General features: G+C 52.7%; 5 protein-coding genes across 32 annotated transcripts; 4 read left to right on the top strand and 1 right to left on the bottom strand.

Moving 5' to 3' along the window:
* The first annotated feature begins 33,654 nt into the window (after nucleotides 1–33,654).
* TFDP1 (transcription factor Dp-1) lies at nucleotides 33,655–89,376 on the top strand. Of its 10 annotated transcripts, none has more exons than XM_063618585.1 (12): nucleotides 33,655–33,876; nucleotides 34,902–34,977; nucleotides 59,450–59,516; nucleotides 71,451–71,557; nucleotides 79,761–79,882; nucleotides 81,223–81,388; nucleotides 81,858–82,001; nucleotides 82,494–82,562; nucleotides 84,102–84,253; nucleotides 84,653–84,819; nucleotides 85,917–85,983; nucleotides 88,034–89,376. In XM_063618585.1, the coding sequence occupies exons 2-12, from the start codon at nucleotides 34,966–34,968 to the stop codon at nucleotides 88,179–88,181; spliced, it is 1,221 nt and encodes a 406-aa protein (XP_063474655.1). In that variant the 5' UTR covers nucleotides 33,655–33,876; nucleotides 34,902–34,965; the 3' UTR covers nucleotides 88,182–89,376. The 10 variants fall into 10 exon arrangements, with proteins under 10 accessions (XP_063474655.1, XP_055100190.1, XP_063474657.1 ...); XM_055244215.2 differs by having other exon boundaries at nucleotides 85,917–85,995; XM_063618583.1 differs by lacking the exon at nucleotides 33,655–33,876 and adding an exon at nucleotides 33,898–34,034.
* On the top strand, nucleotides 71,583–75,847 carry LOC134732589 (uncharacterized). Of its 16 annotated transcripts, none has more exons than XM_063618571.1 (3): nucleotides 71,583–73,050; nucleotides 73,093–73,485; nucleotides 73,533–75,847. In XM_063618571.1, the coding sequence occupies exons 1-3, from the start codon at nucleotides 72,821–72,823 to the stop codon at nucleotides 74,062–74,064; spliced, it is 1,155 nt and encodes a 384-aa protein (XP_063474641.1). In that variant the 5' UTR covers nucleotides 71,583–72,820; the 3' UTR covers nucleotides 74,065–75,847. The 16 variants fall into 16 exon arrangements, with proteins under 16 accessions (XP_063474641.1, XP_063474631.1, XP_063474643.1 ...); XM_063618561.1 differs by having other exon boundaries at nucleotides 73,093–73,747; nucleotides 73,785–75,847; XM_063618573.1 differs by having other exon boundaries at nucleotides 71,583–73,113; nucleotides 73,271–73,747; nucleotides 73,785–75,847.
* Nucleotides 89,377–96,334: 6,958 nt separating the features above from the next.
* On the bottom strand, nucleotides 96,335–106,280 carry ATP4B (ATPase H+/K+ transporting subunit beta). Of its 2 annotated transcripts, XM_055244596.2 has the most exons (7): nucleotides 106,115–106,280; nucleotides 102,743–102,871; nucleotides 101,257–101,370; nucleotides 100,743–100,942; nucleotides 99,514–99,570; nucleotides 98,244–98,345; nucleotides 96,335–97,371 (listed from the first exon to the last, which is right to left on the bottom strand). In XM_055244596.2, exons 1-7 carry the CDS (start codon nucleotides 106,224–106,226, stop codon nucleotides 97,210–97,212), a joined length of 876 nt encoding a protein of 291 aa, XP_055100571.1. In that variant the 5' UTR covers nucleotides 106,227–106,280; the 3' UTR covers nucleotides 96,335–97,209. The 2 variants fall into 2 exon arrangements, with proteins under 2 accessions (XP_055100571.1, XP_063474662.1); XM_063618592.1 differs by having other exon boundaries at nucleotides 96,335–99,570; nucleotides 106,115–106,250.
* Nucleotides 106,281–115,599: 9,319 nt separating this feature from the next.
* GRK1 (G protein-coupled receptor kinase 1) lies at nucleotides 115,600–131,588 on the top strand. Its single transcript, XM_055245216.2, has 7 exons — nucleotides 115,600–116,298; nucleotides 117,967–118,094; nucleotides 119,968–120,125; nucleotides 121,884–121,967; nucleotides 127,898–128,022; nucleotides 129,073–129,274; nucleotides 130,847–131,588. The coding sequence occupies exons 1-7, from the start codon at nucleotides 115,600–115,602 to the stop codon at nucleotides 131,140–131,142; spliced, it is 1,692 nt and encodes a 563-aa protein (XP_055101191.1). The 3' UTR covers nucleotides 131,143–131,588.
* A 22,609-nt stretch (nucleotides 131,589–154,197) lies between these two features.
* On the top strand, nucleotides 154,198–205,680 carry TMEM255B (transmembrane protein 255B). Of its 3 annotated transcripts, XM_055244391.2 has the most exons (9): nucleotides 154,198–154,285; nucleotides 162,514–162,656; nucleotides 165,489–165,551; nucleotides 190,441–190,530; nucleotides 194,470–194,550; nucleotides 196,134–196,219; nucleotides 196,944–197,103; nucleotides 200,052–200,195; nucleotides 205,179–205,680. In XM_055244391.2, exons 1-9 carry the CDS (start codon nucleotides 154,240–154,242, stop codon nucleotides 205,344–205,346), a joined length of 981 nt encoding a protein of 326 aa, XP_055100366.1. In that variant the 5' UTR covers nucleotides 154,198–154,239; the 3' UTR covers nucleotides 205,347–205,680. The 3 variants fall into 3 exon arrangements, with proteins under 3 accessions (XP_055100366.1, XP_055100367.1, XP_055100368.1); XM_055244392.2 differs by lacking the exon at nucleotides 196,944–197,103; XM_055244393.2 differs by lacking the exon at nucleotides 200,052–200,195.
* Nucleotides 205,681–213,679: the final 7,999 nt, after the last annotated feature.

Raw genomic sequence — 213,679 nt, 5'->3', positions numbered from 1 at the left:
CTGCCATGATTGTAAGTTTCCTGAGGTCTCCCCAGCCATGGAGAACTGTGAGTCAATTAAACCTGTTTCCGTTATAAATTACCCAGTCTTGGGGAGGTTCTTCATAGCAGCATGAGAACAGACAAACACACCTGAGTCCCCGAGTCTGTGACGCTCCTCATTCTTCAGCACGGCCCGTGTCCAGGACAGGGCGCTCCTCCAGTGCAGAGCTCACACCATGACTGTGGTGTCCTTCAAATAACACTGCTGCCGCCAGCTTCCCAGGGACTCTTCTCCTGTGTGATTCCAGTGCCTTGCCTATGTCCCTGCTAATCTTCTGGAGTTTAGGGGTCTGTCCGAAGCCCACCCTACCCGAGTCCTTTCATCCTGGGTGCCTTCACCTCTGTCCAGGACTCTGGGGTTGCAGCCACACATGCTCATGTCACCGTGAGGCCCGACCCTCCAGGGCCTGAGATGTACAGATGCTATCCCCCTGGGGACCCAGCGTTTCCCCTTCCTCCCTGTCTGCCTTTTGCTCAATCTCTCAGCGCCCTCAGGAAGCCCTTTCACAGCTCATCAGGGAAACCTCTGGGCTCCTCCCACCTCCAGCAAGTCACCTGGAAGCTCTCAGGCTGGCCATGGAAAGCTGCACCCACTGCCAGGGGACTGGACAGAGAGGCTGGTCTCATTTTCCAATCCCTTCCAGAAGGAAGGAGGGTACTTCTCCTGAGAGCAGCGAGGGGTTTGTGTCCTGTGACCTCTGCCTTCCCTCGCCCCGGGGAGGGTGATGGGGCGTCTTTTTGGCTTTGGTTTAAGCAGCAAAAGAGATGGAGTGTCCAAAGGATTGAGGGGTCGGCCGAGGGTGGGGCTTCTCAGTGAGGGGTGGGTCCTCTGGGTGTCATGAGGGCTTGGGGAGAGGACCCTGACCCACTGCCAGGGAGCTGTGCCAGAGGTTCCCATGGGACATGGAAGGGGAACTGACATCTGTTTCTGCACTGGGGCGTGGACACCTGGCCCCACACCACCTAGGTTCCCCCACAGGGGCCTGAAGACTGGAGGTTCTCTCCAGAATGTTCTGGTTTGATTCTGAGAGCAAGAGAGAGACCCATAAAAATGATTGAGGTTAAATTTCTGGCCAGGTAGATGGGAACTCACAGCCAAAATTTAATTAAGGAGAATAAACAATTGTGCCATGTCATACATCCAAGTCCGGCAGCACAAATCCACACCCGCTACTCACTGAGCTTGCCCTGGGCCGGAATGCTCCCCTCACATTTGCAAGACCAAAGCCTCCTTCCTGTAGAAAAGAAAACAAAAGTAAAATAAAAAAGAACAAAGCCGTCGGGCTTGGGTTTCCTCTTTCCAATCAATCGATTGGTCATCGTCAACACTTTGGTTTTTTTGTTGTTGTTTGTTCGTTTTTTTGAGATGGAGTCTTGCTCAGTCGACCAGGCTGGAATGCTGTGGCGTGATCTCGGTTCACTGCAACCTCCACCTCCCAGGATCAAGCGATTCTCCTGCCTCAGCCTCCCAAGTAGCTGGGATTACAGGCAACTACCGTCATGCCCGGCTACTTTTTGTATTTTTGTAGAGATGGGGTTTCACCATGTTGGCCAGGCAGGTCTTGAACTCCTGACCTCAGCTGATCTGCCCGCCTTGGCCTCCCAAGGTGCTGGGATTACAGGCATGAGCCACCGTGCCTGGCATCGTCAACGCTTTGAAAAGGCGTGATGAAATCGGGCCACCTGTGATTTTTACCAGTGGTGCATGAAGAAGTGAACCCCTGAGCATGAGCTGGGCAAAAGTGAGTGGTGAAAACACACTGTGAACAGCTAGGGCTTTTCAGGAAAGAAGAGGAGACTAACTGGGCTTCCTAAAATCATCAAGAATTTGGGCAGTACATCAGATTATTAGAAGTTAAAATTTATTTTCACCTATAATCCAGGGGGTTGGGACAGAGAGGTGTGGCTTCCTCCCAGAACAGTGACTTTACTTCATGAACTTCCACAAGGCAAGGGGCTGCAGGACTCTCCTCCAGACGCTCTGGGTGAGCCAAGACAGGAGACCTGACATCAGCTCACCTTGGGGAATGACACCCCTGGAGACAACCCACCCTTTCATAGAACTTCCAGGGAGCATTTTAGCATCTTAACTCTTCCATATGAATGAACAAGACTTGCTGTTCCCCAGGCTTATGCCTGAAGTCCCGGTGCTTTTGGAGGCTCAGGCAGATGTATCGCTTGAACCCAGGAGTTTGAGACCAGGCTGCGCAACATGATGAGACCTTGTTTCTACGAAAAATACAAAAATTAGGTGGGTGTGGTGGTGCTCAAGTAGTCTCAGCTACTCAGGAGGTGGGAGGATGGCTTGAGCCCGGGAAATCGAGGCTACAGTCAGCCATCATCATGCCACTGCACTCCAACCTGGGCAACAGACTGAGACCTGTCTCAAAAAAAAATGTGTATATATATAATGGATATATATAGATGGATATGAATGAACAGCCTCCACCTAGGGGCTTTCCTACAGGTAAGACCAAAGCAGAAGAATGAAAACAGAGAATTCAGGAAGCAGAAAAAAATGTCATGGAAAATGTTTTAAAAACCTATCATTAGGCTGGGCGCAGTGACTCACGCCTAGCACATTGGGAGGCTAAGGAGGGCAGATTGCCTGAGCTCAGGAGTTCGAGACCAGCCTGGGCCACATGGTGAAACCCTGTCTCTACTAAAACTACAAAAAAAAAAAAAAAAAATCCAGGTGTGTGGCCAGGCATGGTGGCACATAACCGTAGTCCCAGATACTCGGGAGGCTGAGGCATGAGAATCGGTTGAACCTGGGAGACAGGGGTTGCAGTGAGCGAGATCATGCCACTGCACTCCAGCCTGGGTGGCAAAGCGAGAGTCTGTCTCCAAGAAAAAAGAACAATAAATAAATAAAATTAAAACTTACCATTAATACACTGTCAGGGATGTATGAAAAAATAGTACATCCATAAAATAAGAACAGAATATCATGAAAAATAATCAAGAAAAAATCTCTTTCAAATGAAAAAAAAAAAAGAGAGATTACCAAAATAAAAACACTCAGGAGAGATGGAAGAGACGGTGGAACCTAGGAGCTTGGCCAATGCTCCTGAGACCTGGGGACTTTCCCAGGTTGCTTCTGGCAGCTCTGTCCCTGGTGTCTTTGGTTCTTTTTCTGGACCCTCTTTTGGCTGGATGATGGACTGCCTGGTTTGATCCTCTAATTTTCTTACATTTTCCCTGCCATTTTCCATTTCTTTGTCTCAGTCATATGGGCACCACAGATACCCACACAGTAAATGAAAAAAGTCCCTCACAAACCACATCACCACGAAATTTCAGAACATTGAATAAAGTTCTAAATAGCTTTCAGAAAGAAACTAAATCAGCTCTCAGGCAAAGGGACAGAGATAAAAAAGCCTTGGGCTTCTCAACAACACGAAAGCAGTAGAGTGAAGCTGTTGAGATTCCCAAGGAAAATGAATTCCACCTAGGATACGATACCTGGAGAATGAGCCGTGAAGAGCATAATAAAGATGTCTTCAGAGTCACGAGCCCCTCCTCTGGAAGCTGCTGTAGAAAATGTTTCAAAACCAAGAAAGATGGCTTGGGGTCCAGCACACAGAGCACCACCCTGAGGGGATTCCAAGCAGAGTTCTGGGACAAGAGCTGCCCATCTGGGGAGAGAGCAGCTGGTCAGCTTGGAGGAGCCTGAGGAAGGCAGCTCTCCAGGAAACAAACCACTGGTCCTCTACCTACACAGGTGTGTGTGTGTGCAGGTGTGTGTGCACAGGTATGTGTAGGTGTGTACAGGTGTGTGTACAGGTGTGTAGGTGTGTGCAGGTGTGCATGGGTGGATGTGTGTGCACAGGTGAGTGTGCAGTTGTGTGTAGGTGTGCATGTACAGGTGGGCATGTTAGCACAGGCGTATGAGATGTGTGTGTGTGCAGATGTGTGTAGGGGTGTATGTGTAGGTGCACATGCATAGATGTTTGCATGTGTGGGTATGTGCAGGTGTGTGTGCACAGGTGTGTCCAGGTATGTGTGTGTGCAAGTGTAATGTCCCTCATGTGGGTGGGGTGTGCATGGGTGTGTGTGCACAGGTGTGTGTAGATGTGGGGGGGTGTGTAGGTGTGTGTGCATGTATGTAGGTGTGTGTCCAGGGGTAATGTCCCCGTGTGTGGGTGTGGATGTGTAGATGTGTATGTAGTGTGTGCAGTTGTGTAGGTGTGTGTGTGCACAAGCATGTACACATTTGCATTTACCTGGAGAGGGTCCACAGCTTTCATCAGATTTACTACAGGACCAGAAAGCTCAAGAAGAAGTCTCATGAAAGGTTCTCCAACAGCTTTTTGAGGCATTATTTCCAGCCCAGCCGTAACATTTGTGTAAGGGAACGACAGGGCCCAGGCTTCTGCCAGGGTATTAGAAGCAGAGCCCTAGTCAGGCATTTGCCTGTGAACTTAAAGTGACCACACCCTGTTCCCCTATATATTTATAGTACTAGCTGCCGCGCTCTCTCTCTCTCTCTCTCTCCTCTCTCTCTCTCTCTGCTTAACTCTTCACTTCTGCCTGGTGGGACCCAGGGATGGAAGACAGCCCTCCTGACTCATGGGCCCCTCCCTACGCAGGATCTGTGAGTGAGTCTTTGTAGGTGTATGTATGCAGATGCACACGTGTAGGTGTGTGTGTGCAGGTGTGTGTGCAGCTGTGCATGTGGGGGCCGGGTTGAATTTGCATCTTCCGCTAGAAGAACTAGGGGTTGCCCAGGCTGTTTCCCTGGTTCCCAGTGGGCGGGGGGAACATAAGAGTGGGCTCCAGCCCTAGGGCAGTGGTCAGGCTGGCGAATCCTGGACATGGGTCAGACACGAGCCTCAGGGCATCTGCCACTGCAAGCAAGTTTCCCATGTGAGGGACCCCAGGCACACAATGGACAACCAGGCATTAGGCCATCCATCAGGTAAGAGAAGCATCCCATAGAAGGCGCATGGTAAACATCACATCTGGCCCCTGCATTTCTCCAGAGGGCAGGGTTGCCAACCACTCTGGTACTGGAACCCCAGTTTAGCAGGGAGCTCCCAAAACAACTTGGCATAAAGAACAATCTGAAAGCATGCAGCCTCAGGGAGAGCAGGCCCTCACCCACTTCTTAGTCCCTCAGTGTGTGAAACAGTGACAGAGCATTCTGAAGAGATCCCTTAGGCCACGTGTTGTTCCCATGGTGTCAACACGTTTAGGAGGACTTGGCGCTACGTGGCACAGCCTGCATCAGCTAGCAGAGACGCTCTCAGATTTGAGAGGACATAAGAATCATCATGAGAGGGCTTCTCAAAACCCAGTTGCTGGGCAAACCCCAGAGGTCTGGGGCAGGCCTGAGAATGTGCATTTCCAACAAATATTCAGGCATTGCTGTTGCTGCTGGCCCGGGACCCTGTCATGAGGAGCACGGATCTGCACAGTTGTCCCTCATTACATGTTTGCTCATTGACTGAATGAGTGAATCTAGGCAGTGAGAATAATGGCACTCAGAGGAGGGGCCCAAGGAACAGAGTTGGGAGTGGTTGCTATGCTGTGATCCCTTGAAGGATGGTTTAGAGGCTTCTTTCTCAAACAGCAACCTGTCAGTGGAGAGCAAATTCAATTTGGAAGATGATGACTGCCATTAGAAAGGGAAGTGGAACAGAATAGAGGGTGAGGGTGCACCATCTCATGAAGCTTTTGGTTCCATTTTACACCTACTTCTCACTCGTGTGTGTTTGTGTGTGCTGATGATGCAAAAAGTAGCTTCTCACTGAGGCAGTCAAGAAAGTCTGAAGCCACCAGGTGTAATGTCACTGAGGAAAGTGGGCCCAAATGGCAGGGGCAGGAAACAGGCTGCCTGGCATGGTCAATGACCAGAGGGCTGTGAAATGAAGTCCTGAGAACCCAGGGCTGGGGGTGCTCTCGAGGTTGGGGATGGGGCTGTGGCTCTCTTTCCGTGGGTGTATAACTGGAATCTTTCCTTTCACAATCTAACTAGATTATTCCATGATCTATGAATAAGATGAAGTGTGGCCCAGAGAAACAGACCCAAGAACTAGAGGCAAGGGGAGGTATGAGGGGCTGTGAGGAAATAATTGAAAAGGGATACATGTAGCTGTTGTCTATGTGAAGGATTACAAAAAAAGGGTGCCACTGGCAGGTGCGGTGGCTCACGCCTGTAATCCCAGCACTTTGGGAGGCCGAGGCGGGCAGATCACGAGGTCAGGAGATCGAGACCATCCTGGCTAACATGGTGAAAACCCATCTCTACTAAAAATACAAAAAATTAGCCGGGCGTGGTGGCACCGCCTGTAGTCACAGCTACTCGGGAGCCTGAGGCAGGAGAATCGCTTGAACTTGGGAGGCAGAGGTTGCAGTGAGTCGAGATTGCGGCAGTGCACTCCAGCCTGGGAGACAGAGCGAGACTCTGTCTCAAAAAAAAAAAAAAAGAGGGTGGGGTGAAGGGGGGCATCACTATTTCAAATTTAAAGGTTGATGAAGGGGGTGATTGCATCACTGCAGTGTCTCCGCTGCTTCAGTGGTCTGGGGTGAGATGTCCCTACGAGCCAATGTGTCCATAAGCCAATGTGTCCGAGCAGGTGTCACCTGCACCCTGTGGGAAAAGAGCACATTTCTGGGGGGCTTTCTCTCTAAGCCCATGCTCGCTTCGGGTGTCAGTGTCGGCTTGCGCCCCCTGAGCACACGCAGGTCTGGACGGGGTCACGGGTCTGGATGGGGTGGCAGGTCTGGACGGGGTCGCGGGTCTGGACAGGGTTGCGCAGGTTTTGAGATGGGCATTTCCTCGCCCAGCATCTCGGTGTTCTTGGCAGCCCCAGTCCCAGGACAAACCTAGTTTCCTGTGTTCCTGGTGTTTGTTTTACAAAAGCCTAAGCAGCAGGAACATTTGCAGTCTCTGCTGAGAGGGTGAAAGGGGAGGCAGGCATGCAATGTAGGCAGAAGCTGGGAGGGGCTGGACAAAGCTTCTCAGACTTCAGAGTTGGGACCGGAGGGCAAGAGGAGGGCCCAGCAGCCAGGACATGGTAGCCTCACAGAGGGCAGGGGCTCAGGACACTGGCCACTGCTGCCACATCCCAGGCACAGGGAGACAGCCCAAGGACAGACAGACGGGTCCCACGGGCCTGTGGGTGGGCGGCGTACAGAAAGTGAGCCCTGCTGCAGAAGCCAAAGGGCACTTCCTACCCAGCTGAACTGCGGCCGAGACCCCGCTGCTCACCAAGATGTGGCCTTGTGAGTCGGTCCTGGATGCCAGGGCTGACGAGCATGACGGTTTGCAAGGGAGGAAATGGTGGCCGTGGAGGTCCAGTTGTTCACTCAAGGCTGCTCAACAGGACAGTGACATTCACAGAGAGAGCCCTGTAATAGGGCAGCCTGCCTTTCACACACTGAAAGCTGACTTCAGAGGCTGTTTTCTTCACTGTATTGATGGACAGCTTTGAGTTGGTGTTGGTCATGGCCATCTTCCCTCAACACTTTAATTGAAATGTGAAGTTACAGAATAAGAGGTCAAAGGCACCCTGGGGACTGCATAGGCACATCATCCATCGGTAAGGCTCTGGGCCGGGGTTCACATCCTGAAAACCTGCGTTCAGGAGTCTGTTTCTCACTTGAGGGGACTTTGGTGTCTCCAGAGATGTTCACTGCGCTTTGTTCTCAGAAGGGCTGCTCTGAATCTCACGAGGGGAGTGAAGGGTCAAGGCGTGTGAATGGCAGTGAGAACCCCCTACGTGGACAGGGCCTTCTGTCCACAGAGTGGCAGAGAAGAGTTTGTTCCTGGAAGGGCTCCACCCCTGGAGCTGCAAGGCTGAGGCCCAGGCACGCTACAGTGACAAGCTTCATCATGGCTCCCTCTGCTCAGGCTGTCACTGGCTCACGGTCACATGACCAGGAAGGACTGTCCAGCACCCACCACGTAGCGCCCACTCCACGTCCCTCCTATCCTGCCCTCGGTTCCAGAGGCTTAGTTGCAAACCACAGAATTCGCCCCCCCAGCAGGTGGAAGCAGATTGAGATTTACTCAGGGATAAAGACCGGTGGTCTCCCCATCTGGGCTGAGAGCCGGTGGACGTCACCGCCAGGGATGATGTGGCGGGAGAGGTGCCCAAGCATGAGCAACACTGGCACTGGGCCCCAGGAGCTCCTCTGCAGTCCGCACAATGTCCAAAGGCTTTCCGGGAGGCCCAGGCCACTCGCGTGTAGCTGCACCTCTTGTTAGCCAATTCTGCCCCCAAGCTTCATGCAGGTAAAGCAGTGTGTGGAACCCAGGTCGCAGGTGAAGGCCCAGCTGTGAGGGCCTCTGGCAATTGGTGATCATACTGCCTGGGCTTTGTGGTGCAGAGGGGATCCGAGGACAGGCAGACTGGGTTTGGATTGATTCGATATGCCAACCTGCCTGGAACTGTTAGAAGAAAAGCTTTGGACTTCGTTCTACATTCTAAACAAGGTGGATGAGGGGGAAACATCCAGGGCCCCAGTGTGGCGTTATGCAGAATCCATGTGGTGCGGTTCTACTCTGTTTGTGGTGAGAGCATGTGTGTGTTTGCAGAGGGGTTGTAGGGCTGCCCTGCCTCCCTGCCCTAGCAGACCCCAGGACAAGTAATCTGGGGAGTGGTCCCAGAAACACTGCCAGTGAGGCTGGAGAGGGCCCCGGTGTGGCATAGGTTCTTTGGGTGTGGGAGCTGAGCCTCTTCCCCTCCCGGCAGTCCTGGTGCCAGGCTCCACAAGGCAAAGATGCTCCGCATGCCTGTGGGTGGTCCCGCAATGAGCTCTGGCTGCCAGATGCACCTCCCTTCCAAGGGCTCTGCTGCCTCCCAGTGGCTCACTTTGTGGCACTGCAAATAGAATCCTGTTAAAAAGCATAGTTAGAAGGCGGCACCACTGTCCTCACTCTTGAAAGCCAGCGGGTGGGCCAGTCTCCACCTTGAAATCCCAGTCACTGCGCTCGAAATTAACAAGTTGTCCAGTGACCTGCTTCTGGGATTGCCACGCTGAGAGGTCGCGTTGTCTTTAAGCAAATACAAGAAAGCAAGTCTCAAGGAAAGCAGGTTTTGTTTCTAGAACATCGGAGGGACTCAAGCATGTACCACATTAGGCTTTTTAAACCCGCATTCTACCCAGGGCTAGGTCAGTGAAGAAGGGTTTTGAATACTGAGGAAGCTCTCAGCTCCTCGTTAGTCACTGAGATGACATTGCTACCGTGGGAAGTCTGGGCCTTATCTCACTGCGTCCATCCCTGGCCAGTTACCCCACTCCCACACTGCAAGCAGGGGCTTTAAACTGTAAATCTGTCAATGTCATTCCCTGCGATGACATAGGGGCCAACCATGGGTGGTGTGAGTGACAAAATGCACAATGGCCGTGCTGATTGCAAACTGTAGAATAAAGTAAATGCATGCAAGTTCACGCTGCTGTCATCACTGCGTGTCAACACGCAAACGGGGAAGAGGGACCAACTGCTCTTCCCTGCAGGAGAACCTCGATGGATAAATGCCTGAGGAAAGGGGGAAACAGAAAATCACCACCAGGCAAAGTCCACGGAACTGATTGCTGCCGACAAGACCCCCATGGAAGCCAAAATCCGAGAAGTTCCAGGAGAATCAGGATTTGGTCTCCCAGTGTCTCCAGGACGATTATCCACTACAGAGGAAGGACGGCGATTTGACCAGGAGACTCAGCAGACACCACCTGGACCTGTAGGTGGACACATCAGCTCAGGAGCCACTGAGAGACAGCCTTACCTCCACAGGATGCTTGCCAAATGGGCTGGACTTCATACAGTCCTGAGAACACGAGACAGCAAAATCCATGCCCAGGCCCCAGACAAGGATGGTTAGGGCTGACATAGGGTCTGGCTATGTCACCCAGGCTGGAGTGCAGTGGCACAATCATGACTCACTGCAGTCTCCAACTCCTGGGCTCAAGCGATCCTCCCCACTCAAGTAGCTGGGACCACAGGCGCACACCACCACACCCAGGTAATTTGATTTTATTTTTTGTAGAGATGAGACCTCATTGTATTGCCCAGGCTGGTCTTGAACTCCTGGGCTCAAGAGATCCTCCTGCCTTGCCCTCCCAAAATTGTGGGATTACAGGCACGGGCCACGGTGTCACACTAGGTGCTGGGTTTAATATCTGTGTCATGGCCATGCCAGACATGGATATGAGGGAAGCCGGAGAGGATTATGTGGGAACTCTGGGTACTATTTCTGCAACTTTTTAGTAAGTCTCAAATTCATTTAAAACAAAAAGTTAAAAACAACAACAACAAAGAGCCATCCACTTGCCCCAAACTCTTCCTCAGCTCCCACTCACTCTGAAGATAAATTTCAGAGTCCTCCATCAGACTTAAAGAACTTCTCGCCAATTCCCTCCGGTCCACACGACCCCAGCTGTCTCTCTCCACCCATCCCTGAGATCTTAAATCCACAACACTTTCTTGGATCAACTTTCCTGACAACAACATTGCGAGGTCTCTCTCTGTGGCATTTTTGTAGCTCCTAACACCTCCTCCGCCGCACTTATCATGTCTGCAGTTAACTCAGAGCCTGAGAGACCCACCCCTCAGATCATTCGCAAAGACCCACAAGTGATCCCCTCAGCCCCTTCCCTCAGCCCCACAGACCCTTTCCATAGACTGAGAGACACTTCCCACAGACCCCTCCCACAGATCCACAGACCTGAAGCAGTCCCCTCAGACCCACAGACCCTTCCCACAGACTCATAGACCTTCCCCTCAGACCCATAACCTCCCCGCCCCACAGACCTTTCCCACAGACCCACAGACCATCCCCTACCTTCAGACCCTCCCCTCAGACCTGCAGACCCTCCCCAACCCACGGACACTTCCTATAGATCCACAGACCCTCCCCTCCCTTCAAACCCTTCACTCCCTTCAGATGCCCTCCTCAAACTATCCTCAGACCCTCCCTTCATACCCACAGACCCTTCTGTCAGACCCTCCTCTTAGACCCACAGACCATCCCATCAGTCCTCAGACCCTCCTCTCAGACCCACAGACCCTCAGACCCTCCCGTCAGACCTGCAGATGCTCCCCTCAGACCCACAGCCCCTCCCTTCAGAGCCTCAGACCGTCCCCTCAGATGAAGAGACCCTCCCAACAGACCCATAGACCCTCCCCTCAGACCCTCCTCACAGACCCACAGACCCTCCCCTCAGACCCTCTTCTCAGACTCACAGACCCTCCCCTCAGACCTTCCTCTGAGAACCACAGACCCTCCCCTCAGACTCACAGACCCTCTTCTCAGACCCTCAGACCCTTCTCCCAGAGGCACAGACCCTCCCAAGACACTGAAACAGCCTCCCAAGAGACCCACAGACCCTCACCTCAGACCCTCAGATGTTCTTCTCAGACCCACAGACCCTCCTTTCAGACCCATAGTCCCTCATCTCAGACTGACAGACCCTCCTCTCACACCCTCAGACCCTTCCTTCAGACCCACAAACCCTCCTGTCAAACCGAGACACTACCCTCAGACCCACAGGCAATCCCCTAAGATCCTCAGACCTTCCTCTCAGACCCAGAGACCCTGCTGTCAGATCCACAGACCATCCTTTCAGACCCTTACCTCGGACCCACAGACCCTGTTCTCAGACCCTCCTCTCAGACCCTCAAAACCTCCCCTCACACCCTCAGATCCTCCCCTGAGACCCAAGGACCTTTGCCTCAGACCCTCACCTGAGATGCACAGACCCTCCCTTTGGACACTCAGACCCTCCTCTCAGACACTCAGAACCTCTTCTCATACCATTAGACCCTCCCCTCAGACCCACCCCTCAGACCCTCAGACCTTTCTCTCAGACCCACAGAACCTGCCCTTAGACCCACAGACCCTCCCCTCAGATCCTTAGACCCTCCCCTCAGACCTTCCCCTGAGACCCACAGACCCTCCCCTCAGAACATGAGACCCTCTTCTCAGACCCTCCTCTCAGACCCTAAGATGCTCGCCTCAGACCCTCAGACCCTCTTCTCAGACCCTCAGACCCTCCCCTCAGACCCGGAGACCCGCCCATGAGACCCACCGATCCACCCTTCACACCCACACAACCCCCCATCAGATCCTCACACCCTCCCCTCACACCCACAGACCCTCACCTCAGACCCTCAGACCCTCTTCTCAGACCCACCCCCAGACTTTCCCCTCAGACCCATAGACCCTCCCCTCAGATCCACAGACCCTCCCCTCAGACCTTCAGACCCTCCCCTCAGGCCCACAGACCCTCCCCTCAGACCCTCAGACCCTCCCCTCAGACCCTCAGACCCTCCCCTCAGGCCCACAGACCCTCCCCTCAGATCCTCCCTTCAGAACCCAAGACCCTTTTCTCAGACCCTACCTTCAGACGCTAAAATGCTTGCCTCAGACCCTCAGACCCTCTTCTCTGACCCAAAGACCCTCCCCTCAGGCCCTCAGACCCTCTTCTCCAACGCTCAGACCCTCTACTTAGACACACAGACCCGCCTGAGAGTCTGAGGGGAAGGTCAGAGGGGAGAGTCTGAGGGCCTGTGGAGAGGGTCGGAGGGTCTGTGTGTCTGAGAGGAGGGTCTGTGCATCTGAGGGGAGGGTCTGTGTGTTTGGGGGGAGGGTCTATGTATCTGAGAGGAGGGTCTGTGTGTCTGACAGGAGGGTCTGTGTGTCTGAGAGGAGGGTCTCAGAGGAGGGTCTATAGGTCTGAGGGGAATGTCAGAGGGGAGGGTCTGAGGGTCTGTGAGGAAGGTCGGAGGGTCTAAGAGGAGGGTCTGTGGGTCTGAGAGGAATGTCTGTGTCTAAGAGGAAGGTCTGTGCGTCTGAGGGGAGGGTCTATGTGTTTGAGGGGAGGGTCTGTGTGTCTGAGAGGAGGGTCTGCGTGTCTGAGGGGAGGGTCTCAGAGGAGGGTCTGTGGGTCTGAGAGAAGGGTCTGAGGGGAGGGTCTGAGGGTCTTAGAGGAGCATCTGAGGGTCTGAGGGTTGGGTCTCTGGGTGTCTTGGGAGGGTCTGACGGGATGGTTCCTGAGTCTGAGGGGAGAGTCTGTAGGTCTGAGGCAAGGGTCTGAGGGTAGGAGAATAGGGTCTGAGCATCTGAGGGGAAGGTCTGAGGGGATGGCCTGAGGGTTGGAGAACAGGGTCTGTGGGTTTAAGACGAGAGGTCTGAGTGTCTGTGGTGAGGGTCTGAGAAGACGTTCTCAGGTTCTTATGGGAAGGTCTGAGGGGAGGGTCTGAGGGTCTGAGCAGAGCATCTGTGGGTCTGAGGGGAGGGTCTGTGGATCTGAGAAGAGGGTCTGAGGGGAGGGTCTGTTGTTCTAAGGGGAGGGTCTGTGGGTTTGAGGGGAGAGAGTCTGCGGGTCTGAGAGGAGGGCAAAGGTCTGAGGGATGGGTCTATGGGTCTGAGAGGAGGGGCGTGGGTCTGTGTTCTAAGAGGAGGGTCTCAGGGTCTGAGTGTAGGGTTTGAGGGTCTAAGAAGAGGGTCCAAGGGTCTGAGCAGAGTCTATGGGTCTGAGGGGAGGTTATGAGGGTATGAGAAGAGGGTCTGAGCATCTGAGGGGAGGGTCTGAGGGTCTGAGAAGAGGGTCTGAGGGTCTTGAGGGAGGGTCTTTAAGTCCGAGGGGAGGATCTGAGGGTATGAGAATCTGAGGGGAGGGTCTGTGGGTTTGAGAGGAGGGGTGTGGGTCTGAGGGAGGGTCTGAGGGTGTGAGAAGAGGGTATGAGGGTGGAAGGTGAGGGTCTCTGGGTGTGAGGATCTGATGGGAGGGTGTGTGGGTCTGAAAGGAGGGTCCATGGGTCTGAGGGGCGTGTCTGTGTGTCTAAGTAGAGGGTCTGAGGGCCTGAGGGGAGGGTCTTTGGGTCAGAGAAGAGGGTCTGAGGGTCTGAGGCAAGCATTTTAGCGTCTGAAGGTAGGGTCTGAGAAAAGGGTCTTAGGTTCTGAAGGGAGGATCTGAGGGGAGGGTCTGTGTGTCTGAGGGGAGGGTCTGAGGGTCTGAGGGGAGGGTCTGTGGATCTGAGGGGAGGGTCTATGGGTCTGAGGGGAAAGTCTGGGGGTGGGTCTGAGAAGAGGGTCTGAGGGTCTGAGGTGAGGGTCTGAGGTCTCAGACCCACAGATCCTTTCCTCAGACCCACAGACCCTCCCCTCAGACCCTCCTTTCAGACCAAGAGACCTTCAAAAGGGACCCACAGACCCTCCCCTTCTCTCAGACCCACAGATACTCCCAACAGACCCACAGACGCTCCCCTCAGAATCTTCCCTCAGACTCACAGACCTTCCGCTCAGAGCCACAGACCCTCCACTCAGACCCTCCCCTCACACCCTCAGACTTTCCCCTCAGACCCTGAGACGCTCCTCTCAGACCCTCCCAAGAGACCCACAGATCTTCCCCTCAGACCCTCAGATGCTCCTATAAGTCCCTCAGACCCTCCCGTCAGACCCTCCTCTTAGACCCACAGACCCTCCTCTGAGGCTCTCCCCTAAGACCCTCCCCTCAGACCTAGAGACCCTCCCCTCGGCACTCAGATGCTCCTCAAACCCAGATCCTCCTCTCAGACCCACAGTCCCTCCCCTCAGACCCACAGACCCTCCTCTCACACCCTCAGACCCTCCCCTCAGACCCACAGACTCTCCTCTCAGCCCCAGAGACCCTGCCCTCAGACTCACATACCATCCCCTCAGACCCTCAACTCAGACCAACAGATCCTCCCCTCAGACCCTCTTCTCAGACCCTCCTGTCAGACACAGAGACCCTCTGACTCTTTCCTCAGACCCTCTGACCCTCCCCTCAGACCCTCAGACCATCTTCTCAGACCTTCAGACCCTCCCCTCAGACCTTCAGACCCTCTAGTCATACCCTCAGACCCTTCCTTCAGACCCACAGATTCTCCCCCTAAACCCATGGACTATCTCCTCAGGCCCTCAGACCCTCCCCTCAGACCCACAGACCGTCGCCTCATACTTTCCCCTCAGACCCTCATACTCACGTGGGCAGAGCTTCTGCCAGTGTAGATCACGGTGCCGTCTTCCCGCACAGCGCTGCTGTCATCCTGATCTTCCGAGGGCGTCTTTCTGTCCGTGTGGGTTTCCGGCAGGGTCCCCACCCCTTCCGGTGCGCGCTGCTCAGTCCTTCGCGGCTCAGGCCTGACTGAAAGTACCCGTAGTCCCTGAGCCTCGTGTGCGCTTGTCAGCAGAGCCTGTTTTGTCCTCAGTCTGTCTGGTCTGAGCTGGCGTGGACATTTCCTCTCTATGTGCATCGCAGAGACCTGCAGGGCCCTGGCGCTCAGAGGCCAGCGTCAGGTTCTAGGTCTGGGGCCGGGGCGGGCGACAGCGGGGAGCCGAGCCACAGCCACAGCCCTGCGTGATGTAGGTAATTCACCCTTTTAATAATCAGAAGATGGAAAGAAGGAAAAGGTGCAGGCCAGAGGGAACCCGAATTCCCTGTTGAGTGCGACTTTCTTTTTTTTTTTTTTTTTTTTGAGACGGAGTCTCACTCTGTCGCCCAGGCTGGAGTGCAGTGGCGCAATCTCGGCTCACTGCAAGCTCCGCCTCCCGGGTTCACGCCATTCTCCCACCTCAGCCTCCCAAGTAGCTGGGACTACAGGCGCCCGCCACCACGCCTGGCTAATTTTTTGTATTTTTAGTAGAGACGGGGCTTTCACCATGTTAGCCACGATGGTCTCGATCTTCTGACCTCGTGATCCACCCGCCTCGGCCTCCCAAAGTGCTGGGATTACAGGCGTGAGCCACCGCACCTGGCCGCGACTTTCTTTCTTTTTTAGGTCTGGTTTCTGGTCAGTGTCCTGAGGGCATTATGCCATGCCGGTCCCTTCTGAATTGCCTGGGCCCAGCCTGGTGTTGCCACGGTCCCCACCCCACTCTGCAGCCCTCTCTGATCCTGACCCAGTTTTCTTGCCCACCCCTGAGGCCCAAACACTGATTTGAGCTCAGACAAGGTGAGTCTCAGGTTTTGAGTGAGAATATTTCTTTTAAACATTGGTTTGATAATTTTCTATAAAAGGCTGAACCCTGAATTGTTTCTTTTTCAGCCTGTACCAAAATGTCAAGTGGCCTCCTCCGGCCGTGCCTATCACCCGCCTGTGTCTCCCTGTGAAATATGGTCTGGTTCCATCATGGATTTACTTTCCTGCCTCCCAGTAGGACAGATCTCAGCTCTTTAGGCCAACAACCCCTGACAGCAACTCAGGCACCTCCTGCCCTCACCCTTGGAGCCCTGTCTACTGATGGCTCACCTGGAGCCTGGCTTGGGGTGACCTCTGTGCCAGGGTGTGCGGTCATTTCCCTGGATTCTTGTTAAGAGTCCTCATCTGCCCAAGGAGATGATGACCCTGAGCTACTAAGAACAGGCTTCCTTCATGTCAGGACACAGAGACAAACATGCGCACCATGTAAGGGAAGGGAAGATGGTAAAGAGAAATTGGTGAACAAATGCTGCGGCCAGGCAGGCAGCGTGAATGAGCTGAGTGTGGCATCAGAAGGGTGGGAACTTGGTGCCGCTCAGCCTTGGCAGGCAGCTGCTAAGTAGGAATGCACAAACACTGGCCAGATCGTCTGATTTTTAAAAAGAAGCCAGAAATATGGACTTCTGTATAAAATTTTGTGATTTTTAAATGTTGGCAATATTCTTTGCTTTTTTTCTTTTTAATCCTGGGTAGGGTAAACCACCAGTTTCCAACTTCTGTACTAAAACATGTTCTCTAGATTTTTTATTTATTTATTTTTTTTGAGACGAGTCTTGCTCTGTCGCCCAGGCTAGAGTGCGGTGGCACGATCTCGGCTCACTGCAAGCTCCGCCTCCCGGGTCGACGCCATTCTCTTGCCTCAGCCTCCGGAGTAGCTGGGACTACAGGCGCCCACCAAGACACCCGGCTAATTTTTTGCATTTTTAGTAGAGACGGGGTTTCACCGTGTTAGCCAGGATGGTCTCGATCTCCTGACCTCGTGATCCGCCCGCCTCGACCTCCCAAAGTGCTGGGATTACAGGCGTGAGCCACTGTGCCTGGCCCCATGTTTTCTAGATTTTTAAAACTAAGATTTTGTTTTATATATTTATATGGAAATACAGAAAAGTGCCAGAAAAAGTGCCTATAATTTTCACTATTAACAAAATTATATAAAGTAAGAAGTAAAAGTAGCTCTAAGATCCCCTTCACTTCTCCGGTTTGCTGACGTGTGATAGAGGAGGGGCCACACAGGCGGAGGTCAACACGTGGAGGTCAGGTGAGCCCTGGAAGTGGGCAGGATTTGGAAGGACTGACAATGAGAAGAGCCTGCCCTCAGGTAGGAAGACAGGGTTGATTCTTATCTTCGTTTCAGTGGCAGCTGCACTCTTGCAGGCATGGTCCAGTTCTGTCTTTTGGTTTATGTGTCCGCTGAACATAACAAATCCTAGTGTAACCACAGCCCTACCCAAGAACATGATGAGACACAGCTCCCTAAGTTTTCCCCCTGAAAGTAACCAAAGAACTACTCTGACTTTGACACTTGTTACCCTTTCTAGCTTGTCTCTTTTCATATATATATGTATATATATATATATATATATATGTATATATATATATATATATATTGCATACATGAGTTTTGTCTTTTTGTTTTTAAACTTTATAAGAAGGATATGATATTATATGTGGGCGTTAGGGACATTTTACTTCATTCATTCTCACTTGTTATCATATTGTGGGAATACTCCTCACTTTATCTGGTGTCCTATAGTTGAACATTGAGCTGCCTTCCACTTTTTTGTTAGCGTAAACATTGATGCTGAGCATGATCCCTTGGACAGGTCCTGAATGTGAAATTGTTGGGTAGCAGGGTGTGCAAATATTCAACCTAATAGGATTGTGCCAAATTATTTTCAAAAGTGGCTGTATCAGCTCACACTCCTACTGGCCATGTGTAAGAGATGTAATTGGCCCACAGCCTTTCCAGTATTTGCTATTGTCAGACTTCTTAAAGTTTGCCTGTCATATGGGCATAAAATGATTTCTGACTGTGGTCTTGATCTGTATCTCCCTAATAATTAATGAGACCAAGAATCTTTGCATGTGTATATATATTGGCCCATCGACAACACTGACTCTTCTGAGCCATGAACAGCATATACCTTTATGTATTTAGTTCTTCTGTCTTTCAGTTGTATTTTATAGTATTGTGTTGTACACATTTTTCATTAGAGTTGTTCCTTGTATTTCATATTTTGTTCTATTGTTAACTCGGATATTGGTTTGATTTCTTTTGGATTGGTTTCTTACTTTTCATTGCTGTATTGTATATGTATAGAAAGGTGCAAATATCACAAGTTTACAGCTTGATGAATTTTCACTGGACTCACCTACTTAACCTAGACCCAGATCAATGAAACACAGCTTCCCCAGCACCCCAAGACCCCCTGTGTTCTCTTCCATTTATTTCCACTCCTACTCCCACCTTCCAACCAGCAGCCTCTGTCCCAACTAGATTCATTTTGCTTGTTTGGTACTTTATAATCATGGATCCACACAAAATGTAGTCTTTTGTGTCTTGCTACTCTTGCTCAAAACAGTATTTATGAGGAACTTTACCCCATTACTGCCTGTAGTTGTGGACAGTTCATTCCATTGCGTGACTCTATCAGAATTTGTCCTGTTGTCAGGGAGCATTGGGACAGGTCCCATTACACACAGTGTTGCCTATAGACACTCTAGAATATGTCTTTTGATAGACAAATGCATTGATTTCTCTTGGATATATTCCTGGGAGTGGAATTGCTGGACCATGGAGTAGTTGTATGTTTGACTTCATTAGGGAATGTAAGTCAGTTTTTCAAAAGAATTTTAACATTTAACACTCCCACCACCAATATATGACAGTTCCACTTGTGTCACGTTCTTTGCCAACATTTGATGTTGTCAATCCCTTACCTTTTAGCCATTCAGATGGGTACGAAATGGTATTTGCCTATGCTTTTAATTTGCATTTTCTGATTACTAAAGAGGCTGAGAACATTTTCACATGTTTCTTGGCCATTTGGATTTCTTCTTTACTATAGCTCAAGTCTTTTTGACAATCTTATAACTGAGTTATTTTTCTTTTATTTATTAACTTGTAGTTGTTCTTAATTGTTATGGATATTTCTTTGTTAGATATTAGTGTTGTAAATATTTCCCTAGTCTATGAATATTTTTTAAACTTGCTTTTGATGAGCAAGAGTTTAAAATCTTGAAAAAGTCCAAGTTATACATTTATTCTTTTATACTTGGTGCTATTTTTGCTCTATTTAAAAAATTCTTGCCTATCCCAAGGTACTGTTTTCTTCAAAACATCTAATTTTAGCTTTCATAATGCTAAAATTAATGTAATGTCATACAGTTTAATTTGGGGGTTTGGTGTGAGGTAGAGATCAAAGTTCATTTTTTTTTCCATATGAGATCCAGCTGATCCAGCACCATTTATTGAAAAGACTTTTCTTTTCCCGTTAATGGTATTGATGCCTTTGTTGAAAATAAAGTAAATATAATATGTGAGTCTATTTGGGGATTTTCTATTCTGTGTCATTGGTCTCTTTAGCTATATTTATTTATCCGTATGCCATCACTACACTCTCTTAATGTGGCATTGAAATCTGGTAGTACAAATCTTTCAACATTATTGTTCTTCAAGATTGTCTTGGAATTACTAGGTCTGTTGGTATTCTATATAAAATTTCAAGTTGGGTTGTCACTGGAAAATCCCAAACTACTTGTTGATTAAACAACACACTTGTAGATAAGACATGGCCTGAGTAGAAATTTCAAGAGAAATTTAAAAATCTTTCATTGACCTAAATGAAAATGAAAATACAACTTATCAAAATTTGTGGGGTGCAGCAAAAGCAGTGCTTAAAGGAGAACTTATGGCATTGACTGCTTATATTAGAAAAGAAGAAATGTCTAAAATCAATGGTCTAAGCCTCCACTTTAGTGCACTAGAAAAATATGAGTAAATTAAATTCAATGTAAGCAGAAGAAAAGAAATAATAAGAATTAGAGCAGAAACCAATGAAATGAAAACAGAAAAACAATAGCGAAAAGCAATAAAACTGAAAGATAGTTTTTTGAAAAGATTAATAAAATCCGTAAACTTCTAGCCAGGCTAAGGAAAAAACAGAGAAGACAGAAATTGCTAATACCCAAAATGAAAGAGGGGCCATTAGACCTCATATAGAACTCATGGACATTAAAGGGGTAATAAAGGCATACGACGAACAACTCTGTGCCTGCAAATTTGGTATCCTAGATGAAATGGACTAGTTCCTTGGAAGACACAATCTGCCAAAACTCACACAAAAATAGACAATTTGAATAGACCTAAATCTATTAAAGAAATTGAATCAATAATGAATAACAGAAAGCACCAGGCTCAGATAGGTGCAGTAGTAAATTTTACTAAACATTTAAGGAATAAATTATACTACTTCTCTACAATCTTTTCCAGAAGATAAAAGCAGAGGAATATGTTTTAATTTATTCTGTGAGGCCAGCATTAACATAATACCAAAACTAGACAAAGACATTACAAGAAAAGAAAACTACAGACTCGTCTCTCTTATGAACATAAATGCAACAGTCTTCAATAAAATACTAGCAAATCAGACTGGGTGTGGTGGCTCGAGCCTGTAATCCCAGCATTTTGGGAGGCCGAGACGGGTGGATCACCTGAGGTCAGGAGTTTGAGACCAGCCTGGCCAATGTGGTGAAACCCCATTTCTACTAAAAATACAAAAATTAGCCAGGCATGGTGGTGGGCACCTGTAATCCCAGCTACTGGGGAGAGTGAGGCAGGAAAATCACTTGAACCGGGAGGCAGATGTTGCAGTGAGCCAAGATTGCACCATTGCACTCTGGCCTGGGAGACAAGAGTGAAACACTGTCTCAAAAACAAAACAAAACAAACCAAACAAAAATACAAAAAAAAAAAAAACCTAGCAAATCAAATCCAGCAATGTATAAAAATAATTATACACCATGAAGAAATGGAATTTATAACCATGACCAAGTGGTATCTATCCAGGTCTGCAAGATTGGTTCAACATTTAAAAATCAATTAGTGCTATCACATTACATTAGGAGAAAAATCACATGATCATATCAATAGATGTAGAAAAAGCACCTGACAAAATCCAACAATTATTTACGATTAAAAAAAAAAACTCAGTAAACTAAGAATAGAGGGAAACTTCTTCACTTGATAAAGATATCTACAGAAAACCTACAGCTAACATCATACATCATATTTAGAAACTAGATCTTTCCTGCTGAGATCAGGATCAAGGCAAGGATGTTCCTTCTCACCAATCCTTTTTCAACATTGTACTAGAAGTTCTAGCAAGCACAAGAAGACAATAAAATGAAATAAAATGTATACAGATTGGGAAGGAGAAAACAAAGCTTTCTTAGTTACCAGACTGCCTGGTTGTGTATGTAGAAAATCCAAAAGAATTGTCAAAAACTCCTGAAACTAATAAGCAATTATAGCAAGATTGTAGGATATAACAAAAATAAATTGCGTTTCTATATGCCAGTAAAAAAAAGTGGAACTTCAAATTTAAAACGCACTACTATCTACAGTAATACTAAAAAAGAATGAAGTACTTAGGTTTAAATCTAACAAAATACATACAACATCTATATGAGGAAAAACACAAAACTCTGGTGAAAGAACTCAAAGAAAAGCTAAATAAATGAGAGACATCCCATGTTCATGGATAGAAAGACTTAATATTGTCAGAATGTCAGTTCTTCCCAACTTCATCTCTAGTATAGATTGAATGCAATCAATCTATAAACTCAACAGTAAGAAAATGAACAATTTGATTAAGAAATGGGCAACTGGGGCTGGGCGCGGTGGCTCATGCCTATAATCCCAGCACTTTGGGAGGCCAAGGTGGGTGGATCACAAGGTCAAGAGATTGAGACCATCCTGGCCAACATGGTGAAACCCCATCTCTACTAAAAATACAAAAATTAGCTGGGTGTGGTGGCGCATGCCTGTGGTCCCAGCTACTTGGGAGGCTGAGGCAGGAGAATCGCTTGAATCCGAGAGGTGGAGGTTGCAGTAAGCCAAGATCCTGCCACTGCACTCCAGCCTGGTGACAGAGTGAGACTCCATCTCAACAAAAAAAAAAAAAGAAAGAAATGGGCAAACTGGCATGGTGGCTCATGCCTGTAATCTCAGCACTTTGGGAGGCCGAGGCAGGCAGATCACTTGAGGTTGGGAGTTTGAGACCAGCTGGACTGGTAAAACTCCATCTCTACTGAAAATTCAAAAATTAGCTGGGTGTGGTGGCGTGCACCTATGCTCGGGAGGCTGAGGCAGAAGAATCACTTGAACCCAGGAGGCAGAGTTTGCAGTGAGCTGAGATTGTGCCACTGCACTCCAGCCTGGGCAACAGAGCAAGACTCCATCTTGAAAAAAAAAAAAAAAAGAAATGGGCAAAATACCTGAACAGACACCTCACCAAAGAAGCTATACAGATGGCAAAGATGATGAGCATATGAAAAGATGCTTCATATCATATGTCATCAGGGAAGTACTAATTAAAACAGCAATGAGATACCACCACACACCTATTAGATTGGCAAACAACCAAATTGCCGACACCACCAAACGCTGGTAATGATGTGAATCAGCAGGAACTGTCATGCATTGCTGGTGAGAATATAAAATAGTATAACCACTTTGGAAGACAGTTTGGAGTTTCTGACAAAACTAACAGCTGGGCACGGTGGCTCACGCCTGTAATCCCAGCACTTTGGGAGGCCAAGGCAGGCGGATCACCTGAGGTCAGGAGTTCGAGACCAGCCTGACCCACATGGAGAAACCTCGTCTCTACTAAAATACAAAAAAATTAGCCAGGCATGGTGGCGCATGCCTGTAATCCCAGCTACTTGGGAGGCTGAGGTCAGAGAATTGCTTGAACCCAGGAGGCAGAGGTTGTGGTGAGCCAAGATCGCGCCATTGCATTCCAGCCTGGGCAATGAGTGAAACTCCGTCTCAAAAAATAAAAAATTAAAAAATAAACAAAACTAAACATACACTTACCATGTGATCCAGCAATTGTGCTCCTTGGTATTTACCAAAATGAATCAAAAACTTATGTCCACATAAAATTCTACACGTGGGTGTTTATAGCAGTTTTATTTATAATTGCCAAAAGTTGGAAGCAACCAAGATGTCCTTCAATAAGTGAGTGGATAAACAAACTGTGATACATCCAGATAATGGAATATTATTCAGTACTAAAAAGAAATGAGCTATCGGGCTATGAAAACACATGGAGAAACTTTAAGTGCATATTACTAAGTAAAAGAAGCCAATCTGCTGGGGGCAGTGGCTCATGTCTGTAATCCTAGCACTTTGGGAGGCCAAGGTAAGTGGATCACCTGAGGTCAGGAGTTTGAGACCAGCCTGGCCAACATGGCGAAACCCCGTCTCTACTAAAAATACAAAAATTAGCCAACGTGGTGGCATGCACCTGAAATCGCAGCTATTTGGGAGGCTGAGACAGGAGGCTCACTTGAATCCAGGAGATGGAGGTTGCAGTCAGCTGAGATTGCACCACTGCACTCCAGCCTGGGTGACAGAGCGAGACTCTCTCTCAAAAAAAAAAAAAAAAAAGCCAATCTAAAAAGGCTACAACTATATGATTCCAACTCCACGACATTCTAGAAAAGGCAAAACAATGGAGACAGTTAAAAGATCAGTGGTTGCCAGGAATTAGAAGGGAGGGAGGGATAAAATGACAGAGCACAGAAGATTTTTAGGGCAGTGCAATTATTTTCCATGGTACTATAATTGTGGATACATGTCATTATACATTTGTCCAAACCATAGAATGTACAACACCAAGAATGAACTCTAATGTAAACTATGAACTATGGATGATAATGATGTGTCAGTGTGGGTTAATTGATTGTAACAAATGCACCACTCTGGAAGGATGTTGAGGAGTCTGTGGGTAGGGAGAAAGAAAGAAGGTATATAAGGACTCTCTGTACTTTCTGCTCAGTTTTGCTGTGAACTTAATAATGCTCTTAGTAAAGTCCGGTTATTAAAAAATTAGTTGTCAACTTCTACCAAAAAAAAAAAAAGCTGAGATTCTGATTGGGATTGCATTGAATCCATAGGTTAGTTTGGGGAGAAGGGCTATCTTAACACTATTGTGTCTTCTAATCCACGAATATGTTGTATCTCCAATATTTTTGGTCTACTTTAGATTTGTAAAGCAATATTTTGTATTTTTTCAAAATAACTTTTACACATCTAAATTAATTCCTAATTAGTTGCTGTTTTTCATGCCATCATAAATATTCTTAAATGACATGAAAATATTGTTAGGCCGGGCGCGGTGGCTCACGCTTGTAATCCCAGCACTTTGGGAGGCCGAGGTGGGCAGATCACGAGGTCAGGAGATCGAGACCACGGTGAAACCCCGTCTGTACTAAAAATACAAAAAAATTAGCCGGGCGTGGTGGCGGGCGCCTGTAGTCCCAGCTACTCGGAGAGGCTGAGGCAGGAGAATGGCGTGAACCCGGGAGGCAGAGCTTGCAGTGAGCAGAGATTGCGCCACTGCACTCCAGCCTGGGCGACAGAGCGAGACTCCGTCTCAAAAAAAAAAAAAAAATATTTTTAAAATATATTATCCAATAGTTTGCTGGTATATAGAAATGTAAGTAATGTTATTTTGCATTGAACTTGTATTTAGAGAGTCTTGTAACTTTACTGATTAACTTTAATTGAGTCCTTGGTGCTCCAGGTCTGCAATCATCATCTGAGAATAAAAAGAATTTTACCTCTTCCTATTCAATATTTGTGCCTTTTTATTTCTTTTTCTTGTCTTGTTGCACTGGTTAGGACTTTCTGTTTCATTTGAATAGAAATGGGATTTTCTCTTAATTATATTGCAAATTTCAAAACACAGAGAGATTGAACAAATAGTAAAATACACAACATACATTAAGCAGTTTTTAAAAATCATTTTGCCATATTCGTTCTCTCTCCTCCCCTTCTCTCTCTCTCTCCCATATGAAAGTACATACACAAAAACACACACTTTTGTCTGAACCACTTAAAAATAGTCAAAATAATGACACTTAGTATCTAAATTCATCATTGTGCTTTTTCTAAGAATAAAAATAATCTCCCAAACTACCAAAATGCCATTATCACATTTAGCAAAATAATAATTTTTTCCTTCTTTTACCTAATATTTGGAATATGTAAGGTCTTTCCCCATTGTCCTCAAAATATCCTTTATAGCTTTTTTAGAAATAGTTTTGAGATATAATTTACATACCATGCAATTCACCCAGTTACAGTACATGATGGTATCTTTGTATATTATTAATTTTTAAAATTAAATTAATAATTTAAAAATTCAGAACCAGTTCACTGTTCTGAACTGGGGTATATTAATAATTTTTTAAAACTATGGTATATATATGTGTGTGTTTATGTATATCTTGCCATTTTAACCATTTCAAGTGTAAAATTCAGTGGTATTAATTACATTCACAGTGTTACTAATTATTTCCAACATTTTTCATCACCCCTAACAGTGCTTTGTAATCATTGAGGAGTAACCACCTACCCACAGTCACTGGTAACTGCTAATTTACTTTTTGTCTCTAAGAATTTACCTAATCTGGATATTTCATATAAGTGGAATCACACCGTATTTGTCCTTTTGTGTCTGGCTTACTTTACTTAGCATAATGTTTTAATGGTTCACCCATGTTATAGCATATATCAGAATTTCATTCCCTTATATGGCTGAATAATAATCCATTACTTGTACATGCTATGTTTTGTTTATCCATTTGTCTGTTGATGGGCACTTAGGGTCTTTCCATCTTTTGACTATTGTGATTAATGCTGCAGCGAACATTGGCATACCATGTCAAACATACATGCTTGTGTGTGTATATGTGTATATATAGTTGTTCCTTAGTATCCATGAAGGATTGGTCCCAGGATCCTCTGTGATACCAAAATCCATGGATGCTAAAGTCCCTTTTTTAAAATGGCATAGTATTTGCATATAACCTAAACACACCCTCCTGTGTATTTTAAATCATCTGTAGATCACTTATAATACATAATGTAATATAAATGCTATAAAATAGTTATTAGACTGTATTTAGGGAATAATGACAAGAAGAAAAAGTCTGTACATGTTCAGTACAGATGCAACCTTTGTAGGTCTAAATAAATTTTTAATACAAGGTTGGTTGAATCCATGGATGTGGAATCCACAGATACAAAGGGTCGACTGCATATTGTTCTATTAATGTGATGTGTTACATTGATTATCTTATGTTGAACCATCTTTGCATTTGTGGAATAAATCTCACTTGGTCATTGTGTGTAATATGATGAAAGATACGAGTCTACAAATCCAAGAAGTTCCATGAACTTCAGGTAGGATAAACTCAAAGAAACCCACACCAAGATACATAATCAAACTCAAAAGACAAAGAGAATTTTGAAAGCAGCAGGCGAAGTGATTTGTCACTTATAATGGATTTTCAGTAAGATTAATAGCCAATTTCTAGTTAGAAATCATGGAAGCCCAATGCCTCGTGGAATGATACATTTAAAGTGAAGGGGGGAAAAAAAACACTGCAAAAAAAGCCAAACCCTGCCAATCTGTAAATTCTATAGCTGGAAAAACTACCCTTCAAAAACGAGGGAAATATTAAGACATTCTCCAGAAAAACAAAAGCTGAGGAGTTTGTTACCACTAGACCTGCCCTGCAGGAAATGCTAAAGGAGAGATCCTTCAAGGTTGAAATGGAAGGACACCCGATAGTAACTAGGTGAAGAAATAAAGATCTTTGGTAAATACATGGTAAGTACATGGGCAAGTAGAAAAGCCGTTATTATTATATTTTTGGTTTATAACTCCACTCTTTTATTTCCTACATGATTTAAAAGACAAATATATAAAAATAATTTTAAATCTATGTTACTGGGCAGAAAATGTATAAAGATGTAAATGGATTAAACTCCTCAGTCAAAAGTTATAGACTGGCAAAATGAATTAAAAAACGCATTTTATATGCTGTCCACAAAAGACTCACTTTAGATCTAAGGACATTCATAGGTTGAAAGTGAAAGGATAAAACAAGATATTCATGCAACTAGTAACCAAAAGAGAGGAAGAGTGGCTATACTAATATCAGCATAGATTTTGAGTCAAAACTGTCATGAGTAACAAAGAAGGATATATATAAAAGGGACAACTTTTGAAAAGGTCAATTCACAAAGAAGATACAACAATCATAAATATATATGTACGAAATATCAGAGCTTCTAAATATACAAACATTGACAGAATTTAAGGGAGAAATAGACAACTCTATAATAATAGTAGGAGACTTCAGTGCCCAACTATAGATGTTGAATAGAACAAACAGACAGGAGATCAATAAAAAAATAAAGGACTTGAACAACACTATAGCGCACCTGGACCTAACAGGCATACATAGAACATGCCACTAACAAATGGCAGGATACAATTTTTTCTCAAGTGCACCTGGAACATTCTCCAGGGTACAGTCCCTGGAGACATTTCCTATACCTTATGAGATAGCAGTGCATTAAATAATAAGTCTTACTTGGAGTTTATTTATTGCCATGCTTCCTAGTTACTCATCAACCCAGTAAGCAGGTCAATCCATTGAAGAATTTTTTAAGCAAGAAGCAGCATGACCTAATTTATTTATTTCTCTCTCTCTCCCTCCTTCCCTCCCTCCCTCCCTCCCTTCCTTCCCTCCCTCCCTCCTTCTTTCCTTCCTTCCTTCCTCTCTGTCTTTCTTTCTTTCCTCCCTCCCTTTCTTCCTTCCAAGTCCCACTGTGTCACCCAGGCTAGAGTGCGGTGGTGTGATCACTGGTCTCAAACAATCCTCTGCCTCAGCCTTCCAAGTACCTGGGATTACAAGTATGTGCCACCACATTTGACTAATTTTTTTTTTTGAGATGCAGTCTCGCTCTGTTGCCCAGGCTGGAGTGCAGTGGCAGGATCTTGGCTCACTGGAAGCTCTGCTTCCCGTGTTCATGCCATTCCCCTGCTTCAGCCTCCCCAGTAGCTGGGACTACCCAGAGTTGTGTCTGGCACTTAGCCCACCACCACGCCTGGCTAACTTTTTTTTTGTATTTTTAGTAGAGATGGGGTTTCACCATGTTAGCCAGGATGGTCTACATCTCCTGACCTTGTGATCCACCTGCCTCAACCTCCCAAAGTGCTGGAATTACAGGCATGAGCCACCGCGCCTGGCCCATGCTTAGTTAATTTTTTAAAAATTTTTGGTAGAGACAAAGTCTTGCTACATTGCCCAGCCTGGTCTCAGACTCTTGGCCTCAAGCAATCTTCTTGCCTTGGCCTTCCAAAGTCCTGGGATTACAGGTGTGAGCCACCATGCCCGGCCTAATCTCCAATTTTAAAATATCACTCTGCTGAATAGATAGCCGATAGATTATACAAGATTGGATGAAGGGAGTGATTTTTATAGTCCTCAATGGAGAGGATGCTATCTTGGCCAGGGTAGTAGCAGAGGAGATGGAAAAACAGAGGAATTAAAGATATGTCAAGTTGGTACGTGGTTGGAGTGAGGGCAAATGAAGTATTTGGCTTCTAGGTTTCTGTATGAACGACTGGGTGGATGTCTTAGTCTGTTTGGGCTGCATATAAACAACTGAAATTTAAGTCTCATGAGGGTCTTGCTTGCTGGTTCATAGACAGCCATCTTTCTGCAGCATCCTCATGTACTGGAAGGGGCACAATGGTTCTTCTTGAGCCTCTTTTATCAGGGTTGCGCATTGCAGGCTGTTGCCCTCCAGGCAGCTCCTTGTGTTTAGAAAATGCACCTCAACACGGTGGGAGGCAGGTGCCCCCTCCCACCATTGAAGATGCACTACTACTTTGCTGCCATCCAGAGTGGGAAAGCTAGGGGCTGGAGGACGCACAGCCCTTGGAAAGCTCCCAGGCAGGATGTGAGTCTGGAGCACAGCGCTCTGATGAGATCTGGCGCAGACTCATTCTAGCATCTGTTCAGTGTCCTGGTTCTGTCTGGACCGGCTGCTTGGTTCCTGCTTGCATTGCTTTTTTTTTTTTTTTAATCCTTTTGAAAGGGAGTCTTGCTCTGTCACCCAGGCTGGAATGCAGTGGCGCGATCTAGGCTCACTGCAACCTCCACCTCCCAGGTTCAAACAATTCTCTTGCCTTAACCTCCTGAATAGCTGGGATTACAGGTGCCCACTACCAGGCCCGGCTAATTTTTTTTGTATTTTTAGTAGAGACGGAGTTTCACCATGTTGGCCAGCTGGTCTCAAAAAGAGACCTTGTCTCCCAAAGTGCTGAGATTACAGGCGTGAGCCACCGCACCCGGCCTGCTGCGTTGTTTCTGAGCTAGCACCTTGATTAGCACTGATCCTGCAGTGGCCTGCTTTTAGCTCATGCTGGCCATGGTTTGTTTGCACCAGGACCCTTGGTTCTTCATCTTCTATCTGATGTCTTATCTCAGATATCTTTCTCCAATCGATCCTCCTCACCTCTCTGAAACATGAGTCTCTCTTGATCAATCAGAAGAAACTGCCAATTGTCTCCCAATATCTGTTCTCCACATTATTCTTTTGTAGATCTTTAAATGCTTAGGCAGTCATATGGCCCAGGGTAATGACTCTATTTCCAGCATCTTATAGGTCAATGTGGCCATGAGCTAAGTTCTGGATAATGGGACAAACTGCTAAGAGCATTTTCCAAAACTGATCTGTTTCTGTCTGTGCGCGCGCGTGCACGCACACACACACACACTCAGACACACCTGTGTACTCAGCTGGTCATAGTCTCTCTCAATTGTCACCTTTTCCATGAAGGGTTGCCAACTGTGTGCAGGGAGAAATCATTGTTTTGTGCTTCCATACCCGCCTTCCCAATCGTGAATATGAGCTTGTCCCACCAGGTCACATCCATTATAATTGCAGGTGCATCTGTCTCTCCAGTTTGACTCTGGGCAGTCTCTTATTAATCTGCGTAATATCAGCACCCAGAGTTGTGTCTGGCACTTAGTAGGAGCTCAGAAATGCTTGCGGAGGGAGGAATGCAAGGAAGGCAAGGGCTTCAAAACTGGTTTTGTCTTCTTATTAACAAACTATATTTATCCACTTATTTCTCAGTTAAAGGAACTTGCACATCACGGAGGCTAAGACCATTTATCCACAGTGATATGATGCCCCATCATTTCAGCATTAGTGTCCAGCGGATGCTAAGATACTTCTGTGAATCCATAAGAGGAGTGGGCAGGCAGCAGAAAAATGCCCAAAGGCACTCAGTTGCATGTGAGGCCACATTTCTCAAACAAAATTATTCTGTAGGCTCCTGGTGCTGGCTTCACCTTGGGCTGATGACAAATGGGTGCTGTGGGGAAAGGAGATGATGCCAGGAGAACATAGATCTTTCAACCTGAAATCATGGGACTCCACAGAACATCACCTGACATCATCTTAGCCAGAGCGAAGCAAGCCGCAGGGCAGGCACACTTCAGGAGAATCGTGGAGTCCATCGCCAAGATGCCAAGGGGTCTCTCATTGCAAAAGCCAGAGAAGATTCCAGACAAGGGAACGTGTCTAAGGAGTAGGCAAAATTGGTCGATTGGGGTAAATTCGACTTTTATAAATTTGGTGATGATCTTCTAGAATTTGTCAGCTCCAAGGGGTGATTTTGAAAGAACTGTGGTTTCAGACTATAAATGAATGCGATAGTCTTTAAGACAGAAATAATATCATAGCATGCTAATGTGGCAGGATCACAACTGACCTTCCTTCCAAGAGGGAGAACTTGGGATTTGACCGGGAATTTTAAAAAGGAGCAATAATGCAGTAGGAGATAGACAAAAATGTCTTTGTTTCTGGGGGTGGTGGGGGGACTTAGGAGTGTTGATCTGCGTGAGCAAAGGAGAGCCACACGGGACAGACCTGGAGGTTGGGAAAGCACACAGATTTTCCTGTGTTTTATGATACACTCAAATACACAGAGCAAAGTTTTCTAGAGATGCCTTTATTGACATTTTACCAAAGATCAAGAAAATGCCACTTACGCATATCCAGGAATATTATTTTTTAACTTTCCCAATAAATTCCATGAGTCCCTGCCTCCTGCTTGTCCTCCCACTGAAGGCCTCTTGTCATGGTGATGGAAGAAGGCAGAACATAGGAGATGGTTGGAGAAAAGACCAATGTCATCGAGGAGGGAAACAAAAGACAATCTGGATATGTAATCAGCAGATTTAGAATTAAAACAGGATTAGAAAATTCTCTTTCTCTGAAAGAGAGGACAGTTTAATGGGGGTGTGGAATTGGTGGGGAGAGTTTGTACCATGCCTGGAGACTCTGGAGCAGACACACACACAGCTTTTTGGAGATGAAGACTTTTCCTGGGAAGGACACGTTCACTTCTAGTAAAACACAGCACAGGCCATTTCCATGTAATATTTGGGACGGTAGCTGAATCTGGTGCCCACATGCACAAAACAAGACAGTATCTGGCCCGAACCATAGGGCTGAACCCAGCCTCTGGCATGTGGTGCAAGTCAACACCTGAATGAGTGCATCATTCAAAGAACCTTGTCTCCTAAACAGCCCAGACTCCAGATACGGGGAGGCCAAAGGCTTAGATAAATTCTGAGGGTTATGGGCTTATTTAGGAAGTTTGCATTTCAGCAACCCAGTCGAGAGACTGCAAGGCAAGGTGGTGGCTAAAAATACTTGGATCATCAACCAAAATTTTAGAGGGAATTCTGTTAACATTTGTTAAGAGAAACGAGGGCTTTCTGTGGAACATGTGGCTATGGAGAGGAAAAAGGGAGTAACTTTTTGCCCTTTTCCGAAGCCACACAGAGCCCCGAGAGCATTCATTGCTGCAGCGCCTCATGCGCGTTCGGAGTATCTCAGTACAGTGATTTTTGTGCAGAAATTTCTTTGAATAATATTAGTTATCAACCATATAAACATTGTTGAATTATCAGAATCCTGAATTTGTGGGGAAGACGTTTAAGACCCCAATCTTGGACCGTACGTGTGTATCCTCCTAACTGGAGCCCCCAGGTCTTAGGGAGAAGTCCCCAGAGGCCGGGAGGGTGTCACTGTTGCCATCAGGGCTCAAATACTGAAATTTAGGAACACATAAAGAATTCCTGTGAAACAGAAGGAACGGACCTAGGAAGATAGGGCCATTTGAGGAACATCAGTGTTCTCTAAGTATCTATTTGTGTGAACCAGCTCGCAGAAAGTGAGCGTTTCTGATAGTCTTCGAAGAAGAAACGGGTGCTAATTTATAAGCAGTTTAAGCCAGGTGACCAGAGCTTTAGGGGGTGTGGCCTTGCCTGAGGGGCAGGAGTGGCCAAAATCAGCATAAAACGTGCAAAGTGGGCTGTCATGTAATAATACACCGCACAGGCAGAGAGGCCTTTGGTCAGCTCCTCAAGTCCTCTGTAGACGTTCCTTAACCTCGGCACGCACCATCCTCTGCCGCCTGCTGTGGCCCTGAACTTCGGACTCTTCTCTGGCCTAGCCCGCCCTTGGCTGGGGTGCTCGGGCCTGGCCCTAGCGGAGGGGCCCTCCAGGGTGGATTAAGTCTCCAAGACTCGGGGACCACCAGGCTCACCTTGCAGTGAAACTGTTTCTGGAGTTTTCCTGTCCCTGCTTTCCCTCCCGAGTCCCGGGCCAGGCTGCCTCCAGCGGGCACCAAGGACGCCCAGAATTGTTGGGAATCTGGGCAGAGGCCCGTCTTGGGCTTGGAGGCCACCAGCTCCAGCAGAGGCAGCGGCCTCTGTGTCACACACGCAACACACCTGCTCTCCTCCATGTGTCCACATACACACGCCTATGCACACACCTGCTCTCCATACATGCACAGCCCCACACACAGTCGGCCCTTTATGTACACACACACTCGTGCACACAAGCGGCCCCCCTCCTCCGTGCATACAGGCGCGCACACAGCTGGCTCTCCTCTGTGCGCACACACACTCAAGCACACACCCGGCCCCGCTCTTCCAAGTGCACACACACTCCTGCACACACTAGTCCCTGCTTCCCCCACACACACTCGTGCACACAGCCGGCACTTTCTGCTCCCTGCACACACTAGTCCCTGCTGCCCCACACACACTCGTGCACACAGCCGGCACTCTCTGCTCCCTGCACACACTCACACATCCTGACATACTCGGCCCCCTACCTGCTGCCCCATGTGCACACACACCAGCGTACACACCAGTCCCTGCTCCCTCACATGCACACACACTAGTGCACACACTAGTCCCTGCTCCCCCACGTGCACACACACTCTTGCACACAGCCGGCCCCACTCCCCCACGTGCACACACCAGCCCCCGCTCCCCTACATGCACACACACACGTGCAAATAGCCGGCCTCGCTCCCCCATGTGCACACACACTCTTGCACACAGCCGACCACCTCGCTCTCCGGACACACACCGTCACAGGCGCGCACAGGCGCGCACAGACGCAGCCCCTTGGCCTCCAAGCGCACGCCGCGCGCGCGCACTGCCCGTCCCGGCGCAGGCCCCGGCTCCATCTCCGCACGCGCACGCGCACACACGGACACGCGCGCACAGCCCCTCCCCGCTCTCCCAGGGCGCGCAGCACTGGCGGGAGGAGCGGGAGACCGAGGAGCAGCAGAGGAGGAGGAGGAGGGCGCCGAAGGCGCGAAAAGGCGCGCAGGCGCGCTGCGCGGAGCGGGCCCGCCGCCGCCCACGTCACCGCGCCGCGCGCACGTCACGCCGGCCCGACGCTCGGCCAGGGTGAGCCCCGCGTCCCGGCGCCGCTCGGCCCAGGGCAGGGACCCCGCCACGGCCGGGACCGCCCGGCCCGGCCCCCGCCCGCGCCTCCCCGCGCCGCCCCGCGCCCCGCACCGCGCCCTCTCCGCGTCCCCGCCCGCGCGGCCGGACCGGGCAGCCAGGTGCGGGCGGGCAGGGGATGCCGCGGGAGCCGCGGGCGGGGGCCGGGGGTGCGGGCGGGACCCCCGGCCACCCCATTCCGTGCCCCGGCCGCGTGTAGGCGCCGCGCGGCCCCGACCCGCGGCCTCCCGCGCCCTGCGCGCTCCTGTGCCTCGGGGACCCCGCGCGCTCGGCGCTGGTGGGGGCTCCCCAGGTGACCGCGGGGCGGGGGTCCCGGGCCCGGCCCTCCCGGCCGACTGCAGCGCCGGCGCCCCGCGTTGGAGGTGGGGCCGGGGCCGGGGCTGGGGCCAGGGTCTGCCGGAGCGCGCAGGGCGGGGGAGGGGAGGCCGCCCCACGGCGGCCCGCGGGGACCCGGTTCCGGCGCGCGCGGGAGGTGCCTCGTGCGGAGGCGGCCCGAGGCCTAGTGACAGGCGCGCGGCGCGGACCCCGGAAGCCCACCTGTCAGAGTTACCGGTCAGCCGGGCGGGCGCCGCCGGGGTCTGGGGTGGACGCCGCGAGCCTGCACGTTGCGCCGGGACCCCGGGGCTGCGCCCAGGTGGGTGGTGGGGCCCCCCTGCAGCGGCGGGAGGGAGGCGCTGCGCCCTGGCTGCCGGGGCTCGGCCCCACCCTCGGCCGCTGGGCGGGCCGTCGGGGACCTGGGGGTCGTGGTGGTGACCCTGCGGGCCCGCGGGCCACTTTTCCGCAGGGGGCATTTCCGTCTGGCGAGGCGACTTAAAATTCTGAGTGTGGGAGTCGGTTTGGCCAGCTCCGCTCTCAGGATGGAGGGTGCCTTTGGGAAGGAAGGTCCACGTTTCCTTTGAGATGTGTTATTTAACTTCTTTTTTCATTCTTACTTATTTCTTGTTTTTCCTTACTTTTGTTTTTACCAGAAAAATCATTTTTCTTCTCTGGGAAGGCGAACATTTGTAGCATTGATTTCCCGGATCTGGTAACATGGCAAAAGATGTAAGTATGTTTGCTTCATGCTGCACACGAATGTTTGCCTCGCACTAAATTCTTTGTAGTTCTCTGCCTTTATTTCAGAATGACAACACATAAGCTACAGTAGTGTTTACTTTCAGACTTTTAAAGCGTCTGAAGCGGGATGAAGGTGAAAGATGGAAGGATCTGATCTCTGATGCTGCGCTCACCACCCGCAAATTGTGGCCTTGGATACCACACTGTGCAGTTGGGTGGTGATGGGGTGGTGCCTTCTGACTTTTTTCTTATCTTTACCGACTGTGTTAATTGATAATTTTAAATAAACGCCTTAATTAAATTGAGGTGGAGGGTGTTGCAGCACCGCAGCGAATCCTGCATTTCTTGGGGGGGCTTCCACATGAGACGCTGGACGGGGGCCAGGCTCAGGGCTCAGGCTGTAGCCACCTGCTGGCACCTGTCTTCCTACAGAGGAAGTTAATTCCACTTGGGTGGACTAAGAGCTAAGCACTTGTTTTGGCCACTTTTTTTTCTCAGAAGGATGAGATTTCGTGATTTGTGAAATCTGGTAAAAAATGCTATTTAGCCTGCTTTGTAGTTGTCATGAAACTATAGAATATTTTGAAAAATTTTTAAACTTGTGTGGGGAAAGAGGCTTTTAAGGCCAGAAATTTAGTCTATTTTATTGGTGTGCGGTTCTTTACAGTGCACCGTGCTTGGTAATGTTAGTCACTGAAACACCAGCTGGATTCTTTAGTGTTTCCCACCGCGCATCGCTCCGTAACTGAGTGAAAGGGGCTGTTGATGTGTTTACCTACTTACTGCACAGAGTTGGAAACAGGCGGCACATGCTGCCTCTGCCTGAGGTACATCTGTAGCGAAAATGCATCCAGAGTGTGGAGCCCTCTCCATTAGCACAGAGGTTTCAGTGGTCCCTGCGAGGCCTTTTGGGGTGTCTGCCCTCCCTGACCTGCGACCAGGCATGTCAGACAGCATCCCTGCCTTCAAGCACTGTTGTCTGCTTTAGAGAGGGCGTATGAGCACCCAGGTGGACCCAGTGTGGGGTTTTTGAAGTCATATCTGGGTGTGCTGCAAGACTACTTTTATCCTCTCCACCGTGCCTGTCCGTACCATGCCCTGACCTCGTGCGTGCATGCACTCAGAACGCCAGATGTGGGCATATGCTCAGCACGCAGCCATGTTCATTATGTCTCCTCACGGTGAGGAGCTGGGCCCAGGGCCTCGGTTAGAGCACGCTTCTGGTGTTGTGTGGTTTCCTGTGTGGTTTCCTCGATGGTTCTCAAACACGCTTTGATACATAATGGATGGTGTCTCCGGGGCTGTCTTTCATTCCCCCTTGATTTCATTGGCACTGTCTGTGAGCAGCATGCAGTGTGAGGCTGAGGGTAGGGGGCATACAGAAAGGTGGTCGGGCCCTGCAGGACCCTGAATGCTCCATCCAGTGTGGGCACCTGAGACGCAGCATTTGTCAGGGGCTGCATAGGCACAGGGGCTGGGGGTTCACCTTGCACTCAGGGATTGTGATCTGAGTTGGGGATTGGCGCTGGGAGGAGAGTAGGATCCTACAGCTGGTGAGGCCTTCCCTGCTCAATGCCTGGGAGTGGTCAGGAGTGCTGGGTCTGGCTGGAAAGTGAGGTTGTGAACAAGTCAAGGAATTTGATGTTTTCGCTAGCTCTTTTTTTTTTTTTTTGAGACAGAGTCACGCTCTGTCTCCCAAGCTGGAGTGCAGTGGCGCGATCTTGGCTCACTGCAACCTCTGCCTCCTGGGTTTAAGCAATCCTCCCGCCTCAGCCTCCCAAGAAGCTAGGATTACAGGCGTGTGCCAGCATGCTTGGCAAATTTTTTTTGTATTTTTAGTAGAGATGGGGTTTCACCATGTTGGCCAGGCTGGTCTTGAGCTCCTGACCTCAATAATCCACCCGCCTTATAGGTGTGAGCCACCGCGCCCGGCCTAGCTAACTCTTTTAAGTAGAGGTGTGACATTTGAGTCTTGAAAAGATGATGCTGGCAGCTTTTGCGGAAGGGAAGATCAATAACCAGTTAGGTGGTTTTTTTTGTTTTGTTTTGTTTTTTTGAGACGGAGTTTTGCTCTTGTTGCCCAGGCTAGAGTGCAATGGCATGACCTTGGCTCACTGTGACTTTGGCCTTCTGGGTTCAAGCAATTCTCCTCAGCCTCCCGAATAGCTGGGATTACAGGCGTGCCACCACACCCAGCTAATTTTTTGTTAGTAGACATGGGGTTTCACCATGTTGGCCAGGCTTGTCTTGAACTCCTGACCTCAGGTGATCCACCTACCTCGGTCTCCCAAAGTACTGGGATTACAGGCATGAGCCACGGTATCCAGCCCACCAGTTAGGTTTTCGAAAGCACTGGTACTGCAGTAAAACCACAGGTGTACGTCAAAAGCCCTTATGCTGGGGGAAAGCTGTGCCACTTGGGTTGAAGGAGGCAGGCCTCCAGCTTCTAAGAGCCCTGTAGAGGGCCATGAGGGGCCACAGGATGCTGGGAGCTGGAGCTAGGCCCTGGTAGTCAACATGGTGGAGGAGAAACAAGGCCACCCGGGACCTGAGGCTGGAAGGTTCTGGAGAGAACACGAGAAAAACAACTCCGGCGCTTCCAACCTCAAGTAGGGCACAGGGAGACAAGCAGGTGGGAAAAGGCCACAAATGGCTCCATGTGAGTGAGGGGCAGAAAGAAGAGGATGAGGTCAGTCCTCTGGGGGTGTCATCTTTGAACAGCAGTTGACAGGCCGTGGGTATGAAGGTCTACATGGCAAGGACTACACACGAGGGAGGAGAGAGGTACTCTGGGAAGTTTGCAGAGTGGGTAGGAAATGACTGCGGAGCAGTGAGGACAGTGATCAGTGATGGTGCAGTAGGTGGAGAGTGAGTGGTGGTGGACTAGGTGGAGAGTGAGTGTGGTGGTGTTGGAGTGGGGGGAGAGTGAGTGGTGATGGTGTTGTAGGTGGAGAGTGAGTGGTGATGGTGTTGTAGGTGGAGAGTGAGTGGTGGTGGTAGATGGGTTGGAGAGTGAGTGGTGATGGTGTTGTGGGTGGAGAGTGAGTGATGGTAGTGTTGGGAGTGGAGAGTGAGTGGTGGTGGTGGAGTTGGTAGAGTGAGTGGTGGAGGTAGATGGGATGGAGAGTGAGTGGTGGTGGTGTTGTAGGTGGAGAGTGGTGATGGTGGAGTTGGTAGAGAGTGTGTGGTGATGGTAGTGTTGTGGGTGGAGAGTGAGTGGTGATGGTGGTAGACTGGAGGAGAGTGAGTGTGGTGATGGTGTTGTGGGTGGAGAGTGGTGGTGGTGTTGTAGGTGGAGAGTGGTGGTGGTGGAGTTGGTAGAGAGTGAGTGGTGATGGTGTTGTGGGTGGATAGTGAGTGGTGATGGTGGTAGACTGGAGGAGAGTGAGTGTGGTGATGGTGTTGTGGGTGGAGAGTGAGTGATGGTAGTGATGGGATGGAGAGTGAGTGGTGGTGGTGGAGTTGGTAGAGTGAGTGGTGGTGGTAGATGGGATGGAGAGTGAGTGGTGGTGGTGTTGTGGGTGGAGAGTGGTGGTGGTGGAGTTGGTAGAGTAAGTGGTGGAGGTAGATGGGATGGAGAGTGAGTGGTGGTAGATGGGATGGAGAGTGGGTGGTGATGGTGTTGTGGGTGGAGAGTGGTGGTGGTGGAGTTGGTAGAGTGAGTGGTGGAGGTAGATGGGATGGAGAGTGAGTGGTGGTGGTGTTGTAGGTGGAGAGTGGTGGTGGTGGAGTTGGTAGAGTGAGTGGTGGTGGTAGATGGGATGGAGAGTGGGTGGTGGTGGTGGAGTTGGTAGAGTGAGTGGTGGTGGTAGATGGGATGGAGAGTGAGTGGTGGTGGTGTTGTGGGTGGAGAGTGGTGGTGGTGGAGTTGGTAGAGTGAGTGGTGGAGGTAGATGGGATGGAGAGTGAGTGGTGGTGGTGTTGTGGGTGGAGAGTGGTGGTGGTGGAGTTGGTAGAGTGAGTGGTGGAGGTAGATGGGATGGAGAGTGAGTGGTGGTGGTGTTGTGGGTGGAGAGTGGTGGTGGTGGAGTTGGTAGAGAGTGTGTGGTGATGGTAGTGTTGTGGGTGGATAGTGAGTGGTGATGGTGGTAGACTGGAGGAGAGTGAGTGTGGTGATGGTGTTGTGGGTGGAGAGTGGTGATGGTAGGTTGGGATGGAGAGTGAGTGGTGGTGGTGGAGTTGGTAGAGTGAGTGGTGGTGGTAGATGGGATGGAGAGTGAGTGGTGGTGGTGTTGTGGGTGGAGAGTGGTGGTGGTGGAGTTGGTAGAGTGAGTGGTGGTGGTAGATGGGATGGAGAGTGAGTGGTGGTGGTGTTGTGGGTGGAGAGTGGTGGTGGTGGAGTTGGTAGAGTGAGTGGTGGAGGTAGATGGGATGGAGAGTGAGTGGTGGTGGTGTTGTAGGTGGAGAGTGGTGGTGGTGGAGTTGGTAGAGTGAGTGGTGGTGGTAGATGGGATGGAGAGTGAGTGGTGGTGGTGTTGTAGGTGGAGAGTGGTGGTGGTGGAGTTGGTAGAGTGAGTGGTGGAGGTAGATGGGATGGAGAGTGAGTGGTGGTGGTGTTGTGGGTGGAGAGTGGTGGTGGTGGAGTTGGTAGAGAGTGTGTGGTGATGGTAGTGTTGTGGGTGGAGAGTGTGTGGTGATGGTGTTGTGGGTGGATAGTGAGTGGTGATGGTGGTAGACTGGAGGAGAGTGAGTGTGGTGATGGTGTTGTGGGTGGAGAGTGACTGGTGGTGCTGGAGTGGGTGATGTAGGGTCACAGGAGGAGGAAACAGCCTAGAAGGTGGCTGCCTTTGGTGTTCCTTGAGTGGGCCCAGCTGGAGAAATGATGAGAAGGATGAGGTTTCTGCTCTCTTGCTCAGGGACTTTTTATTTTATTTTACTTATTTGAATTAAAATGGTAAATTCAAATGGAATATTTCTCTTTATACTCTGTTAAGTGGGAGAATGTGGAGAACAGGAGTCAGCTGCCGTACAGCCACCTGGCTGGTGCCAGGAACTGAGCCCTGGTCTTGCCCAGCAGGAGCGCTGGCATAGCATGGGTCACTTACAGAAATTTATTATCAAGATTATGGGCTGCTCTTGGCAATTTGGGGAGGATTTCCTGGCTGTGGGGACTGTCTGTTTCCATGCCTGGCCCACCCTGTCTGTGATAGCCTCGGGCGCAGTCCTGTCTTAAGTTTGGAGACACCCTGGGAGGTCCGTACGGACTCTTTTGAGTTTCTGAACTGTCCTTGAAACATCTCAGGCCCTCCCCCTCAGGGCCTAGAGAGGCTGTCCTCTGGTTCCTGAGTGGGGTGGCTGTGACCCGCGGATCTGTGGGCTCCCATTGCAGGTACGGGTTGTGCTCGGACCCGTCCTCAGATTCAGTCTTGGAAGGTGCTTTGGCGCCTCCTGTAGAGTCGGACAGGCCCTTGTCACGAGTCAGTCCAGCTGCAGGGGCTCAAGTCGTTCTAGAGCTGGGCTGGCAGGGCCCTTCGGTGAGGGAGTGGGGCCTGGCACTGGCATCTCGGCCTGCGGCCAAGTTTCCTGCCTGCCCAGGCAGCGTGACCCTTGGTGGGATCAGGCAGAGCTGTGCCTCTCCTCTCCCCACCTCGGAAGATCCTGTCGTCACACACGATTGTCCAGTGTCTTGAAGGTTTGTAACTGGGAAGGCGGGCAGATGATGAATTAATCAAACATTACAGGGATGCTTTTGCTGTGAGACATTGGGACGTAGCCTGTGTGGGACTGTTTCTGGGGTCCTGTTTGCCCCTCCAGGCTCCTCCTGCCGTTGGTAAAGATGCAGGGAATCTGAACTTGCTCTTGGGCTGTGCGGGGACTTGGTCCTGGTCAGCTCCCTGTGCAGAAAACGTGGCTGTGGATGTCACTGCCTGGCATTCACGTGCCTTGGTTGTGAAAGCCGTTCTGTGGTGCCTGTTTGTGTCCTGTGAGTTTTTGGGGAAATCCTGAAAGTGAGAGCTGGGGACCAAAGAGAACTGTGTGCGCCTCACCATGGAGGCGCCTGAGTGATGCTGTCATGAAGCCCTGCTAATGCCAAGAGGGGACCAATGAGCTCCTCTAAGGGTCTGCCACCAGGTGTCCTTTTACAGACCTGGACGGTGAAGTTCAGGCCTGAAGAGGTGAACCTGATGCAGCAACAGACTGCTGTTTCCTTCAGTGCTTGAAGAAATGAGTTCTGGGAACAGGATTCAGCAACTCAGGCCTTTTGTCCTCATAAAGAAACAACTTCACAGTTGAGGTTAAGAAGTTGTCAGTTTAGCCCCCTCAGGTTTAAGTGTTGAAGAAATCTATGATGATGTGCTTGTTTTTACAACAGTCTTTTCATATTTCAGGATTTTTTTTTCTACATAGGATGAGGTTAGAGAAACTGAAGGAATATTAAAAATTAGAAAATTATAGGTTGGGCCGGGCACAGTGGCTCACGCCCGTAATCCCAGCGCTTTGGGAGGCCGAGGCAGTTGGATCACAAGGTCAGAAGATTGAGACCATCCTGGCTAACAGGGTGAAACCCCATCTCCACTAAAAATACAAAAAATTAGCCGGGCGTCTGTAGTCCCAGCTACTGGGGAGGCTGAGGTGGAGAATGGTGTGAACTCGGGAGGCGGAGCTTGCAGTGAGCTGAGATTGCGCCACTGCACTCCAGCCTGGGTGACAGAGCGAGACTCCGTCTCAAAAAAAAAAAAAAAAAATTACAGGTTAATTAAAAGTTTTGCCCCTGCCAGGTGCGGTGGCTCATGCCTGTAATCCCGGAGGCCAAGGTGGGTGGATCACCTGAGGTCAGGAGTTCGAAACCAGTCTGGCCAACATGGCGAAACCCTGTCTCTACTAAACATACAAAAATTAGCCGGGCGTGGTGGCGGGCGCCTGTAATCTCAGCTACTCATGAGGCTGAGGAGGAGAATTGCTTAAACCCGGGAGGCGGAGGTTGCAGTGAGCCGAGATCACGCCATTGCACTCCAGCCTGGGTGACAAGAGCAAGACTTCGTCTCAAAAAAAAAAAAAAAGAAAAAAGTTTTGCCCCTAAGAATGCTTTAAAAGAGGTATTATAGGAACATCTGATATAAAATTCAAAAAGTAAAAAGGGATTTCTTTTTTCTTACATAATCAGCTCTTTGTTAGCTCTTTACTTTTGGTATTTGGAAGCAATGTCTGGAGTTCACTGTGTAAGAATTGGAAACCTTACCTTTGGTGCACAGCTTGATTTGCAGTAGAACTGTTAGGTGCTCTTTAGGGGATGTTAAAAACTTTTCCTTCTTGGTATTTACCTTAAAAAATATTTTGTTGTAGAACAATTAGAAAATCCAGATTTGCAGCTGATATTTAGCTTGACTTACAGTGTGGCTTTCTGCTGTTTGTCATAAGAGATTAGATTTGTCAAGTTTTGCTCAGAGAGGAGGCCTGGCAGCAGCAGGTGGCCTAGACTACCTGTGGGGATGGATCTGCGGGGGGAAGGGCGGGTGTCAGCGTTGGCTGAATTAGAGGACCAATTACAGGACCCCTCATCCCCCCGGCATCTTCTTACTCACATGACTCTGGTTGTTCAGGTACTGGCCATGCACTGCCGTCTGTATCTTTGTGCGTAGCCCAGGCCTGGGAAAGCGTCTGCCCTTTGTACCTTTTTCCTGGCTGGCTGAGATTCCCGCAGCATCCCGACTCCGCTTCAGGGCTCCTGTGGGGACATGGCTTATGGCTTTTAAGTTGTCGCACAGTTCATGGGCACTATTCACATGTGCTGCAGGTAATTTTGAGACTCAAGGATGAAGAGTTGTATCTGCCTCTTCCCGTTAGAGTCTTTTATGTGAATCCTGTCTGTTTGTTTGTTTGAGAGAGTTTTGCTCCTGTTGCCCAGGCTGGAGTGCAATGGTGCGATCTTGGCTCACCGCAACCTCTGCCTCCTGGGTTCAAGCGATTCTCCAACCTCAGCCTCCCAAGTAGCTGGGATTACAGGCATGCGCCACCATACCCTGCTAATTTTTTGTATTTTTAGTAGAGACGGAGTTCCTTCATGTTGGTCAGGCTGGTCTCGAACTCCCGACCTCAGGTGATCCGCCTACCTCGGCCTCCCAGAGTGCTGGGGTTACAGGCGTGAGCCACCGCGCCCGGCTGTGAATCCTGTTTTCACATGGTCCAGTTTCTAAGGGATTCTGGTCTGATGAGTGAAACCCTTGTGTGTCCCCTGTGGCTTTGAGATACAGTATGTTTTAACACAGGTGCTTGCCCTGTGCACCCTGGTCTCCTGTTCAATAACATCACGTCACTGGGGTCTGAGTCGAAAAGAGAGTGTGATCCGCTCCAGTGGATGGGGAAGCAGGAGAGGGTCAGAAACCTGAATGGGTCAGCCCAGAATCCAGTATTGCCAACACGTCCCTGGCCCTCCCCTCCTGCCCAGGTGACGGGTGTGGCGTATGCTGGTCCTCAGCCCTGCCCAGGTGACAGGTGTGCTGTATGCGGGTCCTCAGCCATACCCAGGTGTCAGGTGTGGTGCGTGCGGGTCCTCAGCCCTGCCCAGGTGACAGGTGTGGTGTATGCTGGTCCTCAGCCCTTCCCAGGAGACAGTTGTGGTGTCTGTGGGTCCTCAGCCCTGTCCAGGTGACAGGTGTGGTGTCTGTGGGTCCTCAGCCCTGCCCAGGTGACAGGTATGCTGTGTGCTGGTCCTCAGCCATACCCAGGTGTCAGGTGTGGTGCGTGCGGGTCCTCAGCCCTGCCCAGGTGACAGGTGTGCTGTGTGTTGGTCCTCAGCCATGCCCAGGTGACAGGTGTGCTGTGTGCTGGTCCTCAGCCATGCCCAGGTGTCAGGTGTGGTGAGTGCGGGTCCTCAGCCCTGCCCAGGTGACAGGTGTGGTGTGCGTGAGTCCTCAGCCATGCCCAGGTGACAGGTGTGGTATGTGCTGGTCCTCAGCCCTGCCCAGGTGACAGGTATGCTGTGTGCTGGTCCTCAGCCCTGCCTAGGTGACAGGTGTGGTGTGCGTGAGTCCTCAGCCCTGCCCAGGTGACAGGTGTCCTGTGTGCTGGTCCTCAGCCCTGCCCAGGTGACAGGTATGCTGTGTGCTGGTCCTCAGCCCTGTCCAGGTGACAGGTGTGGTGTACGCGGGTCCTCAGCCCTGCCCAGGTGACAGGTGTCCTGTGTGCTGGTCCTCAGCTGTGCCCAGGCTTGGGCTGTGGGTGCCGCCCGTTCACAGTGGACATGGAATCCTTGTGTTACTGAGTGACCTGCGTGTGCTGGTTGCTGCACCAGCGGGCTTTTCTGTCACAGTTGCTTTTTAATTGTATCCATTAAGTAGACTTTCCACAAGAAAAGAATATGACTTACTAAAAAAAGTTCAAGTTCAAGTAATATTTTGTCTGATTATAAAAGTAATCTTAGTTGCAGAAAATTTGGAAAAATTCTAGGAAAGCAAAAAGAAGAAAATGAAGTCACATTCATATGTGAGCTGAATGGTTAGGGTTTCGTAGCATATGCCCGTTGGATTTCTATTTAGCCGTGTGTAATAAAGGCAGCTTTTCCAAGATGGGAATGTACTGTACCTTCTGTTTCTAATCTTTTTCACCTCAGTATATTGTCAGTGTTTTCTCTGGTCAGTTTTTTTTTTCTACCATGTTTTTAGCAGCTGTACGTTTTTGGTACATTGTGGAATCATAGATGGTCAGTTACTGAAAAAGTGGGTGAACGTGGGAAATAATTTAAAAAAAGACTCTGTACCTAAACACTTCATTTTACATTCAAACAGATGTGCATCTGGTCCCCACATCTCTTGGCTCTGGACTGAACGCCCCTTCTTGGAGAGTGGGCCACCCCTTCGAGACACGCCCACCATACTGGGTTTTGATTTCTGTAGATTGAGTGAAGAACATAAAAGACATCTCAGGACACAGAGTGCAGCTTCCTGGGTTGTTTGCAGTTTTCCCAGGATGCTGATAACAGTGCCGCTGGAGTAGAGGGGTGTCTGGAATGAGCAAGGCTGAGTCTGAGACACATGTGGATCTGTCCGAGAGAGTCCTGTCAGCCTGGCGCTTTACGGGAGAGGCGGCGGAGTTAGGAGTGCTCTTCCTGCTGTGTGGATGTGCCTCAGTAATTACCCACTCCCCTGTGGTTGGGGATTCTAGTGGTTTCCGGTTAAATCTTCCCAAATTTGCACAAATCCAGGATGAGTCTTAGGATGAACTGAAGGTGAAACTGCCTGCGTGCGTGCATGTCTGTGAGTGCAGACGCTGGTCTTTGAGACGTACTGTCAGGTCGCTTTCAGCACAGTGTAAGGTGTAGCCGTCAGGCTTTTTGGCTGCTGTGTAGTCACTTACTTCCTCTCCTTGAAAGTATTAATGGCTTGGAGTAATTTGTATGGGACTTATTTTAGACTCTACTATTTCTTTTGACTTTAAGAAAAATCAGGGCTTGAATGAAAATATCTCATGTCACCACTATTGATAGAACCTGAACTGTATTTTGCAGGGAACAGGATGAAGAGGGAGATGACCGTGGTGGGAGTTCAGCCTCTGACCTTGTTTTTGTGCCTGAGTTTGAGGTCATACCTCTTACCCAGTTATTGACTGGGGGCCATTCCTGCTTTAGGGCATCCTTTGACTCCCGGAGTCATTTTTAAGCTTAGAGGCCTTATCTGGAAGGATGCAGCATGGAGGACAGATGTCTGCCTCAGTGTCATCCCGGTAGCCCGAGTTGAGCTGGCTGTGGATGAGGGGTTCCCCTTGCTTCGGGAGACCCTGGGTGTCCCCTCCCCCAGAGTGGCCAGGTTGGGGAGGAGGAGTCACACATTCGACAGCTCACGGGGTGTGCAGCCACAGAACTGGAAACCTGGTCTGTAGGTTCCATGTCTGGGATCTCTTCAGGCCGGCGGTGGAGTCGGCTAGCCACGATGACTTTTGCCTGGACTTAACCTCTTTTTTCTCTAACAAATGGAAAAGCAGTTCCCATTGGAGTGGCCAGACCAAATCCTATTCTGGGGTGGAAGGGGATGAAGGTGGTCAGCGTGGGGTTGATCTTGATGCTGGTTCGTGTCCTCAGCATCTGTCCCCCATCCCAGGCTGTGGTTCCAGTGGCATTTATCACACGTGGACGCTGATCCTGGAAGCCCTGCTTCGTGTTTTTGGGCATTTGTTCCCTGGAGCCCTGTCTTTGCTCACTGTTGGGACAGAAAGGCTGCTGGTGAGGAGGATGTGCGCCCCCTCGCCCCAGCCTGTCCTGAGCTTGCCTCACTGTGCATCCTTGTGGGTGGGCGTCAAACCCCGCACCTGAGTCTGCTGCGGCTCTGGTGCCTGCCCAGCACCATTGTCAGGTTGGGTGTCCTGGGCCCTCTGGACACCCCCTGTCTGGCCAGGGTTGCTGCTCCATTCTGACCCCAGGCCACCCTGGAGGAGGGTTTCTGAGAGTGCCGGTGGCTCACTCTGTCCTTGGATGACTTGGTTTTTGTTAAAATGGAAATGTAAATTCTTTCTAAAAGGGAAAAGAGTATAATGTAAAAACTTTTCCAGAAGAGAAATTAGATTAACATATTGTTATTTTTAAAGTTAGCTGATATAATAAATAAATAGATGAATGGAGATGGTCTCTACCTCCCACAGGCTGGCGGTATACTCGGAGGAGGGCTGTGGGGCGGCTCTTCCCTGAGGCCCCAGGCCTGGACCCCGTCGCTGTGTCTGGCAGCATGTGCTGCATTTCCCTTGGGAATGTTTTCCCACCGGGACCGTGTGACGTGTTGTGGAGGAAGCTGTGTGAGGCAGGGGTCCTGGGGGCCTGCACGGCTGGACCTTGCTAGCGCTGCCACCTCAGGTGGGGACTCCTGGCCTCTGTGTGCTTGCCTGTCCCATGTGGGTGGCCAGCCGCCCTCCCTATAGGGCAGTGAGGGAGAAAGGATGGCGTCAGCTGCTTGCCCCGTCCTGGCTGAACTTGGATGGATTAAAAAGAGTGAACATAAGGCTTTGACGAAATTAGGAGCACCTCATAGGCCTGGGCGCTGTGTAAGACCTCCTCCCAGCCACGAGGGGCTGATCTGATCAGAGCTGGAGGGACGGCCATTGCCATGTGCCCAGTGTGAGGGCTCTGAGCTCAGGAGCCAGCATCCAGACACGTTGGGGACTCTGCGGCCCCTGCCTCTGCCCCAGTGTTGCACAGAGGGGCCCTGGCTTGCCCTGGAAACTGTTTAGAATGATTGAGGGGATGGCGGGTGGCCAGAAACGGGAGAGGTGGAGTCTCCCAGGCAGCAGGCCTCCCCTGCGGGCTGCGGCTTCCAGGAGGGCTGCGGGTACGAGGTGTTCAAACACAGCAGTGACTTCATAAGAAAAGGGAGTGGAGCCGCCAACATTTCAGGTGAGTCGTCGTCAAGAGTGCGGAATCCAACTGTGTTGGGAGCCACTTGCAGGTGCCTGGCCAAGTCCCCATCTGGTCCCTCTACTCCCCACCACCCCAGCCCTGGAAAACTGTGCCTGCCAGGTTCATACTGCACAACCCGGTGCAGCCCGCCTCGAAGACAGCGGGAGTCAGGATGCAAGCACCTGTTTAACGGCTGTGGGACTGATGTATGGGTTTTCTAGGCAGTTTTGCATTTGTGCCTGTTGTAGACTAGAGCATCATTTGGTGTTTTTCTGCTGGAAAAGCAGGCTTTAGAGTGGTGGCTGAAAGTCTGATTATAGATTATATAGATTAGAGCAGCCTCTCCTGGGAGAGGGATGCTGGGTGCCTACCTTCCAGGTGTCCGCTTGTGAGTGGATGGGCCCCACCCTCTGTGCCTGCTGGAGCTTCAGAATCCACTGGTTTCCTGAAGGTTCTGGTGCCCCCGAAGCACAACCCCACCTCCCTAACCTGCCCTCCTGTGACTTGCATTGTATGTGAACTTACCTCCTCGCTCTTCAGCTTCCCCTGCCTGGTGGCTCCAGGCTGTCCCCTCAGGACCTGGGGTTCATGTTGCCCTCCTGGGTGGAGTCTGCGTCCCCCTTTCCTGGTCATTTAAGTTGCGTGGGGCTGGGAGGAGGCATTCTCTGCCCCTGCATGGCTTGCACTGTGGTTCTGCGGCCGCCGTCCCTCTGTCCGCTCAGGGTCACCAGCTTCCTCTGACTCTTTTTTAGGGTGATGTTGGGCCCCATCCTTGCCTGCAGCTTGTCACCCCTGGGTGGATCTCGTTAGGTGTGCGGCTTTTCTCTTAGTTTAGAAAATGAAATCGACTTATTGCTTTGTTCAATTATGAAAATGGAAAGTTTATTTAAAAACTTAGTGGTGCAGAAAGGTGTCAGAAAGTAAGCAGTCATCTGAAATGACAGTCACGGGGCTCTGTTGTTAAGACTTTTTGGTGATTGTTTGTGGGGATGACCTGGATGTGTGTGTTTAAATACACATGTACAGTACGGAATTTTAAATAAATGAACTCACGTGTTTTGTTCACTGCTGTTTTTTACTCAACAGTTTGTCCTAGGTTTTTTTTTCACATCAGTAAATATAAGCAGAGATAATTCTAAAAAGTTTGTGAAACGTTTCAGACACACACAAAGGAGAGAGATTGTGCTGGTGCCTCGTCCCTGTCACGGACCTGGGTGACTCCCTGCCTGGCCAGGGTGATCGTTAAGTAGTTATTAAATATTCTGACATATGTCTCTCAGAGATAGTCATTCACTCTTATTGTCACATAGGCAGCATGTAGGTTTCTCAAGTTGTCTCAAATTTGGAAAGTTTGTTTGCATTGGAAACTCGCCCCCTTTCCGCGGCTGCTGGAGTCTGGTCTCGCTGACGCGCCCTCACTTACGCCACCCTGTTGATACGCTGCCCTGGCCGAACGTTCATCCTTCGAAACCCTCAAAGGTGTTGGGTGTTGGGGCCTTTGGGAGTGACTAGGATTGAGTGAGGGCACATGGGTGTAGCCCCCGCTGCCCAGTTGGATCAGTGTCCTTATAGCCAGTCCCCAGGGCGAGCCTGCCCTTTTCCCACCTTGTGAGACCCAAGGAGGAGGTAGTAGGTGCAGCCTGGAAGCTGGCTCTGCCCTGACCTCCCGCTTCCACCTCCAGGACCGTGAGAGAGAATCCTTGCACTTAGGGCTCCAGGATCACGAGAGAGAACCCGGGACTGTGAGAGAGAACCCAGGACCGTGAGAGAGAACCCAGGACCGTGAGAGAGAACCCGGGACCGTGACAGAGAACCCGGGACCGTGACAGAGAACCCGGGACCGTGACAGAGAACCCGGGACCGTGACGGAGAACCCGGGACCGTGACGGAGAACCCGGGACCGTGAGGGAGAACCCGGGACCGTGAGAGAGAACCCGGGACCGTGAGAGAGAACCCGGGACCGTGAGAGAGAACCCGGGACCGTGACAGAGAACCCGGGACCGTGAGAGAGAACCCGGGACCGTGAGAGAGAACCCGGGACCGTGAGAGAGAACCCGGGACCGTGAGGGAGAACCCGGGACCGTGAGAGAGAACCCGGGACCGTGACGGAGAACCCGGGACCGTGAGAGAGAACCCGGGACCGTGAGGGAGAACCCGGGACCGTGAGAGAGAACCCGGGACCGTGACGGAGAACCCGGGACCGTGAGAGAGAACCCGGGACCGTGAGAGAGAACCCGGGACCGTGACGGAGAACCCGGGACCGTGAGAGAGAACCCGGGACCGTGAGAGAGAACCCGGGACCGTGAGAGAGAATCCTTGTACATAGGGCTCCAGGACCGTGAGAGAGAACTCAGGACTGCAAGAGAGAACCCGGGACCCAGGACCGTGAGAGAGAATCCTCGCACGTGGGGCTCCAGGACCATGAGAGAACCCTCCTGCTCTTCCCACTTGATGCTTTTGCTCACTCGGAGCGTGTTCATGAGATGAGCCTTTGTGCTGTCCCGGATCTTCTCCAGATTCGAGGTTCTTTTCTGCTGCATCCCTCCTCTGTGGTGGCACCATCTCTTCTTCCCCAAGGTGGGGAGGTGTTGGCCTCTGTAGCTGAGAAGGGCTGGGCCTGGCGGTCACCCAGCATCTCCTGCCTGGCCTTAGCAACTTGAACCAGCAGCGTCTGTTGCCTCTTAGTGCCTGTTAGGAGCCCAGGTCCCCATCCAGCCTGTCCCAGGCGGCCCTGGCCTGTGGTGCCCTGAGTTGGTCCGGGCGGGACCACTTTCAAATTAACTCGCCCGGCTGCTGGTGGGATCCCACTCCTTGTGGACTGCTGGTGGGATCCCGCTCCTTGTGGGCTGCTGGTGGGATCCCGCTCCTTGTGGACTGCTGGTGGGATCCCGCTCCTTGTGGACTGTTGGTGGGGTGTGTTTTTGCACTTTGCCGTGTGGGCCCCTGCATAGGGCAGCTCGCTGGTGGCTTCCTCAGGGTGAGCCAGCAAGGTCAGAGTCAGTCTCTTGAGGCCACCTTCACCCTCACCAGGCTCTGGTGCCTGGTGGGAGCAGGGCAGGGCAGCCCATGTGGGGGCCCCTGCAGGGCCAGGGTACTGGAAGGGGTGGCTGGGGCCACCGGAGGTCGTCCCTGAGCTCTGGGGTTGTGTTTGTTCCCAGGTGTGCTCTCCAGGGTCCAGGAGGGCTCCTGGGAGCTCCAGGCTGGGGTCCCAGGCCCAGCCCCAGAGGAAGGGCCTGTGGCCAGGTGGGTAGAAGGTGCCGGCTATTTGTGGTGGTCAACCCAACAGCCAAAAGGGAGGAGCAGAGAGAGTTGAGGGAGGAGCGGACAGAGTTACCCGCAGGAGCCAGTGGGGGAGCAGACGGAGTTACCTGCAGGAGTCGAGGGAGGAGCAGACAGAGTTCTCTGCAGGAGTCAAGGGAGGAGCAGATGGAGAGAGTTCTCCGCAGGATTCGAGGGAGGAGTGGACGGAGTTACCTGCAGGAGTCAAGGGAGGAGCGGATGGAGAGAGTTCTCCGCAGGATTCGAGGGAGGAGTGGCTGGAGTTACCTGCAGGAATCAAGTGGGGAGCTGACGGAGTTCTCCACACGAGTCAAAGGAGGAGTGGAGAGAGTTCTGTGCAGGAGTCCCATGCTGGGGCCAGGTGGGCCCTGGTAGCAGGCGGGGCCCATCCCAGCTGCTGTTTATAGAGTGGCCTCTTCCCCAGGTCTCTTCATTCATTATGCAGTTTAGTGTGCAGTGCAAGTGTTTTTTGCCCTGGGGTCTGGCGCAGGCCACTGCAGTCCTCAGGGGGATCCCTCAGTGCAGCTGGGTCACTTTCTTCTCAGCTCTGCTTACTTTTGAAATTAAGATTGTTCCTTGACACTTTTGTGGCTGTTGCGTAGGCAAAGTTGAGTGGCTGTGACAGAGACTAGATGACCCTCAATCCTGAATCATTTGCAGGCTCCCCCCTGAGAAGTGTGCGGCCTTGGCGTCCCTCTCTCCAGCCCTCCCCTGGGCCTGGCTTGTGAACCTGTGATGTTGGGACTGCAGGGCCCCTGCTGGGCCGTTTTCTTACCAGGCAAAATTCCTGCTTCACGGAGTTGATGCCAGGGGTGTCAAATCTTTTGTCTTCCCTGGGCCACATTGGAAGAAGAAGAATTGTCTTGGGCCACATAAAATAGAGTAACACTAACAATAGCTGAGCTAAAAAAAAAAAATCTCATAAAATTTACAAATTGGTGTTGGGCTGCATTCAAAGGTGTCCTGGGCCACATGGAGCCTGCAGGACACAGGTCGGATAAGCCTGGTTTACACTATAGCGGGGAGCTGTTAGCAATGGAAATGGTAAATTTTTCAGTAGATTAGAAAGTGCAGAGAAGAGCAGGGCAGAGAGGGGTGAGACAGCGCGGAGTCCGGGTGTATGCCCCACCTGGCTGCCGTGTGTTGCTTGCTGACCCCCTCACTGGCCTTCGAGTGTAAGGGAGAGTCCTCTTCATGCCCTCGCACCCTCCTGGGTCTCTAGGGCTTGTGTGTCCCCAGGGGAGGAGCCCCCTGGACACACCCTGGCGGGTGCTGGCTGGCAAAGAGGGAGGCGTTGAGGGCCCGGGCAGCGCCTCCATCCGGGCCAGGCGAGTGCAGCTCCAGGTTGTGAGAACTGTGGTCACCTGTGTGTTTTAAAGATGACGGCAGTGATAGGCCCCCTTTTAGGCCTGGCATGGAAATGAGTCACATTCGTAGACCCTGTCACAAAGTGGGCACTGGTGACGTCATCTTTTATAGTTCTCATTTTCAATTGGTTCAGCTTTTTCTAGCAGCATGGCGTGTTTTAGGAACGTGTGTTTTGCTGTTATTGTTGCTACTCATAGTACGGTTTTGTCTAAGACAGAAGAGAATAATCACCTGTTAATCTCCATGAACTACAAACACAAATATAGTTGAATATAGTTTTTCTAATAGAAACTAAGGTTAGTTTTAGCCAAGGAGCACCTTTGCTGTTGGCTTATATGTTAATGTGTTTAGCACCTTGAGGTGTCCTTACTGGGAGATAGGGTTGCATCTTGAGTATGAAGATTTAACAGGAAAATAAATCCAGTGCACATGTCTTAAAATTAATAGCAATTTCCGCAATATGTTAAAAACACGAAGCTGGGCCAGGTGTGGTAGCTTACGCTTGCTTGAGCCCAGGAGTTCGAGACCAGCCTGGGCAACATAATGAGACCTCGTCTCTACTACAAATAAAAAAAAAAATTAGCCAGGCATGGGGTGCATCCCTGTCCCAGCTACTTTGGAGGCTGAGGTGGGAGGATGGCTTGAGCTGGGAAGGTCAAGGCTGCAGTGAGCTGAGATCTTACCACTGCATCCTAGCATGGGTGACAGAGTAAGACCCTGTCTCAAAAAAAAAAAAAAAAAAAAGCAAATGAAACCATTTTTGTTTTGGTGCTTGTTAACTGAGTTTCTGTGGGTCACAGCCCACGGGAAATGCAAGGAGGACCCACATGAAGGTCTTTCCTACAGCTCCTTACATGCTCAAGCGGGTAATTGTGGTCTTGTAGTATCTACTGAATATCAACCCATAAGAATGACTTCATATTAAAAAATCACAGAGGCTATAATTGGGTCTGTCTTAGTAAGTTCTAAAGTGTCAGTGGAGACCCAGACTCACACCCACACCCCTAAGGGCAGGACACGGGAGGCTGTGGCCTTGGATCCTGTGTGGCTCACATGGGGTTGCCTATTCAGGTGCTGAGTTTGAGATGGGAGCTAGCAAGGCCACAGCTGGCCCCTGGCCTGGAGAGTGGGGACTTGTGCCGAGGCCACTTTGCCGTTGCGCAGCAGGCCAGCGTGCACCCCTTGTGCATCCTGTTGACAGGAACACTGAGCGGACAGACCTCGGCCGGTGTTCCTGTTAACAGGTCCCACTTAGCAGCCCTCGTTTACAGCCAGCCTGGGACCTGCCTGGCGGGACCCCTAGTAGTTCTGTGTCCTAGGAGCCCCTCTTTGTTCCAGGCCAACCAGGACGGGTGGTCACCCCACATACAGGGTTCTAAACGTTCTCACGTTACACCAGGGGTCTGGTGCTGTTGTCTCGGGCAGGAATGGAGGCTGAGGGTCTGCGTGTTTACTGCTGTGCACGGGCCCCGTCCCCGGAGCGAGGTGGAGCCCACGTGGGGAGGTTGTGGTCTTTGTAAAGGTGGGCAGCAGCGAGTCATGAACTGCAAGCTGTTGGTAGGTTTTGGACTGGACGTGGCTGGCTGAGCTTCCTCGTGGCTGTGTGGAGCCTCAGCGGGGCATTGTGTTTGATGGCAAATGGGAATTAAATCATGGCATGATCACTGTCTTTTTCAGGGACGATGCTGCACTTAGTTCTTGCGACTCTTCCTGTTGTCAGTCAAGGGGGTCGTCATAACATTCTTCCCTGTCCTTGGAGGTCACCTTCCAGGAAAGGGGTGGGTGTCAGAGAGTGATTGCGGCTTTGAAAGGCTGATGTTGAGTGGGATCCCGTTTTTCAGGTTGATGGTGCCAATGAGCTTTCCACACGGAACTATGTTTATGCAGGGTTCAAGATCCATTCAAAGATAAATTCAGTGATGACCTGGTTGATGAAAAGAATCACTTTTTTTTAATGTTCTAGAGAAAACTCTTTAACTGGTGTATTAGTTATCTATTGCTGTGAAACAGACAAATAGTGGCTTAAAACAACAATAAGCTGTCTTCTCCCACACAGTGGCTGTGGGTCAGGAGTTTGGGAGTGGCTCGATTGGGTGCTTCTGTCCTGGAGTCTCATGCAGTTGCAGTTGAGATGTTGCCCAGCTCTGCAGGCCTCAAGGCCAGGGTCTGGGAGTCTGCTTCCAAGATGTCTCACCGTGCAGCAGTAGCAGGAGGAGCCCTCAGCACCAGGACTACCTCAGGGCCGCTTGAGTATCCTCACACCATGGCACCAGCTTTTGCAAGAGGACAGGGAGTGACCTAGCTTCAGAAGTTGCCGCTTATTTCCATCCTCCTGGGGGTCACAGAAGTCAGTTTAGGGAGGAGAAGGTGGTACGGTGGTGAGTGTCCGCAGGGGAGCCTGTTGGAAAAGCGGCGGTGGTGAGCGTCCGCAGGGGAGCCTGTTGGCAGGCGGTGCGGTGGTGAGTGTCCGCAGGGGAGCCTGTGGGAAGGTGGTGCGGTCGGTGGTGAGTGTCCGCAGGGGAGCCCGTTGGAAAAGCAGCGCAGTGGTGGGTGTCTTCAGGAGAGCCTGTTGTGGTTGCTTAGGCTGCTGTCACAAGAATGCCATGACCATGAACTGGGCAGCTTGTAAACAACAGGAATCCACCGCTCACAGCTTGGGAGCCTGGGAGTCCACTATCAAGGTCCTGGTAGGTTTGGTGTCTGGTGAGAGCCGCTGCTTGGCTGGTAAATAGCATCTTCTTGCCGTGCCCTCGCCTGGTGGAAGGGCCAGGGAGCCCCTTTATCAGGGCACGTACTCCATCCAGGAGGCTGTGCCTTTGTGGCCCAGTCACTTCCAAATACCGTCCCAAGCAGGATTAGGAGGACCACAGGTGAAGACGCCGCACAGCCTTCCTGGAGGCTGTGTGCCCCAGCCCTGCCATCAGCCACCTGCTCCCGCTCACGTCTCCCCAGTTCACCCGCCTCCAGTGCTGGTTTGTAGAACATTTGTGTGACTTCTTCAGATGATCTGTAAACAGAGGCAGTCTAGGTGGTGGTTTGTTTTCTAATTTCCTTTATGGAAAGGAGAGTTTGCATTTCCCTTCTGATTTTGACACACATTGTATTATGAAATATTTTCAGTGTTTGTCAAACTCAGTGTGGGGTAAGCGCATCCCACCAAGATAGGCGCTTACAGGCAGCCACAGGAACCCACTGTGTGGTTTCCTTTTAGGTTAGATTTCCTGTCTTACAGCCTCATGTTCCTAGTTGGAAATTAAGGTTGAGACTGTAGCCAGGTGTGCGTTTATTCATCCGCCAGCTCTGGAGAGGTCTGCTTTAGAGGCCCTGCGGCCCCAGAAGTCATGCCTCTGAGTCTGTGGTTCTTAGCTGAGGGTGGCTTTGCAGTGTCCGGAGATGATTCTGGTTGTCCCACCCAGGGTGAAGGCTGAGGATGCTGCCAAACACCCTGCAGGGAGGCTGGCCCCTGACAGAGCCGTGCAGGCGGCAGTGGCAGCACTGTTGCTGCGGCTGAGACAGCGCAGGGCGTCATTCACCCTCCTACCTCCTGAGCCCAGAGCTGCTTCAGGAGAAAGCTGAGGAAAGGGGCCAGCCATGAGCTGCGGGTGCTTGCCAGGGATCTGGCGACACCTAGGCACGTGGCTGGTGGAACCAGCAGGCCGAGGCTGTGGATTTTGAAGTGCTATCTGCTATTTCTACTTTCAGAAGCATGAGTTGCATAAGGAAGGGGAATGAAAGGGTTTTTCCTGGAGCAAAATGATGCTTGTGGCAGACACAGTTGGGACCACAGACGATGCCACGCTTGTGTCAGCAGTGTGACACTGGCCCATGTGTCCGCCTTGTTCTCTCCTCATTGGCTGCCGTCACTGTGTGCTGCGTGTGCCGTGCAGTTACCCCAGAGCTTTATGTCACAACATGGAGGCTGGCGGAGAAAGACTGGCCCCTTCACCCCGTCCCAGACTTCCTGGAAGGACCGCCCGGGTCCACAACCTGGCCCGTTAACTCCCTGGGCAGCTGCTGGGGAGGAGGAAGCACTGCCCGGAAGGAGGGGCTGTGCCGGTGGGTGGTGGTGACGGGGGGCAGTGGTTTCCTGGACCTGGGTTTCCTGGGCGTGGGCTACTCAGGGATTGCTGGGTTCCCATCCCAGCTGGGGCTGACCACCGAGTCGATGGGGCAGAGTGAGAAACATCCAGGCCAGCTGTGCCACAGCCCCTACGGCTGCCGAGGTCTCCCCTGGGCAGGGGCAGTTGGCGTTCTCGCAGGGCCTGTGTTGGTGCACATGAGGAGTGTTTTCTGTGAGCAGCGGTGGAACGTTTACAGACACGAGCATCGCGGTGGCCTGGCCGGGCAAGGCCCGTGGCTGAGTGCACGGTGGCCCTAGGCGGGGCTCTTCTGTTGGGGCCCAACTTGCTGGCATTTCATGGAGGCCGCAGGCAGCCGCTGTTCTGGGGGCCTTCCACATGCCCTGCAGGCACGGGGAGGAGCAGCCCCCACTCTGTCTCTGCCCATCGGGCTGCCCCCGCCAACAGAAAAAAGGCACTGTGCCACCCTGGGCAGTGCGTGCCCAGCGCCAGTCCCTGGCCCTGTACTTTTTAGCAGGCGTTCATTTGCTCATCCTGGTGAGGGAGGGCGATAGACAGGGACAGAGGTGCAAAACGGCTTCAGAGCCCGAACCACGGTTGCCACAGGCCGTGGCTGGGAGTGCAGACGCCATGCAGGGGAACTGGGCACAGCCCTGGCTGTGCAGGTGGGAGGGCGGTCATCCTCCACGGCTGGGACTTGCTCCGTCAGACCCCCAGCAGGGCTTCCTCCAGCTCCACGCACACGGGGCTGGAGCATGCTGCACTCCCACACAGATGCTGGAGCTGGGCCCAAGCCTGACCAGCCCTGGCCGAGGCCCTTGCCTCCTGGCCTTACCCACCAGGCCTTAACCTCCTGGCTATGACCTCCTGGCCTTAACCTTCTGGCGTTAGGCACCTGGCTGTTCTCTCCTGGCTGACCCACCTTATGTTTAACTTCTCGGTCTCACCCGGTGTGCTTGCTTTCACCTCCTTGGCCATAGTCACCTGACCTTACCTACTTTGCTGTAGTGTCTTGGCCTTCATCTCCTGTGGGTTCTAGCCCACCATAGCCACTTGGCCGTGTGTGCCTGGCTCAGCCACCTGCCCAGACCCACTCGCCTTTTTCTAACTGGCCGTACCCTCCTGCCCTTTCTGTCCCAGGCTTAACGTCTCAGCCTTACCAACCTGGCCTGGATGGTAGTGCCCTCATGGTGACCAGGACGTCTAGCGTCTCACACCTGTAACACACCAATGGGTGCCAGCACAAAGCCATGCACGCCGGCCTTCAGGCACCATCGCTGACCACGCGTCACGCTTTTCCTGGTGTCGTACGTTTGTGCCAGCGTAGCCCTCTGTGGGGCCTGTGCCGGTGCTGCGTCAGGTGTGGTGGCCTCAGAGTCGCCTCCTGAGTGTGGTCAGGTTCTTGTTCCATGGCTCTTTTCCTTGAGATTGCGTCACACTCCGTCTTTGGGCCCTTAGGCGTGGTGGAGCCTTGATCCCAGCCTCTTGGTGTGGCCAGTGTGATGCAGCCCCTCCTGCACATCCTACCTCACCTGGCTCTGGGTGCAGGTGGTCACTGAGACGTCCACCCACCTCCCAGCAAGTCCCACAGCCAAGGCTGGGACAGTGTCTGCTGCACAGCCAGACTCAGAAAGTGCGGTGACCCGGTTGGAACGGCAGTTGTGACTGTCTTTTTAGCGTCCTAGGATGTGAACTTGCCGTGGTCATCAGGCTTACGGGCAGCCCTGACTTTCCTCATCTTCTGTAGGGAAGTGGAGTTGTGAAAATGCCCAGGAAATGGTCTTGCAGTGATCGCCTTGCTGGGCTTTGAGTCTTGGCTGCCTTCCCTGTGTCCCCTGTTACCTGGTGGCAGCAGGGGGTCATGGCGTCTCCTTGTTTCCATGGTGTTGTCTATGGAAGGGTGCATTCGGGTGCCTTTACCCTCAGCGAAGACAGCAGCCCCTGTCGCCGCCCCCCAGCCCCACTGCCTGAGGTGCGTGGCCTCCTCGGACCCTGGGTACTCAAGCATGCTGCCGTGTGTGTGCTCACGGCTCAGGCTGCCACGCCTGTGCTGCCAGCACGCCACTCCCAGAGGCCGCCCCTCCAAGCAAGGCCTCCTCTCGGGATGGCTTTTCCTTCGCAGAGCCCGGCCGCTGGGAACTGACATTTTGTTGGGACTAGGAAGAGAATAAAAGATTTCATGGCTTTTCTGGAGAAGCAGGATGAGGTTGACAATTTGATAGGAGTCCCCCTTAATGTGTCTTGCTGTGTGGCTGTACCATTATGTGTGTGTTCCTGCCGTGTATCTGTACCATTATGCATGTGCTCTTGCCGTGTGGCTGTACCATTAGGCTTGTGCCCCTGCTGTATGGCTGTACTGTCACGCATGTGCCCCTGCCGTGGCTGTGCCATCATGCGTGTGTCCCTGCTGTGGCTGTACCATCATGCATGTGCCCCTTCTGTGGCTGTACTGTCACATGTGTGCCCCTGCTGTGTGGCTGTGCAGTCAAGCATGTGCCCCTGCTGTGTGGCTGTACCGTTATGCGTGTGTGTCCTGTGTGGCTGTACCATCATGCATGTGCCTCTGTTGTGTGGCTGTACCATCACGTTTGTGTGTGCTTGCTGTGTGGCTGTACTGTCATGCATGTGCCCTTCTGTGTGGCTGTACTGTCACATGTGTGCCCCTGACGTGTGGCTGTACTGTCACACATGTGCCCCTACTGTGTGGCTGTACCATCACGTGTGTGTCCCCACTGTGTGGCTGTGCCATCACACGTGTGCCCCTGCCGTGTGGCTGTACTGTCACATGTGTGCCCTTGCTGTGTGGCTGTACTGTCACGTGTGTCCCCACCGTGTGGCTGTACCGTCATGCATGTATATTCTTCCTGTGTGGCTGTAGTGTCACACATGTGCCCCCGCTGTGTGGCTGTGCCATCACATGTGCCCCCACTGTGTGGCTGTGCCGTCACATGTGTGCCCCCGCAGTGTGGCTGTGCCGTCACATGTGTTCCCCCGCAGTGTGGCTGTGCCGTCACATGTGTACCCCTGCTTTGTGGCTGTGCTGTCACGTGTGTGTCCTTGCTGTGTGGCTGTACTCTTACCTGTGCCACACTTAAATAGAATGTGTTTAACATTCTGTTGTGAACATTTTCTTATCATTACAATCTTGATTTTTCAAGACTGTGTGGATTCTGTAAGTCATGGCTAATTCCTGGTGGACGGTGCTGTTTTGGCCCTGCAGGTGCCATGGTGATAGTGACATTCCTTCTCCAGACCTGGCGTTCTTCTGGTAGTTCCTGGAGTTGCTTGCTTAACTGTGGCCCTTCTGCCATTTTACGACGTTAGTTGATAGAACCCTTGAGGGTGGTTTTAAACACCCCTAGTTTTGTAGCCCTTTTAGCTGTTGTATTTATTATTGTTTTGTTGCTTTCCGCAGGCCGGTCTAATTGAAGCCAACGGAGAACTCAAGGTCTTCATAGACCAGAACCTTAGTCCCGGAAAAGGTAAGGGCACCTGTTCTGGACACACCTTGTGTTGATGAATGCATGAAGCTTCATGTGTTCATGAAGCTGTTGACGTTGAAGCCTCTTGCTAATGATGGCATCTCCTGCATGAGCACCTTTGTGCTCCAGGAACCCTGGAGGGTGGGCGTAGGAGCCTTCTAGCATTTAGAACACAGCCTGCACACAAACCAGTAGCTTTGTGGATTTTGAATTCTAAGGTATGTGTACTATTTGCAAAAGTTTAGAAAAGGTAGAATAATGTAAAGAAGAAATAAAGATAATTTGTTTTCTCTCCACCCAAAGGTAATGACATTTCAGCAGTGGTGTGGGCTCTTCCAGAGGCCGGCCTCACCTGTGCTGTCTGAGGAAAGATGGGCCTGCCATGGTGCACGCCTTCTGCGAAGCAGGCACTTGCCATGTTTAACGCTTCGCGTGTGTATTTTACTAGCTCTTGAGGAGGAGCCGTTTTTCTTGTCTTGGGGAATCCAGGGAGGAAGTCAGCTGGAGAGGTTGAAGCTGCCTCTTCCAGGGTCCCACGGTTGGCAGTTTCCATTTTACACCTCGGAGTGGCGCTGTGGTTTACATTCGTGAAGGTGCGTGTGCTCACCTCGTTACTTCCCAGGTAAACTCCTTACCTGTGCTGGGTCAGGGCACGCCATTTAGAAGCTTTGATGTGCGATGCTTGGCCCCTCGTGAGAGGCTGTGCTGTGTGGATCTGGGAGTGCGTACAGGGCAGTTCATTGTGGTTTGTTGCGATATTCCTGGGAGACAAGCTTGTGGAAGAGCTTGCTTTGTCCTAAGACCTGTCTGCCTGCAGAGCCTAGTGGGTCCACTGAGTGCTCTGGTCGCAACAGCCACGTGGTTGCGTCAGCCCAGGGAGGAGCCCAGAGGCCTGGATGTGTTTCCGTTTTAGGTTCCTAGAAGGAACCTTAAGATTTTTCTAATTATTCCCATATATAAATTAGCTTTTTTTAATCTTAACAGTGACCCTTGTAAGTGACCTCTCAGTGCTTGCCGTGGCTCTGGGGCGTGGGAGTGTGGTGACCAGGCCCCCAGCTCTCTGCTGAGGCTTGGCCCTGCCACCCGTCCCTTTCTGTCCAGTGCTGGTGCGGGCGCCCATGGTGCCATCTGCCTCCAACCCCTACGTGCTGTGGAGCCAGGTCCAGGTGTCTCCTTGGGGCCCATCCCTAGGTCCTGCTCTGGTCTCTTCCTTGAGAGAACTTGGCTTTGTGACCTGAGCCAGCCTGCAGCCTCCCCAGCCTCCTGCTGTCCCCGGGCCCTGTCAGAGGGAGGTGATGGGACTGGCCCTGCTCTTCTGCTGAAGCAGGTCCTTCCCTGCTGCTTTTCTAGGAATAGGGACCAAATCTATGCAGACCTTTTAGGATTATTTATGAGCTTTTTGTCTTGATCATTTGAGGATTCACAGATTGCTTGAGAGAAATATAGTTTTAGTGTAACTAATTGAACACTTAAAAGTGCGCAAGTTGCAGGCATGACATTTTCTGTTCAAGTGGTGAAGCAGAAATAACAATGAAAAAGTTCACCGCTTTATTTGCTTGGAAATGATGAAGTCTGTTACTATGGTGTTGAATTTGAATTCGTCTTGTTAGGTTACATGCAGTAGGCTTTCTTACCACATGTGGGCTGTCTCCTTTTCCATTCTTACTCACAAATCTGTGCTTAAATCTGTAACAAGTTTAATTGAGCTGAAGAGTTGAATTGCAGGGATTAGGAGGGAACATATCCTGGCATTCATGACATAGCTGAAAATGTTCTGGTTTTGACCCGGCCCAGCAGGGCCATGCATTTCCCCTCTGCTCGCCCCGCATGCCCCGGCCCCCCGATCCCTCCCAGATGAGCCTTGGGATGGTCAGTTCTTTCCCCGGATCGCCGGCAGCAGCTCTTGGGCCTCCCCTGCCCTCACCTGGTGTTGATTCCACCACACAGGTGGTGGTTTTTGTTGTTGTTGTTTTTGAGATGGAGTCTCACTCTGTCACCCAGGCTGGAGTGCAGTAGCGCCGTCTCGGCTCACTGCAACCTCTGCCTCCCAGATTCAAGCGATTCTCCTGCCTCAGCCTCCTGAGTAGCTGGGACTAGAGGTGCCCACCACCATATCCAGCTAATTCTGTATTTTTAGTAGAGATGCGGTTTCACCATGTTGGTCAGGCTGGTTTCGAACTCCTGACCTCATGATCTGCCCGCCTTGGCCTCTCAAAGTGCTGGGATTACAGGCGGGAGCCACTGCACCCGGCCACACGTGGTTGTTTTAAATTTGCTTTTGAATCAGTGACACGTTCATGTTTTAAAATTTTGAAGTATGAAAAGGTGCAGAGAGATTTCCTTTTTTCCTCTTCTGTCCATGCAGGTGAGCACCAATGTTCACTTCTGGTGTTCATTCCAGAGAATTCTGTTTAACAAATAGAACGGTTTGTTGGTATTTGCATGTGTCTGTGTGAATATGTGTGCATGAGTTCGTGTGAGGAATGTCACTGAGTGTGCATATGAGGAGTGTCTGTGTGCATGTGTGTCAGTGTGTATGCGTGAATGTGTGTGTATGTGAGGAGTGCTTGTCAGTGCATTGTGCGTGTGGAGTGTCTGTGCGTGTCTGAGTGTGCATGGGTTGAGTATGTGTTGAGTGTGCGTGTGTGTTGAGTGTGCATGAGTTGTGTGAGTGGATGTGAGTGTACCTGTGAGTTTGTGTGTGCATGCGTGTGAGTTGTATGCGTGTGTGTGCATGTGAGTCGTGTGAATTGTGTGAGGGGTGTCCGTGTGGAGTTCATGTGTTGTGAGTGTGCATGAGTTCACATGAGTTGTGTCAGTTGTGTGTGTTTGTGAGTTGTGTGAGATGTGTGTTGTGTGCGTGAGTTGTGTGCATGTGAGATGTATGTGAGTTGTGTGTGCAAGTTGTGGGTGAGTTGTGCATGAGTTCCGTGTGAGTTGTGTGCATGTGCACGTGTGAGTTGAGTTGTATGCGTGGAGTGTTGTGTGCATGTGCATGTGTGTGTGTTGTGTGCATGAGTTGAATGAGTTATATGTGTGTGTTGTGTGTGTTGAGTATGTTGTGTGTGTGTGCATGAGTTGAGTGTGAGTTCTGATTGTGCATGTGGGTGTGTGAGTTGTATGCGTGTGTGTGTGAGCGAGCAGTCCTCGCCTCCCCAACAGACACCCGTCTTCACTAGTGGGCCCCCCTCGCCTCTACTTGGGAGTGGGGCGGTCCAGGCAGGGTCCTCGGTGCCCCTAGAGCCGTTGCAGGTGCTTTGCGGTCCAGGCAGGGTCCTCGGCGCCGTTAGATGGAGCCGTTGCAGGTGTTTTTTGAGTTGCCCTCGGTGGTGCAAGCGAGCAAGGCTCCGCCTTCCCCCGTTTGTGCCCTGGGAGCCCAGGGCATGGTCGGTGGCACTTTGAGGGCTGTAGAGGCCTCCCTTGAGTGAGATCTTGAGGAAGCCCAGGAGCTGTCCAGGTGAGAGTGGATCAGGGGAAGGTAGAGGGGACCAGCCTGGCAGAGGCTCCTCGTGGGTCCCTGGTCCTGGTCCTGCCAGCTCCACTCCGCGTCACAGCCTCCCGGGGCCACTGTGTCTCTTCCTGCTGCTGCTGTGGGGGGCCTGTGTCCAGTTCCCCACTGTGTTTGTCATGTTCTCTAGAGCAGCAGCCAGTGGGGGATGGGAACCTGGGTGGGGACTCATTACAGGACCCACCTAGCCATAGTGGGGCCGACAGGGCGGAACCTGCAGGGCGGTTGGTGGTGAATTCCTTTCCTGGGAAAATGCAGGTGTTGCCCTAAAAGCCTTCGGTGGGTTCGACGAGGCCCACCTGCGTCGAGGACAGTCTCCTTTGCCTAACGGCTCCTCTTTGAGGAGTCCACAGCAAGTTCTCGGCTGGCCTTTGGCTGAATAATGGGATAGAGCACCATCAGGTTGACGCGTAAAACTGTCACACACTTCGAGGCTCAGAAAGCTGCTTTCCACCTAGAGAAACCCACCAAACTCGAGACATTTTGCGTCCACAGGCTCCCCAAGGATGGGAGTCCCAATGTGGAGGTTTTGACAATACATTTTACGTGGGCCATTTTAGTTGTGGCTGTTTGGGTTGCCTCTGATTGTTTCCTGAGAGCAACATGCTGGTGTGAACATTTGCACACACACTTTGTGTGTCTGGCAGTTCCACGTCCTCACCAGCATTTGCTGGTGTTGGGTTTTTAGGCTTTCTGTGTCACAGGTGGGCTCTTACTCATATCATGCCTACGGCCCTGCAGTGCTGATAGGAGCTTTCCCTCTCGCTTTGCCTGGTGCACCCTGCCCCTGTCCGAGGGTAACCTGGCCCCAGGGCTGCCTGCACCCTCCTCCCTGATGTGTGCAATCCTGCCCGGCCTGCGCCTCGTCCTCAGGGAGGCCACAGCTGGCCTGGAAGTGTGCTTGTCTGTCTCTACCTCAGGGCTGCTTGTGCACCTCCTGTACCGAGGGGTGATCCAGGCTCACTGAGAATCCACCCACACTGTTCCACACGTTTAGGCCGGGTACAGGGGCTCACGCCAGAAATCCCGGTGCTTTGGGTGACTGCAGTGGGAGGATTGCTTGAGGCCAGGAGTTCAAGACCAGCCTGGGCAGCAACGTGAGACCCCATCTCTATAGAAAATTAAAAAAAAAAAGTAGCCAAGCATGGTGGCGCATGTCTATAGATAGTCCCAGCTACTTGGGAGGCTGAGGCAGGAGGATCGCTTGAGCCTGGGAGGTTGAGGCTGCAGTGAGTTGTGATTGTGCCACTGCACTCCAGCCTGAGTGACAGAGCCAGACCCTGTCTCAAATGAGTAGGCTGGGCATGGTGGCTCAAGCCTGTATCCCAGCACTTTGGGAGGTCGAGGCAGGTGGATCACCTGAGGTCAGGAGCTCAAGACCAGCCTAGCCAACATGGTGAAACCGCCTCTCCACTAAAAATATAAAAATTAGTGGGGTGCTGTGGTATGCGCCTGTAATCCCAGCTACTCAGGAGGCTGAAGCAGGAGAATCACTTGAACCCTGTAGGCGGAGGTTGCAGTGAGCTGAGATCACTCCACTGCACTCTAGCCTGGGTGACAGAGTGAGACTTTGTCTCCAAAAAAAAAAAAAGAGTAAATGTGTAAGTGTACATTTGAGCGTGCACTTTCGCAGCCGGTGCATGGAGTGTCTGTCCTCTCCATGCCGTGTGGTGGCTCCTGTGTTTAGTCACTGGGACATTTGCAGTCATGGTTTCAGTGGCTGCGTTTTGCTACCTTTTGTTATTTGCTGCCTTTTTCTTGTAGTGTGCTCATGATTTTTAACATAGTGAATCCGTGGAGAGCACTCAGACACAGATCATGGCTGTGTGCAGTGCAGGCTCACCCTGCGTCTGCGGCGCCAGGCCGGGTCCCTTGGTTGCTGCCCATCTGGGAGTGCCCAGCACATGTGGGCAGTTGATTAATAGCATCTCCCTTTGTTGTATCTTTACTTTCCTCCTGCTTCAATCTCATATCTGTCGGCTTTAGGGTTCTAAGTGGAGGAGGAAATTTAGCAATGATGTGTGGGCAGAAGCTTAGTGTTGCTTACGTAATTCCTTACTCGTGGTGACTGTCACCTGTGAACTGTGCCCCTCACCCCCCCACACACACACGCAGTGGTCTTTGTAGAGCTGTTAGGAAGGGGGTTATAGGAAGGGAGGGTATAACTTTCGGTTGGCCTCTTCAAACTGCCAGCCTCCTACAAAACTCAGGAGAGGCCATCAGCTTTTTCTCTCTTTGTATTTCTCTATTTTTAACCTGAAGGACATTAAAAACCCAGCCTCTGTTTTTAGCCCAGTAATGACATTTCTGTGGCCGTAACCCTTGTTCCCAGGTGTGAGATGATGACTCTTGGATGCAGGGTAACCTCCTGGACCTCTGTGTGTTTGTATAGAGAGGTTTGTAGGAATGACTTGAGCCATGCTGTGAACTTGGAGTAGCACGCACATATTCTCAGGAGCGGGTCCTGCTGGAGGCCCAGCCACGTCAGGCACAGTAGGTGTGTGATTTGTGCAACAGAGGCCTCTGATAACTGCCAGAGGATAGCTTTTGTGTGGGAGCTGCCTCAGCCTGCCTTCCAGGAGCTCGGGTCTCCTGAGTCTGAATGGAGTCTGGGGAGAGCAGTGTCTCCATGGAGCGGGTGCCTGGCTGTGGTCGCTTAGGCAGGAGCTTCCTCCTCAGTGCTGACAACAGAGAAGAACGTTCTGTCGTGGCCAGTCAAGTGTGCACCAATGCTGCTTTCGAGCCAGCCACAGAGGCACTCACCTGCAGAGCCACTCACCTGCAGAGCCACTCACCTGCAGAGCCGCTCACCTGCAGAGCCGCTCACCTGCAGAGCTGCTCACCTGCAGAGCCGCTCACCTGCAGAGGGGCTGTGCTTGGCCAGATAAGCAAACAAAACATCTCCAGCATGGTGGGCAAAATAGTAACTCTTACGCATCTGGCTCTGACAGTGTAAAGATGTTAAAATTGTTTTCCAGAAAATACAAAACTTTATGGTTTCATAATTTATCTTAAGCCCTATAGATAGTAATAGAATAGGATTAGTAATTATAAAAATGTGAATACTATATTTAGACTCCTTTTTCTGTTAATGGATTATAGCAACTGAGACCATATATATTCTTAACTAGTTTTCTTCCCAAGAAAGGAATTCTCCATTTAAAATGCTGTATATAAAATGTTTTTAATTAGTTCATTTGAAAAACGCTATATAGTGCCTTTTACAGTTGAAAGTGTTAATTCTATTGAGCTGGCTCGTGGGCCATGTCTTTATGTGACTCAGCTTGCCCCTGAAATGTCAGTCCTCCTCCCTCCCCTGCATAGATTGTGTGTGGCAGTCTTATCAAGAAAACGTGTGGAACACTCCACTTATATTGCCAGATTAAAACTAAATGATTGGCTGGGCGTGGTGGCTCACACCTGTAGTCCCAGCATTTTGAGAGGCCAAGGTGGGTGGATCGCTTGAACTCAGGAGTTCAAGACCAGTCTGGGCGATGTGGCAAAACCCTGTCTCTACAAAAAATACAAAAATCAGCTGGGTGTGGTGGTGCGAGCCTGTAGTACCAGCTACTTGGTAGGCTGAGGTGGGAGGATCCCTTGAACCAGGAGGTGGAGGTTGCAGTGAGCTGAGATTGTGCAACTGCTCCAGCCTACAACTGCTCCAGCCTGGGTGACAGAGTGAGACCCTGTCTCAAAAACAACAACAACTACTACTACTACTAATTGAAATAACATTCTACCCTGAGGTGGACAAAAAAGTGGCGGGGAGCGGCAGCCTGGCTGCCACTGGTGCGTTTGGACTGGAATGACCACTTGGGGGCTGGGTGGACTCTGGGACAGCGGCCACTGGGACCAGGGCTTCCCTGGCGGCAGGTGTGCCGAGAAAAACATACAGCATGCGGTTCAGTAATAACAAGCAGCATTTTCATATGACATCTGTGTTCATATGACCACTTTATTATAATGGAATAGCATAACAGCATTTAAGGAAATCAGCCTGACGGCTCTATGTATGGGTAAGTCTGAAGCACAGTGTTGGCAGAATTGCAGAATGCGAGCCACATAATATTTGTCTGTGTTTCAGAGGCACACAAAAACAATCATTTATAGCCTTAGGTTCAGCACATCTGGAAAAGTGTGAAAAATGAAGTGAATACGTCCCCGCAGGCCCTGGGAGTTGCACGCAGGCCAGACTCAGGGGGAGGCTGAGGATCCTAGGGACCATAATTTTATTTCTGCTCCTTATGTCTCTATGAAACTTGAAGCAAGTATGATGATAACAGTGAATTTTAAGTGTACCGGAATAAAATTGTCATGTTATTGTTTGTATTTGAAAAGTTTCTCAGTGACTAGAAACAAGAAGCCAGGCCGGGTGCATTGGCTCACACCTGTAATCCCAGCACTTTGGGAGGCCGAGGCGGGCGGATCACCAGAGGTCAGGCGTTCAAGACCAGCCTGGCCAACATGGTGAAACCCCTTCTCTACTAAAAATATAAAAATTAGCCGAGCGTGGTGGCAGGTGCCTGTAGTCCCAGCTACTCAGGAGGCTGAGGCAGGGGAATTGCTGGAACCCGGGAGGCGGAGCTTGCAGTGAGCCAAGATCGTGTCACTGCACTTCAGCCTGGGCAACACGCGAGACTCCATCTCAAAAGAAAAAAAAAAAAAAAAAGCCCACCCACCCAGCTCTGGCCCCAGAAGCCACTGCCACTGCCCTTTCCAGCCTGTACTTCTGGGTGTGGGTCTGAGATGTATTCAGGGAGGGGCCTTGCTGCTCGCTGTGGTCAGGTGGGTGTGCGAGCTCAGCCCCTTTCTCAAGGCCCTTCTGAAATGCTGCTCTGGGGCGGGGCAGGGGGTATTCACCCTCAGCCTCAGGATTTCTTTCTTCTTCCTGTTACTGATGCACGTACCTGCCCTCTGTCCTGTAGAGACTCAGCTGGTGACCCAGGGGTGCTGCTGGGTTGATGTGGTGTGCCACTCAGAGGTCCTCTGTTGGTTTGTGTCTAGGCTGGGAGGGACCCTCTGTGCTTGGCAAGGCCTTGGGCTCCGAAACCCTTTACCTGCAGCTGATGTGGGGGCTCAGACTCCAGGTGGACAGCAGGAGTGAGTGGGGAAGCTCAGGGGCCCTGGACGTCTGCCTGCATTCGCTCATCCTGCCCTGGGTACCAGAGGAGGGACCCTTTTCCCTCTGTGTGTTTGTCTCCCCCTTCCTAACTGTGAAAACCCTTAGCAACCCACCCTAGCCTCATGGTGCTGGCCTCTGGCCCAGAGGGAGAGACCTGGTTGGAAGGACAGATGGTGTAGGCAGGCCAGCTGGCCGGCCTGTGGGTGGAGCAGATGGAGGGCAGGCCAGATGCCCTGAGGGTCTCAGCTACACCGCTGTCCCACAGCGCCACCACCACCCGAATCCCTGAGTCCTACCCACACTCCCTGCTGGGGCAGGAAAGGGGAGCCCCAGACTGGGACGCGTGAGTGCATGGTACCTGCGGTGCTGGTGGGCGGGCGCTGTGGCCGGGCCGTACAGGACGGAAAGAGCCGCTTGGGCTGCTGATGGGGAGTGACGGTGCCACTGGCTTTTGTGAACTCAGAGGTCTGTTTCTTTCTTCACATTTATTGAAATTAGAGACTCGTTTGCAAATTTTAAAAGATGTTATCTTTGTAATGAATCAACTAAGTATTCTTGAAAACTTACTGTTTACTCATCTGTACGTGAATCTGAAGTGTTTAATTGCGTACTTTAAATCATTCCCTGCATAGTAGAATATTATTTTTGCTTTTAAAATGCCTTTTCCTGGTAAGTATTACACAGTGTATATGTGCATCAAATCATCACTTGTACATTTTGAATATGTGCAATCGTTACTTTTCAATTGAATATTCTAAAAATACCTTTCACATATATAAAACAATAAAAAAGTAAATATTTGCTTTTCTTAGGATACACATCTTTATTTTTGGAAGAAAATTTCCCAAGGCAGATCATCTTATTTTAGTTCCAGAAAAGAATTTTAAATATGTGTTGACATTGGTTGGTAAAAATACTAATATTTAACCCAGTTGAATCAAAAGGCAAATGTCTTTTTAATCATTTCCTAACGATCTGTCTTGGCCAACTTAGGTTATTAAGAGAAATTATTAAGTGTTCTTATGTAGCAGCACAATTCATTATTTAATATATTTTAAAGAAATGCATAAAAAGCAGTAGATGTTTTTAAAATGCATGGGTTGTAAAGGGCCCCAAAATGAAACTTCAGATCGCAAAGGCAATGTATTCGAAAGTCTCACTGATGATTCATGAGTCATTTTGGTGCTGACGGGTGGGAATGAGGGGAGATGACTGCGGGGAGGTTCAGGGTCCTGCAGCTTTGTGGATGGGCGGCCGTCCGGGGAGGCCCGAGGTCGGATGGGCGGCCGTCCGGGGAGGCCCGAGGTCGGATGGGCGGCCGTCCAGGGAGGCCTGAGGTGTGGCGAGATCGGGGAGTTCTTCTTTCCTGATGTTGTCGTGACCCGAAAATCTGTCTTTTCTTCACCTGAGGGTATCGCGCATTTTCAAATGTAGGGCCATCCGCTCAGCTCCCCCAGCCGTGGGGCGGGGTGTGCGTGGCAAGCCACCCAGATGCCGAGGCAAGAGACCGAGGACACGAGCTGTTCCAGTATAATAAAATATAAAACAAGAATAGTCATACCAGATATAGATCTTAGATATGATTATATATGAATATCGTTAATCATTAGTTTGTAGCAATTACTCTTTATTCTAATATTATAATAATCCTCGCTCTATAATCATAACCTAGGAAGAACCAGGCCATACAGAGATAGGAGCTGAGGGGACATAGTGAGGAGTGACCAGAAGACAAGAGTGCGAGCCTTCTGTTATGCCTGGACAGGGCCACCAGAGGGCTCCTTGGTCTAGCGGTGATGCCAGCATCTGGGAAGACGCCCGCTGCCAGGCGGACCGTGGTCTAGCGGTAGCCTCAGTGTCAGGGAAAAACACCGGCTACTTAGCAGACCGGGAAAGGGAGTCTCCCTTTCCCCGGGGGAGTTTAGAGAAGACTCTACTCCTCCACCTCTTGTGGAGGGCCTGACATCAGTCAGGCTCACCTGCAGTTATCCGGAGGCCTAACCGTCTCCCTGTGATGCTGTCCTTCAGTGGTCACGCTCCTAGTCTGCCTTCATGTTCCATCCTGTACACCTAGCCCTGCCTTCTAGATAGCAGTAGTAAATTAGTGAAAGTACTAAAAGTCTCTGATATGCAGAAATAATGGTGTAAGCTGTCTTTCTCTTTGTCTCCTCTCTCTCTCTGCCTCGGCTGTCAGGCAGGGAAGGGCCCCTGTCCAGTGGACACGTGAGTGACCCACGTGGCCTTACCTATGATTGGAGATGGCTCACTCTCCTTATCCTGCCCCTTTGTCTTGTATCCAATAAATATCAGTGCAGCCTGGCATTCGGGGCCACTACCGGTCTCCGCGACTTGGTGGTAGTGGTCCCCCGGGCCCAGCTGCCTTTTCTTTTATCTCTTTGTCTTGTGTCTTTACTTCTACACTCTCTCGTCTCCGCACATGGGGAGAAACCCACCGACCCTGTGGGGCTGGTCCCTACAGCGGGGCACTGTGAGCCCCTTGCTGCCTCTGTGTGGCCGCCCACCCTTCCAGTGTTGCCCTGACGCCCCTCCCGGGTGTGCTGACCCCCCAGGCCTCCCACCTTGTTTCTCAGGGTGCTCGCTACCACCTGGTTTACGATTTCTCTGTTTAGTTCTCTCTGCCCGCTGATGCCAGTTTTTGAACTTTATCATTACTTCTTCTATTTACATGTAAATGTTCCAGGACTTTTATCCACTGCCCTGTCCCTAGGACCTTTTGCATTTCGCTGTTGGAAGAGAGAGGCTTCACATCTCCTGCAGAGGGGCCTCCCACTTGCTTCACCAGTGTTCTGAGGGCACCTCCGTGTTTAGAGGCACAGCCTCCGTGGAAGGCACACTCCTTCCTAGGAACAAATGTGGTTCTCCTTCCTAAGGAAAAGTGGATTATCAGATTTGCAAACTAGTTTTGCAGCCTTATAGAGAAATGTTGGGATAAAAATTCTAGTTTTAAAATTCTGTTCCCTAATTGTCATAGAATCACAGACTTTTCCAGGCCGTGGTCCCACCAGCACGTTCCATAGCAGACGTCACCGAGGGGCTGGAGTAGTGGATGATCAGCCTGGATCACCTGGGTCGTGTCAGCGCAGCCCTGTGGCCCTCCCCTTACGGTTTTACATTGGGAATTAAGCTTCATGGAGGTGTTCGCTCTTGAGCCATGGATTTGAGACAGTACAAGTGGGGAAAGCTGAGCATCTCTAATTGCAAGCACCGTCTTGCTGGAATGGTCCCTTGTAGCCTTAACTTAGAAAAGGAGTCTCGCCCTTGACCTGGTGTCCTTGTGTTGCAGGCGTGGTATCCCTCGTGGCCGTTCACCCCTCCACCGTCAACCCGCTTGGGAAGCAGCTCTTGCCAAAAACCTTTGGACAGTCCAATGTCAACATTGCCCAGCAAGTGGTAAGGCTCCCGCAGGAGTGGACAGTCGGGATCTCGGTGTGGGGTCGGGATTGGATGAGCCATGTGTTTGGGGGTGTTCCCAGGCATGCCTGGATTTGGGCTCCGGTTGCAGCATGGGGCCTTCCCCTCATCAGGGAGCCCATGGCCAGTGCTAGATTTTCCACAGCCCTCTGCAGCTGCCCACGTGTTGTTGTGGGAGAGGTGATGGCGCCCACAGCACTCCTGTGTGCCCCAGCCCATGCCATCCTTCCAGTAACTGGAGGGTGGTGGGTGGGGCCGCAGCCCCGACCAGAGGCAGCTCCCTCTTAGTGTCAGAGCTCAAAGCTCTTCATCTAACAAGGGCTTCTTACATGATGTGGCCGAGCATTGGTCGTGGCCCTCCTGGTGACACCAGGCTGGGAAGCCAGGGAGGAGTAGGGCCCTGGCCGTGGCTGTGCGTTGGCCCCGGGGCAGTGACAGGGCAGATGCTGCTCCCTTGGCCACGCACAGGAGAGGGGTGCGTGGGCATTGGGAAGTGGCGCGTCCCCCCTCCCCAAGCTGCTGCTGGCCAACTGATGCTGCTTCTCACAATGCTGTTTCCTGTCTCGTGTCCGCCCTCTGCGTCCTTGCCGGTGGCAGGCTGTTGGAGACAGGGAGCCCACACAGAATCCTGACTTCACCAGAAATGGGGCCCCAGGCACTTGGTGGGCAGGTTTGGCTGTGACTGGAGCTGGTGGTGAGGGACACAGCCATCCCAAGGCTAGGCCGGGTTTCCAGTCCTTCCTCAGGGACTTGTTTATGGTGCCTGAGGGCTCCTTCCTGGTCCTGAGATGATGCTCTGGCCCCGCCTGGGCAGCTGCCCCAGCCCTGTTCCTGCCAGCCCTGGGCTTTGGTGATGCAGCACCTCTCGCTGCCCGGCCTCCTGGCCCACTCCACCCCCTCACCCTGCTCCGCCTGTGCTGTGACCCAGTCGTCTTACAAGGATTGAACACCTCCGGTTGGGATGGGAACCTGTCTGTTCACTGTCACCAGGTGTTTCTCAGGCATCCCCAGGTGTCCTCACGTGCCCTCAGGTGTCTCTCACGTGCCCTCAGGGTGTCTCTCACGTGCCCTCAGGTGTCTCTCACGTGCCCTCAGGGTGTCTCTCACGTGCCCTCAGGTGTCTCTCACGTGTCCTCAGGGTGTCTCTCACGTGTCCTCACGTGTCTCTCACGTGCCCTCAGGTGTCTCTCACGTGTCCTCAAATGTCTCAGCGTGTCTCTCACGTGTCCTCACGTGTCTCTCATGTGTCCTCGGGTGTCTCTCACGTGTCCTCGGGTGCCTCTCACGTGTCCTCGGGTGTCTCAGGGTGTCTCTCACGTGTCCTCATGTGTCTCTCACGTGCCCTCAGGGGTGTCTCACATGTCCTCAGGTGTCTCTCACGTGTCCTCACATGTCTCTCATGTGTCCTCAGATGTCTCTCAGCATGTCTCACGTGTCTCACGTGTCCTCAGGTGTCTCTCACGTGTCCTCACGTGCCCTCAGGTGTCTCTCACGTGTCTCTCACGTGTCCTCAGGTGTCTCTCACGTGTCCTCAGGTGTCTCTCACGTGTCTCTCACGTGTCCTCAGGTGTCTCTCACATGTCCTCAGGTGTCTCTCACGTGTCCTCAGGGTGTCTCTCAGGTGTCCTCAGGTGTCTCTCACGTGTCCTCAGGTTGTCTCTCACGTGTCCTCAGGTGTCTCTCACGTGGCAGGTGTCTGTCACGTGTCAGGTGTCTCTCACGTGTCAGGTGTCTCTCAGGTGTCCCCAGGTGTCTCTCACGTGTCAGGTGTCTCTCAGGGTGTCTCTCACGTGTCAGGTGTCTCTCAGGTGTCCCCAGGTGTCTCTCACGTGTCAGGTGTCTCTCAGGGTGTCTCTCACGTGTCAGGTGTCTCTCAGGTGTCCCCAGGTGTCTCTCACGTGTCAGGTGTCACGTGTCCTCAGGTGTCTCTCACATGCCCTCAGGTGTCTCTCAGGTGTCCTCAGGTGTCTTTCACGTGTCCTCAGGTGTCTCTCACGTGTCAGGTGTCTCTCAGGGTGTCTCTCATGTGCCCTCAGGTGTCTCTCACGTCCTCAGGTGTCTCTCACGTGTCCTCACGTGTCCTCAGGTGTCTCTCACGTGTCTCACGTGTCCTCAGGTGTCTCTCACGTGTCTCTCACGTGTCCTCAGGTGTCTCTCACGTGTCCTCAGGTGTCTCTCACGTGTCCTCAGGTGTCTCACGTGTCAGGTGTCTGTCACGTGTCAGGTGTCTCTCACGTGTCTTCAGGTGTCTCTCACGTGTCGGGTGTCTCAGGTGTCCGCAGGTGTCTCTCATGGATCCCCAGGCATCCTCAGGTGTCACTGGCCCCGTGGAGAGCTCTGTGCTGAGCTGTTTTCTGTTGTCTAGGACATCTCGCTTTGGTCTAATCATGTTTTCTTCAGAGAACAGTGACCACCAGGGAAATTTTGGTCATTTTTGCACTTTAGTCTTTATTTTATATGCATTCCTGCTATTTCCATTTATTTAAATACACTTGAAATTCTCTGGATTCTTTAACAGATGTCAGGATATGAGTTTTAAGAGAGAGTGGCTTGTGGGTCACAGCCTTGAGGGATCTGAGCAGGATTGCCTTCCCTGCGCTCCGTTCCCCGCCTCCCGCTTCCCTGCGTCCCCCGCCCCCCACCGTGTGTGCTCCCACACAGCTGTCCTGAGTGAGCGGTTCCAGATCCCAGGCAGCTTTTGTGGCCCCCTTTCCTGCCAGTGGAAGGTGACAAAAACCTCACTCTGCAGAAGTTTTGTGGCCATTGGAAGTAGTGGTTTGTGGAAGCCCTACCATGTTATACAGCGGATCACGGCTTTTCAGTAAATGCCATTTTGATAAAAGCTAAAAATTCAGTTTTTGTTTTGCTTTATAATTAGATTATAGGTTTGATTATAAGTTGATTGGGAATTATAAGTTTGATTTTGTAGGTGCTGTATATCATAGCAGAGTGTATCTGGGTGAATAATTGTAGCACCACTTCCGTCTTTACTGCCGGTATGAATAAACTGGAGGAAAATGAATGAGAAGATTATCTTACTGATGTGCTTTAAACTTCATCACTGAAAGTCAAGTTCCTGATTTAAATTCAGCTGTACGGGTGGAGCTTGTCATTGCTGTTTTGTGCTTTGCAAAATCCCAGTGATAGGAATTAAAGCTGACAAATGACAAATGTCTCTTAAACCTTTTTATATACCAGAGGTTTACAGAAAACTGGGCTGGCTCATTCTGACACGAGGGGTGGGGCTTAGTCCGGGCGTGTGAGTGAAAGCGGTGGGGGGGTCATTAGGTCTCTGACCTTCACCAGTCAGCAGGTGCAGGGCTTGTCAAGGTCAGGGTCTTTTGCGGAGCAAATGCTTGTGAAGCCTGCGGTGCTGCAAAGCTTAGCACATGCACAGGAAAGTGTGCAGGACAGATGTGCTCAGCTGGCAGGAGCAGCGGCCTGTGTGAGCCCCTGGGGAGAAGCAGCCCCCACCCAGGCCTGTGTCCCAGAAGTCGGCATCTGTGGTCGCAGCAGCCTTTCCTTTGCAGCTGCGCCACTGGCCCTGTCTCTCTGGACACTGCAGTTAACCTTAGTCCATCTATAGGATTCTGTGTCTGAGTGGGGTCACACTACACGCAGACATCGTAATCTCAGTTTTTAGAGTGTGTGAAATTAAGGTGCAAACAGTGTGCTCTTAGGGCAGAAGAGATGCCTTAAATCAGGAGTCCCCAACCCCTGGGCCTGTTAGGAAGCCGGCCGCACAGGTTCTCAGGTGCGCAAACCCCACTGTAAACAGCACATGCAGGATCTAGGCGGCACTCCGTATGAGAATCAAATGCCTGATGATCTGAGGTGGGACAGTTTCTTCCCGAAACCACCCCCAGCCCCAGTCTGTGGAAAAACTGTCTTCCACAAAACTGGTCCCTGATACCAAAAAGGTGGGAGATCGCTGCTTTAAAACACCAAGGCTCACTGTGGAGCCAGTGAGGAGGGGGGCTCCTGGGGGAGGAGGGCTGGCCTCGGGCACGGTGGACCTCCGGCAGGTCCTCTGCTGTGGGATGCTTCCACCTGGAGGTCCATTTTCCAATGACCGCTGGTGTGGAAGCTGCAAAACTTTAGAGTCAAAAGACTGTCTGAAGCCATGTAAAGACTGTGTCTGGAGCCGTGTAAAGACTGTATGTGAAGCCGTGTAAAGACTGTGTGAAGCCGTGTAAAGACTGTCTGGAGCCGTGTAAAGACCGTGTCTGGAGCTGTGTAAAGACTGTATGTGAAGCCATGTAAAGACTGAAGCCGTGTAAAGACTATGCGAAGCCGTGTAAAGACTGTGCGAAGCCGTGTAAAGACTGCGAAGCCGTGTAAAGACTGTCTGGAGCCGTGTAAAGACTGTGCCTGGAGCCGTGTAAAGACTGTATGTGAAGCCGTGTAAAGACTGAAGCCGTGTAAAGACTGTGTGAAGCCGTGTAAAGACTGTCTGGAGCCGTGTAAAGACCGTGTCTGGAGCTGTGTAAAGACTGTATGTGAAGCCATGTAAAGACTGAAGCCGTGTAAAGACTGTGCGAAGCTGTGTAAAGACTGTCTGGAGCCGTGTAAAGACCGTGCCTGGAGCCGTGTAAAGACCGTGCCTGGAGCCGTGTAAAGACCGTGCCTGGAGCCGTGTAAAGACTGTGTGAAGCCGTGTAAAGACCGTGTCTGGAGCCGTGTAAAGACCGTGCCTGGAGCCGTGTAAAGACTGTCTGGAGCCGTGTAAAGACTGTGCCTGGAGCCGTGTAAAGACTGTCTAGAGCCGTGTAAAGACCGTGCCTGGAGCCGTGTAAAGACCGTGCCTGGAGCCGTGTAAAGACTGTGCCTGGAGCCGTGTAAAGACTGTCTAGAGCCGTGTAAAGACTGTCTGGAGCCGTGTAAAGACCGTGTCTGGAGCTGTGTGCAGACTGTGCCTGGAGCCGTGTGCAGACTGTGCCCGGAGCCGTGTCATTTACTTTCTCTGAAGTGCAGCTTGGATTCCAGCCATGAGCACAGTAGGAAGAGAGACCCCTCGTGACCTGTGGGGCCTGGGTCACCTCCCCTGCTCCCCAACGAGAGGCGGGTGGGGGAGTCGTGAGGGCGGAGCCCATCCTCCAGGGAAACCACCATTAAATCCAAGGGGTGGATGTCCCTGGCGCCTTGCAGCCCCTGCCTGCCTCCTGCTCCCAGAGGGCTCCTGGATCTCCTGGAAGGCCCTGGTTGGAGTGGGACCCACAGCCTCCCAGCTTTGGGCAGTACCCCTCATTGTGCTGTGACCACTTCTCTCTTCCAGGGTCTCTGCCCATCGCTCCAGCAAGTGTGGCCACTGCTTCCGAAACCTCCTTTCCTTTCCTAGGGGCCCAGCTCTGAACTGTCCTTCCCGGCACTGCCCCATCCACCCTCTGGCACCTCCTTGGTTCCTGTTTTCCCTGCCCACACACGCCCCAGGGCTTCAGCGTGTTGCTGTGGCTCGTCTGGCTGTTGAGTGTGGCTCCTGGTGTAGGGAAGTGAGGCTGGGAGCCTGCTCCATGCCTGTTGAATGGGAGGTTGGAAGGCGTCCTGTGGCACAGGCAGCCGGCCCGAGTTCACCCGGCTTTCTGTGCACCAGGAAGGAAACACACACACCTGTGCCAGGTCCGGGAGCAAAGCCTCTGTCTCATTCCTGGGAGGGCTGACTCCAGGCCGCCCCGTGATGCTGACTCAACTCACAGGGCTGGTGAGCGGCAGGTGATGGGTGAGGAGCAGGGACAGTGCTGCGGAGACACAGTGAGGGGAGCTGCCACTCAGGGCATGCAGAGGAAGGTGCAGGCACCCTCGCCCAGCACTGCATGGGCCTGATGCCGTGGGGCCTTCCGCAGGGAGCAGTTAAAGCAGGAGAGTAAGGAGAGCTTCCTGTAAGACCTGGCCTCCATAATGACGCATTCGCAGTGCACTGGTGGCTCGGTCTCAGGGTGCCCCTGGGTGCTGAGTCCTGTCTTCCAGGAAAGGTTGTTGGTGAGCACCATTGAGCACCTGGTGTGTACCTGCCTCTGGCTTTCTCTTCCTGACTTACAGTGGGTTTGACCTGCGAGTTTTTGACTTTAAGATGGTCCAAAAGCAACACGCATCCAGTGGAAACTGCTTCCACTGCCCATACGACCGCCCTGTTTTTCATTTTGAGTGCGGTATTCAGTGGGTCTCCTGGGATACCCACACTTGACTAGAGTGGGCTTTGTGTGAGATGCTTCTGCCCGACTGGGCTAATGTGCATGATCTGAGCACAGGTAAGGTAGGCCGGCTAAGCTGTGATGCGCGGTTGGAGAGGTGGATGACGTGCATTTCGACTTAGGGTATTTTCAGCTCACGTGGGTTTATCAGGATGTTCCTCGTTGTAAGTCAGAGCCACTCTTCGTGAGTCGGTTTGCTCCTGACTGGAGGACAGCGGCATGGTGACGGCATTTGTCTTGGGGCCAAGATCCAGTGCCTTGCGTGGTCCTGGGATTCCCGGGGAAGGGAGTAGACCCACGAGGTGCGTTAGAATCATGTGTGGGATTCTCCAGCCCCCTATACCTGTGCGTGTGGTATGCGCGGAGCCAGCCGGCACTGCCTGGCGTGGAGCTGGCAGGTTCTCAGTCTCACATCGACTCCCGGAGAACAGCATCTGCTGAACTCAACGCAGGAAGCCGTACGGGGCCAGTGTGCTCGCAGGCAACCCAGGTCACAGGGTCCTTTTGTCAGCTGTTTCGATCTCCCATGTGGCCCAGTGCCCCAGCAGCACACACACACACGTATTGAACAAAACAAGTTTCACAAGACATTTATCCACGCCCAGGAGATTTATCTTTTGTATGGTTTCATTTTGCAGAAAATTCACTTGTTTGATTTCATGGCCTGCTAACGGGGTGATCCACAGAAGGCCGCACTCTGATGAGTCTCTGATCATCGGAGACATGAGTGTCAATGAAAAGATCAGTCTTTGAAATGTTTTTCTTCTCAGGAGCTGACAGGTGATCTGGCCTAGGGATAATTGGGAAGTGTCCCCGTCAGCTGCTGCCAGGGCCACGGCAGGTGATGCATTTATCCCTGTAAGAAGGGGAGCTGGGGGGGCCCAGCTTAGAGTAGCTCAGGGCGTCGGCCACATGAAGCCCCCCCACCAGCATGCAGGTGTCCAGCTCCAATCCCTTTAACGGAAACTGCATGTCCACACAAGCAGTTTAATCGCTGAGGCACTTTGATTTGTGGTGAATTGAGTGACTGAACATTTACTGAGAAATAGTGTTTCCAGTTTAGGTAGAGTCGTGCCACAAGATCTTTGAAAAGTCAGAGTTGTGTTTGCCTGTATGAGGGTGCCCAGGTATTACACACTCGAACATTCATTGATGGAACTAAAGTGATAAGACCTTGTCAAAAGTCAAACCAGCGTGTCCCTGAAGGAAGAGACAGTTGTTGACACCCCGGGTGTGGTGCGGGGTGGGGTGGGTGGGTCAGTGTCCACACTGGCGTTGCCTCTGGTGGTTCCCCCCAGACGGGCCCAGGTGTGTGAGCCCCGGGGGCGTGTGGAGCCCCTACCTTCTGCCCCCAGTGCTGGTCGCCCTCCCTCCTTGCCTGACACCATTGCGGGTGCGGGGTCCCCCCGGACAGGGCACAGGGTTACCAGGTGATGGCTGTCACCCTGCTGGGCTGGGGGAGCAGCTGCTGTCACCCTGCCTGAGCTTTTGTCTTTTGAGAGCTGTTTTTGGTTTGTTTCAGGCCTCTTTTTAGTACCACGGAAGGATACAATTTCATCCTCATCCATATCACTAAAAGGAAGTAAAAGGGTGAAGGGAAAAATATAAGCCTGCTCAAGTGCCCTGTGTGGAATTCCGTGCCGCCCCCTTCGTTAAACTTGACCGTTAGCGCCTTGTGTGTGGTTTGGGGGTCACGCTCTGCCCTGTCCTGTTCTTGCTTGCTTGGGTCATCCAAAGTTTCTTGTTGCTTTTGTGTAATTGGAGAAGATCCCTGTGACTGACAAGAGGAAGATGAGCCACATTCAGAACAGGTGTGGTGATGCCGTCACCGTGACAGAAGCGTCCACCGCCGGACGTTTTTCCTGCTCCGTCGTGGCTGCTCACTGTGGTTAACGAAATTCAGCAGTGGCTGCGGATAGCGAACAGATGGTGGGCGTGGCACCCTCGCCATGTGGGAGGGGACTGACTGTCTGAATTGTCTTTTTTGACTGTAGGTAATTGGTACGCCTCAGAGACCGGCAGCGTCAAACACCCTGGTGGTAGGAAGCCCACACACCCCCAGCACTCACTTTGCCTCTCAGAACCAGCCTTCCGACTCCTCACCTTGGTCTGCCGGGTGAGCACTTCCCTCTGGACCCTTAGAGTTGTAGGATTGCTTGCGGTTCGCACCTCCACGTACTCCTGGGCCACGTGTGTCACACAGTCGTGCGATGGGGCTCCCACGCGCGTCGATGTCAGCCTCGGAATCACACTCACCCATCATCGTGGCCTGCACAGGTGTGCAGCCGAGGTGCACTGCCCACCCCGCTTTGTGTCTGGTGTAGTGGGTGCTCTTTGAAGGGCTGGCAGCTCTTGGCCAAGACGGGGAGAAGCTGGCCTCGTACTTGCCACAGGACCTTGGAGACTTTTCCTCATCTGTGCTGGGAGCACGTGGGATGGATTTCACCCGCTGCCCCTGAATTCAGCCTCTACTGCCCCTGGGGTTATGGCCCCCGCGGGCAGTCCCACCAGAGCTGCTCCTTCCACTAAAGCAAGATCCGATGAACTGTGTCTTTCCTTAAAAACACACACGCAAAGCTACAAAAGCCTGCCTGTGTTGGTGCCCAAAGCTTCACCAGCTAGGAACCTCAGGTGGCCTTTCCCGCCATGCGGGGACTGACCAGAATATACAGAGTTGGGCTTTCCCTCGACCTGAAGCACACTTAGCGGTTTGCACCTGTTGTCAAGCGGCTATCACAGCCCAAGCTGTATGAAATTATAGCCTGCTGAAATTTGTCCTAAGAATTCCCAAATTTACACTGGAACGTCCCATAGTTCCTGATTCTGGCTGCCCTCTTTAGAAAAGTGGTGCTTGTGGCTCACGCCTGTAATCCTAGAGGCTGAGGCCAGCAGATCACGAGGTCAAGAGATTGAGACCATCCTGGCCAGCATGGTGAAACCCTGTCTCTACTAAAAATACAAAAAAATTAGCCAGGTGTGGTGGCACGTGCCTGTAATCCCAGCTATTCGGGAGGCTGAGGCAGGAGAATCGCTTGAACCCAGGAGGTGGAGGTTGCAGTGAGCTGAGATCGCGCCACCGCACTCCAGCCCATGACAGAGCGAGACTCCGTCTCAAAAAAGAAAAAACAACAAAAAAAAGAAATGTGGTGCTTGGTGTACCGGCATGCCTCCCATACGCTGGTTTGGGTCCTAGGGACGCCTCCTGTTTTCCCTGACACTTGGAAGGACAGTGGTGCAGCCTGCTGGGGAGACACTTGCTTTCTGACCTGCAGGACCACTGGGCCTGGGGGCTGGGGCTGGGGGTCCTGGCCTGCTCACGTGTTGGATCTGCTGGGCCCATGGGACGTGGCCCCTTTTTGTGCAGCTCATTAGAGCTCTCAGGTAAAAGCATTCCTCGATTCAGGCTGATCCTCAGGAGGGCTGACAGTCGCTTCTTTTTTCCTTTGTATTTTGAAGGAAGCGCAACAGGAAAGGAGAGAAGAATGGCAAGGGCCTGCGGCATTTCTCCATGAAGGTCTGCGAGAAGGTGCAGCGGAAAGGGACCACTTCCTACAACGAAGTGGCGGACGAGCTGGTCGCGGAGTTCAGTGCTGCTGACAACCACATCTTACCAAACGAGTCAGTAAGTGTGTGCCGGGGGCCGAGAGGCCGGGGTAGCGGAACCCAGCGGTGCGGCACATTTCGCTCTTTTAATATTGGGAACAGTTAAAACCATACAGAAAATTCCAAGTACAGCATAAAATAATTTTTCCCAATCCATTTGCTGGCATGATGCTTTGTCAACTCCAGTGAGTGAGCATGTGGGCTGGCCCTGCACATCCAGCAGCCCAGAAATGCAGAAGCGCCCTCCTCACCAGCTGGGCTCGACACCTGAGAGCCCCCAGCTCCCCTCCTGGAACACACTCAGGCTTTGCACAGCCCCGTCTTGCCCTGCATCATCTGTAGGGTGGGAGCACTCCCTGAGGACGTGTTGGGGTGACAGCTCCGTGAGCGGGGTGCCCCTTTGAGCTGGTGCCCATGGCCTACAGTTTAAGATGGGATCCACAGGCCTTTTTGGATCATTTGGAAACTCCACTCCCTGTCATCCCCAGGCTTATGACCAGAAGAACATAAGACGGCGCGTCTACGATGCCTTAAACGTGCTAATGGCCATGAACATCATCTCCAAGGAGAAGAAGGAGATCAAGTGGATTGGTCTGCCCACCAACTCGGCTCAGGAATGTCAGAACTTAGAGGTGCCCCTTCAGCCTTCCTTCAACCTTGATTTCCCTTCAAGTCCGTGTAGATGTTTTTGTCGTCGGTCACTCAGAAGGGTCTGGGCTCCGTGCCCTTATGCTCTCTGTGTCCGGCTGGCAGACGGTCATGCAGACGTCTCCCTGCGTTTCTCAGTCTTGGCTGTCAGGGGAGGGAGCATGGTTGACCCAGACCCACTAGAGTCTGTTAAACTCTAGCGTAGGTTAATTCTGAATCCTAGTTTGTGGGATTTTTGTTTTATTTTTAGATACCATAGTTAAATCCAAGAAATGAGAGGAGAGGGGAGAAGGTATAGTTTAGAAATGGAAGAAAAACTCACCTGTATCTTGTAGCACCTGCTATGTCTAGATTTGTCCATAGCCCTTTGATTACATTCTAGGTAAACATACGTAACACTGTGAGGATGTGGGTTTTAAAAAATGCTCTGTGGAACAATTGTGATGATTCTCCACTTGGGTGGTTTGTTTTTGAAGGTGGAAAGACAGAGGAGACTTGAAAGAATAAAACAGAAACAGTCTCAACTTCAAGAACTTATTCTACAGGTAAGAGAATACATATCTGTGGAGGCAGGATAATTTTTATTTTACTAATTTAGTTTTGTAACAGCAACATACTGCCTTGGGTTATACTCCTGCATGGCAAATCAAATGACTGCTTTAAGATTCTGAGTGTGAGTTCATCTCATAGGTGTTGAATGTGGGCCTTATTCCCAGAGCGAGGTTGTGCATGTGCGTGCGTGCGTGTGCATGCATGTGTGTGTGCGTGTGCTTGTGTGTGTGCGTGTGTATGCGTGTGTGTGTGCATGTGTGCATACATGTGTATGTGTGTATCCCTTGTCACAGTGTCTAAACAGGCAAAAGAGAGATGGAGGGATGACTTCATGCAAAAGCAACATTTGAAAAATCCCCTCAGAGGTGCTTAACCCAAGGCCCAGGTGCCAGGCGTGGCCTGTAAAGCTGTGGTGGACGCAGTGCACCTGGGTCTTGACAGCACTGATCAGGGCCCTGGAGCTGGCCACCTCCCATTGAGTGCTGAGGGTGGGGGCACCCCTGGGGGCCCCGTGTCTGGCGTGGAGGGGGTTGTGTGCAAGGTGCTCACTGCAGAGCTGGCTGCTGCCCTGACCGAGGTGTGCTCGAGCCCTCCCAGAGGGGATGGTGTGGCAGCCGTGGTGATGGAGGCTTCGTGGGCAGGAGCTCCTCAGGGGCCACAGAGTCTGTCAGGAGGGACAGTCCTGGTTGCCAGTGCCTTAGTTCCTGCCAAGCGGGGATAGACCCAGGGTGGCCGGGAGAGGAAGGGAATCTCCTGGCTCTACATTAATAGCAAAGACGTTCTCTCCAAATGGAACACTTGGTTTGGGGCCCTGAGGCCCTGGCCCTGGGTTCAGCCTTGCAGGGCCCATTCCCCCAGAGGAGCACCCCTGCAGCACATGGGCCCTTCTGCGTTCCACTTTCCGGGGTGGGCGAAGTCCACGGCACGGCACCCCTTCCAAGGCCATCACCCTGTAGGTGCCATGGGGGTGGGTGGTCTCAGAGGGGTGAAGGACAGCAAGGAATCGACTTCCAAAATTGGTGTTTTGTTGAGCGCCCTTGCCATGGCGGACGTTTTTATCATTGGCACAGATGCTGTGCGGTGTGAGCGCCCTTGCCATGGAGGACACTTTTATCAGGGCGTGGATGGCTGTGCGGTGTGAGCGCCCTTGCCGTGGAGGACACTTTTATCACGGGTGTGGATGGCTGTGCGGTGTGAGCGCCGTTGCCATGGCGGACGTTTTTATCACAGGCATGGATGGCTGTGCGGTGTGAGCACCCTTGCCATGGAGGACACTTTTATCAGGGCACGGATGGCTATGCACCCGCTTTCCCTTAGTTCTCCCCTCAGGATCCCGTTTCCTGAGTGCTTTTCTCCCTGGGCTGCAGAGGTCAGCACCCAGTGGCCGGTGCTGGCCTTTCAGACGTCCAGGCCAACTCCTCGCTGTCGCGTGGACGCAGGGAGGGCTGTGAGGACCCCTTGAGCACAGGGGCCTCATTTTTGTGCCGCCATGGGCCACCTGGCTCCTCTTTTTTTTTTTTTTTTTTTTTTAGCAAATTGCCTTCAAGAACCTGGTGCAGAGAAACCGGCACGCGGAGCAGCAGGCCAGCCGGCCGCCACCACCCAACTCCGTCATCCACCTGCCCTTCATCATCGTCAACACCAGCAAGAAGACGGTCATCGACTGCAGCATCTCCAATGACAAGTAGGTTGTGGGCGGGGAGCTGTTCCCTGGTGGCCCGTCTCCTTTTGAGGGAGCCGACCCTGTTGGGATTGTCACTAGGACAAGTTTTAAATGTTGTACAAATAGCAAATGTTGCACAAATTGTTGTCCGTTGTGGGGTGGTGGGAGGCTGCCGCCATGTGGCAGATGGAAGGTTCCGGGAGTGTGTGCCTTAGGGCGTGTCCTCCTGGGGAGAATAGGCCTCGATTTGCCTCTCATCTCATTTACTTCGGAGTTTATAAATTCTGTGAGGAGACACTGATGACTGGGAACCGGGAGGCTGTGTGTGCTGGTCAGTGGGTCAGCTGTCCTGGCTCCACCCCAGCGTGTACTGTCTCTGCTGGGAGACCCTGTCTTTCTGACTGTGCCTTTCCCCTTCAGATTTGAGTATCTGTTTAATTTTGACAACACATTTGAAATCCACGATGACATAGAAGTGCTGAAGCGGATGGGCATGGCTTGCGGGCTAGAGTCGGGGAGCTGCTCTGCCGAAGACCTTAAAATGGCCAGAAGTCTGGTCCCCAAGGCTCTGGAGCCATATGTGACAGGTCAGCAATGCCCAGGCAACCCGGCGTGGCTGTGTGAGGAATGGCCCCCAGCCTCGGACGGCGCCCTCCCCTCCCGGCTCGGGATGTGTCTTGCTGAGATCGGGCCCACGTGTGTAGGGCCAGGAGCAAAGACAAAGGGGCTGTGAGGGGATGAGGGCGGGGGTGTGGCGGGGCGGGGTCCAGCCAGTGCCATCGCCCACTGGATATGGGGGCCTTGAGTCCACAGGTGGCTCGTGTGGATTTCCCATGTGGTTTGTGTGAGGAGGTGCTAAGTCAGGACTTTACCCTCCAAGTAGGTCCAGAAGTAGAAGTTGAGATTCTTTGAGGAGTGCAGTTGAATTGCTGATCCCACCCACTGATGGTAGCTGATTGGTCACTAGGGCAAAGTCACCAAGAAAAAGCATTTCAGAGTCACTGGTGTCCTGCTCCAGAGGGCCGGGGGCACAGGAGCTTTTGTTGAAGGAGGTTTTTTTCTGTTTTGGTGAATTCTTTCCTTGGGGGCCATAGGGTCCCAGCCACTGACAGCAGGATGGCTTTAAGGTGAGAAATTGTGAAGGTGTCGTATCTGCTGATAAACTTGGGGTGTGGATTTATTCCCTGAGAGGGTCAGAGATTCCTCCCTGAGCTCTTAAACTGCCCCAGATCTTGTGAAAATCTGGCTGGTCCATGTTGTCAGGTGACAGTGGGCTCTGGTTGCCCACGTGGGCTGGGCCCTGACCCTGGCCTCTGTCCCGTGCTTCATGGAGCCGTCAGGATGGGCTGTGGGAAGAGGGTTTCAGCTCGACACTTGATTCTGTTCCGTTTCACGATGAGTATGATACTGAGGCAGCAGCACACGCGTGCTGTTTGTGAGTCAGTGTGTGCAGGTATTTATTGCAAGGCTGTTCTTGCCTTTTTAGAGAAGACAGGCTTATGTGACTGCACAGTGGGATGTCCTGCTCTGTGGCGCAGTGTGGAAAATACTGGACAAGCGAAGGATATCTGGAAGCTTCTCCAGCCGTCCGTCCTGTGGAACTGCGCGTCATTTTGTTGGTTGCCTGTGCGTCTTGTGTTGTTTCTGTGTCATGACCATTCGCTTATTTTCTTTCCCTTTTCAGAAATGGCTCAGGGAACTGTTGGAGGCGTGTTCATCACGACGGCAGGTTCCACGTCTAACGGCACAAGGTTCTCTGCCAGGTGACAGTGGTTGAGGGTGTGGGAGAGGCGTCGTCTGGGCCTCCCCCGGGGGTCCGGGGGCCAAGGCAGGGCGGCCGTCTGGTGTGGCCATCAGGTCCGAGGCTGCTCTGACATGGCTTGTCTGTCCGGGCAGTGGGGCCCCGCTGGCTTTCTCTGTGTGGAGAGCTGCTTTTCTTAGTTGGTTTCTGCTCACTAAAAACTGAAAGTAATACATGGTGGTTTTTTATCAAAGTATCACCTAATAAGTAAAGTAGGAATGAAAACCACCCAAACCCTCCTGTCCCCGGCAGCCCAAGTAATAGCAAGTATTTCCAGGTTTTTTTCTCCCATTTTTCAGAACACATCTGCAGTCACAGTGCACGTATTTTTTAGAACACATCTGCGATCACAGCACATGTATTTTTCAGAACGCGTTCACCACACATTTTTGAGAACGCCTCTGCGATCATGGTGCACGTTTTTCAGAATGCGTCTGCAGTCACAGCGCATGTATTTTTCAGCATGCGTCTGTGGTCACAGCACACGTATTTCTCAGAACACGTCTGTGGTCACAGCACACATATTTTGTTCTGTGCCTTTTTCAGCTTACATTTTATTGTATGAATATATATTGTTTCTATGCATGGTGTCCCTAGGTATTGATCTTAGTGCTTCAAAGATAAATATAACTTTTACAGTAAATATTAACAAAACTGATTTTATTAACTTTTATATTGCATTGTGATACAATATATAGTATTACTTTATATTAATCTTAAGTGTTAATAAAATCTTTAATTAGAAATACAAGAACTTAGTAACCAATGGGTCCGGATAACAGGGCTCGACGTAGTGAGTTTCAGTGCGCTTGAGCCTGCGTCGGGATGTGCTGTGGCCATGAGATGTAATAGGTGTGTCGGGCACATGTAGCTTCCTGGCCAGCTCTGGAGGTGCAAAGCCAGCCTCTGCCAGCCTTGGCCTCCTCACCTGTAAGGTGAGACTGGTGACTGATGAGTTACTGATCTGTGGCAGGGATCAGTGAGGTGGTGATAGAAGAAAGGACTTTGGTGACAAGCTGTTGACAGAGGCCGGTTCTCTTTCTCTTGTAGCTATGTGTGAACATGTGGAGGTCAGTCTGTAAACATGTTTAACACCGCTTCTTCCATGAGGTGGGATGTGGCTATTTTTAGGACTTTTATCATCACATAATCTTTTTTATGGATGTGATTCTTCAGACTTGTCAGTTTTTCCTAACAAACAATGGAAACAAAGCTATTACCATTTCTTACGAAATACCAATTTTCATCGTGGCATGATAGGACATTTTATAAAAGTACCTCAGGAAAGGACATCTAGGTAGTTCCCAGTTATAAGAAAAACTACAGTGAGCAGCTTTATGGCTGAATTTCTCACCATTTCTGACTTGTTTCCAAGATACAGAATTACTTCATCAAAAGGCACGTTGACTCATTTTTATTGTAGTGTTAATAAATACCATTAAAATGTATTAAAATATGTACATATGGTTTTATGTTAATTGAAAAACATTTCTAAATGTTAGGAACGTTGTGAGTACTGGTTGGTGGTAGGTTTTTGTGGTGCTGCCAACCCTCTGGGTTCTCAGTCCCTGCTGCCAGATTCGACCCACGCTCTGGACTCCATCCTGTCTTGCCCCAGGCTCTCTTTTTTCCTGTTGCTGGTTATGAGTGACAGTCCTGGAGGGAGGGATCTAATGGTTTTACAGTTTGTTCCCTCTGGGGCACTGCTCCTGATGGAATGATGAGTGAGGGAGAGGCAGCGTGTGGCTCTGCTCAGCCTCCTGTTTCTGTCGTTGTGGGTTCCAGGAGACAGGGCCAGAAGAGAACCAGACAGGGATGGAGTAGTGCCAGAGCGCTGGCGTGCCGTAGTGCAGACACTCACAACCTCCCTGTTCTGTTTGTGTGACTGACAAAACCCACACCTGTGGGGCACAGCCAGTCCTTTGGCCACAAGCCCTGAGGCGAGGGGAGGCTGAGTGGGCCGCCTGCGCTGACCGCCTCATCCGCCTCCTGCCTTGCAGTGACCTGACCAACGGTGCAGATGGGATGCTGGCCACAAGCTCCAATGGGTCTCAGTACAGCGGCTCCAGGGTGGAGACCCCGGTGTCCTACGTCGGGGAGGATGACGAGGAGGACGATGACTTCAACGAGAATGACGAGGACGACTGACGTCCTCCCCACTTCAGATTCAGCTTCAGGAAAACGTTTAGGGAAAAGAAACTTTTTTTTTAATGTGGGTTTTCTGTTTCCTTTTGGCCTACTCCCAAGAAGATATTGGTAAGCTATTGAATTTAGATATGCACCTCTGATAAGCAAGGATTGTTTCCCGTAGGATTAGGACGTGCTGTGGATGTGTGTTTTGATACCAGTGTGCTGATGCAGAGCGTTTATTTACTTGTTAGGATTTTGTGTTTTCATTTGCTATTTTTGTTTAAGTGCAGAGTTCATTTTTGCCCCTGAAAAGTTTTTGCTGAGTTTGCTGAAGAAATTGTATTTCAACCACATCCAAGAAAATAAAACACCTCCTGTTGTGGATAGTGAGCCCCAATGCTGCTTATTTGCCGTGAGTCTGGACGGCACCCCCGCTGGCAGATAGCGAGACTGGAGTTTGTTCAGTGGTACGGTGTCCAAGCAAACAGCAGAATTCAACTTTCTAAACAACCCCAAGCAAACAGCAGAATTCGACTTTTTAAACAATAAACACCATCAACCTTATTGACTTTATTGTCCCTTAAATTATATTGACTGTTGTGATTCCATCAAGCTTATACACTCTTTTCTCTCCCTATTTTGCAGCAACAAATTGCAAAGTGCTTTTGTTTGTTTGTTTTTGTTTGGTTAAAGCTTATTGCCACGCTGGTGCGGCTATGGAGACTGTCTGGAAGGCTTGGAATGGTTTATTGCTTATGGTAAAATTTGCCTGATTTCTTACAGGCAGCGTTTGGAAACCTTTTATTATATAGTTGTTTACATACTTATAAGTCTATCATTTAAAGACATGTACTGAAACAAATGTATTTGTTTCATAAGCATCTTCCTGTAATCTATTATAAAATTGAAATTAAATATAGAGAATGTTTTAACAATTTTTTAACTCAAAATTTGTCAATCATTTTTAATAGTTCTTTTTTTATAAAAAAAAGGAATTTAAGGACAGGCAGTAGTCTCTTTTAAAATTTATTCACAAAACCCATTAACTGCACAGTTGCTATTAGCTGCCTGTTCTAAAACGATAGTCTTTTTATTGAAACACAAATAAACTTTTCTGTAATATTTTATGGAATATAAAGAGACTTTAATTGTTTGACTTGTTTAACTTGGCACTGTTAGTTTTTATTAATAAAACGCGCATGGGCATTTTAAACAAGCTGTGTTTCTCTAATTCAGGATTATTATCTAGAAATTTGTCTGTCTTGTTGGTTTTACTTTATACTTGAGTGAGAAAGTAGGTTGTTAGGCCCAGACGCGGTGGGCCCGGGTGGTCCCTGTGGGCACGAACCCCACCACCAAATGTTGTCTGAGGCACATCCTCCGGGAGCCCATCCTGAAGGTGGAAGGTGGCCAAGGGTGGAGGTCTTGGTGGACACAGGGCAAAGAGGCACCTTCCTTTTTGGTGCCTGTGGTGCACAGAAAGATAAGCCAAGTTCGTTGGCCTTTTTTCACAATGAAAATTCAGACAAAATTTAAAAGTTTGACTTTGAGAACAAGTATAAGATTGAGAGGATTCTGGGAAGATGGTGGAATAGGAAGCACCAGGAATCTGGCTCCCCAGGTAGACGTCTACCTCGCGGGCAGGATCTGCCTGATGCAGCTGTTCTGTAACTACGGAATCTACTGAAGGCTTAAAACTTTCAGGGAGGCTTGGTCAGCACATTGCAGTTAATTTTGGTCCATTTCAGCTTTCTACCCCGACCCCTGTTCCTTCATTTTTCTCTTTCCCCTTTTGGGAGCCAGACATTGAAGACCAGGACGTATAAAAACAACTGTGTGTGGGGCTGCCCAGGGAGAGGCTCAGAAAAGACCCGAGAAGACCTTACCTTTACACCTCAGGCTGAACCATGGCACAGGTACAGCCTAGAGCTGTCAAAAAAAAACGATAAACACAGCAATAACAAAAATGGCAAATCCGGGGGAACAGGAGACCTCTTTTCAGAGTTGTACCACAGTAGTAGATTCAGATGTCCAGTTTTTAACAAACAATGACAAGGCATACCAAGAAATAGCAAAGTATGGCCCATTTAAAGGGAAAAAAATAGAAACAAACTGTCCTTGGAAAGGATCTGTTGGCAGGTACACTAGACAAATACTTTTAAATAACTGTGTTAAAGATGCTCACGGAAGCCAGAGAACATGTGCAGAAAGTCAAGAGAATGAAAACAGAACCAAATGCAAGGATCGTAATGAGACAGACAACCTGAAAAACCAGAAAGAAATTCTGTAGCTGAAAAGTACAGTAACTGAAATGAAAAATTCATCAGAGTGATTCAAAGGCAGAAGTAGCAAATTTGAAGACAGGACAGTGGAAATAACTGAGTCTGAGGAGCAAAAAGAGAAAAGATTGAAGTGAACAGAGCCTGTGGGGCCTGCAGGACACCATCAGGCTGACCAGAGCACATGTTGTGGGGTCTATGAAGGAGAAGAGAAAGAAAGGGGCAGAGAGAATATTTGAAGATAATAATGGCTGAAAACGCACCGAGTTTAATAAAAGACATGAATATAAACATCGAAGATGCACCGTGACCTCCAGGTAAGATAAACTCAGAGATCCACACCGAGACATGTTGTAATTAAGCTTCCAAAAGACAGAGAAGACCTTGAAAGCAGCAGAGTAGGAGCAACTCATCACATACAAGGGGCCCCCAATAAAATTATCCACAGAGTTTTCATCAGAAACTGGAGGCCCCAAAGCAGTGGGCCGGTATATTCACACTGCTAAAAGAAAAACAACAAACTGGGTACCAAGAATCCTACAACTGACAAAACTGTCCTTCAAAAGTGAGGGCGAAATTAAGACATTCCCAGATAAACAAAAGCTGAGGAAGTGCGCTGCCACTAGACCTGCCCTGCAAGATGTGATCTTATATGCAGGAAATCTGAAAGAATCCACTTAGTTTCAGGCACTAGAAAAAAATCTGAACCCATAGCAAGTAGAGGGAAGACAATTTAGTAAAAATTAGAGCAGAGCTAAAATTAGAGAACAAAAACAATGGAGAAAATCAAGAAACCAAAAAGTGTGTTTAGATCAATAAAACTGACAAACCTTTAGTTAGATATACTAAGAAAGATTGACATTACTAAAATCAGAAATGAAAATGGGGACTTTTCTACTGGCTCTGCAGAAATAAAAAGGATTATGAGAGAATAATAGGAACAATTGTATGTCAACATATTTAAAAACCTAGATGAAATGGACAAATTCCTAGAGACAAAACCTACACAGGTTTAATAAAAATAAGTAAAAATCTGAATAGACCTTTGACTACTAAGGAGATTGAACTAGTCCTTTAAAATCTCACTTTGGACCTAGTGGCTTCCCTGGTGAATTCTGCCAAACATTTGAAGAATTACTACCAGTCCTCAAGCTTTTCCAAAAAAATGGAAGAGGTGGGAACACATTCTGATTCATTCTGTGAAGCCACCATTACTATCCCGATATCAAAGCCAAAGACACCATAAGCACAAAATATCAACATGCCTGAGGAGCATTGATGCAGAAATCCTCAACAAAATACTGGCAACGTATTTAAAAGATTATGCAATGTAAATACTAGCAGCGTATTTAGAAGATTACACACCATGACCTAGTGAGATTTATTTTTAGAATGCAAAGATATTTTGACATAAGAAAATTGATCATTGTAATGCACACATAAACAGAATGAAAGAAAAAATCATGATCGTCTCAATGTTTTATTAAAAGCTTTTTTTTTTTTTTAAATATTAGGGATGGAGTCTTGCTCTGTCACCCAGGGTGGAGTGCAGTGGCGTGATCATAGCTCACTGCAGCCTGAAACTCCTGGGCTCAAGCTCCTACCTTATTCTCCCAAGTAGCTAGAACTACAGGTGTGTGCCACGATGCCAAGCTAATTTTTGGTTATCTTTTTACACAGATAGGGTCTCTGTGTTGCCCAGGCTGATTTTGAACTCCTGGCTCAAGTGATCGTCCTACCTTGGCCCCCCAAACTGCTTGGATTACAGGTGTGAGCCACTGCATTCAGCTGTAGTCATTGCAAGTGATGTACAAAAAGTATTTTATAAAATTCAACATCTTGTTATGGCAAAAAGAACAAACTAGGAATAGAAGGAAACTACTTCAATATAGTTAATGCCATATATGAAAAACTCAGAGAACAAACACCAAGGTGAAAGACTGAAAGCTTTTCCTCTAAGATCAGGAACAAGGCAGAGATGGCCACCTTGGCCTTTTCTATTCAACATAGTACTGGAAATTCTAACGAGGCAGTTATGCGAGAAAAATAAATACAAGGCATTCGTATTTGAAAGGAAGAAGTAAAACTATCTCCATTTGTTGATGTGATCTTATATGCAGGAAATCTGAAAGAATCCACTAAAAAACTAATAAGGTCACAGGTTGTAAAGTAAACAGGAAAATCACTTGTGTTTCTGTACACTAACAATGAAAATCTGAAAGGGGAATTAAGAAAATAATTCCATTTACAATAGCATCAAAATAATGAAGTACTTAGGAATTAACTTGGAGGAGGTGAAAGACTTAATACAATGAAAATGACAAGACATTGCTAAGAGGAATTAACAAATGGAAACACACCCCATGGCTATGTATTGGAACACAGCATTGTTAAGATGTCAACACAATCTGTAAATTACATGCTATCCCTGTCAAAGTCCCAATGATTTGTTTTTCAGAAATAAAAAATCTCCTAAAATTCATACAGAATCTCAGGTGACCTCAAGTAGCCCCAACAATCTTGAAGAGCAAAGCTGGAGGACTCATACTTTTGCTTTCAAAACTACAAATCTAATAATCAAAACAGAGCAGTATTGGGATAATGAAAGACCTGCAGACTAAAGGAATAGAATAGAAAGCCAAACACCCTGACATATTTGGTCAAGTGATTTTTTGGACAAGGGAGCTAAGACCATGCAATGGGGAAAGGGTGGTCTTTTCACAAATGGTACTGGGAAACTGATTATCCATGTGCAAAAAAATGAAGTGGGACCCTTAACACCAAGTGTAAAGCTTAGTTCAAAATGAACCTAAGATCTGAATGTAAGGCTTAAGACTATCAAACTCTTAGAAGAAAACAGAGTGACCGAGTGTGGTGGCTCACTCCTGTAATCCCAGCACTTGCAGGGCTGAGGCGGGTGTATCACTTGAGGTCAGGAGTTTGAGACCAGCCTGGCCAATGTGCTTGAAGCCAAATGAAGAAATCAAGATCTCAGTAAAGGTAAATATGTGGGCAACTATAAAAGCTAGTATTGTAAGAGGCTAGTATTGTAAAAGCTAGGCGAAACCCTGTCTCTACTAAAAATGCACAAAACCAGCCCAGCGAGATGGCGTGAAGTACACCTGTAATCCCAGCTACTTGGGAGGCTGAGGCAGGAGAGTCGCTTGAACCTGGGAGGCAGAGGTTGCAGTGAGCTGAGATCGCACCACTGCACTCCAGCCTGGGTGACAGAGCGAGACTCTGTCTCAAAAAACAAGAAAACAGAGCAGAAGTTTCAGGGCATTGGATTTGGCAGTGATTTTTTTGGATATGATACCAAAGGCACAGGGAAAAATAGACAGTGTGGACTTTATGAAAATATAAACCTTTCTTGCATCAGAAGACAATGTCAACAGAGTAGAAAGACAGCCCACAGAATGGGAGAAAATGTGCACAGCCTCTGTGTCTGGTAGGGGATTAATATCCAGGATATATAGAGAACTTTTAAAACTCAGCAACCAAACAACCTGATTTAAAAACAGGCAAGGGCTTTAATAGGCATTTCTCCAAAGAAAAATCTATGAATGGCTTGTAAGAACATGAAAAGGAGCTCAACGTCACTATCATGAAGGCAACACAGATTAAACTATAAAATAGAAAATAAACATTGGCGAGGATGTGGAGAAGGCAGAGCCCTGTACACTGTTGGTGGGGATGTAAAGAGTCGCAGCCACTATGGAAAACCAAATGGCTGTTCTTCACAGAATTAAAAACAGAATTACCCTATGCCCAGCAATTCCGCTCAGGGTATACACCCAGAGACATTTCTACACCCATGTCTACACGTACCACTATTCAGGGTAGCTAAACAGTGGAAGCACCCAAAGTGTCCATCCGTGGATGAGTGGACAAGCAAAGTGGTTTGTACGGACAGTGAAATCATCTTTGGAAGGAAATCCTGTCACGCTACAACATGGATGCCCCTTGAGGACGTTATACTACGTGAAATATGCCAGTCATAAAATACTTGTATGAGGTACTTACAGTCATCGAATCATGGAGACAGGAAGTTGAACGGTTGCCAGGAGCTGAGGGAGAGGGGATGGGGAGTGAGTGTTGAATGGGACAGACCTTCTCTTTGGAAGGTTGGAGAGGCCTGGAGGTGGATGGCAGTGATGGCTGCAGGACCCTGTGAATGTACCCAACGCCACCAAACTGTGCATTAAAAATGTTTAAGATGGTAAATTTTATATTACATGTGTTTTACCACCAAAAAAAATTGGAAAGACATAGAAGGTATGAAGGAGAGTTAAGTGTTTTATTTGAGTTGGCTAAATCAATCACTGAAAATTACAATAAAAGACTAGTTTTAGAAGAGTCATTTTTTCCTAATCTTGAATTACCATAAGCATATCAAAGGTTGTGGAACTTACATAAAACAGCGGGCAGTCATGCCTCAGAGCGCTCTGTGTGGGTGCGTGTGCAGCCAGCACCTGCGGGTGCACCGTGGCTTCCCGTGGCGAGCTTCCTGTGCCTGTTTCTTCCAGGCCTTGGGGGTTGAAACCCAGGGCTGGTGATTCTGAAGGGTGGGGCAGGAGCAGCCCCTGGCTTCATCAGGAAGGGGCTCTGATCAGGCACGGGGGTGCCCCTGCGGGTGGGATTGCTGGAGCCCAGGATGTCAAGGCCAGCCTGGGCAGCATAGAGAGACCCTGCCTCTGAAGAAAAAGCGGGGCTCTGGTGTCCACGGAGAGTCTGGGGATGGAGGAAGAGGCTCGGGTTCTGTGAGGGCCTTGAGATGGGGGCTCTGGGTGGTCATGGGACACATGGCAGGCGTGTTGGGTTCCAGCTGGGTTGATTTTGAGAGTCTGGTGGGATGAACCCTCATGGCTCCACCGTCACTTTTTAGAGGTTGACCTCTAGCCTCTGACCTTCAGCATGGCATGACCTTGCTGAGGTGACCCTGGTATCCCACATATCAGCCTGAGCGTTCTTAATACACAGCCGAGGGCTGCGTTCATTGGAATATTCTGGTGTCACTGCCCACTTCATTTCTTTGCCTGGCAGCACTTCTACTCCTGATTGGGAGCATGACCGCCTCCCGGTTCAGCTTCCTCCCACGTCCGCAGTGAGCGGGGCGGCTGTGCTTGAGGACTCTGGGCTTGTAGCCAACCTTGCTGGCGTGGCCACCCTTTCCCGCCCTGCCTCGGTTGAGTCAAGGACTTGTCTTCTGCTTCCCGGGTTCCTGAAAGAGCTCTCCACTGACTTCTCAAAGGGCAAAATAAAACTCAGACTTAAGTCTTTGGCGTGTAGCCCCTAATTTCCTTCCCTTTCTGTGAATCCTCACTGCCCAGCATGATGGACCGACCTGGGCTCAGGACCTGATTCCACAGGCTCCCACCCCTCCCGCAGATACCGTGTCTTCCGTGCTGGTGTCGTGCCCACCGGCCACCGCCGCCCTGCGTCTCAGAAGTCCCGCCGCAGCTGTGCTTCCACCTCATCTCCAGCTTGAGCGGCACACAAGCCCCCTCCATTCGAGAAGCACAGACTATGAGTGTGGCCACGCGTCCCATGACGTAAACTCACGTCTGCGCCAAGACCTTTGCCGGCAGTTTTTTACTGATGGAGTAAGCAATGGAGATGCTTGGTACAGCGTCTTCCATCAGTAAATTGATTTAGTTAACCTTACAACATATCTGCAAGGTTTTCAATCTTTCCTCCGAGACTGTTTTTCGTGGACTTTTCTCTGTGTCTGTTGGGGGCCGATGGATTTCGACGTGCCAGTCGCTTGTGCGTGGGGCCCTTGGGGTACTAACAGCCACACTGCTGAGCATGTGAAATCGGGACCCAGGCCGCACACCGCCGTCGGGGTGAGAAGCCCGTGGCCTTCCGTGATGAAACTGGGACCCAGGCCTCACTGCTGTCTGGGTGAGAAGTCTGTGGCCTTCAGCAAGAGCAGGTTTGCTTGTTTGGAAGAATGTTCTCATTTCAGTTTTTTGAAAGGGTTAGAGCTGCTAACTTAACATTTATATTTGGAGGAGAGACTTGTTCTTGGTGAACGAAAAGTGTGTTTGTAACTAACTGGGTTTTAAACCATCAGGTTGCCAACACCCTCACTCCCCACTGTTTGCCTCCTGGAGCTGCGAGCGTCCTTAGGTGACAACCCCACACAAACGTGGTTTTTGTAATTTTCCTGACTTGGAATGGAGACTTTTAGAAGGAGATTTTTAAGGAAGCGTTTGGTTTTTAGTTAATTTTTCTCCCATATCAGGAAACACATAATTTTTTTTTACATACAATAAGAGTAACTTTAATATGTTTTATGTTTACAACTTAGGAATTGCAATTTTAAAAGCAAAAATTCAGAACATCATTAATGTAAGCTGTGTTTCATATCAGTGCATTAGTAGTTTTTATATTAATGTGGGGAGGCAGTTCATATTGAAGTGTAGAAAAATAAATTATAGTAAGAAAGTGATGTCTACATAAGAGAAGATGAATTGTTTTTATGACCTGGTTAATTAGAGAGTTGCTGCCTTGTGTTCCCATGGAAGCTGGACATTCTTATAGCAGCAAATTCCACCTAAAAACTGTAAGAATTCAATAAGGAAGAACTGATACTCGGAGCAGGCCCTTCACATGTGGGTGCTTCTCTGGAGTTCCCACACTGACAACACCGTTGCTGTTCTAAACCGCTTTTGGGATGATTTGGCAGGGAGCTGACGGGCAAGGTAAGCCCAACCAGGAGGGTGTCCATAAGCGACCCCGCAGGCTGTGCCCAGGACCCCGTTTCACTTCTCAATCTTGAGTTTGAACTCCACTTTCCCTTCATATGGGTCGTGGGGATTGTTGAAGGTCACGTGCTCCGCCATGACCTTGCACACGATGGCAACCTCAGCGTTCCTGGGGACGTTGAGGAGCTTCGCTGCCACCAGAGGGTTGCTGTAGTGGGGCTGAAGTGGGAGTGAGGAAAGGACAGGTGTTTCAAAAATCTCTGAAGTTAAGGAGAAAAAACTAAGCAAGGAAGTGTCAACAGTCAGGTTGGTGCAGAGAAGCAGCTCTTTTGTGTAAGACTGGCCCTGACCGAATGCATGCCCTGGAATTTGCTGAGATAACACCTCCCATGTAAAAATGGAGAGCAGCGGTCAGGAGGGGACAGACAATACCAGGAGTAAATTCAACTTCCAACTCTTATGATGATTAAATAAAAATGAAACAGGAGAAGCATGTGACGTGGAGGAAAGTCTTCAAAGTGGATAAGCAGTTGTTTTAGAGGATCTGGGAAGTAGAAAAGTTAGGCTGGGCACAGTGGCTCATGCCTGTAATCCCAGCACTTTGGGAGGCTGAGGCAGGCTCATTGCTTCAGCCCAGGAGTTCAAGACCACCCTGGGCAACATACTGAGACCCTTTCTCTACAGAAAATATGAAAATTAGCTGGGCATGGTGGTGTGTGCCTGTGGTCCCAGCTACTCAGGAGGCTGAGGTGGGAGGATCACTTGAGCCCAGGAGGTTGAGGCTGTAGTGAGCTAAGATGCTAAGATTGCATTGCTGCAACCCACCCTGGATGACAGAGCAAAACTGTCTCAAAAAAAAAAAAAAAAAGTAAAAGAGTTAGAGTTGTATTTTCATGTTGCGTGAGAGGACTGTTTCCAGGTAGATATAAGAACCTGGGCTTGGGAAACATGCAGACTGTTCCACAGTCAGGACCGGCTACGTCACGCCTTTGTTTCATTTTTCTACATGAAGGGGCTTATTGCTTTCCTTTTGCTAAGTGTGAGAGGACTCAGCAGCTGTGGTGAGGGAAGCATGGAAGGAAGGAACCTACCTGGGCTTTCTTCCCATAATAAGGGAAGTAGTGCAGACTGAAGGTGCCGTTGGGAGGGTAGTAGTCGACCTGCAGTGGCTGGCCAAGCTCGAGGGGCTGGTCCTGGGGAGGAGAGGCCACTGCCTGAGTCAGGCGGGAGCTGGTGTATGCCCGTGTCTGTGTGTTGTGTTTGTGTGCGTGTGTGCACACACGCACTATGTAGGTGCTTGCATAAACACTTTATTGCATACTTAGCATAAATCAGATGCAATCTTTCTAATCAGTGCTGAGATCTCAGCAAGGATATGATTTGTTAGCATGCAAAATGCCCAGTGACCCCTCCAACGTGTGCTTCTAACAACTTGAAGTGTTGGAAGGATGACGTAGGTGGGTGAAGCTGGGAGGTGGCTTGCTTGTCTGTACTTGAGGGTAGCCACTGCTCAGCGGCAAGGGCTGGTTTGCCAAAACTGGGTTACAAGTTGGTGTGAGTGGGACAAGTGAACATGTGTTTTTGTGAGATTGGGGCCCTCTCGTTGCAGAAGCAGAGACTTGCCCAGTGGGTAGTTCAGGGTCATCAACGAACAGCTGAAGGGCGCTTTGGATCTGTTAGAATCTCAGGAGCCGCGGTGTGGCCCAAATAAATTAAAAAAGGAAAAGCAAATCCCCGCGGCCCACACCGAGAGTGGAGGCTTCGAGGGAAGTGAGGTTCCCTCGGACCCCCGAGTGGGAAGGCTCCACGCAGTAATGGAACCACGCTGTGAGACCTTTGCCTTTGGATGTAATGGTGGAAGCAAACCTTAGAAAACATTTAATTTAAAAAATTTAGTTTTAAAAAATGTCGACTTAAAAATCAGTTTTGAAAAACAACCTGTAATTAGCTTGAGATCAGTGCCAACTCTTCGCAGTCCATATACTAAACACAGTTAAACGACTGTAGCTGCTGGCAAGCTGGAATCTTTTTGTAAAGAAGCACATAAAAAGGACAGAACTGGTGGAAGTGCATTGGTCTTTCCACATCGCCACCAGGCATTTTGAAACATGCTGCTGACACGCTACTCAGATGCTTTTGGAAGCCAAACAATAAGGAAAATGCCCCATGTTTCCCTTGCTGGGTTTTACCCCCCCATGGTGGAGCTCGCTGTGGTGATGGTTCGGTGTTTACATCTGGTTTACTGGGCCCACGGCCGACATTCCTGGAGAGAACCAGGTGGGCCGTGCCCAGCGTGAACCAGCACGACCCTGACAAGCTCCTTTCCTGGGGCGGCTCTGCCCGCCGCGTGGCCGTACTCACCAGGAAGGCACAGTCCACTCTGGGGGCCGAGCCGTTGCTGGGGAGGAACTTGACAATCTAGAAGGGAAAAGCTTGAGTGTGGCTGCTCCCCAGCCCCACCGCCATGTGAGGTGCGCAGCACCCACCCATGTTGCTGAGACCTAGCCGGCCCCAGCCTGGGCTTTCTGACCAGGACTGAGAAGGACCCTTGGTCTGGTTTGCAGCTTCCCTTGGAGGAATTCCCCACAGGTGTCACCAACTCATCATTCAGAGCCACAGCCCTCCTCCCACCCACCCATCAGCAGGCCGCTTGGCCTAGGCTTCAGGAGGCAGCTGGCAGGAGGCAGAGCTAGGGCGGGGTGGTCTTAGCCCTCAAACCGTGTCCAGGTCTGCGGTGGAGTGCTGAGAGGGCACAGGCCAGCTTGCCTCACAGCAGGGCTGGGTCCACCTCCTGCTCTGCACAGCTTTTCCAGAAAACTCTCTCTGGCCCACCTGGGCCTTCAGCCTCCTTCCCCACACCTCTTCCCTGGGCTTCTCCGGCCCCAGCCGTCCCCTGCTGTGCTCCGAGGGTGGCAGCTGCCATGAGACGGGCACAGTGGCCACCACGCCCTGCTGGGACCCCCGTCACGGCCCCTCCATGCCGGCAGTGTGCTGAGACCCTGGCTGACAGAGGGACCCGTGAGGTGTAGAGGGCACAGGTGTGCAGCCTCTTAAGTGGAAAAGGAACAGCACAGCTGCCCGGAGGCCCAGCACAGAGCTGCTGATTGGTCCATGGAGCGGTGGCCCCAAGCCCTCTGCCTGGCCAGGACCTGCCCTGCTTGAGCCTGGCTCAGGGGTCACCTCCCCACACCCACTAAGGGGCCCCTGGTCCCAGGTTGGAAGCCTCTGCTTTAGAAGGTGCTAAACCCCTCCCAATCCTGACTCCAGAACTTGAGGCCCCTTTACTTGGCCCTGGCATCTCTGGCCACCCTGAAGGGGGCCCTGGCCTCACAGAGATCCCTGTTCAAATGTTTCCACATGTTTTAGAGGGCCGGCTGTGTGCTGGTGTCTGACAAATAGTTTTAAATTTGTATCTAAGAGTCACACGGGACAGGTGCATGCCAAACCAAGGTACAGGGTGGTGAGGCCAGAGTCCCTGTCCCACTTGGGCAAGCCCTGGACGGGACGCCTGTGCTCCTCGTGGTGGGTGTGAGTGACAGGCCCTGACCACACTGTTGTAGTGGTGCATGAAGGAGACCCTCAGTACTCACCCTGTTCATTTTAATAATAAAACACGGCTTTCCTTCTTCAAAGCCGAAGTTGGGATCCGCCAGGCCCGAGCAGTTCTGCAGCATATCCGCCGTGAACTTGCAGGAGAACTTGGTGTGGTTGGGAGCGTGGAAACTCTCCTGGAAGAAGTACTGCTCGGAGGTGCAGTTGATGCTGTCCCCCTGGGCTGCTGGAGAGTAGCCTGCGGACAGACGCACCTGCCAGCCCTGTCCTGCCCTGGCCCTGACGCCCGGCTGCCCCCCGGGAAGGCCTTGAGCCCTGAGTGCGAGTTTCTCATGAAATAGAAAAGGCCGAAGCTGTGGAGCCGCTTCACCCCTCACCCGCCGCTTCACCCCTCACCCGCCGCTTCACCCCTCACCCGCCGCTTCACCCCTCACCCGCCGCTTCACCCCTCACCCGCCGCTTCACACCTCACCCGCCGCTTCACACCTCACCCGCCGCTTCACCCCTCAACCGCCGCTTCACAACTTACCTACCTACCATTTCACACCTTACCTGCTAGGAAGGCGTGGAGAGTCTGTGTGAGGTCTGCCCAGGTTCTGTTATCAGAGACGTTGTAGACAATTTCCAGGCCTTTCTCCCCGTAAACATCCGGCCTTAAGGTTACCCCTGGAGAGAGAGACCTTTGTGTTTAGTGTCTCCAAATGCTCACCACGTTGAAGCCATCAGTTCTGAAGTGGCTGAGGATACGCCAGAGGCTGTGGCCCAACCCAGGAGCCTCGTCGGAGTAAACTTGTCTGCAGCACAGGAAGGAAGGACCCTCAGGACAGCACAGTCAGAATGCAGCCTGGGCTCCTGCTGGGAGTTGCCCTGGCCCTGAAACCTGGCTGGCTGCCATGGTGGGGGGTGGGGGGTGGCTGGCTCTCTCCACCGGGTGCCTGCTCTGTGACAGGTGATGACTAATCCAGAGGCTGCACCTGGGTTTCTGTGTAAAATTGTATTTGAACATGCATTAAAAAAAATCTTCACTGGTTTTGGTTAAGCGGTCTAACAACATGTTAACTGTAAAACGGAACATCGGGATGCACACAGCGGTGAGTTAAACCCAGAGCCGTCGACTTTCCCGATGTGAACCACCAAATGTGCATCCTTTACACACTTTCCTGTTTCTGTGGAAACACAGATGCAGAAACGTGTGTTTGCTGCAGGTCCTTAGGACCAGCCCGCCATCCACACGCCACTGGCTTCCCAGTGGCCACACACACCACACACTTCCACTTCCCGTGCGATTGGGAGCCTCTTTTTCTGTCATTTTGTGTCAACTCACCTCATTCTTTCCATAAACGTGGTTTCATTGTGTGAAGCCTGCAGTTTGCTTAGTTGGTCCCCTATGGATGCAGCTGGCTTTACATTTGAGGCTAGGTGTTGCTGTTTTGTGGATGTTGTTACAGTAAAATCTATACATGGTTTAAAATAAAAACCTTCAGCAGGGTCTAAGGGAAAAGGAGGTTCTGCACTTGCTCTGCACACCGATGGGGACATCTGTCCTGTGGCCTCTGACGACTCGGACGCCTGTTCCTCTGTCCTCACACCCTGCTGATGTGCAGGTGACCAGCGGGCTCTTTTCTGCTGGTCTCCCAGGCGTGCTCCTTGGAAACTGTTTCCTGTGTGTCCTTGCAGAAGCATTCCATGTGCATATCCAAGCACAGGAAGTAGGTGGATGGAAAAACTTTGTCTCTATAACAAAACCCTTCTGTTTCATAATTAAAACTAAAGCCAAAGTCAGATTTTATAATTTGGCCTCATTTTCCTCATGGAAAGAAACTAAGGCGCCGCTTATGCCTTGGGGCTGCTCTTAAAGCCGGTTCGGGGGCTGGGGGCCGCCCTTGGGGCGGGGTGTGTGGCTCACCCTGGGGCTGCCGGGCTGGCCTCTCTGGGCTTCATTTCTGGGGAGGGCACGGGTCCCCGGGGCGTCTCCAGAGCCCAGGAGGCGGCAGCCAGGCCTGTCACGCAGCGTGGGGGCAACCTCCCCGGCGCTTACCTGGTGACCGTAGCTGGTCTTGGTAGTCCGGTGTGTACGGGTCCACCGTCTGCATCAGCACGTAGAGGCACAGGGCGAAGAGCCCGGTCATCACCACGTAGAAGGCCACGTAGTACAGGCTGATCCACACTGTGACACAAGGCAGGCACAAAATTTACCACGTCAGCCATTTTAATGCACATAATTCAGTGGCCTTGAGCGCGTCCATGATGTGGCGTGACCATCTTCCCTACCTAGTTCCAGAACATTCTCCTCCCCCAAAACAGAAACCCCGTCCCCACGAACAGTCACTGCACTCTCCTCCCAGCCCCGCACCACCGGCCATGTTCTGCCTCTGGGTTGGCCTGTCTGGACGTCCGCATAGGCAGAATCCTGCGACCTGAGGCCGTTGCACCCAGCTGCCTTCACTCCAGCCGCAGTTTGAGATGTGGCCGAGGATGCGCCACCACCCCAGCTCCAGCAGGAACCGAGGGCCCTCGAGGGGGGAGTTATGGTTCCCCCATCACAGGAAGGGAAACTGAGGCAGAGAGGTGAGGTTCTGCTCACAGTGACCCGTAGTGTGGCCTGGAAGCGCATGGCCGGCCCTGCTTCCACAAGGACATCAGGAAGAGAAAGGGAGGAAGGGAGGCCCTGGAGATGGCTCTTCTCCGAAGCAGGGGTGTCCGTGGGCACCGGCCACTCAGGGTGCAGCTTCATCTCAGCTGCTTCTGAGACCCTCCTGTGAGCTTCCCCCTCAGAGTCAGAACCTAACGGAAGCCACCGTCCCCGTGGCCATGGGCGGCTCCTGGACACAGGCGGCTCCTGGATGCTGTCTTTGTCTCTGTAAATTAGCTTGTGTGGATCGCAGCAGGCATTTGCAGGGAGATACCGCCAGGAAGAGGATGGCTTTGTGTTTGCTACGGCTTTTGTCTTTCTGGAAAGTCTGTAATGAACTGGGCCACCTCCACCTCCCCGGTGATGTGGCATCGATTCTGCTTAGTGAGCCGTTCTCCAGCGACCCGAAACACAACCAAAGGGCAGGACAAGTCAGAGAGAAGCAAGGGAGCCCTGAGCTGTGATGAGAGGCTGTGGCCTGCGGACCACGTGTCCTCTCTGAGCTGTGATGAGAGGCTGTGACCCGTGGACCACGTGTCCTCTGAGCTGTGATGAGAGGCTGTGACCCGTGGACCACGTGTCCTCTCTGAGCTGTGATGAGAGGCTGTGACCCGTGGACCACATGTCCTCTGAGCTGTGATGAGAGGCTGTGGCCTGTGGACCAAGTGTCCTCTTCTGTGAGCTGGGACAGCACAGGTCTCTGAGCCAGGTCCCTTCAGCACCAGCTGGGCTCAGGGCTGGGTCTTGCTCACCTGGCATCCACTTCGAGTCCCTCCTTTCCCCGCCAGGCGTCCCTGGTGATGGCGTTCTCGTGTGGCCACAGCAGCTTGGCTTCAGCCTCTGGTGTTGAGTTTCCAGCTTCAGCAGCGTGGGGCCCGCGGTGGTGGAGGGTTTCTGTTCTGTCGCTGGATCATGCCTGGTATCTCCCTGGTGCTGGCCCTGCAGGTCCTGCCTCAGTGTCCCCAGGTCACTCCTGATGTAGCTTCTATTTGACTTGGCCGCCTGCCCCCCGGGGACCTACGCTCGTGAAGGCAGGGGTCTCCGTTCCCCCACTGCGGGTCCTGTGGGTCTACTCTGGGGCCTGTGGCACACAGTGGACACGTGGGTGGTGCGTGTCTCCTCAGTGGCTGCTGACCCACTCTGTGGCGAGTCTCAGCTCCACCAGGCGGCTCAGCCCTGCCTCCTGGGTAGGAGCCCGAGGTTGGCCAGGCTGGGCCCAGGCTCGGGTGGGCCGTGCTTCTTGCAATTCTTGGGCCCCCGCTTGCACCACGGTGTTCAGGGCACGGTTTAGTGCACAGGGGAGGGGTTGGGAGGTGAGTGAGAGTCCCATTCCCGCCAGCTCCCGGGGCCGGCTGGGCGCAGCTCACTCCGCCTCTCCCGCACCTGCACCCGTCCCCCCGTTAGTAAGAATAACGTGTCCTATTCCTTTTGTTTTTGTCATTTCACTTGAGTTGTGTTTTCCTGGGGCCCTAAGGCTTTCTTATCCCCAAACGGACGCCATGTCTACCGGCCAGGCAGTGAGACCATTCCGGAAGGTTCTCTGTGGCCCTGCAGCCAGGAGGCCGCACATGGGAGTCTCAGCATCTAGAATGGCCCGAAAGATGGGGCTTCCAAGGGCCTGGCCGGCGGCCCCCAGCCCGGCCCCTGCCCTCAGCTCCTTCCCCTCCTGGCCTCCCGCTCTGCCGCCCCGCCTGGCCCAGGAGGCCCTTCCACCCCTGGTCCCTGCCCCTCCAGGAACGGGGTATTTGTTCTACTTCAAATGCGCCCATGACTCCAGCTGGCTCTGGTGCCCTTTGAGACCACGGAGCCTCCAGCGAGGGCTGCAGCCTTCACCAGCACTGTGGTGAGTGTGGGGGATTTGGCAGCGTGTCGCGGGCGTTCCCAGCACGTCTCAGCTACACACACAGGTGGGGCGGGCCTGGGGCTTTGCATTCCCACCTCGGCTCTGGGACCCCCAGAGCTGGGCACCGTGGGAACTGAGGAGGGCCTGGCCTTCCCTGGGATCTGGGGACGGCGCCAGGCCAGCCAGTGCAGCCGCATTCCAAGGCCCAGGGGTCGCAGGGGGAGGTGGGGGTGCAGAGGTGCTTCCTCCAGACTCTCTCATAAGGGGTGAGGGCGTTTCCCGGAACGGGTGTGGCAGCCCTGATATAGACGCAGATGCTTCCACCACCTGTGTGGCCTTGGAGGCCCAGGCATCTGCTTTCCTCCCAGGAGGGCCAGGCTGCCCGCGCCTCTGTGCAGCCACAGGGACAGGACCCCACAGGGCAGACCTCACACAAGGTGCAGGTGCTGCAGGCTGAGGCAGGCCTGGTTTACTCCCCACCTCCGCGTCTAGGTGCCAGCGGGTGTCCCGGAAAGAGGCACCGGCAGCTGCGTCTTGGCAGAGCCCCTTATTCAGGTCATTGAGTGAATCTGTGTGACCAAGGAATCGCCATTGCCACCTTTCACATTATTTTCAGAATGATTCACTTTAGAAACATACTTTTAAAATGCTGTTCTCAGACATACGGCTGAAATTTGGGGCCAGTCTGTGGACGCCCTCCACTGGCGTTCTGCAGTCGGGGCTCCAGGTCAACTCAGCCTTCAGGATGCTCTGGGGACCCTCGCTTTCCCTGGGAGGCAAGTGAGGCCCTGGCTGAAGCCCGTCCACGCCATCCGGGCAGCATCTGGGTCTCACTGTCAGGGGCCCTCTGCTCCCCTCCTCCTGAGCTCACCTGGAGGCTGCATTCTCAGAGCAGCCCCCTCCATGCACCCAGCCAGCCCGCCCCCTGCACGTACCCCACCGGGACAGGGTGCGGCCCAGCATCTGCCCCGTGTCCGGGTTCCAGCAGTAGCGCTGGAACTCCTCCATGCGCTGGCCGCACGTCTTCTTCTCCTGCAGAGCCGCCATCGTCCCTGGCCTGAGATCCTGCCGTCTGCTCCCTGCACCCTCTACGCCCAGACTGAGGCCAGACACCCACCTCTGGGCTTTATAGTTTCCTCTGCCAGAGGTCAAAGGCATCGCAGGCGAAGGATCCCAGGGAGAGTCCACGGCCGAGTTATCAGCGCCGGCCATCGCCTCACCAAACACCAGGGGCCGGGTGCAGCCTGGCCGTTGCCCCTGTGGGGGGCCAGGCCCTCGTTCCTCACCCGGCTGCTCTTGAGACGCCCTTGGCTGCTGCTTTGTCTGCTCTGATTGCGACGAGGGCACGTTCCGGGGTGAGCAGCACTCACAGGCCCTTCCCCTTCCCTCCTCTCCTTCAGGAGGGAGATCGAGGTCAGAGCAGAGCCGGCCTGGACCCACTGTGTCCACGACCTTGGGCTGAGCCAGCTGGGGCCGCATCCCTGGCCTGGGAGGGTGTGAGGCAGGCGAGTGAGGGGTGACCGGCTCCCTGGGCCCCCAGTGCGGCCGCCCCGATTCTGGGTCACCCAGTGGAAGGGTGAGCCTGGCAGCCGGAGCTGGGTTGGCAGGGAACACAGGGGTCCCCGGGGGCTCCTCTGCCTCCCAGATTCACCCAGAGCAGCAATATCCTCTTAGATCCCCAGAGGGCAGTGGCACCGAGGGCCCTTTAGGATTTTTTTGTGTCTATGGAGGAATTCATAAACTCCTAAATCTAGAGGTCCTCAAAATGAAGTGCACAGGAGCCCTGAGCATCTGTTGAATGCAGATTCAGCCCAGCGAGTCCTGGGGGGCCCCAGACTGCATTTCTAATAGTGCTGGTGGGAGGGAGTAAGGCAGGGTCCAGGTGGGGGGTGCTCAGCCTGGGCAGCACCTCAGGGTCACCGGGGGTCTGGGCAGTGCACTGGGGTCACAGGGCTGAGGCAGGGACCATGAAGTCATCACTGCCCACTTCCGCCTGGAGATTCTGCCTAAGCCTCTCGCCCATGGGGCGGGGCACCAGGACGCGGAGGGCTCCCAGGCAGTCTTGCTGGGCGGCGCACTTCAGAACCCCGGCTCAGAGGCTTTGCTGTTGGAGACAGGGTCTCTGGATGGCAGATGACATTGCTGCCTGCTGACTGCAGCGCCCATCTCTGCAGGAGGGTGACGGGAATGCAGGACAAATGAAATGTGCTCGGGGGCCTTCTGACCAATATGAATCGAAGTCGACTAGCCCTGTGCGTCCAGAACTACATGCAGAGTTTCCCACACTGTCACCTCTAGGCTGTCCCTCTCAGGGACCCGTGTAACTAAATTCATTTCTTAGAAGAAACAAAATTCCTCTAGGCATTATGCTGCTTTAATTTTTTAGGATAATTTAGAGTTTGTAAAATAATTGCCCTAAAATTCAAATGGAATGATGTCATTTTAGCTTGGATTCTTATCATTTCTTTTCTTTTTTTAATTCCTAATTTTTATTTCTTTTATATTTTTGTAGAGATGGGGTCTCCCTATGTTGCCCAGATTGGTTTAGAACTCCTGAGTTCAAGGGATCCTCCCACCTCGGCCTCCCAAAGTATTAGGATTACAGGTGTGAGCCCCCATGCGCAGCCATAATTTCTTGATGGACCCATCCTACGCGTTTCCTTTAACATTGTACCCATTTCTGACTTTGGAATGTTAGGGCAATAAGAACACAGAGTCTGGCAGTAGAGGCCACACTCTGATTGTTCACAGACTGTGGCCCTGGGACCCCAGAGTGCCAGGGGTCTGACAACACCTGTATGCAGCAACTGTTGTCTGTGAAGTGTATAGATGCTCTTGAAATGAACAAAGTATGAATTCTTTCTAAACATCTTTGAATTTAGTCTTCCTAATGTAGTCTCTGGATTTCCAGAAGCAGGTACATGTGCTGAGCTGTACACATGTTATCAGGATGACCTTCTTCTGGACACATACGTGTAGGGAGGAGGGCCAGAGACCTTGGTAGAGGGCAGTTTCCCCACAGCATGCTCTGAAAACATAGAACTAGCTGCTCCATACAAATTGGGTGCCAGACAATGAGGGGGGCCCAGGATCCCACCCACATCTGGCAGCCACCGGTCACCCCTCTCTCCCCCCATCTGAGTGGTGTCAGACACAGCCTAGTAGAAACTCAGGACTGTGACCACCACACAATGACAAGGCCACCTCCCACTGTGGTGTCAGTGGAGACCATATGGAAAACCAGGACTGCTACCCACCCACCCAACAGTCCTCAGAAGCCCACCCAAAGGTTCCCAGTGGGAAACCTAGACTTCTGGTCCCACGTGGTGTTAACAAGGTGAAGCCTCTCCCTTTTGCTGCTGAAGTGGGGTCAGAGAAAGCCAGTAAAAAGAGGATTAAATAATATGAAAACATCTGGGTTTCAGTAGATAACCACTCATCACACAAAGAATGAGGAAGATGTTAAGATGAATTAATACAAAGCTGGGTGTTTTGGCTCATGCCTGTTATCCTAGAGCTTTGGGAGGCTGGACTGAGGGGATCATTTTAGACCAGGAACTCCAGACCAGCCTGGGCATCTCTGCTAAAAAATTAAAAAATTCTAAAAATGAATTAAAAATGGCAATATTTGCCAACACCAAGGTGACAGAGATGTTACAATTAGCTGCCAAAAATTTTAAAGCAGCCATGATAAAAATGCTTGAATAGCAATTACAAACAAGCCCAAAACAAATGAAAAACTAGAAAGCTGCAAAATATGGAAAGCAAACTGATAGAACTAAGAGTAGACATAAACAAATCCACAATTATAGTTGGAGATCTCAACACTCCTCTCTCAACAATTGATAGAAAAACCAAATAGAAAATTAGCATGGATACAGAAGAACTCAACATCATCAACCAACAGGATGTCATTGAGATTCGTAGAATACTCAACAGAGAATACACATTCTCTTTAAGTCGCCATGAAATATATATCAAGATAGGCCGTATCTTGGGCCATAGAGGAAGTCTTAGCAAATTTAAAGAATTTAAATCATACAGAGTATGTTCTCCAATCACAATGGAATCAAATTAGATATTAATAACAAAGATAACAGAAAAACCTCCAGATATGAAACCTGAACAACATACTTCTAATACTCATGAGTCAAAAAGGAAGTTTCAACGGAAATTTTAAAAATACATAGAACTGAATGAAGAAAAAATACAACATATAAAAACTCAAGAGACATAGCTAAAGCAGTATTAAGAGGAAAATTTATAGCACTAAAAATGCATATTTTAGAAAAGAGGACAAGTCTCAAAAAACCTAAGCTCTCATCTCACAAACGTAGAAAAAGAAAAGCAAGTAAAACAAAGCAAAAGCAAGCAAGCAAACAACAACAAAAACAAGCAGAAGGAAGAAATTAAAAGATAAGAGCAGAAACTGATGAACTTGAAAATGCAAAAGCAATAGAAAGAACTGGTTCTTTGAAAATATAAATAAAATTAATAAACCTGTGGCTAGAGAGAAGGCTGAGATAACTGATAGCAGGAATAAAATAGGAGCTATCACTACAGACCCTGCAAACATCAAAAAGATAAGGAAGGAAATACCATGTGCAATTCTACATACATAAACTTTACAAGTTAGATAATGGGCTGCTTCATCAAAAATCACAACTCACCCAATTTCAAATAGATAATGTAAATAGACTATAACTATTAAGAAAACTGAATTAATAATTTAAAATCTCCCAATAAAGAAACCTCTAGGCCCAGATGATTTCATGGGACAATTCTACCAAACACTTAATAAAGAACACCAATTCTTCACCATCTTTTGGAAAACAGAAGAAGAGGAAATATTTTCCAACTCATCTTGTAAGACCAGTGTTACCTTTATACCAAAATCAGACAAGGATAGTTCAAAAAAAGAAAACTACAGATCAATATCCCTCATGAATATAGATGCAAAAACCATAAACAAAATTTGGTAAGTTGAATCCAACAAAGTATAAAAAGCAAACGCCATGACCAAGCAGGATGTATTCCAGGAATGCAAGCCTGGTTCAGTATTCAAAACCCAATCAGTGTGATCCACCACATTAACAGGCTGAAGAAAAACCACACGATCATATCAATCAGCGAAGAACAAGCATTTGATGAAATTCAGCTTCCATGTGACAAAAGCTCTCAGCAAACCAAGAGTAGAAGGAAGCCTGTTCAACTTGATTAAAAGCATTGACAAAAAACCCACAGCTAACAGTATGCCCAATGGTGAAAGATGAAATGTTTTTTACCCCAAGACCGGGAACAAGCCTCCCTCATTTTTATCCAACATTGTACTGTAAGTTCTAGCTAGAGCAATGAACAAGAAGAGGAAATAAAAAGCATGAATGTCAGAAAGGAAGAAATAAAAGTGTCTTTATTTGCAGATAACATGAATGCTTATGTAGAAAATCTCAAAGAATCCATAACAAAACTCCTACAGCTCTTAAGTGAGTTTAGCAAGGTCTCAGGATACGAGATGAAGGCGCAAGAATCCACCATACTTCTATATACTAGCAATAGGCATACAGATACCAAAATTAAAAACACAATACCATTTATGATTGCTTAACACCAAGAGGGAGATTTAGGTGTTAGAATCTAACAAAACGCATACAGGACTTGCATGCTGAAACCCATGTAATATTGATGAAAGAAATTCGAGTTTGAATAAATGGAGACACACACCATGTTTATAGCGTGGAAGACTCAACAAAGAGATCAGTCTCCCCAGATTGATAGATGGGTGCAACATAATTCCTATCAAAATCCAAGCACAATGCTTTTGGTAGATATATACAAGATTATTCTAAAATTTATATAGAAAAGCAAAGGAACTAGAATAAGTAAATATTTTCTTGCATATTTTGAACATAGGGTTTTTTTAAACAGTTTTTGAAGATTTTTTTGAAAAACAAGAATAAAATGGGAGGACTCAGTCTACCCAATTTCAAAGCTTATTATGTAGCTATGGTGATCAAGATTGTATGGTATGGTCAGAGGGAGACACATAGATCAATGGAACAGAAGAGAAAATCCAGAGGTAGACCCACACAATATGTGCAACTGATTTTCTGACAAAGGCGCAAAAGGAATTCAGTGAAGCAAAAATAGCCTTTCAACAAACACTGCTGGAGCTATTGGATATCCATTGGCCAAAGGGGGAGGAAAAAGACCCTCAACCTCTTAAACCTTCTACAAAAAGTAACCCAAAGTGGATATGAACGTAAATGTAAATTGTAAAACTATAAAACTTTTAGGAAAAATACAGGAGAAAATCTTCAAGATCTGGGGCTGGACAACACCAAAAGCACAATCCATAATATTTATAGTCAACAAAATTTAAAACTTCTGCTCTATGAAAGCCCATATAGAAAGGAGGAAAAGACAAGCTATCACTGGGAGAGGATATTCGAAAACCGCGTGTCTGACAAAGGACTACTATCTGATATTGATATAATCTCAAAACTCATGACAGGAAAGCAAACAATCCAGTTGTTACACGGTCAAAAGATGTGAAGAGACATTTCACCCAAGAGCACGCACAGATGGCAATGCACACATGGAAAGGTGTTCTTCCACCATTAGGGAAATGTAAATTACAACCGTAAGGAAATACCCCACACCTATCAGGAGGGCCAAAACAAAAGGCCGTGGCAGCGCTAAACTCTGGGGAGGATCCTGAGGAAGGATCCGCTCACCATCGCTGGTGGGAATGTAAAATGGCACAGCCGCTCCAGAAAACAGCTTGCTGGTTTCTTCAAAACTAAACGTGCAATTAGGATACTTTTGGGCATCTACCCCAGAGAAATAGAAACTTATATTCACACAAAGGCCTACACAGATGTTTATAGCAGCTTTATAGCTAAACACTGGAAACGACCCAGCCGTCCTTCAACCGGTCAATGGCGAAACAGACTGTGGCACCCTCCTCCCTGGAGCACACCTCAGAGACAAGGAGGAGGGAATGGCTGACACCTGGGGAACGGTGCTGAGTGAGAGAAATGCAGATCCTGAAAGGCTACATAGCGTCTGACTCCATTCATGTAATGTTCTTGGAGAAGTCGTGGTTGCCGGGCATTGAGGAGGGCGGGCTGGAGGAACACGGGTGCGTCTGTGAGTGGCACAGGAGGGTCCCATGGATGGAGGTGGCCTTTGTCTCAACCATATGGATGTCAATATCCTCGCTACTTGGCAAGATGTCATCATTACAGGAGACGGAGTTAAGGATACACAGGATCTCTCTGGATTGTTTCTTAACACTGCATGTAAATCCACAATTATCACAGAATAAAGAGTTTAATTAAAAAGAAATTTCCAGGGCCAAATGAATTTGGGAAACGACATACTTTACTTCTCTTTGAGAGCCATGTTCACTCTGAAATCACTGAATAAGCCCTGTGATGGGCATGTTTAACATATTTTTAACTTTGTTTGTTTAACATATTTATGACTGCAGGTGGAACGGCCCCCAGTCCAACAGGAAGCCATCCTCCTCAGACCCCGTGCCTCCGCAGCATCGGCACCACCTGCGAGCTTGTTACAGGTGCACAGTCTTGGCCCGCCCGGCCACTGAAGCAGAATCTTTATTCCAGCGAGGTCTCCGGGCGATTCATGTGTGTAGCTGTTTGAGGCATGAACCAGGACAGGCAGCAAGACGTCAGCAGAGACGGCTTCACTTCACAAGGCACCACAGTTGCCCCATTGGGTGAGCAGGCAGGAAGGAGTTAACGTGATTGGCCCAAGGTCACTGCTGTGAAGGGCAGGGCTGGGCCCGTGCAGGGCTCCTGGCTGACGATGGGATATCACTCCCCTCAAATATTTACTCGTGATCCACCTGCCAAAGCCCTCAGGAGGCCGTGGGGACATCGGCTCAGTCTGCAGGCCCTCGCTTCGGCCTCCTTGGTTGCTACAGAGGACCCTGCCAGGTGCAGCCCCCAGTGCCCTCCCACAGTTGCCTCTTCTCCCGCGTGGAATGGGGTGGGCTGACAGTCTCGACCTCTCCACGCTCCGGCATTCTTCCTTTCTGCGACACTTTGCTTCCTCCTGGTGTGAGCTGGAACCAATCCCCTGCTGAATTCCTCCTCATTCTTCTCCAAACCTTTACTGAGTATCTACTGTGTGCTGGAAGAAGACAGGCAGGGCCATGCCCTCATGAAGCTGACAATCCTATTGGTGTGACCATCCCCAGGTGTGTCCCAGGTGTGTTGCAGGTGTGTCCGAGGTGTGCCCCAGCTGTCTCAGGTGTGCCCCAGCTGTCTCAGGTGTGCACCAGCTGTCCCAGGTGTGCCCCAGCTGTCTCAGGTGTGTCCCAGCTGCATCCCAGGTGTGCCCCAGTTGCATTCCATGTGTGCTCCAAGTGTGCACCAGCTGTCCCAGGTGTATCTCAGGTGCGCCCCAGTTGTATCCCAGGTGTGCCTCAGCTGTCTTAGGTGTGTCTCAGGTGTATCCCAGGTGTGTCCCAGGTGTGCCCCAGCTGTCTCCAGTGTGTCCCAGCTGTGCCCCAGGTATGTGTCCTAGGTGTGCCTCAGCTGTCTCAGGTGTGCCCCAGGCATATCCCAGGTGTGCCCCAGCTGTCCCAGGTGTGTCCTACGTGTGCACCAGCTGTATCCCAGGTGTGTCTCAGGTGTACCCCAGGTGTGTCTCAGATGGGTCCCAAGTGTTCCTCAGCTGCATTTCAGGTGTCTCAGGTGTGCCCCAGGTGTGCCTCAGGTGTGCCCAAGCTGTCCCAGGTGTGTCCAAGATGTGCCCCAGGTGTGTCTCAGGTGGGTCCCAAGTGCCCCACCTGCATTTCAGGTGTCTCAGGTGTGCCCCTGGTGTGTCCCAGGTGTGCCCCAGGTGCAGCCCAGGTGTGTCCCAGGTGTGCCCCAGCTGCCTCCAGTGTGTCCCAGCTGTGCCCCAGGTGTGTGTCCTAGGTGTCCCTCAGCTGTCTCAGGTGTCTCAGGTGTGCCCCAGGCATATCCCAGGTGTGCCTCAGCTCTCCCAGGTGTGTCCTACGTGTGCACCAGCTGTATCTCAGGTGTGTCTCAGGTGTGCCCCAGATGTGCCCCAGATGTGCCCCCAGTGTGTCTCAGGTGGGTCCCAAGTGTTCCCCAGCTGCATTTCAAGTGTCTCAGGGGTGCCCCAGGTGTGCCCCCGCTGTCCCAGGTGTGTCCAAGATGGGCCCCAGGTGTGCCCCCACTGTCCCAAGTGTGTCCAAGATGTGCCCCAGGTGTGTCCCAGCTGTCCCAGGTGTGTCTCAGGTGTGTCTCAGGTGTGTCCCAGGTGTGTCGCAGGTGTTCCCCAACTGTCCCAGCTGTGTCCTAGGTGTGCCACAGCTGTGTCCCAGGTGTGTCTCTGGTGGATTCCGGGTGTGTCCCGGGTGTTCCCCAGGTGTGTCCCAGCTGTCCCAGGTGTGTCCCACGTATGTCCCATATGTGCCCCAGGTGTGCCACAGCTATGCGGGTGTATCTCAGATGTGCCCCAGGTGTGTCCCAGGTGGGTCCCAGATGTGCCCCAGGTGTACCCCAGGTGTTTCTCAGGTGGATTCCAGGTGTGTCCCAGGTGTGCCCCAGCTGTATTCCATATTCATCCCTCTGAGTGGGGCCTTGGTTTGATGTAGCTCCAGGGTATTCTGCTCCCTGGTCCTGGTGTCACCAGCAACTGCCTCTTGACAATCCTGCCTTGCCTGCAAACCCCAGGTGAGAAGAAGAAAAATGACTGGGAACTGACCCCTCAGTAAGTGCTGGTGGTCTCACCTACAGACCCCCAAGAAGCTGGTCACTGTGGGCTTTTTTCCTCTCTAAATTCCTATTATGAGGTGGTTTTCTTCTCATCTGCTATTTTCTTAAAAATAAAAATGAAATATAGTAGGGAAAAACAGGCTTTGTAAATTACGGTTTCTCCTAGCACCACCCTCTCCGTCGGGCCCACACCCCAAGGAAACAGCAGGCTTGAGCCTGGCTGCTGAAGCCAGGGGGTGGACGGGGCAGCTCAGAACAGAGCTTTGAGTGCCTCTCCAGCCAGGGGCCCCAGAAGCCTGGGGGTTGTTTGTCCTTCTCTGGGAAAAGTGAGGCGGCCCCTTGGAGGAAGGGGCCGGGCAGAATGATCTAATCGGATTCCAAGCAGCTCAGGGGATTGTCTTTTTCTAGCACCTTCTTGCCACTCCTAAGCGTCCTCCGTGACCCCAGCTGGGATTTAGCCTGGTGCTGTGTCAGCCCCGGTCTCCCAGGGGCTTCCCAGTGGTCCCCAGGCACCCTCGACACGGCCAGGGCGTCTCCCTCGTCCAGCGAGGGCAGGGACGGGCCACAGGCCAAGGGCAGGGGTCAGGCCTGCTCTGGCTGTGAGTGCCACCAGCTTGGCCTCGGCCGATGGGCCCTCACGCCTGAAGCCGGCAGGAAGCTCCGGGATGGATTTCGGGTCTTTGGAGACCGTGGTGGCCAACTCTGCCTTCATCGCCGCCCGAGGCAGCTTGGACGGCAGCAGCTCCCAACCCTCCCGGGACAGGAAGTACCTGGCCAAGCTCAAGCTGCCCCCGCTGTCCAAGTGTGAGTCCCTCCGTGACAGCCTCAGCCTGGAGTTTGAGAGCGTGTGCTTGGAGCAGCCCATCGGCAAGAAGCTCTTTCAGCAGTTCCTGCAATCGGCAGAGAAGCATGTGCCAGCCCTGGAGCTCTGGAAAGACATCGAGGACTATGACACGGCAGATAATGACCTCCAGCCACAGAAGGCCCAGACCATCCTGGCCCAGTACCTGAACCCCCAGGCCAAACGCTTCTGCAGCTTCCTGGATGAGGGGACGGTGGCGAAGTTCAAGGAGGGGCCCGTGGAGATCCAGGACGGGCTCTTCCAGCCCCTGCTGCAGGCCACCCTGGCACACCTGGGCCAAGTCCCCTTCCAGGAGTACCTGGGCAGCCTGTACTTCCTGAGGTTCCTGCAGTGGAAGTGGCTGGAAGCCCAGCCCATGGGGGAGGACTGGTTCCTGGACTTCAGGGTCCTGGGGAAAGGGGGCTTCGGGGAGGTGTCGGCCTGCCAGATGAAGGCGACCGGCAAGCTGTATGCCTGCAAGAAGCTGAACAAGAAGCGGCTGAAGAAGAGGAAGGGCTACCAGGTGAGCAGCACGGCCCGGCCAGCAGGGATGGGGCGGCAGGGTGCAGGGATGGGGCGGCAGGGTGCAGGGATGGGGCGGCAGGGTGCAGGGATGGGGCGGCAGGGTGCAGGGATGGGGCGGCAGGGTGCAGAGGGCCCCCAGGTCGCTGTCGGGCTCCGGGGCCCTTAACAGCTGGTGCCTAAGGGAGCATGCATGCCAGCCTCGCCATGTGGGCGCCCTGCGGCCGTGTGGTTATGAGCATTTCCAGTCCGTGTGCAGAAGTCCCTCCTCGGAGAGTGACCTCCACATTTTTGGGTGGGGACGTGCCACGTTCTTTCGTCAGTTTTTCACCAACCACAGAGTAGCCTCAAGTGTGGGGGAAAGAGGACCTCTCAGGGGAGGCTGAAGAGGGGCAGGGTCTCCGGATTCTTTGCCATGACTGTGGAAGACTTTCCAGGGCCCTGGCTCCTCTGATGGCAGCGAATGCGGGAGGAACTGAGGCAGGACGGAGGCAGCCTCGCTCTGATGACAGTTTCTGTGAGGCGGAGCCTGGCGTGACGCTGGGTGCAGGAACTGTTCCCCTGAGTCTGCTGTCCTCGGGGGTGGGAGTAAGCGACGGGCACGCAGTCCACACTGTTTCATCCGCTCTGCCTGCTGGCGTCAGACTGTGCATCTGGGGCAGGATCAGCAGAAGCTGCTTACAGGTCTTAAGGGTGAGAGGCAGTGGCTGTGCCGGGTGTGGACGTGATCTCCCGAGCCAGCCCCCTGCACTTTGGTTCCATGTGGCTCCTGGCCCCTCTCCCACAGCGCAGCTGTGTTGAGGGCACAGGAAGCTCTCAGGGTTAAGCAGCAGCCACTGTGCACCCTGGCTCTGCGGGAACTCAACCCTTAGTGAAGGTGAAATACCAGGTGCTCATGGCGCTGGGCGGAGGCCCTGGAACATCTGCGTGTTCTCGCCCTGGAACTCGGGGCGAGTGACTATGCCTCATGGTTGTGCAGTAATTTTTAAAAATTAGCTTTCTTGACATCTAATTCCCACACCGTGCCATTCACATCTAACTGTAAATTTAAGCCAACAATCAGCCTCTTTTCCTGACTTCCGTCACCTAACTGAACTCCATGCTGAGATCAACTGAACACCTCCCCATGTAAGTGTAGACAGAAAGGGGCCTCTGACATCAGGAATTCCCTCTTCAAAGAGGGATGTGCCGTCCTTATCCAGACACTTACAGACTCGTTCAATGGAGCATTGTGAGGTTTTAAAATAAAGACAAAACGAAGCAGAGTGGTGAGGTGGTTTGGGAGGTGCTGGTCTGGGAGCCCAGCCCACAGGGGCCTGGACAGGAGGGAGGGCTGTGGCTGCAGGATTGCTGGGCAGGCGGGGCTGGCGGGGTCCTCACCCATGTTGCTCAGCCTTGGGGCTTGAGCCTCCCCTTGCCAGAGGCTGGCCCAGAAGACCAGAAGTCCCCTGTATGTGAAGGAATTCACATGTCTGGTTTTCTGAAATGGGGGTGCAGGCATGTTTTGAAGTCATTTGCAATTGCTTTGTGAAAGGCGCATTTAAAGCATGTTTGCGACTGTCTCATGGCTGTGTGTGCAGTGGGCGTGGCCGGGTGCCCACGGTCTCTGCGATGCACCTAGTCCCTTTCCTATTCAAAGCCAGTGCGTACTCAGCGTCTCACTTTTCAGGGTGCTATGGTGGAGAAGAAGATTCTGATGAAAGTGCACAGCAGGTTCATCGTGTCTCTGGCTTACGCGTTTGAAACCAAAGCCGACCTCTGTCTGGTGATGACCATCATGAACGGAGGCGACATCAGGTAAGGGCTGGTCCAGAGGGCACGAGAGGGCCCCGCTGTCCCACTGGGTCAGAGTTTCCAGGGCCCGACGGGGCTCCTTTGTGTGTGCAGAGCCATGGTGGCCCGAGGCCTGCCCTCGAGGGAAAGCCTTGCATCCATCACAGTCTCCTTCTAACTGTCGGCAGGCGGTTCCTGGAACAATGCACCCTGGACCCACATCGGTGCAGGAACCTGGGAGGCGCCCAACCTGACAGGGCACGTCCTGTGTGTGGCCCCGGTGTGGGTGTGGGGGGCACGTGGTGCTGTGGGGATGTGTGATGCAGTTGGGGGGACCTCTGCAGGGCTGAGGGCCTTGCACCAGGAGGGTAAATGAAGATGAACTTCACCAGCGCCCACTCCTGGTGCTGACCCCGGAGCTGGAGACAAGATCAGTCCAGCTGGGGGCCACGACCTTGCTGTCCCCCGGCAGAGAGGAGATGGCGCTGCCTCCACAAAGTCCTGGCCCCAGATTTGCTGCTGAGGCAGGCCCCAGGCCCGTGTTGGAGATCAGATCACAGGCTCACTCCGTAGCTGGGCCACTTAGCCACTGTGTGGTTCTGTTTCCTGGTCTGTAAAATGGGGAGAGATAATACCTAAGTTCAAAGATTGTTGGAAGATTAAGACGACACGTGTGAAATACCTGGAGTGTCTGATGCCCGTAAGGTCAGCGGTGGGCAGGGGCTATGGCTGTGGTTGGCAGCACCATGCCCCATTCTCACCTGCTTTTAATTTCCAAGGAAATTCCTCCAGGTGAGGCTGGTGGCCCCATTTTTCAGATGAGGAATGTGAGTCCAGACTAAGTCACCACGTGGAGGGGGCACTGGGAAACACAGACACAGGGGTGCCCAGGCAGAGGGGAGGGGGCGCTGGGAAACACAGACACAGGGGTGCCCAGGTGGAGGGGAGGGGTGCTGGGAAGTGCAGACACAGGGGTGTCCAGGAGGAGGGGAGGGGACATTGGGAAGTGCAGACACAGGGGTGTCCAGGAGGAGGGGAGGGGACATTGGGAAGTGCAGACACAGGGGTGTCCAGGAGGAGGGGAGGGGACATTGGGAAGTGCACACACAGGGGTGCCCAGGCGGAGGGGAGGGGGCGCTGGGAAACACAGACACAGGGGTGTCCAGGAGGAGGGGAGGGGCTGCTGGGAAGTGCAGACACAGGGGTGCCCAGGAGGAGGGGAGGGGACATTGGGAAGTGCACACACAGGGGTGTCCAGGAGGAGGAGAGGGGGCGCTGGGAAGCCCAGACACAGGGGTGCCCAGGGAGGGCCCGGTGGCTCCGGCTGCCTTGTGGTCCGCCTGGCTCCAGGGCCTCCTCTCCTGTTTCCTGTGACGATACTCCTGGTGCCACCTCGTTTAAATTATTTCTTGTTTAAATCATCTTTTATTTGTTAGGTTTTGCTTCTGTGCAAAACCCGTCCATGGAAAACATAAGAAATGATGTTTTATGGGGGCGGAAAGAGGCTGAGAAGAAACACCTTGCTGCAAATCCTTCCCGAGTCTGATGAACTTGGGGCCTGCGCAGCTCCATCCCGCCTCAGCCTCGGCCTGGCCCCTTCCTGAGAGTCTGGGCTGTTTCCCAGCACCTGCGGCCAGCGCCGGGAAGCAGGCGGACAGGAGACGCACATGGACGGCACTTTCTCCCCGTTAGCAGTTGGGGTTCAGGGTCCCTGAGCTGCTAACGCCGCCAGCCACCGTGGCCTTGGGGTCTCCTCTGCAGGGACGAGGGGGTGCCAGGCCTCAAAACGACCAGAATGCTGGCTGAGAGACGTGGTTCTGAGGCCCCCGCTCTGTCTTTCCATGATTTTATTCCCCATTAAACCCGGGGTGCATGGCTTCCGCGTGTCTGCCCCCAGGTACCACATCTACAACGTGAATGAGGAGAACCCTGGCTTCCCGGAGCCGCGCGCCGTCTTCTACACGGCGCAGATCATCTGCGGCCTGGAGCACCTGCACCAGCGGCGGATCGTCTACCGTGACCTCAAGCCTGAGAACGTGCTGCTGGACAATGATGGTAGGAGGTGCCCTGGGCTGGGAGGGATGAGGACTACGAGGAGGGCGGGGTGCAGCTTCCTTGGAGGTCTCTGCACAACCTCACGAGGGCTGACGGCTGCATGGACGGCGGGGGTGTCATCGGGCACTGGGAGTCACAGGAGTGAGTGCAGGGGTCTGCGGTGCAGAACTAGCTGGGAACAGCGAGTCTGTTACGCCCAGTCCCCACCTTCCTTCTGCCTGAATGAGGCGTCACACAGGGATTCTTCTCAGAAATAAACACGAGGGTTTAGGCTCCCGACACCGGCAGGTCAGGCAAGTGCAAGACACGTGCCAGGGCCCTGAGAGAGTGCGCAGGGGGTGGGGGGACGAGGTGGGAGGAGCTCGGTGGGCAACACCCACGCTCAGCTGTAGCACGGCCGGCCCTCTTCCCTACACCCTGCGCCCTCCACCGTCAGCCAGGGAGCCACTGTCGTGTGCATGGTGTGTGCTGTGTGCACGTATGTGGTTTGTGAGGGGTGTGTGTGTGTGTGCAGTGTGTGTGTGGTGTGTGATTGTGTGGTGTGTCTGGTGTGTGTGGTGTGTGTAAGTCTGACTGGGGTGCTAGGGCCTTGTGGTCACTTGGTATGTGTATGTGTGGTGTGTGGTACCTGTATAGTGTGGTATCTGTATGGTGTGGTATGTGGTATGTCTGGTATTGTATGTGGTATGTGTGGTATCTGTTGCTGTGGTACGTGGTATGTGTGGTATTGTGTGTGGTATGTGGAATGTGGTGTGTGTGGTATGTGTGGTATTGTGTGTGGTGTGTGTGTGTGGTATCTGTATGGTGTGGTACGTGGTATGTGTGGTATTGTGTGTGGTATGTGTGGTATTGTGTGTGTGCTTGTGTGAGGTGTGTATGTAGTCTTTGGTTGTTGGCGTGTGCTGTGTGTGTGGTATGTGGAATGTGGTGTGTGTGTTTGTGGTGTGGTGTGTGTGTGGTATGTGAGTGTGCAGTGAGTGTGGTGTGTCTGAGACCATGTGGGTTGTGTGTGATGTGTCTGTGAGTTTGGCTGGGGAGGGGAGGATCCTGGGCACTGGGTGGTCCTTATGGCTGTTTGGTGTGTGTGTATGTTTGTGGTGTGGTCACGTGGTGTGGTCATGGGGTGTGTGTGTGGGGTGTGTGTATATATATTTATCGTGTGGTGGTGGAGTGTGTGTGTCTATGTGAGTCTGGCTAGACAGGGGAGGCTTCTGGGTGCTGGGGCCTCATGGCTGCCTGGTATGTCTGTGTGTGGTGTGTGTGTGTGTGTGATATGTGTGTGTGGGGTGTGGTATGTATGGTATGGTCTGTGTGTGGTCTACGTGTGGTATGGTATGTGTGGTGTGGTCGTGTGTGTGTGGTATGGTGTGGGTGTGTGGTGTGATGTGTAGTGTCTGTGGTTTGTGTGTGGTGTGATCTGTGTGGTGTGTGTGGTGTGTAGTGTGTGTGTGTGGTGTGATCTGTATGTGTGTGGTGTCCATGGTGTGTGGTGTGATGTGTGGTGTGCAGTGTTCGTGGTGTGATCTGTGTGGTGTGTAGTGTGTGTGTGGTGTGATCTGTGTGGTGTGTAGTGTGTGTGTGGTGTGATCTGTGTGTGGTGTCCGTGGTGTGTCTGTGTGGTGTCTGTGGTGTGTGATCTGTGTGGTGTGTGTGGTGAGGTATGTGGTGTGTGTGTGTGTGTTTGTGTGAAGGTGGCTCTGGGCCTGCTGGCGCCTGTCCTGTGCAGCCAGGGGTGACTCCGCTATGTCTGCCTCTCAGGCAATGTCCGGATCTCTGACCTTGGGCTGGCGGTGGAGCTGCTGGACGGACAGAGCAAGACCAAGGGCTACGCAGGGACCCCAGGTAAGGGTCTGAGCGCAGCTGGGGAGGCTCTGTGCATGCGTGCGTCCCTGTGTACGTGTGTGCCCGTGTGCACTTGCACATACATGTTTGTGTATGTGTCTGTGTGCACATGGGTGTCTGTGTGTGCCTGTGTCTGAGGGTGTCTGTGTGGTTGTGCATTTATGTGTACGTGAGTGTTGTGAACCCTGATATCTGAGGCAGGTACCAGTTAATTTAGAAAGTTCATTTTGCTGAGGTTGAGGACGTGAGTCCGTGGCAGCCTCAGGAGGTCCTGACGACATGTGGTCGGGGCACAGTTTGGTTTTACACATTTTAGGGAGCCATGAGACATCAATCAGCATACGTAAGATGAACACTGGTTCAGTCTGGAAAGGCGGGAGGGGGCTTCCAGGTCATAGGAAGATAAGAGACAAATGGTTACATTCTTCTGAGTTTCTGATGAGTCTCTCCAGAGGAGGCAGTCAGATAAGCATTTATCCCAGTGAGCAGAGGGCAACTTTGAATACAATGGGAGGCAGGTTTGCCATAAGCAGTTCCCAGCTTGACTTTTCCCTTTAGTTTAGTGATTTTGGGTCTCAAGATACTTTCCTTTTAGTGTGCCTGTGTGTGCATGTGTGCCTGTGTGTGCATGCCTGCGTCTCTGTGCACACACGTGTGCCTGTGTATGCATGTGTGCCTGTGTGCATGTGTGCTTGTGTGTGCATGCCTGCGTCTCTGTGCACACACGTGTGCCTGTGTGTGCATGTGTGCCTGTGTGCATGCCTGCGTCTCTGTGCACACACGTGTCTGTGTGCCTGCATGTGTGCCTGTGTGTGCATGCCTGCATCTCTGTGCACACGTGTCTGTGTGTGCATGCCCATGTGTCTGTGCACACACATGTCCGTGTACCTGTATGTGCATGCCTGCATCTTTGTGCACACATGTGTATCTGTGTGCCTGTGTCTGTGTGCATGTGTGCCTGTGTGCATGTGTTCCTGTGTGTGCATGCCCGGGTCTCTGTGCACACGTGTGTCCGTGTGCCTGTGTGTGAGTGCACATGCACGGTGCATCCTGCTGCCTCCCCCATGAGTGAGATGAGGTCTCATCTCCTCTCACCTCCCCCCAGGCAGGGAGGCTGGCAGCACCTGCAGAGGAGAGGAGACCCCGCAGTCAAGCAGAGCGGGGTCCGTGTTCTGGGCCCAGCACCTGCTGGCGTGTGGCCTGTGTGCTTTACTTAACCTCCGAGCCTTCTGCTAGCACTCGGTGCACAGGCTTGCTGAGGAGACCTCACATGCCACGTGACCGACGCCTGTGTACAGCAGCCACACCGTGAATTTGAGTTCTTCCTCTCTCCGCAGTCTTGAGGGTCCGCGTGTCGGGCTCACTTCTGCTGGGATTTCCAGAGAATGTCGCTTCCCCGGGGTTGTTTTGGCTGTGGGGAGGCAGTGCTGTCGCCTGATGGAGTTTGTGCGCTGTGGTGTTTCGGGTCCTCCCATGCTGGTGCTTAGGCACTGGGCGTATTTGTGCCGTGGCCACGGTGGGGACATCCTCGCTCCAGCTGGACTTAGGGGAAGGTGCATCTCTGGGTGGGGTCTAAGGACTGTTTCCCCAAAGTTCTGAAGAAGGGCAGTTCTGTGCCCACACCCCTCATGGCTGGGTTGCAATCTGGATGTGGGATTCCGTAGCCACTGAGTGCTCAGGGCTCTGTGCAAGGCACCTAGTGGTCGAAGGTCTCGGAACTTTCTGGAAGGCAGCTCATCCTGGGGGATTCCCATGGCTCAAGGAAGCTTCGGGTGGCACCTGCTTTTCGTGAGATGATCCAAGCCTCTTTCTGGGTCTGTAGAAACGGTTGGCGCTGCGGCCCTCGAGTCTTTGGGACCCGTGCCAAGCCTGGGTGTGAACGCGAGGGTGGAAGCCCCCTCACGCATTTCGGGGAGATCCAGGTGGACTCCGAGGCCAGGACTTGAAGAGCTAACCTCACGGATGGAAAGGGCCCAGCTTCCAGGCCGAGTGTGAGGGCCCGACTGGCCGCCAGGGGGACCCATGCCTTCGCCAGCGCCCGTTCCTCGGAGCCCCAGGTGCACACAGCAGGGCTGGGCTCAGGCTGTGACACCTGCACAGTGACCTGGAGATGCTGACGTCAGGGTGCAGGTTGGGAGGCCGGTGTCAGTTCAGCAAAGCCGCAGGGTCTGCATCCTTCTTCCTGGCACCCTCGCACCCTCCCACGCAGCCCCCGACGCAGCGAGAGACACCACAGCCAGCAGGAGCCTGTCCGGGTACTCCCCCTCGCCAGTGCGGTGCCGGCCCAGGGGCGTGCACAGGGCGGGACCGGTCATGCGCGGTCCTCAGTTTGAGTTCAGGGACGGGATCCAGGGGCGTGCACAGGGCGGGACCGGTCATGCGCGGTCCTCAGTTTGAGTTCAGGGACGGGATCCAGGGGCGTGCACAGGGCGGGACCGGTCATGCGCGGTCCTCAGTTTGAGTTCAGGGGCGGGATCCAGGGGCGTGCACAGGGCGGGGTCGGTCATGCGCGGTCCTCAGTTTGAGTTCAGGGGCGGGATCCAGGGGCGTGCACAGGGCGGGGTCGGTCATGCGCGGTCCTCAGTTTGAGTTCAGGGGCGGGATCCAGGGGCGTGCACAGGGCGGGGTCGGTCATGCGCGGTCCTCAGTTTGAGTTCAGGGGCGGGATCCAGGGGCGTGCACAGGGCGGGGTCGGTCATGCGCGGTCCTCAGTTTTAGTTCAGGGGCGGGAGAATTTGTGAACAAAGCAGATAGCGCTGGCTCCCTCACGCTTTCTGTCAATATTTACTGACCGCTGCGTGGCTGCAGGTCCCTCAGGAGGCCTGGGGCACCAACAGGTGCGCCAGTCCGGGCGGCATCGTGGGGGTCAGGCCAGGAGGGCTGGGGGGCTCCTTGGCCCAGGAACTGACAGGAGCCTGCGGTCTGGTGGTCCTTGCTCTTGCCCGGCCTGGGAGCTGAGAAGGCTCTGGGTGGCTCTAGAGGCTGTGATCGTGTGAGCAGTTCCTCCCCGGAGTCTGGGCAGAATTCTGACGTCAGTGTAATCCTGGACCAGTAGGGCATATTCAGGGCCTGTGGTTCTGTGAAGGAGGGTTCCTGCAACTCTTTTGGGGAAAAAGGATTCTGTGGCCACATCAGCCTGGCCCTCAGGCACGGTGAAGGACCAGGAAGGACCTTGACTCAGAAGTGTCAAAACTGGCCAGCCCCAGCAGCCCCCATGCCCCAGCCTGCGGCGCCTCTGCCTGGTCCCAGGACATCCGTCATGGGTCTTCCAACAGGCCTGTCCACCACTGTGTGCCGGGCTGGCCTCACTTGGGTAGCAGCTGGGGAGTTGACATAACTCACACAGGCCCCGCGTGCCACACAGAGCTGGCTCGGAGGCCAGGCAGGTGTCTGAACTTCTTCTGGAGTCTGACTCACCAGAGCAGACGTCTGCCAAGGACCCTGCTTGGTGAGCACGCAGCCATCTGGAGGGAGGGCCCAGAGCTCATGGCTGCGGCCACTGGAGACAAGAGGGCAGAGCACTCAGGGAGGCAGCCCATGGTCTGTGGACTGGGTTGTGGGTTGTGGACTGTGGGCTGTAGGGTGTGGGCTGTGGGCTCTGAGGTGTGGACTGTGGTCTGTGATCTGTGGTCTGTGGGCTGTGGACAGCAGCCTGTGGCCTGTGGGCTGTGGACTGTGGGCTGTGGCCTTGGACAAGTTGCTGCACATCCCCATCATGAGTACCCATGGCGATGAGGAGTACCCATGGCAACGAGGAGTACCATGGCGATGAATACCCATGGCGATGAGGAGTACCCATGGCGATGAGGAGTACCCATGGTGATGAAGAGTACCCATGGCAAGGAGTACCCATGGCGATGAGGAGTACCCATGGTGAGGAGTACCCATGGCGATGAGTACCCATGGCCAGCTCATGGCATATAGTGGACTGCTGTGCCTGGCACTCAGGGCAGGCTGGAGCAAGTGCTGTGCTCATCGCTATGGCAGCATTGCAGCAGGGCCCGGAGGGTCTGCGGCCATCACTCAGAGACGCCCCGGCTCCGCGGAACAGGCACGGGGCTGGACCATGGAAGTGCCTGAGCTGAGGCAGGCGGGATCTGCGGTTTCCACCCTGGAGGGGAAGCTTGCTCACAAGGAGAGGGAAGCCTCAGTGTGTGGCTGTGGCCTTGAACCTCATCCCTATGAAGAAGGAGGGATGATCTGGAGAGGGCAGAAGGGCCAGGGAGGGCACAGCCCAGCTGGCGGGGTCTGCAGGGAGCCACAAAAGGTGGACAAGGCCAGGCAGGTGGGCAAGCCTCAGCCAGAGGTGGGAGGAGAGGAGAGGACCCCATGCCAGCCTGAGCAGCGCGGGGGTGCCTGGAGGCTGCAGCCCACACTGGATTCTGTCTTCTCTGTGAGGAGCAGTTGGGAAGGGCTCGAGAGGTGCTTGGCTGCCTCAGAGTCAGGCCGCAGTGAGGGGAGGCGCCTTTTAAAGTGCCGAGGACTCAAGCTGAGACTGTGGGACCAGGCAGAGAACTCAGCTTCAGCAAACTAGATATATGTGAGCCTGGTGTGGCTTCCAGGCATGAACCTAGAGCAGGGGTGTTTGTGAGTGTGAAAGTGCTGAGCCTAGAGATCTGCCTTGACGTTAACAAGACACCAACAGAGGTGCGAGCGAGGCTGCCGGCTCCATCGCTCCCTGATCTGCTGGCGGAGCCAGAGCACAGAGTGTGGAGTGGAAAGTGTGTTTTGAATTTAGTAAAGTGTTGGGAAGCAGCCACTCAGATACTCTCGTGGACAAAGTTGATGTCTGGACACACATGTGATCTGCTTTCCCTCCTGAAGTCCCGGGATAGGGGCAGTGAAGTGATCTCGCTAAAAGTACAAACCCACGTGCTCAAAGGAGGGTGTGAGCGGCAGCGTCATGGCAGCTGGAAGACTGATGATGGGTGAGGGGAGCTGGCAGCTTACACAAGGAAGCAGAATGCTAAGCTGCTGCCAGAGCCCTCAAGCGACGCAGAACTGTCAGTGCCTAGCACCTGTGTCCATGCAAAGGTGGCCTTAGCAGATGAATGACTGCGTGAGAGCAGCTGCACACAGAGCTGTCCCTCCGTCCTGTGACGGTCCCCACGGCTGCGCCCAGACCCGTCCCTCCATCCTGACACAGTCTCTGCAGCTGAGACCAGACCCATCACCCCATCCTGAGGCAGTCTCCGCGGCTGCGCCCAGAACCGTCCCTCCATCCCGAGACAGTCCCCGGGGCTGAGCCCAGAGCCATCCCCTCATCCTGCGACAGCCCCCGTGGCTGCACCCAGAGCCCTCCCTCCATCCTGAGTCCCCGTGGCTGCGTCCAGAGCCGTCCCTCCATCCTGACACAGTCCCTGTGGTTAAGGGCCTTCTTGGCAGAAGACTGGGACCGCCTCTCTGGAGAGGACACAGCCATAGCACTCCTGGGTCACCGGACAACTGGAGAACAGGCCGGCAGCTGAGGAAGAGGAGAGTGACCGATGGCCGAGGCTCCCCAGGCCTCCTCTCCAACGTGGTTCCCAGAATGTGGAAGACCCGCCTCGGCATGATCTGACCAGCTCGAGAGGAAAATTCAAAAGATAATGATGTTGGATTCTCGCCAGGAAAAGAGTCCAGGAAGGCTGCCTCAGTGCAGCTAAGTCAACAAGTCCCGCCCTGTGCCCAGCACTGGAATGGGCATGGGGCATTTTTGGTTGTCACAGCCTGGGGGTGCTGCTGTCACCCCATAGGCAGAGTCTGGGGTGCTGCTTGGCACCCAGTGACACACAGGGCAGCCCCTCCACAAAGGATTTTCTGGCCCCAAATGTGGAGAGTGCTGAGGCCCCGGGGGGATGCATCCCCAGAGCATCAGTCCTGCGATTCCCGGAGTGCGTGCCCACCGTGGAGGTGACCACCTCTGAACCCGAAATGTCCCTTGCTGGCAGGTTTCATGGCCCCTGAGCTCCTGCAGGGCGAGGAGTACGACTTCTCCGTGGACTACTTTGCCCTGGGGGTCACCCTGTATGAGATGATTGCGGCCAGAGGACCCTTCCGAGCCCGTGGAGAGAAGGTAGGAGGCGGCCAGCAGGTATCTCTGCAGCCACCCTGGTGCCCTGGCTCTCGATGGGGGCGGGGCAGTGATGGGGTCGTTACTGGGGCAGACCTGGGAGTTGTTCTGTGGGCCCTGGGGTGGGGAAGGCACAGATTCACGTCCTGGGGTCTCTCTCGTGGGTCGTGCTGTTCTGTCTCGATGGGTGATGCCCCCAGCCCCTGAGGCCTGCGGGTGGAGGGGCTGAGGGATTCCAAGTCACCCTGTGCCCCAGAGCAAGCAGACCCTCCCACCGGAGAGCACGCCACCACTCAGCCTCTGAGGGCCCTGCGGGGGTTGGTCCCTCTGGTGCAGGCCGGAGGAGGGAGGGCGACTTATCCCACTGTGGCCCCAGACCCTGGGCAGCAGGACAAACCACCTTCATAGGGTGGAGCTTCATCCCCTGGGGACTGGTGAGGCCGGGGCTCTGGGGGACATGGAGTCGGCTCCCCCTCCCTGGACAGTCGTCCCGGGACACTAGCACGCCCGCGGTCACTCTGCGTCTGTGGGACGTGGCGCAGGCGTGGGCTGCCAGGTCAACCCATGGGAGGAGCATTGGTGGCCTGATCTGGGGGCCTTGGGGGCTGAGCAGCACCCTTCACACTGTGCCCACCGGTGGGGCCTCTGGTGGGGAAGTGAGACTTTGGCAGCGCTCCTGAAGACGACGGAGCCACTGAGGCTTCTGTCCACCGTGGCAGAGTGAAAACGGAGGCTGCTCCTCAGCTGGGCCCGCGCTGGCCTTCAGTTTCCTATCTCTCCTTCTTCCTTGGTGGGTGTGGCTGTGCTGGGGATGGGTCAGCCAGAGTCCCCAAAATGCACAGCACCCACCTGTGGCTCTTGGGAGCTTCGCCTTTAGGATTCCATTCCTGAGACTGGAGCCTCAAACGCTGCTGTGCTGGGGAGGGGCACAAGGCCTCATGGGTCCTCCACCCGCATGGGTGAGCGGTGGCTCTTGTGGGACGAGCTGTGGTCTGGTCTGACCGCCCAAGAGAGGCGGGTCCAGCAGGGCTAAGGCGACGCGTGTCCCCGCAGGTGGAGAACAAGGAGCTGAAGCACCGGATCATCTCAGAGCCTGTAAAGTACCCTGATAAGTTCAGCCAGGCCAGCAAGGACTTCTGCGAGGCGCTGCTGGAGAAGGACCCGGAGAAGCGCCTGGGGTTCAGAGACGAGACCTGCGACAAGCTCCGCGCCCACCCCCTCTTCAAGGACCTTAACTGGAGGCAGCTGGAGGCCGGTACTGTTGGACGCCTCAGCCCCGGGAGGGTGGGAGTCTGTGCTGTGTGGCCCTCGGGTGTCCGCCGGGTCCAGCCTGTGAGAGTCGGCAGGGAGGAGTGCCTGAGACCCCCAAGGCTCTCCCTCTGCCCCCAGCAAGGCCCCCAGTCCTCCACTCATCCTCCCAGCCCCGGGACAAGCTAATGGAGCCGGCATTGGGCCAGAGGGCTCTGGATGGGATGAGAGGCAGGAAACACGCTGGCTGCACTGGGGCCTCGAGACCCACACCTTCCGCCACGTCCCCGGTGCTGGAGGGAGCCCGAGATCAAATGGAGGCTGGCGGCTCAGGCTGTCTGCTGGGGAGAAAGTCATCCACCCACCAGCACTTGCTCGTCAAGTAGATGTGGAAGATACTGTGTGTATGCATGTGTGTGTGTGCATGTGTGTGCATACATGTGCATACATGTGCATGCATGTGTGCATACATGTGCATACATGTGCATGCATGTGTGTGCATGTGTGTGTATGTACGTGTGAGCATACGTGTATGCATGCATGTGCATGTGTGTGTATGTGCGTGTGTGCATAGGTGTGTGTGCATGTGTGTGCGTGTGTTCATGCACTTGTGCATCTGAGATACAGCCATGCCCTCTAGGACCCTGTGGTCAGGTGGAAGGGTCAGGCCACGTGCAGTGTGACTAACTTAGGACAGGGCCAGGGGTGACCAGGGAGCAGGAGATCCCCCAAACGAGAAGTCACTTTCGTATGTTGGGGTCACAGCAGTGACTGCCAGACAGGTGCCCTGGGCAGGCCCAGTGAGGCAGGGATGGCTGTGGTCAGGGAGCCCAAGGGGGCTCCAAGGGGTCACAGGATGAGGAGGGGACCCTGCCTGTCCTGTAAGGAAGTCTGAGCCACAGAAGGGTTTGAGCCCAGAAGTGTTGACGTCAAAGTGAGGCTGAGGACGAACCACATGGTGGCTGTGGAGTGTTTACTGGCGCTGGGAGGTGGTCCTGAGGCCACCGCAAAGGCTATCTGGGGGCCAGCATGGGCCAGCCGGGTCAGGGTTGGTGCACTGAGAGGAGAGTGATGTCTGTGACTGGCTGTGCCTGGCCATCGGGGGCCGGTGCGTCAGGGAGGGACGCTGGTTGGAAGGAAGCTGCCAAGTTCACTGGAGCATGTGCTTGAGTGCCTGGGGTCTGGGGTCTGCAGAGTGTGCAGGGGAGGCCCCGGTGGGGACGGGGCCTCAGGGGAAGGGGTGTTCGGGGAGGAGACCACTTCATGACAAGACCCTAGGGGAGGCTCCCAACGAGGCAGACACGAGCGCCAGGCCCTTTCACAAGAAGGCTCCAAAATGGGCCCTGGGATCTTGGGCTTTTTCCCGCCCCACTCAAGCCCCAGCTGTGTGGTCTCAGGGGAACCCAGGGGCCTTCTGGGCACACTGGGCTTTCTCTGTCAGCCACAGCGACACTTCCCCAAGGAAGAGCGGCCCCAGGCCTTTGTGCATCTCGGAGCCGTGGGGAGGGGGCTTTTTGGCTAAACGGTACTTCCTTCCCACCGCGAGGAGCCTGGCGTCTGTGTTTTCTGTCTCCCTCAGGGATGCTGATGCCCCCTTTCATCCCAGACTCCAAAACTGTCTACGCAAAGGATATTCAGGACGTGGGTGCCTTTTCCACCGTCAAAGGTGTGGCCTTTGACAAAACAGACACAGAATTCTTTCAGGAATTTGCCACTGGCAACTGCCCCATCCCCTGGCAGGAGGAGATGATCGAGATGGGCATCTTCGGCGAGCTGAACGTGTGGCGCTCGGATGGGCAGATGCCGGATGACATGAAGGGCATCTCCGGGGGCTCTGGCTCCTCGTCCAAGTCAGGGATGTGTCTGGTTTCCTAGGTGACGCCCCAGAGTCCACGTGGAGGAAAAGGACCCACAGGGCTCGGTGGGGGCCGCCTGCCTCTGTGGTGCCAGCCTGGGGTCTGCCAGCAAGGGGACACGTGGTTCCCTCCACCCAGGTCCCCATCATGCCATCTCCTTGCAGCCCAAGGAGGAGAAAGCCCACATCGGCCTGAGCCGCCAGACGCACACCCTGGTGCCGTGAGCCCCCGACTGCATATTTCACGTTTTTTGCTCCATCTCACTGAGAAGACATAAGATGCTCTCCAGAGGGAGTAAGCCAAAAATCTACAAACTCTTAGGGAGCCTCCAGCACTGGTGAGCGACCAACCGTGTGGTCAGGGGCAGATATTTGGCTTGGGTCTCCCAAGACCTTAGCCATTGGCTTCCCAGAGCCACATTCCTCAGCGGGAGGTGCACTGTGGCCAGGTCAGGGGTTGGTGAACCCTGGCCACAGCTCCGGTCCCCACTGGGGAGAGCTGGACCTCGGCCCCCCCAGGTCCCTCTGTGCAGGCTCCTGCCTCCCAGGGTGCCCGGGCCCTGTGCTGGTGGCCTGTACACCACGTGGTCCCCTGCACCCTGCGGCGCCATGGTCCCCTGCACTCCGGGACACCGTGGTCCCTTGCACTCTGGGGTGCCATGGTCCGCATCTGCCAGGCGAAAGCTCTGTTGGGCTGTTGGGAGAAGGGGAGTGGGTGTGGAGTCTGGGCGCTCAGTGCATCTTGGGGTCTCCTTATCTCAGGGCGTCCAGCTGACAGCAGCTGGTGCAAAGTTCCCAACCCTGAGCTGGGGGGCTGAAAATGTTTTCTGTCTTGACCCTGAGCCCCAGAAGCACCTCAGCTGCTCTTGGCGGGCAAAGCCGGGACTGTTTGTTCTCTGACCCCTCCTCCCCACCAGGGCTGGTCCATGTCATCTCCCAGGGGACACTTAAGGCCACGGGCCTTGTGCACAGGGACAGAGCTCCTTGCTGCAACCCCTCTCTGTGTTCCCAGTAGCAGCAGCACTGGAGTCCTAAAGCCGTAGCCCGGGAAAACTCTCACGGCCCACCCTCTCATACAGCCCGGCCCCACCCACAATGCACCTGGCATGTCCAACTGCACTTTGAACACCGAAGGTTCCCCAAGTGCTTTGTGTGTTTTAAGTGAGTTCTGTTGCAACTGCCTCCAGGACACACTCCCTCCTGAGGCCTGGCGGTGCTGGCCTGGGTTCCATGGCCTCAGCAGCGGGCTCAGAGGGAGTGTGTCCAAGCCGCAGGGAAGCAGTGGTGATGGGCGGCCTGAGGACTCCTTTCCAGAGAGGGCCTCTGAGCTCCTCTTAGGAAAGAACTTCCTTTGAGCCCCGGCCACTGTTCTACCAGCGGGAGAAGGAGCCTGACCCCGTCACATGTGGTCACAGGAAGAGAAGATGGTAGGACGTCCCCGTGAGCCTTGGGGGAGAGCTGGTGGTAGAAAGAAGCCCTGTCTACTCTAATTTGGTGAGAGGGGCCGCGGCAAGTGGCTAATGATGTGATTGATGGAGACAGGGTGGCTTGGGAAGGTCCCACTTGGGGGTGTCATGTCCTGCAGGGAGTGGAAGAGATGGATCCTCCATAGCCTGGACTGGTGGGTCTCGGCCTCTCTCCCAGAAGTGGCAGAGACAGCTGCCTGAGAGTCAGCACTGAGGTGGGCAGGGCCTATGCCCTCACAGTCCTCAGGCTGCCAGGTCGTCCTCTTCCTGTTGGGGAGAAGAGGACCCTGGCAATCCACAATTTTGGAGATTTTCTGGTTGCAGCCAAAATGGGGACCCAACTCCCTCCTATGTGGTTTTAGAGCTTCTGGAGGGAAGATAGGCCATGCCCCTGGGTGAGGAGCACGTCCTCCCATAGATCCCACATCAGCCACACCCCTGGGTGAGGAGCTTGTCTTCCCACAGATCCCAACAGAACTCCACATCACCTGGTTTTGTGGAGACTTTCACGTGTCCTGTCAAGGTGCCTCATGCACCTGCAGACTGTTCTTGGGAAGCAAACCTGGACTGCAGAAGAAACCTCTCGGCCTCCTCCTGTCCTGATTCTGAGCATCTGACACTTTTGAGACCTGGGATGTTCAGGAGGAGCTGTGGGGCGTCCAGTGCTTTTTGACATAAAACTGCCCGTCCAGGTGCACCTGAGCAGGCGCAGGCAGGCCCAGGAGGAGGCCCGTGGGAAGCGGCCTGCCAGACAGATTTCCGTGCCCACTCTTTCTCCCTCCCTCCCTCCCTGCCTGCCTTCCTTCCTTCCTTCTTTCCTTCCTTCCCTTTCTCTTCTTCTTTCTTTCTTCTTCCTTTCCTTTCCTTCCTCCATCCCTCCCTCCCTCCCTTCCCCCCCTCTTTCTTTCTTTCTTTCTTTCTTTCTTTCTTTCTTTCTTTCTTTCTTTCTTTCTTTCTTTCTTTCTTTCCTTTCTTTTCCTCCCTCCCTCCCTTCCTTTCTCTTTTCTTTTCTTTTTTTCTTTCCTTTTTGAGACAAGGTCTCTCTCTGTCACCCAGGCTGGAGTACAGTGGCACAATATCAGCTCACTGTAACCTCCGCCTCCCAGGTTCAAGCAATTCTCCTGCCTCAGCCTCCCGAGTGGCTGGCACTACAGGTGCCTGCCACCATGCCTGGCTAATTTTTTTGTACTTTTAGTAGAGATGGGTTTTCACCGTGTTAGCCAGGATGGTCTTGATCTCCTGACCTCATGATCCACCCACCTCAACCTCCCAAAGTGCTGGGTTTTTGTATTTTTAGTAAGAGATGGGGTTTCACCATGTTGGCCAGGCTGGTCTCGAACTCCTGACCTCAGGTGATCCGCCCGCCTCAGCCTCCTGTTTTGTTTTCTAGAATGTTACACATCGATTAGGTAATGGCTGTCAATCTGACTTCATACACTCTGGAACATGAAAGACTCCATTTCTGATTTTTTAAACCCATTTTTAACCTGCCTTGCATTCCTATGGCCCTGGACAGGTAAGCAATCTTGTCCTGGCTTTACTGGGATCAGGGGGCTTGGAGGGGCTGTGAGTGGTCGCAGCAGTGGAGGGGAGCCTGGCTCCCCGTGCCAGAGAGGAGCCCCGTGGCCCCCCAGGCCCACCAGCAAGACCCTCTGCCTGTCTTAGGGCTGGGTTGCCAGACACGATACAGGACATCCCGATGAATTTGAATTTCAGATAAATAAGGAATCATTTTTTAGTGTAAGTCTATCCCATGCAGTGTTTGGGACATACTTGACCTAAAAAATGATTCATAATTTTTCTGAAATTCAGATTTAATGGGATATTCCGCCGTTTTCTTTTGGTTAACTCTGGCAAGCCTGTTGCAGATTATATATTTATCTGTAAGATCAGCAGTGGTTCCACTGCACAGGCAACCTGTTGGGATAAAACCACAAAAGCAGCTTCGTTTTTGGCTTCTGCCATCTCTTGGGTCAGTTGAGTGGTGGTTTCACCCCTCGATGAAAGTCACGCTCACCCCATGCATTCATATAAGGCATTCAAAAGCCCTATTGTCACTTTATTTTTTATTTATTTTTTTTGAGACGGAGTCTTGCTCTGTCGTCCAGGCTAGAGTGCAGTGGCGCAATCTTGGCTCACTGCAAGCTCCACCTCCTGGGTTCACGCCATTCTCCTGCCTTAGCCTCCCAAGTAGCTGGGACTACAGGCGTCCGCTGCCACGCCCGGCTAATTTTTTGTATTTTTTAGTAGAGATGGGGTTTCACCGTGTTAGCCAGGATAGTCTCGATCTCCTGACCTCGTGATTTGCCAGCCTCGGCCTCCCAAAGTGCTGGGATTACAAGCATGAGACACGGTGTCCGGCCTGTTGTCACTTTATTTTTAAAAACTTCTAAAGCTTTGTGTCCCATGGAGAAAATACATCATGAATGCTGAGTCAATGATCCCACAGAGACACCCCGGGGGACCCCACCCAGTTCTGGAGCTCAGATACTGCCTGCCCCCCCCTTTTGCTCCCCGCCCAGGCAGCACCAGCTTCCCCTCAGGGGCTCAGTGTGCATGGCCCCATGACGGTCACAGCCGCGCATGCGATGAGCATCAGTGCCTCCGTCCCCGTGGGGCTGCAATGTCTGACGGTGACAGTGCATGTGTCTCATGCCCACCTGCCTGCAGAGCGGCCCTGCTTCCTGTGGCCAGCCTCGGCCTCTGGCTCTGCAAGGCTGAGCTGGGATGAAGGAGGGCATCCAGGGCCATTCTTGCCTGCCTGGTGCTGCTGCACATAGCTCGGTGCCCTCCGGGCAGATGTCTCTATGCTCTTCATCTGGGCCCTCTGTTGTGGGCAGTCTTGGGGTTTCAGGTCCCTGAATCTGGGCAAATACTCTCTCCTCAGCGGAGTTGACCCCCTGCTGCCCTCCCCAGGCTCTCTCTCGGTGCTGCCTGGACCAGCAATGCCCCGCTCTGCTGCCCAGGCAGCCGTCTGGCCGGTCTGGGTTTGTAATCTCCCTGGGGGTCAGCAAAGGGTGGGGCTGCACATCAAGAGGCCCAGGCATCTGGGCATCTGGCTGCAGTGAGGCAGGCATAGGCGCACCCTCTGCAGAGAAGCCCTCGGCTTCAATCCTCTTATCCTCAATGTGGGCCACAGCCAGGGCTCCTCAGAAGCCCATGGGGAATCCCTGCAAGGTGGCTTTGTCTCATCCGTGGAGGTGGCTGATGCGATCGGCTCATGCTGGGGCCAAAAACATGGCAAGAAACGTCCCACTGTCAACCTCCGGGGCAAGCGTGTGCACCCGCAGCTCAGGGCCAGCCCACCGCACTGCCTTAGTGACGCTGCAGCCGGGGGAGCCGCAGGCCGCCAGCAGGCTGAGGAACAATGCCGTGCGACCTTTCCTTTTGTAAAAAACAAATACTGCAATTTTTATTCAAATAAAACAAGGGTAAAAATAAAAGTTAATAAGGAAGAGTGGAGTCCCTGGATTGTGACATGATTTCCAAGTCACATACTTTCCTTCAGAATTACACACAGGTGCACACATGCACACACACGTACACCTCTACACACATACATGCATGCGACATGCCTTCATTTTCATCTCCATATGGCTGGCAGATGTCGGTCAGGGCTGAGTCCCCGGGGTCTGCACGTGCTCACGCGTCCTCCTTGTTGCAGTGAGCACCGGGAGCTTCACCCACCATTCATGCTGGCTCAGGGCTGTCCCGAGGGAGCTGCCTGCTTTCCCTCTGCCTCTGGTCTTCTCCCCTGGAGGAGAAACGGCTGGAGCTGCAGGCACCTCTCGCATCCCCTCTGCGCTGCGGTGGTGCTGGGCACTCTTGCAGCGGCCCCTCCCATGAGGGCCAGCAGAGGGAAGGAAGCCAGGGCTTCCCAGGAGAGACCGTGGAGCTCAGTGTGGATGCGTGACAGGCCGTGGAGCTCAGCGTGGATGCAGAAGAGGCCATGGATATCAGCGTGGATGCGTGAGAGGCCGTGGAGCTCAGCGTGGATGCGTGAGAGGCCGTGGAGCTCAGCGTGGATGCAGAAGAGGCCATGGATATCAGCATGGATGCGTGAGAGGCCGTGGAGCTCAGTGTGGATGCGTGAGAGGCCGTGGAGCTCAGTGGGGATGGGTGAGAGGCCGTGGATATCAGCGTGGATGCGTGAGAGGCCGTGGAGCTCAGCGTGGATGCGTGAGAGGCCGTGGAGCTCAGCGTGGATGCGTGAGAGGCCGTGGAGCTCAGCGTGGATGCGTGAGAGGCCGTGGAGCTCAGCGTGGATGGGTGAGACGCCGTGGAGCTCAGCGTGGATGGGTGAGACGCCGTGGAGCTCAGCGTGGATGCGTGAGACGCCGTGGAGCTCAGCGTGGATGGGTGAGACGCCGTGGAGCTCAGCGTGGATGCGTGAGAGGCCGTGGAGCTCAGCGTGGATGGGTGAGAGGCCGTGGAGCTCAGCGTGGATGCGTGAGAGGCCGTGGAGCTCAGTGTGGATGGGTGAGATGCTGTGGAGCTCAGTGTGGATGCGTGAGAGGTCGTGGAGCTCAGCGTGGATGGGTGAGACGCCGTGGAGCTCAGCGTGGATGGGTGAGACGCCGTGGAGCTCAGCGTGGATGCGTGAGAGGCCGTGGAGCTCAGCGTGGATGCGTGAGAGGCCGTGGAGCTCAGCGTGGATGCGTGAGAGGCCGTGGAGCTCAGCGTGGATGCGTGAGATGCCGTGGAGCTTAGCGTGGATGTGCCTAATGGGCCAGCTGGCCTCTGGGGAGGGCCGTGCCAGAGACAGCCTTGCAGGACATTTGGGGCCAGTTCTGATAACTCCAGCACGGGCTGCAGGCTCAGCACTTCCTATTTTATTCCTTTACTCAACTATTTATGATATTGTCAGAGTTGCAGTTCTTTCTTTTTTCCTGTCTGCAGTCTGTGGGTTTGCTGAGTATGGAATTACCTCAATGTGAGCTCCACCACAGCGAGTCCTCGAAAAGCTGGCAGTCTCTGGCTGGGGCCTGTTGTGTTTTGTTTTTCAATGGTAGTCTGTCCCCTCTGTGAGTGTTTAGACACGTAAACGGGCCTCAATTGCAAATAAAACGTACAGATTATAGGCATTATGCCAGTCAATGGAAGAGCAGTTTTGAAAGAAAACCTCAATCTGATAACATGAAATTACAAATAAATATGAGATTGACTCTCGGTTTCTATCTAGGCAATTTAAAATGGAGATAAGAAGGCTTGATTTGATTTTTAAAAAACCAAACCCCAATCCCCCAATTACAGTAGTGAAATGTTCTTCTAAGTTCAACCTTTTTATTTCCAAGACAAATGGGCTGAAGGCTGAATGTTACCAAGGGTGAGGCATATTGTGCTGGGGTTTGAGGACGACAGCGTGGAGAGTGATGTCCTGGCATTCTCCTGCTGGCATGGGTGGGATGGCTCACTGAGCCTCAGCTCTCGGTCCCTGGCATTCTTCAGCTGGCCTTGTGGGGGCGACTGGCTGGGCCTCAGCTCTTGTCCCGTCACGTGGGTCCCAGGAACCCCACTGCCACCCCGGCCCGTCGGTATCCAATATGTACTGTGTGCTTGGAGGCGAACTGTCCAGCGGGTCTGGTTTCACAGCCGCAAAAGGCGTGGCTCTCTCCCTGCAGTGGGGTGATGCAGAGGCTGCTGCGCTCTGCACTTTAGAGAAATGCCACCTAGAACAGGAGGCACTGGTGAGCCGCCGTTGCCCAGCTCAGGGCTGCGAGAGGGCGGTCTTCAGGCTTCCCGGGAGATGTAATTCTGCCTTTTCTGCCGGGAGCCCTGGAGAGGTGCCGGGTCACACGGTGACAGAGGCCTTCTAGCAAAGTGCAAGGAGTGTGTTTAATTTTTAAAAATTCATGTCTCTGGGGGCACCTCCTGTCTCCTTCCTGCCCTCACCCCACACCCTGTACAGACAGGCGGGGCGGCCCCTCCCTCTCCCTCATGGCTCAGCTTACATTATTCATCCCCTGCTCCGTTTCATGGGCATTTTGTTACAGGAAGGGTCATGTTTTGCTGCCAGCACTACTGATCCCTGAGAGCTGAGAGCCAGGCCACGTGCACACACAGGTGCCTCAGTGACGACTCCCACCTGAGCTGGGGCCAGGATGTGGAGGCTCTGGACAAACGGGAGGAGCCGAGCTTCACGGTTCATGTAATTGCCACCTTCTTAGAGCACATGTCATTGTCTGAGTCTTGTTGACGCACATCTGCTCAAGCCAATGGGTATTCCCAGCAGTCAGGCCCCTGTGGGTCCCCCGCGTCCTCTGCCTGGGGGCCATGGTGGGTACGGGTAGGAGAAGACCAGGCGTCCCCATGGCCCCAGCCCAGCAGGTGCTGGTCAGAGTTTGGCAGTTTGGTCTGTATCCTCCTGCAGCTTTTGTTCAGGGAGTGCCTCCTGTGAGAACTGGTGCGAAGGTCTCTGCCCTCAATGAGCTTCTTTTGAACTCAGTAGTGCCTCAGCCATCCCACCCCCAATTCCTCGTGCCCCGCTTTTATGCAAAAAAGGCACAGCTTTTGACTCTTAGAGCTCCAGGGGAGGCCCATTCCCTTGGCAGGCCCCAGTAGCTCCTTCCCCGCCCAGGGCTGCATGGTTGGGGAGACCCCTCTCCCCAGGTGGAATCAGGGCTAATTGCCTGCCCTGATGGCCCTATTGGGTGAGTCTGGAATCATCCCGATCGTTTTTTCTGGAGGCTGCATGTACCTTCTTCCTTTACTTCCTCCCCCATTCCAGTGGGGGCTGGTGGAATCTGGGGCTCCAGCGAGGGGTCTGTGTGGGAGCTCCAGGCAGGTCTTTCTGTTTTGGTTTCTCCAAAGTCTAAACCCTAAGGAGAAAGAAGCAGGGAAAGAGGAAGAAGGGGATTCACAGGCCTGGGCAGAAATCTAGGAAGGGCTTCCCTGGGGAGGACGGGACCGAGAGAGGGTGGCAGAGCTGGAGCAGGTGATCTTGGCGACTCCCCAGCCAGGCCTCGCTGCAGACTTGGGGGTGCAAGCACCGGACCACACAGCATGCCCACCCTCACTGTGGCCGGAAGATCAGAGGCATGCTGGCCGTGAAAGGCTGCCTGAGCCCCACAGTGGACACTGTGGCAAGTGTGGACCAATGGCTGATGTCTCAGCCCTACCCACTCCGGCCACCACGACACTGCACAGGGACCCGGGCCAGTCCCTGTGTGAGCGTGTGCGCTTGGTGGCGTGTGTGTGCAGGCCTTATGTGAGCGTGTGCACTCTCGGTAGTGTGTGTGTGAGCGTGTGCATATCTGTGTGGGGGCGCCTGTGTGTGTGAGGGAGGCCCGAGAGGTTGGCAGGCAGACAGGGGTGGGGGTGGGAGGAGAGGCGCTGTGCCCTGGTGTCTGGGGCCTGGGCCTGCCCCTCCTGGAGCTTGGGGTGGATAGTGGACGGGTTCTGGGACAGGGCGTCTTCCTGGTGCTCATGCTGGAGAATCTACTGTGGGCCACAGGAGGAAGAGGAGCTGCGATGAGGTGTTGCCAGGGCCAGGATTAGGGTTAAGGTTAGAGTTTACCCCAGAGCCTCCTGGAATTCTGCCCACTCAGCGCCATCCTCCAAGGCCTGACAAATGCAGCCTCTGCCTGGAACCACTGTGGACCCCCAGGGAGTGGCTCAGCAGCTGCTCCCCCCACCCCAGGGAGTGGTTTCACCTGCTACTCCCCCCAACCGGGAGTGGTTTCACTTGCTGCTCCTCTCCGCCCGCCCCCAGGAGTGGTTTCACCCACTGCTCCTCCCCATCACCCAAACTCACCTGCTGCTCACCCCCACCACCCCCTGCAGGCCTGACTACTTAGAGAACCACCTGGGGAGCTTCATACATCCACCCCCTCCAGAGACTGATGTGTGGGGTCCGGCCGGCCTGTGTCCTGAGTGTCTGGGTCCTTAGCAGCCCCTGGGGGACCCTCAGGCGAGGCCGCGGTTGACAACCCCCTGCCTGATGTGTTGATTGGTCAGTGAGCTCCTGGTCTGCACATGGGCCAGCCACATCCTGGGCTTCCCTGTGAATTCTCCAGCAGGGCGGCTGTGTGGTGGGATGCTGTCACCGCTGTCTGCTTTGTCTCATCATCGTCTGTTCCGTTTCTCTTGCTTCTTACTTTAACTGTGGATTCTTACAGGGCAGAACTGCACGAGTCATCTTTGCACCTTGTCTAGTGTCCTGCACATAAGGAAATCCAATACATGTGTGTTGATTGAGTGAAAGATTAACTTTAAAGTGTACATACAGGTAAATGCATGCTTTCCCATTTGGAAGAGGTGGTTATGTTTTGAATCAGACTTACCTGGTTTATATCTTGTTTCTCTCATTAGCCAGCTATTTGACATTGAAAAAAGTTACTGAATTCTGCGTGCTTCTGTTTCATCATCTGTGAAATGGGCGCCACACGGCAAGGCTGGGATGAAGCAGAACGTGAAAGTGGCAGCCACAGCGTGAGGCACACAGTAGGCGCTCCATCCACGCTCATCCTATCTCCCAGATCAGCCACAGGGTGAGGCATATAGTAGGCACTCCATCCACGCTCGTCCTGTCCCCAAACCAGCCATAGGGTGAGGCATACAGTAGGCGCTCCATCCACGCTCGTCCCATCTCCCAGACCAGCCACAGTGTGAGGCATACAATAGGCGCTCCATCCACGTTTGTCGGGTCTCCCAGACCAGCCACAGTGTAAGGTGCACTGTAGGCACTCCATCCATGCTCATCCCGTCTCCCAGACCCCGATTTGCCCGAAGCCTTCTGAAGGGTGTGGGAAACTTTTAGGAGTCTCTGTTGTTTCTGGGGGCAACATTGGGGCTGTGAAAGGAAAATAAAATCTGGGGACTCCAATTCACTGCCAAAGGAAACCCTTAAAGCTGGAAGCTGAGCCCTGTGAGGAGCAGCCTTTCCCTGTGTTCCTGAGCAGGGGGCTGCCCAGCAAAGGCTCAGCGTCTCCACTGGCAGTTGCTCTGCGTTCCCCTGGCCTAGTGCAAAGTCCGACTTTGTGAGCCCAGGATGAATGCATCATTCACCATTGTCCTGTTCCTTTCTCCTGCAACGCATGGGTTCAGTCACCCAACCAAACCTCCCTCTTTCCCCTCCAGCCTGCGTTTCCCCTTTAAAATAGTGAAACCCTCAAAATCATCTTTGGAGAAAGTCACAGAGCTCTCTCCCAGGCATGCCCTTAACCTTGGCAAATGAACTTCTCAATGGATTGAGGCCTGTCTCTCATGCTTTCTGGTTTACAGGGCCCATGTTCATGTGGAGGAAGTCAAGGTAGGAAACCTCAGGGCACTTTCAAACATTTTCCTCTAAGCAGGAAGGAATCTGGAATTGGGAAGGACAGCAGGCATTTTTTCTAGTGGTTCTAGCGAATTATCTTCTTACTGTCAATAACAATTTATCCAGTTTCTCTAATTATCTTCAGTCCAGCGGAAGACAGATTTCCTCATCTCCTAATTGCCTCTTGGAAGAGCTAAAGTAAATTAAATTTAAAAAATACCCTGAGCCCAGGTGACCGCCCCTGCCGAGCTGATCTGGGATTGCAGGAGAGGCGCTGGGGCGGGGAGCGGTTCCGGTGGCTGGATCCTAGCCAGCGTCCCTGCCCTGCAGTTAGGCACACGGGCTTTGGGGGTCTGTCCTGGGCCACAACAACCAACCTCCTGGAGCCTCAGTTTCTCGTCTTTGAAGGGGGACCGTGCTGAGATTGTTCAGGTATGGCTTTGGTTTCTGTTACTGAGGCTAAGGCCCGAGGTCCCGGCTCTCAACATGTTTTGCTCGTGTAGCCCTCAAAAAATTTTCAGAATTGTGCCGTGTCAACTTTGCATCTAAAATACTTTTGGTTTAGTTGGAAAGGGCGTCATTTCTAGTGACGCAGCAACGAACTCACGTGCCTTTTAACGCATTTCCCACAGGACGGGGATCCACAGACGAGGTCCTTCCGTCTCGGGGCTCGTGGCAACACAGGCTGCGTGTGTGAGCCTGGCCGGTGCCTGGGTCTGCCCCAGCTCTGCCACTGCCTGCTGTGTGACCCTGGGCTGCTCACGCCACTGCCCGGAACCTTGGCTTCCTCTTCATACACGGCAGTGGTGACAGCCCCTGACGCAAGGCTGTGGCGAGTTTGAACGTGGCGCCTGGAGCAAGGCTTGGCCGGAGTTCACCAAACAGACAAAGGCGACCTGGCTGGGGAGCCAGTCAAAGCGGTTGGTGGAACCCATCTGGCTTCTGTCAGAACTGTTAGGATGTCGGGAGGTGTCCAGTGACGACCCCTCCCTCTGGGTCCTCTGGCCCTGGTGGCTGGGCGTGGATGAGGAGAAGGCTGGACCCTGTGCGAATCCGCCAGGCACAGAATCCGCCGGGCACAGAATCCGCCGGGCACAGAATCTGCCGGGCACAGAATCCGCCGGGCACAGAATCCGCCGGGCACAGAATCTGCCGGGCACAGAATCTGCCGGGCACAGAATCCGCCGGGCACAGAATCCGCCAGCACAGAATCTGCTGGGCACAGACTCGGCTCCCCCGGAGCCCGGCCTTGCCCCGTGCTGTGACTGCTTCTGTGTTTGGGGCCCAAGGGTCACGCAGGAACAGCTGCACTTCAGAGAGGCTGGGCTGGGGACGGGGTTGGCTCCTCTTGGTGGCAGTCAGGTGGGAAGGGGATGCAGTGGAGCTGGGACCCTGGACTCAGCCAGATCTACTTTGGGAGAGATTGCATCTGGAAATCAGGGGTCTGGAAGTGATTCCCTTAGGCAATTGCACCACCTGGAAAATCTTCGTACACCCCCAGCATGGAGGTGTCCGAGACGCCAGGACCCTCAAGTTACTGTTGTGCATCGAAGCCCAGCACACACACGCTTATCCCCTTACAGCTCTGGGGGCCCAAGTCCAAAACGGGGCTCACGGGGCTAAGAGGGAGGTTGTGAGCAGGGCCACACTGCCTCTCCTGGCTCAGGCAAGAGCCAGCACCCCTGGCTTGCAGCCCTGCCGCCTCTCTGATGCTGTCCTGCCGTCACGTGGCCTTAGTGTCATCTCTGGTCAAACCTCCCTCCGCCCCCCTCCCTGGGGACCTCATGGTTACATCCTGTTACCACTTGGACAGTCCCAGATCAGTCCCCACCTCAAGGCCCTGACCCTAATCCCATCTGCAAAGTCACTGTCTCCGTAGCAGGTCCGGTGCCCAGGGACAGGCACGAGATCCTGAGTGTGCTGGGGTCTTCACTCAGCCAGGCACCCCCTCAAGCGAGGGACTGAGGAAGGAGGAGTAAAGGCCACCCAGCCACGCGCATAACCACGTTTCTCCCGTAAGATTGCGATGCTGTGCTTTTACTGTGCCATTTCCAAGTTTGGGTGTGTTTACGTGCACAAATGCTTACTACAGCTCCTCTAGGGATCGGCGCAGGCATCTGCAGCACAGGTGTGCAGCCAGGGCCACGCTGTGAAGCCTGGGCAGGCAGTGGGCCCTGTCCTCCAGCCGTGTGAGTTGCTGCGATGCTTGCACAGCAAGGGGAGCACAGCCATGGGAGCACAGCCACAGAAGCACCTCAGGAGGCCTCCCTCAGCCATTGCTGTCCTTAGGCTTCTGTGGGAAGAGACTTAGGGTGTTGGTTCGCACCCTGGGCCCTGTTCTATCCCATTCCTGAGGGCCCAGGGACAGGGCTGTTCCCATGTCCGAGGAAAGCAGCTTCCAGGGGAGCAGCGGAAGGGCCTGTCACTGGGAGGGGCTCAGCCAGGCCGCAGGGACCTCACGAGGAGGCCTGGGATGAAGACGCTCTCACCTTCCTCTGCCCCTTCATCTCCTGCTGGTGCCTGACTCTGTGGGCGCCCACGGGGCAGGCTCCGGGCCACTCCGGAGCACAGGGCGGGTGGAGGAGGAAGGGCATGGGGGCAGGTGGCGGGAACTACACAGGCCTCAGTGGAGCCGGTGCCTTCATCTCAGAGGTCCTCATGGCAGCACTGTTGCCCCAGGAGGTGTCTGGGGACATGTGTGGGGGTGAGGGTCTTGCCACAGGGCAGGGGCACTGTGGGTCTTTGCCGCGGGGCTGGGAGGCTGAGCCTACACCTGGGCACAGTCCTGCAGACCGAGCAGCCATGAGCCACGGCCGCCTCGCCTGCCCTCATGCTGGCCTCAGGCGCCCCTCACAGGTTGACACACCCGCTCACTGTCCCCAGCACCACGCTCCTCGGGGAGGGCTGTGGCTGGCGTGGGTACTCTCTGCAGCTGTGCTGACCCCACAATGGGGTTGGCTTTGGGGAGTTGAGCCCCATGTATGCCATCAAGGGCTTCCATGCCCTGGGCTATGTAGCTGCTGGTGGGACCGAGCCCTTGCTCAGACTGTGGGAAGAGCCACTTCAGGCCTCACCCTTAAGACAGCCCAGAGGCTGGAGTGGCCTCTCCCCACCAGGTCTGTGCAGGTCTGTGCCCCAGGGGCCCCGCTCACCCAGGAACAGGGCGGCTGACTCCCTGCACCCCTGGGGGCCCCCGTGAGGTGCTTCCTTCGAGGGTCGTGGGGTGGAGTGGGCAGAGCACGGCTCCCAGGCGCAGGCCCTTGTGCCTCCCTCCAGCCCCTAAGTGCTCCTGGAGGTTTTCCCAGGGTCTCCACACGTCTATTTATGTCTGGCTTGTTTGAAACAGGACCCAGCAGGGCCGTGTCCGGCACCTTGTTTATCTGCCCAGACTCTTCGGGCCATGCATCTGTTGAAGCGTTGGCATCATTTGTTCCACAGAACAGCAGTTCTCCACGTGTGGTCCTTGTGGTGTTTTCAGGGGGGTCTCCAAGACCAGCATAGTCATCTCGGGCCCCTTGCCTTTTTCTCTGTGTTGACATTCGCAGCAATGGTAGAGGGCTGATGGCGGGGCACCTGCTGGTGCCTGGGCCCGGATCAAGGCGGCTTTGAGCTCTTGAGGCTTCTCACCACCATCGCCAGCAGCATTCGGCAGTGACGTTCCTTGTGATGGAGATGGAGGTCTGCGCACAGTGCTTTGTGCGTGCTACGTGAGCGTCTGGCAGCCAAGCCGAACCGAGCTCCTTTATTCTTGCAACACCAGTTTCCATGGAACAAACAGCGAACAGCACTGCATACCCAGGCTTGGGTGTTTTCCTGGAAACAAACAAGTAAGCCCATCCCTGCAAGGAAAACAGCTGAGAGTATCTGGCACCGACAATAGAATGTTGAGCTTTCAAGTGACAAGGAATTTTTGAAAACTTGTTTCTCGAACTGTGAGAGTGACAGCTTCCGAATAATCCTCCACATGACCAGCGTGTGATGCCTCAAAATCATGCACAGGTAAAAGACCCATTCAAGGAGCAAGGGGGGCCAGTGGGTTTTCATGAACAAAACTCACGCTCAATGAATGCAGAAAGTTGTCTCCGCACACAAGCGTTTATGTGTTTGTGAATGTGTGTGTCTCTGTGTACGTGTGTGTGCATGCCTGTGTGTACATGTATGCATGTGCATGTCTGTGTGTGGTGTGAATGCATGTGCATGTGTGTGTGCATGTGTTTGTGTGTCTGTGTGTGCATGTTTGTGCACTGTGTGGTGTGTGCTTGTCTGTGTGTGTACGTGTGTGACTGCGTGTGTGTGCATGTGTGTGTGCATATATGTATGTCCATGTGTTTGTGTCTGTGTGTGCATGTGTATGTGAGTGCATGTCTGTGTCTCTGTGTGGTGTGTACACATGTGTGCATGCATGTTTGCATGTGTGCATATCTGTGAGTGCATGCATGTATGTGCACATGTGTATGTGCATGTTTGGGTGTGTCTGTGTACATGCGTGTGAGTGCATGTCTGTCTCTGTTGTGTGTGTACATGTGCGCATGTGTTAGCATGTGTACACACGTGCATGTGTGTGCATGCACATGTGTGCATATCTGCGTGTGCATGTATGTACACATGTGTGTATGTGCATGTGTTTGTGTGTGCATGTGACTGCATGACTGGTGTGTATGTGTGTGCATGTACATGCATGCGTATCTGCGTGTGTGCATGTATATGCACATGTGTATGTGCATGTTTGTGTGTGCATGTGTGTGAGTGCATGTCTGTGTGCTGTGTGAGTACATGTGTGCATGTATGTGTGCATGTGTACACGTGTGCATGTGTGTGTCTCTGTGTGTGCATGGGCATGTCTTTATGGTGAGTGCATGTGTGTGTGCATGTGTGTGCATGGGTATGTCTGTGTCTCTGTGTGGTGTGTGTGTGTGCATGTGTGTGCATGTGTTTGTGCATGTCTGAGTGTGCATATGTCTGTGTCTCTGAGTGGCGTGTGCACACGTGAATCCTCCTCCTTGATGCCAGCTGCTCTTACCAGAGCCAGTTCTTGTGGGGAAGCTGAGCGCTCTGTAACTCCCGTGTCTCAGCTCCCTTGCGTGGCCCCTAGTGGCAGACGTGGGAGGAATGTCACAGCCTCGGAGAACCAGGTCTGGCATTCCTGGTGCTGGTCCCAGGGTCCCAAAGCCTAGTTTCCACAGTCACGCTGTAGAGACGGCTCCTTGTGGAGACGCCTTCTGTGTGCAGGCACGAGGTTTCTCCTCTGCCCCAGGCTTCGGTGGGGAGTGTCTAGGGGGCCAGAGCCACCGGATGTGAATGCTGCGCTGGTCACCCACTCTGGTCTCTCCCTTGGCATGGCCAGACTCCCCGGTGCATCTGGACATCGAGGCCGGCAACTGCCATTTACAGACACGGGAGGACGTTTTGCATGACCCGCCTTTTGTGTGTTTTCCCACTCTTTGCAAACCCATTGCTTTTCAGCTCCGGGAGTTGCTTTCCAGTTGTGCCGGCTCTGTGGCTGAGGAAGCGGGTTCTTTCCCGCTGTGCCGGCTCTGTGGCTGAGGAGGCAGTTTCTTTAAAGTCTTTTCTGTGCTGATGTTTTAGCTTTACTGAGATTTTAGCTTTACTGAGATTTTGTTGCTTATCACACAATTCACCATTGAAGTGTCCTGGGCTGATCTGATGCCGACGGCTTCCGAGTCAAATGCTCTCTAAAGGAAATTCTCAGAAGATCTCCGGGGAAAATCACAAATAATTTATGGAATTAGAAAGCAAAGGATTTGTAAGACATCACAAGGAATTCAGTTACCAGTTAGGACTGGTCACCTCCAAACTTAGGTACAATGAACTTACTTCTTCCTAGGAAATTTATTTGGGGGATTTTTTATGTGGTCTGAAGAGGGCAGTTCTTGGCCATGATGATGATGTCAGTGGCTGAAGTTGCATTCTGGCAACTCCAGATCCTGGGTGACTTTGCCTAGCTCTGCCCGGCCTGGGGTTGCAGGAAATACGCTAATTCCAGGCATGGAAGCTGGGAGTGCATCCGATCTGGGGAGACTTTGCCTTTCTAAGAGGCTCTCAGTGCTGTTGATGGTGCACATTCGACCTTTCAGACTTGGAGAAATCAGATTGCAGAAATGATGCAGAGCACCTGAGCAGAACCAATCTGGTGTGAGACACACACACGCACACACACACAATCAGGCGCACCCACCCACACATACACAGGTACTCACACAGTCATGTGCACCCACCCACATATGTGCAGTCATGCACACACAGCCCTGCCCACACACCCACACATACACATGTGGACACACAGACATGCACACACACAGTAGGGGCTCTGAGCAGGCATCCTTAGCCTTTCTGCTCTGAGCTCTGCAGCATCAGAACCTGCTGCCGTAACTGAGCCAAGTGAACTCCTGAAGCAGGAGCATCCCCGGGTGTGGCAGGGGAACGCCCACCACCAAGACTCTGCTGCTGTGCTTGGGGGGAGTTGTGCCTTTTTTCTGTTTTTCTTTCTTTCTATATTTCCAGGAAATCATGACATTAAAAATGACTGTTTTTCTTATGACGAATATTCATTATAGGATATTTAGTGAAAATTCACACAATAAAAACTGATTCGTTTGTGCTCTCCGAGTTTCTAGGTTTCCTTGCATTTTTCTGGCAGCTTCTATTCTCTCTGGGTTCCTCCGATGCACACATTGTGGATCCCAGGATAATCTTCCTGCCTGGCTCGGCTGCCTTCTCCACGCCACCCCTCATTACCTGTGGTCTAGGAAGACTTCAGCAGTTCCCATTCCAAGCTGCCCAAATAGCTGCTAAATATCTGCTGAAGTAAGAGGAAAAGGTTCGTTATCTTTATTATCGCTTGTTCACCTTCCAGCCTCCCTGTAGTGAGGGTCCTGTCCTGACACAGTGATCCCTGTGGCAAATTCTATTTTCCCCAAATGACCACATCACCTTTCTATTTTCCACCCACAGGGAGAGCCTCTTCCTTCTTCCTTTGAATTTTGTCACTGGGCTGCTGAAGAGAAGGCGGCAGAGGTGACACAGCGTGAAGCTGAGGCTGGGTTGCAGAAGGTGCCACAGACTCCACCCGGCTTTCTCTTTTGCCCGACGTTCCTGGGAGTCCAGCCCCCATGTCGTGAGGAAGCCCACGTCACCTGGAGAGGTTACAGGCACAGCCACAGTCAGCCACGCGCCAGTCCTGGGAGCCACCCTAGCTAACCCTGAGTAGAGCAGAGGCAGGGTGTCCATTCCAAGCCTTGCCAGAATTTCAACTCCAACTTAATAAATGTGGTTTTTTTAAGCCACTGAGTTATGGGGTCATTTGTCCCACTGTTGTAGTAACCGGAACGACCTCCAAGGACCTGTCCCACTGTAAAGATTGGCAATCCTATGACTTCTGTCTCCTGGACTCCTCCCAAGCCTGAACCCCTTCCCGGATGCTCACAGGTCGCAGCGTATCTTGGGTAACCCCATCCACTGCCCCCATCAAGCCAGCACCCAGCCTGTCTCCTGTTTCCCGGAGCTTGCTCGGAGATAATACATTTATCTGATCCTCCAGGAAGGGCCTGAGTGGCCTGGCTCCCTGCCCTCCACCTCTTAGCTCTGTGTGTCGCTCCTTGCGGGAGCCCTCCCTGCGACACCTCCCGCTGCCTCTTGGCGTTGAGCTTAATACAGTGGCATCACCTGGGAGGGCTCAGTCTTTCTGTCTCTTCTCCACCAGCCTCTGAGCTCCATCAGGGCCCCAGGGCAGTGATCACTCCTGTGCTTCTACAGCCCAGCGCCAAGCCCAGCCCTGCTCTGGGCCTGGACAGTGCTCAGGACAGGACTGTGTGGGAGCCAGCCCCTGGCCCTGACCCTGGCCCTCGGAGCCAGCACTGTTGCTTTCCTACCTCACTGGATGTTGCAGGAATGGGTTAGAGATCTGAGGACCGCGGAGAGTTAGGGGTGAGGGGAGGACGAACCAGTCACGGGGACCCCCGTTATCTCTGAGTGAGTAGAGGAGGAAGGCGGTGCTGGCGGGAAGAAAGGACAGGTGCTGGCTGTGGGTTCCAGCCACTTCCGAGGTGCAGGCCTGGGGAGAGGAGGCAGGTGGGGCCTGCTCAGGGAGCCCCTGAAGTAGTTCTGAGTTGGTTGTGCTCCAGTTGGCCCCTGCACATTCCCCACGCCGGGCAGGCACTTTTTCTCCTCTTTAAAAAGGCACTCCCTGAGCCTGGTGGAATGAGACAAACATGGAAATCCCTGGGCTGCTCTCAGGGGTGGAAGAGGTTGGGCGCCCCGGTGGCTCAGGGTGGGACTCGGCCTGCAGAGCCGAGCAGGCACCTCTTTCCTCCTTTTCTTTTCCTTTTGTCCGTTTAATTTTTAAAATGTAACAGACTGGCCGGGCACAGTAGCTCTCGCCTGTAATCCCAGGACTTTGGGAGGCTGAGACGGGTAGATCACTTGAGCCCAGGGTTTTGACATCAGCCTGGGCAACATGAGGAAACCCCATCACTACAAAAAGCATAAACCTTAGCTGGGTGTGGTGGCACACGCCTGTGGTCCCAGCTACTTGGGAGGCTGAGGTGGGAGGATCGCTTTAGCCTGGGAGATGGAGACTGCAGTAAGCTATGATCACGCCACTGCACTCCAGCCTGGGCCACAGAGCCAGAGCATGTCTCATAAACAAAAACGTGACAGACTGCAAACAAACCTTGAACTATCCCTGCAACCCACCTTTAGGTTTGAAAATACATAAAAATAAAAAGTTACAAAAAAGTAATCATCTATTCTAAACATCCAAAAAAGTATAGAGAATAATATAACATCCCTGTCCACACCATCTAGCCTTAATGATATCTCAACATTCCCCCTTTTTTTCAAGTCTTTTAACTTTTTTAAAGAAAGAAGGTTTCACAAATAGAGTTTAAGCCCCTAGACATAGTTCCAAAGCTGTTCAGCTTGTCCACCCAGAGAATCACAGTTCTGGATGAAGCATGCACTCTCCCCCGGCATGTTCTTCTACTTTACTTACGTGGTATCCATGCAGCTACACACATGACTCCCGGTGTCCGTGTATCTGCACACATGACTCACGGTGTCTGTGTATCTGTACACATGAGATTCACCGTGCCCGTGTATCTGCACACATGACTCACGGTGTCCGTGTATCTGCACACATGACTCCAGGTGCCCGTGTACCTCCACACATGACTCAAGGTGCCCTTGTATCTGCACACATGACTCACGGTGTCTGTGTATCTGCACACATGACTCACGGTGTCAGTGTATCTGCACACATGAGACTCATGGTGCCTGTGTATCTGCACACATGACTCACGGTGTCAGTGTATCTGCACACATGACTCACGGTGTCCGTATATCTGCACACGACTCACGGTGTCCATGTATCTGCACACATGACTCACGGTGTCAGTGTATCTGCACACATGACTCACGGTGTCAGTGTATCTGCACATATGACTCACGGTGTCAGTGTATCTGCACATATGACTCACGGTGTCAGTGTATCTGCACACATGAGACTCATGGTACCTGTGTATCTGCACACATGACTCACGGTGTCAGTGTATCTGCACACATGACTCACGGTGTCCGTGTATCTGCACACATGACTCAAGGTGCCCGTGTACCTCCACACATGACTCAAGGTGCCCTTGTATCTGCACACATGACTCACAGTGTCCATGTATCTGCACACATGACTCATGGTGTCCGTGTAATCACCTCCTACTGTTTCATCATATCCTATAACCAGTTTCTCGGCTTCCATTCTGCTACCCTACAACTACTCTCCAGTAATCCTATATGTGGGACCCTCCAATAACCCCCACATCACTCGGAGCAAAGGCCAGAGGCCCTGCAGCTCATCCCTGATGTCCTCCACCTGGTCCCCACAAGCCTCTGGCACCCTGATCTGCATGCTGCTCCCCATGGGCCTGGATGGCTCCACCCCAGGGCCTTTGCAAGGAGGTTCCTTTTTCCCGGACCCTCTGCCCCAGATGTCTGGGTGAGCAACCACCTCCATGCCCTCAAGCTTGGTCTTCAACATCACCTCTCAACAAGCTCTCTTTTCACTATTTAAAAACCACAGCTCACTCCCTCTCCCACACTATACTTTCTATTTTGTTTCTTTACCCCTCTTTCCTTTTTCTGTGGCTTGCATTACCTGGCTGTGTATGTATGTATGTGTGTATGTGTGTGTGTATGTATAAGTGTGTATGTGTGTATATGTATGTGTGTATGCATAAGTATGCATGTGCATGTATGTATGCATGTATGCGTGTATGCATATGCGTGTATGTATATGTGCATGTATGCATGCATGTGTGTATGTATACGTGCATTGTGCATGTATGCATGTGTGCATGTGCATATGTATGTGCATGTGAGTATGCATGTATGTGTGCGTATGTATGCATGCATGTGTGTACGTATGTATGCATGTGTATATGTATGTATGCATGTGTATATATGCACGTGTGTATGTATGCATGTGCATGTGTGTATATATGTGTGTATGTGCATGTGTATGGATGTGCATGTATGTATACATACATGTGTGTATGCATGTGTGTGCATGCATATATGTGTATGTATGTGTGCACATATATATGCATGTATGTGTGCATGTGTGTATGTCTGCATGTGTGTATGTGTATATGTGTGTATTCCATAGCATGTTGCCCTCTGACATGCTGTGCATTTTTCTTGTTTATTGTATTATTACTCATGGCCTCTCTTCCCCACCAAGATCCTTGTCTACGTTGCTCATTGATACATCCCAAGTACCTGGAATAGTGTCTGGTATATTGTGGATGTTTAGTAAGTTTTGAGAGGCTCACTGAGTGAACAGTGTTCATTTTCATGGTTTAAAACTTTATATAAATGGTACCATACTCGCTGTCGTACTCGCTGCCGTACTCTCTGTTGTACTCGCTGCCGTACTCTGCACTTGCATTTTTGCTCCACGTTCTGTTTTTGGCATTTATCCGCATCGGTCCTTGTAGCTCTCATTTATTTTAACTGCTATGTGGTATTTTGTTGTATATGCCCATTTCTTTATCACTTCTCCCCGTGTTGGATATTCAGGGTGTGTCTGGTGCTTTGGACACGCAGTGTTGTGAAGAATATTCTGTACGCATCTTCTTGTACATGCATACTTCTTGTGGTAGTTTCTCTCTCACAGTGGATGGCCTATTAGAATGACTAGGGAATTCTTAGCTATTAGTTTGTTCCCAGAAATTCTGGTTCAGTTGATCTGGTCTGCATTCAGGGCTGCAGTAATGTTTTTTCTTTTAAAGACATTCCTGGATGACTTTAATGACAGCCAGGGTTGAGAACCATGGCTCCTGGCTCTAAGGAGCAGATCTATGTTTGTGTTCTTGGGTATATCTAGAAAGAGAATATTGCTGGCTTGTCATCTACGGCTTCAATTTTCCTAAAGGTTGTTTTCAAAGTGGTGGCACCACGTGTGATCCCCGCGGTGAATGCAGATTCCCACGTTTTCATTAACACTCTTTTAAGTTGTTTGACCGTTGTTTGACCGTTGGGGTTTTCTGATAGGATGAGGGTGAAACGCATCCTCTTGTTCCCACAGTGTTCCCCTAATTCCAGGGTCTGAGTTTATTGATCGTTCAAGCATCTTGTTTTGTGATGGGACCACTGATGTCCTTGACTCAAAGATGTTAAAAATACATTTAGAAGGATCTTTATTTTTTCCTGCTGCTGTACGAGGCACCATTTCTGGCCCCGTGTTTCCTTGCCCTTCTTTCCAGCAGCAGATTTTACTCAGAACAACTTCAGTGCTGTGGACACAAAAACGCAGGCCTTGGGAAGGCCTGTCAGCCCTGCCTCAGGGCTGCTGAGTGAGGTGCTGGATGCGTTTGTTTCTCATTTACTCATTCCTCTCAGACTGGGTTGTAACACCATGTGCCACGCTCTGAACCCAGAGATCAAGGGCTGGCTGGCCCTGCAGCCCCAAGGAGCTCCATCACCGGCCAATGGGGAGGCGAACCCGTGGTGACCCACCCAGCAGTACTGCCAAGGGCTGAGCGTGGCGCCAGCGGCTGGAGGCCCGGGGTCACCGTCCCAGGCCGGGCTCGGACCCCGAGTCCGCAGGGTCCTCTCCAGGCACCTTCCATCTGGGGTCTGGCTTCCTTCCACTCCTGGCCGCGGCGTCCTGATTTCCAGGAGGGTGTGGAGGGGAGAAGGGGGAGCGAGGGCAGCAGGGGAGGGAGGAGAAGAAACCGGCGAGAAGAGAGAGGAGAGCGAGGAAGGGCGCGAGGCGGGCGGAGCGCGGGGAGGTGCAGGGGGCGGGGAAGGGGCGGTGCCGCGAGGGCGGCTCCTGGCGGCGGGACTGTGGCTGTGGCCCCGGGAGAGCCGGGTGGGGCCTCGGGATGCAGCCGCCGGTGCCGGGGCCCCTGGGCCTGCTGGACCCTGCAGGTGAGCGCGGGGCTGGGGGCTCCTCGGGGCTCCTCTCGGCTCCTACGGGGAGCGTGGGGACCCCGGGGCTGGGAGTGCAGGTCCCCGGCCGGCCCGGGCAGAACCTGTGCAGAGACGCGGCCCGGGGTCTGGTCCCTCCGCCTCCTTCGAGCTCTGTCTTTGGAACACTTTGCACTTCGCACTGGGGTAGGGCGTTCGCCGGTGCGTTCGTTCATTCATTCTCTGTGTGTGTCTCTCTCTTCTGTCGCTGCCTCCTTGGTCTTTGCCTTTCTCTGACTCTGTGTCCGTTCCTCTTTGCCTCTCTCTCCCTGTTATGTTTTATTATGAGGAACAGGTGCCCCAAAGTGCGCTCCTTCCCCATCTCTTCCGTTTATTCCACCCTACACAATTTTCCGGGAAAACTTCGTTTGGAAGAGCCAGGTAGCCTTTTCCTGTTTGAACGTGCAGAGGCGCTCACAGAACTGGTCAGTGTTGCTTGGTTTCAGCTCGCCCCTCTCTCGTGTTTCTCCCGTGTGTTCACGGAATCTCCAATTCTCCCACTTCCCAGATCAAGCCCGCTGCAGCCTCCGAGCCAGGCACAGGCTGGGAAAACAGGAAACCTGTTGCGTGTTCACAAGTTCGCAAGCCGGGCTCGGGGACTCTGCTGGGAAGTGGCCAGGACTGGAAGGATGCCCGGTGTTTTCCTGAGGGGGAGAGGGCTGGGCAGATTTCAAAACAAAAGAGAAACAGAGTTCCCTAGAAAGTGAAGCTCTGACGGCTGGAGGGAGGGATGGGGTGGTGTCTAGGGGGCTCTGCCGCTCCCTCAGAAATAATACAACACAAACTTCTGGGGATTAACCTCACAACCCTTTTACTGCGGCATCTTTCGGAAGTCTCTAGAAACCAGACGAGTTACTGTTACTTAAAATAATCAAGAATTTGAGTTCTTTCTAAAAGAAACCACTATATACCTTCCACTCTCTAAAGTAAAACTCTCTATGGTCAAATGTATTAATGTGGATTAGTCTATTAGTGTTTAATAATGATAACTATTATTATTATTTGTTAGTTTTATCATTATTAGAATGCCTTGATGTTTAAAATTAGCATCTGACTTAGATTTTCTTCTGACAAAGAACTTTAAACCTTAAAACATAATACTTGGAGCTGGTCTTTTTAGTATAGGAAACATTGGTGTATCTGGGGTAGGGTTATGGGTCTTTTTGTTTGGAGCTGGTTTTTTACTAAAATGTATGAAGCATTGGTGTGTCTGGGGGTGGGTTATGGTCTTTCTGCTTTGGGGTACCTGGGGGTGGATTATGGTTTTTCTGCTTTGGGGTGTCTGGGGGTAGGTTATGGTCTTTCTGCTTTGGGGTACCTGGGAGTGGATTATGGTCTTTCTGCTTTGGGGTGTCTGGGGGTGGGTTATGGTCTTTCTGCTTTGGGGTACCTGGGGGTAGGATTATGGGTTTTTCTGCTTTGCCCTTCTTTGTTCACTACCCTGGGCATGTGTAAAATCAGGACAAAAGAGGAATTGACGGCTGAGTGATTACAGTTTTGCCTGGGATTATTACTTGGACACCATGACTGGTGTGCCCACATGATTAAATGGAACTCACTCTTCTTTTTGGGCGTTCCAGGCCCTGCTGGCAGGAAGGCCGGATCTTGGAACCCTTCCAAGCGGTTCCACCTCCCATGCTTTGTGACATTCCCCTTCCTGGCTCTGTGGAGTAGAAGAAGTGGGTCTGAGGGGCAGGGAGAGCCTGACCTCCAGGCTTGCATGTCTTCCAGGTCGGACCAGGCGTGGGCACAGGCTCCTGTGGTTCAGCTCCTCCAGCTAAGGCTGGGGGTAGGAGCCAGGAAGGGGAGAGCAGGTCGGGTGGGAGAACTGGGGGCTGGTGGGGAGTGACAGGGTGATATTCTGAGATATCCTACATGGGCTGCACCTGGGGAAGACTAGAATTAGAAAAATCAGCGCTCATGATAGCAGAGAGGTAGCTGTTGGCCCATTCAGCTTCACATCTCAGAACTCCTCCTTGCAGCTCCAGTGGGGGAAATGCTGGTTAAGAATAACTGCTATGAGGGCTGGGCGCGGTGGCTCAAGCCTGTAATTCCAGCACTTTGGGAGGCTGAGGCGGGCGGATCACGAGGTCAGGAGATTGAGACCATCCTGGCTAACACGGTGAAACCCCGTCTCTACTAAAAAAATACAAAAAAAAAAAATTAGCTGGGCGTGGTGATAGGTGCCTGTAGTCCCAGCCACTCAGGAGGCTGAGGCAGGAGAATGGCGTGAACCCGGGAGGTAGAGCTTGCAGTGAGCCGAGATCGTGCCACTGCATTCCAGCCTGGGCGACAGAGCAAGACTCTGTCTCAAAAAAAAAAAAAAAAAAAAAAGAATAACTGCTATGCCATCTTAAAGTTAACACTACCCTGATGATTAGCATATGCGTTACATTTACAAAAACCTATATGAGAGCCCACGTATCATGTCTCACTGGATGCTTATCACAATCTCAAGAGGTGGGTAAGCAGGTGGTTCTTATGATTTCCATCCTACAGGTCAGGAGACTGAAATGCCTTCATTCATTCCATAGTAGGAGATGTGTCTGTGTCAGATCAGGAGACTGAAGTGCCTTCATTCATTCCATACCAGGAGATGTGTCTGTGTCAGGTCAGGAGACTGAAGTGCCTTCATTCATTCCATACCAGGAGATGTGTCTGTGTCAGATCAGGAGACTGAAGTGCCTTCATTCATTCCATGCCAGGAGATGTGTCTATGTCAGGTCAGGAGACTGAAGTGCCTTCATTCATTCCATGCCAGGAGATGTGTCTGTGTCAGATCAGGAGACTGAAGTGCCTTCATTCATTCCATGCCAGGAGATGTGTCTGTGTCAGGTCAGGAGACTGAAGTGCCTTCATTCATTCCATAGTAGGAGATGTGTCTGTGTCAGATCAGGAGACTGAAGTGCCTTCATTCATTCCATGCCAGGAGATGTGTCTGTGTCAGGTCAGGAGACTGAAGTGCCTTCATTCATTCCATGCCAGGAGATGTGTCTGTGTCAGGTCAGGAGACTGAAGTGCCTTCATTCATTCCATAGTAGGAGATGTGTCTGTGTCAGATCAGGAGACTGAAGTGCCTTCATTCATTCCATGCCAGGAGATGTGTCTATGTCAGGTCAGGAGACTGAAGTGCCTTCATTCATTCCATGCCAGGAGATGTGTCTATGTCAGATCAGGAGACTGAAGTGCCTTCATTCATTCCATGCCAGGAGATGTGTCTATGTCAGATCAGGAGACTGAAGTGCCTTCATTCATTCCATGCCAGGAGATGTGTCTATGTCAGGTCAGGAGACTGAGGTGCCTTCATTCATTCCATGCCAGGAGATGTGTCTATGTCAGATCAGGAGACTGAAGTGCCTTCATTCATTCCATGCCAGGAGATGTGTCTATGTCAGATCAGGAGACTGAAGTGCCTTCATTCATTCCATGCCAGGAGATGTGTCTATGTCAGGTCAGGAGACTGAAGTGCCTTCATTCATTCCATGCCAGGAGATGTGTCTGTGTCAGGTCAGGAGACTGAAGTGCCTTCATTCATTCCATGCCAGGAGATGTGTCTATGTCAGATCAGGAGACTGAAGTGCCTTCATTCATTCCATGCCAGGAGATGTGTCTGTGTCCTCATCTGAGCCCCGGGAACCGGCGACCAACAAGAGAGACAGAGCTCTTGGCTCTCACAGGATTCTCTTCTCCCAGGCTCAGGGAGATTAAATGGCCACCCAAGACCACACAGTGGGTCTGGACAGACCCAGAATGGTTTGGGTCCAGTCCCTGTAAGCTGCTTCTGCAATAGAAACCTATTGGTAGATATTTTAATTAATAGTTGGGGCACTTAGGAGCACTTTAATTTTCACACTGGGCCGGGCGCGGTGGCTCACGCTTGTAATCCCAGCACTTTGGGAGGCCGAGGCGGGCGGATCACGAGGTCAGGAGATCGAGACCACGGTGAAACCCCGTCTCTACTAAAAAATACAAAAAATTAGCCGGGCGCGGTGGCGGGCGCCTGTAGTCCCAGCTACTCGGAGGCTGAGGCAGGAGAATGGCGTGAACCCGGGAGGCGGAACTTGCAGTGAGCCGAGATTGCGCCACTGCACTCCAGCCGGGCGACAGAGCGAGACTCTGTCTCAACAAAAAAAAAAAAAAAAAAAAAAAAAAAAATTTTCACACTGCACATACTAACAGTATTTCCAGGACAGGAAAAACCAAGGAAATTATTCAGGTGATTTTAGTTATCTTTCTTCTAAGTGAAAGCCCCTTTCTCTTGAAAATCTGACCTTAAAATGCTTATCTCTTATGCTAATTATAAAGATATCCCACCTTCTTTTCTTGAGTTTATTTTTTGGCTCATTTTTATGCTGTGTCATGTATTTATAAAATATATTTAAGGTTGGGAGTCTTTCTTTTTGTTATCTCTATTATATCTGGAGTCAAAATATCACCATTGTGTAATTGAATGGGATGATTCCCAACCATTGCTCCCAGTGCCCCGTGTAAGTTCTGCTGTCTTTCTAGACTTGTATTAATCTAGAAATCTGTGATAGAAATGCTGATAAAAGGGTGGCTCATACCGTCTGCTTTTTATTTTGTAGCAGATGGAAGGGGAAGTTAGACTCAGGAAAGAGAGGTAAACATAGCAAAATTAGGTTGAAAATGGTTTGTAGGAGGATTTATGTGGTTTCAGAGAAGATGTGTCTAACTCTTTGCATAGTAATTAACAAGTCAGCATGTTACTGATTGACTTGACAAGGGCAGTTAGCCCAGTGGGTCTTGCTGGGCCCCCACTCTTCATGCCAAGGAACCGAACAGAGCTTCCAGCTTTAAGAACCAGAATCCAGTCACAGGGGTCCTGACAGACGGACGCCCACAGGAGGATGGGATAGGAGCCCCATGGAAGGTTCTACCTGTGGGTCGAAGCAGATGCTGAGTCATCTGGTTAGTTATTTTGAGCATAATATTATACGTATGCAGTGCATTTAATTAAGAAAAATCACACAACAAAATCCTTTGAGAAGGAGAGCATTTGTCTGATAATTTTCTCAAATACTTAGTCCCCTAAAATTTAGTTTTAGAAATTGTATTGCTCTTAAAATACATTTAAACAGTCAAAAGATTGGAATGGGAGCCTGAGGAAAAGCAGGAAAGGCCGAAGCGGGAATTGTGTGAGTTGAAGGCACCTGGCATTTGTCTGCGTTGGCAGGTGTTACATGGAGGCTGGTGAGGGCGACCTGGAGCCTCTGGTGATGATCAAATGAGATAAGGAAGTTAGGCTGCTCTGAAAATCAACACGCTGCCCAATCCCTAGATGGTATTATTATCATTAATATGATTATTTTGTATAATTCCACAATAGCAGTTTCATTAACTTCCAAAATGTGGAATTGCATATATTTTTAAATTTTATGTCCATTTTTAAAAAGTTTACCTACCTCTCTAGAATGAATCAGCCAGAACGGAGTTTCACCCACGGGAGGTGCCTGCCTTCCTGTTGGCCACTTGCTCCCAGCGTGGCTTTGCCGTTTCCCACCTCGACTTCCCGACAGAGACCCCGGATCTGTTGCCGTCACTCCTGTCTCTCGGGCAAATGACCATGAACATATAACCTTTCAGGTTTTTAACAAATTGCAAGATTTCAGTGAAAAAATTACTATAAAGCATTGTGGTCCTAATTTAAGAAAAAATGTTTTAAAAAGTACATAGTGCATTGAAAAAAGACCATAAGATTTTATACCTACTTGTTAATTTGGGTTACGTGAATTTTATTTTCCCTTTTGCATTTTTCAGCACTTTATGAGTGTTCTATAAAAAATCACTTTGCTCTTGTGAGCAGCATAAAAATCACACTTTCCAACATAGACCCACTGTCTTCCTTCTCCTTGTAAGAATGTCATTATCATCTTCCTAACCTTTTCCAGCCCAACGAGGGCTGGCTTTTAGTTCAGAAATACCGCGAGAGACATGGGGAAGAACTGTGCGAGTTAGACGTGGAGAGGAGGAAGGAAGCCTGAAGCTGAGAAGCAAGGGACTGAGAGGTGGAGCTGGAGGAGGCCTCGGGCCGTGCATTCCAGCTGGCAGGTGCAGCGCCTTCCCCTCATGCAGGGCAGGTGTCGGGTGCCTGGGCCTCACTCACTTGAGGGGAGTGTGCTCCCCATCCAAGGACAAGAAAGAACGTGCTCCACGCACACGGGAAGGCAGGCGTGGCCTGGGATGGGACGGGGGCGTGGGACACGGGGGCACGGGGTGGGGCTGGGGGAGCATGACTTTAACAGATACTGGGTGATGGATGTGTAGGCGCCAGGTCCTGGGCCACCAGCATGGCCTTGGGGCTCCTGGTGCTGTGCCCGTCCCTGCACCCACCTGCTTGTCACCCCTCTAGGCTTATTCAGCGTGACCCCTGCAGAAGCTGCCTTGGGGACCCGGAGGGCACAGGTGTGGCCCTGGCTGCAGGGACCTTGCACCCCACGGCGTGCTCCTGAGGCTGGGTGTGGGGATTGCTCCCTGGCCCGCACCGGGCTGCAGCCTCTGGTGTCTCAGGAGGGTGGCTTTCAGAAGGAGGGCCTCACTCCACACCGGGGGTGCTGGGCTGAGGGGTGCACTGTGCCATCGCCAGGCCCTCCAGGGAAGGCTCTGCCCTCCGCCCCTGCCTGTGGGTGACGCATCCTGAGCACCCTGTCCCCAGCCCTGCTTAAGTTTTCTCCACTGAACTTGGCCTTTTCCAATGCCTGCAGCGTTTGCCTCTGTCTGGCGTCCGCTCTGCCTCTCACACGCGAGGACGCTCTGCAGGGGCAGGGGTGAGGGGGTGGCTGTGGAGAGCACAGGGGTGAGTAGGGGCTACTATGCTCAGTGTATCTATGCAGCAGCAACACTTAAGAGAGGCCTTCAGGGAGTGCTGGGAGTGTCTAGCTGGGAGACAGCAGGTGCAAAGGCCCTGTGGATGCCGGAACAAGCCTGCCTCTAAGGAGGCAGGAGATGGGGCAACCAGGGAGAGGCTGAAACCACCGCCTGCGGCCTGGAGTGTAACACCAAAGACAGTGCCACTGGCCGCCTCGGTGCAGCGGGTCTGAGACGGGGGCAGCCTGGCTGGCTGGTGGGAGCCGATGGTTTATTACATTAGCGAATGGAGTGATCTGGTCCCCTCCAAGGTGGAAGGTAAAAAGCGATTTAGGATGAGATTCTTGGGACAAGTGTATCTTTGCAAGGGTCAAGAGGCAGGCAGGGTGGCTGTGCTGGTGGCTGTGCTGAGTCCAAGAGGGCCTTGAAGGAAGGCCGTGACCAAGGCCACGCCCTTGCTGGGTCAGCTGGATAAAAACGACTCTCTCAGATCAGCAGAGCAATTCTGCATCTGCACATTGATTTATAGTTTTGTGAAACTCATTTCTGAGGACGTAACAATCCCTTCCTTGGGCGCGATAACCTTGCCTTGCCATTGAGCTCTGCTGACGGGATTGCAGAAGCGTAAATCTTCAGATGCGGACCTTCTAGGGTGTGGGCAATGTCTGCAAGGCCGTCCTCGCTGCCGGCGGCTCTCCGGTGTGCGGTCTGCTTTCCCTGCACACACGCACTTACACATGTGCACACACACAAATGTTGATTTTCAAACTCTTGGAGTAGGAAGACCTTACCGTGGTTTTTTAAATCCCATATTTTTTTTGGAGTCACACAGGGATCAAGATGATTCAGTTTTCAAAAAATAAAGCAAAACAGATGGCACAGCTGGACGGCTATTGTGTGCGTTCCTTTATCCCTGCCCCTCCCCTGGTGGCAGCCCCGTCCCCCTGTGGGTGAGGCTGTGATAGGTGGGTAGAGAGGGTGTGTCTGCGAGCGAATGGTGATGATGAAACAGTAAACAAAAGATGCTTCCGTCCTCCTGGGGACACCAAGGGGAGAAAGTCAGATAGAGGAAGAGGCAGCCAATGGGAAGCAGTCCTTTCTAGTTTGCTTTCTTGAGTTCTGTGACAGTTAGAATTAGGTCTGGCCGCAAATACCAGGCTATCCAGTATAGTGGCTTATGGTCCAGAGATTTTATTCTGTTATCTAATGGAGGTTGGGGGTGGTCCCCTGAGGTGGGCCTGGAGGCAGGTGGGGATAGTGCATCCCAGGAGCCCTGGGTAACGGAGCATGGCCCACAGCCTGCCAGGCTGACGCCCTCCCGAGCCTGAGCCCTCACTGACAGGTCCTCACCTTCCTACCCACAGAAGGGCTTTCGAGGAGGAAGAAGACGTCGCTCTGGTTTGTGGGGTCTCTGCTGCTGGTGTCTGTCCTCATAGTGACCGTCGGGCTGGCTGCCACCACCAGGACGGAGAATGTGACCGTGGGGGGCTACTACCCAGGGATCATTGTGAGTGCGCCGAGCGGGCAGCCTGGGCCGGGGAGGGCAGGGTGGTGTGTGGCTCTCTCAGGGTGGAGTCCACGCCAGCTCACAGGGCTGGGGCTGAAGGTGGGCAGGCTTCGATTGGTGCTTGTGGTCGGCAGGGTTACGGCCCCCACAGACATGTACATCCCAATCCCCAGGACCTGGGACAGCGGCAGGTCCAAGGCAGAGGGGAATTCAGGTTGAGCTCCAAGTTGATCTTAAAATAGGGCCAGGTGCCCTCCATTGTCTGGGTTGGCCCGACGTGGTCACAGGGTGACCAGAGGGCAGGAGGGGGGCCAGAGCCTGGTGACAGGAAATGTCCAGGGTGGAGGAGGGTCCAGGAGCCCAGGATGTCCAAAAAGGCCGGACAGAGCCTCCCCCAGCGTCCTGGAAGGATTTTACCCTGAGGGACCAGGTCGAGCACCATAGCCCATGGAAGGGGAAAGTAACTTTAAACGATTGCTGCCAAGAAGCCATGGGTCAAAGATCGTATTAGTGATGTGATCGCGTGGGAATGGCCAGAAGGTGGTGGTGCTGACCTCATCCACCTGTCAGGCTAGATTTTGGACAGTAAGGCGGCGAGGTAAATTGATGGTAACCTAATTGGCAAGAATTGGTCACCCAGATTCAAAAGTATCAAGGTTTTCTGAACTATGAAATTACATCCTCTGTCGTTAGTAAAAAAATTCTCCTAAGTGCCTGCATTCTGCACAGTGAGCCCCTGTCGGAATGGCTTGGATCAGCTGCGATGCCCTTCACATGCCCCAGAGCCCAGCTGCTATGTCATAAAGTGCTAAAGCAAGATTTTAAAATGTGGCTTCTTCAATCTCATTACTCTCACCTAAAGTACTACCAAGATTGGTAATAATATTAATGACAATCAGCAAAGATGAAAGATTTTGGCACTCAGTATTTAGAAATATTTTAAAAATATTGTTCATTTCACCTTTCTATTTTCCTTTGTTTATATCTTAAGGTGTGCCTTAGACATCTACGCTATCTACCTGTGTATCGTTTATGAATAAACATATACAAATAGTATCTGTGCAGAAAAAGCTTTATCAGTAAAATTGCAAGAGGCCAGTGGTGTGGGGACCCTGGCCTCATGTGAGGGGCTTTTCTGCTTCCTGGGCAGAAAGGGGAGCCCAGAGGGCAAGCAGCTGCGAGGAGGAACCCCCAAGTGATTTGCAAAATATCAAGATCAACCTTGAGTGGTTGGTTTTTTTTGGTTTGTTCTCAAGCTTATTTAAGAGCTCCCTCAAAATAACATAATCAAAACCATCAATGGCTAACGCTGGAGCTATGCTCTGTAAAGAATCTACTTTCTGGGCGATGAATTAATGCTGTGCTGACCAGATTGAAATGACCTTTAGCACAGACAGTTCTGAAAGCAAACTAGGGAGACGACAAATAAAAGCAGCAGGAAACGTGGCTGAGTCACTTCTGTGGAGACTTTATGCCAATGTAGAAGCTTAAAAAGCTGATCTCAGAAGAAGCGGCCAGAACATGAAAACATCTCAACATTTTCAAGAAAGGTTTTTTTTTTTTTTTTTTTTTTTCAAATCCCCAAAAAATAAAACATAGTGAAAGAGATGTATTTTAATACATGTATATCGAAGTGAAATTTTGATATTTTTGAACTGTGGAGTTGAACTGCAGTATTTTGAAGCTCAGCACGTGAAGAAATATTCCTGTTATCCCTGCAGAATTCTCAAACCACTGGTGAAAGCCACATGTGTACGTGTCTATCACCACAGACGCACAGACACAATTACAGAAAAGGCAAAACTTTTTACATAAAGAAGTCCGGTTTCCAGTGCATTAAACTTGACACCACGGCCCCAGGAACTCCAAGGCTGTGCCGGGCGGGCCACCCCTTCCAACCGACACTCACGGGGAAGTGTGACCGGCCCGGCGCACCTCTCTCTTAGGCCTCGGCACGATCGTCGGCAGCTCCACGTTGTCTGCGGGAGGCACTTTTGCTGGCTGCTCTGAGCCAGATTTTCGGTGGGTGTTGCTGAAATGCATATTCTTCACACTGATTTTAAAAATTCCTCTGCCAGGTGGGTGTCACCTGCCAGGACGGGCCCTGGGTGGAGGGTGCAGATGCCCGGCCACTGGCCTCTGTTCTAAGACAGCACAGTTCCACGTCTATTTCCTGACATCCCGGCATCATTTTCTGCCCAGAGCTGGGGCTTCCTGTGGAGCAAGGGTGCTCCGCCGGACCCCTGGTGGCCTGTGCCGCAGCCCGGAGGCCCCCTCTGTGCCTGGCCCAGGCGCCCTTTCCCCACACCTGGCACCTCCCCGCTAACAGCCTGCCCTGCTCACTCTCCCGAAGCAGCAGCCACAGTTAGGCCATCTTGAGCAGGTGTCACAGGTGGCCCTGGTGCCTGGCAACCCTTCTTTTGAAACACGGCTGTAGTTCCCTAATACCGTACCCAGGAGCCATGCTCAGGGGCATCTCAGGCCCAGAGAAGACGGGGCAGATGGTGGTGCTTGGTGGCCCCGGGTCCCTGAAAAGATGTTGTCTCTGGGGGAGGAACGGAAACTTCTCTTACCCCGGAGTCACAAGCCAAACAGACGCATCATTAAAAACCTCTGAGCAGAGAAGACAGGACGGGTGACGTTGCAGAGACGCCCGCCCAACGCCAGCAGACGCACCTGCTGCTCAGTGGTTGAGGTTCTTGAGGTGGGGATGTCTGGCCTTCGTCCCTGGATAAAATGCCTTTGAGGGAGGGATTATTTGCTTTAAATGTCAGTGTTAAGCTTCCAGGCACATTAATGAGTGTTTCTCTCTGGTTCTTCCTTTGGTTTTAGCTCGGCTTCGGATCTTTCTTAGGAATTATTGGCATCAACTTGGTGGAGAATAGAAGGCAAATGGTAAGAAAGTACGTTGCTTCTTTCAAACGTGGGGTGGTGGGGAGCATGAGCCCCTCGTCAGGGGACGGTACAGCTGCGCTGGGGCTCTGAGAAGAGGCAGCCCCGCCTCCCCAGCACATTGGTGTCTACGGACCAGCTCTGAGGTTCCCGGGCTGTGGCCTGCACAGTCCTGGATACAGGGTCCAGCGAGTGCCATTCACACCTTAGTCTAAGTGAGCATGGCCCTGGGTTGCTGGTGTGCAACCACCAACGGTGAGGCCTGGGAAGCTCAGAGAATGCATGAGGTTTGGGATGGGGGTGGCAAATTAAATTAAGTCCTAGTGTCTAAAGTTCAGGCAAAAACATGTGCATAAGCCTCTCTTCCTTTTGAACCAATGGCTCTAGAGTCTTGTTTTTCGTCTGAGTTTGGTTAATGTTTATCTTGCCCAGACTAAGAGGAGAGGCAAAGACATAAAACCAGGAGGGAGCCCCCGGTTCACACAGCAGCAATGCAGAGTGAAATCTAGACACTGCCTGTCCGTGACGTTCGTGGCTGTATGCGCGGCAACAGCGATCAGGTTCAGCTGGAAGTCTGTTTTGTTGATGCACTGTTTTCGGGACTGTAACTTTAAAAACAAATACTGGCTAATTTTGTCAGTTCACGGTGGCAGCCAGGGTTGAATTTTAAGAGCAGGGTTTAGAGGGGAGGTGGTTGGGCCATTTCTGCCTCATCTCCCAGTTGTTGCCTCAGAGCAGGCTGGAGTTCTCGCCCTTCCCTGCACCGGCTCTCATGTTACTGTATCATCCAGTGTGCAAATGACCTGTGTCGGGCCCCCAACCCCTGCCTGTTCCCAGTTCCCAGGCCGAGAGGGAGGGTGAGATGGCTGGGCCGCGGTGTGTGCCCTCGGAACCCTGTGTGTTAGTCTGTTTTCACGCTGCTGATAAAGACATGCCCAAGACTGGGTAGTTTACAAAAGAAAGAGGTTTAACTGGACTCACAGTTCCACGTGGCTGGGGAAGCCTCACCATCACGGCGGAAGGTAACGAGGAGCAAGTCCTGTCTTATGTGGATGGCAGCAGGCAAAGACAGAGCCTGTGCAGTGAAACTCCCCCTTGTAATAACCATCAGATCTTGTGAGACTTACTATCATGAGAACAGCACGGGAAAGACCTGCCCCCATGATTCAATTGCCTCTCACCAGGTCCCTCCCACAACATAAGGATTCAAGATGAGATTTGGGTGAGGACACAGCCAAACCATATCACCCTGCATGGGACCCAGCAAACTCCCACTGCTGCCCAGGAAACTGATCCTTGGGCAGATGGAGCCTGATCGTGTGAGGGTGAGAGGTCCCTGGAGGGTTGGAGGGTGGCTGCAAAGACACTGGGATTCTGGTAGAGCAGAGTGTTCTGCTCTGCATATTAGACACAGCGTGCACTGCAGGGTGAAGTGCCGTTCTTGGCTAGCAGTTGCAAAGAGGTGGAGAGATGGGCCCGGCATTTCCTCTCCCACCCACCCCCTGTTGTTGGCTCCTGAGGGTGGGCGTCACAGCTGACCAGGGTGGGCAAAGGCCTCACACACACCAGTCTGCAGAATGGTGTTGGAAACAGGCCACCTTTGGGAGCCAGCATGCCCCATGATGGTCTCTAGACAGCATCTCTTCAGAGTCTGAGGCTGCTTGGTGCCTGCAGGGAGTTGGGTGGGCCTGAGGATGGAAGGCCTGCTGAAGGCTTTTCCCTAAGATTTCCCCAAAGACGCAGAAGCTGGGTGTGAAGCTGGGCTCTGGCGATGCACAGGATGGGTGGACAGTGTGGGTCTGTTTTTCTTTCCTTTTAAAATAATGGCTTTAATGGGATATAGTCCACATTCCATATAACTCACCCATTTAAAGCACACAATTCAATGGTTTTTAGTGTGTTCGCAGATATGTGAACCATCAGCACAGTCAGTGTTAAAACATGAATCACCTCAGCAAGAAACCCACACCCTTCTCTTAGCACCCTCCTACCCAGCCTAAGCAACCAGGAATCAATTTCCTGTCTCTGTAGATTCCTACTCTGGGCTTGTGTGTGGAGGGGGTAACGTGTTATGTGCGGTCTCTGTGTCTAGTGTCTGGGCTTGTGTGTGGAGGGAGTAACATGTTATGCGCGGTCTCTGTGTCTGGTGTCTGGGCTTGCGTGTGGAGGGAGTAACGTGTTATACGCGGTCTCTGTGTCTGGTGTCTGGCACTGCGCATTGTGTCTTTAAGCTTCCTCCGAATTTCCTTGCTTTCTATGGCTGAATAATAATCCACTATATGGGCCGGACATGGTTGCTCACGCCTGTAATCCTAGCACTTTGGGAGGCCAAGGTGGGCGGATCACGAGTTCAGGAGTTCAAGACCAGCCTGACCAACATGGTGAAATCCCGTCTCTACTAAAAATACAAAATTAGCCGGGCGTGGTGGCACATGCCTATAATCCCAGCTACTCAAGAGGCTGAGGCAGGAGAATCACTTGAACCTGGGAGGCAGAGGTTGCGGTGAGCCGAGATTGAGCCATTGCACTCCAGCCTGGGTTGACAGAGCAAGACTCTGTCTCAAATAATTATAATAATAACAATGATAATAATGATCCACTGTATGGATGGGCCACACTTATCCATATGCCAGTTGATGGACATTATAGCTGTTTACACCCTTTGGCTGTTGTGAATAATGCTGCTATGAACATTTGTACATAGGTTTCTGTGTGAAAATGCATTTTCATTTCTTTTGGGCATGTACCTAGGAGTGGAATTGCTGGGTCATACAGTAATGCTGTTTAATCATTTGAGGAACTGCCAGACTGTTTTCCAAAGGGGCTGCCCCATATTACATTCCCACAGACAGGCATGAGGGTTCCAGTTTCTCCACTCCCTCACCAGCACTTGTCACTATCTGACTGTTTGATTCTAGCCATCTAATGTGTGTTAAGTGGTATCTCATCGTGGTTTTGATTGCATTTCCCTGATGATTAGTGATGTCGAGCATCTCTTCATGTGCCTATTGGCCATTTGCATATGTTCTTGGAGAAATGTCTGTTCATTTCCTTTGCTCATTTTTACATTGGGCTGCCTTGTCCTGTTGAGTCATCAGAGTCATTTATGTATTGATACAAGTCCCTTCTCAGATATGTGATTTGCAAATATTTCCTCACATTCTGTACATTGCCTTTTCACTTTCTTAATGGTGTCCTTTGAGGCACAAAAGTTTTTAATTTTGATGAACTCTAATTTATTTTTTCTTTTGTTGTTCATGCTTTTGGTGTCATATCTAAGAATGTTTTGCAAATCTAAGGACATGAAGATTTACCCCTAGATTTTTCTAGAAGAGTTTTATAGTTTTAATTCTTCCATCTGGGTCTGTGATCCACTTTGAGTTAACTTTTGTGTATGGTATGAGGTAGGGGTTATTATAATTTTAAGTCTGCCATCTGGTTCCATGATCCACCTTGAGTTAACTTTCTTCATGGTGTGAGGTAGGGACCCATGTTCATGCATTTGTGGACATCCAGTTGTCCAAGCACCATTTGCTGAAAAGACTGTTCTTTTCTCATTGAATGGTCTTGGCACCCTTGTTGAAAATTAATTGGCCATAGATATATGATTTATTTGTGGATTTTTAATTCTATTCTTTTAATCTATATGTCTTTGCTTGTGCTGGTACCACAGTCTTGATTACTGTAGCTTTAGAGTAAGTTTGAAATAACAGCTTATGAGTCTTCCAGCTTTGTTCTTTTTCAGGATTGCTTTGGCAATTCTGAATCCCTTGCAATTCCATATGAATTTTAGAATCAACTGGTCAGTTTCTACAAGGAAGCCAGCTAGGATTCTGGTAGGGATGTGTTGAATCTGTAGCTCAGTGTGGAGAGTGTTAGCATCTTAATGTTAAGTATCCCAATCCATGAACATGGAATGCTTTCCCAGTTATTTAGACCTTCTTTAGTTTTTAAAAACAATGTTTTGTAGTTTTTAGAGTGTAAGTTTTGTATCAAATTTACTTATTCTTCAGTGTTTATCAAATGAAGTACTTACCAAATTAAATTTATTCTTAGGTACTGTATTCTTTTTGAGGCTATTTTGAGTGGAATTGTTTTCTTAATTTAACTTCTGGGTTGTCCATTGCAAGTGTTTAGAAATACAATTGACTTTGTATGTTGATCTAATATCTGCAACCCTGTGGAACTCATTTCTTTGTTCTAGTAGTTCTTTAAAAAATGGATTTCTCAGGATTTTTTATCTACTAGAGCATGTCAAATAGAAACACTTTTGCTTCTTCCCTTCCAATCTGGATGCAGGGGGACCATTTCTATGGCTTTGGTAAAATCACATGGGTACTGGAATGACAGGATAAAGACCCAAGAGTGACGGCCACTGCCAGAACCGTGTGGTGTTCACCAGTCCACAGGGTTCCCTCACCTGGGTGAGGAGGGCGCCTGGATGCCCCAGACCAGAGCCTCTGAGGGGTTATCTGTGATGCCTGTGCAAGCTCATTTCTGCCTTTTCAGGAGAGGCATTCTTCTGGGCTGATATTGTATGGTGAACCCCTATTTCACAATCTCACATTAATTTAATACTTGTGGTAGGTGGAACCTGGCTGTCCGTGAGTGCTGTGTGATCCTAGGAAACTTACTGAAGAATTTCAGCCTCAGTTTCTTCATCTGTATGGTGGCTGGGAACATTTGAGCCAATGCACATGAGAATGTCTTGTTCATGACAGGTTTTGAGAAAATAGTGGCCATTGTTATACACTGGTTTTAAGTGCATAGATGTCAGAACATTCAAGTTATTTCAAAAGGCAGCAAGGCAGGCTGTCAATGTCAGCTAGAGAGGGAATGAGTGTATTTCCAGTGCATCCAGATACACATGAACACTTTTTTCTCGATTTATTTTTATTTTACATTTTTACCATAGAAAACTTTAAGCACATACAAGGGTGGAGAAAATCACATAATGAACCCTCTGTGCCCCCCACCCAACTCCATCACTTGTCCTGTTCACCCCCCACCTGCTTCTTCTCTTCCCATGTTGTTTAGAAGCAAATGCCAGACATGGCATCATTTCATTTACAAAGATTTCACTCTGTTCACTTAAGGGATGGAATCTGATCATTAGGAATGGCTTCACCATTATCCCTACCCATTATCATGTTAGTCTCCGGTGACATCTGAAGAATGCCCCAAATCACATCAGCTTTAGATATTTTTCCACTGCTGAATGAGTTACTGTTTGCTCCTCACCCAAACAGACATATGAATCATTTATTTCAGGAAGAGCTCTGTAACCTGGCACAGTCCCACAGGTCCCACAGGGATGGGAAAGGGAAGGGCATAAAACAGTGTTAACTGGTGATTCTCCTGTGCCCCACATACGTGCACACGCACAGACACACACATGACACGCTCCACACAGTACAAAACACATGCATGCCACACACCACACACACACAACACAGACTACACACAACACACATGACACACACACCACACAACACACAAATGACACACACCACACAATACACACCACATATACCACACACCACACACACTATACACAACACACACCACACCACACACACCACACATATGACACACACACCACACATATGACACACACACCACACAATACACACCACACACACCACACAGTACACACCACATAAACTACACACACCACACACACCACACATACTATAACACCACACACACCACACATACTACACACACCACACACAGAAGTCTTTGGTCTGGACGGAGCCCGTTTTCTCCATTCCTCTAAGTGCTGGAGGCTGAGGTCTCGGCCACCTTCCTTGCGCCCCACTTAGCTTCTGCTCAGGGCCTCGCTGTCATGGGAGCCCCGTCAGCCTTCCTGGGGCGTCGGGCCCTGCACCTTCTTCTGTGGAAGTGGTTTCTGGGATCCCTGGATGGCAGTGTTGGGCGGCTCTGCGGGTCACCGGTGAGGACACTGTGAGCTGCCCAGGGCAAGAGCCCGTGCCAAGGCCCCACGGCCCCGAGTAGGTCCCACAAGGGCCGGGTGTTCTGGAGGACAGGCATCGAGTGGGCCCCATCCACTTGCCATCCAACCCTGGATCCCACGACCTCACCCACGGCGGGGGAATAACTAAGGGAGTGGAGCACAGGCGGAGCACGGGCACAGGCGGCCACACTTGCTGGGCACCCAGCTCGGGGTTGGTCCTGCCGGGCCCACAGCCTCACCACCGAGGCCTCTTTCCCTGAAGCTCGTGTGGCCCTGATGAGGCCCCAGCTCTCCGTGCCTGTCAGGCACTGGGGGGTGTTTCTCTGAGGCCAGTGGCCCTGCGTCCCCACCCAGGGACCATGGGACCCCTGCGGCCCCACAGGTGGCTTGGGTCAGACTTTCCCAGGTGCACGTGGCCTGTGGCATCAGGAGGTTTCTGTGTGCAGCCACGTGCGGCCTGTGAGCTGAGGCTGAGTCTTCCGGGCCGCCCCTCCTGGACCGTGGCGGGACCTGCCCAGGACACTAGTCCACACCTCCTCCATGCAAACGCCTCAGGCCACACCTGCAGGGGATAGGGTGAAGTTCAAAGAGGACCCCGTCCTGTCCCCCACTCTCTGCTCAAAGAAGCTGCCACCTGAACCCTCCAGAGTTGTGTTAATTTTGGGAGAAGGGTGGGCACTGGCGCAAGGGTGAGCGAGTGGAGAGACTTGGGGGCCGCCAGCCCTGCCTTCTTTTCTGGCTGCCTGGGCATCTGCCACAGGAACTAGGTCTAGTTACAGGAAAATCAACCAGGTCCCAGGTTTTAGGCCCCTGAACTTGGAGGCCTGTGGGATCGTGCACCTGCCACTCAGGGGCCAACTTGGCGGCTCTGGTTTCTTAAACGCGCCTCTCTTCTGCGGGTGGCACCTGCTTCCTGTCGTCCTCCCGACAGCCACGTCGAGCCCAGACAGGCTGGAGCCAGATCCCCACCCTGCTGCTGGCCGAGCTGTGAGCTGCACATGCGACCCCGCCTCAGAGCTGCTGACTCCATCCCACGGCCACAGTGGGGCCCTAGCAGGCCCTCGCCTCAGGATGCCTGCTTTTTTCTGCTGTCTGAGCAGCCTTGCCTCCCTGGGCACGCCTGATTAGCAGGAGCTGGGGTGCAGCCTCCCGGACACGTGGGGCCAAGTGTGACACTCAGAGGGGTCGCTGACCTGGAGCTTCCTGACACAGTGGGCACAGGCGACCTGTTCCCATCTTGGTTTTCCCTTGGTAGTCTCGCATCCTGATGCATGAGCCGGTGGTGCTGACGCCCTGGTGAGCAGGAAAAGCTCCTCCTTGTTCTGTAGCAGAGCCACACCCCATGCTGAGCATCCCTGACGCCCACCTGCAGGTCCCAGGAGCCAACACCTATGGATGCACTGGTTACAGAGGCAGGGATTTGCCTAGGGCCACAGGTGCTTGGGCTGTCTGCTTGTAAAGTGCTCTGTCTGAAACCAACACCTGGAATTTCTATTTTTGCTGCCACAGAAGCTGCATCCACATCTGCTTGTTTGGAAAATCCAACTCATTTTCTGGCTGGGTCCAAATAGCTGCATATGTTTGGACAGGGCCCTGGAATTTCTAATGGAAAGCCACAGCCAGATCTGTTTCTGTGGCCAGTCTGCAGGGAGTTACATGTCACCGGAGCCTCGGCATCTGTTAGAAGATGTGGTGCACTTTGGGGATCTCTGTCTCCCTCTAACTCTCTGTCTCCCTCTCTATCTCTCTGTCTCCCTCTCTATCTCTCTGTCTCTGTCTCCCTCTCTGTCTCTGTCTCCCTCTCTATCTCTCTGCCTCTCTTTACACCCAGCACACCTGGATTTGAACCCAGACCCAGCCTCTTGCCAGCTATGTGACCTGGGCGGGGCCAACAGTGCCTGTCAAGCCTGGTGGAGTGCCTGCCCGTTCCCAGTGCAGGGCTGGACAGTGGCGGAGGCTGCCAGCCCTACCCGCTGACTGTGCACCCCAGACTGCTGTGGGGCCGAGGGGAGGCGCGGTGGCCCCGGCTGTGTCTCTGGGGGCAGCTCCCCCAGCGCTGTGCTGACTCTAGACTCAGCCCAGAAGGCAGGGACTGTGGTATGCTGGATGCACGTGCTTCAGCACCTAGAACAGCTCCCGCCCGGGTCCACCAGGCTTTGCTGAAAGGAGGATGGTCTTGGGAAGGGAATCCCTGGGATCCCCGCACCAGGTCCCTTGTCCTAAGGAGGGGGATGAGCCATCTCTCTAGGTCATGGGGGAAGCGAGGGCAGCGCTTCCTGCCACTGCCTTTGCCCTGTGCAGCCTGGGCGGCCTCAGACGGGGCCTTCCCTGGTGGGTGCTGTGGCTGCCTCCCCGCTGAGTGCCTCCTCCTTGGCTGACCCTGTCATTCACCACCTGAAGCCATTGCTAACAATAACCAATCCGGGTGGTGCTGGGCAGGGCTGCGTGGTCTCGGGGTTTCCTGGACGACTGTGGAACGGTCAGGGCTGGCCAGGGTCACAGAGAGGAGCCCACAGCTGCCTGTGCCAGGGTGGAGGGCCTGAGGGCTGGACAGCACAAGGCTAGCCCTGAGCTTGTCAGGAGACATGGATGGGATGCATTCCTGTAGAGGAAGGCTCGGAACAAGCTGCCCTCTGGCGGGATCAGTGCAGGACAGGCCTGTTCCTGTCTGGCAGAACCGCACAGTATAAAAAGCCGGCTGAACAGGAATTGAGTGATTTTGGGCAGGGGTGGAGATGTGAGGGATGGAAAGGGGATCTTTAGCTTCAATATGTCATCTCCCAGCAAGATGAGAGTCTGAACCTGTGTGTGTAGCTGGGTCTGCGACAAGCAATGGTATCACCTGCTGTAACGATGTGATGATGATCACCTGTGGTGCCATGGCATCTTCTCTTTGGGGCTGAGTCCCGATTTCACCTGCTGTAATGATTGACGGTGATCACCTGTGGTACTGTAGCGTCTTCTCTTTGGGGCTGAGTCCTGATTTCACCTGCTGTAATGATGTGACGATGATCACCTGTGGTACTGTGGCATCTTCTCGTGGCTGAGTCCTGATTTCACCTGCTGTAATGATTGATGGTGATCACCTGTGGTACTGTGGCGTCTTCTCGTGGCTGAGTCTCGATTTCACCTGCTGTAATATGACGGTGATGTACTGTGGCGTCTTCTCTCTGGGGCTGAGTCCCGATTTCACTCAGCTGCCTCACTAACCTGACGTTAGGTTTTTGTTGATCTTTTTCTAGCCTGCAGGGCCTCCACTGACCCATAGAGAAACTGACCCCTAGAGAAACACCCACAAGTGCTCACTCCTGGCCACTGGCTGTAAGAGTTGAAGAAAGAAGAAATACGAAAAGCAGCTCAGTAGTCAAAAACAGGTTTATTCTGGAGAATAAACCCGAGAGGGGCTTCGGGCCGATTTAGGTCTGGAATGTTCTCTCTTACAGACTAAAGGTATTTAAGGGTTTACGGAGGGGAGCTTGTTGCAGGTTCAGAGTGTTTTTGGGTGGAGGGAGTTTTATGGCAGAGTTGGAAGGTTTCGGGTCAGAAGGGAGTTTATCTTGGGGTCGGCATGTTTCTGGTCAAAGGTGTCATTTGTGGTTTATGGTCACGCTGATATTAGACATTAGGTTGATATTTTTTGGGCGGGATTTCGGGGGTTTTTAATCAAGGGGAACTTAAAATGGTGGTGTTTGTCCAAGATGGCGATGTTCCTGCTCTGTCAATCCAGACGCTATAGTTGAAAAGGACGAGGGGTGATGTGTTCTTTCTGGCTACTTCCTGCTGAGAGAGAGTTGTCCTTAGAGGGCACTGAACACAGCGCTGGACTTTTGGGGGCGTAGAGGCAGCGTCTGCTGATACATCTAGGAGTAGAAGAGGTGGATTTGTTCCCGGAAGCACTGTCTGTTTTGGGGGCGTAGAGGGAGCGTCTGCTGATACATCTATTCTTCAGCTTACAGGGCTTTATGCTGGTACATCTCGTCTTCAGCTTACGGGCCTTTAAGAAAGCACAGCTTAGGTTTCAGTGATTTCCAGTTAGAAAAGTGGGGAAAAAGGAAAAATTGAAAACGTTATTTTGGAGACTTGTAGCCAGAAAAATTAGAATTTAATCTAAATTGTAGAAAATAATAACAATTGAAAAACATCAGACAAGACTGGAATTTAACAACAGGTGTGCTATAGTTTTTGAAACAATTTTCTCTCTCCCGTTTTCCATTTTTCTTAAAAGACACATGGTAGGACTGGTTTTATTATACTTGGCTTAATTATTTGTAGACAGTGCAGCAAGAATAATTATTTTTCACATAGGCCTTTTAAATTGTCTTTGATAGAGCTTTGTTTTATAGAAGGAATCTGAGATAAGACTTTTTAAAGCTGAGCCCAGCCATGGAATTTTACCATTAAATACCTATGAGTTGGGTGAATTCCTCTCCTGTTGAGGTCCTGGCCTGTCAGAAAGTGACATTCCTACCCCAGATCAGAACCCCTGTGCAGCGACTGTGTGCCCAGAATAGGAGGCCAGTTTCCAAGGGCTTTCTTGGCTTCATAAGTCAAGTTTGATTCCTTAAAGGGAAGCACACCATTCCAGTCAAAGTCTAGGTAAAATAACCAGTTTCTCCCATTGTGTCCTGTTACAAAAGAAAACAGATTCTTATTGCACTTATGCAAATAACTATATTGCCATAATTTAAGAATTGTCACAAATAGTTTCCAAATTCTGGAGAAAATCAGGTAGAGAGGAACAAATAAGCTCCAAATTTTGCTCATGGGAGTCTACTAAATTGTTAAAAGCTGTCAATAGCTTGAAAGACGTTTCCTTGACTCTGAAAAGCAAAACAAAGGATTAGCAACATTTTAAGCAAAATGTCAAAATGATCACTCCGGTCTCCTGTTGGTTCAGTTCATGTAGTTAATTCCTGTCCTGCTTGACATTAATGAACATTTTAGCTCTTCAAGAGTCCCGAACGTTTTTCCTCTATTTGGATGTCACAATCTTCAAAGTTATCAGAAACCTGCATTCGAGAGCACCTGTTAGAGCTCCATAGCTGATCATCAAACCACCTTCTAAGCAGGACCAAAACGAGACAACAATCGCTATGGATGACAAAATGTTTTAGGGTAGCCACAGTTAAAGACACAATTGACAAGGAAATCTGTTACCTTGTGGCAGACAATAATTTTAACATAACTGATAATTATTACTGATAATGTACACTAAAATATATCAGAATTATAGAAGGTCTCCCATAACTTTGGAACACATACCAATAACATATTTATACAAATGTAGCCCAAAAAAAGCCAAACACCTTTGCATATTGGACAATGCTTCCTGTATAATTTTTATACCAAATAAGCCGAATTTCACCTTTACATTAGTGCACTATTAATGTTAAAGCCAATTCTTAACAAAACTTTATAGACATATTTACCCAATTTTAATGTTTGATCGTAAGGTAAGAGTTTTATAGACCTTTTGTAACTCTTCACAATTTTTGTTAAAGAGCAGGCTAGTACTCTAAGAGAAACCCATTGTGCTTTTATTTTAATGCTTAATTTGCAGAAAACCTGGAGGATACCCCCTTTAACTTTAGCCAGTATGTTTACAAATAGAATTTCCTTTACAATCAACCATTCACGACTTGCTTAAACCTTCATTTTTATTTTATCCAACTTAAAACAACCCTTTAACCTTTTAATCTAAGCAAAAATTCACATTCCCATGCCTCCTTATAATCTTTTTACCAAAAGTATATTTTGCTTTCCTTACACGCCATGCATGCTGTTTCTTCAGTAGTCTTAAATACAGGTAACACTGTTAACTCTTAGAAACCTTCACTTTTGGTGAAAACCTTGGTAAGTTTGGGGTTTTAAATGATGTACTAGGTGTGAGGCCTGGGACTTAGAAGTGCACACAAGGTCTGACTCATTCCAGTGTCAAACTCTATGTGTCCCAGGCCTTACCTAGATACAAAGTGGGCAAGCTGTACAGCTAAGAGTCGTCGTGGCATTTTATAAAGCATTTAGGAGGCCTGATCACCTTTAAATTCTACATCATTTCTTGCATAAATTCCCTTGTATAAATTCTTTTACGACTACGCAGACAAGCTACCACATGCCTTGACGTTCTGACTTGTCCTAAACATCCCTGTCTTCAAACAACCAGTTATTTTACTTTAGGACAAAAATTTACCATACAAGATCCTCTCTTATATAAATTCTCTTTTCTTTAATACCTTTTTGCATAGCTAGGGGGCATGGCTAATTTCTTATGTCCCCAGGCCTTATCTAGAATTTAATGCTCCAAAATAAATTGAACAATTTTTAAGTCAAAGAACCAGTTTATGGTCTAAAAGCATTTAACAAACCTAATATTTGACCTGCATAATTTAGAACAACTGTTTACATTTTTGAAGATTTTTTTTTTACCAATAGTCTTTACAACTTTTTAGTTTTATAACTTTCTTTATATCTCCCTTATTTCCTGGTTTCTTTTACCTTGTTTTATATAAAACCTTTGAATTAGACACAAATTAACCTTTAAAAAGGATACAATTTTTAGAAAGAATGCTTTCCTACAGTATATTTTTATTGGAAAAACCTAAATAATGAAATAGCTGTAGTTTAATATAACTTTAGAATCCAAATTATGACAAGTTTGTTTACAAATATTTGTCCCATTACATTTATGTAATTATTTTAATCACTTGCCTAGATCATTTATGAAAACTGTGATAGTCATTTAAAGTTATGAAACTGCCATTGCACAATTATAACTGAGACAGTGAAAACGATCTGAACTGACTCCATCTTGCTTCTGACCTACCAGATACCGTCTCAGTTACCCTGGGTTCCGTGGGCTCACTGGACGTGGGGCGCAGGATCCGGGCACCCTCAGTCCTCCGTGGTCAGCGCCGGCAGTGATGAGATTTCCTCCTGTGATGGTCGGGGGGCTTCATTATGAGCCCCACCTGAACGGGGAAGATGTCCCCGTTGGGAGCCGTCCATTTTCCAGTGTCCCCAGAGACCACAGGTTGGGCACAGTTTGGTGGGGGCAGGGGTTTAGGACAAGCCTTTGCCCAGTGTCCAGCATTGCCACATCGGAAACAGACTCCCGGAGAGGTGGGGGAGTTTTCTTTCGGGCTATCAGGAGGCTTTTTGTGGAGCTAACTTTTGGACAGCAGAGGTGAGCATCTGGTATTTATACGGAGATGTTTGTCTTTTTGAATTCTTTGTTCCTCATTTGTGTTGTTAAAGACATGGAAGGCTGCATTTAAGAGGTCCCACTGAGATATCTGGGGACTCTCCTCTAATTTTTATAATTTTTTCTGGATATCTTGGTGGATTGGGAAATAAATTGGAGGGGGAGAAAAGTTTGACCTTCTCGGCCGGGCGCGGTGGCTCACGCTTGTAATCCCAGCACTTTGGGAGGCCGAGGCGGGCGGATCACGAGGTCAGGAGATCGAGACCACGGTGAAACCCCGTCTCTACTAAAAAATACAAAAAATTAGCCGGGCACGGTGGCGGGCGCCTGTAGTCCCAGCTACTCGGAGGCTGAGGCAGGAGAATGGCGTGAACCCGGGAGGCAGAGCTTGCAGTGAGCCGAGATTGCGCCACTGCACTCCAGCCCGGGCGACAGAGCGAGACTCTGTCTCAAAAAAAAAAAAAAAAAAAAAAAAAGTTTGACCTTCTCTAGATTCTGGGTCCAAATTGGTATATTTTAGCATCACTTCAGTGAGGTGTGGTAAGAAAAGGGCAGGATTTTCCTGGGGCTCTTGTGTAATTTCTCTGAGTTTTTCATAATTAACTGCCTTATGGGCATTTTTGTCCATGCCTGCGAGGGGACAGGTGATCATGTGGTCTCTGCCTGAAGCCAGTGTCTCCCTGTTGGTAAGTCCAATCTGGATCTCTACGGGGCCTGCATCGTTAGCCACTGTGTTTTATATTAGGGTTTGATTATGGAGTTTATCTGCGTCGGCCTCAGCTGAATGCCATACGCTCCTTTTCATCAGGAGTGAGGGTGGAGGTTAGAATTATATCAATGTCATGCCAAGTTAGATTAAAGGATTGGGCTATGTGCAGGAATTCCCTGTGATAATGAGAGGGATTTTCAGAGAAAGATTCCAGGTGCTGTTGGATCTGTGACAAGTCAGACATGGAGAAAATCAGACATGGAGAAAGGCCCATGAACGCAAGCAGTGCCTTCAACCCCAGCTACTTCCTGGAGAGAGAGAATGGCAGAGGTGGCTTGACTGGCTGGGGTAGTTTCTGAATGGGTGACTGGTGGAGAACGAGGATGGGCGGTGTTTGGGGCTAAAGGCTTGGGGGTAGGAGGGGCCAACAGGGTGGAGGGTTTGGTCTGGTGAGGAGCATATGCAGAGGGTCGAGAGTACAGAGGGGGTTCACCTGCAGGGTCAGAAGGGGTTTCGGAGGAAGGGATTTCAGAGGAAGGGAAGACCTGGGGAGGGTTTTCTTTAAGAAGGATTTCACGAGGGGCACAAACGTGACATAGGGAGGGCCGAAGAAAGCCTGAATATAGGGAACCTCTTGTCATTTGCTGCTCCTGGTTATAAAGTTGTCAAGGTCCCTGAGAATTTGAAAGTCAAAGGTGCTGTTTTCGGGCCATTGGCTGTCATTATGTAGTTTGAATTGGGGCCAGGCCGTGTTACCATAAAAAACTAAACGCTTTGGCTTTAGGCTCCCCTGTAAGCCAAGTTTGGTGAGGCTGTGAAGGAGACAGCCGAGCCGGGAGGGCGTAGGGATGTGGGATTGTTGGGCACCTGTGTGGGCTGGTAAGAGGAGGCCGAGGGTGTCTTTTTTCGTTCTAGGTGTCTCCAGAAGAAAGACAGAGGCCCAGAATCCTGTTTATAAAGAGGACAGTTAACCTGAGAAGAGACTGGGAGTTCCCAGGATGTCCCCCAGCTTAGTCCCACTGGTCCTCTGAGGACCAGGATGGCAGATCTGACTTTCCCGGGTACCATGAGAAAGCCAGGGGAGGGAAGACCTTACCAGTCAGCTGGATTCGTGTCCGGTGTTGGATGTTCCAGTTGGAATTGGCAAAGGGCCTCCCAGACTGGAGCCTCGTGAGGAAGACAGAGAGAGAGAGAGAGAGAGAGGAAGAAGAAGAAGGAGGAGGGAGGAGGAGGAGGAGGGAGGAGGGGGAGGAGAAGAAGGAGGGAGAAAAAGGAGAAGGAGAAAAGGGTTAGAGAGTGAAATGCCCATTGTGAGCAGTTGGAGGTGGATTTCTGAGACCTGAGGATTTTGAGAGCCCACTGGGGAGTAGCCCCAGCCTGAGCCTCGCAGTTCCCTTCGGGTCAGTTGTCCTCCTCATGCAAACTGCTTGGAAAGTAAAGTGAGAGAAAAGACAAGGCAGGTGGCCAGAGGCCCTCGGGATCTAGGAATTAGCCCGGGATAAGCTGCCACTGCCCACTGCTTCCTAGGTTGCAAGAGAGCCTCTGCCCCCAACACCTGTCCTGCGTTTCGGCACCAAATGTGAGTTAAAGAGGAAAGAAACATGAAAAGTGGCTCAACCATCAAAGAGAGGTGTATTTTGGAGAATAAACCCGAGAGGGGCTTCTGGCTGATTTAGATCAGGAGTGTTCTCTCTTATAGACTAAGGGTATTTAAGGGTTTAGGAAGGGGGGAGCTTATTGCAGGAGCAGAATGTTTCTGGGTGGAGGAGAGTTTTATTGCAGGGTTGGAGGTGTCATTTGTGGTTTATGGTCATGTTGACATTAGTCAGTAAGTTGATGTTTCTGGGGCTGGATTTAGGCAGTTTTTAGTCAAGGGGAACTTAAAATGGTGGTGTTTGTCCAAGACGGTGATGCCCCTTCTCTGTCACTGGCAAAGTGCCCAGGTTGAGAGTTGTTTCCTGAAGTTCACTGCCCTGCACACAGGGACTGGCTTTGCCTTCTGGTTTCCACCTGCACTTCTAATACCGTGACAGAGGTTGCCCTCCAGGCGAAACACTGCAGGGCAGAGAGGGAGGCTTGTGGGGTTCCCTCACCCCCAGCTGCGGTTTCTGACTCAGGTGGCCTGGGGTCTCATGTTTGCTCTTCGACCTGCCTCTCCTGCTGTTGTCTTTAGCAAATGCATGAGCAAAAAGAGGTCCTAGACCACTGACAGAGAAATAGACCCACCGGAGGAGAGAGGCTGGAAAGCTGAAAAGTTCAATTAAAGAAACTTCTAGGGCAGCAGAAATTTAGAAATTCAGTCTCCCCAACATGAGCTTTCCCTGCTTTTGAAACCTTTAGGTCATTGGTCAGGGCCAGAAGTAGGAATGGTTGCCGCTGGGCTCGGAGACCCCACTCTGGACGTGACTGTGGGTGCTGGACGTCCCCAGGCCTCCCTATCCTCGTCTCGTTGAAGGGTTGATAGGGTCGCCCTCAGGGGCTCAGGAGAGGCAGGAAAAACACCTGGGATGGTGGCTTGACATACTCAACACATCCCTGTGTCTTCTTGGACACTCCCGGAGCCAGATGCTTCTCGGAGTGTTTTGGATTTTAGGAGGGAACGTGGGGATGGGCCAGACCGTTTGATTCCTCCAGTGGAGTCTGAGGCAGTCTCCCACTTCGTGTTTCCAAAGCAAAGCACATGAACATTCACGCAACGTGGGGTAAATGCAGGCTGTGCGTGGACTTCTTCAGACCAGGGCATGCTTTGCTGTAAAATGAGTTCAAGCATCAAACCGCGAGGGCTCTGGACTTCAGGATTCTAGCCAGAGAACCGTGGGCCACCATCATCACCATCCCCACTGTCATCACAGTCTTTACTGTCCCCACTGTCACCGTTGTCACCATCGTCACCATCCCTACTGTCATCACTGTCATAGCCATCAGCATCCTGTCACTGTCATCACCGTTGTCACCATCCTCCCTGTCATTGCCATCGTCACCTTCCCCACTGTCATCACCATCACTGTTGTCACTGTCATCACCGTCTTCACTGTCATCACCATCTTCACTGTCATCACCGTCATCACCATCTTCACTGTCATCACCATCATCACCATCTTCACTGTCATCACCATCCCCACTGTCATCACTGTCACCAGCACCTTCTCCACTGTTGTCACCATCCCCATCACCGTCACTGTCGTCACCATCATCACCGTCCCCACCGTCTTCACTGTCATTGTCACCATCACCGTCCCCACCGTCTTCACTGTCATTGTCACCATCACCATCCCCACCGTCTTCACTGTCATTGTCACCATCACCGTCCCCACCGTCTTCACTGTCATTGCCGTCATCACCATCACCATCATTGTCACCATCCCCACTGTCATCACCATCGTCACTGTCACCATTGTCACCGTCACCTTCCACACCATCATCACTGTCCCCACCATCATCACCATCCCCATCTTCACTGTCATTGCCATCATCACCCTCCCCACCATCATCGCTGTTGCCATCATCACCATCCCCACTGTCATCGCTGTCGTTACTGTTACCGTTGTCACCTTCCACACCGTCATCACCGTCCCCACTGTCATCACCATCACCGTCATCACCGTCCCCACCATCTTCACTGTCATTGCCATTGTCACCATTGTCACCATCATTGCCATCATCACGTCCCCACCATCACCAGTCACCATTGTCATCACCATCATCACAATTGTCACCATCATCACCATCGTCATCATCACCATCGTCATCATCACCATTGTCACCATCACTGTCATCACCATCACTGTCATCACCGTCATCAGTGTCATCACCATCATTGTCATCACTGTCACCATCACCATCATCACCATTGTCACCACCATTACCGTCATCACCGTCATCACCATTGTCACCATCACCATCGTCAGTGTCATCACCATCACCATCACCATTGTCACCACCATCACCATCATCACCGTCATCACCGTCATCACCATCATCACTGTCATCACCATCATCACCATCATCACTGTCATCACCATCATCACCATCACCGTCGTCACTGTTGTCACCATCATCACCATCATCACTGTCGTTACCCTCATCACCATCATTACTGTCATCACCATCACCATCACTGTCGTCACCAGCAGCAGCTGCTTCCTCTCTGCTGGGGAGTGAATTTCCTCCCTGTCATCCACACCAGAGAGCAGGCGGGAAAAGGCATTGCGGGGGAGCCGTCAGAAAAAACCTTTACGATGGATTTCTCATTTCTCGGTCTGGGCTGGTGGCCTTGGAGATCATCTGTAGTGGCCTCTCATTCACTGAGAAGGAGGCCATGTCTTGGTTTCGGAGGAGGAGTGAGCCCTGTCCCAGGCTCACTAGTTACACATGTGACGTGCATGGGGCATGCCTTCACACAGGAGACCATGTTACCCGCAGCAATGGGCCCCATAAGGCACTTCTGAGAAGTTCTAGTTGTTTGTTGTTTCATACTTGGACTCTGACACTTTAATGAACAGAACATGTGAAAATATGTCATAATAATTTTAAAATTTGTCTCTAATAGAGAAAACTCATAGTAGGCCTCGTGCAAACCTCCTGGCTCCACAGTCAGCCACGTGCACGCACAGGTGTGTTGGCGGAAGGGCTACATTGGGCATCTTCCAGAGCCAACTGTCTGGATTTTAATTTTGTTGCTCTTCTTTATCACTTATTTATTAGCATTTGAAAAACATGTATTCTAGACTAAAATAATGCCTGATTAGTTTAAGTTGGAAAGCAGTTTTTAAACATTCTAAGAATTTCTTCAGTGTGTGGGGAAGGCTTAAAAGGACAGAGGCTGCCTGTTGCTGACCTGAGCGGTGTGGCTTCTCTTCTCCGTTTGCTCACAGAAACCGATGATAGGTGAAATGAGCAGGTCGAAGTTCAGGGTCTCTGGAGGGTGTGGACGGTGCGAGTGTAGGGTGTAGACAGTGGCGACCATGCGGGGAGCCCCTGAGTTTTGTGGTTCTGGGACACCCGCACGGCAGGTGTGCAGCTCAGACGTGAAGAAGGGAAGCTGGAGAGGAAATTGTTAATGAGCTGAAATTGTACACGGCTTAGAACTGTGAGCAGGGACCTGTTTGTGAAGTGAATTAGGTTGTGCCTGGGAAAGCAGTGGGGAGGGGAGTGTGAGAGCCGTGAATGTGTCAAATGCTCGTGGTGAATCGCGTCAGCTGGGGACTGAGGGTGACCCCTGGATTGATGGCAGGCAGGGCATGGTGACCTTGGGAGGGGCAGATTTGGGCTTGGTGACCCAGGAAGGAGGAACCAGCTGCAGGTGTCGTCCACTCTGTCCAGGAGGTTTACTCTAAAGGAAGCGAGGCAGAGGAGGGGGCATGGATGGGGAGGAGGCGTCGAGAAGACATCTGTGGTTAGGACAGGACGGGCAGCTCCAGGTGTCCGCCAGGGGCACCGTGCTGCAGAGGGGAAGGCGGAGGGAGTGGGGATGGGCAACAGAGGCTGCATCAGGTGCTGGAGCTGGTGGCCTCTCGCAGGTGGAGCTGCTGGCCCGGGTGGGGGCTGAGGGGTCGCACTGCCTGCGTGGCCTGGCACTGGCGCAGCAGAGGCTCCTCTGTGCCCTTGGCTGGTGGCTCCCTGTGTCTCCTCCTGCCACACGTGGCCATCCTAGTGCTGGATTTATGGCGTACACAGCCATCTTAGCCGTCATCGTGTGTGTGATAATAGACCTGTGAGATGGAAGTGGCTGCGCTTGCCCATCCGGGCCCTGCCCCTGTGCCATCATCAGCACGGTGTCACCGTGTGACCGCCCTCCACCCGTTTGTCTCTGCACACTCGACCTGTCTACTCCACTCGCACTTCTGCCCCTCACCATCGCCGTCACCTCCTGCCTGGGCCCTGCCGCCGCCCTTACCCCAGCTAGAGTTCTGGGAAACCCCAGGGCAGCTGGCTCCCCTCCCGCTGACCACTGCACCCGGGGGCCGCGCTGCACCTCCCTCCTTCCTGCCCCACTCATCCTGCCTCATGGGAGCCACCGGCCGACTGCCCTGGTGCTCCTTAGACCCTGGGCAGGGTCTCCACCTTGTTGAGTCTCTGCTCGAATGTCCCAGACCACAGAGACCCAGCTGCCCTCTTGAGGTAGCCGCACCCGGGCCACTCTCCCTCCCCACCTTATCCCCTTCCTTCTTTTCTTCTGATCACCACAACCTTATGCTCAGTGTGGGTTTTTTTTAAATCTACTTTCTTCTGTTGGAATGTAAACTCTGAGAGCAGAGGCATTTGAAGGTGACCTTTGCTCAAGAGAAGATGCCCCAACAGAATGCAATGAGATCTTCACAGCCTTCAGTCCAGAGCCTTGTGGCTCCAGTGCAGGGACGGAGTTTCTCCTGGCAGTGGCCGTAGACATGCACAGTCCTCATGGGCTATGGAGAGAGGGTTGCTTGTGTCTTTGGAGAATTGATTTGGTTCCTGTAATGCATGTTCTAGGTCACAAAAAATTTATCTGAACAAGAGTTAACAATGCCCGGAAAAAAGTCGTGACAGAGCCAGGCAGCCCAGGGGGATGTGGGCTGTTCCCTGAGGCAGCTCTCGTGAGGCTGGTTCTGGCAGTGACTTTCGGACTCAGCCAGAGGAGCTGGAGGAGGCCACTCCCAATGTCTTTCCCAACACCACTGCCTGGACTCGGGTTGAAGCACCATGAGAGGCTCTCGGCATTTTCATGTTTCTGGCTGTCCTAGTGCTGACTGACCGGGCACATGGACATCCTAGCACTGGACTGACCGGGCACATGGACGTCCTAGCACTGAACTTGCTGCGCATGGCCACACTCTTGCTGAATTTTACCTTTCACACTGAAAGAGCGGGAGGAAGGACAGCCAGGCAGAGCTGGGACATTTGCGAGGACGTTCGCAGGGCGGGAAGTGTTACGCATGACCAATACGCATGACCAAGTTCAAATGTGTTTATGAAATGTGGATGATGGAAGGAGACCTTGCAATTTTTAGGGATGCGCTAACAATTCTGTGCTTCTGTGAAGTTTTGGGTGAAATTGGGTGGGGGTGAAATATGAACACCTCTCAGTGGTCTGGGCCTGTGTCCTGCCCAGGGCTGGGTTGCCGCGGGTTCCTGGCTCCATGGAATTCGTGAGGGGTTACTGGGTTGGAAGATGAGCATCCAGGGCCAGCAGATCCTGGCAGAGTCTCTGCTGCACGCATTTATGGTGACAGACCCAGCAGAGCCTGGATGAGTCACCTGCCACCCACTTCTGGAAGTGGCTGGGGCATCTAGTGGGTGGCACCTGCCAGCCGCTGAGCTGGACAGGGACGCTGGATCCTCCTGGGATGGCTTCGGCTCCCACTAGGCAGGTGTGGGCTTCCTAGAGGCAGCCCCAACGAATCTGGGGTACCACACTGGCCACAGACCCCTCAGGGACCTGAGGGAGCGACGTGTGGACAGATGTCCCCCTGGGGACACTAGTGGCTCTGAGGGTGGTCGGCTCCACCAGGAGCAGGGAAGGGGTGCTTGTGCTCCTGAGCCGATGCGCTGTCTGAGTGAAAGATATTTAGAGCCCCCAGTCCTTAGAGCTGTACCTGCAAAATGCAAATTGTGATGATGACGTCACAGTTGTGCGGATTAGAAGGATGTGCTGAGTGAAAGAACTTTGGAAGCTTTAAAGTGATTTTATTCATCTTTAAGTCTCTTTTCCTTCTGCCTCTTTGGTTGGGAATTGTGCCCAACAGAAACTTTGGGAATTTTTAAGGAGAGTGTGCAGTGGTGACTGGACCACGGCCCCTCTGCGTCCTTGCATCTAATGCTGGAAGCATCTCTGCAGGCATGATGGGACGTGGTGCTCTCCCTGCAATGCTAGAGCGAGGCGCGCAGCCCCCTGATCCAGGCCGGCACCCACGAGAAGAGTGCACTGTGGGGCAGGAACATCCCCCGGAACTGCGGGAGGCCCCAGAGCTGGGGACGCGGCCCGGCTGGAGGCCGGCTTTCATCTTCCTCTGGGAAGGTGGAGGGGGTTGGCCCTGACTGGGAAACCTCGAATGTTGCCCTCTGAGCCGTCTATGTGTGTTTTTATGTATTTGTTCAAACAGTAACATTTTTAATGTATTTTATGTATTTATACCTAACTGAATGTAGGAAATTTCAGTTAGGTGTAATTTCTGCCCACTGTTTTTACACAGCTCTGCATAATAATCATTTTACTTGTATGCAGCAGTTTCACCAGGAAAATAGGAAGATGAAGGAAGTCTCTTGCCTTTGGCCACACGTCCTTGGCATTGACGGCCTTCTGACAGTAACATGGTGGCTGCAGCTCACCCCAGCCCCGTACATCGTGGCTTCTGCTCCACCTCAGTGGGCCCCAGTCCCACCGACGTGCAGCCCCCGGCACCTTCCTCGTCTCCCCTTGAGGAAATTCTGTTTATTCTTCCAGGACTAGTTCAGGCCTTCCTTCTTTCTCAGGGTGCAGTGAGGCCTTCCTTGTGTGTACACCCAGAGCCCTGGTTTATGCTTTGCTCTGGTGGCCGTCAGATGGGGTCAGCTGTTCAAGAGGGACCCTGCCTCATCTGTCTGTTCCTCCAGCACACTGGGCAGCTACGCCATGCGATGGGCTCTGTCATTATTTAGTCAATCGAACCAGAGCAATTAGGCCGAAGAGGAGGTTTTTAAATTGCCACAGCCTATAGAAAGTCCAAATAAGAAATAAGCTTTTGGTTCAGACCCAGGCTAATGCAGCCATGGTTCTCTGCACAGCTTCCTTCTGGGAGTACCTCAACTTTCTTTTAGCCAATTGATGATAAAATGCCAGAAACGTGAGATGCCGGAAGGGCGGGGATATGCCTGTTTTGTTCATGTCTGCGCCTGCAGCACCTGGCTGCGTATCCTATGGAGACGCTGGAGCATCCGTGATGCTCATGAATAAGTCAGTGAGCCCAGCACCTCCCTTTACAGAGGGGGAACCAAGGACCACTAGGGGCAAGTCCAGCCCAGCAGTTCAGAGAATCCTCCAGAAGGACTCAGCGTGCCAGCTCTGCCCTGCTCTGCCTGGGGAGGTGGAGGGGGGGATGCGAGGGTAAGGGCTCCGGTCCAAGGCCACCCCGAGAACCCTTGTGCTGCCCTTGGATGTGGTGGCCACGTCCCCCTTCGCCCCCCCACACAGCCACTGGGAGCCAAAGCTCAGGGGTGTCGGCCAGCTTCATACTAACCGCCCAGACTTTGTTCGGACCTGCCTCTTCTCGTAAACCTAAAATATGTATTTTGGAAGGGCACGTGCTTGATGCCTGAGCTCTTAGAATGTCTCGTCTGATCTGCTGTGGCGGAAAGTTGCCTTTGAAGAAGAAAGGTGCCAGCAGGTGGGAGAACCATCTCTCTGTAACTCACGCAGGGACTGTGCCGGTCTGGGACCCACCCAAGGACGCACTGACTTTTGTGGACTCGCTCTCCGGCCCGCTGCCCCAGCCCTGCCGCCTCATCACTCACATTTAATGCAAGGTGCCATTTGTGACTGCCAAGTGTGGGCTCACCAGGAAGTCACCGATTGACAGCTGTTCCTCTGCTGAAGGATAAAAACGCCCAGATTCGCAGTGAGGGTGCCCACTGTTTAAAAAAGAAGCTGCACTTTCCTCCGCAAAAGGGCTTGGCCAGCAGCGTGGTGCGCCCTGGACCGGCTCTGATGGGGCTTCCAGGGAGGACCCCCAGCAGGCCTGTGGTGTGGAGGGTCAGAAGGAGAGGGAGGGCAGGCGGCCACCACTGGTCCATGGCCTGAAAGGTTTGGGCCTGCCAGCCCCCACCCGCCGCCTTCTGCTGCTGTGGGGCCTGCTGGGAACGCGTCCTACCTGCGAATCCAGTGGGTAGCGTTAGAGCCGTGGCAGATGGGCTGGATTTGGCTGCTGTTTGGGTTGTGGGTGATGATAGGTGTGCAGCCCGGGGCAGAGATGGACACACAGGGCCACGCTGGGGTCACGGGGAAGAGGCCACGGCAGTTCCATGTGAGGGTCACAGTCGATGGAACTCCTCCCTCCACACACTTGGCTCCCCAGGGAGAAGGAAGGTAGGGGTGCCTCTGCCGGGCGTCTTCACGAGTGTGAGGAGGAGACCACTCTGCTCGCTCGGCTCTGCCCTGACGAGAGCTCGGTGGTCCGGACGAGCACCCATGCTCGTGCCTGGTGCGCAGGACAGGTCAGAACAGACTCAGGCTTCCCATGTCCCTGTGTAGCACCACGGCACCCGAGCCACAGGCCCTCCCTCTGCTGTCACCAATGGGTTCTGCTTGTCACCAGGACCTCTTTCCCTAGCCGGCAACTCATCCATCGGGACGGAACCAAGCGAGATGCCATCTCGGGGCCACAGTTTTCAGCGGCCATTCAGGAGGGTCTGCTCTGCCCAGCGTGGTACCGAGCCAGGCACCGAGAAGAGAATGACAGCACCCGCCCTCTGGTCAGGGGTCCACGGGGATGGAGACTCCTGCCAGTTTTTAGGGTTAGGGCAGGACACCCCGCTTTACAGCAGAGTTTGTAGTGGCAAGAAATTGCCAACTGTTTAACTATCCATCAGAGTGCACTGGTTAACTAATGCACTAGAAACCATTCCTGGCTCCAAGCTTCAAGACCATTAGGTAAGAAAAGCAGGTTGTGCAGCAGTGTGTGAAGCTGATCTGATGACTGTAAAGGCCTGTGGCAAGCGTGCACATGCGTGTGCGTGTGATGAGCACACGTTAGGGTTGGGCACACGGCCTGCCGTCAGGGGTTGCTTCTCAGAGGCGCGTGCCGAGGGCCCGGGGATGGCAACGCCCTTCCATGCAGAAGGCGCCTGGGTGGGTCTTGTGGAATAGATGCATGAGGACGACCCACAGGGTGGAGTCCGGCCTGGCCAGGGCTGGAAGTCGTAGGACGAAAGTTAGAGGTGAGAAGAGGCAGTTCTGTGAAAGAAGCTCCGACCTCGAGCTGGGACTTTGAATTGGTTTGCATTTGAAAACCAGCATTGGTAAAACTGGGCACCCACACCTCTTCTTCCGTTGCAGCTGGTGGCAGCGATCGTGTTTATCAGTTTTGGCGTGGTGGCCGCCTTCTGCTGTGCCATCGTGGACGGCGTATTTGCAGCACAACACATTGTGAGTACATCGTCATTGTGTGCACAGTCGCTTTCCGGGGCTGAAAGAGTCGACAGGAAAAAAGTAAAATTTCATTTTGCAGATCTCAGCTCAGACGGCTTCACAGTCAGTCTCCACGCGGGGGCTTGCCAGTGACTATCTCTCCTCTCAGCAAGTCTCATTTCCTACACAACGCACTTCCCTCTCCACACACACTACACAGAGCACACAGCACACAGAGCACACAGCACACACACCACACATAACACAGCACACACACAACAGAGCACACAGCACACACACCACAACACACAGATCATACGCCACACATAACACAGCACACACCACAACAGAGCACACAGCACACACACCACAACACACAGATCACACAGCACACACACCACACAGAGCACACAGCACACACACAACAGAGCACACAGCACATACACCACAACACACAGATCACACACCACACAACACACAGCACATACACCACACATAACACAGCGCACACACAACAGAGCACACAGCACACACACCACAACACACAGAGCACACAGCACATACATCACACATAACACAGCACACACACACCACACAGAGCACACAGCACACACCACACACACCACACACAACACAGCACACACCACACACCAAACAGAGCACACACACCACACAGAACACACACCACACACACATACACACCACACACTTTTCACCTCTAAATGAACAGGTTTTCTCTAAAATCGCAGGCCGAGGAATCATTTCTGTGTCCTCCTGAGGTGGGTCCTCAGCCTCTGGTGGGCTGTGCCGTCCCCACCTCCTCCCTGGCTGGGCTCCTGGGTGGGCTCTCGCCATCTGGGCAGCAGCTGGTCCCTGGGAGCGGCTGAATTCCTTGTCATGAACTCTCAGAACAAACCTGTGATTGTTGCTCCCTCTTTTTCCATAAATCACACTGAAAGGCACTGAAGGTTGGTGTTAGGCCTTTGTCTGCCCCAGCGGTTTCATTACATGAAGGCAAGTGTGGGAGCACACTCACAAAACACACATGCGCACGCATGCACACACCACGGCTCACACGCTCACACGCGCACACACACACACACACACTCCCACAGAGGCGTGTCACGGGAACTTTCTCAGCGGGTGGCTGGGTGACTTGCTATTCCACGGCTTCCAGACAGCGGTTTCCACTGTGCTCCCGGTGCCCGTGGCTGTGGCCCCACTGAGGAGCAGGGTCCAGTCTCTGACCGCAGTCAGGGGCGTGCCCAGGCTCTGGACCTCGGGTGCCTCTCCACTCTGGAGGGCCACGCAGGGCGTGCATCTAGGCAGGCGTGGGAGCCTCTTGGTTAGAAACAAAGCAGGGCCCCTGGCCGGGGCCTCCCAGGGCTGACTTTAGATCACACAGCACACGTCCAGACTTTAGGATGAATGCGCAGGCACTCACCGGAGCTCAGACGCCATCGAGGAAAACGTGGCACTGCCTCGTGTGCTGCTCAGGAAGAAGACAGACGGTGAATTACAGCTCTAAGGGCGTCATATGGAGAGGTGTGTGCCTTCCAACTGTTGAGAGAGGCCGAGGACACTGTGCTGCTAGGCCTCTGTCCCCATGGGGTTCGGGCACGCCACCGTCCCTCCCGGCAGGAGCCTCTGTCTGTAGGGTTGGGGTGCACTGCCTTCTCTCCAGGAAGGAGCCTCTGTCCCCTTGGGCTACTCATCGTTACCTGTGGTCTCATGTCTGTCCCCTCAGGGGAAGATAAACACCCAGAGACAGAGACTTGTGTCGGCTTCCTCCATTGCTGTGTCACCTGGAACGCGTCCGGCCATAACAGTACTTCACCAGTGGGGGCCCAAAGGACCAATGAGTGATTCTCCTTCTCATCTGTTGCAGTGTTACTAGTGGTTTCTAATACTTTTCTTGGTTCAGAACTAGGAGCGCTTCGAGAAATACTAATAAAACTAAATGTGGGCAATGAATGCGACCCTAGCTTATTTGCAGGTGATGCAGTTTTGTGGCATTTTAGTTTTGGTACTTCCTGCTGTCCTCTACTATAGCAATTATAAGCACTTTGCAATGGTCAGTTTATGGGTCTGTCTTCTTCCCTAGTCTATAAATCCCTTAAGGGCAAGAACTGTGTCTCGTTATCCTTACCATTTGGCACTGTGTCTGCTCCATGAATGTTGCAGATGGTCGGATGGATTGACAGTTAGATAGGGCCATAAATGGATGTATGGCTGAATGGTTGGATGGATGGATAGAAGGATGGATAATGGGTGGATGACAGAGGAATGGATGGATGAGTGGATGTGGATGAATGGAAGGATGGATGATGGATGGATGGATGGAAGGACGGATGATGGATGGATGGATGTGGATGAATGGAAGGATGGGTGATGGATGTGGGTGGATAAAGGATGGATGATGGATGGATAGATAGGAGGATAGATAATGGACGATGGATGGATGATGGACAGATGGAAGGATGGAAGGATGGATGACAGATGGGTGGATGGATGGATGTGGATGAATAGAAGGATGGATAATGGATGGATGATGGATGATGGATGATGGATGGATAAAAGGATGGATGACAGATGAATGGGTGGTGGATGTCGATGAATCGAATGATGGATAATGGATGGATGATGGATGGATGGATAAAAGGATGGATGACAGATGAATGGATGGTGGATGTCGATGAATCAAATGGTGGATAATGGATGGATGATGGATGGATGGATGATGGATGGATAGATAGGAGGATAGATAATGGATGATGATGGATGATGGACAGATGGAAGGATGGATGACAGATGGGTGGATGGGTGGATGTGGATGAATAGAAGGATGGATAATGGATGGATGATGGATGGATAAAAGGATGGATGACAGATGAATGGATGGGTGGATGTGGATGAATGGAAGGATGGATGATGGATACATAGAAGGATGGATAATGGATGATGGATGGATGGATGGAAGGATGGATGACAGATGGGTGGATGGATGGATGTGGATGAATGGAAGGATGGATAATGGATGGATGATGGGTGGATGGATGGAAGGATGGATGGATACATAGAAGGATGGAAGGATGAAAGGATGGATGACAGATGGGTGGATGGATGGATGTGGATGAATGGAAGGATGGATAATAGATGGATGACGGATGGATGGCTAGAAGGATGGATGATAGATGAGTGGATGGATGAATGTAGATGAATGGAAGGATGGATGATGAATGTGGATGGATAGAAGGATGGATGATGGATAGATAGAAGGATGGATAATGGATGATGGATGATGGACAGATGGAAGGATGATGGACAGATGGAAGGATGGAACTATGGATGACAGATGGGTGGATGGATGGATGTGGATGAACGGAAGGATGGATGATGGATGCATGATGGATGAATGAATAGATAGATGTGGAGGATGGAAGGAAGAATGGGTGGATGCATAGGTGATTGATTGGATGATTGGATGGATGGTTGGGTGGGTGGGTGGATGATTGGATGGTTGGAAGGATGAGTTTATTAGTCTGAAATTCTTGCTACGTTCCTAGTAGAAGAGACAATATTTTCTTTTATGAAACGATGCAGGAGCCTAACACCTATGGTGTGGGGTGGTAGGGATGCCCCTCAAAAGGCCAAACGCCTGTCTCCCTTCTGCTGCCCTTGTTGACTGATGGAGAAAATGTGTCGGCCCAGCCTGCATGGCCCGAGGTACCCTCCCATGGGGCTTTCTGCTGTCTGGCCTCCTGGATGCAGCAGCCCAGCCGCTCTGCAGGGAGCGTGGAGTCTCCTGTCTTGTGTTCTCTGTCTGGGAGGCTCGAGTTAGTGTTGGCCTTGGTCCTTGAGACCCTGAGCCTGAGACCCACAGGCCTGAAATTGCCTCTGGCCTCTCCCGCCTGGAGGCACCTGTTTTATTCCATCTGTGTTTATCTGTTTCTCTAGGAACCGCGGCCCCTCACCACAGGAAGATGCCAGTTTTACTCCAGTGGGGTGGGGTACTTGTACGACGTCTACCAGACAGAGGTGAGCAGGAATACTGAGATTCACATGGGTTTTGCTCAGCTAACCCTGGCGACCCCACATGGTTTCCCTGCACATAGGCATGGTCCGAATATTTTGATTCTAACAGTTCCTGGGGGTCTCCCCTGCGGCTAGTGAACCGTTGATCCCCCTGTGTTTGGGGCCTTGACACTTCGATGTGCTGTATTTCACTCTGGAGTCAGAGCTCCAGACTTGCTTCATGAAATCACAACAGTCTCAGAGTTCATGTATCCAGTTCTGTGTGGCTCTTCCAATTAGCATTTTTCTAAATTATTGCAATAAGAAGCAAGGATAATACATTTACAGTGTCCGAGAAACTTCTGGATTTCCCTGAGCCACCGACAGCGGCAGTGTGACCTCATTTCTCTTTCCAGGTGAGTGAGATGTGGGGAGTAATGACCCGCGGGCGGCTGCCGCTTCACCAGGACCATCCGAGGGCACAGCTCTGCGACGGCGCTGTCTGTGTGTCTCGCACCTGCCCAGTGTGGATTCCTGGCTTTAACTAAACGCAGCCTCTCATCCTTAGCACGGGTGTCAGAGGAGGAGGAGGAGCGAGGCCCTCTCAGTGGCCAGCACCTGCCAGCTTGTCTGGGACTCTTCAGCAGCTGCTGGGAGGCATCCTGTGTGTGTGTGTGTGTGTGTGTGTGTGTGTAGGGGGGAGGTGTCCTGTGTGTGTGTGTATGTGTATATGTGTGTGGAGGCGTCGTGTGTGTGTGTGTGTGTGTGTGTATGTGGGGGGGAGGCATCCTGTATGTGTGTATGTGTGTGTGTGTGTGTGTGTGTGGAGGCGTCCTGTGTGTGTGTATGTGGGGGGAGGCATCCTGTGTGTGTGTGTGTGTGTGTAGGGGGGAGGTGTCCTGTGTGTGTGTGTATGTGTATATGTGTGTGGAGGCGTCCTGTGTGTGTGTGTGTGTGTGTGTGTATGTGGGGGGGAGGCATCCTGTGTGTGTGTGTGTGTGTATGTGGGGGGAGGCATCCTGTGTGTGTATGTGTGTATGTGTGTGTGTGTGGGGGGAGGCGTCCTGTGTGTGTGTATGGGGGGGAGGCGTCCTGTGTGTGTGTGTGTGTGTGTGTGTGTGTGTGTAGGCGTCCTGTGTGTGTGTGTTGGGGAGTGTCCCATGGCCAGGGCTTTCAAGGTTGTCACACGGAGGTGGCAGGTGTCTCTTCCGAGGCTGCCAGTGCTCAAGCCTGGGGGAAGGGCGCCCTGGGACAGGGCCTGTTCTGCCGCCCTCTGGGCTCTCAGGCTTCTGTGCACCCCACGCTGAGGGCCTCCTGGGCTCTGTCCTTCTGTCCATGCACCCTGATATTTCGCTCTGCTCCTGGGATTGTGGAGAAGCAAGGCCTCTCCTCCGAGCCCCAGTTATCCGGCCTCTGGAACCAGCCTGTGCCCCTAACCCCTCCTGCAGGAAGGGTCCTGGCCCCCAAGCCCCTGCGTCTGGAGTCAGGGGAAAGTCAGGAGGGGCCTGAGTGGCCGCTCCCAGCTCCCACGAGGGAGCCTTGCCCTTGGTGGGGTGGGTGAGGTGGTGGGCACTGGCTTGTGACCTGACAAGGTCTCTCTGCCCCAGGTCACCTGTCACTCCCTGGATGGCAAGTGCCAGCTGAAGGTGAGGAGCAATACCTGCTACTGCTGTGACCTCTACGCCTGCGGGAGGTGAGGGGCGCCAGGGACCCCCGTATCTACGCCTGTGGGAGGTGAGGGGCACCGGGGACCCCCGTATCTACACCTGCGAAAGGTGAGGGGCACTGGGGACCCCCGTATCTATGCCTGCAGGAGGTGAGGGGCGCTGGGGACCCCTGTATGCGCCTGCAGGGTCAAGGCCCCCATCCTTCCGCTCCCGACATCACCCCCCCAAGCCCCTGCACCTCCATCGTCTCCTTTACTCCTTAGTTGTTTACGTGAGGAAAGGACATTGAGTCCATTTCACAGAGGAAAAGATGGAGGCTCTGAAGGGTTGATCTGCCAAGAGGACACAGCTCGTGTGTCGGGCGAGTGTAAACCTGGCCTGGCCTCTGAGGCCCCAGGCATGGCCCCCTCTTGGGACAGGGGCCTGTGACCCCGACGGCCTTCCCATCCTGGCACGAAGACAGAGGTGGCTCAGCCGGGGCCCAGACACCCGTCCTGCCGGGCCATCGAGGTGGAGGGGCTGGCCTGCCAGGCCCAGTTGCCGCTCTTTGCCACTGTGGGCCCCAGGTTGGGAACCTCACAGGCCAATCCCATCAGACGTAGGTTGGATCCCCCAGAGCAGTGCAGGGACAGGCGTTGACTGGGCTGCAGCCCTGATTTCCTCCCCAGCCCTGCAGGGTTCAGGTCCAGAGCACACTGACCACAGGTCACTTGCCTCGTGTGGTGACGCCGTGGTGCCCCCTCTGTGCAGTGCGGAGCCGTCGCCCGCCTACTATGAGTTCATCGGCGTCCGTGGCTGCCAGGACGTGCTGCACCTGTACCGCCTGCTCTGGGCCTCTGCGGTTCTGAACGTCCTGGGCCTGTTCCTGGGCATCGTCACCGCCGCCGTCCTGGGGGCCTTCAAGGACATGGTGAGGCCCCTCGGTGGGACCCCCACTGCTCACCGGGAGCCGGGGCTCCGGGTCCATTTCCCCGGGGTGGGCTGGGGGGCCTCCAGCCCTCACTTTACAGATGGGGCACTGAGGCCCATGCGTCTGCCAGCAGGGTGTCAGGGTGACAGCTGGCATGCACCGACTCACCTCGGGGCCGTCCTGTCCCAAGCCCGTCACAAGAATCACCTGATTTAATCCTTGCCTCCCCGCTGAGGTGGGCACAGCCATCCCCAAGAAACAATGTTCAGCTCCAAGAGGGAGGCCCAGCCCTTGCGCACTAAGCTCCCATCGTTAGCAACTGCCTGGGGCTTCAGACGGGCAGGTCTGGGCTGGGGCCGGGCCGGTGCCTTCGCAAACCCCAGAGGCGAGACCCATACAGCCAGGATCGGCCTGGGCAGGAGGAGGGAGGGACGGGGCCCCTCGCAGGAGGTAGGCTGGACCCATCCTGGAAAGGCCAGCCCTCGCCCGGGAAACCACAGGGAATCACTGGCCGGGGCCGGCTGTCCTCTCCCTTCTCCCTCCTCTGCCCTCTCCTGGCGCCTGTTTCAAACCAGATGTTCTTGTGGTGTGCGGCCAGCAAACCCCGCCCCCTGAACTTGCAGAGAAGCCATAAGGGATGGGCAGCCAGGAGTGAGGGAGCCCCAACCCCCAGAACATCCAAATGGCAGCCCAGGGACGAGGGGCGCCCCCTCTTGCATCCACGCGAGGAGGCCGGGCAGCACCAGGCAGACGTACATCCTGCAGGCCAGACCCAGCCCAGTGCGGCAGGGAAAACACTCCTGAGCAGCTTCTGCATGCCCCATTCGTCCCAGAGACTGTCCATGACTAAAAAGTAACTCAGCTTGGAACCCTCCTGCCATCTGCTTCTCAGCTCCTCCTTTTCCCAACACTTCCGTGCTTCCAGACAAAACTGGTGAAGCTGAGAGTGACCCTGGCATCCCGAGGTCCAGCCCTCTGGCTCCCCACCCAGTGGCCCACCAAGCCCCACCCTGGGCCCCCAGACGCCCACACACCAACACAAGACAGGCGCCTCCCAGGTGCTCTGCGGTGACAGCCGGCCGGCCCCTGTGGTGGGAGTGGGAGTCTGGGGTCTGGAAGGGTCTCTGCCAGGGATCGTGTGGGCTCCGGGCGCCTTTGGCGTCTCCTCGGTGCGAGCTTCTCTGCCTTGGCGGTTCAGTGTCTCCTCTCAGCGGCTGTCCTAGGAGGAACTGCAGCCAGATTGTAGACAGGACACAGAAATGCTTTTCTGGTGCAGGCGCCACGCTCGCCGCCCAGGCCCGGGGTGTCCAGGGTTTTCCGGAAGGGGCTCGTGTGTTCATTAAAGCCGGTGATAAAATGCTGGAGTGCAGAATCAGCAACAGGAGATACCCCAAGGGCCAGCCCACAACGCAGAGCCACACCCGGCTCCAGGAAATCTTTCTCAAACCCAAAGCTCAGGTGTGCAGAGCAAGGAGAGGGCTTGCTAACTTCACACCCACCAAGCAGGCACTCTTATGAGTTCAGTTGATTTTGCCATTTAAACATTTTGTTAAGGAATGAAGATGCTTCCTTCATTCCTTAACGTTCCAAGCTGGATGTGCCCTTCATAGACGAGGGCAAATTACTTGTGACGGGTGCGTGGGAGGCACTTAACGTGCTGGCAAGGGCGGGCGGCTGAGCCAGACTCTCAGGGGCCACCTCCGCGTGTGACTCCGTGACCCCCGTGTTCTCTGGTTTCTGTGCACTTGCCCCGGCCCCATCCTCAGGCCACCCCCAGCTCAGAGGCCTCCCCACCCCTCTACCTGTCAGAACTGCAAATCTCTTGCCCCTCCCTCATGGAGCACGGACCCTCCATGCCCATCCACCTCCCAAGCCCACCTTGGCTGCCCCCCTGCTCTCTGCAGGGTCTGAGGCAGAAGCACGGCCTCCTGCACATATGGACCAAAGACCAGCTGCCCAGAAGGCCCTGCCCCTTCCCACCCTCCAGCGCCCACTGGGCAGGGAGCTCTCAGCCCCAGGGGTGTAGGCAGCACTGCTGTCTTTTTGAGGACACCTCAGGCCTGGGGTCATCACCCTGTCCCGGGGTTGTCACCGTGTCCCCGGGTCGTCACCCCTTGCAGCAGCTCTGGCCTGGCTTCCCTGCCTTTGCCATCTTCCCCTGGCTTCCCTCCAGGGTGCTGCTGAACCCCGGGGGTGGGGGCTGGGGAAGGTGGAGTGGCACCTGTGTGAAGGTGGGGAGGGAGGCGAAGCCCGGGTGCCCTCGGCCCAGTCCCCACGTTTCTGGCCCAGGAAGCCCTGAAGCTTGTGTGAGCCGTGGGCCCCTCCCTCTGTAGGGGATGAGGCCGGCTGGGGCCTGAGTTAGAGCCGGCACCTTCTTTGGAGAATTTTAACTGCCTGAGTGAGTCAGTGAAAGTGTGGATGGGAGCTTAGGAGACTTTGGTTTTGTTCGCATTCCCCAGAAACCCCATGCTGGTTGGGGCACAGGCTTGGGGAAGTGAGAGCCGTCAGCCCGGTGCTGAGAGGACCCTCCCCACCTGCACCCTTCTGTGCCGAAAAAGCAGACCCTGGGGCCCGGAGAGAAGGAAACCAGTGGTTTTTTTTTTTTTCCCAAAATTAAAAAAGCCCGAGCCAAGCGGTCACCCGGTGTGACTAGCAGGTGATGGGGCCCTGGGACCAAGATGTAGAGAACCTGAGTGTAAACGCACGCTGGGCTGGGGTTAGCTCCAGCCTGGGTGTAAACGCACGCTGGGCTGGGGTTAGCTCCAGCCTGGGTGTAAACACACGCTGGGCTGGGGTTAGCTCCAGCCTGGGTGTAAACGCACGCTGGGCTCGGGTTAGCTCCAGCCTGAGAGGCGGGGGTCGGGGGTGCTGGGCTTTCTAGGAAGGCTGGACAGCCCCTCCCTCCACTGGGGGGTATATGCCGACCGCCCGTCTCCTCTCCATGGCAGGTTCCTCTGTCCCAGCTGGCCTACGGCCCAGCCGTCCCACCACAGACCCTCTACAACCCCGCCCAGCAGATCCTGGCCTACGCAGGCTTCCGCCCGACGCCCGAGCCCGTCCCGACCTGCTCGTCCTACCCTCTGCCCCTTCAGGTAGGGCCAGCGTCACCTGCTGGAGTTGGACGCGCTGGTCGTAGGCAGTGGGATGGACAGGATGGGGCTGGGGTTGGAGGGGATGTCTTCCCGCCGCCTCACCTTCTGGATTAGGGATGGGAGGTGAGTGTCAGTGACAACCCGGCCGTCGGGGCACAACCTCCCTGCAAGTATGGCCGGGGACTGTGCCAGGTGGCCCTGGTGACCCGCCACCATGCTCTGCTGGTAGCTGGCTCTTCTGACCCCGGGACTGGCCCCGCACAGGCCTGGGCGGCTCCCCGCTGCAGTGGTGGAGGCTCCTGCGTCTGTCTACTGGTGGACGTCCTGTGGACACGGCCAAGTTATTTAGGTGGAGCCATATGGATCTGTCACAATCCAACCCCATTTTACCTGCAGACATGGAGACATCATAGAGTTCATCTTGACATGATGCTGTTGACCTTGGAGATGAAGGAGGGAGAGGCCATGGTGGGGGGCGAGCAGGACAGTTGCCTCTGCCTGCCTGTCCCATTTCCACTCCTGGGCACAACCGCCTTCTGTGCCACGAAGCTCTGTGCTGTGGCCATGGGTGAAACAGACTGGGCTGCGTTTCTTACCTTGGCACTGCAGGCATTCAGGGCTGGCCACCCGCCGTGCTGGGGCACCCTAGGTGCTGAGGGTGCTGGCGGGCTCTGGCCTCTGCCTGTGGCATGTCAGAGCCGCCGGTGTGACAACCCAAACTGTCTCCAGATGTGCCCCGTGCCCCCTGTCTGGACGTGCTGCGTGCCCCAGGGGGCACAGTTGAGAACCCTGGTCCTGATAAACCTGGGCTTCCTTTCTGGGTGGGAGGCACTGCCCACATGCCCGGCTGACTGGCAGGTCCTTTTGCGTGAGTTAACAGCAGACCCTGCAGAGAGAGCTGTGTCAGGCCCAGCCCGACGAAGCTGCAAGCACGCACCGTGACATGTTTCTGTGCGGGGAAGGGCAGGGTGAATGTGGGGGGTCGTGAGTTTGGAAGTCACGCATGACACAGGTCTTCAGATATTCCGCAAGAGGACTCGCTCCTGACACATGACGTTGGCAGGAAGAGACCTTCCTTAGAGTGACATCCGGGGGAGGCCTGTGCACACCCCGCCCTCACGTCCGGGACAGAGAGGGCTCAGGTTTGAGCAGGGCCCGAGAGCCACGACCTCAGCTCACCCTGGGGACCTGCACCAGGGACCCTGAGGAGGGAGCAGGAACCGGCACTCATGGAGATGGTGCTGCTGGGGGTCCCTGGGGTCCAGGGGCCTGTGGGGCTGCTGGGGGTCCCTGGCATCCAGGGCCTGCTTGGGGCAGCCACCTTCAGTCATGCCCGGGACACCACAGCTGTTGGGCTCAGTGGAGATGACCAGGGCCCCCAGCCTGACACCATCTCCTTGTGGAGGGATCCCTGCACCTCATGCCTCAGTCTCCCCTCTCACTTTGAATATAAAGCTGGGGCCCTGCTCCCTGGGAACAAAAGTCCCCTGCTGGAGGTCTGGCCTGGAAGCATCTTTTCCATTTCTGTGACGGGGGAAGATGTGGTCCCCAGGGTCAGAAGATGGCGGGAGCTTTTGTCAGTGACCCTGTAGTGGTCACTCCTGCAGGCAGGCGCGTCTGTGTGGTGCCACAGGCAGCTTCATCCTTCCCTAAGCCTCCTGCCCCTGCCCCAGGGACGTCCCCATCATGGCAGGGACCGTGCCCCTTCCCCCCCCGGGGCCACAGCCCTGTCCTGGGGGCTTCTCTCTGGCCTCCTGGTCTCCCGTGGGAAGTTTGCCAAGCCCAGAACTGGAGGCCTGCAGGGGTATCTCCAGGGACGCTGGGCCTGCAGGTGCTCCCCAAGCAGCTCTGCACAGACACGGACTTGGAATCGCATGGGTGCCAGGAACTTGCACCCCAGAGCACAGCCTGGGTGGCCGGTGCTGTCTTCCACCATCAACCTCAGCTGCTGCCCCTCGGGGCCCCAGAAGAGAGACAACACGTGGTTCCATCAGCCCCTTCCTCTTGTCTGGCTCCAGGGCTGGTTTGGGCTGCCTTGGTGCTGGGGCCCGGCTGTCTGAAGCTCTGGCTGTGAGGGGCCCGGCTTCTCCAAGTTTGCATTCTGACTTGGGGCCTTGGAGACAGTGAGGCTTTATGGAGGGAGGGGCTGGTGACTCCCTCAAGCAGGTGCGTCCTCCCTGCCTGTGAGCCCCACGGAGGTGTAAGATGTGGGGGGCGGTCCTCCCCGTCACACGTGGGCTTACGGGATGTGGGGGGCGGTCGTCCCCGTTACACGCGGGCTTACGGGATGTGGGGGGCGGTCGTCCCCGTTACACGCAGGCTTACGGGATGTGGGGGGCGGTCGTCCCTGTTACACGCGGGCTTATGGGATGTGGGGGGTGGTCCTCCTTGTCACATGTGGGCTTACGGGATGTGGGGGGCGGTCGTCCCCATTACACGCGGGCTTACGGGATATGGGGGACACGGGGCAGATCCACTTCATCCCCATGGTGCTCCATCCTCATCCACCCTGGGGCTCTGGCTTTACACAAAGGGTGGATGTTCCCCTCTTCCTATGGGGAGGCCTGGGGCCCTCGGATGGCCCAGCCAGCCTTTGTGCCAGCGTGTGTGGGAGCTTAATATACAGACGCTGATAATTGGATTTCAGAGATGGCAAATCAGATGAGGCTCATGTGCTCCTCAGAAGAACAACAGACGAGGGGCTCTGCTTCCGCAGAAATGGAGAGAAAATATTCAGGGTGTTCCATGGAAGTCGTTAGCGGCAGAAAATACTCCCACTTGAGACAGTGGGGGATGGGGAACGGTGACTTGAGGGGGGAGGTTTGAGCAGTTAATCAAAAGGACAATTTAAAGAGATCACATTCCTTGTACCCAGCAGCTTTGCTGGGCATGAAGTGCAAGGGAGGACGTGGCATCACAGCAGAGGATGAGTTCCTGCCCCGTTACTAAGAAACGTGCCCTCCCTTCCCTTATGAGATTACTCATGGGCATAGCTTGTCCCTAGGGGGGCCCTGTCCATTCAGTGGTTAACCTCGTGGTCCTGGGGTTTACTCTGTGGTTCCTAGGGGTTTATTCCGTGGTTCCTGGTGGTTACTCTGTGGCTCTTCGGGGTTTAACTGTGGTTTCTGGGGGTTTAACTCTGTGGTTCTTGGGGGGGAGTTTACTTTGTGGTTCCTGGGGGTTACTCCATGGTTCCTGGGGGTTTAACTCTGTGTTTCCTGGGAAGGTTACTCTGTGGTTCCTGAGGCTTTACTCCATGGTTCCTCGGGGTTTACTCTGGTTTTTTGGGGGAGGTTACACTGTGGTCCTTCCTGGTGGTTCACTCAGTGGTTCCTAGGGAGTTACTCCATGGGTTCCTGGGGTTTATCGGTGGTCCTGGGGTTTACCCCTTAGTTTCCTTGACTGCTCATCTGCCGTGAAGAAGAGCGGGTGCTATGGAGTTGGAAGTTGGGAGCTCCCAGCAGACTTGAGAGAATGTTCCCTAGTGTCTCACTCTGTTGCCTGTGGCCAGAAACCTGTGTGAGTTTTGGGGGAAGAAAGAAATGAGGTTGGCAGGTGTCCCTGAGCCACTGGCTCCCACGAGCCTGGGCTGTCAGCCTCTGAGCGAGGGCCCCATTCTCAGCCTTACCTACATCTGTGCAGAAATTCTGCTGTCAGGATCCAGAGGTCCTGCTAGCTCCCAGGGCGTCTGCAGTGCAGAGCTCTCCAGGGAGAGGCTCAGACAGGCAGCTGGCTTCTCATGGGACCCTGCAGGCTAGGGCAAGAGGAACACAGAGCACATCTGGTAGCTTGGAGTTTGAAAAACTCTTACTGTGTTATTTCTTAGAAGGAGTTTGTTTGCTTTATTTATTTAAAATTTGATTAGAATTTCTCCCTAGAATTTAAGGGGGAAAAAAAGAAAAGAATTAAGATGTGTGTTGGCAGTTGGAGAAAAACTAGAATGTATCAGTTTAAAATCTGTACCGTTCTTCGCTTTTCTGGTCTCAGAATTACCTGAGTGGGTGTTAGTTAGGGCTCTCTAGGGAAGCAGAGCCTATGGGAGAATACAGGTACCTACGTGTGAAGACAGATCAATCCATCGATTCTGAATGACTGGCTGGCGACTGTGGGGCTGCAGGTGCACAACCACAGGGAGGGGGCAGGCTGGAGACCAGGGAGGGTGACGCTGCCCCGGGAGTGCCCAGGCCACTGGGGCAGAGTCCACTTCTCCTGGGGACCGCAGCCCCTTTCCTTAAGGCCTTCAGTGGAGAGGAGGGACTGTCTGTGTCCAGGGGCTGAGGCACTGTACGCAAGGGTGTCAATCACACCTGAAGACGCCTCCACGGCAACACCCAGACGCGTGTGTGAGCCACTGAGTCAGCCATGGTGACACTGAACCAGCCACATGCTGCTGGACGTGTGGATGCGTGGGGTTCATACATGGGGACTTTCCTAAATATGAAGTGTTGGGTGAGCCCAGGGGCCCCGGGCCTGGTGGACCCTGACTGTCGGTTTTGGAGTCAGGTCAGAGGCTCACTGGCTGCGAGGAAGTGGGATGTGGTCTGGGTGTACCCTTCCTGGGGCGTCCACCCCCCGCCCCATGCAGCTGTGGAAGCCAAGGTTGTGCCAATAAGGCCCTGGCCACCCTCTCCTGTTGTGCCCAGGGCTGGGGCTGCTCCTTCTGGTGTGGCCTTGGGTCTGTGGGGTGGGAGCCTGTGAGAGTGGCCCTGGGTCTGTGGGGGGCCCGTGAGAGTGGCCCTGGGTCTGTGGGGGGCCCGTGAGAGTGGCCCTGGGTCTGTGGGGGGCTTGTGAGAGTGGTCCTGGGTCTGCGGGGGGAGAAGGGGGCGTAAGAGTGGCCCTGGGTCTGCGGGGGGCCCTGTGTGAGTGGCCCTGGGTTGGCGGGGTGGGTGGGGGGCATGTGAGTGGCCCTGGTATATGTCAGGCTTCCCTGCAGTCCGGCACGGGGTGGTCTCACCTGCTAACCCAGGGCCCTGTTTATTGCAGCCCTGCAGCCGCTTCCCAGTCGCGCCCTCCTCTGCCCTGGCTTCGTCTGAGAACCTGCAGCCGCCCTCTCCAGGCAGCTCTGGCTGTGGGCTTCCCGGCCAGGCTCCACCGCGCTACGCACCCACCTACTTTCCCCCGGGGGAGAAGCCACCCCCCTACGCACCCTGATAGAGGCGTGGAGTAAAAGATAACTTTTGTTTGTTTGAAAAAAAAAAAAGGCAACCTCTAGAAATCCCGCTTCTGTGGCCAACCTCCTAGAGAACCCAGGAGAACGTTCCAGAAGTCTGTCCCCTCCTTCCCTCCCTGGCACGCTGGTGAGGGAGGCTGGGACCAGGCAGGGAGTGGGGCCCTCCAGACCCAGGCTGGTGACACCTCGGCTCGGGCTCTGCTCACACCAAACGGCGCTGAAAGTTCCCACCCGGCCTCCTCCTCTGAGAGCAGTTGTTCTGGTGTTTTCACATCCCTTAACTAATTAGCTATTATGATTCTGCAAAGAGGGTGCGGCCCCGTGCCTCCCTGCCTGTGTGTTCTTGTTTGCGGACATGCGTTGTGCGTTACACATTCGTGTGTGCATCTGTGTTCTGGAGAAGGGCAGGGCAGGACCCACCCGCCCCTCGTGCTGTGCTCCTGACGTATGCCAGGAAGGGAAGGACTCTTCGGCTCCAATGCCCAGCGCTGTGTCTAACCGCCTGTGAGTTGCCAGAATCTGGGGGCCCAATTATCTTTCCCAGCCCTGGAAGCAAATCTGCCTGGGCCATTGGCGCGAGGGTCTCCCCCTGAGCTGTCTCCCAGCTACGGTGGCTGGGCTTCCGCTGTCCTTCCACGGCTGCTCCCTCACCGCACCGTGTCTCAGGACCCCTGGCCGCTGGGAATAGTGGGGGATGGTGCTTCGGGGTCCTTTGGCTCAGGGTCTGGGGCCGCAGCACTCCTTGTGGAAACCAGCTTAGCTCCCCGCGGGCCCAGCATGCACCTGCCAGGCACATCTGGGGAGACAGATGAGCACGCCTGGGAAGCGGCAGGTCCCGGGTGGGTCGCAGGACAGGTCCCGGGTGGGTCACAGGTCCTGAGTGGGTCACAGGTCCCGGGTGGGTCACAGGACAGGTCCTGGGTGGGTCACAGGTCCTGAGTGGGTCACAGGACAGGTCCCGGGTGGGTCACAGGTCCTGAGTGGGTCACAGGTCCCGGGTGGGTCACAGGACAGGTCCTGGGTGGGTCACAGGTCCCGGGTGGGTCACAGGACAGGTCCTGGGTGGGTCACAGGTCCTGAGTGGGTCACAGGTCCCCGGTGGGTCACAGGTCCCGGGTGGGTCACAGGCGTCCCAGTGACAGGAGTTCAGGATGCGCCACCCCAAAGTAGCCGAAGTCTCTTGGAAAGCATTGGATGTGGGGAGAGGCTTTCTCTGAACTCCTAAAGTCAGATTCTCAGGGAACCAAGGACTCCCTGGGCGGGAGGGCAGGTGAGAGGCGATCCCACCGCTCCCTGGAGGCGCCACAAGACACTGAGTCGCCGTCTCTGCTCTGTGGGCTGCTCACAGTTCCCCAGTCACTCCCTCTCCCTCTCCCCTTGGAAGCTGGCGCCCCCAGGCCTCACTGCTCTCAGGGCCTCACGTCCCTCCCTGCAAAGCCCCCCCGTGCCTACGATGAACAAGTACCGCTCTTCTCCCGAGTGAGTCTGAGGTCTCCAGCTTACTTCACGGAACAGCGCCCACCTGGGAGGTGGAGCGGGGACTTCCTCCCCTGCCCAGTCCTGGATCTGGGAGAAAAAAGATAAGGTGGAGGGGAGCCACACTCGTGCAGACACACTCCTGCCCCCTCTGCTGCCCGGGAGCCTCCCTCTGCCCGACAGAGGGTCTCATCCCGTGTTCAGCGCTCCTGGGCAGAAGGCCTGCAGCGCACATCCACACACGGATGGTGGCCGGCCGGGCCCAGGGGCGCCAACGGGCCTCTGAAAGGCCTGCAGCCAGCTCTGGTCTGGGAAGCCGCCACTGCTTATCATTTTTATTTTATAAAATCCAGCCTCACGAGCTTGCTCTCCAGGAGAGTGTGGTCTTGGCCTCTCCTCAGGGCTGACTGGCCTTGAACCAGTCCAGGAGGTCGGGCACGAGCCGGAGGTGCAGCGTCCTGTCTGGAAACTCACCACCAGGTTCCTCCAGGGCTGCAGGTGCCTGGCTCCGGGTAAGAAGCTGAAGAAGCAGCAGAGATCAAGAGGTTTCTGGAGCGCCGGGAGACGCACTTGGGAGGGCTGTGGGGGAAGAAAACTATGCCACGGATTTCCCGGGCCCCTGAGCCTCTGACTTTACCTCAGGGGAGGCCCTGTGGGCGATGACGGTGCCGTGGTCTTGTGTGGGCAGTTCCTGGGCACCCTGGAGCTCGGCCTGTGTGACCGAAGCTGCCTGGTGCAGGCCCCAGGGCCTCTTGTTGTCCTAGGGGTGCAAACAGCAGAGAAGCTGAACTGCAGGTCTGGGCAGGGAGCCTCTGCCCCCTGGAGCCCTGGCCAGCAAAGTCACAGGAATAACCTTCCTTCCCCTCATGTCAGCCCTCGGTCGCAGGGTGCGGTGTGGGGGCATCAGAGTGCTTCCCCGAGGCTGCACTCACCAGCTTTCCCCAAACACAACGTTGATCTTCCCTGACTTTTAATCTTGTCTAGAGTCAAAAGCTGTTCAAAAATATTCAACTCCAAGGTCAACAGTTTTGTTCTTGCCACAAAAATGTCCTTATCCTTTATCCCAGCCACAAAGAATGTGAACAATTTGACTCAAGGCTTGTGGCGGCTGGAGGGTACCCCAGGTCTCAGGGCAGCTCCCGCCCGGCGCAGGGCTCCGGCCAATGCCTGGCCTGCAGTGTGGGCGGCGGCTGCTCTCGCGGTGCACCTGTCTCATATGGACGGAGCCTGTCTGGGGCCACCAAGCTCTGCCGGCCTGAGTCACGGTCTGATAAACCCCCGCTCTGGGCTCCACTGGGGCCTTCTGATCCCAGCCTCCTCTGGAGGGATGGGCTCCCAATTCCGCCCTTGCTTGGTTCCCACGCACAGCCGAGGCCAGTGAGACCCTGGAGACCATGGGAGACGGGGTGGAGGGGATGGTGGGGCAGGAGCTGCTGGGGGGTTTGGGGGGTGCTATGGCCCCAGCTGCACTCCCTGCCTCACTAGGACAGCACAGGAGACAGGCTTCTCCTACAGCCCAGAGGTGGGGGCCTAGTGCAGCTGCAGGTCATGCCTGGGGAAGGGCACTACTGAGACTGGCCCCACCTTATTAGCTTGGGGCCTTGGGTTACAGGGAGTCTCCTCCTGCCTGTTTCTACATTTCACACAGCAGCACTGCTCATAAGAGCTCCCAAGCAGAGGCAACTACTGAGTGGGGAAGGGACACGGTCCATCCACTTGGAGGGCCACCGGCCACGGAGAGAGGAAGGGACATGGGTGACGGTCCATCCACTTGGAGGGCCACCGGCCACGGAGAGAGGAAGGGACATGGGTGACGGTCCAGCCACATAGGGTCACCGGCCACGGAGAGAGGAAGGAGATGGTGATGGTCCGTCCACATGGGGTCACCGGCCACGGAGAGAGGAAAAGACATGGGTGACAGTCCGTCCACATGGGGTCACTGGCCACGGAGAGAGGAAGGGACATGGGCGATATGGTTTTGCTGTGTCCCCACCTAAATCTCAACTTGAATTGTATCTCCCAGAATTCCTGCGTGTTGTGGGAGGGACCTAGCGGGAGGTAATTGAATCATGGTGGCTGGTCTTTCCCGTGCTATTCTCGTGATAGTGAGTAAGTCTCACGAGATCTGATGGGTTGATCAGGATTTCCGCTTTTGCTTCTTCCTCATTTTCTCTTGCTGCTGCTGTGTAAGGAGTGCCTTTTGCCTCCCACCGTGATTCTGAGGCCTCCCCAACCATGTGCAACTGTAAGTTAAACCTCTTTTTCTTCCCAGTCTCGGGTATGTCTTTATTAGCAGTGTGAAAACAATACTACCGTGGTCCATTCACACGCGTCTCACCCGGCCATGGAGAGGGAGAGGACGTGGCCCATCCACACGCGGGTCACCCGGCCACGGAGAGGAAGGAAGCTCTAACGGGTGCTAGGGGTGAGGCTATAACACACGGTGCTCAGGGAAGGACACCAGACATGAAGACTGTGTTCTGTTTATATGCAGTGTCCAGAGCAGGCGTGTCCACAGACAGAAGCCGACTGGGAAAGGAGGTGCAGTCACTGGTCAGGGACACGGGTTCTTTTCGGGGAGACAAGCGCGTTCTCAGCGTGTTCTGGATAGGGAGGGAGGTGCAGTCACTGGTCAGGGACACGGTTTCTTTTTGGGGAGACAAGCATGTTCTGAGTGTGTTCTGGATAGGGAGGGAGGTGCAGTCACTGGTCAGGGATATGGTTTCTTTTTGGGGAGACAAGCGTGTTCTCAGTGTGTTCTGGATAGGGAGGGAGGTGCAGTCACTGGTCAGGGATATGGTTTCTTTTTGGGGAGGCAAGTGTGTTCTCAGTGTGTTCTGGATAGGGAGGGAGGTGCAGTCACTGGTCAGGGATATGGTTTCTTTTTGGGGAGGCAAGCGTGTTCTCAGTGTGTTCTGGATAGGGAGGGAGGTGCAGTCACTGGTCAGGGATATGGTTTCTTTTTGGGGAGGCAAGCGTGTTCTCAGTGTGTTCTGGATAGGGAGGGAGGTGCAGTCACTAGTCAGGGATACTGGTTCTTGTGGGAAGAGGAGTGTCTGGGAGCCAGGTGGGGATGATGGTTGGACGGCCCCGTGGATGGACTGACCACCGACCCATGCTCTGCACTCATGAGGCATGGCTATTGCCGTGTGAATCACATCTCCATGGAAACGGGGGTGGGAGAAACGGGCCCCAAGGCTGTTGTGAGGATGGCCTTATGGGGCTGCACTGGCGCCTTGGACAGTGCTGGCCGCCGGCCGTGCTCAGGGAACAAGAGCCACGGTCATCACCCTTGCCACACACAGCAGCTCCTCCTGCAGACTTGGGGACCCTGTGGCCACCAGGCCCTGCAGTGGGAACAGAGATGCCTCCAAAACTCCGGGGACCCACAGAGGCAGAGGAGGATTCCACGAGGCCGGGGCCCGTCAGCAGATCCTCAGACGGCGACACGCGCCACTTCCCTTTCTGTTTCCTAGACGTTTTAACTGATGGAATTCAGTGAGCAGAAAACGTGCTTGAAACAAGGGCACCATGGAGCAGGCCCTCCCCCTCTCCCCTCGTGGAGACCTTGACCCTGGAGCAGGTGACCCTTCTTGCTTTGCAGGCAGGGGCTGTGGCTGGAGCTTCTCCTACAAACAGGCCAGGCTGGGATGAGCCCGGCTGTACATTTGCTTTATGCTTCCGTTGGCATTTAAATACCTGATGTTCTTATTTTCTGTATTATGTGAAGTAGGAGGAAACGTTCCTTTTTGCTTAGAGCAGTGTTTCCACAGAGGTGCCCTGGCCTGGGGGACAGTGGCCAACCTCGGGAGACATTTTGTGTTGTCATGAGGCTGAGTGTCCAGGAGGGGGCGCTGCTGCATCTGCTATGCAAAGGACACGGCCAGATGAAAGGACCCCACCTGCAAAACACATGCCACATCCCTCCACGGGACACATCCCTCCTCCATCCACTGGACACATCCCTCCTCCCTCCTTGGGACACATCCCCTCTCCCTCCAGGGGCCACATCCCCCCTCCCTCCAGGGGCCACATCCTTCTTCCCTCCTTGGGACACATCCCCCCTCCCTCCAGGGGACACATACTCCCTCCCTCCACCGGACACATCCCTCCGCCCTCGAGGGGACCCATCCCCCCTCCCTCCAGGGGACACATCCCCCCTCCCTCCACGTGACACATCCCTCCTCCCTCCATGGGACACATCCCTCCTCCCTCCACGGGACACATCCCTCTCACGGGACCCATCCCTCCACCCTTGAGGGGACCCATCCCCCCTCCCTCCACGGGACATCCCTCCTCCCTCCAGGGGACACATCCCCCCTCCCTCCAGGGGACACATCACCCCTCCCTCCAGGGGACACATCCTTCCTCCCTCCAGGGGACACTTCCCTCCTCCCTCCACGGGACACATCCCCCTCCCTCCACAGAACACATCCCTCCTCCCTCCATGGGACACATCCCTCCTCCCTCCACGGGACACATCCCTCCTCCCTCCAGGAGACACATCCCCCCTCCCTCCACGGGACACATCCCCCCACCCCCCAGGGGACACATCCCCCCTCCCTCCTTGGGACACATCCCCTCTCCCTCCAGGGGACACATCCCCCCTCCCTCCACGGACACATCCCTCCTCCCTCCAGGGGACACATCACCCCTCCCTCCAGGGGACGCATCCCTCCTCCCTCCTTGGGACACTTCCCCCCTCCCTCCAGGGGACACATCCCCCCTCTCTCCACGGGACACATCCCACTTCTCTCCACGGGACACATCCCCCCTCCCTCCAGGGGACACATACCCCCTCCCTCGAGGGAACACATCCCTCCTCCCTCGAGGGGACACATCCCTCCTCCCTCCAGGGGACACATCCCTCCTCCCTCCAGGGGACACATCCCCCCTACCTCCAGGGGACACATCCCCCTCCCTCCAGGGGACAAATCCCTCCTCCCTCCACGGGACACATCCCCTCTCCCTCCAGGGGACACATACCCCCTCCCTCCAGGGAACAAATCCCCCCTCCCTCCAGGGGACACATGTCCCCTCCCTACTTGGGACACATCCCTCCTCCCTCCAGAGAACACATCCTCCCTCCCTCCAGGGGACACACCCTTCCTCCCTCCAGGGGACACTTCCCTCCTCCCTCCATGGGACACATCCCCCCTCCCTCCTTGGGACACATCCCCCCTACCTCCAGGGGACACATCCCCCTTCCCTCCAGGGGACACATCCCTCCTCTCTCCACGGGACACATCCCCTCTCCCTCCAGGGGACACATCCCTCCTCCCTCCAGGGGACACATCACCCCTCCCCCAAGGGGAAACATCCCTCCTCCTTCCAGGGGACACATCCTTCCTCCCTCCTTGGGACACATCCCCCCTACCTCCAGGGGACACATCCCTCCTCCCTCCAGGGGACACTTCCCTCCTCCCTCCAGGGGACACATGTCCCCTCCCTACTTGGGACACATCCCTCCTCCCTCCAGAGGACACATCCCTCCTCCCTCCAGGGGACACAACCCCCCTCCCTCCACGGGACACATGTCCCTTCCCTACTTGGGACACATCCCTCCTCCCTCCAGAGAACACATCCCTCCTCCCTCCAGAGAACACATCCCCCCTCCCTCCAGGGGACACACCCTTCCTCCCTCCAGGGGACACTTCCCTCCTCCCTCCGTGGGACACATCCCCCCTCCCTCCACGGGACGTATCCCCCCTCCCTCCACGGGACACATCCCCCCTCCCCCCAGGGGACACATCCCTCCTCCCTCCTTGGGACACATCCCCCCTCCCACCAGGGGACACTTCCCTCCTCCCTCGAGGGGACACATCCCCCCTCTCTCCATGGGACACATCTCCCCTCCCACCAGGGTACACATCCCCCCTCCCTTCACGGGACACATCCGCCTCCCTCCAGGGGACACTTCCCTCCTCCCTCCAGGGGACACATCTCCCCTCGCTCCAGGGGACACATGTCCCCTCCCAACTTGGGACAAATCCCTCCTCCCTCCAGGGGACACTTCCCTCCTCCCTCCAGGGGACACATGTCCCCTCCCAACTTGGGACACATCCCTCCTCCCTCCAGAGGACACATCCCCTCTCCCTCTAGGGGACACATCCCCCCTCCCTCCACGGGACACATCCCTCCTCCCTCCAGGGGACACATCCCCCCTCCCTCCAGGGGACACATCCCTCCTCCCTCCATGGGACACAACCCCCCTCCCTCCACGGGACACATGTCCCGTCCCTACTTGGGACACATCCCCCCTCCCTCCAGGGGACACATCCCTCCTCCCTCCAGGGGACACATTCCCCCCTCCCTCCAGGGGACACATCACCCCTCCCTCCAGGGGACACATTCCCCCTCTCTCCACGGGACACATCCGCCTCCCTCCAGGGGACATATCCCTCCTCCCTCCACGGGACACATCCCCCCTCCCTCCACGGGACACATCCCTCCTCCCTCCAGGGGACACATCCCTCCTCCCTGCATAGGACATGTGCAGGGCTGTCCCTCCTCCCTCCTTGGGACACATCCCTCCTCCCTGTATGGGGAAGTATCTCTCCTCCCTCCATGGGATGCAGTCAGAGCCATCCCTCCTCCCTCCCCAGGGTGCCAGCACTTGCACCACGTGCTCTGACTTCCTGTCCTCTTGCACACCCCAGACATGCCTGGTCGTGGAGGGTGCCAGGTCACCAACATGACAGGCCTAGCTGGGCCTTTGTGTTGCAATTCCTGGCACCATTGGTTTTGCTTGTTTCGGACAGTGTTATTATAACTTCTGGCACCCCCAGAACTCTAAGAAAACAATACCAGGAAACAGAAGTTCCTGATTCCTCTGGGG

The sequence above is a fragment of the Symphalangus syndactylus genome, chromosome 15, assembly GCF_028878055.3.
Source record: "Symphalangus syndactylus isolate Jambi chromosome 15, NHGRI_mSymSyn1-v2.1_pri, whole genome shotgun sequence".
In the NCBI taxonomy this organism is placed as follows: domain Eukaryota; kingdom Metazoa; phylum Chordata; class Mammalia; order Primates; family Hylobatidae; genus Symphalangus; species Symphalangus syndactylus.
Note: the sequence above shows the minus strand (reverse complement) of the source record. Positions and strands in the feature narration are given on the sequence as shown.

What these genes read in the sequence shown, in the direction of transcription:
- TFDP1 (XM_055244215.2), top strand. An exon ending in GAACCTTAGTCCCGGAAAAG is followed by an intron (nt 59,517 to 71,450) that starts GTAAGGGCACCT and finishes CTTGTGTTGCAG; the next exon opens with GCGTGGTATCCCTCGTGGCC. An exon ending in TCAACATTGCCCAGCAAGTG is followed by an intron (nt 71,558 to 79,760) that starts GTAAGGCTCCCG and finishes TTTTGACTGTAG; the next exon opens with GTAATTGGTACGCCTCAGAG.
- LOC134732589 (XM_063618559.1), top strand. Translation starts at nt 72,540, where the DNA reads ATGGGAACCTGTCTGTTCACTGTCACCAGGTGTTTCTCAGGCATCCCC. An exon ending in TGTCTCTCACGTGTCCTCAG is followed by an intron (nt 73,748 to 73,784) that starts GTGTCTCTCACG and finishes CTCACGTGTCAG; the next exon opens with GTGTCTGTCACGTGTCAGGT.
- ATP4B (XM_063618592.1), bottom strand. Translation starts at nt 106,226, where the DNA reads ATGGCGGCTCTGCAGGAGAAGAAGACGTGCGGCCAGCGCATGGAGGAG. An exon ending in TCTCCACGCCTTCCTAGCAG is followed by an intron (nt 100,943 to 101,256) that starts GTAAGGTGTGAA and finishes GTCTGTCCGCAG; the next exon opens with GCTACTCTCCAGCAGCCCAG. An exon ending in TTATTATTAAAATGAACAGG is followed by an intron (nt 99,571 to 100,742) that starts GTGAGTACTGAG and finishes TTTCCCTTCTAG; the next exon opens with ATTGTCAAGTTCCTCCCCAG.
- GRK1 (XM_055245216.2), top strand. Translation starts at nt 115,600, where the DNA reads ATGGATTTCGGGTCTTTGGAGACCGTGGTGGCCAACTCTGCCTTCATC. An exon ending in CGTGCTGCTGGACAATGATG is followed by an intron (nt 120,126 to 121,883) that starts GTAGGAGGTGCC and finishes TCTGCCTCTCAG; the next exon opens with GCAATGTCCGGATCTCTGAC. An exon ending in TCCGAGCCCGTGGAGAGAAG is followed by an intron (nt 128,023 to 129,072) that starts GTAGGAGGCGGC and finishes GTGTCCCCGCAG; the next exon opens with GTGGAGAACAAGGAGCTGAA.
- TMEM255B (XM_055244391.2), top strand. Translation starts at nt 154,240, where the DNA reads ATGCAGCCGCCGGTGCCGGGGCCCCTGGGCCTGCTGGACCCTGCAG. An exon ending in GGGCCTGCTGGACCCTGCAG is followed by an intron (nt 154,286 to 162,513) that starts GTGAGCGCGGGG and finishes TCCTACCCACAG; the next exon opens with AAGGGCTTTCGAGGAGGAAG. An exon ending in ACGACGTCTACCAGACAGAG is followed by an intron (nt 194,551 to 196,133) that starts GTGAGCAGGAAT and finishes TCTCTGCCCCAG; the next exon opens with GTCACCTGTCACTCCCTGGA.